Consider the following 288,358-nt stretch of genomic DNA (forward strand, 5'->3'; position numbering starts at 1 on the left):
AGCCCCATAGCCAAAGCCAAGCATCTGTGACTTCATTACCTCTTGTTTGGACTCTTGCAGTAGACCTCTAGCCTCTCTCCCTGCTGTAACTTTAACCAGCTGCTATTCACTCTCTCTGTGCTGGACTACATGTTAGCATATGGGAAGATGGGGAAGCAATTGAAATGATTTCATAGTTAACATTTCAAAAGAATGTTGAAATAATCCTTATGAGAAAAATCAGAACATGGTCAGATTTCTTTGCATTTACTTTTACAATTTGATGTTGTTGTTATTTCTTTACATATGGCAAATTCACCATCATATTTTCAGTACCTAGGACCTCTGAAGATTTTACCTGGGCTCTGCAGACTCCATGAAACTACCAGTGTAACTACTCAAAAAACCAAATCTGGTAATATCTTCCCTTCATTCCACCTTCCACAGATTTTCATAACCCAAGGCATAATTAAGTTCTGTAGCATGCTGTTCAGGGCTGAGCATTATCTGAACTTGACCCCACTTCAAGCAAGCCTAATTGGTTGCCACCCACCCTATATTGCAGTTCTCCCAATTGACTCGATCATTCCCAAAATGTGCGTTGCAATCACACCTTGATGTTTTTGGTTATGTTGTTCCCTTCTAGAATGTTCTTTTTATCCACTTTGGGTTGAGAAACTTATCCTTCCACACTCATATTAAGTATTGTCATGATGAAGAGATAATTCAATATGGAGCCATATATTCCTTTCAAAAGTTCTAGTGGTGGGGCTGGCCCTGTGACATAGTGGTTAAGTTTGCACATTCTGCTTTGGTAGCCTGGGGTTTAAAGGTTCAGATCTCAGGCACAGACCTACACACCACTTATCAAGCCACGCTGTAGCAGTGTCCCATATAGAAAATAGAGGAAGATTGGCACAGATATTAGCCAAAGGAGGAAGATTGGCAACAAGTGTTAACTCAGGTCCAATCTTCCTCACCAAATAAAAAACAAATTCCAGTGGAATCAGGCCCATTTCTGCTGTGCATTTATCACCTCATGTGGTGGCTAGTCGTATGACTTTATCTCCATATTAGAACAGAAGGTTGTTGAGGGCAGAGCACAAGTCTTAATTACCTTTGTAGATTCATGCCTGGCATGGTGCTCAGCACAGTACAGAGGCTCGATCTATAGCTATTGTTCAATGACTATGTATCTTTCCAGGTTAAAGCACAAAGTGGAATGTGTTTCCCTAATGCTTTGTAGTTTCTTGCACCACAAGATTTGTCTCTTAAGGATTGAAAAACACTCTTTTATTCCCAATTAAAATGTTAAATTTAACAAAACCCTTTTAAGAACTCTGCACTAAAGCCTGAACTCTTTAATTTATATGAATAACTATATTATTCTGCTGTACTATAAACACAACTGTAATATTGGCAGAAAATAGATCATCTGGGGAAGGTCAGATATTTTTAGTTTTATGTTTTTAATTTCACTTTTTCTTGATCATGAAAAACGGAGCTGAAGTTGTAGGCTCAGTTTGTAGGCTTATTCATAATGAGCAACTGCTGCGATAATCACCAGTCAAGGTTAAAAGATCAAAAGTAATATTTATATACATTTACATTCTACAAAGATCTTTCATATACCTTTTCCCTTTGCCTCTCATAATAGTCTTTTTAATTAAGTACACGACAGGCATTGTTATTACGCCCATGGTACAGATAAAGAGGCCAATGCTGACGGAGTTTGTGTGGTTCATATGTGGCCATGTCATTAATAACTGGCAATTAATTCTGGGATATTAACTCAGGCCTTCTACCTCCAAAACCCTTGCCTTTCCATTAAACGATACAGCATCCCTGATTCCATGAGTCTGGCTGTGTACAAAGTTCTTCTAATAAGCAGAACATTCTATTCCTCACTCATTCTTTCATAGATTATATATTTTTCTTTCTTATCTCCTCTTCCCTCTTTTTGAACTACTTCAGTTATTTCTTTCTGGCCTGTAAAAAACTTAGGGTAGGAGGCTGATATATTAACTTTATGCAAAGTAATAAAATACTCTCAATTTTTAAAGATATTCTAATTTAAAAGGAAACCTTTATTAACGTCAATTTAATGTGCTGGTACAAAGAAAAAGCGGAAGTTGAATAGTTGCATTCATTCACATTCTAAATACAGAGTGAATTTTGTGTTAGGATAACTAACATCCTGAAATCCCACATTTTATTTCTCTTTGCTGGGAACATTAACTGCATTGAAATTATAAGGTCAACTTTCAAATATATTAAAAGGTTGACATCTTACCAGAACATGCAAAATTTACAAATGAAGTCTGATATTTTGCTTTATTGGAGATAAAAACCAGTTTTTATGAATATTTATTATAATTAAAATGAAAACTTATTTAAAAGAATATGTCGTGGTTAAAAAGATGAAATTTTAGAAATAGATGTGCCTGAGTTTTCCTCCAAACTCTGTAATCCACAATGTGATTTTAGGTAACTTGCTTAATTTTTTAAATGTTAGTTTACTCAGTTGTAAGATGGATTGATATTTGGATCGAGTGAAATAACTTATTTAAAGCACATCAATAAGTATAAGATATGTTAAAATAAATGATTGTTCTCATTATTATGACATTAGGCTAATTTATATTTTTGTTATTTTTAACATACTTTTTTAGTGTTTTAGCCAGTAATCATTGATATGTACCATTGGATAACATGAAAATAGTCTATACACTCAACCATCTGATCTAATTTTCTCTTAAAATTCTGTTCACTATTTATCTAAAAGATCTATGGTATGTACAACACAATGGTAGGGTTAGCTGGGAGCCAAGATATGGGAACTACATTTTAAGGTTTTTTTGACATAAATTGAATAGCCAGTACTTCAGTTAATCAAGAAAATGTATAATCTAGATAGTCAAGTCAAAAAAATCAGATGACTTTTCTTTCTTTCTGCACCTTTTCGAGAATGCATCCTGCATGTCCACCCCCTTTATTTCTTGGTCTTCCTCTCTTCCCAATTTGGCTGTACATTAGGGCCGTGTGAGTTTCCCTACATTTTCTTCCTTGCAGTCACCAAAGCAAGCACACTAGCCCTCCATATATGAACTAATCACTGTGGGCAAAGACTGGGTGTCATAAAATCATCGCAAGTTTAGGTGTTTCTTGGAGTTTTGGTGTCCTTAAGAGCTCCATTCCTTCTATTTTAGTCTGTCACCCTCTACTGCACCAATATTTCTGCTGAATCTTTACCTGAATTCCACAAAACACCAGAAATACACAATATAACAAAAAACAAAGCAAAATCCCCAAGCCCTCGTACATGTCTCATATGGTGGAAAAGGAGGAGGTAGTTTATATGCAACAGTGCAAACCAACCGAAATGGAATATCTGATGTCCTTCATCTTAATCTTTCTTCAATGCTGTTTAATTGTATCTTCTCTCATCTTTACCTCTATGCTCTTCCCTCTCCCCTTCACCCTCATTCCTGTGCATTTCAAAAGTTGCACTCTAGTCACCTCTTTTTTGTAGTCAGTCTCAACCCTGAGAAGCTATCTTCCTAAACAAACATGTCTTTTCTGTAAGAGGGATTCTTATACTGGATGGTTTAATTTTGTTTTTACTACACTACAAAATAAAATGGCTAAGTTACCAAGGTTAAAAAAAATTAATAAGCATTCACTGTGGTGTGCCTCCCAGAACCTTTGTGAGAACTGAAGAATGTACTCCCCCAGTTGCTACGAATGCTGCTGGCGGACAGCGCTGCTGATAGCCCTTTCCAAGATTACCTTCGTTGAAGAGGGCCCACTCACTCACCCAAGGTCAAAAATGCTCCTAGGGCAGCATGCAACCAGTGGCTCGTCTACATGGGGCTATATAGTTGTGGTACCCTCGCCTCAATTTGGAGCATCCATGAAGGACCACAGTAGCTTTATAGTAGCCTGAGGTGTCAGCTGAGGTCTTCACTGAGACTGAATGGCAGCTCATCCTCTCCTTCCACCTAAAACAGCTTCTTTCCCTTCCCTTCCATGAACATCAATTCCAAAAGCCCTCCCTGATAAGCTTTCTGCATGCCAATCATCTCAGAATCTGCTTCCTTTGAAACCCATCCTGGTTCTTAATTAGTGTTCTTCTACATCGTTACCAAGTCTTTCAGTCCGATGGGACTTTGCTTGGGTGATTCTTCATGGCAGGTTCATTTGCTCAGATTGTGGCTTTGGGTATTTTGGCTGGGAGCCAGGCATCAGTATATGTTTCTTTTCTTTTTTTATTTATTTTTTATTTTTGTTGAGGAAGATTCGCCCTGAGCTAACATCTGCTGCCAATCCTCCTCCTTTTTTGCTGAAGAAGACAGGCCCTGAGCTAACATCCATGCCTATCTTCCTCTATTTTATATGTGGGACCGCTGACACAGCATGGCTTGCCAAGCAATGCCATGTCTGGACTAGGGATCTGAATCGGCTAACCCCGGCCCCCGAAGCAGAACGTGTGCACTTAATTGCTGTGCCACCGGGCCGGCCCCCAGGCATCAGTATTTTTTTAAAGATCTTCAGGAATTCTAATGTGTAGGTATGTTCAAGAACCACCAGCCAATAACTCCACCAGTCTGCATTAAGTCTCTCTACCTCTTTGGCTGTATTTTTTTGTTAAAAGAACACTTGCTCTCTCTTTGGCATTTTTGTGTTTGACTTAGAAAATAGTTTTATTTAATGCTCATCTGAGGAGCCTTGCTGTTTCTACCTTGAGACTAATAAGTGACTTCTGTCTCCTTGGCTCAGATTGTGGCTCCTCCATTCTTCAGGATCGCCATGATTTATTTACATATTGCGCGTTTCCTCGAGGACATGTGTGGTCATATTAGAATTATGGTTTGACAATAGAAGAATCATCTTAACATGCAGAAACAGTAAAAGACAGTATCCATCAAAGGACAAGAAATTGTTTCATCACACCATTTAATCATTTTATCCCACCACTAAGAAGTCACGATTACAATGAATTATTTGAGAAAAATAAAAGCCATCAAGCAAACAAATCCTGGAAAAAAAGGACAAGCTCTTTCCTATCTCTCTGGGTTGTAAAATCAGTAAGTACTGGGATAGCTAAGTACTAGCTTTCAGTATATAAGAGAGAGACACAAATGAGGCTTCAATCTAAGTAGTATCTTTTTGATGATACATATGCCATTCACTTTTCCAAGTTATTAATTCAATATTTGAAGCCTAACATTTATACAGCCCTTTCTAGTATATAAAATGTCTTCACATCAGTGATCTCATTTGACATTCTTCAGTTGTGCTGAGTGATTTAATAAACTAGGTGATACTGGCATTAAGCTCTTGTAAAGAATGTAATCATGATTAACAAAAAGAAATTTGATATATTGCCATCTATATATTTACATCCAGTTATTAAAGTTTAATGTTACTCGATGACCTAATTTTTGAAAGATTCCTATACACGCAGTCCAAGAGTTTAAGAGGAATAGTACTCTTAAGAAGGGAAATATTAGAACGTATATTTAGAATTAGGTGAGCCAAGCTAAAATGGATGATTCTGCTCACATAGCTCAGCTATGAAGTCTGCACTTTTCATGCCAGAGTCCACAAGGAAAATCTCCAAAGTAATAAAGTTTGATCTCTTTAGGATCTATCATTTCCAGGCAATTTAATCAATTTTTAGAATTTCCGTAGTTCCAAGTTTCCTGGATATACTTGGATGTTGTTCCAGAGTTGGTGATTAAGGAAACAAAGGTGACAGGTGTTGAAGCTTTCTGGTCATGGGGCCTGAAATCATGTTTTATTTTACTCCAATAAACTTGACTAGGTCCCAGTCCCACTACATTATATAAAACATACTTAATACTGCTCTTAATAATGGCAAAAGAGTTTAAAATATAGAGTGCAGGAAACTAGCACTGAGATTTTTTTCATCTTTAAGAGGTAAAATGAAGTCTCTCACCAGGGTAAGTGTATACACTGAAAGGGTAAAAAGAATATGTATTATAGAATTGTAAAGTTCTTATGAAAGTTCTGGCTGAACCTTGTCAGTCAGTAATCTTTGAAACAATAAGAGATTACACTGAATTAAAGTGAAAAAGGTTTTTGCGACTAAAAACATTTTCTTCTTTTGTAAATTATAATGGACATATGTGTATGAGATAAATATGACCATATCTTAAGAACCATAGATAACAATAGCTAATTTTTATGGAGTGCTTACTATGTTCCAGGTCACAAACACTGTCCTCATAACAGCCCTGTGATGCACCCCTCATTATAGACAAGGACACCGAGAGATCAAACAAATTATCAGAGCCTATGCAGGCATTAAAGGGCCAAAGTGGAACTGGAACCCAGGGAAAAATATGCCAATCTGTGCATTCTGGTAAGTTTAATTCTTCTTAAGGCTCTTAAGGCTGTTCCGGAAGGCCAAAAGTTAGGGTATTGGAAAAACAAACCAGCTATGTTGGATAAAGAAACAGAATAAAAGATTCATCTTTCTTAGTGGAGAAGAAAATGAGTTCTGCTAGCAGACTAAATGTTCCCAGAGAGCCTGGAAATGTTACTTTGATTTCAGAATTGTTCAGCTTACAATTAGACAATGAAATGTTCGGACCAGAGATGGCAGGCAGGTCTCGTTGCACATTTGAAGAAAGACTGTTGATAGCGGCTGATAGCGGCAGGATGCTTTGAGCAGCTTTCTAAGTCCTGGGTCAACAGGGTGCAGCATTGTCTGCCTGGGACCAGGGAGAGACGGATGGATAAGAATGCTAGGAATGTACCAGTCTTGTAAGCAGTGAGAGAAAGGACTTAGTGAGTATAAGAAATTATGAAATTTAACAAATTTTGCCTCTCATCCTGGGATCTCTGATTCCACCCCCCCCCACCACATGAATCCTCACTAATGTGCTCAGAGTTTCATAGTATATGTACGTTTCCTTGTTACAATTTATTTTTAAAATTTAAGTTGAATTAACTTATAATTTTAAGTTAGGAATGTAAATTAAAGATATTAGATTGTCTTGACACCCAAAAACGGCAGTCCCCTATGGTGCCCCCTAACATATCAGTGATACTGTGCAATAGAGCTGCTTTCTCCTTTTACACTCAGCCCTGTGCTTTTTCACGCAGTGCCTGCTGCAGCTGAGTGATAGAGATAAGTGTGAGTTCAGGAGCCAGACTGTTGGGCTTAAATCTTGGCTCTGCCACTTATTAGCTGAGTGTTATTGGACAAGTCACATAACTTCTGCTGTGCCTCTCCCCCTAAAGAAACTGGGGGAAAGAAAAGCGACCTTATATACCTTACTGCATATTTCATAGACTCAAAGACGTTCTGATGCTATGCTTTAATGTTGTGTCAATGTGAAGTTTTCACACGACTACAGCACCATGCCACCAGGCTGGGACTCACTTAATAATTGTATGATGCTTCTTGATCTTAGAATCATTAAATTATGGGAAAAAGTAATGTCTACTAGAAGTAATTAAATCAGGTAATTACTGTAAGGATTAAATGAGCTAATGTGCCAAGTGAATAGAATAGTGTGTTTGCACATAGAAAGAACTCAGTATTATGAAAATCTATCCATGATGTTGAATGTGTGTGTGTATGGGTTTACTTGAGACTAGCAACGGTCTGGTTCAATACACTGTATGAGGCCATGTTTCGTCTCAGCACAAAAGAAGTCAACTTACATGTGTGATGTTCATACAGGGCCTGGGAAGATAGAGTACTGATTCAGTGAATTACTCTGAAGGTTGCGGTGATCCCAGTGGAGTGATATGAACTAAGCATAGAAGGTGAAAAAACCCTGGGACAAAGGGAAGTTTCTTTCAGACCATGGTTGTTGATGCCTTTATTGATACTTAAAGATCAAGATGGAGTTAAAACAGAAAGATAAAAAAAAAAATCTAATGAAACAAGAAAAACATTATTAAAATACAGTCTCAAGTAGCTCTCCAAATATAAAGCCATTTAAAATTAAAATAAACAAAGCAAGAAAATATTCTCATCTAATACAGCCATATTTCTCCTCTGACCCCAGATGTTACTACAATAAATGTCTTTACCACACACAATCAAAAACCCTATTAGAAAAAAGCAGCAAACTCTAAAATGGTAGTATGCAAACTATCTTCCCCACAAAGTAAAAACTGAAAAAATAAACTATCACTGATAAATGTATATGTATTTATGTACAAAATAAAGGTCAACATTCTTAAACTTGAGATTTCTTGGTCTAAGTATGGTAGTTGCAGAGAAAGATCAAGAAACAAATTACTGTAGAAGCTGGCTGACATCCATTTAGTAATTAAATTTATCAGGCATTCCCAAACATATAAATACTTTTAAGAATTACTCTTGAGGTCAACATGTTCTAACTTTAAAAAACTGAGTACATGAATCCAGTATATTAAATATATATTGGTTTAGAGGAATAGAATATCTCAAAAATATCTGTCCATCATGTTTCTGAATCACAAAAATGTTTCTAGTTAAGAGACCTGTTCCACCCCATCACCCCCATTCCATAGCTAAGAGTAGGCACTTAAAATAATCAGTATATATTCTTATGTGGACTTATGTTTTACTAAAACAAATATATTCTCAAACTTTCAATTGCACCTATAGTTAGAACAATCATCTGTTATAAGAGAAATTAAGGAAATCCGACTTACTTGAAATTTACAAATAATTTCCCCTAACCTCATTTTAGCTGCTGCAGCAGCACCTCTTTTCCCACCCACTGAACTCCTAACTAGACTGGCTAACAAACAGAAAAGAGTGGTGATATATGAGCTTTTATTACCAACCTTACAGAAGAGCTAATGATCAATCAAAAAGTAGTTATCTATAGAAGGACTGAATTTGCTGCATCAAGAAAAAGAGAAATGGTTTTGCTGCTTTCCCCTCCAAACGGCTTCTTAAAGGGGGTCAATCAACAGATAGTTTTCCAGAAAGGATGGTTCTTCTTTGTTGGTTTGCTTTTTTTGTTGAGCACATGGTAGTAAGACAGCCGTCAGATATTTATAATATCTCACTATCATCTCAGATGAGTCAAAAAAGTGAAGTTCAGGATAGAATGAAACTGAAAAGTCTTTAGTTTTACTTTTGCTATGAAAATGATACTTTTATTCTCCCAGTGAGGAAAAACTGTAGTGGATTTTAAATGAACAACTGTAAAGGTATGAGGTAAAAGTGAGAGAGGAAAGACACCTGGCTTTTTCATGCCTTTTCTGCTTTTATAGCATCGAGGCCAGCACACAGGCTGTTGGTCTGGAGAGATCCTGGACAGTGTGAGCAATCAGTGAGAGCATCTCCTCGCATGCCCGGTTCACTGAGGTCACCTCTAAAAATACATGACTGGAGATTACTGGTTGCAAAGACAAGGAATTGTAAAAACCAAGTCATTATAAAGACTGATGTTTTGGACGATCTTCTGTTTTAGTGCCTGTTTGAAAATGGCCGTGAGATAAAAATTTTAAACATAGATGTTGTTTACAAAGATGTAAAAAGCAAAATTATTCAAAAGTCCTTAACAACCAAGAGATGAACCAAACTATATCAGGCAAATACCAAAATCAAAAAAAAAGGAAGATAGATATGGCTGTATAAATATAATATTAGTCAAAATGGAATTTAGAGCCAAAAGCACTGAAAGTTGCCAAGCAAGATATTTCCTACTGATAAAAGCTACAATCCAAACTAGAAGATAGAATAGTTTTAAGCACATATCAGCATGGCCTGGAAATACACAAATCTAAAACGCTGGTGAGAAATATAAGTAAACCTCTCTCAGAAACTGGTACGTCAAAAATAAGTAAAACACTGGGTATTTGAAAAACAAAAGCAACGGGTTTAGAAAAATGTGTACCCTATAATCAAGTGAATAAATATTCTACATCAACAAATCAAAAACTAACTCAATAGGACAATAAATAGACACTTTTAAATACTCTGCTCAAGAAAAAAGGAAAAAAGTAAAATAAAAAAAATAAGGTTTAAACAGATTTTTAAAATACTCTATGCAGCTTTCTATCAATAAATTTTTTAGGGGCTAGCACTGTGGCTGAGTGGTTAAGTTCCTGCGCTCCGCTTCGTGGCCCAGGGTTTCACCGCTTTGGATCCTGGATGCGGACACGGCACTGCTCATCAGGCCACACTGAAGCGGCATCCCACATACCACAATTAGAAGAACCCACAAGTAAAACAAAAGAACAAAATTGGCAACATTTGTTAGCTCAGGTACCAATCTTTAAAATAATAATAAAAAAATTTTAAACACTAAATGAAATAGACAATTCTTCAGGAAGATGTAAATTGTGAAAATTGGTCAAAAAGAAGTATAACGCCTGAATACATCAATTCCTATAGGAAAACTTATCCTCACAATATTAGAATTATAGAATTCTAACAAATTTTTATGACTAGATAAACCCAGTTTATATAAACGATTCCAAAGCATCAAAAAAATGACAGCCTTCTTAATTCTTTTTGAGACCAAGATAAATAGACTAAAATTGAGCAAGAATAGTGAAAAAATAGAAAAGTACAAGAAAAACACATATAATTCAAAATCCCGAAATAAAATAACAGCAAATCAAACGTATCAGCCTGTTAAAAAAATAATATTATGACCAAGTAGGGTTTATTCTAAAAAGATTGATTCAATATTAGAAAATCTAATGGCATAATTCACTATGTTAATTGATTAATATATAATCATCTACAGAGATGAAGAAAAAACATTTTTTAAAATTCAACATGTACACTCATAAAGTCTCACAATCAACTAGGTACACCATGAAATATATCTATACCTATGGTAAATGTTATAATAACGGTGAAATATACAAAGCCTTCCTACTATAGTTAGAAACAATAAAATGCTTTTGGTCAACATTACTGCTAACTATACAGGAAATTAATCTTGAAAAGATGTGGGGAAAAAACCCTGTCATTGTTTGCAGTCACGATTAACTGTCAGAAAAATCCAAGAGAATCACCAAACAGCTATTAGAGCTAATACAAAAGTGAAATAAGACAGAAACAAGATAAATAAATAAACGTGGATAAATTTCCAATACAGCAGTAAAAGAATCATTCGAAAAAATGCTGCAAAAAGCAGATCCCACTGATAATAGTTATGAAAATTATAGTGTAATAAAATGAGATGTTTACTGAAACTCTATGGAAGTGTATATATGATCTGAAAAGTGAGAGACATGTTATAGTAGAGGATAGGATAATAGATGAAACTATTAACTTTCACAACTCAACAAAATTTCCAAGAAAATTTGTTATGGAACTTGACAAAATGTTCCTAAATTTTATGCACAAGAGAAAATGTGAAAAAGAATAGAAAAAAATTTGACTAAGAAAAAAAAGTGTGGGGTGTGAATTATCATAATCATATTCTAGTCTAACAATCAAGTATTACGCAGGAATTAAATAAAAGATCAGTGGAACAGGATAAATGATCCAGAAACAAACATACACTTCTATGGGAATTGTGTATGTGATAAAGGTCGTATTTCATATGATTGGGTTAAGGTTGTACTTTTTAACAAGTGGTGTTTGGAAAATAGATCTTATATTTAGAAGTTTTTTTAAAAGTTAGATTTCTACCTCATACACAATAATTCCCAGGTGAACTACAGGGCTAAGTAAATACAAAACAATAAAAAACAGGAAAAAAATAGGATAATTTTATAAGTTGGAGGTGGAAAAACCTCGAAAATCTACAGTTGAAAATACTGACAGAGTAAACCACATAAAACAAAAAGTTCAGTAAGACAAAATATCATAGACAAATTTAAAAGATTAGCAAAAGACCAGGAAAAAATGTATTAAGGAGTTGTTACTAATTAATTGGAAAAAGCCAAATAATTCAATAGGGAAATGAAAATAGACAATTCAAAAAACCACAAAAGGCTAATAAATATAAGAAAAAATCACCAATCTGTCTCATTAGTAACCAAGAACGTCACAGTTAGCATGAGGTATCTTCTGTCGCCCATCATATTGGCAAAACTTCTAAACACATGCAACGTTCTAGATTATTGAGGATGGAGTCTATAAATTTTTGTATACAATGTTGGTGGGAGCGTCAACTGGTATTGTCTTTAATTAGGGCAAGTTGGCCATGTCTCATTAAAATTTAAAATGCAAATAATTTTATCATAGAAAATAACCCATTTCACAGAGATTCTAGCACTCTGTGTGCATGTTTTTACTGGCAATGTTGCAGAAGAGATCCAAATCACCAGGAATGATCCAGGAAAACATGTTTCTGGATGGGGTCCATAAACCACATCCATAAATATAGTTTTCAAGGTTTTATTACCTCCCATGGATACAGTCATTTTACAGAGTACTTGAAACTAGTACTGTGGTCTGACTCAAAGGCTAACTTCCAAAGAAAAAAGAATAAGGCCTTGACTAGATTGTCTTACATTTTGTGGTTACTATTTTGAGCTGCATAAGATCCTTTTGCCAAAGGAGGAAGTCGCTGGCTTTTAGAAAAGCTCATCTTCTTTTAGCTAAAAGGCACTTTGAAGTAATGTTAAAATATTTATAATTTCAGCCATATTTAATTAACTTTTCTCCACATTCTTTAATCCAGGAATCCCATCTCCAAGCATCTCATTTAGAGAAATAGTTCCATGCAACAAGACGTGCACAAGGATGTTAACTGTAACATTGTTTTTAGTAGTGAAAAAATTGGAAACAACAGATTACTTAGAAATGGTTAAATTAACTATATGTCTATATTATGGAACACTATGTAGCAATTAAAAAGAATGAGGTAGATGTACATATATACTAATATGGAAACATTTTTAAGACACATGCTTAGTGAAAAAGGCAAGTTACAGAAAATGTATAATTAACAGTTCCACTTTTTTGGAAACAAAACAAATCTTTATGGAAATGTGTACATAAAAATGCTTATTGGAAAAGACTAGACATTACACACCAGTTAACACAAGTTCCTCTTGCAGCAGGACTAGGGGCTTCCACTTTTTATTGGTTTCCTGTTCTTTTTTTAAAGTATTTTCACAAAGGAAATATAGTCATGTATTACTTCTTCAAAAAAGGGGAAGTTTTGAAAAATATTAATGTTTACATTTGCTGATTGTGAACACATAAAATGCTTAAAGTTTATATACATATATTAGATATAGTCTGTGACTGTACATTAACCATAAGAAAATAATTGGAAGAGTATTCACCTAAATGATGCAAATTTTAAATGCTGTGATGTTTGAATTTAAAAAGTTCAGTTTTCATTTGGATGTACAGCAGCATAGAGGTGCAGTCTAAGAATCTATTTTAGAAAAGACTATTCCAATTAGCAAATTTAGTAAGTTTCATTATGGAAATTCCCAGAGGCAAGCTCTGGCATTTAATGATTAGAAAAGTAACAAGAAAGTATTGCTTACGGAGAGTGAATCAACGGAAAAGTATATTTCCCTGTCTAATATAAAATAATCCTTATGTTAAGCAAAAACACATGGTGGTAATTAGAGGAGGTATATGGTATAAGTGTTTTTCAAAGTGTACAGTATAAGAATATGTGGTGTGATAATCAGGAAGCAAATAGAAAAATACAGTGGGAATTCTTTCAAGTCTCTTAAAACTCACTTATGAAATCATAGTAAGATACGTAAACAATTTTACAAAATTTAATAAGATCCTTTCCCTTTTTTGGTCCTCTGTGACTGTCTCTATCAGGCTAATACTTAACTGTGTACTTGAAATTTGCTGAGAATAGGTCTTAAGTATTCTCACCACATACACACACAAAGGTAACTATGTGAGATGATGGATGTGTCAAGTAACTTGATTGTGGAAATCAATCATAATGTATACATACTATCACGTTGTACATACACTTTAAATACTATATAATATTTATTTGCTAATTATACTTCAATGAAGCTAGAAAGAAACGGTCAAGTCAATGAATGGAAGTCAGTCGACCATAGTGTATTTCACTGAGTACATAAAATAACGGCTTCAATGAATCCCAGGTGTCCACTGCAGTTTCCAGGGCCAGTCGTATAACTTTTTACTGAGGTTTCACTTAGGCTGGCGCTCTAATGAGAAAGACCAATTAGAATTAGCATAACCATAAGCTTGAGTATAAAGGGATGAAAACATAGGTGATATTAAAAATGACACAAAGTTCACTGAAGTTAGGGATGTGACTGGTATACCACCATCAGTATAGGGTGTTTCCTTCTATGATGATAAGTTTCACAACGATCTCTCTGTCGCTCCCTGGACACGGCTGCCATGCTAAGGGTTTCAATGGTAAAGAGTACAAGAACAAATACATACTTTTGTACTGGTGTTCTCAACGGAACTCAAATACTTGGGATTTTTGCAACATTCACAGCAGCTCAAGTAGAAAAAAAAAAGTTCAAACCAGTCACCAGATCCAAAATTAGCATTTTATTCAGAACGCTGGGGTCAGAGGTGTATCATTTATATTCTGGTACACAATACAGAGGCAAAGCTGTTGTCAGAAGTCTCTCCAGTTTAAAAGCTTTTTTTTTTCATTTTTTTTTAAAAACACACACTTAGTAGTGCCACCAGTATCAGGCCACCCCTTTCTTTTCTTTTCTTTCCTTTTTTTTTTTTTGGTACAAATTATGTAAAACATTTGTGCTAAGAACTTTTCTCCCTCCCCAAACAAAAAAGAAAATAAAAAATAAAAAAAATTAAAAAATTAAAAATTGAGTATTCTAACTACAGCTCAACAATTGAATCAAATGTCACTTTGCTTTGTAAATACTTTATCCATAACGAAAGATATAAACATGCAAAAAACCTGAATCCATAGTCCAAATAATACATACACATGTTCTGAAGTTTCTGCACTTCTCCATAGACTATGCCAATAAAACATTATGTACACATACCATTTTTACAGTGAAGTGGAAAAAATACAGTAAATAAAAAAGTGTACATGGATTAAGACCAAAATGTGTCTAACATTCTATTTTATGAAAAAATTCAATTTTGCTACAAATTGGTGATATGAAAACTCCCTTTATTTGCAACCAGCTGCATAAGTTTTAAGATTTTAGTGAAAAAAAAATCTAAAGTCTAAAACTAGAAGTAATATACATTGTCCAATCTCATGGTCTCATCCCCCAAGATAATAAAATTGCTCCATGAGTTTTTGTCTGTTTGTTTAATTCCGTGTTTCAATAAAAGCAAATGCAATGTAACAAAAGCGTGTTTGAAGCATATCATGGTTTAACTTACTGCTCCCACCACAAAATATTTTGTCTTTTACTTATCATTTCAGAAATCAGTACCATTAAAGCCTTAAACAGAAAACTAATTCCAATCTGAAAAAGGTACAAAAAGGCACATAAAATCCCAGTGCTTCTGTACTGTAAAATTCAAGTGTAACTGAGCTCAGTGTTTTTCCAAACAGTATTAGATCACTGATATTCCCTCTGAGCCCAAATTGGTTTGCAGCCTATGCCAAAGCCTCCAGCAAGCACTGTGCTAGTAGACTACAAAGTTAAAGCCTAGCTTCTGAATGCTTTTTGGGAATATCAGTTGAAATTGTTTGTACTTGTCCAAAAACCAAGTTCACCCTGAAGTTCAGTCGTCACCTCCACCATACATGTCGGCGAGTTTCTTGAAGCGCGGCCCCCAGTCGTTCAGGTAGTCATAGTCCTGCTCGCCACCACTACTTGAGGAATTAAGGGAGCTCAAGGACCCGGCGGTGGAGCCGCTGCCTTCATAGTCAAAGACTAAGAGGGAGTCATAGGGTGGAGCTGTGGGATCGTTGTCAGCAGCTTTAAGGCCCTACAATTTGGAAACACAGAGAAAGAATGAAGAGAGGGTTACAATTTGCAAATCCACAAGCAGATCCTAGTGGTTCCATGGGATCAAACACTTGTTTGTAAGTTTCCACTTGCAGACCACAACATTTTCAAGCTACAGAAATTGGAGTTATCACCATATTTGAAAGTTAGACAAAAACTAATTTATGTCTTTCCTCTGCAAAGAAAGAATCCTAAGGAGTCTAGTTCAGTGAGGCCAAGGCATGCAGTGGGCAGGGGCTAAAGGGAGAACGTGTTTGACAGGTGGCAGAAATGAATGGTCAACTGCTTGAAGCTGAGAAGGGAGGAGCTTAAGTGAAGTCTGCTAATGTATCTGTCCAGCAGTGCACTGGGCAAGACCACTTTTGAGTGAGTAATTACTGGTGGGATAAGTTACATGAAATAATACAGAGGGCTATGAAATCATGCGATATGTGGAGCCTAATCTATCCAGGGTCAGAGTCAAAGGATATTGACAATCACAGGTCAACCAGGAATTACATGCAAGGCCAAGAGAGGGACATACAAACAAGTGCCATATGGTCCTTGCTCTACAAGTTTACAATCTAGCATAATAGGCCTTACTATAACATGAAATAAATGATAAAAGGTAACAAAACTATGAAGTCTATAAAAAAGTCATCAAGATGCTGAAAAAAAGTCAGACTAGCACAGAGAGCTAGGAGTTCAAGGAGGAAGTAGCATTGAATTGGACCTAACTTTGGAGGGATATCAAAGGAAAAATGAAGACAGGCCAGAGGTGATTAAAATTTAAGGTAAGTTACTCATTAAATCATTTAATTAATCATCTTAACAGAACACAAAATGTGAAATTAATTGATAAATTGTGATCAGATAATACTTTTTAAGAATAGAGTGACTTCTAGATCCCACAGGTGTTATAAAAGTCATAATCCAATATCTATACAGTTGTAGTTTTTACAGTTGTAAATTTGGGGGTGGCGGGCATCCTGGCAATCTAAAGTAACATGTGCATACATGGCTCTTAAAAAGAATTTAAAAAATAAGAACCAAAGAAATTATTGTCTATAAACTTAATTCAAGTCTTAAAGAGCAAAAAGGTGTTTTTTAATATATAATTCAAGTATGCAGCCAATTCATAATTATGCACTACAAAACATTTAAGGATTCCGTATTAGGTCCTTTTGGTGTTTTCTCTAATTTTTTTCCCAGTTCCAGTTTAGTACTCCAAGATATACCAACACTAGTCTCCAAACAATCATTCTCTTTTTCCACAACTCTGCTTTTTAAATGCTGGTGGGCTTATGGTGGGTTCACTTATCCAAGAAATCATAGACTGTCCCATTTTAGATCAATCCTTCTGATCCACATGTATTTTATGAGTACAGATATGTGAGTTTTTTTTTTTTCCAGTATGTGTTCACCTATCCATTCTTTCATGTTTACAGAGGAGCAAGAGGGAAAAAGAGCATGAAAATTAAGGTAAGAGTCGGTATGTGTAGTGGTTACGAGATCAGACTCTGACACCTCAGCTCTACACAGTATTAGCTGTGGGACCTCAGCTATTCTATAAGCTTCGTTTCCTTATCTGCAACTGTAACAATAATAATAAGATCATTACAAAGACCGAATGGAATAAAGGACCCAAGGGCTCATCACAGGGTCTGGCCCATGTTAGAGCTCAATGAATGTTAGTTAAAAAAAAAAAAAAAGAAACTTTTAAAGTTTAGAGAAAAATTTCATGCTTTGGAATTTGAAAAAAGAAAAATAAACGTGAAGATAATATTTTAACAACCAAAAGGGCAGCCACTTGACTTTAATAAAAAACAAAAGAGAAACGTACACACTACCAGTTTTCCCATCCTCACATCTCTCTTACCAAGAATCCTAACCATTTAATTAAACACCACTTTTTCTCATGTCAGGTTATACTACTTACAATCCAGAAATGCTTACACAAAACAAAGCAAAGCCAGTCTTCAGCAAACTACTTCAATACACAAAACATAAATAATTTTAGATAGGATTTTCTGTTCCCCCCTCCCCCAGTAATTTTATTGAGATCATTATAGTTTATAACATTGCGTAATTTAGGGTGTACATTATTTGTTATAAGTTTCTGAATAGACTTCATCATGCTCACCACCAGTAGTCTAATTTTTGTCTGTCACCATACATATGTGCCCCTTTACCCCTTTCACCCAAGCCCAAACTCCTTTCTCTCCTCTGGTCACCACTTATCTGTTCTCTTTATCCTGTATTTGTTGATTTTCTTTATCACATTTATAGAATAATCTACAGGGCAATTTTGTTGAGACTGAGAATCACAAACTACAATTTCTCAACATTCATAGTTCCTTTCTGTGGTAGATTGTGTTCTCGTCCTCAGTGACTCACTGTCCTTTCCCCGTCAGTGGATCACATGCCCATCCTACCACAAGTGCCTCCCTACAGACAGAGTTTCCTTCCCCAACCCATTGTCAGGCTTGGTTCTGTGACTGGCCTTGGCTGTGAAATGTAAGCAGCAGTGTAGATGAGACTCTTTAAGGGATCTATCTAATGCATTTCCACCAGCTCCCTCTCCACTCCCCGTCTCCCAGGAGAACGGCCTGCCCCAAATGGGAGTTTTCCTTCTGCCTGGATCCTGAAATACAGAAGAGATGTGGATCAAGAACCAGGCCCCTGCCGGCCTACAGTTAACATATAACTTGAGCAAGAAGTAAACCTTTGTTGTTGTAAGCCAAGAAAACTTCGGAGTCACTGGTTCTGTAGCCTTCACTTAGCAAAAGCCAAAGAATGCATCTTCATTCATTTTGTTTGCATTTATTCATTCAATTCAAGACATATTTGTTGAGTATCTATATTGTAATGTATTCTGCTTAGCGTGGGGACACAGCTACGAATAAGCAAGATCCAATGCCTGCCCTCATGGAGTTTATATTCACAAGTCAGCATGTGCTCCTCTTTCCTTTTCCCTACAAAGTCTAGCAACTACAAATTTATGCAATAGGTGATTCCTTTAATTCAGCACTGTCTAACTTGGCTCCATACAAGAACTGGACCCAAGAAAGATCTGAAAGAAAATCAAGAAAAATCAAGGAAATTCCTGATAAGGAGAATGGGCCTCTGAAGACAAATATTGTTTTCATTATGGCCTTAAGTAAAACAGCTTTATTATACAGACAACAGAGACAATGGCCAAGGTCACTGTGTTCAGGTCATCTGCTTTATCACAATTCAAATTTAAAGTGGTAATCCACGCAGAGCCCTGCCCAATCCTTACAGTGTCAGCAACGAACTGGAAATACGGAAATTTAAAACTAAAATTAGTAGTAAAGAGTCAATGGTGGGCATCAAGTGTGTCTGGATTCAGTGGCGAGGAAAGTGATGGCTGTGTTTACTGTGACTTAGGAATAAAGGCTTGAAGCTGTCTGGTAGGACTTGAGACTCTTCATCGACTATCTAAGCCCCTAATTCAATTCCTTAAAATAAATATAATGCTGGTGGCAATCTAGTTCTATTGAGAGTCTCAAGAAATACTCATTTCTTTTTAATTTTTTTAGCTCTTGCCTTGTCTTTCTGATCATCCTGGTACTTTTTGAATCTATGTTCTCTTCCTTTCTTTTTTAAAAAAGAGGTTAAGGCCATGAAATCCATTAGAGATCACCGTGCTATGCTAAAGCAGTGCACACTGTCCTCAGGTTTCAACAATTACGAAAGGGCAAAACCCACTGAACTTTTCAAGAATTCTTAGGCAAGCCATCTTTCTAGGCTGAAGGTTAAGTACTTTATGTCCCTTCCACTTGGATAGCACTGATTTTTATCGAAGAATAAAATATGACTCTCTGGAAGAGGCACTATATAAATTCTGGGTACTATTTTGGTAATCCTAAAAAGATCACAGCCAAGTCCTGAGAAAGTGACAGTGACAGGCATGCAACCAGAGTGAGTGTAGAAATTCAGTGGGCCACAAAACCTCCTGGTCCTCCCCTAGGAGCTTCCTTTATTCTTAGGTGTGGACACCATTTCACATGATGCATAATGTACTGTTACCAAATTTACACACTAACTGCATGTGTTTCTCTTTCTTGACCTATGTTTGACTAAATCGAGATGAGTATGCGCTTGTTTCACATTTCCTGCAGAGGCAGATCTTGAACTCTGGATAAATCTGAACTATTTTCTATAGTTTGAGGCACCTCTGTAGAAAATGAAAAAGCTGTGGCTCTGGCTGAATTCTTGCTGAGATTGTATTTATAGACTTCTGATCCTATGCTTTATGGGTGGAAACATGTTTTTATAGGGACTATAAAAACCCAGATTCTTCAGAGAGGGAACACATGAGGGATATAAGAGGAAAGGCATCCTACTGATTCCCTGACATTCTGTCTTCTACTGTCTCAGTGCCACGGCCTTAGTTCAGGTTCTCCCGGTATCCTGCCTGGACCACAGCAAAAGCCTCTCGAACTGGTTTCCCTGTCCCCAGCACTATTCCTGCTTCTTTCCTACAAACTACCATTGGTTTGTCTCTCAGACATTATTTGAGGTCACTCCCCAAGTAAAACTCTCTGATTGCTCTCTGTCACCTATCGCAGTGTTTCGCAAATAAAGGAAGAGGTTTCTGGGAAAACGCAAGATGATTTTTAATTGGTAGACGGGCACTTTAAAACTATTCCCTTTACTAAAAAAACTAAGTTAAAAATTGATTAAAAGTTGAAGTAAATAACAGGTGTGCAGAGCTGGACAAAACTAGAAGGCGTTACTCAAATGCCCAATGTTCGGGGAACCTACAGGATAAGGTCAAAACTCTTTAGAGGAGCACTCAGTGAACCTGGGCTTTTCACCCACCTTTTCCATTTCAACTATTCTCAACTCCAGCAACCACAACAACTGAATTAGTCACCAAAATCCCCCCAAACTTAAAAATGTCATGTTCTTGTGTATCTCTGGGTTATTTGCACATTCATTTCCTGCAAGCTGAAATGTGATTCCCTTTGTTTGAAATGTCCCCTCTCAAATGTTTTCATCTGATTAATATCTATCCATCCATCCATGCATCATTTAAAGACCATTAAAAATGTCACTTCTGGGGCCGCCCTGGTGGTGTAGTGGTTAAGTTTGCATGCTCTGCTTCAGCAGCTCAGGGTTCGCAGGTTTGGATCCTAGGCACAGACCTAACATGGCTCATCAAGCCATGCTATGGCGGCATCCCACATAAAATAGAGGAAGATTGGCATAGACGTTAGCTTAGCAATAATATTCCTCAAGCAAAAAGAGCAAGACTGGCAACAGATGTTAGCTCAGGGCCAATCTTCCTCACACACACACTCAAAAGTCACTTCCGCTGCAGGGACTTTTCCCCCAATCACAACCTGGAGAAATTCCTGTGGTCTCTCTGGTCCCCTTTACTTTTATTGCCAAGTTTGGGTTACACTAGATTGTGACATCCCTCCCTGCAGAGGCTGTCTGTCTTCACGTCATCTCCTGCTGTCCAACACAGCGCCCGACATCCAGCAGGTGTTCTAGAAGGTAACTTTGTACTGCTGCCCCGGCTTAGTTTTTCACCTCAGTATTTTGTTCATATTTGCATCTATTCCTTTCAGAAGAAGCTAGGATTTAGGTTTAAACATGCGTGGACACAAAGCTATACCATATTTACACTACAGTGTCATTCTGTGTCTTATCAATGCCAACATTACTACCTCCCTTTCTGGGAATTTCATTTTACTGAAAGCAATTTGTTTGGAAGGAGAGGTTTTTATTTGTTTTATTTACAGTTAGAAGAAAGTAGAAAGTTTTTACTCCTGAAAAGCAACTTGTAATAATAATTAATATGATACTGATCATAATTAAGAGATTTTACTATGTGACAGGCACTATACCAAATACTTTATGTGGATTATATTATTTAGTCCTCACTGCAATCTTAAAAGCAGGTTCTACTATTATCCCCATTTTATAAATAAGAAAACTAGAAATCCAAGAGGTTAACTCCAAGGACCTTGACCTTGCACAGAGTAACAGAGCTGTTAAGTGAGGCAGGTGGATTTGAACACAAACCCTCAACTTCTGTGAGAGTGGATAGATATATTTTAAAGAGGACAAATTAAATTTATTAATAGGAGAAAAAAGGCAAAAGTCTTAAACTTTAGTAGTTTCAAGCAACTTATTCTAGAAGCACCCTCCATAAGTTTTTAAATGATTCTAATCAAAAGTCGATCTTTTAATAGAAGTGTGCCCTTGGTTTTCATATTTCTGAGATAAAGAAATATACAGGATTAATAAAGCTATTGGAGGTGTGCTAATATCTCCTGTTGGGCTGAGATTAAATGAATTTGTTTCAACTTTTTATCCTCTAAAGGTCATGTTTAAACACCTCAAAATAGAATGAAATTCTGTAGTTTAAATTCAAAAATGTTTGATTTGTTTTACTCTACGTATCAGACTGGAAATAAGTTATTATCTTTGAGATTCAAGGCAACATTCATTCATTATTTAAATAAACAAACATAGAAAATGTTCTTATAAGCTTACCTTTTCCTTATATCTATAAAAACACCCCAATTATAATCACTACTATATTATTCTTTCTTGGGAACATTTGGTTCTATGCTAAATCAAATAAGACGTGGAGAGAAAGAAATCTGTTTGCATTTTTAAATGTATTTATAAAATGTGCTTGAGCTCTTTCTAGGTGCCTTCAACTGTTTTTACAACTTTATATGTATTTACTTTTACCTGTCCAGTTATAGAAAGATATTGAACAAATATCAATGGATGTCTTAGATGGAAGAATCTATACAGTGTGTTTCAATGTATCTCTGACTTGGGCCTTTTGACAATTTCATCCCTGTGAATTTTCCCGTAGAGCTGACCATCACATCCCTGGACCCTCTTTCAGTTGTTTTCTGTGACATCTTAACCTCCCTAGACTTTCTTCCTGTGTCCAAATGTAGGACATTTCTATGTATAGATTTTCGGCCCCCCTTCTCCTCTATATTCCTCTTTCTTACAATCACGTTCAGTGTCATGGATTCAGTAGCCATTTTGGGAATGATTTCCAAATGTGATCCTTTCATCCATTTATGTACTTACCAAACCAGTGTGCCCCACACCATCCTTTTCTCCTGGTCTATGTGGGGGCTCAGAGGGGAGGCAGAAGGGAACTTCAGGACAGGAGTTGTAAAGAGAGGTGAGTCCTGGATAGGATGGGATGCCAATGGAGGGTGCCCACCCCATTCTCTGAGTGCCTGACCCTTTGTGGCTGGTAAAGACATAATGAAGGAACTAACATCTAGAAAAGGGGGAAAGGGCATTCCAGGCAGGAAGAAAAGCATGGGAACAGGCACCAGCATGGAATTACAGGCTTAGCCTGAGAACTACAAGCAGAGGTCTCTGTCATTTCAGAGACTAGAATGTTTGCCTGGGACACTGCTCATGCCAGCACACGAGCACACACAAAGAGAATCTAGGTTTAACACATTTTCTTATCTACATATTACTAGCACAGCTATGTACACACAATTGACATTCAGTAGTTATTTGCTGAATGAATGATACTAAACCAATCAAGATGATATAAAAATGAGCCATTTTTTAAAAAATGCAGACAACCCTCAAATTATGAATTGATTGTATTCTAGAAGTTAATTTGCAAATCAGTTGTTTGGCTCAGTTTTTCATATAAGTATTGACACGTCTTTTATGGTGTTGAGCCGCTTTTTAGGCTGTGTACTTGGGCGCTGTTTTAGGGAAAGGAAATTCCAAATGGAAATTCCACTATAACCCTTTCTACTGTGGCATTAGAAAGGGCAGGTGATGGAACCTTATCAACTAGATACCCTTCTCTGCACTGAAGAAAATCTAGTCCCTGTGAAAAGGATGAATGAACACACACATCGATACAAAGACAAACACACAAACACTCAACCACAAAGCACACACTAAAATATAACTTAGAACAACCAATGTCCTCATTTTCTGAATGTAATCAGCACGAGTAGAGTGAAAGGCTCATGACTTGGGCCCCAGTGAATCCCATCAGCTGAAAAACTGGCGGTGCTCATAGCTTCATGCCCTACACACCTGCTGCAGTATCTGGATTTCTAAAAACAGCAGAATCTAAGAGCTAGGCAACATATTAGATGCTTAGGTTACACAAAGATGAACAGGAAATAGCCCCTGTCCTGGAGAGAACGTACCTGCTCACCCGGGAGAGAGAAGTATTGACAGTTACATCCCAGTGGTGAGGGCTCTGAGAGAGGAGAGGTCCTGTTAACCCTCCCAGAGAGATCAAAGAAGACTTCAAGGAGGAGGGGATGTTTGGGCCGAATCTGAAGGCTATGTGGATGTCTCACTGAGGGTCAAGAAGCTAAATGCTTTGCTGAGTTACTTTATAGTCAAAACTGTGATGCTCTCGAGGAAGTGCAAACAGCTGAGTGGGGCTGCAGTGCGGGAAGGGAAGGTGGTGGGGGAAGAGGGCAGGAATCAGATTACAAACAGCTTTATAAATGCTGCTTAGTGCTTGAACTTTATCACTGAGAAGAGTGTCATGAATGAGATGGAATCCGACAGAGTACTGACACTTCAGGGATGGGCAGAAACAGTTAAGGATTTGCTGAATTACACTGAAGCTAGAACTCTTGTTTTAAAAAAGTCCAGATCCGATACCTACATTCAAAAGATTTGCTATATCTTGAAACCTGACCACCACAGGAAAAACTAAACAATTTCTCACGATGACAAAAGCTAAGTTAGAAGTAAAATCATCAGGCAATTTTATATACTCAAAACAATCTAGTCATATATATGAAGTCCTGCATATTCTCCTAACTAGGCCAACATTAAAAATAAACTGGAAAATTCAGGGCCTTGTTTTGTATATTTAATACCTATTACCTAATTAACAAAAGTGAATACATACGTTCAGAAAGCAGCATGTATTTTAGGAATAGACAGTAACGAATATTTGTAAAGAGAGGTAAATATTTTAACTCTGCTTCAAAATGTTTTCTATAAAAAGCTGATTCTCACTCCCAGTGACCCTGTGCACAGCAGAGCAGAACCCTGCCTGGTCCTTTTGCGCCATCCTCTCACCTTCTGGCGCTGCAGCAGACAGTGCTCGGCTGCTATTCATAGGGTTCTCATGGCCAATTTTTTGCAAAGTGGGTGGCCAGGTCCTTCTTCCTAGTCTGTCTTAGTCTTGAAGCTCCACTGAAACCTGTCCCCCATGGGTGACCCCACTGGTATTTGAAATCCCGGTGGCACAGCTTTCAGCATCACAGCAAAACACAGAAGCCACAGTATGAGAACTGATGACGGGTGGTGTGGTTCCCTGACCGGGAAATGAACTTGGGCCACGGTGCTTAGAACGCCCAATCTTAACAACTAGATCACTAGGGCTGGCTGCCTACAAACTACAAGAGCATCTAAAAACCTAAGGTAGACTGAATATGTATACATAACATACCACTATTTCAAGGAAGCCTAGGAAATGAGAGTTTTATCAGCACACAACTGAAGGCAATGTATAGGGCAGAAGCATTCCACTCTTTGATGCACTGAGCCCAATTCCGATCTTGGAGATACTGAGCAGGAAGCTATGGCCAGAGACATGAGTCCTGCCACATATTCACAATCAATATCAGTATGTATTGCTCTCTTACACATACAATAAAAATTCTAAAGGAGAACTGCGGTAAAACATGATCAAAAGCAGCCATTTTACTTCAAAACTTAAGCATTAAATGTAGCATAACTCTCGGTCAGTAATGAAATAAAAGAACGCCATAATAATTTTGACAGTGAAAATCATATCTGTTATATTCAACAAAGAATTCGCTGCCTCTTACAGAAGCTCTTAAAACTCCTCAACTAGACAAGTATTTAAATCACTTACACAATATTTAATTTAGCTGCTCTTCCTACTAATCTCATTTGATGGAACTCTAGCCATTGGGTAGGCACTTGAATTCTCACCATTTGTGGGATTCAAAGGATACAGTGTGGGGAAAATGAAAGTGAACTCTGATTACATTCATCAGTGCTAATAAATGAAATTAGAATACACTATAATATTGTTAGTCTGTTTATTACTTGTAATCCAGGGAAAAGTCCTTTTGGAGATAGTATGACTAATACTGATAATATATGTGAATGTCCTTTACAAATGAGAATATTAATTGATAGATCTCTTTTTGGCTGATCAAAGCAATTAAATCTGTTCTCTGTTACTGAAGCCACAGTGGCTTTCACACAAAGATAAACGTAAGAAAAACAAGTGTGTTATTAATGTACTGCATAGCTGTATTCCAAGCAACTTGTGGTCTACATACAGCTAGCCATTATCATAAAATAAAAGCCTTTATAAAGAAAGTGAGTCTCTCTTTGCACCTCATTAATAAAGTCCCCGATGTCCCCAGGGTGCGGGGCTGCAGATCGGACGGGGTACTGGGGCTCGGCGTGAATAGGTCTCTCATCCAGTCGTCGGATTCCTACAGGCTTGATGGCATCAGGTTCTACAGTATCAGGCTGCTGCAGCTGGCTCAAGTCATAGTCCTGAAAAAGACAAAATCAAAAACCCATGGTAGATGGGCATAAAGATGGAAAATTACCACCTTCGCTTTTAAACACATACCCAGAATGCACAGAAATGAGTGAAATTTAACATAATGGAAAAGTTGCCACTATGAGTTTTTCCTGTTATGATTAAATATTTCTTTCACACAGCTCTTTCTTCTGTGTTTTTCATATCTACAGTCTGTGCTCCATCTGCTTTACTATGTTCTTCATCAGTTTCCAATGGAAAACAGCAATGAGACGAGGTCCCACCAGGATATGACTGAAAAACCAACTGGAAAATATAGTTGTATCATCGAAGCAAAGCTACTAACTTAATGGGGTTCAGGACATACCGCCCTAAACTTTGGCACTCTTGCATGTTAAACATCTTAAGTTGAAGGAATTAAAAGCAGCAGAAGCAGGAAGGTCACTGAGTCCCCCCACCCTCTCCCTTCTTCCCTGAAAGAGGTCATAAAACTTCCTTGTGACATGGCCCTGTTTGTACCCAGAGGATGGAAGACATTCTCATCACTGGAGACGGGGACTTTGGGACCAAGAACTCTGCACAAACCTTGTTAAACTAACCCGTCTTCCTAGTTACTCCTCCATCATTTACTATCTCTACCTCAACCCCTTTCTCTTGTCAGTTCTTCACAAATTTATTGGTTCTTTTTCTAGAAAGCATAAAATCTTCCTGCTCTGGTCATTTCTTCGGGTCTTCATTCTCTTGCGAAGGCTCCCATGTACATGTAAAAGTTCAATAAAATGCACATGCTTTTCTCCTGTTAATCTGTCTTGGTCAGTTTAATTTTCAGACCCAGCCAGGGACGCTAAAAGGGTGGAGGAAAACTTCCCTCCCCTATAGTGTCTTTCATATTAAAAAGAAAAAAAAACGATGCAGGCACATTTTCCTTTTCCTTAAAGGAAGGCATTAGTTCATCAGGGTTTCAAAGCCACTCTTCATTCTTCCCTCCCTGTAGTGGTCGAGAGTTGGAAAACATTTTTAAAGGGTTATTTAAAACACCAACAATGGGCCAGCTTGGTGATGTAGCAGTTAAGTTCACATGCTCTGCCTTGCTGGCCTGGGGTTCGCCGATTCAGATCCCAGCACAGATCTACACATAGCTTATCAAGCCATGTTGTGGCAGGCGTCGCACAATAGAGGAAGATGGGCACAGATGTTAGCTCAGGGCCAATCTTCCTCACCAAAAGTAAACAAACAAAAAGACAAACAATAACAACAAAGAAGAAGAATATGCCACAGAGACTGTATGTGGCCCAAAAAGCCTCACTAACTGGTCCTTTATAGAAAATGTTTTCAACTCTGGCCCAGGAGTGCTAGGCCAGGGAGAATGGTTTCCCTTCCAGGGCAGACCTGTGGGAATGTCTTGGAAAAACAGCCTGTCCACTCTCAGATAGGCAGAGAACTTGTGAAGGAGGATGCTCGGGGCACAGGTTGGGCCCTCAGAACTATTTTCAGCTTTAACATCAGCCAGCTACATAGGAATGTAAAAGAAACCAACCGTAATGAGGAAATGCATCAAAATTTTAGGTTTGGGCAAATACTTCATAGTTTTCAAAACCCTAAATTTCAGTGATATAAAATGTCACATCCCCAGTTGAACCAAAAATCTCTAATTTAATGTTGATATTTACAGAAAGTATAGATTTTCTGGTATTCTTTATAGTTCAGGCTTCATTCCTTTGTCTAAAACCAGCTTAAAACCATTTGTCGGATTTCTATCGTGGCTTTGATTTATTCAACGCTTGAATATTCACCATGTGTGGCAACATTCTAAGTGCTTTACATATGTTCGCTCATTGAATCCTCTGAACAGCACTGCGTGATATTAAGTTTTATTACCCCCATTTTAAGAGTTGAGGAGACTGAGTCTCAAATAGCCCAAATAACTAGTCAATGGTGTCCGATCTACTAAGACACAGGCAGACCCTGACTCCAAATGCTTTAGACTTTAAAGCCTCATTCTTTGCTCAGTCATCTAGGAGAGTGAGTCAAGTCTGACTACAGAGCTGGATTTAGAGAGCAACAAACTAGATAGATGAGTGTGGAGGCACAGGAATGTGAGGAATGATTAACAACAAAAGAGACAAAGGAGAGAAAGGACACTGACCTTCAGACCCACTAAGCACCACGTACTATACCAGCCTCTTGATAAGTGTCTTCTCACTGATGCTTTCTAACAAACCCATGAAGAATGTTTTAGCATCATCTTTTTTAGAAGAAGAAACATACTCAGAGAGGTTGGTTGAGTAACTTGCCCCAGATCACACAGCGGGTATGTGATGTGAGGCTGGGAATCAAAATCAGGTGTGTCTGACTTCAAAGTGTTGATCTAAAAGTTAACTCTTTGCTCGTTGGGACACCCTCATCCTGACGACACTGCCCTAAACAACACCCTACCAAGAGATTCAGCTCACCTAACCGGTGAGGGCACTGAGGGACAGCTCCTGCTCTGAGGAGTGTACAGGTGATATGGGAGGTGAGGCAGGTACACTAAGAGTAGGACAAGCCAGCGTGGGAAGTAAACTTGGTCTACTGCAAAGTATAACACTCAGAGAGAGAAAGCTGGCATTCGGTTTGAACCTTGAACAATACACGGGCCAGGGAGAAAGGATGGTTCTGGAAGAATCAACAGCATGAGCAAAGGCCTGAGAATGCTGTTTCCTCTTGTCAGGATAGATGATTTCAGAGCATACATACAAAACTTGAGGGAAAACATCTTGATCTTGCACAAATGTGCTCCAGTTTAAATTTTATAGTGTTCATGAGTTATTTAGAGAATATCTTACAGCAAAGGCGTACAATGATATAACAGAAGTGAAAGCCTTTGAAATTTTAGTGTTATACAAAATAAAAAGAGGGATTTATCTAGAGACTTTTGGATGCTTACACACTAAAAGCATGTTTTCTCAGGCCATGTGTAATTGCATGACTACCAAGCTTAATAGAGTGGGGAAAAGCCCAAGAGTGCCTTTTGACGATGAACGAAGCTTTTTGTAGAAAGAGGAAAACAGATCGTAAGTATGCCTATGACAGTTAATAAATATTTTTATGCTGAGGGTGTACAACGCTTTATTGGAAGTCTGAATTACATGAAATTAAGTAATTGAATCTTAGGTTTAGGGACTGTCTTTTACCTGGTGACATACCCCTCAACAGTCCTCAGTATACGATATGATAATTCTGTCTGAGAATACAGAGGAATGTCTTCAACATAACTTGAGACAAAAGAGGCACAGGGGCTCTGCTCATGCTCTTCCTTCCCAGGAAGGAACCCGTCCACCCTGATTTCTCACTCCCACGATATCCACAGGTGACAAACGTAAATGCATTTTGATTGGCCAGCGAGATTTAAAACATTTTCTCATAAGTTGCCAACATTTAGACACAGCGATATTTCACCTGAAAAAAGGAAGTCTGACAAAACAGAGCTTAAATTCTGATGTAAAAATTTGTTACAGCTGATAGCAGCTGTCCCCTTTGGAAAAGGACAGCATCTCCACCTGGTCTGCTTCCCTGTTAGTATATACATATAACAGCAATATTAACTCATAGCTTTCTATCTGTCTTTTGACCACCTTTTCCTACTATCTGAAGAATCAGTGAACAAGAATAGTCTTAAAACATCTGTGGTCCTGGTTTAGTCCTTTCCACCATCAATATTTCAGGCCCAAAGAAAGCGCTCATTAAAAAAATGTGTTGAAGTTTCAGTGATGATAGTCATGCCAGAGGTTCAAAAGAGCAACCAATTCAAGGAATGTGTTTTGGGTCATATTACACTCCATGGAGTAATTCACAATGGGGAGGGAGGGAAAGACACTTGGTCCCATTGTTGAGACTCATTGCCATGGTGAGTCCCCCAATAATGATGGAAACATGTCATGTTCCTCAGTTATGCTGCTATCTAAAAAAGAGGCAGAAGACAACTGATCTATAGGAAGCTAGAAACTGGGTTCAAACACAAAGCTTGAAGTTTCTCTGTGATGCTTTCTCCTTGTTTATTGCAAATATGGGCTGTAACAATCTGAGCGCCCTGAGTGCACAGGGATGGGCTTTTCTGCCCACATCCATCTGTGTTCCATGGCAGAAGTCCCGACCTGAGGACCCAATTTTAAGCCTTTTGATAAAGGGTCACTCTATGCAAACCTCCTAAATTATACATCTTTACAATCCCATAATGCTTTACTTAAACACACAAATTACAACATGTAGCATGAGAATTATAAAGAGAATTACAGAGACCAAAAACATTCTCAAGGTCATTGGGTTCATGGCCTTACTTCTAAAGATTATAAAGAAACAATCCAAGAAGAAGTCTTTATTTGGTTCCTAAAACCCTTTAGAGAAAAAGTGGATCTGAAAATCCTCCTTTGACTGTCAACCTTTACCACGTTAACCTCCCAAAGAAATCTAATTTTCAAATGAAGGCCAAGGAAAATCCTGTTTCAACTAAAGTTTGAAGTGTGTGTTATTTTGGCAATAACCATAAGAAGTAGGCACAGAATTAGGGTTTTTAGAATATTAACATTGCAAGTAACTGAAAGTACTTTTTTCCTGTCTATCATTTAAAGTTTCTTAAGGGTGATACAGTTCTGGGAGAGTTAGTAAGAAGTTAGCAGCTAAACCTCTGGTTTTGGTTTTTCTTGTTAAATTTCACTGACTTGCAATGATTTATAATTGGTTCAGAAAATGATACTACAAATCTACCTTAAATAAAGTAAAATGCTGCATTGGTATAAATTGAAATTCTGGAATCCCAGGCAAATATTTCAGAAAGCTACATTGCTGGTAGAGGCTATAGAATTGTGCAATTAAGTCTGTTTTAGAGAGTAATGAAAGCATTCATTTACTGTTTCACAAGTATTTAAGGAGTGTCTACTGGGTGCCCGATGCCATTTTCAGCTCTGAGAGTGTGAAAGAAGGAAACTGACTCGTACCTAGTGCCCATCTTGTGTCAGAAATTACACTTGGTGGTTTCTCATGTGATAGCTTATAGACTGCAAGCAAAAATCCTTCCAAGTGGGTGTTGTGGGTGTTGTTCCATTCCATTGATTACCACAGCTCACAGAGGTTAATGATTTGCCCAAGGTCATGGCCTCAGTTAAGCAGTGTGGAAGGATAAAACAGAGACCAACCAGAGCAAGCGAAATAAAAAAACAAAAAAGCTGCATCTTGTTGTCAGGGCCAGTGAAGAAATGTACCAAATAGTTTGCTGAGGGGGTAGACATAAGGAGTTTTAAGTGCCAGAAGGGGAGTTCAAGGTGGTTATGCTAACGAGGCACTGAGATGTAGTACTCTGGTCTGTGCACAGTTGGTGAAAACAAGCCCCATGGATTTTTAGTCAGGAAGGAGTCTTTGCTTAGGTCTAACAAGGGTCAGGCACAAGGGAATGGGGAGGGTATTCAAAGTTCATGGTCTTTATCAGCCTCCCCTGGTGAGAGCCAGTGATGAAACAACAGCCAGCTTTGCTATCTCCTGAGCAAGGGCTGGCGTAAGTGGAGAATTTTCCTTTTATGGTAGCAGAGGCAAGCAACTTTAAAATGCCCATATAGATAAAGTAAACATTTTTTTATGTCTCAAGACTGAGTGACTGAGAGAAGTAAAAATACTAACATGAAAGTAAATGCACAAAATTCTGAAGGAAAAAAAGAAAGATAATGTGGAAAAGAGCTATGGCAAAGGCAAGAAACTCTTCAGACAGAAACAAAAAAGGAACGAAGGTGGAAGAGAAGAGCATTATTATCTCACCCTCTATCGCTCCTGGCATTAAAATAATTGCATAAAATAGTGATAAGGTGTCAACACATAACCACACAGCTGCCGACAAGTAAGTCAAATACCCTTGCAAGCTTTATGTAAATTACATTACGACCTGATTCTCTTTCCAGCAAAATATAGTTATGATTGTAACTATCTACACAGGCGAAATGATGTGGAAAACTAAGCAGATCTTATGGATTATTAAAGTCCCCAAAACAAAAGATTTGCTAAAAGCTTTTGTGGTTTGAATCATAAACCTAATATAGATGAAATAACTTGGGGACAGATGAAGGACCTCCATTCCAATTTTAATCACACTGGATAGCTAGTTTGCCACTTCCCACAAGGGAGGTAGCGGAGTCCCCATGAAGAGTAAGCACATTCATTATTTCTGCTTCCACGGTTTACTGCGAATGCTGCCTGTCAAAGCTTCTTTTAAAATTCTTTTAAAATTCTGTTTTCAAAATTATGAATGAGCTGAAGGTTCATTCCTTGGTGCAAAATTATGGTTCGGCTTCAGAAACTAGTACTGTTGAAATTTCATCACATCTCTCTGCCCATTGTAAAATTATGGCATTTTCTTTTGGAAAAATGCAGCAAATACAATTCAATTAGATATGATTCAACAAATACTTTCCGAAGAGTCTCTTGGGTCATAGACTCAGTCACTGCCCTCAGAGAGCTTTTGGTGTAATGTCTTTTAAAAGGACACATTTAAAAGCAATGAAAGCTTAATATAATATATAAACTACTACAAAAACTATGGAGAGTGAAGGTGTTTGTAGCTGTGAGAGAGGGGCTCCTGGAAGAAGTGAGGACCCGGCTGCACAGAGCCTTTGGGATCTAGCAGAGCAAGAGCGCTTCAGAAAGATGATGTTTCTTCTAAAATCTGAAATTTATTTTTTTATCCTCAGGTTTGTAATTTCCCATTCTTTCCAGGTAACTCACTCATTGCCCTATAAAGATGAGCACATTTCTTAACTCTTTCAAGTACTGTCTTGGGAGACAAAAAAGTTAGCCATTTAAACGCGTCTTCAGTTCCACGTTCTCATCCCAACCTCCAACTTGTCCTTACAAAAAGTAAAAATGTCACCACTCAGACAAGATCAAGGTCCTTCTGTCTTAGCATGACCTATTATTCTATCTTGGAGGAAACCTAAAAATAAGGAATAAAGAAATGGCACTATTTGGTTGGGAATATGGTGAATGGGCATCAAAATTCCTCACTAGTTTACGTCACATTGTTTTGGAATTTCCTAAAGAGATATATTCCTTGTTCTAAGAGACATTTATACATAAACTCAATACAGCAAAGGAGCATAGTATTGTGATTTAAGAAGATGGATTCCGAAACTAGAGTGCCTTGATTCAAATCCAGGCTCCAACACCATCTAACTGGGTGACCTTGGGCAGATTATGTAAACTTCCTGTGCTAACATTAAGAGTATTTCCAACTTTTGGACAAAAAACGCTGATGAGGACTCCATTAATGGCGTAAGTTTATAGCAAGGATCAAAAAACATTTTCGGTGAGGACCAGAGAGTAAATATTTTAGGCTTTTTGGGCCACACAGTCTCTGTCACAAGAGCTCAACTCTGCTGCAGCTGTAGTGTAAATGTAGCCACAGACAATATGTAAACAACGGGCATGGTGCATGGCTGCATTCCAATACAAGTTTATTTATAAAAACAGGTAGTTGGTAGAATTGGCTAGCTGGTAGAACTTTGGCATACACCACTTAGAATCTTAGCTTCTTTTTTTCTGGCATAGTGTTAACATATATTTGGCATTCAAATCTTTATCACTGTTATTACTGGGATATTGATAACTTTCTATTCTTCTAACCTAAATGTAATAAACTTACGATTATTCAGGAAGAATGACTATTAAAATAAATTATGTAAAATGTTGTGGTCAACCACACGAGTGACAGGAATAGCAAATAAAGAATGCTGTGCAAATCATGTGCATATTAAAAATATTTAATACTCAGTAGGGAATGGGCACAGACCAGTTCAGGATATATGCTGTCTGTAGCCCACCAACGTGTGTCACTTGGCCATAAGCATTTTGAGAACAGTGTGCAAAATGGGGATGACAATGTGCTAACTCAGTCCCTGGTGAAACTCTCCTCTTGTGAAATCAGTGTCACTCTTTCAATAACTAATATACACTAGTGTTTGCAGGTGGGTATTAACGGACGAACCACTTGGGAACATAATTCACAGAGTGTGCTTTAGCCAACAATAAAAATGTTGAAAGTGGTCTCCACAGTTATGTCCAGATTCAGTCATCTGTTAGTTTGCTTATAAAGCAGAATGATTTTCTAAAACAATTATTTCAAAGAATCAAATATACCATGGTTAAATTATACAGCTTCATTCTCGGCTTGAGTCAGAGGGTCAAGCATGGCTGCCCATAGTGAGGCGGGTCCTGAGACTGGCAGGAGGTCCAGAGAGACCCTCTGGCTCAAGCAGAGATCCCTCACTCAGGAAAGTGACTGGTTTGGTCTCAAGTGGCTTTCTTGTACCTGTGCCTCATCCCTCTCTCTAGGCATCCAGCCTGGATTTTAGATTTTAGTTCCTGTTGCCCAGATTGCATACTCAGATTTTTTTTTTAAATAACTTGGCTGCTCAGATTGCTTCTCCAGATTCTAACTTTATCATAATGTCAAAATGTGCTCAATTTTGCAAGCTATGTTTAACCAATTAGTTGGGTCTTACCCTTTGCCTGCTTTAAAGCCAGATTACCAGTGGACATCTAATAAGCCATGGCTAAGTGCCCAGACTTGCTGGTCCTACCCAGCAATACCTGCCTGCTATAGATCAGAAAGACTAAATAAAACATCTACCTTATGACCTCCAGCACAGTGCATAAGAGCTTGGCCTCTCAAGTCACATGGACCTGGCTGTGAAGACTGGACTAATAGCAGTATCTACTGCCTAGGGTTGTTGGGAAGATGATAAGAGACATGAAAACTAAGAATGTAGCACAGTGCCTGACACAGAACAAGTATGTAATGAATGCTATCATCATTTCCTGAAATCAGAGATTTCAAAAAATAAAAGTAAAGTTATCAGAGATGTAGTGGTTCAATTAACCCTACGGATAGACTTGCAAACTAAGAGATTCGGGAAGATGGCCCAATGCGCAAATGTTCTATGAGTGTCTGCCAGGTGCCAACTGTCCTAGATATTGCAATAAAAAATGAATATGACAAGTCCCTGCCCTCACAGGATTTAAGGTCAAGACCAGGGCTGAAGACAACAGCTCAAAATAGAGGTAGACATGAGACGTTGTAAGAGCACAGAACAGAATCACTTGACTCAGCCTGGGACCCCAAGAGAAGATGTCTTGAGATGAATCTTGGTGACTAACTGGAATTAAGCAGGTAAAGGCCATGTTCTAAGCCACAAAAGTATGAAAGAGCATGGCTTAACTACAGACGTACAGGAAGTTCAATCCTATAGCAGTTAAAAATGCAAAGCAGAGGGGTGATTGGAATTATATGTGATTCCTTACATGTGCAAGGGCTGGGCCTGATCAAGAAGACTTCCGCGTCCCAGGGAGGACTGGAAGCATCCCCGGGTAACGGAATGCTGCCCTGCCTGGTTTTTGGTGAGCCTTAACAGACTGCTTCTCACACCCATACAGTGATATAGTGTCCCATTCTCATGAGTTGCTGCACCTCCTGTGTCTTCTCTGTGTCCAGGGACCCACGTCCTTCTGGCATACCTGGATGTGTCAGAACAATACACATGATCTAGCAACCTACCATGGGTGGGTAAAATCTGTTCTCACAGAACCTCAGAAGATTCTCGAAACTCAAGTACCCAACCAGGGTGAGGTAGAGACTTCCAGCTGGTTTCAGAACCCACTTCCAAAAGCGGAAGTGATGCGTGTCATTTCCAGGCGTGGTCCATAAAAATCTCCCACAAATCATCCTCCCTGCCTTTTTTTCATTCAGAGATTGCATGTATGCAGGGCTGGGGTGACCTTGGAAGCCATATGTGGCAGACGGAAGAGCCACTGGCACTCTGGGTCCCTGAATGACTGTGTGGAGTGGAGATCTCCTCTCCCCTCCCCAAACTCCCATGACTAGAAACCCAATTATTGCTAAGCAAGCAAGAAAGACATTTCAATTAGGCTTAGTTCACTGAAATTTTAGGGTTTATTACAGCAGCTCGCCTATTTTAACTAATCCATCTGGTTAGGTATATTTATGGCTTTCTCTTGTCTTTAAACCAGTACTATAGAAAATTACTCCCTGGTTTCAGAGCGCTATAGGACCTCTTACTCATAGAAATCTATTTTTCTTAATCTAAAGCCTAGTAATTATTATATAATTGAATCAGAGTCTGCAAAAATAGTTATCTATAAAGGATAGGCTGATAATGTAAATCAATAAAGCTGGCCTGGTACGAAAAAAATGAAAAAAAAAATGCAATTACTGGAACATGCTTGCCTTGCTTAAAGAGGAAGCTTCTTTTTAGTTTCTAACAATGCCTGTCAGGTCATAATGCAGGTCATGTTTCTAGATGTTTCCATGTTTTGAGAGGATTGGGAGATCCAAAATTTACGTGATGTTTTTCAATTTTTAAGCTCTACAAGCTAAATAAAACACAGACCCCCAGTGTATGAACTGTGACTTTAAAGTGACAGCCAATCCAGCTTTCAGACAAGCCCCCCAACCATCAGGGTTGGTATCAGTGACTTTCTTTGAGAACTCAGAACCATCTCTGCTGCAAAAGAGCCCAGCCCCGAGCAAGTCTTTAAAACATAAAACCAAATTTGGGAATTCAGAGAGAGTCCTCACAGTCCTGGAATGTGAAATCTACCGAGCCCAAGAGGTGCTGGGCCTTGTCTGTCCAAAGAGACTGAGAGAAGAAAATTTAGTCACTGCAGCAGCAGCGAGTAATAGAATAAACAGAAGACAGGTCTGGAACACAGTGGATAATAAGGGCCAAGAACCCGAGATTGATCAAGAGAGAAATGATGTGGAGTCTTTATGTAGCCGTTCACACTTTCTGTCATGTCTGGCTCTGACCAGCCTCAGCTTTAATCTCAAATGAGTTGACTCTGCCTGTGGAGACAAGTCCTGCCCACTTCTTGCTGCCATTGCTCCCTTGAACCACTGGCCATGGTCCAAAGAACTCCAGGGTCCACTGATTGCGATTTGTGAAGCCTCCCACAAGAACAGCAGCATCACCTCTCATAGACCCAGAGTTCCCACAAGGCCCTGGGAATGGAAAATCTTCCAAGTCCAATTTTAAGAGCAGAGGAAGCTGCTGTATGTCTGAGGGCCTACTTCCAGGAAGGGATAGCCTTCACTGATAAATTCAAATGACATTCTGAAAGGCACTGCCTTAATTGCCTAGTTGAGCCTGCTCTTTGCCAAGGATGCTACAGGATATGGTAAACACACCAGCTTCTTTGGACTCGGTTGGGCCAGGATTTAATCCCCACTTCACTACTTTCTAACAGCATGTACCTACTTTGCTGTACTTAGGGAGGGTCAAATCAAATAATGGATATAAAGCACTTAGTACAGGGCATCATAACATGTAGGGTACACCAAACTATAGCTTTTGTTATTATGGAGGATGAAGCTGCATAATGTAAGTGATTTAGGTAGAGGTTGTTAAGGAGAGCAACAGTGAGCGTTGTAAACATAATACACACTCCCTAAATGTTTGTTTAATATAAGAGCAATCGTAATTAAGTCTAAGCTTTAAAGAGCAGGAAGCTAACAGTTTCTGTTTCCTATCCTGGGGCTAAAAGGGGACGGTTCCAGAAAAAATAAGCTGCTATCAGCTATATTGTACACTCACCTTGATTTTATTAGTGACACTGATACGGAAGGAACTGGAAGCAAAGATCATTAAAAGGGATACAGTATCTGCAACCAGCCTCACTGGCCAAAAGGGCACGGAAGGACATTTACTAATGAGGGTAATTAAACATGACTTGATAACTACCAAAAGCCCTGCTGATTATGGCAGCGAAGCAGATAAAGAAGGAAGCTCGCCCTCTGAAAAGAGACTGGACATTACACAGAAGTGTCTGTCCAACTGCCAACAGTCCTGTGAGGAAATAATGCTTCTGTTCAGAACACATCTAATGCTAGTTTCAAATAGGGGTCCAATCTAGTCTCCTGACAATCCATCCAAACCAGAGTGGAATATCCACAAGCACTGGTAAAAGTCTACCATCCACAGGACAAGAAAAAAGATACAGAGGTGTTTGTTTTGTTCTTCTTTTCTTAGGCCCCTTTTCGGTATTTTGTTAAAGAAACTAGCACCCGGTGTTTTGGCACAGAACTTAAACAAATAGAGATGCTCATCAACAGCAGGGAAGATAAGGGCTACCTTTGTAAATGACTGCTCTGCTTTGCTTTCTTTCTAAGTTAGCTCCTAAAGAAGGATACTTTTGCTTGGCAGGAAAAATAGGAATCTTGGCTGAGCCAGCTGTAGGCTAGGCAGTATGGCCACGCTCGGACAGCCAGTGGCTGCAGACCTGCCTTTGCCTGTAACCACAGCCACCAACCACCTAGACTGACCTCTGAGACCTACCCATCCTTTAAAGCTGGTGATTCTTTAAGACTGTCCAACTGAGACACCAAGCAGACCACTGCCTGATTATGGCAAGCTGTGTCTGCTTCCTATGGCACAATCTCCATCCACATGCTCCATAAAATACCAGCCAAATGAAATAAAAATCGACTAAAATTTGTCTAGAACTTAAGATGGCATCAATTCCATTTCCAAGGCCCACTCTTGTAAAGAGAGAATACCTTCAAAAAAACTAATAAAAAAGTATGAACCACATTCTGTTGCCAAAAATGCTTAATGCACACTAGAAAGAAATAGAATTTCTAACAGGGAGCCACATGTGAATTATGGAAAATAGAATACAGTGTATTTCACAAAACTGAACTTCTCAGGAACTGACCATGATGTTAAGATTTAAAGCAATAAAATCTTATTTAGAAAATGGAGAGGTGTTTGGAATAAATTCACTTAGAAAGTAAGAGTACTAAATAAATGGTGTATCTTTCTTAAGGAAAAATAAAGTAAATGATAAAATCCACCAAAAATGTTGAAAAAAAACTCTTGATGAGTTCAGTTGGAGAATTTATTCAAACAAATATGAAGACATATTAAAAAGTGATAGCAATGAAAGCAGTGTGGTATTGGCCCAAGAATAGACAAATGAGCAAGTAGGACAACATATAGAGTGAGGAAGCCAACCACAGCCCCACACGTACATAACCACCTGCTTTATGACAAACGAACCACTACAATGCAGTGAAGAAGGGTTATCTTTTTAGTAAACAGTGCTGGATATATATAAAACAAACAAACAAAAAACTCTGATCCATATCTTATACAGATGAATAATCCATTACTCTGGATTTAATATGACAGGTATTAAATAGATATGATATGATAGGTAAAACCATAGATGGATCACAGATTTAATGTGATAGGTAAAACCATAAAGCTTCAAGAAGACAACATGAAGATTTTTTTGGCAAGGAGGATTCTTTACCTCAGGGTAGACAAAGTTTTCTTAAATAGGATATAAATGCTCTAACCACAGTGGAAAAAATTGATAAATTGGATTCCACTAAAATTAAAATCTTCTGTGGATCCTAAGAGATCATTAAGAGAATAAAAAAGCAAGCTATAGAACGGGAGAGAATATTTACAAACATTTATCTGACAGAACTGATATCCATAATATATAAGGACCTCCAACAAATCAATAAAAAAAGAGCCGATGACTCAATAGGAAAGCCGACAAATAAGCTGAACAGAAACTTCACAAGGAAGACAGCAAAATGGTCAGTCAGTCAGTAGGAGCCTCTCAATTAAATCATAATAAGATGTACATCACCAGAGTGGCTAAAATTTTAAAAGACTGAAGAAAATCACATCGCCAGTGAGGATGAAGGAGAATTGGAACTTTCATACATTGCTGTGGCAAGGGGAGGTAGAAACGGGGACGATCACTTTGGAAAACTGGCAGGATTGTACTAAAGCTGTACATAGGCACGTTTTAGAGCCTAGAAATTCAACCCCTGCACATGTACCAAGAAAATGCACAACAATGTTCATAGCAGTTTTATTCATAATAACTCAACTGGATCAACTCAAATATCCAAGTGTAGTAGAAGGATAGATAAGATATGGTTAATTCTTACAATGGAATACTACTCAGCAGTGACAAAAATGAACTACTCCTAAATATAGCATGGATGAATCTCACGGATATAATGTTGAGTAAAGGAAGCCAGACAGGAAAAACACCTACTGTATGACATCCATTTGAATAAGAAAATCCCAAACCAGATAATGCTAATTTGTGGTGATAGAAACAAAAATTACTGATTACTTTTGACACTGGCTGGCAAGGGGTACAAGGGAAGCTTCTGGGGTTCTGGAAATGTTCTTTGTTGACATGTCCGGTGGTTACATTCTTAGACCCGGAGGAAGCCTTCTGCTGCTGGCTGGGATATAGAAAATCATGAGATGATTATTCACACTCTACTGCCAAGAACAAAAAAGTTACCAAATCACAGAATTTTGAAACCATAAGACGGCTGAGAACATAGTGAGGTCTAACTGAACGAAAATACAGACAATGACAAGCCCTTTCTAGGAGAAAGAAGACCCAGAAGAGGAGTGGGCGGAAGAAGAAAGGAATCTGTCATTAAATGGTAAAAGGACAAAACATCACGATTCTGAGGGAAACTTTAGTGGCCAGGAGTGAACAGCTTGATGGATTCCCATCCTGAGGGAGTCTGCACCCACCACCAACTCTTCTGCACAGGCCTTTACCTAGTGCACGAGGCGGTACACCAAAGGGCCAAGGATCTGCCATGCTAAGGAAGCCTAGATTTGGCAATTTCTGAAGAACGGATGGGGGTATGAAACCAGAGACAGGACACTCACTAGGACGCTCTTGCAGGACAGTGATGATTCTGAACTAATTGAGGTAGCGGCCTTGGTGAGGGAGATGGGTGAATGGATTTCACTTCAGAGGTAGAGGAGACAGAACTCTTGATGTAGCATTCCTATACTGCATATTTTATTCCGCTATTGTGAGGTAAAAATTAGAAAAAAACACCCATTATGTAATTTTGTCACAATTTTTTATATGAGAACCGCAAATAGAAATCATAACAGAGGATCAGAGATGGGTGAAAGCTCTTGACCGAGACTAAAATGCCATCAAAGAACCAAGGGGCTACAAAAAGATGCCACAGGAAGACTCGTACTAAATAAAGAAATTAGCCACAGAGGACAATACAGAGAAAGTTCCAGAAAAATCTTTGGACTTTCAGGGAAGTGGGTAGGAAGCAACACATTTATGTGCACGAGTTTATCTAGGGGCAAAGAAAACTTTAGAGATCAAGAAAAGAAGAGGTTGAAGATTTATTATGATAATTTCAATAAATCTTAGATAAATTTGACCATCTGATTTCAAGAATGCATCTAAGTGGATGAAGTCAATACAGGAAGTAAGACTTTCTTAAAATAACTACAACAATAAAACCTCATTAAACAATTTCTTAAAGGGATTGGTGGGAGGGGAGGAGAAAGAGCCCAATCAGGAGACATCGAGTGCCCTGGACCAGACTCTCAGATTCTGAGAATCATCGTGGTTCTTGACTCTAGGCCTCCCATTCTGTGAAGCATCCACTTATGACCAGTGGTCTTCCAGTTATTACTATTTTCACTGCAGCTTCTTTGAGTTGGGTTTAGGTTTATGTCTAGAAAATTATGCAGAATGTCATGAAAAATAAAATACCGAAAAGATTTATGAGAGAATGTGATCAATGTACGTTTGCTGATCTTGAACATAGCTCAGGCAAGTGAAAGGACAGATTAATGAAGGATTAAGCTAAACATGAATTTTAATATCCAAAGATATTTATAAGCAAGAAACCCTGGGGTGTATTTATAGAGCCACTTTAATTAGTCAGTATTCAAAACAGCTTTACACACAAGTCAAGTTTTCAACAGATTTTAAACACGGTTCTCTTCTAAATGAGAGAGTTGAGGAATATTGTTACCCAAGCATGGAAGCTGGAAGCTGGGCTTGAGTTCTGGCTCTGCCAGGACAAACTCTGAGACTGAACCATGCAATTTGCTGCAAATAGAAAATGAAAAACCATAACAGGCTGCCACAAAGATTAAACACAACAGTGGAAGTGAGTGTGCTTTGTAAAACAAAAAGTGATATATTATTTCCTCAAAGGAGTAAAGAAGGGAAGGAGAAAGTATGTTCACAAAAATTCGTGTTTATTCAAGTTAACAGTCCTATCAATAATGTCTACATCTATACTTAAGACAGAGTACACTGGAATTTACTGAAAATGGTCTAAGACCCACTAACTGTGAGTTCTTTTTCTGACTACTATTGTGACATTTCCATTACTTAGTAGAAATGACATAACTATCAAATGTATCTAAGAAATACCTGTCCTAGCGATTTCTCAAGAATTTCATTAATATGGTCCAGATAATTTCAAGAGGAATTGTATCAGAGTGTTAGTTTAGGCTGTGACATCAGACAGCCCTGGATTTAAATCCTGCATCTATCACTTGCTAGTCGTATGAGTGTGTAGACTCCAACCATCCCTAGTGTCTGTCTTCTATGACAAAAGTGAAGACATTCAAGTATACCACAAGTTTCAAAGATTTAAGAGATAACAGCACTTAATATCCTTTGCAGAATGCCTGGTATGCAGTACAGATCTTATAAATGTTAACTATGATATTACCTAAATTGTTGCTTCCAAGTAGATAAAGATCTTTGTTTCCCAACTATTGGTCATTCTTATCTTTGAACAGATACGCAGTTCCTTACATACACAGTGACACAGAAGCTCATGTTATTTTACAGCCAGATGGAGCTTCAACATTTATCGAGCAACTACTATGAGCCAGGCACCAGAACAGACACTAGGGATACAAAGATGAACTAGATATTGTCTCCAACTTCAAATATTTCTCAAGAATGTAAGACCATTGAGGGTAGACATTCGTTGGCTCTGCCCACGTCTGTATCCTCGATGATTAAAATAGTGCTTGGAATATTGAATGTGCTTGGGAAATGCTTGTGGAATGAATAGTCTAGTGCTTTTTCTGCCATACATATAAATATCTAAATCTCAATGCAGAAAGACTTTTACTTATATTTCGGATATCCAATAATGAAAAACTGTAAAGAAAAACATTTCTATTAGTACAAATATAATTGGAATTAGGTTTAAATCCTGGGCTTCTTGAAGCAATTTAATGATTTTCTTACAAAATAAATACAATGACATTTGGCACTTTAAAAAAAATTGAAGAAATGCGCAGCAAACATTGGAAAGAATTCACCAAGCGTTTGATAATGTGATAGCAGAAAGGAAATTTGACACCATTTTCTTACTGCTTGCATTAACATTTTCCTACCATTTAGATGATATGATCATAAAATTTCACTTAAAGATTTAAAATATTGCTCACCTGGTCTTCCTCTCCTCCACCTTCTTCATCATATTTTAAAATATTATCTCTTACATCATCTTCTGGATCAATTAAAAGTTGCTTGGCCTGGCGTTCTTTATCCCGGCGTTTCATCCATACCACAAACATTAGAACGAGGACTAGGTAGGAAAAGAGTGAAAAAATCACTATATTGTAATTTTTAAAATTTGACTTATACAATCACAGTCTTCAACACTAATAACATACTTATATGGGTCAAAAACTTGTAGTGCATATGCCACTCTGTTATCTGTTTCTGGCCTCACATTAAGAGAGAGAAGAAAAAACAGGAGTCTGAGTACTGGGTTTAGAGTGAGAGAACTGGCTTCCAGTCCCTGGTACCCTGTGAACTCACTGGGTGAACACTGTCCTCAGTTTCTTCATCGACAAATGGGGACAGTAACTATTTTTATCTTTCACTTTGGCTTGCTAGAGGATAGGATACTCCCGTAAATGCTAAAACAACACACAGCAAATTAACTTGTTACTTGTTATTTAATTGCTCTTTTATTCAGCTTGGTCACCATTATGCTCCCCAAATCAGAGAACGCTACTTCTCAAGGGGGACTTCTCAAGGGGGGATAGGTGTTGGCCAAGATGACTTTGGTAGTAAATTGGAATTGGATCAACTGTTGAGTGTTTTTGGCCCCCAAAGGCTGGTGTTTTCCTATTGCACTATTCTGCATTCCTGTTCATAATAAACTGCATGTTTCAGGTACGAAGGCAAGGGGATTAGTTCGAGCACGGAAATAACATTAGGCTTTCATGCCTTACACTTTTGGGCCAGGTCTAGAACCACAAATTTTCCAGAGGTTTGATGTTAAAATCAGCACCAATTCATTTTCCTTCAAAATGCTACAGTCATTTCTTCACGCCATAATCCATCATATCTAAGTCTTTCTCGATAAGGTTGACATATATGCCACATTTTAGCTGAAATTGAAACATATCCCTAAGTGCACATCTAGGAATGCATTCTCTCTAAAATCTGGGGGTATCAGTTTACATCCTGAAGTTAAAGATTTAATGACTCCTATTTGAGCACACTTTTATTATTGGCCATAAAAGTAAATATCCTCGTTTTAAAGCCAGATACATGATCTCATTTGCCATTGTTCCAGGGCTAAATCTAGCAAGTGGATTATTAGTATAGCATGCAGGTTTCAAATTATAGTCAAAGTAGTCTCCACACAGGAAGTAAAAAATGCTCAGGCTTCTATAGTAATTGCTTAGAATAAAGGAACAGAATTCTAAATTACCAAAACACTTGTAAATGGAGAAAACATAAAAGAAATGGCCAACATTTTCAAGAAAGTGATTGGTGCATAACATGATTGCACAATAAACTAAGTCCTGCCGCTATTCCACAATAAAACACAGGGCCCTGGCAATTTATCCTTTTAACCTGCATGCTTAGAAGTGGTTCCTAAAGTACTTTCTAGTGGTTAATTTCTTGCATTCCACTGAACCAAAGACTGCAAAGTATCTTAAAAAGGAGCAATTCCTTAATCGAGACTTGCTCTAAAGACAGACAATTTATTGAGCTGTGTAATCATTTCTATTATCAAATGTGCTGTATGAAGTACAGTCTCTCACTATTTTATGCAGCCCTTCAGAAACAATTACCTTGATCCTTGCATGACTGGAGCAGGTTGCTGAGTGCGCTTTATATGAAGGAAAGTGAAGGAAAGCAATATACTTATTTTCCTAAATCATCAACTACGTGTCATAAATTCATACTCAAATCATAAGAGAAGTGTTCAAACTTAGGACTGTCTAACATTTTTCTATGAAAAGAGTTTGCTACTGCTCCCCAAGCCATCAGCATCAGAAAATTGCAACGGCATGGGAGAGGTATGCAGGCCGGGTTTGCTGCAAACATGTGAATGTTTGAAACAATGCTCAGGCTCTTTTCATTCTGAAGTGGACTTGGCTGTCCCATATGTGATTGGCAAGAGGCTCAGAGGTTGAAAAGAGTTGTTAAATTACTTTGAAAGATAACAGCACCAAGTTACTTTGCTAAACATCCTAGAAGCGAAAAGGGAAAATCTAAGAACCAATGAAAGCACTTACTGAGCAGGATGATGATGCAAAGCAGGATGGCAATGATGGCACCCGTGCCAAGCCCCGCACCCACGATTCTATCCACGTCTGTGCAGTCCCCGTTGGAGTCACACTGGCAAACCTTCACGCGAAGGATGGAAATATTTGATTTGGGAGGATTCCCAGAATCTGTGATTATGATTGGAACTTCATATATGCCAGCTTCAAGAAATTTTATCTTTAAATTAAGCTGAGCAAAATCACCTATATGAAAAAGCAAAAAATATAGTTTGATAACTAATACCTAATACAGTAAAAAACACATAGCATTTTCTAGAACGTATTTACTACCTAACAGTATATATGAAGCAGACTATAACTATGCTGTGCTGTGAAGACTCTTTTGGTTTTAAGGGCTTTCAATATCTTATTTAAACTTTAAGTAGCTTTTAAAATATATTTAATAAGATTATAAAGGACCTACAATTAACTTTTAATAACAGGCTTCAGAACTTCTCAACTGCACACATATTCAAATAATTAATCTCTTCTTACCATTAAGCCGAGTGATGGTCCAATTTTTCTTAATATTCAACGGAGACAAAGGGAGATCAAAAGCAAATGGTCCAGCATTTGGATCAATGTCATAATCAAGTGCGGTGATGTTAATTGAATTGGGGTCTGGAGTTTCACATGTCTCTGCCTCTTGAGGTAACACTTGAGGGGCATTGTCATTAATATCAAGTAAATAGATCTGCAGCGTTCCTGTTCCACTCATAGGAGGAATTCCTTAAAAGGGAGAAAAATCACAAATTGATGCTAAACAATTCTCTCCCATGAGTCTCAATGACAGTGAAATTCTCAAAGCTTCTAGCCTTCTTGCCCTTATCATTGCATAACTTTGGAAAAATCTAGTTGCCACAGCATCAGGGCAGACTGTTTTCGGAACAAGGCCACTTCTTGCTTCCTTTCTAGGATGACCTTGAGCTGCCACTGCTGGTGTGCAGGAGCTGAGCACGGCGACCATGCGTGCCCCTGCCGAGCTGGCTCTGCACCTTTCCTGCCCTCGCCGTCCGTTACTCTGGGCCCCGTGCACAACATGCTGCTCTAGGCACTGCAGGGAATGTGAGAGAAGCAGAACACCAGGCTCATGATCTTGCGGACTCTACTCTTTTGATGGAAAACCAAGACATGTGCATGAAAGAACAGAAAAATGCTTTTAAAGCTCAAACACAGCTACAAAAACTTGAAACAGGCTACAGACAACTAATGCAGACCCATAGACCTCATCTGGGGAAGGAATGCCGTGGAGAAGAGAAATGATCTGTGTTGATCAACCAACTCCCTCCCTGAGAGTGGAACAGGTTTCTCTATATACATTATTTCATTGTAATCCTAGGCAGTAGGTTTAAATAAACAAGGAACCTAAATCTCTATAAACTGTTCATGGTCACACACTCTTGTAAGTGATGGCGTTGCTACTTAAGGTTGGTCTGCCTGACCCCAAACCCATTCTCATTCCACTACCAAATGTGCTCTCTACCACTTCTTGTGATTATTTAGTCTGGTGATTTGGCCTCTGATATATTATAAATTATACATAAATATACATACTAAATATATATAATAGAAATGTTATGTTATTACATAACTATAATATTTAACTAATTATATAATTTATATATATTATACTATGATAGAAATATAAATATTTTCTAAAAAAGGTTGCATACCAAGACCCAGAGGTGTAAGTGACCTGCCCAAGAACACAGAACTAGAAAGGAGCACACACACATTCTTGAGAAGGGGACAAAGAGAAACCTCCATGGACCTCTCTGAGGAATACGGATGGCTCTGAGAGCAGGGAGAGTTAAGGTGGAGACATAAGGTGGCTGTTAACAATTTTCTAATACCACAGTGATTGCTATGATACTCCATAGTATGAGGAATTTTCACACTTATTATCACATTTAATATTACTTGACTCTCTTAACAACTTTATAGAATAGACAAGCAGCAAAAACAACTTATCAATAATGAAACTAAGGCACAGAGAGACGAAGGCCTTGCCCAAACATTAAGGAGTAGAACCAGGGCTCCAGACCCAGCCTCATGATTTAAAGCTGAGCGCATATGCAAAGCATCACAGCTCCACAGATTTAAGCGCTTACTCCTCTCTCACATCAAACACCCCTTCAATTAGGAAACAATCCACCTTGGTGAACGAAAAATTTGGTTGTAACTCACAACAAACATGCATACATATAATTTTATAGCTCTTTAAATCTCAACATACTGGTGCAAGATATATTACTTTAGGTTCCACTGCAGAGGAAAGCTACTCCTTACATACGGCGAGGCAGCATGAAACAGCCACTAACGCTGTGCTCTGATGTGCAGTGGCAGAAATGGCAGAAGCTGTTTCTCCCGAGCGTCAACCCTAAATATTTGAGTAGGTCCCACATTAGAAAAGACAGGAAATATTGCTTTAGCCCTGTCACCACGTAGATTTATGACAGATAATGATCTCACTGAATCTTATTATACATGATTGTGAAAGGTTCATGGAAACTGTTCTTATCACAAGTGTTGATAGGCAACATTTTTCAAGCTGCATATCTTGACCACCAAATTGAAGCCTGCGATTTTTATTAGATGTTAACATTCATAGTCTAACACTAAAATGATTTTAAAATATGCTTGTGATTCAGTTTTGAAACTATTAACACACCAGAGAAATATTTATTTGAGTGTTGAGTTTGTGCCAGACACTGCTTTAAAAGCTTTATGTGTACAGCCATTTTATCTTCCTTAATACACCCTGAGTCAGGTACTGCCACCATCAGATTTAAAACTTTGTTGCCAATTCTACAGTTAGGCAGTGGTAGAGATGGAGTCTGCACCCAGGGGGTCAGGGAGAGCTCGAGAGCCTGTACTCGGAAACACACGTCGTACTGAGAGCCAACAGAGCAAAACAGACCCACCACCAGATTTACATAAGTCATATTTGTCTTAAATAACTAAAACAATTGGGCTATCTATTCATCTCAACCATTTAGAATCTAGCAGAGACCCAGAACAACAAAAAAAAAAGGGCCAAAACTAACATACCAAAGCTTGTGTTCTCACAGATCTCCATTTATGCACAAAATTAAGTTTCCTAGCCCATGGCAGACTAGAGGCAGAGAATTAGAAAGAGGAAAAGTGCTAGAGACAGAAAAACAGATGGCAGCAAATTGACAGATCAGAAGAAATAAAAGGACCAACTCAAAAAACACAGTGTCTGGGGCTAGCCCAGTAGCACAGTGGTTGGGTTTGCATGCTCTGCTTCAGCAGCCCAGGGTTCACCAGTTCAGATCCCGGGTGTGGACCTACACACTGATTATCAAGCCAGACTGTGGCAGGCATCCCACATATAAAGTGGAGGAAGATGGCCATGGATGTTAGCTCATGGCCAATCTTCCTCAGCAAAAAAAGAAGAGGACTGGAGTCAGATTTAGCTCAGAGCTAATCTTCCTCCAAAAAAAAATCCCAGAGTGTCTGGGGCCATTGAGGACGGACTCACCCTGCAGTAATGAGGCACTGACGCAGAGGAGGGCAGAAAACCCACAAAGGCTTGTCATCACAATATGAGGCTACTAAGGAGGGTGTATGGACATTGGGAACATTCATTACAGAAGACAGGGAACATGTCATAGAAAACCCAGTGGAAAAGGAAAGTAGAAGTTGGGCCTTAGAGTAATAGATATCCATTTTCTAGACAATTGAGTTTCATAGAAAACCTCATTTCCTGATGATGCATGCATGATGAGGCTATACTCTAACAACACACAGGATAATACAGTGACTATATTTAATTACGTACCATTGTCAGAAGCAAGGAAAGTAGCATTATATATATTGTTTTTCACATTTGGCGATTCTCTGTCCAAAACAGCAATTGTAGTTATTTGCCCATTCACAGGATCTATTTTTAGCCAATTGGCAGGATCAGATAATTTTGTGTATCTAAAAAATGAAAGTACAGTATGTTAATTCTTTTGATATAAAACTTTAAAAAACTAAAACATATTTTTCAGTCTAATTTCAAATGCAACCAGCTCATTAACTTGTATTTTTTTTAGATAATGGCTGGATATACAGCTTTCACATGGAAAAGTATTTCTGTGACGGTGATTCTGGGAGGCACATAAAGGTTGAGTGTGGGCGGGCACGCAGGAAACATTAGACAGGTGTTTGAGGGGAAAGACTAGGAGCCCCGTTTCTGTGCAGTGGGCTATGGTGGATTTGACAGATTTTGTTTCAAGCTGTTGTCTATTTCAATGAATAGTAATAGTGCAGATAAAATAGCTCAAATTTACCTTCTAAGTAAGCAGTAGCCCTAATGTATAGGATATTAGAGAAATTATAAGAGAAGTGGAATTTTCTATCACAGAAAACGCTTAAAATATTTACCACCTTATCATGGTGGAGATGACGTCACAGCGAGGAGACCCCCATAATCCCATTCCTACTAGTATCTCCCACACAGGGTCAAGCCTCAGAACTACGCCTATCAAGGGAGGTCCCACAGCAGAGGCCATCTGAAGCAGATTATCTCTATCAGTAGACTGATCAGCTTCAACTCCTTTTTCAACCGGGCTGAGGGTGAGATTTTCAAGCTTGGATAACCAATATACAGATTGGAAAAAATATCCTATATTTTGAGAGGTAAAAAGTTGTAGGAGTTTAATACATCTATTAATTTGCTATCTATCTATCTTGATTTCAATGTCTAGAGAAATGGAGAAGATATGCAGTTATCTGTTAGCAGCAGTTCTGGAAGAAATTAAATAAAATATGAGCTAATTTAAAAAATTATCATCACCAGCAATGGAAAATGGTCGTGTGGGGTATGCTCTGCTAACTATCTACTCCCTCATCAAGAAGGATAAATTAGATTTTGCTGAGGCGAGAAATCTTTACAGATATGTTTTGTAAGTCCTATAACTACTGTACAGGTAAGGGATGAAAATAATTAGCTGATATCTTGGTTTTGGCGTGAGTTTTCTTTTTCTGATGAGTGGAGAAGAGATACATGTTATAAGCTTCTGAGAGTCCCCTATTTATTCACAGTAGAAACTTTCTGTGATGCTTGGTATAAAAGCACAGGCTGAATTATTCTTAAATATAAAAAAAAAAGAAAAGGGGGCAGAAAACATTTTTTCTTCAAATAAGACATGATCCATTCTTATATTTCCTAACCAATGTACTCATTGATCTACTGAAAAGAAGGTTCATCGAAGAATTAAAAATAATTTGGTAATAAGTAGTTTTGCTTCCAGTGAAAAAAGTTCTCACTCAAACAGTAAATATATTTTATGCACAGTATAGGACATCATGTAAATTAGAAAAACACCATAAATGTCATTTGATACCTAATATTTTGCTGCATATATCGATCTGGGTCCTGAGCAGTAAACGTTGTTAACATGGTGCCGGCATGAAGGCCTTCTTCTTGGCGAATGATCTTGGGATTTGGGGCAAAATAAGGGTTTTCGTTCACGTCAATAACTGTAACAGACACAGTGGCAGTGGACTGAGGTGGGTGCTGAATACCCTTGGCTAATGGCACTTGATTTTCTGCAGCGACAGTAAGGACAAACATCCTATTTGTTTCAAAGTCGATTGGCTAGAAAAATTTAAAAGAAAGGAAATTATATTTTTGCAGGAAATAAGAATATTTGCATTCTGCAGTTTATTCTCCTATCAGCTCTATTTCTAAAACATTAATTTTTCATTCCCAGCACCCTAGGTTCCTCTTGAATTTCTGGAAAACATGCATTAGCATGGTCAATGATTGAAATATTTATCACAATTAAACCCATTTATATAAGAGATTTATAAATCCTGGGTACTTTGAAGACTTATGTTCACAAAACAATGCATATTACTATTGCACTGACTGCATTTATTTAGCTAAATCTAAAACCTTAGTTATTCTTAAGAACAGCATTGTTGAACAAAAATACAAAATAATCTGAGGTCAAGTGAGAACACGATGGTCCAGATTGTACTCTTAAACGCTGGTACAAGGACCATGCCTCAACCAGGAAAGATTTTACCAGTCTGTGATGAAATGGACTAAACAAAAACTAGAAAATGTGATTTTTTTCATAAAGCTAAACACATTCTATTTAAAAGTATCATTCATAATTTGAAGTACACGTTTTAAAGTGCACACATATACACACACACTTTTTAAAAACGATAGTGTTTATAGGTAGAAGAGTTTTGTGCATGTTTTTTCCTTACTTAGCAAACCAAAATTCTGTCTGTTTTCCAAAATAATTTTGGGTATTTTACTAGTCTAAATAAATCCCAAATCTAAGACCAACACTCTAGACAAAGGAATGAACAAATAACCCGTAATGTAACTATCAGCTTCCAAAGTTCTGCTGAATCCTACCATCAACAGAAAGGTTACCAGGAATCAATGACCAGACTGGACATTGACTCTGAATTTCCCTTGCCCACCTCCTAGAGGAGGCACAGATAAGCATCACTGTCCATAATAGTATGAAAAAAGAGCTTGGAGAGCTCTCATGCCATCATGGGTAGTCTAAGAATGATGAAGAGCTGAAGCGAATGAGAAAGCCGCCTCATGAGCACAAACCGCACTGGCTTCTCAACCTAGAACATCTCCTCAAATCTTCACAGATACATAGCTTTTTTTCTCTCCCTCTAAAATCTCCAATTCAACTTCTCTTTCTCAATTATTTTAAACAAGACACTAAAGAAGCCAGAAAATAAGAAAGAATTCTTTTGAGTGATTTCATTAGCCACATGAAACATCCCTGACGTAACATTTATTTATGCTAAGTGGTACGCACAGTTCTAAATCCTTTAAAGTGCGTTAAGCTTATTTATCCCTCACAGCAACGCTATGACTTGGCTCCTGCTACCATCCACACTTTTTGCATGAGGCTTAGAGAGGTTAAACAACTTGCCATGGTCACACCACTACCACGAGCAGAGCTGGGATTTGAACACAGACGCTGGGGGCTCTGGGGCCTGTGCTCTTGATCATTACGCTGTATTCATTCAGAGAATTCCCAACCCCCACCTCATGAGGGAAATCACCATTCTACTCATGCACACATAAAATTCTTGACAACTGACACGTCAGTGCACCTTTCTATCAGGCCAACATTTGGATTCACTTACAAATCAAGAGTGTTGGGACTGAAGGCAAGGAAGGAAATCTCTTCCCTGGGCGTCTAAAAGGAAGAGATGTTCACTTTAAAGAGCTGTTACTTTATGGTTATGTCTTTATTACACTCAAAGTTAATGTCCCCCTTGCTTCCAGCACTCAGTTTTTTATTTTTTGACGATTAAAGATCAGAAGAACCAATTTCTTAAAGTCTTGAAAACAGCATTTAACAACAGCAATGTAAATTCAAAACCTTTTAAAAGCGTAGGCCCTCTTCTTTCCTGCTCATTCCATTTTTCTTTTGTGATATTTCCTGGTTTGTTTCCTGAGCCAACATTCTAATAGTGACCTGTTGACATGAGACTACTGGTCTGGGGCATCCTTCTTAATCAATTAGTGATCAAATTCCTCTCGACATGGCAAGTCGATCAAAACTTCAGGATGTGATATATCACTAAGGCACAACTACACTGACAGTAAACATCACTGATGGTCATCCTGCCTTCAGGTTGTTAAAACTGTCCAAACTGACTTAAAAACAGTCATATTCCAGGGACAGATTGAGAACATCTAAGTTGGCCTCAGCCTCAACATTTACTAAAAAATAGCAAATGTGACTCCCCAAAATATATTAATTCCAGATTTAAAGATGTTTGAAAGAAAAAAGTGCTAAGATTCAATAACAGACTAAGGGGGTAGGGGACATATACTGGTCACTGCAGAGTGGCCATCAGAGAGAACAATGCACTTACTTTCACCACGGTGACTAAGCCATCGTTGCTGTTCGGGTCAGTCTGAATGGCAAAGCGCCCCGTGGGATCCCCACCGCTGATTCTGTACGCTGCGTTCCAGGCCGGCGTGTGTGGCTGATCCTTATCGGTCACAGTTAGATTAGCTACTATGACATCTATTCTGTTTTCAGGGACTTCACCGTAGAACTGTAAGAAAGACAGACCCCGGTCAGAGGAGTGATGTGGAACGCTGAAGGACAGCGTGTCTTGAGGACCCCGGTGACCAGATTTACTGTCCCATTAAATCTTTATTATCTACACTAAATGAGGAGATCCATAATGCAGGTAATCACAGCATTTATGTTTGACTTTAAAAATACTACCATGTTTTTCAGCAGTCAAATTTTTTTCCAAATTGTTATAGTTTCATTAATATTCAAATTACTGTCCGTTTGTGAATATCTGTGTGATTAGCAGTGGGTCGGAGGAAAGGCCTTGTCTGAGAGAAATAATTTTACTCAAGAGAAAATAACTATATGCTGACGAAGTAGCATAAATCAGTCACGTAATTCATGTAGCTGAAAATATTTATAAATATTTTGTTATAACAGCACAAAGTCTTTTTGGGACATTTCTTCCAGGCAGCACAGTTCCACAACTTTCTCGGTGGATTTGGAGACTACGAGTAAACAAATTACTTTGGTGCCTTATTTAAAACCCTGGTTTGAGTGACAGATAACGTCTGAGTCAGTGGCCACTCTACAATTAGGTTAAGCAAGTTCCACTCCTATTTAACACATTTATTATTCATGACAAAACTTCTCCGTAATGGACCACAGATCTTAAGTTCTGTGAGTGACAGTCTGTACTTACTGTCATGGCAGTAAACTCTGGAGGATTGTCATTGACATCTGTCACCGTGATGACAGCCGTGGCTGTGTTTGAAAGGCCATATGTGGGATTGCCTTCCATGTCCGTAGCTTGAATTATTAGCGTATACTGTTGCACTTTCTAAAAAGACATAAAGATAACAACTTCAATGACACTGATTCCTCAAGAAGACATAACAGTTGTTCGGTAAATGGCTCTTTATTACACACGGAGAGTACAGCATCATTCATTCTGATTAACATTACTTGAAATTTCCCAAGTGGAGTTTACTTTAACTCGTGAAGCACAGGTCTGGTCCTTGTCTAGAGAGATTTAACTGTTTTCACCTCTGCCTGGGAAAGGAATGCATTGCAGATGTGTGAAATTCACCGCTAAATTGAAACTTCCATCTGGTTTCAACTTTTCTCTTTATTCTGAACTTCACAACATTGTGGTCAAGCATTCAAGTCATTTGGTTTGTGTTTACTTGCTCATATGTTACTTTCTACCCAGTTTAGGATACTAAAGACAATGAAGAGTCTTGAGAGGGAGAAGAAAGCCTATACAATTCACAGTGTATATGCTTTCCTTTTATATCTTATTACACATTCTTTTATAACAGGGTTGAAACAATATTTTCCCCAATTCCCATTCGTACATAATATTCACAACTATATAAGAGATATATTCTTAGATGAAGTAAAAGTCTAATTAAAGGGTTTATGTTTATATCCTTAAGGTATTTAATAGTCACATACTCAACGGATTGGCATTTGTGCATAACAGTCATTGTGTCCACATATCTATCATGGATATGGATACCTTTGCAGGTAGATGATTATTATCAAATAGGCATCATAGGTTTTAAATTCCAGATTGAATTGTTCAAAGGAGAGCCAAATTAAGCTACAATGTACCTAAGAGAAAATCTTGAGATTGTTCGAGAAGTCTATAGCACTAGCTGACCAAATTTTATGTTAGGACAACCTAACCAAAATGAGTATCTAAAATCATTTGAAATCTCTGTGGAAACTGGCACAGATGAAAAATAGAAATCATCTTCATAAATGTTAAACCATTCTGAACAACAAAACTCACTTCTTCCTATAAAAATAAACTGTCACTGCCAAGTGCAGTTTTCGCTGATTCTAAATATAGCCAACATTATGAATGGCCGTTCTTCAGGGATCTCTGGAGCTTGCATAGAACAGACACAAATTGTAGCTTTTGATTTAGTTGTTCGTGGGAAGGGCGAGGAAAAAGAAAGGAGGAGGGGGGAAAGCCAAACCTCACACATTCGATTTTAAGTCTCTGTCCACCCAAAAGCCAACCTCCAGCAGTTATTTATTTTAGATTTTTTTGTCTTTTTAAAAGAGAAAATAGCACACTTTTTTGAATAAAAAAATGAAACAAAGTAATAGTGCTGACTGAGCCATTTTCATTTTTCTTAACCCATAATGCTTCAACACAATGCTTACGTAAGCTAAAATATTTCTCAATGATTTCCTCTCCCAATCCGACAATGTCATTTCAGCTTAATGCTCTCATAGTTAGGGAGAGAATTTTGTAGGGCACTCAGTTCAGCCTCTCAGCTGAAAATCATGAAAATAAAAATTTGTTATGACTTTGAAATGCCACTTTTGTTATGCTGCTATTTGCAGAAACAGATGAACATTTAAAAAAAATTGGAGTGTTCTTTAAAGATTAAAAAACCCACACAAATATTATACAGAGATACAGCTCTTTGTTAATGTCTACTCTACAAAGATCTGTAAGATTGTATAAGCATGATATAAACAATTTTCCACAGAGCTGAGATACTGAGATCAGAAGCTAATACTCGAAATTTCCTATTGTTTCAAGCTAGTCTTAAAATCTTTAAGTTACAAAAGAACATAGTTATTTCTAAAATACAATGTCTCCTCAAAGAAAAAAATACCAACCTGGTAAACAATGTAATCTCCATTTTCAAATGCCTAGCTGGTAAAGTGCTCTTACATTTAGTAAAGAAGACATGACAGCCTATGTTTTAGGCAACCAAACTATTTAGAGCTTCTTGCCTAATTTAGCCACTGGGCATCTGGTTGTGAATGACCGACAGTTAGACTTGCCTTCCCATCCTCATAGTCCCATATCTGATCAAGAAGACTCTGCCTAAAAACATTTCCTCACTTCCTGTTCTAGAAAGGAGAAAATCTCAACTCATCTCCTGGCTCTCAATCCTTCCATCTCGGTGACTCGCTTATCTTACCACCTCTCTCTCACCTTCCATTCACTTATCCCATACCTTGAGCTTTTTGTATTTATCTTCAAATGCCTGCCATGTCCCTACGCCATCCTCTGCCTAGACCAGTGGTTCTCAACCAGGGTGATTTTTACCCCCACCGCCAACTAGGGTACACACAAACACATACCCCTCCCCAGGGCCCTTGCGTTGTCAATGTTTGTGTGTCACTGGTATGTAGCATCCTGCCTGAACACAGAGCAAGCAAGCAATAAATGCTTTTGAAGTTGTGGTTGGATGCATGAATGGATGAGAAACCTTGGGTCTTGGATTACACTATAAAAATCATTTCAGTCTGGGAAAAACTATCTTCTTGTTTACATGGCTAGCTATCATTTATTCATTAAAACATACACTGAGGATAAAAACTAGCTCACCGTTTCCCAAACTACAGTGATTCATATACCATCTTCCCAATTCTGCCATATCCTCATATTTCTATACCATGAGTCACTTACTATTTATCTTGACATTAACTCCCTTTTAAAAAACCTAATTTATTATAAAAGTACCATAAGTGGAAAATTAACATCACTTGCCATAAATATAACTGTAAACATAAACACAATACAATCCTTGTACTCTGGCAGTCTCTACTTGATGGAATAGCATCTAAAAGACTTGTGGTCTTTGGTTTTCTCTAGAAGCTTCCCTATGGGTATCAGCTAAAATCATTCTACCTGTGTACAACACTTTTGAAACACTGAACTAGAGGGATGGATGTGAATGAAGAAGGGAGGACATTCAGTCATTCATTTGTCAAACACTTAATGAATGTCTACTAGATGCCAGACAACGTAGCAGTCACTTGGATTAAAATAATGCACAAAACCTGAGGTGGCCTTGCTGTCATTAAGTGATGGAGGTGGATGTTAATGGATCATGGAACCAAATGGACATGTGACTGTAGTAAGAGTAGGAAGAAGTGATGGGTGCAAGGAATCTTTAATGGGGCATCTGAACCAGTGCTCAAATCCTGGAGGGAGGAATGAAAGCAAGAGGCATTTGAGGATAAACTGAGAGGAACTTGATGACTAAACAGATCAGGGATGGACTGAGAGCAGTGCATGGCAAAGGCAAGGAGTCCAGGATCCTAGGAGAAGGTGGCACTGGTCACGTGAAATAGGAAATTCATCAGGAATTTAGGGGGATGACAGGTTTGCTTTTGGATGCATTGGATTAGGGGATGGACAATTAAGTAATAATGTCATGAGAACTTAGAAGGGAAGGATAGGTTTGTGTGTCTGTTCAAATTCTTAAATGCTAAGTCCCAGTTCCCTCCTCTGTGAAATGGGGCTGACAGTACTACCTAAATTGTAAGTTTGTAGTCTAAAATTTTTCTGAAAGCTTATTGTAAGCTGACAGTGTTCTAAGGGGCTTGATAATAAAAAACAACAATTAACATGCATTGAAATTGAGCATTAAGTATGTGCCAGGCATAGTGCTAAGCACGATACATTATCTCGTTTAGTCCTCAGAATAATCCTATAAGGCAGGTGGATTTCTTTTAATCCCCATTTTACAGATGAGGAAACCAAGGCTTGGGGAGGCAAGGAAGCTTGTCCATTGACAGCCAGCCTTATGGCAGAGACAAGATCTGAAGCCAGGCGTCTCTGAGCCCAGAATATGCAACATTAATTGCTCACTCTATTAATGCCTTCCAAGAAAGTCAGAGTATGTGCATGTGTGCATCTTGAATGGGGGGAAGCAGGCGGAAAGCCAGGTTTCAGGGAGAAGAGGAAGGAGTGGGAGTTGAGCAGTTAGGAGAGGCTTCCCTTTCGACAAGTCTAGTGTTGAAACAAAGAGAAAATCTCATAACTTGAACACTTCTTCAGGGTTCCTGTTCAGGGTGAAAAGAGGAAGAACACATCGGCTTCACTGAGTATTGGGAGCAAGAACGCAGATGCAACATCTACGTAACACTGTCTTTGTGTATCTAGAGGATGCACAGACTACTGTGGGCACAAGGGGAGGGGGGAGGACTGGCTGTCAGAGAGTAAGGATTAGCTTGCAGTAGAGAGATGGGAAAGGAATCTTCCAGCAGAGGGAATGAGAGGAACAGAAGAATATAAAATCTCAGATTTGAACAAGGAACTGCATGCAGTTGTACGAATGGTTGGGCAACATTTGCTCATAAGCAGGAGGCAAGGAATTCTGGGAATGAAGGCTAAAGAAAGCTTTGGCATCAAGGTCCTAGAAGGTCTAGAATTCCACGTTAAGAGCTCTGACTTCATCCCATGGGTCGCGGAGAGCCATTTTACCATAGGGGAGACTCAGCATGTTTGCAGATTATGAAGGAAGCTTTGGGGTTTGTAAGAAGGAGCCTGTAGAAAAGGGAATACTGAGACAACAGAAAATAGAACACTCCTTCAAGGATAGAACACAGAGTTGAGGACACAAGTAAAGGGATTATTAGGTTTGGAAAACAGAAAGTATAATTCTTTCTTTGGCATGAGAAAAATTATGATGAGGAAGAAAAGTGATAATGCTCACCCAGTAGATGCTGAGTCTGGATTCATGATGGCAATGGGAAAAACAATAGCTAATATTTGTTAGGCGCAGTGCTGAGTACTTTCTGCCTTGTGTTACACACTCCTTACAACCACCCATGAGGTTGGTAATTTTATTATCCCCATTTACAGACGTGGGAGCTGGGGTTTCAGGTTAATACAATGAAGGTCAGATAGCCCATAACAGGCAGAGTCAGAATTCAAACCTAGTGAAGCAGAGTGCAAGTCAGTGGTTGTCTGGACCGAAGACAGCAGGAGACAGACATAAAGATTGAGTGGAGAAAAGAAGAAAATGCCAGGAATAAATACCACTAAGTAATGTAACAAGAATCAGGCAGAGATAAAAAACTGAAGACTGGGATGTGTGGTGAGTACAGCTTTAGGTCTGGAAAACCTATAGAACTGATATTCTTAAATTTGGAGATTAAAGGAAAATAAAAAGCTGAATCTCAGTAAGCATTTCAATGATTAGGAATTCAATCAGTTAAAGGCGTCATATATCCTAGGAGAACGACAACTGAAATTACTTTTGACAGAAAGAAAACTATGAATTCTAATAGAAATAAGAGAATCTCAAGCCTGCAAGAGGCCTGAAGAAGTCAGAGTAATTTATCCCCAGCCTCAGGCAGAATTACCATAAACCATCCGAGATAGATACATTTTTTCTGTATTAAATGACTTTCAGAAAAGGAAGGTTTTCCATAATTTTCCCTGGTAACTCATTGTTGTGTTTAATAATTTCACTGTCAAGAAGCTATTTCTCATATTCTGTCTCACCCAGGATTCTATGGTTTCAAATCCATTTCCACATTCATTTCATCAGGGGGTAGTGCATAGCTGCTTCTGTCCACTGCAAGATATACTTAACCACGATTATGGTCTGACTTCAGACTTTCAGCCTCTGAACTAAATACAGTCTCTTTGATTTTAAAATATGGTTGGTCTGCTTTAGAAAAACTATCTTTAATTCTCTGCATCTCTTTCTTGTCATAAAACAGCCAGGCTAAATGTGATAGGAATATTACTGTATGAAAACAAGATAAAGCCCTGTGTCTGTATCTCACAATGAGATTGTGAATGAAAGAGAAATATTAGGATTGGGAGATGAGCTATACCTTAGTGTGTGAGCAATGTGGCATTCAAGAGAGAATATTAAAAAACATCCCATATTCTCATATAAAATAAGGCATTTGTGATAAGTTTATTAGCATTTAAGAATAGCATTTCATAGAGTACTGGAAGAGGTGAAAAGACACACATGTTCCAGATATCACTGAACTACAAGTCCTATTGTAAAAACTAAACTTCAACAGTCTCTGAAGCAAAACATTCCTAGAAAAAGAACCGTTGATACTGGAAGTTAATAGGTCTAATGTAATAGGCATACATCTAACTCCTAAGTAAGGCTCTCAGCTCAGTTGTGAATAAAGCAATCTTGATTGGCTCATATTACTTCATCAAAGTACTTCTCAGCACTATCTTGTGTATATAATTAATTGCACTAGTAATGTTTTCTTCGATCCAATCCAAGTGAATGCTACTAAGGCAAATAAAGCATCATAAAAACCAACTCCTAAAGTCCTTATCAATAATATTTATTATGATAGGTATGATGCTTCCTTTTGACACACATAATCTGAGGTTCCATTAATATAAAAGCTGGAGCAGCCAGAAATCTACAATGCACGAATCTCTATGAGTTGGCACTTTGATAATTCACTCACACGATGTTAACGGATGGTCAATAATGACCTTGAGAATCTCTAAGAAAATGGTCAGAACAGAATAGAAAAAGGGTGTAAAAAATTCATTAAGGCTGGCGTTTTCAGGAAAGAATAAAAGCAGGGCTTGAAATGGAACATGAAGAACTGGAAGGTTCAAGATCGAGAAAAAAGTGTAAGGCACTCCTGGTAGAAGAAATCACATGAACAAAACACAGATGTGTGTAGGTGCACACGGTGGGCTGAGGTCTGTCAAAGGAAGATGACACATCTGGAATTAACTGAAATATCCATTCCCTCTCACACTTTAATACCACATAATATTTCAATAACATCAACATTTTATGTCTTTTCAACAAATATTACACCTGAAGTGTGTTTCTCAGCATTCATAACTTTAAAGGCTTGTCAGTAGAATTAATGCAGTTCCTAGTGTTCAAATCTGTTAAATAAGCTAATCTTAGAGTTAAGGGGCAATTTTTAATAAAGGAGATAAAATCCTTTGTACTAAATCAGGCTATCCACAGGGCTGCAAAAAACTTAACCACACCTGTTATTTGTAGTCTCATAAAAATATGAATGTTAAAAATTATCCTAAATCTATGCAAATATTGTTTGGGCGTGATTTTTAACTTAATTCCTCACATAAACCTTTGAATATAAGGGAAAGCTGAGAAAATGCCAAGAATTTAAAAAATTAGATAGTATCTAACTTAGTCAAGTATCACACTAAATATTACACAGACTAGCAATGGTTTATCCAGTATACATATATCATTTAACCAATTTGAAATTCCATAGAAAACAGCACAACAGATTTCTTAATGAAAATTAATATTCGAATAATATTATGGACATATTTTTACCCCTAAATAAATTTCATGTGATGCTGTGTACCTTTAAGATTACAAACAAATTAAAATACAGTATTGGCTTGGCTTACCTCTCTATCAAGTCCAGCTGCCACTGTGATAATATCACCAGTCTCATTGTTGATTGTAAACATGTTGGGCGAAGGGGTGCTTGGAGCCTGGGACAGGATTCTGTACCTCAGCATCCCATTTAGGGCATTTGGATCATCAGCATCAATGGCAGTGACCGTCATCACATATGTTCCTAGACACAGTACACACGGAAAATGAATGGTCACCCTTCACTTCAGGGTCCCCTCAATAGAAGGTACAGTTACCTTTTCCATCAATCTTGCTTAACTTTCAAAACATACATTTAGTCACTTAGATTTGATTCAAGAGCAGTCCTCACTTTAAAAAATATAAAACATGGTTTAGATACTTGAAAAAGAAAATGATAAAAAATTTATACATTTATAAAGACTCAATTTTTCCATAACTTAGAAGACAAATTAACTATATGATTCAAAGAAAGGATCACTTCAGGCCTTCACTTATATAAGATGCAAATAATAATACAGATGCCATTAGAAACATATTTTATGGCTACTGATTCCTTCCCTCTGCCATATTTTTTTTCCCCATTATGCGATAACGCCTAAAATGACATGCTGAGCAAGATTCTCTCCAGTGCCTAAGTCACTTTCTGAAAGTAAGCTGTGTGCATAATGATGCACACTCCATTGACTCAGGTCATAAGGAGTGATTCCATGCATTACTGTTTCGGTACATGGAATAGGGGTTTGGCATTGTGGTTCACTATTTCCCAGGAGATTACAAGAACACTGTAACAGTCTCAGGGACTTCAACTTATTAGATATTTTGGAAAGGAAATCTACAAAGCATTAGGATCAAATAAATTCAAACTAGCTAGACAAACTGTGTAATTTAGGAGTAGAAAGAAAAGTAGTTACTGTATAAGATGGTTTTCCTGTGGGGTATTCATAAGACCTGGATTACAAAATCTTCCATCTCCGGCTTACCTTCTTCGTGAGTATTCTAAGCTCGGTTCTACTAGAGCCTTTACAGCTGTTGTCCCCTCTACATGGTACATTTTTGCCCCCGAATTAACTGAGGTTTGGCCACATTATTCAAATCTCTTTTCAGAGCTTGTCCCTCTAAAGAAGACACTCTTTGATTATGCGCCATTCCTCTATCTTTAAGTTTTTCCGAGCTTTATTGCATATTTACCGGCTTGCTTGCCTTTTATTTTCCTCCCCTATTAGAATTTAGGCTCCGAGAGGGCAGGAACTAGCTGGTCATCGCTGTACCCACAGTGCTGGAACAGTGCCTGGCCCACAGCACGTGCTCTCTAACAGTTGTTGTATGAATGAATGGACAAATGAATGAATGACCAGTTAAAACAAAACGCAGGTGTCAGAATCTTGAACCGAAATATTGATTAGAAGGCAGTTTAACTCAAGATTCATAACATTATCAAACCTTGTCTAGAAGGATGTTTTCAACCATACAGAATGACCACAGGAAATGCATTCATGAAATGTCTACTTCTCGTGATCATTGAGAGTCTTTTATTCATGAGAGGCTTTATGGAAATGCATGGTCAAATGCATAGTAAATATATGTTTAATGGTTTATTTTGGACTTTTTTTGGTAAAGCAGTACTTTTAACAAAGTTAGAACTAACAGAGGGAAAAAGAAAATAAATAATTTTAAAAAACCAAAAAACTTCCCCAGGCAAAAAAAGTCTGTTCATTTATGTTTAGAATATGTGCATAAGACTCGTGTTTTGTAAGGATATGTTTAACATACTTTGATTTTACAGTATTTTGATTTTGATTTTCACAGTATTTTAAAATACCAAAGAAAGCTACTCTGAAAATGCGACTGAGAAGGAGCCACAGATGGTTGAACTTCCTGCACAGGCCTGTCCTCCCACTCCAGCAGGCCCCTACCCTCATCTCACTTCTTTCTGAGGATACCGCCAAGTGTATCTGGACCAAGAAAACTATCCGTTTAAGGCACAGCTGGTAATATTTATCAATTGGCTTATGCATAAGGGAGGTATATAAACTGGTATAGATGACAAAAAACATGTAGCACAGTTTGAAATGTTGAAGCTTTTTTAAATATAAAAAAATATAAGATAGCTCATTAAATCTCTCTAACCACCAAATCATCTCAGGAAGGTTGGTGAAACACTTCCTTTTATCACGTCTATACCAACTGATTTTCTTCTCCACTAGTTTTTCAAACTCAATAAGCCTTTCTAGCCTTGCTATTCTCCTCTGACTGAAGTCTACAGTGCTTCAGGACAAGAATCTAAAATCTTAGTCAAACATCCCTTCACAATGGTGAGAGGCTATTTATTGGCAACTGCTGTTTCTAGGCTGGGTCACTTTCCATGACACTAGTGTAACAGCAAGAGCTGCAGAAGACAATAGGGTCATCTTGAACATAAACATCCAGTGTTGCAAGAGAGGGCATCATCACAGCTGGCACCACGGCCCTTCCCAGCTTTTCCCTCACTCACTGCATGGTCCCGGGAACAACAAGCATTTTAAGACTCTCCAGTTGAGTTTTAGTTGCTGCTACAACTAATACGATAAAATCTGTACTTTATGAACAGAAAGTCCCTGGTCCTCAGGAGCTCACTTTCTAGCTGCACTGACTACATCAACCACAGCAGAATGAAAGGATCCTATAGATTCTATAGTATAGAATCAGAGACTGAAGTGTATATTTTTGCAGGGGTGGGAAAAGTTATTGTGGGCAGTAGAGTGATATGGTTATGTTTTCTCTCTTCAATCAGTTTTTTCCTAAGTTACTTTGCTTTTTCCCTAAAAGCATTAGGAATGAAAGAAAATGACATCAAAAAGCTCATACGATTTCTCCTCTTCTTATATAACAGCTCAGGATAATACCGCTTTTCCTGAAGTCATTTCCAAATTATTATCTTCAAACTTACCAGGCTTTGATCCCTCAGGAACTGTCCCATTCCAAACCTGGTGTAAGAACTCCGGTCTGTTATCATTCATATCAATGACATTGATGACAATGTCAATGGGGTTCTCCACTTGATTTCCATTAATATCCACTGCATGTGCCCTCAACTGCAAGTAATCGGAAAACAAAACTATGTAGTACCAGATTTACGTCTTGAGCGAGAAAGGAAAATATGCAATCACCATGCTACCAAAATAGCAAGGATGGACTGAGATACTGAAAAATAAAAGCTATTCTTCCCATCAAAACATAAGTGAGCCAAATTCCATGTAATTAGGGTAGAAAAAAACTAGCAAAAAGCCACTACTTACTATCTGTTAGGCATCGCGCTCAGAGCTTTATGGATTTTAACTCATTTAATCCATATACTAAAGAGTGAGGGAGAAATGATCTGCATTTGAAGGTGAGGAATCGACCTTAAGAAAGGCTAAGTGCCTTAGCTCCGTCTGCTGATAGAGCCCACATCCAAAGCCAGTTCTGTCCAGCTCCCAAATGCCTTTCACTAAATCAGTACATATGAGTCAGGCTAATTAAAAAAGTGGCACTGGCACAGAGTAGTCACAGAAATCGAGAGAACAGAAGAGAATCTAGAAAGAATAAGGTGTGCGTAGGAATTTTGATACTAGGTTTTTTGTTTTAATTGTAAAAAGTGCTCATAAATGTTAAAAGGATCTACAAATATATATAAATATATAAGTATAAATATATAAATATAAAAGGATATACACTCACAAATGTATATATAATACATAAATATAACTATATATAATTATATATATAAAAATATATAAATATATTATATATAAATATATAGGTATATAAATATAACTATATAAAAAATATACGCTCATAAATGTTCTAAGTACATCAGTATATGTCCCTCTCCCAGGCCTGAATTCTCAGTTTTATAGGTGTTTTTCTAGAAATTTTATCTTTTCTTTTCTTTCTAAACAAGTATAATCACTTAGCTATTCTTGTCAGAATCTTCAAAATCTTTTCATCCAACACATAAGACCCATTTCACTCTTTTCAATGGCTGTGTAGCATTCCATTGAATTGTTTCTTTTCAACAGCAATGCTTCTATGGTTTTCCTGTTAAGTATGATGCTGGCTGTTGGTTTCTGTTGGATATGCTTTATCAAGTTAAAGAAGCATCAATATATCCCTTTTTTATAAATTCAGAGGTTATTTAACACACGAAATATAGTAAATTTTATTATTTCATTTTTAACACCTATGGAAATAATCGTTTTTTTTTCTTGACTTCTTTTTTTCTCTTGACTTAATATATTATATTACATTAATAGATTATTAATACTGAAACATTCTCACAATTCTATAATTTTAGTTTTTGAGGGGTATCATTCTTTTATGTGCAAGTAATGAGAATCTGGAGAGCAAGAATTCACACAAAAACTGACCGGAAAATATTTACTTCCTGAGTTTTAACCACACGAGTTCAGATAGTGAGAATTCATATAGGTAGAGATATTGAGAACTTTCTGTGTTGATATTATTTACACTTATAAATTAGAGATAGTCTCATTAGACGCTGATCTACTGTGTGCTATCTTTATCAAGTTTCCCTATTAATGTGATGTCTTTGTGAGAAGTTTGAAAATTTTACTTCTTTATGTTTTTAGAACAATATGAAAAGCATCAGAATTACATTTTCTACAAGGATTTTAAAAGCATTGGTAGATAAAACCATTAAGGCCTTTGGGAAGAGGGAGTGTTGAGTAATATGCAGAACTGAAACATTTTAAATTTCTCATATGCTTATTTATCTGCTAGATCTAGGTAGGTGTTGCTCTGCCACATATCAATATTTCAATAATTTCCAAAACTTCAATAATTCTTAAAGTTCGCATAGGTGCAAAACTTCAACAAATATATGAATGGGCAAAATAAGAATCTAAAAACAAACACGTGCTTACGTGGAATAAAAAAGTTTTGAATGATGGTAGAGATGATAAATCAACGGGAATACTAATTCAACATGTGGGACAACTGGGGGCCATAAAGGAAAAACAAAGTGGATCTTTATCCCTCTCTCCTTTTACTAAAAGAAACTCTACAGAGCTTAAAAATTTAGATGCAGAAAAAATAAATACAAGAGATAAAATTGGGGAGGCAAGCATCTTGGAGTAGGGAACGCTTTTATAACCATCTCTAAGACCAGAACACATGATGAAATTTTTAAAAAATTTTTAAAAAATCAAATTTTACAATGCAAAAACTATAGGTTATAGTGGGGTAAAAGTTACTGAAAAAGTTTAAAAATAAACAACAGAAGGAGAAAATATGTAACAAATCAAGCATGTTACTAGATAAACGGTTCTTAATAAGAGTAAGAGAAAGAAACAATTCAAAAGAAAATTCAGCATAAGACTGGAATAGGGAATTCACTTTGGATATTCAACTTACACAACTTAAAACATCAAGATAAATTTTTTACAAGTAATACTGGCAATAAATAAATAATGCCTGGGATTGATAATGGTGTGGAGTAGGTATGTCTCTTACATAGTGGGCAGGTAGTGCAATACCATGCAACCATTCTAGAGAGCAATTTCACTGTATTTATCAAAATAATTCTAGTTTCAGGAATTTACTTCATGGCTATAACGAGAAAATGTACAGAGAGATTTTCATCGCCAGATTATTTATAGATGCAAAACAAAATAAAAAACTAAATTACCCAAATATCTACCAATAAATAATTCGTTAAGATTATGTTACATTCATTCAACAGAATAATTTGGAGCAATCAAACATGATGCCATAAATAAATAATGATTTAGTGACATGGAAAGATGCTAAATCTTATGATTACTAAGTGAAAAAAGCTGGTTTCAGAGAAAGATCCCAATTTCAAAAGAATATATTTATGAATCTATGCATAGAGAGACATCTTACAGTACATCACCAAAATGTTTAAAAAACAGAAAAAGGTTAATGTCCTGGGACTACAAATCATTCTTACTTTCTAATTAATACTGCATTATTTGAAAAGTTTTCTTTTTCTATTATTGAAAAGTTTTTACAATGTGTATATATTCTTTTCTAAAAGAAAATGATACTTTCATTAAAAGTTTTAGTTATTCAAGTAGAAATTGGAGAAGTAATAAAGATCAATTGAGGTTTCTATATTAAACTCATCAAAAAAATTGGTGAAATCTTGTTTGAGGAAAATGTGCAAGCATGGCTAGAAACAAAGGAAAGAAAATGCCTCCTGGAATTTATATTTTAATACTAGGTAATTCTTGAGTTTTAAAATACTCACTACAATATTATTTTTAAATTGGGAAAACTAGCTTCAAATATATACATATATTAAAAAATAGGAACATATAACTATATACAAAAAGTTATTATAACTCAACAAGAAAATGAATAAAATAGAATAATAAAGAACATAAAAATTAACATAAGAAATATAACTAGATAATATATCTAAGAAAGACTGCTCAGACTGCAGATGGATGAAACCAAGTGTTGGCAGGGTTATGAGGGAAAGGAAAATCTCAATTTCTGGTAGGAGTATTAAAATGGCATTTCTTTCTAGAAGGGATACTGCCAAGAAATAACAAAATAAAAATGTGCTATTCACTTTCTAGGACTCTATTTAATCAGACCAGCAGGAACAGATAAAGCAGGCAAGCGCAGATGCCCATTAGTAAGAAACAGTTATTAAAATTATAGTCTGTACCTTCAATGGAATACCATGCAGTCATTAAAAGTTTTGTGATCTCTACATAATTTATACTCAACACTTTTGACCCCCTTCGTGTAAATTTGTTCTCATAATCTTAGCCACATTCACATGTAAAGAGATTTTAGGCAATTTTGCTTTCTTCTTTGGTACTGTTTTTTTTTCACCATGAGCATTATCAATTCTACATAAACAATAAAATTATTACAATAAATTGAAAAGGCTACAAGATCATTTCTAGTGTTAAAACTCTCAGCATCAAAGCTTTGAGACTGTTATGAGAGGCAAATATTAAACTCTGCACACATTTAGAAGAGTATTAATACACAGAATTGTCAGCCGGTTGAAATCTTACATGAAACCGGGCTATCAGCTCTCGATCCAGAGGCTTGGTCACTGACAGCTGACCTGAGATGGGGTTGATAATGAAGATACCAGTTGGAGGCTGGTCAGCTCCCGGCCCAGTCACGCTATACCTCAGTGAAAGGTTTTTATCTCTATCAGACCTGATCTGTGGATCAAGAAGACAATCACATTAAACGAGAGACTAAATGAGCTCATTATCAGATTTCATGCCACACCGCTTGCCCTTTTTCAGTTACAAACTTACACCATTTCTTCCCAGAAAACCACTGACACTTTCCCAGCCCTGTTCCTCCTCCTTGCTTCTTGGTGATGGGCTTCAAAAAAGAGATGTCACCTATCACCAGAAAGACTGGGGGCAATGTTAACATCTAAAAGAACACTCACCAGGAGCAGTGCAAAAAGTCAAAATGAAGGAGTGTCAGTTTTTAAACAGAATCAAATTCTATCTTGGGAATTCGTAGGTTAGAATATTTAACCCAGTAACAGGTGTTCAATTTAATGAAAATAAAAATTGCTTACCTTTGGGCATCAGTTAAGATAGGAAATAATTGTCTAACCATGGTGTGAAATAGCCTCACATGGGGACCCGAAGATTATGGCCGAGCCCAGAAGTCAGATTTTTGTACTTGGATTGTATTGACATATTCATCACAACCACAGCTTTCCATATCATTTTAAGGTGGCAACTACCACCCCTAATTCTTTATTAACAACAAAGCAAACGAGAAATGATTTTAAAATATATTTCCATACTCTCAAAAATTATACCCATTATAGGCTCACTGCCTCTTCCTCCAAATTCAACAATGCCCAGGAAAAGTAAGGTTATAGATGAGCAGTCATAGGAACAGGCTAACGACAGGAAGGAGGAAGAACCACACAGGGAAAGGGACAATTGGGCAACACTACTTAGAGGTGAGAATAAGAGATAGTTATGTACTAGGTAAATACACTTAATCTAGTAATAGAATCTAGTTTATTTTTTTCCTAAGTTGAGGCAATTTCTCATTCTCCATCAAAACAGGCAAATAGAAAACACCTTTATTTGGGGGTTATGCCACTGATTGTTAAACTGAATTATAATATGCATTAGAACAGAATATACAACACGAATCAATGACTATTAAAAAATACAGCTTTCGGTAAGTATGCATTGGAATGTGAAAATAATCATATACAGAAACATTTACTGTCTAATAAACGGGAATACAGTGACTTTGTCTTATTTTCCTTTTGCAATAAATAACGGGTTGCTAATTTTACTAAACATGTAGAAACATCTGTAATTTTTTCTCTGTGTCTGATGGTATGCATTTAGAGTAACTGAAAAAAAACTTACTTGTCAGATTTGAAAGCCTATGTTTTTGCACAGCCCCAGGGATTCTGTTAATGGTATCAGAGGTCATTTTTTTTTTCTTTAAAAAACTCTCAAATGCACTTGGTACTGGCATTTTTAGCAATGATTGCCCCTTTATTTTTCCTTTGGGCCAAAAGTTATCTGCAGAGGGCAAAGATCTTCAAGGAGGGCAGCTTTCAGGGAAGGAAGCTAAGGTGTGGTGTTGTGGGCTGTGAATGCATGGTGGACTCACACAGTGAAAAAACAAGCAGAGGCTCTCTATAACACCGTACACATTTCATCTACTCAAAAACATATTTGTCACAAACTCTACCTTGTGAAAAAATAGACAAAAGCATTTTGAACATACACTTAACACATGCCACAGAGACAATTCAGATTGTGCCACCCTACCCTATAGGACCCGCTCTACCTACAAATAATCTAACAAAAAAAACAAGCAGAGGCTTTCTATAACACCGCACACATTTTATCTACTCAAAAACATATTTTCAGTACAAATGTCACAAACTCTACCTTGTGAAAAAATAGACAAAAGCATTTTGAACATACACTTAACACATGCCACAGAGACAATTCAGATTGTGCCACCCTACCCTGACGAGCTCTTGAGGAAAAGGGCCTCTGGAGTTTTCCGGCAAGTTGATTGGAGGGATAACCCAGTCTCTCTTCTGCCTTTGTAGATGGCCATTGTGCTTAGTCGATTGCCTTGGGAATACTATCTCTTCAATTTCTTGTGATTCCTTGGCATGAAAATATAAAAAGACATTCCTGAGTTCTAGGAAAAACAATTTCCTGAAAGCATATCAATATCAATGGACACCTGAAAGTTCATTTATGAACAAGAAAATAAGTCTGGAAGCCCTTTCCTTGTCCCCCCATTAAAATGAGAGAACACACCATAAAATTTTGGGGTTACGCTGCTCATTGAAAAACTGAATTCCAAACAATTTATTATGTGGCACAGCTGTGTAAACTATTTGCAGTTTCCATAAACCATCTTAGATAGTAGTTAATATTGAGCAAAATTTAATAGTACCCTTTTATATATTTCTCATTAGTTTAAACCACAGTTCAGGTAACGTGCTACTGTACATTAAATTTAGATCTTGATGTGCTAAAATATAATTTGAATTCCAAGAGAAGTTTAATACATACTGCTAAGGAATGTCTCAAATATTTATGACCCTATTAAATCCCACAGAATTAATGCTGTAATTATTCTAAACCTATGTCAGCCATGATGGATGCTGCAGATGACCCACTTTGCACATTGGGTATTAATCTCTGCTGGATGTCAACATTTTCTTCTGTTTCTCCCTATATCTGTAGACATTTCAGCCATTAGCCCTTGCTGCTTCAGTGCAAACACCCAAGCTAGTTTGCTGGAACACAGCGAACCAGCAACCACAACAAAAACATCTTTTCCCTCGATTAGTTACCAGTTCCTCACTTTATAGTACCCAAATGACATGATTCCCCTTAACGCTTAACAGATCGACAAATTACATTTCACATAATGAACATCCAGCATTGGGATAAGAGAAAAATGATATCTTTTCATTGGATACATTTACTCATATTTGATTATGGGTGTGTATATCACATTTACAGTGAAATACCAGAAATGAATGTGTGTATTCCTATCTTTCACAGTACAATAAATATACAAAATGTAATAGTCATAGTTCATAAAAGCATGAACTTCAGAACATATGGGTATGGAGCCCTCACGTTTGTTTAGATTAACTCAAAGAACTAGAATATTCAGAAACTAATAATGTTATCCTTACTGTAATGTTATTATTACATTATCTTTACTGGAGAAGTTATTGTATCTTATTAAAAATTCCCAATATAGTGACTTACACAAAATAAGCACTCAGTAAATGGTTGTTGAATTTAATCAAACTGTACTCGGTTGGAAACATACTTTATTTTATCTTGGCTCATAGTAGCTTCCACCAGAGGGAGTACATCATTCCTAAAAGTCTTGTCCATGGTATAAATAATTCATACTCCCCAATTTGATTATTAAGGGACAAGACAAAAGCCCAATACTCTGAGCCAGAAATGCTTTCCTCTTACTACTGTAAATTTGTGCTTCCCAGCTAATAAATTTGACTGGTGACATCTTGCATAGACTTGTTTATTTTGTGGTTATATTTAACAGCTTGTGAAGCTTCTAAGAAATCTAAAACAAACTACAACTTCTAATTTAAATTAAGTTATAAATCTCAAAGTATAAATAAACCTTTCAAATACAATTTCAGATTGCTTTAAATATATTTAGTCTAAATATCTTATAAGATTAAAGGCACAACAAAATACTACTGAAGTGACTAAAGTTGATAATTGAAATATTGGCCATGCATCAATGTGACATAAAGTAAAATACGTATTTAGTTACACTGTAAAAATGATTTTTAAATGTAACTCCAAAGCCATATTTGGATACTTACCTTCAATGAATCCTCTGGCAAGGTTGGCTTGAGGCTCAATTTTACTGCTACTTGCCACTTTTCCTGAGTCTCTTTGTCTTGGGCATATATCAGGAACTTCGCATGCTCAGAGGAGAGGGGAAAGCTTCTCACAGCATATACCATGCCATCTTCATCCACCTTAAAATCTGCCGGCTCACTGCTTTCATACTGTACTTTCCTTTTGCCATTGCAGTTGCTAAACTTTACTGTAAAAGATAATAAATATATAAGTCCAACTATCCTACAAAGGAAAAAATCACTCAACATCTAAATCTATATGCTGCTAGGTTAAAGGATAAAATACAATAACATGAAATGCAAAAGTCTCATTTTTGCGTTATTAAAGGAATTCTCATACTAGAGAATACCAGACTGTGGTTCTGAGTTGTTCCCTAGCATCCCCTTGTTCCAAAGCCTTCCCTTTTCCTTCACATTCCCCTGGATCCTGGGCCTTCGGGTATACCTGCTCTTCCTCCCATGCCTCTCACTGATATTGCCTACCACTCCCTAACAAACTCCTACTCATCCTTCAGGACCCAGCTCCAAAGTCACTGAAGGTAGAACAGATCCCTTGTTCTCAGTCTTTGTGTAGCAATCTGAGCTCTGCTACCACAGCTTTATAGCCATGCCTGACACTCACGGTGAGAGGTACTTCCGGGTGAATTTTCTTAGCTATCTTATATACCCTGCACAGTTCCTGGCACATAGTTTTAACATCTAATCTTTTGAATAAATGCTTAAAGGAAGAAAGCAATTAACATTTATCAATGTTGAATGCCCACTATGCTCTAGAATTATACGACTTTATGGTAACTAAAAGGTGAATAATTTGCAATTTCTAGTCCTTATGGTGCTTATAACAATTTTATAAATTTCAAACAAATGAAAATAAAGGTGTATTTCAAAATAAATTTTAACTAAAAAATCCATATCTTTAGAACTAAAAAGATTTCAGTATCTTAATTATCTCTATCTTACATGTAATGACTTAAAATTGGAAAAAAATAAAAGCAACGTCAATCAGCTTAAGTCTCATAGGACAGCAAAACAAAAGTTCAACTACGTCCTTAGACATGGAGCACTAGACAGGTTCTAAATACAATTATAAAATAATAAAAATACTCTCTAAGGAAGATTATTTCCTTTGAAATCCGAAACCATTCTTTTTGCCAAAAAATTCTATGGGAATAGCATAAAGGGATCAAAGAAAAAGCAATTTTCTTTTCTGTAAGCATGTGATGTTATGTCTTGACCACAATTACACAGAATACATTGTGGAATGCAATTAATAGGTAGACATTACAAAATAGAATCATATATACCTTTTGCATTTTTCAAGGATCTGAGTAAACTTTTTCGAACTCCCAACCCACACACAAATAGGTGACAGCTATTTTGTTTCATTAATATAAATTCACTGAGATGTGCAGCAGACCACAGACAAATAACATGCATGCTTATTTCCCTCAGTAACTGTAAAAATCCGTGCTAATGGTAATAAAATACTGAATATATTATTTCCCACATATTCCCACATATATCATCCTTCATCTTTCAAACATTTCACAATGAAAATAAAAGCTGTATCTCACACTGAATTATGTTAAACCAAAATATTTGTCTTTGGAGTAGAAGCATCGCAAAAGATACTTAATTACCCCATCTTACTTGCCGTGTGATTTGAAAGTGAAAAATGGGAACCTTTTCTACAGAACAATGCCATCTACTGCTTGTCTTTTATTCAAGACAACAAAATGAAAAGTAAAATTGTTTTTGAGAATCCTGCTGAGAAATCAAAATGAAAGACTTTTACTCTCTCTCTGTATGAAAAGTACCTTTTATATCATAAAAGGTATTCACGATACTTAAAAACATATAATCTGGATCAGAAAATTATACACTCTTCCACACATTCTGGTTCACTCTTACTACTGCAGCGTTAATCCTTATCAAGTCACACCTGGACTGTGGCATCTGCCTGCTCGATGGCCCTGTGCTCCAGGTCATTGCGCACTCACTCCTAGACTAAGCCTCTGCTGTTCAGTCAGGTCTCCTCCCTGCTTGGTATCTGCACCACCATAAGTAAACTCTCTCACCTGCTCTACAGTGCTCTCTCAGCCTGCTCACTGAGTCTCTTCAGTTTTGCTTACATCTTCTTCTAAAACATATTCTGCCCAGTCAGACAGATTCCTCAGTCATTATAAATTATAATGACTTGCAGCCCACCCCACGCTCATCACCGTTTTTGGAATGCCTCCCCACCCCAATCTCCATGCCACAGCCCCAAAGCCAGGCCATCATTTGGGGTAAGAGTCCACTGCGATATCCTTTGGAAGATGGCAGCCTATGCCCTCATTTGGGAAGGCTCTGAATTTTTTATTTTCACTGTATCTGTTTTGCATTTCCTGTCCACAGAAATATATATATTAGTACTTTATTTTTACTATAATAATAATAAATAATGTCTACTATTAATGGTTTCATGTGACTAGATTTTCTCTTCGTAAGCAGACAGTAAACTCATTTTGGCTTCCTGACACTGAGTCTTGATTCTTTGGTTTCCTATAACAACCAGCAGTTCATTAATTATCCATACGTCAATTGTATATAGCTTAATGTCTCACAACTTTTCAAAAAACTGGAAAACAGACTGGAAACTTAGAAGTATGCCCAGCCTGCAGTAGCAACATTCGGTAACAATGAAAAAAAAAAGAGGGTCTTCAAATATTTTGGCTTTGTAGTAGGTTGTTGGTAGTGAAAGAAAATGAATTAACGTTTGTTGAGTGTCAGGCATTGGACACCACATTTAGGATTATGTTATCGACTTTAACCTCAACAATAACCTCCCGAGGTAGGAGTCACTACTTCAGTTATACAGAGAGAAAACTCTATGCCTGTGGCTGTTTGACTCCTGGTGGTTCTCTTCCCCACAAAGCCCAAAGGAATCTAACAAACCTCATGCCTCAAGCTATTGAAACCTAAACTTTTAATAAACAATAAAAGTAAAGAGATAACAAGGAGGCTTGACAAATGCTTGTGAAGAGAATAATGCAACATTCAGATCTCTGAGAGTACCAAAACAAATAGCTTATTAAAATGGAGTTCTTAAATTGGAGTAGAGCCCAATGTCCTACAGAGGGGATACAGTGGGAGCCCCCTACGGTAAGGTGAGAGTGTGGCAGGTGGAAGAGGAAAACTCACGCCCACTGTTGCTCTGACTATTCTGTTAATCTGCTACTCAGCTACCTATTTGGATTCAGGTGTCAGAATGATGCAGGGAGGGAAAAAAGAGGACTTTGAAAAAATGCATTGACAAAGAGGGAAAAAATGTGCCTTTTCCTACAAAGAGTCACTGCACATCCTATGACTGAGAAGTGGCTGACTGCGGAAATCGGACACTGGAGAAAACACTTTGGAAGAAATTGCGTAAAGGTCAGTTATTTGAAATCAATTAGTTTTGCTATCACCTCTGCCTCTAACCTATAACCAATATGAATTGATTTAATATACCTGTTATTAAATTCTTCTGGGTTTTTTAAACAAATCCTAATTCTTATTTGCTCTCTATTAAAACAAACAACGTTTTTGGCATTATTCAGGTTTAAAGAAATGTTTTGTATTACATGATTCCCTCTGTGCATTTAACCAGTGGAATTAACACCTTAACTGAAAATAAGTCAACTGCCAACTGAAAAAGTTCTTCGTGGTGAAACCTTGGTCCTGACTTCGTCCTGGGGTTGTGAGTTAATGCATGTACAGGGCCTGGCTTGCAGTGGTATGCTCAATCAACGGTAATCACGTTTTGATGTTTTCAAGTCACACAAATTAAAAAGCTTACTAATTTCAATGTTACGGAGTGAACTGGGTTCCTCGAAATTCCGATGTTGAAGTCCTAACTCCTAGTACCTTAGAATATAAGGGTATTTGGAGATATGGTCTTTAATGAGGTAATTAAGGTTAAATGAGCTTATATGGATGGGTTCTCATCGAATATGACTGGTGTCCCTATATGAAGAGGAAATTTGGGCATAGATGTGCATACACACAGAGGACACAGCAGGAAGGCGGCCATCTGCAAGCCAAGGAGAAAGGTCTCAAGAGAAACCAAATCTGCTGACACCTTGATCTTGGACTTTCAGCCTCCAGAACTGTGAGAAAATAGATTCCTGCTGTTTAAGCCGCCTAGTCTGTAGTATTCTGTTATGGCAGCCCCAGCAAACTAATACAATGGGTAACACATGAATTCCACTTATTAACCATGGGTCAACATTTGTTGCCTGCTGTTTTGTGAACTTATGACTTAGATGTAGCTAGAAATATTTTCTCAAATTTGACAAGATTCACTTTGGCCCTAAGACCAAGCACTGAAACTTACTCAAGAGGATTTTTTTACAAAAACATAGAAGTTGGGGAAAAAAGTGGAACACTGCTATGTTACAGAACATTAGTTATAGAATATATAACTATAATATATATATTATATTCATAATTTATAGATTATATTTATAATTGATAGCTTTTCAAAAGGTTTCCACAAGGACTATGACAAAATACATATACCAAAAGAACCAGTTAAACATAAAAAGGAGAGTAAACAGAAGCCATTTGGAAGGGATAAGGAGATATCCAAGGACCATGGTTTATATTATAATTATTAAAATTAGATTTAAAATTTAACTTTGAAGACGAGCAAAATAGGCAAACATCATAGACATCTGACTCTTGTGAGCAGGAGTATCTAGTTCACCGAAACTAAGCTGTTCCTGTTATGAAAACATTTTCCTAGTGGATGTAGGTGAAGAACTCTGAACAACACAATGAACAGGATTTTCAACTTATATTTTCCAAAAAAAGAAGCAGTTTTAACATTTTTAATATATGGGTTTTCAAGAAAAGGTGATGATAAATTTATCTTAAACTGAAATACATCCTCAGCAGTGAAGCTATTCTGTACGATACTATAATGGTGGATACATGACATTACGCATTTGTCAAAACTCATAGAACTGCACAACACAAAGTGTGAATCTTAATGTAAACCATGGACTTTAGTTACCAACAATATGTCATTATTCATTGTAACAAATGTGTCACACTAATGCAAGATGTTAATAATACGGAAAACTTTGGGGGTTGGAAGGATATGGAAATCTCGTACTTTGTGCTCAGTTTTTCTGTAAACCTAGAACTGGTCTAAAAATAAAGTCTATTGGGACTGGTCCATTGGCATAGCAGTTAGGTTCATGTGGTCCACTTCAGTGGCACAGGGTTCCCCTGTTTGGATCCCAGGCGCAGACCTACACACCACTTATCAAGCCATCCTGTGGCAGGTGTCCCGCGTATAAAAAAGAGGAAGGTGGCACAGACGTTACCACAGGGCCAATATTCCTCAGCAAAAAGAGGAGGATTGGTAACAGATGTCAGCTCAGGGCTAATCTTCCTCAAAAAAAATAAAAAGTAAAGTCTTATTAATAACAAAAACCCCGCCTTACAGGTGATGGTTTAACCTGCTATGTGATTAGATGTTTGAAAGGAATGGATAGCTGTCAACATTCTCAGTCTCTTGCAAATATGAGTTCCAGCGAATTGCCTCAAGTTGCTATTCGTTGGAGCTGGATAATATAAGCAAATCAACAACTTTACATAAATACCCTCAGTTTGGAGATATTGAGTAATGTTTCACACAAGTCATAATATTTTATCAGATAGATGTAATAAAGTTGAAATTCTAATATTTTTAAATAATCAAGAAACTTAACTGGAAATATTTTTCTGACAGAACAGTCTTCCTTACGTTAAAACATTAGTTTTGCTTAAGTGCTCAGATAACTCAAAGTAGAAACTCTAGAATTTTATAACATAGAGGAAAGGAATTAGTTTCCTTATACAACTGAAAAAACAGGCTTGATCCACTGGACTATTCAAATTTAAAACAACTCTATACAAAATGTGGCTGAAAACATCATATTAACAAGAAATTCATTATCAGACCTATCGCATAGTTTGCATCCATAATATGTAGTTACTGTCTTCTAACCTACATAAAACTTTAACATGATTAATACAAAATTAAACATCAGAGAAATAATTATCTTAAAGTACTTTTTGACTCTTAAAGCGATACCTCAAATTAATGTTAACCATAAAACCATAATATCCTTATAAAATATTAACAGGAAACCACCGATCTTGTATATTAAATGTATTAGCAGCTAATAGCACTACATAAGCCATAGGAATGAAAATGTACAAATACACACATACGGTTTATAATTTTTTCTCAAATGAAACATCACACCATATTTAGAAACAATTATAAGAGAGCACTGTAAAATATTTTTGTGCCTAAAATTGCTTTTGACTTTTTATTGTTTTTTCCACATTGTTATTTTTAAAGGCATATTGGAAAAGCAGAAATGGTTTCACAGTGTTAACAGAAGTTCTCCTTCCATAGACACAGAGAAATATTTGTTAATGAAGAAATGGGAGGGGGGAGAGGAGCTGTCTCAACAGTAAGTGTTTCACAGGTTTTTAATTTACAGATTCCAATGTAGAATGGTTACCAAGTCCAAGTTTGCTCATAAATCTGAAAAATCTTAGATATTCTTTCAACACTCCAGGTCCTTTCTTTCTTTCTTTTTTTTTTTTGAGGAAGATTAGCCCTGAGCTAACTACTGCCAGTCCTCCTCTTTTTTGCTGAGGAAGCCTGGCCCTGAGTTAACATCGTGCCCATCTTCCTCTACTTTATACGTGGGATGCCTACCACAGCATGGTGTGCCAAGCGGTACAGTGTCCCCACCTGGGATCCGAACCAGCAAACCCCAGGCCGCCGAGAAGCGGAACGTGCAAACTTAACCGCTGCACCACCAGGCCAGCCCCTCCAGGGTCTTTCTGAGTTTTAACTTGAGGAACAATTTTTCCTAGAACAACTGAGCAGCCTTCCAGGGCCTACCATCCTGTTCACACATGATCAATGGAATACGCTAGAGAGAGTTTGGGAATGCCCAAATGGGCCATGGCAATAAAAGTCATTATGTTTTCTTTATAGCATATAATTTTGATTAGAAAAATGAAATATAAAGTTTTAGCAAACATACTGACTATTCAATATACACAAAACTTCCAAATAAAATATTTAAAAAATCTTTAACGACAAATTTGAGCATTTTTTCCTGGAACCTACTTTTTATAACAAATTTTATGATTGAGATATCAAATTCTTGATAATTCTCCTCAATGAGAACTTTATTCACAAAGTTAGTGGTAGGAAATGGTAGCAAAGAATCCATCACCTTTTCTCTGATTGAAAGAAAGCTCTTTCTTGTCATGAACCACCGGGGATACACTGATTAAATTTCATGGTCCTTCCTTTTCTTACATTAGCAAATACAATGGTGAAATTCCTTGTGGAAATGCAAAACTTTTCAAATTTTTTCATATTAAGTATTTTAAAATAATAATAAAACCTTACTTCAAACCTGCACAGGTTTGCTCTAATAGTCTTAATAATTTTTCTTCAGGATTTAAAATATAACATCAACTAAATATCACAAATGAATCATTTTTATCCCTCGTCCAAAGTTGAATTTTTGCCTCAAATCCATAAATTCTGTCAGTATACGTAGTATTTTTTTACATGGCCTTTGCAGTTTCCCATTAAGATCATTCAGGTGCTCCAAAATGTCAGTTAAGTAAGCTATTTTTTCAAGCGAATAACTCTCCTCCAACAAATCTACGGTGAAGAGCATTCAAACACACTCACAATCCATTTTTCTATTAGCTACTAATAAACTCTTGGAAAAAAAGTCCTTTGGACAGCTTGTGCACTTTGGTAGATATCAGCAAATATGCTATTCTAATCCCTTCCCCTTGCATAACGCTCTAGCCATTTATTTTCATAATATGAATTTATGTGGATTTAAGATTTATAAGCAAACTTTTACATACAAGAGCTTTGATGTGAGTAAAACTAACAGAGTCCCAGGGCTCTCAGATTTAACTCTCGATGTTTATATCTTCATACCACTTATAACCTTTATACCTTCATGCCGTCAAGGCCAGAGCATCAGCCTCCTGTACTGTTTGCTTAACATCTTGTTTTAAGGTATTCATTTGTTTCCTTGATATAACTTACAAGTTTCTTTTGTGGTATTTTTTTTTTCAGAATAAATAATGCTCTTCAAGGATTCTAACCACTATTACTAACATTTATTAATGCCATAAAGTCATCCACACACAATGATGACTTTTCTGATTTAATAGTCTTTTTGATTAGTGCTGTCACTATGATGGGTGACATGCCATCGCTACCTCTCCTGAGTGTATTATTCAAAACGGGCTCCTTTTCTATTTCTTCTACTACTACTTCTTTGGTGCCCAGTACACCATTGATGGGATGGTAAAACAGATAAGGAGGTAAAATAAGGAATTTTGCATTTGTGTGAGGCATTTTGGCTTAAAGCAGTAAATGTGAAATCTTATAAATGGCTTTTAGAACTTGATCATATAGTGCTGTACTCAATCTCATAAGGGAATTTTTCTACTTTCTGCCTATTAGAGTCCAAAATTTCTTCTGCCTAAAATGGCTGTTTTGGGGTATGGTGGTCACAAAATTTGTCTTGCATGTAGTTCATTTCATCATTTTCACAGTAAAGAAAACATTTAGACCACATGTGAGATTAATGACAAGGACACACCAATTCCAATTTGAGGGAATCATTATTAGACTATCTAATTAGTAATATAATATATATTATATATAAATAATGCACTATGTAAGTAATATTATGTAGTAATATAATATAAAAATAATATATGCTATACAATATGTATAAATATATATAAAATATACATTTAAGGTCTTCTGCATTTTTACAATACTTTAAAATAAAGCATGTGAAAAACTTGAAAAATTAAAGGTAGTGTAATCCAAATTAGAATATTGAATATTCATTTTCCAAATTAGAATAGTGAATATTCATTTTCACTTAATTTAATAATTAAAAGTCTAAAAAATGTACAAAATACAGTCATTATTTATATTTCTTGATAATCAAAAAATACTATGAAAAAACCAATCCCTGGAACCTACAGTCCTCTTTAGTAATTTATTAAATTTTATGTTCAGAAAAACCAACTAATTTAATTCTAAGAAATTTGTTTCTAAAATCCTATATAAATTTAACATAATATAGACACTTTAATTCTAAAAAAAACATGCAAAAGTTATTAATTTCCACCAAGAGTAAGACTTTGACTAATTGTTAATATTAAAATCCAACAGGAAAGAAGTAAAAGAAGCAAAAGAAGAAAGAGAGGGAAAAAAGAAAACAAGGGAGGGAAGAAGAAATAATTTGAGAAAATTAACAATATCAATGATTCTCTGGTACCTGACAAAAGCATAAAAAGATAAAATTTATACATACCTTCTATTTTAGAATAGTGAAAACTATGAGAAAAAAATACAAGCACATTAAATTGAAAGAATAATAAAATTAATACTTGCATAAAATCTTCCTTTACGATAAATACATTGATACAGAAGTAATGATCAGATAACTGGAGGGATTCAGTGGGAAAGGGGACATTTTGGTGCTTGCTCCATGGGTGGGTTCTTGGTCAACAAGAAGAGCTGGGGAGATGCCATGTGAAGTCTTGAGTCTATGCAAGTTGTACTCAGCAAAACAGAAAATAATAAAAATAATAAAAACTTTCAGGAAGATTTTAGAGAAAGCCATAAAACAGCATTCAAATATAATTTTAACTCTCGTGAGTTAATTTATTGAACTGTTATATTATTAAAATGCCTTTGCATTTTTAACACTGTAAAAAAGTTCACCCATGAGTATCTGTAGCACAGTGGGACCCCGTTCTTGGCATTCTGGCTGGGAAACAGTGATATGTTTTGCCATACTGCTGAAATATTAAGGCTTAGGTAGGCATTACTAATGGTCACCAATATTTTCAGGTCTTTTTGTCCTTCTTAGACATTCAGAAAGACGACAGCTCTCTTCTCCCTTGACCTTTGGCATGACCATGTGGTTTGCTTTGGCCAATAAAATCTGGGGATTGAAGTGACACATATCACTTCCCAACACAAGCATTTAAACTCTTTTTCTGCAGTGACAATTATGAAAGAACGTGTTAAATGGAGGTAATATAAAATTGAAACCTACTAGGATGAATGAGCCACTCAATAGTGAGCTGTCCCAGAGTCACCTGCTTCCACAATGGACTTCACAGGAAGGAGAAATTGATGTTTCTTTGTATTAGGCACAGAAGACTGGTGGCAACTGTTACTACAGCCCATCCCAGACTATCACGTCTGATAAGACCTCAACACGAGTGACCTGAAACCCTCTCAAGGCAGTAGAACTAGGATGAAGTGTCTATGAAGTGAAATAAAGGGAAACCAAACTCATCAGAGATTAAAGTCATAAAATAAAATATTTCTTATTCCTAAAGCTCTTGGTATTTCCCTACCAAGGGAAAAAGGTTTTATTATAATGTTCTCTAAAATATTATGAAATCTATTAACAAAGCTGTTATTTCATTTCTTTTCCAGGGAAAGTCATGTAATATTTAATTAACATCTGTATACAAGTTGCCAAAAATGAAAGAAAGAACTATGATATTGTTCTTTGGTATGAATGAAAAAAATCAAAACAAGCAGTAGGGATCATATAAAAGAATGACTATGACATCAAAAATATGAAATTTAAATTTTCAATAGTCCAATAATGCTATGCATACAATTTTATATATTAAACTATTGGAAAAGCAATAAGATTATTGCATTCTGTCTTGTATGCATTCTAATAACTCAAAAAATTGTAAGCTGTTCCTCACTTCATTGATATTCTTCCTCCGGGCAGCTCTATGGCATGAAATTCAATGAAAACCCTTTCTTTTGACAGAATTCAGCTAAAAGTATATAAAATTATTAGTGCTCAGGCAGAATTATTCTCTTTTTTGCAGAATGTGCCCATTAACAAATTACATTGAAATACCACTACCTCTAATTAAATTACTCTGACTGAGCACAGGCTGTGTTGAAGCTCCTTTTCCCCACTGTACGGTTATTAGTCTCTGAAATTTGATGCAATTTAGTTAGCTTCATATTTCAGGTTACTTATGTCAACAAAGAAGGAATCCTAATTCCTAATTATTGTGACAGGGTTTTGTGAATTTTTAAAGAAAAGTGAGTTTTCATAATAAATTTTACTAAAAACAGAAATTCTTGCTAACTGGAGTTTCCAAAAACACCACTAGAAAAAGAAAAACAAAACTAAACTATCTTGTGTCGATTTAAACCAATTTCGACAATGTGGCTTCAAAATGTGCCATAGAAACCAGAAAGAATGAATGGCTCCCCAGAATGCCTCCCATACTAAGACTTGGGCACACCAAGGAACACAACCACGTTCTATGTTTTATTAAACTTCAAGAAAAGACAGAGGTACATAGAACAAAATGTTCATTAAGCAAATTAGCCCTATAGTATTACAAGAGATCATGTTAACTGAAATTAAAGTCTGTTCAACTAGTAAACTATTAAATCCCAAACCATTTGCTGACAGTAAAGTTACAAAACAGGGTAACATTTTACCCTAAACACATAAAACAATTTAAAAATTATTTATTCTTTTACTCGTTATTAGGAGAAAAAGATCACGGTCATATACGAAGAAATAACAACGTATAAAAAACAGCTCTAGAAATTTGCTGTAATAATATATAATTCACAGTTTAAAAGCTAAATTCCCACTTATTACTGCCAGTCCCCTCAAAAGATACACCAGCTCACTGGTCATTGGAAAGAACTTTGTAAATAGCGAAGTTGGACTTTCTACAGAAAGCAAACTGTAAAAATGTAACGAAAGCAATATGAAACCCCCCAATATTACATGTGTTATTTCAAAAGGCTGCCTACATTTTCTGAACGTTAGCAACATGATGTGTATTAAGTATCCACTATATGCAGGAATTCATAAAAATTTCATCAATGTTACTATTTCTTTCCTAAAGCTAATGAAGTGATTCAAAGGAATTACATAAAATCCCTAAGTTGCCAAAAAAATTTAAGTAGTAAAAGCAATTAACAAATTCTAATATAAATCAATTAATGTATTACTTAGGAAAAATCACCACATAATCTGGAAAAAAACATGGTCTCTCAGTCCATCTTATTGTTATTGTCTCAGTACATCACTTTCCCACTTTTTAAAGAATTACTATATACTCCAGAAAGCTGTTCTAGTAGCATAAAAGTATTCTTCCAACAACCTAAATAGATAGTATTTCTCAGATCCAATTCAACCCACGCTACCACATATAATCACAAGGAAAACAAGGGCAAGTAATCTGACATGTAATAACAAAACAAGCTCTTATCTTTAATGTATTAACATAACAGCAATAAAGGGACATTTAAAGATTATTGGAGTTAAGTTTTTGCGCTCCGCTGCAGCGGCCCAGGGTTTCGCTAGTTCGGATCCTGGGTGCGGACATGGCACCACTCATCAGGCCACGTTGAGGCAGTGTCCCATGTGCCACAACTAGGAGGGACCCACAACTAAAATGTACAACTATGTACTGGGGGGATTTGGGGAGAAAAAGCAGAGAGAAAAAAATAGATTGGCAACAGTTGTTAGCTCAGGTGCCAATCTTAAAAAAAAAAAGATCACTGGATTTTACACTAATGTATAAATACTTAAACTGAGTAACACTCTCTAAATATCAATTACTTATTTATATTTAGAAATATTTTATGCTTACTAAATTTTTATTACGGGGTCCACAACTGCAATCATTTCAAAATGCTGTCATTGGTTTAAAACAAATGAACACCAAAAATCAAACAAAAAATCCCCTTCAGAAGTGCTTCCTCTCTCTGTTACAGCCCAAAATGAGCATCTACCTCTGTGAACACACCAACTCAGCAGTCTGAATTCCTGGGCAAAAATCTGCTGCTTTAACTGACAATAATAAGCCTTAGCCTTGTTAATAGGTTGACATTTCCTCTTGGAGAAATGGTTACACTTCCACTTCGCCATTCTCATTAATTATATCAACGTGAATGAGATTAATTGTCAGACACTATAACATTATGGCCATCTCATGTACACTGCACATCGTGTGATTTATCTGGAAACATCTTAGGTGCCTGAGTGTTCTGTCTAGGAGCATTAATCTCACCGACCCTTCCTGAATGTCACCGTAGCACTCTTAGTCCACCTCTTACGTATACTTATGAAGGGGCAAAGTGTCTCTAAATTTCAGAGACAAAGATTTTGCACATTTAATTTACTCCATGTAAATACACAAGCATGTATTAAAATATTTTCATTACATTAACCAAGATGATGTCAGTCTAAGTATTCTATGCACATACTATTTGCTTCCAATTTACCATTTCCCAATCTGTATGTATTAGCTGCAATAAATCGAGTTAGGCTAAAACAATATCCTTATCCTGTCCTGTTAAGTAGATGCAATAAGCAGACTAGTCTGAATCATACCTTTTTGCCTAAAAGCCTCAGCAATACCACTGCTTTAATATAATACACTAAAAATCTATTTAAAAAAAAATTAACTTAAGACATTTGACTTCCAGAGGCATAAAAATGAAGTAAAACAACATATTTAAATAATGGAAAGACCGACAAAAGAAATACACATCTAACAGAAATGATGAAAGACCTATTAAATGTGAATTTTTCATCTACAAAAACCCTACTTTTTAAAAAGCAAGAATATAAAAACCAAGAACAGACAGAAAGGCAAGGTATGAAGGAGACTCCAGATAGCATGGCATGGCACAGTGGGTCCATATTTTTGATGTACTACCTTGTTCCAAATACATGGCAATAATAAAAAATTATAAAGAGTTAAAACAAAGTAAGACAAAATGTAGGCAGGCTCAAAAACAAGATGAGTATCCCTGTGGACCAGAAATGAACTTAATGTAAATTGCTGCTTAGACAGAAAGCAAGCAGGGGCAACTGGAAGTTCAATTTCTGCAGGGTAAAGGAGCCTGAAGGTGAGAGGAAGTAGGGTACAGGATCCAGGATGCCATGTGACACCAAGGAATGGAGCTGTGGCTGTGGCTGAGGCTGGGTGTGTGCAAGGGCAGAAAGTGAGATAAAAAAAGATCTCCCTATAAGGAGCCCGAAATCTCTACACCATTAGATATCAGAAAATCTAACGCTAAGAATAGCCAACCAAATCAACAATCAGAACCTAACACACTCCAAATGAAATTAATTTCATGGAACGTTTTTCCATTTCTCCTGGTCCCACTGGCCACTCCTCCATCTCTGCACGATGCCTTAAGTTTCAGCCCAAGTCCTTCACTTCTCAACATCCTCATCCGAGGTGATTTCAACCAGCCTCAAGGCTTTAAAAACCACCTGTACAAAGATGAATGTTGAACACATATGTATAAACCTTCACCGCGCCCCTGAGCTCTAGACTCCTAAATCCAACTGCCTACTTGCCATCTCCACTTAGATACCTAACAGGCAACTCAAATTGAACAGGTGCCAAAGCCAACTCTTGATTCACCCCCTCCTGCCAACAACAAACTCCATGGTAAACAGTCTCACTCCTCATCCAAATGCTCAGGCTACAAGTCTAAGAGTTGAGCCTGACTCCTTTCTTAGTCCAAATGTAATGAATTTGAAAGTCCTGTCAACTCTGTTTCCAAAATATATCCCCAGTATGGCCATTTCTCATGACTTTCACAGATACCATCCTATCAACAGCCATCATCCGGGCTGAATCATGGCGAGGGCCTCTAACTGGTCTGTCCCTTGTACTCTGCATGACACCTATACTATCCTTTTAAAAACATGAATTAGATCATGCTGAAGGGCTTCCTTATCACACGGAGATCAAAATCCTTAACAAGGCCCTTGGTGCTGCAACCTCATTTTCCTTTTCTCTTCTAGCTCGCTGCAGTCATGTAGGCTGTCTTATGAGACCTCCAACAAGCCAAATTGATTCCTGCCCCATGTCTTTTTCTGTCTATTTGAAATATTACACAATGCAGAAGAGAAGAGAGGAAAGAATAAAAGAGAAAAGGAAGCAAGAAAACTTGGAAAACCAGGCAGGGGATGAAATCAGCTGTCCACAGAAAAGATGATTAGGTTTACTTTGGTCTTTTACAGGCTTTATGTTTAAAGTTACCTTTCCCTAATTTTTCCAACTTCCTTTCTCTCTTTTCTTTCCATGTCACTGGTATTCAACGGACAATTAGAGTTGAGTTTTTCCAGTCAAACCAGGTAATGAATAAAAAGAATGTGAGACTCTCTTTTTATTTATTAGCTGGTTTGACTAGAGATGAGTAATGCAAATCACAGAATGCATAGGGGAGGCGTGTAGCATATTATGCATTTTCATAAGAGCTAAGCAAGTAGAGAGGCAGCAAACAAAGTTATTTTGATGTTTGCAATCTAGTCATTGGTCTAACGACCAGAACATTAGTCATGGCTGGGATGCCACACATCACCCAGAATCTGTGCTCTACTGTACCGCACAGTGTCTCCAACAACACTGGAATGTGAAAACTTGCAGGAGGAATGAATAAATTCCAACTAGCTACTTAGTAGCCATGCACAAGGCCAACAGCAACAACAGTCTAGTGTTGAGCCAGTGTTCATTCATCTATGCATTGTCTCAAAATTGGGACTTGTAAGGATCAGTATGAAGAAACTTGTGGGCTCAGTATCTCAACCATCAATTCTAACTCTGCTTCAATGAGAACATGCGTAGGGTGACTCTTAATATAAGAAAACTAAAGGCAATGTTGGAGATTGCACCCACTTCCTCAGATCCAACAGCACTAGGTAATAATTTCACAGTACCTTGTTTTCTACGTATGTGTGCATCCATCTATCTACGTATAAAAGTGAAGTGTTTAGAACTATACTCTGAACATAGTAAAGTATTCAACTATTACTCTCATTACTACTATTTCTAAGTCAGGAGTTCAGAGTTCAGAATGCTTGTGATATAATATGTCATTTGGAAATCACCTACAATGATCAAAGTACTTTCACGTACTTTTTTTGTTGCTCATACAATAGTTTCCCACCTTTACACATACAGAACCCAAAGGCCACGGACATTACAACTTTCAATGTGTAAGTTGCCTGGTCACATTGAAAGTGGTGGCACTGATGCCCGAAGTTGTTGGGAAGCACCCACTATATTTCAGGACCAAGGGAAATTTCTATTTCTTGTTGAACTGCCCATACTTAATGAAAATTAACCAAATGATTCTTAGTCTACCATTTAAGGTGAATATAGAGATGGAGATGTCAAGGTCTCTGATCTCTAGAAGTTTAAATTGAGGAGGAAGGGCCTTCAATAACTAACAGTAAGGTAAAACAATATATAACAAGATGGGCTAAAGCAAAGCTCTTGATAATTACGCTTGACAGAAGAAAGGGAATCACTGAAGATGTGATGGAAATGGCAGCTGGCTTTTGATCTGAGCATAGAAGGACGAGAGGATCCCAATAGGCTGTATGGGGATAGGTGACAGGCGGCAAGGTGGTGGCTTCATGATTATATAAAGAGTGGAACCTGCATCTGCACAATTGCTCCTCTCTCAACACCTTTGTTAAGCATGAGTATTTGTGGAGGATTTTTTTCTAGGGCAAATTGTTTAGCAAGGTGTTTTTGGGCATCTTACCTTTGTTAGGGGAGGGATTTTTATGGGCTAAAGTCTCTTATTGAGAAAAGCAGTCTCCAAGTAGATTGAAAACCATTAGGCTGAAAGAACAAATGTCAACAGGGACACAAACTAAAGATCTAATTACTGATGCACATGAATTGGTTCACAGAAGTTAGGGGCAGTGTGTGTGTGTAACACGCATATCTGATAGGAGGATTAAGCATTAAAATTTAAATGCCACTGTATTTTTTATAAAAAGGCTTAGTTAGCATTTCTCCTTTTCCAGAGCCCAGGGGTTAGACCTACTAATATGAGAAAGACCATTAGTGGCACTTTTTAAATACAAGAATTATTCAAAAATATGCAATATAATATTCAAGATGAAATTATAAACAAATAGGTTCTACAAGTCATCTAGAAAAATCAGATTCATTACATAATAAGCACACCTTGTTAATTACAGTTCAACTAACAGGGGCACTAAATATGCACTTTAATTTGGAGTATGGTACTGAAGTAACTTCACCATCTAATGAGATGAATGATTAATAAAGCTAAAAGATACTAAAAAGCACCTGCTTCTATAAAGGTCAACTCTCATATTTTATAAGGAATCCTCAATAAAACACTAATATTTTACTCAATTGAACCACACCCTCAACTAGTCTGACACAGTGTACATTTCTCTGAATAGGAAGAAATGGCACTGACCATGAGATTTTTATCAGTTTTTTCTTGTTTGGTGTAAAAAATAAAAGAGAAGTGGATTACAAGCCGGTAAACTCAGTTCTGGTTGTGGTTCCACTGACGACACCAAATTGAGGGGGTCTCACTCAATGACTGCTAGCATCTTTTACAGCACTAAAAATATGCATACACATAGCCTAAAATCTGATGTTCGTGAGTGAATATCACCACTGAAGGTTGCACTCAAGTTTTTTGGGTTTGTTTTTATTGATGTTGAACAGGTTTTAAGTAAAAAATAATGGCTTCTCTGGGACAAAAAAAGCAAAGGAGAACTCCTATGGGAATAAAATTGTTTTAAATGTATTTTTCTCTAGTTTTTAAAAAGCTGTAAATCCCAAAGCGAAGTTATAATCCAAATACCACATTCCATGGAATTAGAGAGTAGCTTCAGTGATCAAAATCAGTGCAATTATTCAATGGTCATTCTTGTTTTCAATAGATTAACAAACCACATTGACATTAATGAGTTGTAATTTATTTATAATTTAAGTTCTTTCGCTAAAATTTGTACGTCATCACAAAAAGCAAAAGAAGCTCAAGCTATTCTGTTTGAATACACCAGTCACCTTCTTTGCATGAAACAGATTTCAGTCATTTCACTATGATGATGTCACAATGAGTATAGAGCCTTGAGGATCAAAGGATGCTACCAGGACAAGTTCCAAATTCTGTGCCTCACCCCCTTTAAAAATAATGCATGGCAACGAGAAAACGTAGAACTGAAACTTCTTTAGAACATACGCCTTCAGAACAGTTCTTTAGAACCATTTAGTAAGGATTACAAAACAGTCATAACTCTGGAAAATAAAAACATGCATTCAAGACAACTAAGGAGACAATTCACAATTTCTCTTAAGTTTACAGTTTTGATGGGACAGATGCTCTTCAGAAAAGATAAACTGAAGACCTATAAAGTTTCTTGGGAGACATGGCAAGAAAACCAATACGACTCTGTTTTGGGTTGAAGTTAGGACAAAAAGGATGCTCGTTTAATGTGCTTTAAAGATGCTGCTTTACATGAGATATTTTCTTTTAAAAGTTTCTGATAAAATAAACTCAGTATTTTTTACAAAAGAGATACTCCCTATTCAGTTCTTATCATAACAGACATACATAAACATTCTCTTGCAAGTTTTGGTTTCTAACGAGTAGCATTCTTTTTCTGAGGTTCAAAGTCATTTTCTTTAACAGCCTATTTTATATGCACAAACTACCTTTTGATAATTCTTTCATGGATTACAGTTTAGACTTTAAAACAAGCAACTTTGTTGAATATCTTATTGTTTTTCCAGGTAGTATCAAATCCCTTGATGTTTGGCAAATTTTTACAAAATTAATGAGGTTAACCTTCATTTTTCAGATTTTCAGTTACTTTATGCTAGCATAGACCTCTTATTTAAAGATGACTCATAGTCAAGGACTTCTAAGTTTCACTTTATTTTTAGGAAAATCTAAGCTCAAAGTAAATCCTAAAAAAGAGAGAAGTAGTGACACTTTCTTAATCTTAAACACATTTAGGCAACTAAATACAGGTTAATCCCACTTAAAGTAAATTAGATTTATGAAAGTATAGACATCTGGAACTAAAATTTAAAGAGACATTAATAATGTTTTTCATATTGTAAGGTTCATTTTCGTAGTTACATGATATTCTGCTTTTTTATTCCTTTCCATGCCTGGACACATATGGCCTTCAACTAGACAGGTATGTCAGAGAAGCCAGAAACATACAAGTGAATGGAGCAAGTATTCCACTATCAAGGAAGGCACAGTTTCATCTCAAAATTTCTTTAGCAATTTATATGAGTTAAGATGAAGATCTATCGAGTGGGGATTAAGGAAATCAGGCTAAGACATTCAAAGGTTGAAGTTGATATTTAATGACATGATTAAATAGAGTACCACAAAAAGTACAAAGTTTGCCACAAAAATATTTGGTTTGTAAAATTTAATTTACCTGCAGTTTGCAAGATTATACCTACTATACACAGAAACGGACAAATATAGCTTGTTGCAAATTATCACCAGCTGGATTTGAAAACATGTACCTTATTTTAAAATATAAATGTGTAGTTCCCAAACCTACAACTCTAAAGAAGGCAAAGGAGAAATATAGCTTTTAAACAATTTCTTTTTAAACTATCTGTACCTCCACAGAATATATTTGGGCAGTTTTTTGTTTGTGATTGTGTGTTAGTTTGACTTTAGAATAATAAATTCATAGAATCACTGAATTCTTGATTTAAAATATAAAAATAAGCTTTGTATGTAAGCCTTCTCATTTTATGCTGCTTTATTTTCCAATTTAACTAAACCACTGTTAGAGGAAATGAATAAGGCAATTTTTGTTACCTGAAAGGAAAACATACGATTCTGCTTGGTTCTTTAATTTCTCTGTGAAGATATGCACATAGCTCTTTAATAAAAAACATGCCATTGAGTTTCCATTCCCCATAATTCCTTCTGCTTAGTGAACAAAGTCATAATAGGTATGTCAGAATGAAAACAGGGATAAAGTTCTTTCAAGCTGACGGAAATGCCTATGCAGCTTTTTATAACTAGAATACTGACCGTCAGCAAAACAGAGATTGGGTGGCTCAAACAGAGCCCATATTACATCTGATTCACTGATCCCTTTCAAATTCTTGCCCCCAACCTCGGAGCAACACAAAACCTTCCTGAGCTCTGCTGGTCCTTTTGTCTGTTTGTAAAACAAAATACAACCTAAGAATAAATTCTTAGGCGGTAAAACAGCATTTCTATTGGGACAAATATCTCCCTTTTGATTATCTTGAGATGCATGTTCTATCTAGTTTTTCAGCTAGAAACTATCCATCACCTGTTACTTACCAATTTGGTAAGTAAAACCATCTGTAGCTCTCCAAGCTTTCTCTAAAGAAGGAACCTGGATGAAAAGTCAATAATAAATGTGCTCTGAGTACCCAGAAGCTTATAAGACAATTAAGACTGGCAAGGGGTTGTTGGTACACACTCTAAATTGGGTATGAATCCAAGATTAAAGGTCAAAAAGAGTGTATCTGAGAAGATTTGTTAAAATACAAAATTTTTTAATTAAAGAAATATACTCCATGTAAAATGAAAGATGCTCTCAGTGCAAAACATGCCTGAAAATGATTTTGCTGATGAGGAGAGACAAGATTCTTCAAGACTGCTTTTTCTCCCAGGTTTTTACAGACATTACACTCACCAAGAAACTTTATGAGATTTCAGAAAGGCTTCCCACATGAAGGCAGAACTGCTTTTAACAATGGCTTGTCGGATGTTGTCTTGTTCTTAAACATTCCCCTTTCAACAATTAACTTTTCAGTTCATACCATATGCTAAATAGTTTAGTCTAGCAGAAGAATATTGTAGGAACCAATGAGAAAGTCTACAGAAATATTCCGGGACTATGCTGAACCCTGGAGGATTTTGAGAGGTGAGAATAGGAATAGAGTTCTAGTAAAGAGGAGGAATAACACAGAGGAAAGAAGGCAGATGACGCGTCCAAGGAAAGGCGAAAGCCAGCCACTGCTTAAAATACAGAGTTCATACAGGGATACAGTGGAAGACAAATTTAATATGGACACACCATAGAAGACTTGCAAAGACTGGGAAGACAGATGCTGAAAGTTTTGGGGCAGGGAATTGCAAGTAGTGTTTTGGGACAAGTGGCCAAATTTAAACATACAGGCTGGGATTATGAATGAAAACCCAAAGCCTGGCCAAGCACTGAAGAGGTTAATGTTTGAGCATGAACTCAGTATCTGCGCCAGAGGGATGGCAACAGGAATCCCCAAAGAAGAAATTTATATTCAAAGAGTCCATAGGAACTTATAATTAATTAGATGTGAGGATGAGAAATGGCTATGGAGGAAAAGTAAGGAGCAGAAAGGATTCCAATGTTTTGAGTCTAGTTGGCCAGTAGAAAGATGGAGGGAAAAATAGGCTAAATTTGAAGGAAGAAACAGTTTTATGAAAGATTGCTTTTTAGAACTGCTGATATAATTTAGCATTAAAAAATACACGAATTGTGCATTTTCTGATTGGCTGACATTGGACTAGGTGTAGAGGATTCATAAACTTCCACATCGACCTTACCTGGAGGAGTGCCTACTCCAATTATAGGCAGACACACAAATCATTTGCCTGGCTGAAGTCACAGGAATGAGGTGAAATCTTTCCGGGAGAAAGTCATGTCCAATCTAAAATCTTCCTGCTGAGATTATTTTATTTAGTTGTCTTATTGACACAAAACATCTGACAGCCATCTTATATGCAGATATCTCTTTAAAAAGAGATTTAAAAAATATACTGATGTCAGCCCTCATCTTTCTTTCCTCCTTATTAAATTTATTAGTTTGTTTACTCATGGGCCTCTGGTAATTTGTTTTTTTGCTGTGGAAGATTTACCCTGAGCTAAGATCCATGCCAATCTTCCTCTATTTTCTATGTGGACTGCCACCATAGCATGGCTGATGAGTGGTGTAGGTCTGTGCCCGGGAACTGAACCCATGAACCCAGGCCACCGAAATAAAGCATGCAGAACTTAACCACTATGCCATAGGTCCAGCCCCTGGTAATTTGATTTTTTCCCTCTGCACCATATTCTAACTTGCTACTACCTTTTTCAAATGTAAAACGTACAAAACTAAATTCCTTAGGCTCCAATGCTGTGTAAATTATTGCCAAAAGAACAACATTTGAGTACCTATTGAATGTAAAGTACTTTGCAGCTTTTGTAACTCCTGTGCAGATTTGGCAATTTCTTGTGAGCTTAAAACTCTTTGGAAGTTTTAACAATAACTGAGCAATGCGTGTTGCATCTTTGGTATTGTACAGAGTCAGGGCAGTGGCCTCTATGAGTTGTCCTTTAGGCTCTTGGTCCCTTGCTTAATCCTTTACTAGATTTATGCCTTGGGTCTCATGTCCTGAAAAGTTCCTTCATTTCTCTCCTTTCCATAGCCATTGGAAGTGGCCTCTGGTAAGCCCATAACCCATCTTACCTGGCCTCTTGTGTGATCCACTTTTCTAACATCTGAGGATTCTGCAAGGTAGGGAAAAGTGGGGACATACGATACATGGGATGTCAGGTGTCTGAGGTCAGCGCGCACGGGCACGTTGGTACTCTTTCCTTGGATGCATTCTTCCTGCGCTCCTTCCAATCTGCTCTTGGATTTGGAGACTGGTGTTGATATCTCAGGGATTTCATAGACATGATCATATTTGATCCTCACAACTCACTCCAGCCTGAGTAGGCAGCAACTCATATTTCCATTTTACAAGTGAATTAATTATGGCTTGGGGAGTTTAGGCAACCTGCCCTAGGTCCCATAACTGTCACAGAGAACAAACTGCCATTATTAGGGACAAAATGAACTACAAATAATCATAAGTTTCTAGCTCACATTTAGTTTATGGCTTGTTATAATTACCTATTTTCTGCTCTACCAACACCAAGGGTTTCACAGTCTATATCACGTATTTTTTTGTCAAGTCAAGTTCTCACCACTAATTTGTAAGGATAATTTTCTTCTAATTCTACTAGTTGTAAGGATAAGCAATTCCATAAAATCTAGAGTCTTGTGTGACTTTGAAACAAATCTTGGTATTTTACAGTGATACTGTAAATACAAAGAAAGCAAAGTCAAGCAAGATAGGTCAACATTTACGGTTCAAGAAGAGAGTATTAGACAACCAATAATGAATCAATGTCTTCTAAACTATGTTCTGATGATAATGCGTGCTCTGATATTGGCAACAAGTGACTGACAAGGCCAAAAAGAGAAGAAAATCTCTTTCCGACTACTTGAACACAAATATACGTTTTAAATAGTTTTTATTGTGATAATACCTTAAAGTGGTGCTTTAATAGCTTAAGAATAAATAACTGTTTTCTCAGTTGGCACCAGTGATGCTTCTTGCAAGTTGACCGAGCATTTGTGCACAGGGCCTTGGAGTAAACTATGGAAGCAAGTATGCGGCAGGCTGTGGTCCTTTCCGCTTGCTTTGCTTTACAGCTGAGACACTGCTCTTCAGCAAAGGGAACTACATCAGCTTTCCTGTCTGATCAAGATAGTAATAGCACCACTGTCTTATAGCTATATAGCACTTTTAACAGTTACAAAACCGCCTTCACATAAGCAGAAGGTAAATTATGATTTCTGATAAGGGGGTACTCCAAAAACTTTATGCCAATGGCGAGAGGTCCACCACATCAGCAAAATAATTAACCCACTTCCAAGGAGCTAAAATTTCATGATGCATAGAGCATCTTAATTTTCTTAGGTTAGTGCCCTGATAAAAGCTGTGTTTCCACAATGTGCATTCAACACAAAAACTCTTCATTTTACCTCCTGTTCACAGAGGCGTCAGACACAAAATTATGCACAGGTAGCAAAACTGGCAACTGCTTGAAAAATATCAGACGCAAAAGCAGAGACATCAGGATAAAGTGGAAGCTGAACCAATGGAGTCTAGCTGAGCTTTGATGCAGAATTTTGCAAACCCTCACTACAGTAAATATTGCCCTACTAAGTGCAACAACGTTAAACGCAGAAGAGCAAGAGTGACAGATAACTCCAGTCCCAGACCTCTGGAGACTCACAGTACTGTAGAGTGAAAGAGGAACAAGCAAGGATTCTAGTTCATTATTCTCATATTGAAAGAGCTTTGTTCCACTGCATCAGTGATAATGCCAGACACACTACATATACCATCTCATTTAATCCCTGAGAACAACTCTAAAAGGGAGATGTCATTTTAGACATGAGAAGAAAAAATAACAGCAAAAACAAACAAAGAAAAACAACTCACAGGGAGATAAGTACCAGGTCCAAGGTCACACAGTGGTGGAACTAGTATTTGAACATGACTGTGTGATTCCGAAGCCTGGTATGATTTTCAAAAATGCTTCACTGCCTTCCAGTAACCAGAGAGGAGTCCACACTAAGCATAAGTTGAGAGTAAAAACATGAGCCATGAATTAACATCTTTATGAATAAAAATATCTTTCCCATAGGAACCACACTAAATTATACACTTATAAAATAATGAAATCTTTATCATTTGTTACATTCTTGAAACAATGTTTCAATCAGCATGTTTATAAAAGTGATTTTCTGAAATGAAAATCTCTTAAAATAAGGTATCCATAGGCACCTGGGCTTCATAAATATTTTTGACTTTTCGGAAAAAAATCACAATTCATTTAATTTCTCACTGGAATCACCCATCGAGTTTTGTGTGAAATAAGAAGAACGGATTTCTACTGAGTACTTTCTACTTTAATCAAAGCCTGAATCACAAACAAGACTCACGAGGCAATGCAAAAAAATGGACAGTCAGCAGGCGGCTGTGTGTTTTCAATGGATAAGTGTCCATGACAACAGGAAAAAAATGCCACAGCAGTGCATGCAACACTGTTCGCAGGCTCAAAGAGATTAAGAGTAGAATTAGCCTGGAGATCAATCTACCTCTTTCCCTCCTCCTCATAGATGAATCACTCTGAACAGAATTCAGAAGCATTAGAGAAGCACGGACCTGCCTCTATCACTTTTACACCTGTTCCCAAATCGATGGAGGGGTTATGTGCTAAGTGCTGCCCATCGGGCACTTTCACCAATCTTACACTTGACATATTTCCTTGTCATTCATAAACAACTTATAAAGTTCCCAATAACAGTTAGAATGAACGAAATCAATGAAAATATAAACTTATTTTCTGAAAAGGAATCCACAAAAGTGTACCAGTCCACTGAAATGTTTCCAACTACCTTAAGAATTTACCTTGACTTCATTTAAATATAATTTTTTCAGCTTCATTGAGCTATAGTTGACAAATAAAATTGTAAGATATTTAAAATGTACATGATGATTTGATAGACATTGTGAAGATTCCTCCCACCTAGTTAATTAATTCATCTGTCACCTCACCTCTCTCTCTCGCTACATATATATAAAACATTTAAGTTTTACTCTCATACTAAATTTCAATTATACAATACAGTGTTATCAACTATTGTCACCATGCTGTATATTAAATCCTTACACCTTATTCATCTTATAGCTGAAAGTTTTAAAATATAATTTATTGATGAAAGAAATGAATTTACGCCAAGAAATGATTTTCCCTTTAAATGGTCCTAAATTTTTGCTATTTTGCTAAGCACTTTTTATTAACAATATATGCACTCTTTATATTTTATTGGTAAATTTTTGTGGCTATCTGTATAAAGGAAACTTAAAATTGTGTACATTATACTATATTTAGAACAACCGACTTTTTTTCTGTTTATTCATAGACAAGGTTTTCTGCTTTTATAATACCCAATAAATTGGCATTGGAATTACTGAGATAATGCTTTGTTTTACTTTAAGAGTATTCTAGTTTAGAGGTTATTTAATAATTCCATGATTAACCTGCATTGGATGACATCTAAGGAGATCTCTTTAGTACATAAGTCCACTCTTTACAGAACCGTACTATAGCTGGTGTATCTACACTGATGGTCTGACATTACACTCTTGAAGCACTTACTAATCTTAAACTGTGAAAAATTCTGTTTTATTTTTCACGTTAAGATAAGTAGACAAGGGGCTGGCCCTGTGGCCGAGTGGTTAAGTTCGCGCGCTCTGCTGCAGGTGGCCCAGTGTTTCGTTGGTTCGAATCCTGAGCGCGGACATGGCACTGCTCATCAAACCACGCTGAGGCAGCGTCCCACATGCCACAACTAGAAGGACCCACAAAGAAGAATATACAACTATGTACCGGGGGGCTTTGGGGAGAAAAAGGGAAAAAATAAAATCTTAAAAAAAAAAAAGATAAGTAGATAAGTCACTCACTTTAACATGTCTTATAAAATCATTCATTCATTCAACTGTTACTTATTGAGGACCTACTATGTGCTTGGCACTGTTATGAGCCTTACGGATACAGCAGTGAACAATACACCTGCACACACACACACAGGCACACACAATGTTTAAGAAAAATTAAGGAACATTTGCACAGATAAAACAAGTTATTACAGGAAATTGTTTTTAAAAGTTTAATTTTAGCTTTCTTTCTGTTTGAAGTCTAGAAATAAAAGCATTTTATAATTTTCCATTAAAGAAGAATACTAATTAAACACAGAGTAACCAGAACTAGTAACTTCTAGCAAGAAATGAGACCTGACATACGAATTTGGAAGGAAGGACAGAGCTTCTGTCTACTGAGGAGATAAAACGTGGTTATCTGAAAAACAGGTTTGATTTGGAGAAGGTGATGGATACTTGTGATTTTTTAAAAAATTATTTTATTGAGGTCATATTGGCTTATAACACTGCACAAATTTCAGGTGTACATTATTATATATCAGTTTCTGTGCAGACTGCATTGCGTTCACCAACAACAGTTTAGTTTTTATCAGTCACCATACATATGTGCCCCTTTACGCCTTTCGCTCCCCCCCCCTTCTTCTCTGGTAACCACTAATCTGTTCTCCTTATCCATGTGTTTGTTTATCTTCCACATATGAGTGAAATCATAATGTGTTTGGTTGCAGGGTACAAATCAACATACAAAAATCAGTTTCATTTCTATACACTAATAATGAACTGGCAGAAAGAGAAGTCAAAAATACAATCCCACTTACAATAGCAACAAAAAGAATAAAATACCTAGGAATAAATTTAACCAAGGAGGTGAAAGACCTATACACTGAAAACTATAAGACATTGTGGAAGGAAATTGAAGAAGACATAAAGAAATGGAAAGAGATTCCATGCTCATGGATTGGAAGAATAAACATAGTTCAAATGTCCATATTACCTAAAGCAATCTACAGACTCAATGAAATTCCACTCAGAATCCTAATGACATTCTTCAAAGAAACAGAACAAAGAATCCTAAAATTTATATGGAACAACAAAAGACCCCAAATAGCCAAAGCAATCCTCAGAAAAAAGAACAAAGCTGGAAGCATCACAAGGCCTGACTTCAAAATATACTACAAAGCTATAGTAATCAAAACAGTATGGTACTGGTACAAAAACAGACAGATCAATGGAACAGAACTGAAAGCCCAGAAATAAAACCACACATCTACAGACAGCTAATCTTTGACAAAGGAGCCAAGAACATACAATGAAGAAAGGAAACTCTCTTCAATAAATAGTGCTGGGAAAACTGGACGGCCATGGGCAAAAGAATGAAAGTAGACCATTATCTTACACCATACTCAAAAATTAACTCAAAATGGATTAAAGACTTGAAGGTAAGAGCTGAACCCATAAAACTCTTAGAAGAAAACATAGGTAGCACAATCTTTGACATCAGTCTTAGCAGCATCTTTTCAAATACCATGTTTATTGAGGCAAAGGAAAGAAAAAATAAACAAATGTAACTATAGCAGACTAAAAAGCTTGTGCAAGGCAAAGGGAAACCATGAACAAAATGAAAAGACAACCCATCAACTGGGAGAAAATATTTGCAAATCATGTATCTAACAAGGGGTTAATTTCCAAAATACATAAAGAACTCATACAACTTAACAACGAAAAACAAACAAACTGATTAAAAAATGGGCAGAGGATATGAACAGACATTTTTTCAAAGAAGATAGACATACGGCCAACAGGTACATGAAAAGATGTTCAACATCACTAATTATTAGGGAAATGCAAATCACAACTACAATGAGATATCGCCTCACACCCGCCAGAATGGCTATAATTAACAAGACAAGAAATAGCAAATGTTGGAGAGAATGTGAAGAAAAGGGAACCCTCATATCCTGCTGGTGGGAATGCAAACTGGTGCAGCCACTATGAAAAATAGTATGGACATTTCTCAAAAAATTGACAATAGAAACACCATATGATCCAGCTATCCCAATACTCGGTATTTATGCAATGAACATGAAATCAACAATACAAAAAGATTTATGCATCCCTATGTTCATTGAAGCACTATTCACAATGGCCAAGACATGGAAGCAAGCCAAGCGCCTATAGGCTGAAGACCGGATAAAGAAGATGTGGTATATATATACAACGGAATACTACTCAGCCATAAGAAAGACAAAATTGTGCCATTTGCAACAACATGGGTGGATCTTGAGGGTATTATGCCAAGTAAATAAGCCAGTCAGAGAGACACTTGTGAATTTTAAGGGCAATTAAACAGGTTCTTTTGTGGCTGATGGCACTGAGCTTTCCTTACATCTTGTTTCTCTTCAAACTTTATGGCTTCTCCTCATGAAATAAATATCCCACCAGCACTATTCTTATGATCCTCATCTTTGAAAAACATCATTTTCATTTCAGGTTAACAAATAAAGATAGAAGAAATGGTTTCTCTATGGTCAAAAGTTGGACAAGAGACCTGAAGGAGCTGGATGATGCTGTGTTCACAAGTGAGTGATCTCAACTCATAGGATCAGTGGTAAAGAACCCACCCTGTCTGGACCACTCATCTCTTTCTCAGCCTCCGGGAATTTTGAACATATATATAGAAATACAGGGACCTGCTGACAGTGTATTAATTTCCAGCTATACTCTGGAAGGGAAATTCCACAAGCTGCTCCACTTCTTGGCTGGTAACCTCTTACTTCGTTTCTGCATGATTTTCCCGGTAGTCTTCTAATAAACAATCCCTTTTGCTTAAGTTGGTTTCTGTTACTTACAATCAAAAGACCATTAATATTACATCCCCTTCCACTGGTCCATTTTGTATGCTTCATTTGAATTCAACTCTTTTTTTATAATCATCTTGCTAAATACTTTCAACGATTCCTACTGCCAATAAGATAAAATCAAATCTACCAACATTCCAATATTGTCTGTAGGACACTCCTATAGGCTTTCAAATCCAGGTCTAACTGCACACTTAGCCTGTCACCACTTCTATACCTTGCTTCCCGTTCTTCCTAAAACACTACTAAAAACAAAAATGGAAAAGATAGTGAACATTATTTTAATGAAATGTTTGCCTTCAAATGCTGGACTTGCCAACTATTAGATGTGGAAGCTTACACAAGTTTTCTTACCTCTCTAAAACTTAGTTACTCTTTAATAAAGTAAAGACAATAATATCTTGTTTCTAGAGTTACACTAAAGATTTAAAAAGACTATATGGGTGTGCGCACACACATATATATATACACACACACGTATATATATATAATATATACATAAAGTCATCTAGCACAGGGCCCAGCACATAGAATGTTTTCAGCAAACAACAGCCATTTTAATTTCATTATGGCTTAAATTTAATTATTCATTATTTCATTATGGCTTAAATCTTTAATGCCAAACCCTTTCTTAAGATTCAGAGGCACAGATTTAAGTGCTTACATGACCATTCCCTGTGGACAGAGCTCAAATTTACAATTAACTCTGTTCAAACGGAAAATTAGCATTTTCATGCCTCCCAACCTGGGTTCTCCTACATCCTTACCTTGAAGAATGATACCACCACCCACCAATCACCCAGCTACAAGTATGATAATCTCAGACTCCTGCCTCATCCAACTGGTCTCCCCACCCTGTAGACTTTACTCCCTTAACGTCACCTGAATCCATCCTCTCTGCTTCTCCCAGCACACAGATCCTCACACCCCTCATCGGGTATCCAACAATAGCTTCCTAGCTGACACACTTTGCCTTTGTTGCGCTCACCAAATTTATGCCCCCTACAGCGAATAAATAAGTCTTTCTAAAACTCAAAGCTGATCAAGCTTAAATCTAGTAATCGCTCTCCATTGATTAGTGAATAAAGACGTACTCTTTGAAGTGCTCCACCTGTCCTTGACAATGTGGCCATGGCCTAAAGTCAACTCTGTCATCATGCCTTGTTAGTGAACTCCACTCCAATCATATCCACTTGCTCACAGTTTCTCCAACACATCAGCCTGTTTCCGGCTTCCTCTGCCTTATTCGTGCTGGTCCATCTGAGTGGAATGCCCTTCCTTCAGCACTCTGGAAGTGGCTGTGCGTCTTTTGAGGGTCACTTCTTTTAGGGAGCCCTGGCAGATACAGCCCTCCTCCACATTTGTGTTCTAACTGTAACCCTTAAATACTTCTCTCAGAGCACTCACTCACATATTTAACATGCTTGAGTACATATTTTTCCAAATTGAAGGGCAAAGCTGTGTATTATTCCTTTAGGGGCTCTGGTGCTCCGTTCAGGCCTGGAACATAACAGGCCCTTAATATATGCTTCCTGAATGAACAAAGGTAACAAGCAGAAAGAAGCAGTTAAGGGAATTTAGAATTTGAATTTCAAAAATGAAAAGCAAAGTTCAGAGCATGTTCTGGAGTCTAGAGACATTCATGGTCTCACAGGACCCACAACAATACAGAATACAATAACTGCTCATAATTATAATTTCTACTAATTAAGAAAACATTCCATCACAGCTATTCAGAATACACTATTTAGGGTAATCAAGTACAATGAAGCTGACACATCGTTTCAAAAGGGGTTGAGTCAAGCGTCCACCTTTCTAAGATGGCTACTGCTCCTTAAATGACAGTTTGAGAGACTTATAAATATTTTATATTCTACATAATTTAAAATGGTGCATTACTGAGCAACTCCAGGAAATAGCTTACTAGCATCTAGTAATTTGTGACCATCCCCTATATGACTAGGAAATTTAGGCAACTTTAATAAATTTGCACATAACTTCTTTAATGGGGAATGGAATTTTTGGAAGAAAACTGGAAGATAAAAATGCACTGGGAGAGTCCATTTAATAGCTGATTAAAATAGAGAGTTATTTCTTTAAAAAAAATGTTGATAGCTATGCTATAGTAAACATTAAGAATATATGCAAAGATGTGGTCAGAAACTAAAAAAATAAGAATTTTTGACATAAAGTGATTCAGGTGGGAAGGGATGTAAACATAACCCATAATTTAGAGGAAAATCTTACATCACTGAATCAAATTAAGTTATAATATAAGACTCAGTGCTGAGGAAAATGCTCTGCAAATTTACAGAATGCATCCTAGGTAAGAGATGTTCTATGAAATATTGTCACAGAGCAGAATAAAATTGATGTAATTTGACCATCAATTTGCAACCTAGTCAATAAAAAAACTAAAAGAAATGAATGGACATTTTGATAGACTTTTAGATCTGCTACCTATTCTAACTTTAATAAACAATCTTTAAAAAAATTGTTTGGACTTTCCAATGAACTTCACTCAAAACAAAAACCATAATTTTGCATTTAACATTTCACTTTTGTTCAACTGGAGTAACAGATGAAAGTGACAGGAACCATGACTGATTAAGTAGAAGTAAATTTTAAAGCAGCCTGAAGGCAGGCGCACAATATTACTTTTGTGAAATCTAGTGGAGGGTTGGAAAAGAAAGAGTGAATTTCAAGAATCATGCATTACTGGGATGTGCTAGAAACCAAATGATTGTATTTGATATGATTCCTAGAGGGACTCCTTTACACTTCAGATGCATGGCCTTGTGATCTGCCATGCTCCCGGCAGTTCACAAACAGATTGCCATCACTTCCACTGGAAGGGGATTCTCAGCTGTAGGAGAAGCAAGTTACAAAAAAAAGCACTAAGAGATTTAAATACCTAGAAGCTTGCTAGAAGCCAAGGAGAAATGAGATGCTGATGAAAGTTAGATATTTATCATAGAAAGCCTTGGTTGTCTATATTCATGGCTGAGCAAGAAAACATATCAAAATACTCTTCATTTTACATCTCAAGATGCTTTAAGACCAGAGAGTAAGACTGGCCTGCCAAGCGCTCAGCCACCAAAACGTTGCAGTAGTTACGATCACCTTTTTAAAATAAAGGAAACAACTTGCCTTCTAAAGCTGTGATAGACTTCAGTTCATTGGGTTTCATGAAAGGAAAAAGTAAGTTTTTATCTGATTATTCAAGCTCTTATGTTAACAGATTTTACACCGACACAAAGAGATCATTTCCATATGAAGAATAAGGCCTTGATAAGTCTGAATTGCGATATATTTTAACTTTCATTTAGTGTTAAATGCTAAAAATAAAAGGGGAGGGGAGCTGAAATGAAATTTCCCATTACCTCTTTGCTTCATCGATCTGTTTTCACTTGAAATTATGGACAGAGATTTTATTATGTTAAAGGTAAACATAGAAACAATCCTGCAAAAATGTACCTCACACAGTGATAAATAATGATTCTGGTTGCTATAAAGAATAACTGTATTTGATAATGTAATATAGGTCAAATGCCCCCCCAAGCATACAAAGCGGGTACCCGGAGACCGACATTAAAGTTTTTTGGCATTTCCTCAAGACTACGATATTACCCATGATGCTATTTCCCAGACTACGTGAAGGTGTTTCTATTTCATAAATCTGAAGCACCATAACCATGACACGAATTTGAATGTAAGCAAAGAACGCTGAACCCCTAACTAAAGGCAGCAGTCTTTCCACTTCAAAATAGGCAAACACTGCCAGCAAAAACAACAAACGGAATTTCTGCTGAAACAAAGACGACAGAGCGTGAAATAGCAGCCTGCCATCAGACACTGGGAGTTTGATTTTCATCAATGGCAGCTGAGACAGCCCTCTCCTCCCACTTCTATATGAAAAAAAAGAAACCCGACAATGCCATCTGCATGCAAGCAGGAGGACAAATCTTGCCCGTCTACTTGTTGCACTTCAGCACGAAGTCCACGGCAGCCACAAAGGTCTATTTAGGCTCTGTTTCATTCCCCAAACCCATACGATACTCCTAGTTACTGCACATTCAGGGGAATACACAGTAATTTTTTACCAGATTCTGCTGGTGTCACATCACGTATCAGAAAAGTTTTCAACCAGAGGACTTCTGATTGATTTGCTTGAGGTCATGTGGAGGGAAAAGGAAAAGTGTGAAAAAATAAGCACTCACAAGCAGCGAGTGGCAAATGCAGCCAGCGAGGTGAATGTGTTTCAAAAGCCTCCTCTGTGAGGACGACACAAAAACGGGCCGGGGCATGTGGTCCTTGAAGTGAAGCAACAGTTGCGAGTTGCTATACAGCTATTTCCAATTCACCTGTTACGATGCTAACCACGCTCCTGAAACTCTACCTTCTGTGAGAGGTGAAACTCTTCCCACAGAGATGAAATGCACAGTACAAATATACACTGTGGTAGCACTGAAGGAAAAGCAGATCGAATAAAGCAGATTGATAAAACAGGGAGAAAACATTCTAGCTAGACTAGAGTACTAATGATACCAGGGAAGCACCAGTGTGCGTTAAAGTGTTTCCATGTGTTTGTTCGTCAGGCATGGTGTACTGACAAACCATATGAAGCTCAGTGGCTAGATTAACTCATCCTGAATCGTATCTATGACAAGGCCACATGCATATTCAATGTCAAAAAGCAAAGCACCACCACTACCAACAACAAAAATCCTCTCAGCCACATCCTGCAGACCTGGTCACTGGTTTTAGAAACTTTCAATATAGTTTAACCTGGATGCAATTAATAATGATGATGATGATGCTAATTGTTTTAATAGCTTGAATCATTGTACAGCAAATATTCACTAGCTTCCTCCTCCCGCTACGGGCAGAACATACTTTCCCCTTCCATTGATGTTGGGCTTGGAAATGTGCTGGCACGTGGGGCTTGCTTTCTTGGAGGATGCCATCACCATGCAAAGGAACGTGTGCTGGCTATCCACTGAGTCAAGAAGGATGAAGGGAATGTGGAGCAGACCTAAACTTAGTCTGTAGCTTGTATCCAAGCCCAATCTGGATCAGCAGAGCCCTACCCAGCCCACCAATGCATGAACAAAAGTAAAGACTGCTGTTTTAGGCACTGAGTTTTGGAGTGGTTTGTTATGCAGCATTATTTTGGCAATAGGTGACAGAGATAACAATATTAATAATGATATAATTAGCATATTATCATAAATAGTGCTTGTATATTAAATTAATGGCATAGGGTGAAATGACAACACAGAGATTTCATGATTGCTGACAGAATACTGTACTGTTATAGGCCTTAGTAAAATTGGACATTCTTAGTTTTACCCCCTCCAACCCTTGTACACCCACATAAGTAGCTGCTGCCATTTATTAAGTACTACCTCTCAGAGTCTCAGGTACTAAAGCGGTCACTTTCTATTCATCCAATTCTTAAAACAATTCCTGTCATGTCACTTTATCCCCTTACTGATAAGGAAATCAAGACTCACAGAGGTTAAGTAACTTAGACCAGAGTTAATAGGCTGCAGCTCTAGCTTTCAAGGAGGTACTTCCCTAATACTTACCATATTTCAGTGAAGTTTTTTCTATTTAAAAATGTTTAAAGGAGGAACGAGCTGACTCCAGAGAGGAGATATAATGTCTTTTTCACTTTTGTTGCTCTGTAGGGACTCATCTGGCACCGAAATAGCTCTCCCATTCCCACCCCCAGATGGTCCACTTGACAAGGAGAGGCCTCTGGGGATGCTTGAAAGCTCTCTTCTTGTAAAGGAGAAGTACAGCCTAGAAAATTCCTAAGATAGCCATAAGTTTTAGCTCAAGAGGATACTTTAAAAAAAAAAAGTTTATTTCCTTTCATCTATGATCACTAAGTTAGTTCAGACTTGATAAAGACTACACAAAGGAAAAATCCAGTTTTTGCTTTTTTAAAAAACACACACCTCCCTAACCAGGTGTATTCCTAATTAACTCATACTAAGAACTGAAAACACTCAAGTCAATCAATTTTCCTTTCCCAACTCTAAATCTTAGGCAGATTATTAAAAAAAATAGATAACTATGAAAATTTTCTATGAATGTTTTTCTTGAGGCAGCTTTTAAAAGATACTAATGCAGAGGTTAGGTCTTTCTAAGCATTCTATTAAATTTTTATTAATATTTCTTTTGCTCATAGAAGCTTTCATCAGATAGATTTCCTAATACATCAGGGTACACAGGCTACCTCTGTTTCATAGTAGTGGAAACTAAAGTATAGCTAACGTGACACCGGGAAAAGATCTTTCAAAACTTTAACATGTGGTAAAACTGGACATTTTGATTAGGAGTAACAATGACCTTGGGAAGATACCAAATGCACTAAAAAATAACCCCTGCATAATTAATAGGATGACGTTATCTCTACAGTCAGTAATATCACCAGGCTTGACACTAAAAACGTCCACTCATCCTAAGAAATGCAGTCTGCAAAGTAAAACAAGGGATTTGCATATAAAATGATAGAGTCTATGTTAGCATCATTCTAACACCTAGCAGGGGTGCTTGACTTTTAAAACTTAAGATATTTAGTGCCAATATTTTTAATACAAACAAAATAATTTGCTACTTTGCTGCAAATGAACCATATTCAAAAATGCTTCCTACTAACTGCAGAATTGCCCTGCTGTTGACACAAGACTTTTTATGAGTGAGTTTTCCAGCACACATTCAGGGAGGCTTGTTAGGAATGCCTCTATATGTACAGGAGAACGAACTGCAGTCATGCGTTGCTTGACGACAGGGATACGTTCTTAGAAATGCATCCTTGTGTGAACATCATAGAGTGTACTTACACAAAACTAGATGATGTAGCTTACTACACATGTAGGCTATATGGTACTAAATCTTATAGGACCACCACTGTAGATGCCATTTTTCATATGACTGTTTAGCCCTAACACAATTAATGATAATTGTTTGGCATCATGGCATCATAAAAAATCTAAAGTTAAAAGCATTGTTTTTCCATCATAAGATGTTTTATGAGGAAAATTATTTCTCTCTCCCAGCACTACAATACTTCTCCAAAAGGAAAAATGAAGAAATGAAAAAGTAATTAGAAGAGTCATAATTTCCATTTTCAATTTATTACACATGGAAAGTAATTTGCGTAAGGGAAGTATAACTAACAGAAGACATGGTATCAATATGTGTATCAAACTTGTAAGTAAACATATAAAGGAAGAGAAATCATTACTTGAATTTTAGTTTATATTTAGGCTATAACAGCAAATGAAAAATTAAATTCAAACTTCTCAGTGTACACTGTCATTGAAAAGCATAGAGAAGTTAACGCTGAAGAACCTCTTTTCTTAAGTTAATTTAAATGAAAAGCTAACATCATATTTAATGGTTTGCTTCTCTACAAGGTCTTACTCCTATTTGTTTGGAAAGAGAGAGAAATTCCAAAGACTCTAGAGAAGTGTTTTAAAGTTATTAAATAATGCTCTGACTTCAGTGTTGCCCATGCATCAAAAGAAAAGAGAAGGAAAGCAGCATGGAAACAAAGCAGAAACTGTCAAAGGACTGAAAGTGAAAATACAGGCCATGGCCAAGTGGACAGACATCCTCTGGGCGCGTCCGCTTGCTCAACGTCAAGGAATAGTTCATTGAAACCAGCTGACTTGTTTTTTCAAGTTTAAAAAATTAACCTCTCTCCTTCAGATCACTGAAAAATTATATTTGGTGTGTTATGGGCTGAATTTTGGCATCTCCATGCTCACATGTTGAAACTCTGATCCTCATTACCTTAGAATGTGACTATATTTGAAGATAAGATCTTTACAGAGGTAATTAAGATAAAATGAGGTCATATGGGTAGGCTCTAACCCAGTATGGCTGGTGTTCTTATAAGCAGAGGAAATTTGCACACAGGTATGCACGTACACAGAGGAAAGACCATGTGAGGACACAGCAAGAAGGAGGACACCTGCAAGCCAAGGAGACAGGCCTCAGCAGAAATAAAACCTGCCAACACCTTCATCTTGGACTTCCGGCCCCTAGAACTGTGAGAAAGTAAGCTTCTGCTGTGTAAGCAACCCAGTCTGTGGTATTTTGTTCTGAAAGCCCTAGCCAACTGATACACTATGTAATGCTGAAAACTCTAAAAATTAGTCACTGACTTCACTCATAATCAGGCAAGTTAGCTTTTTTTAATGTTAAGTATTTTTTTAACGTTAAGTATTAAACACTTTTTAAGATAATAATACCTATCACCCCTAAAAGTGAATGATAATTCATTAAAATTACCAAATATTCAGTCAGTAATCAAATTTCTCTGACTGTCACATATATGTGTATGTATGCATATATACATATGCATGTATACATGTGTTTCATATATATTTTATATATGTAATATGTATGTATGTTATAAACCTGCTCACACACATATACATTCGTTTGAATCAGATTCCAATAAGATTAGCTGAACAGTCTCCTTTACTTTATAGGTTCTTCATCCCCTTTTTCCTTTCAATTTTTTTTGCTGTTGTTGAAGAAACTGGATCATTTGTGCTACAGTATTTTCCCACAATCTAGATTTTACTGATTGTAATTCTATAATGTCATGTAACATGATCCTCTGCCCTTTGTATTTCTTCTAAGTTGCCAGATCTAGAAGCTTAATTAGATCCAGGCTTATTTTGAGGGGGATGGGGGGGCAAACAAATTCATAGACGAGGTTGTGTATTCCTATCAGGGGGACATAACATATTTTCTTTCTTTTAGTCATTAGTAATCATTGCCTAGATCCACTATTTCAATGAGATGCAAAATGGTGATCGTTGCTTTCTATAATTCCTTTTTCATTTATTTGCTGCAATACTCCTATAAAAAGGGCCTTACTTTCATCATCTATTCATACATAGGATTACTGCAAAACAGAGTCATTACAGAAAAAACAAGATAAATACTTTATGATTTCCCTTTATTTAACCATTTTCAAAACAGTGACCAACATGGGTTAGCTTTTTTTTTTTTTTTTCCCCACTGCAGATATTAACCTTGTTAATGCCCAAGTTGACCCAGCCTGGGGACACCTTTTGATAGGACTAGTAATCGTCAATAGCTATGTCACTGTATGGTAGGGCAACATGATATTCGAGGTCATCTCTATACTTCTTGCACAGATGTGGAATCAGCCATTTATTCAAAGAGCTCTGGTTCCTTCCAGTGAACCTCAATACAGACTTCTGGGGTACTCATTGCTACTACATGGTTACTGTTTCCAGGCATTTTCAAAGGAGAAATATAAGAAATCAGTATTTTTTAAATAAACTCATTTTGATACTTCTCATTCAAATTCTCGAATGTCGGGATTTTTTACAATCTTATTGATCTTACACTTCTACCTTCTTTCTCCCACTCAAAACATGGTTAGTCACTTGCTTTATCCCAAAAACCCCCACGCAACAGTTTTCAAAGCTAACACTACTACCAAATACGATTGTGAGAAAGTTTAAAATTTCATTGTCTCTGTTTTTAGATCTCAGAGTATATCCGACTAAGGATGTACAATGAAATTTCTGAGTCTTAGCATCACGTGAAATGATTCTTCTCTGTGTGACTGGTTGTACCCAGCAGCTAGATACACAACAAGGTTTATTTGTTTCATCTTAAACAGTTGTCTTCATTTTACTGGTTTTGTTTTATACTTATATAAAATATGGACATGCTTCCAGAGTTAAATCCAAAAGACACTTCCCTTTAGATGAACAGTAGCACTGTTCGTTTGAGTACACTTCCCTCGGCTGGGCTGTTTTCACTTCACATTTAATCCACAGCAGTTTATAGAAGCCCACATTCCTTTTTACAGCTCCATAGTGCTTCCTTGCATGGATGTGCTATAATCTACTCAACCAGTCCCAACTCACAGTCACTTGGTTTGTTCCTGTCTTTAAATTTTACAAACAGCTGCAACAAATGGCCTTGTTTCTTGCAACAAACTTGTGAGACATTTAATATTTTTTCTAGCTATTTATCCATTTCTCTTTAAAATTTAAAAAGTGGCTAAAATTATTTCAAAAGGAAGAGAATATAACGTAATAGGGTAAACTATTGGCAACTATTCATGCACCAGTCCACTAAATGAAAGGATCTATCAACTTTTCCAACAGAAAACACGTAACTTATTCAACTAATTGACCACAACTTATAATCTAATATATTCGACTTGAGTCAACAACAGTCTCAGTTTTGTGTGCCTTCATTATTTTTATACCATTCTACAGACTAAAACTGTTATATAATTTCCAGATTTTTTTTTAAATTATAAAACTATTTTTAAAACAGCCTCTGATACTGTAAATCAAGTAATCCACATCACGCAACTGAGCTGATAATGCAAATATTCCCCACATTAACATGAAATCAGGGGGTTGCGTATGTGAAAACTTTCCAAATTTTAATGGTACACATTAAGAAAAACAGAACGAAACATCACAAATTGTGAAATACATGCCTCATAAAAGCCTAACAGGCTCCCAAATTGTTAAAACTATATTATAATATCATAAAAAAATAAGCAGGACTTTAAAAAGCAGCTAGTTAAACGTTAGATTTAAGTAGCAGTGTATGGCCCTCTTAAGTCATTTTCATGGTGATTTTAAAAAAATAAAAGCATATAGCTTTGTAAATTTCTGTTTGTTTCATTAAAAAGTACTTGAAAAAAATCACCACCCCCCCCCCTCCAAACTATTGTAGGGCAACGGCAATGTTTCTACTACTTCTCTTGCATTTTGAAACCCAACCATCTTACTGAACATCTCATCACTACCGTAACATAGACACTATTTGGTGTTTAAAAAAAAAAGAAAAGTGGGCAAAGGAGAGAATAACCAACTGAGGAGGAAGGACATTGACTGAGGGCCAAAGAATATCACATTGTTTGGGGAGATGGGAGGAGAAGCAGTCTTTCTCATCTGGAGCAAAGACAAATGGGGAAATCTGGCAAGTTATTTATGGTGGCACACACCCACCACTACAGTAGATCTCTCTTACCCATTGTACCCAGCACTAAAACATCATTAACACATCCTAATAAAAACTTTTCACAGGGGCTCCTTTCTCATCTCCATGCAAAACTAAATGCCAGCAGGAGGCCTCTAGCTTCAGGAAGCCATAAAGTGAAGCTTGAACCCGTAATGGTCTCCAGTAGGATGTGTACTGAGACAAATTTTCTTGGTTGGGATAGATCTGAGAGCATAACTGTGCATATGTAAAACTTCACACCATTTGAGCTACATGTCCCTGGGATTTGTAGACAAGAGTATCCTCTTTCATGCTTCAAAAAGTATTAACAGGCTTTCCTACCTTTTCTTCCTAAAGGAGCTTCACATTATTAGTGGTACCCATCTATGTTCTACAATCTTCAAAAATCACTAGCGGCGCAGTATATTGCATACAACAGCCCAAATTTGTTCTATCATTAAGATCAACTTAGACAAGGGAAAAGTAATATAATATTTATTGCCTGCCTGAGAGGTGTTAATAGCCAAAACAAGTTAAAATATATGCTGTCCTTCATTTATTTCTCCAGACATGTGTGGGTGAGAAACATCTGGAAATCTCTTAAAACTATGAATTCCTTAAAGGGGGGTGGAGGGGGATTTTCTTTCTCTTGTCTCAAAAGGAACCCCATCTCTGAATATGGTATCTGCATGGAAGCAATCTCTAGGAATCAGGACAGTTTCTCCTCATCCCTTTTCTTTCACTGGCTTCCTAAACTGGTATTTTTCCAGGAAGCAAAGCCAGAGCATATGGGGATATACCAGAATGTGACGAAGAAAGAACAGAAGGCCAAAATAAGAAGAGAGAAGTGAGGGAGGGAAAGAAGGAAGGAGGGGAGGAAGGAAGAAGGGCCGGAGAGAGGGAAGAAGGAAGGAGAGAAAGAAGGAGGGAGGGAAGGAAGGAAGAAAACAGAGAGACTAAAAGATAGGGATAAATGTAACCGTCCACCTCCCTGAGTTCTGAGGTAGTTTGAAGAAAAGGAAAAACACAAATGAATGTGGTAACCAAGTCAAAATATTCAGCAACCTGGAGCCCTATTTAACCAAAGTGGATATTTACTTAAAATGAGAAAATAAATCACCAAAATAACTGGAGCCTTGAGAGATTCAGGTCTCCTTCTGAGATCTCTTCAGGCAATTTACTAGAAATGTTTCCAGATGACAACCTGGCTTCTCCTTCCCTCCTAGGACACTGAAATAACTCCCAGCAAATCCCATCCCTCTGGGCCTGAAAGTGAGAGGCCTTGAACTTTCAGCTTCCTTAGCTTCATGATAAACCTGCCTTTGCTGCTTCCTGGTCCCTCAGCTTGTCCTCTGGAAGAACCATAAATTTTCAGGTCCCTCCCTTCCCAGCAGCTGCCTACCATAGTAAGATTTCTCATATCCAAGAACATCACAGATGAAGTTGTACTACAATTCGAGTGCTATGCTTGGTGGCTACTAAAGAACTATAAATTACAGTGGCCACCCCAGTTTACAGCTCACTTCAACACTCCTCAGTCCCTCTAATAAAGGGAGCTCTTGGATGCCAAGCCAGAAATTCAGTCACCAAGGAGTTTATCTCTTGTTGACACTTCATTGTTCAGAGAGGTGCCAAGATCTAAGCCAAGATCTAAGCCAGGGTCCCAGTTCTATTAGGCTTCAGAACTGATGATCTACACAACATAGCATCTATATATCAGGATGCAGGTAGTAGGCTGATTAAGGAATATCCAAAACAATATTTTAATTACAGAAGATGTCTTACCAAAAGGCACTTGGGTTATATCTTAAGAAGAATCCATTCGAGAGCAAATGTAATAGAGGAGTCTTTCTAAAAAGGACTGCTATTTTCAAGCATAAATGCTTCTGTTTCCTAATATGGAAGAGGATTACTATCCTACATTCTCAGACACTGGCTCAAGTGCTAAGAATGCTGGCTACACTGATAATCCAGTCATTGTCAACCTCTAAGGAAACCCACGATCACTTGCTATAGAATTGGTTCCTTGTTTGCCTAGGGTACTGACATTATAAGAAATATTACATCGACCTCTTCTTCTCTACCATTGTCGTCATCATCATCATTAGCATCATCGTGCCTAATTCATCATCATCAACATCATCATCCTGCCTAATTCTCCAATAACAAGTTCTGCAGAAGACTATAAGCAAGGGTGTCTTAGAGGTAGAGAAGACCTCAGTGATCCCCTGGGTTATGAGGTGATTAATAACTCAAAAAGATCAGGACAACCACCACCATTTATTTCTTACGGGCAATGCCAGACTTAAATGCTAGGGGTTTGAAGAAGATCACAAAATTAAATTTCACTCTCCCTAGGCTCTGATGCTTACTTACTCAGATAGTAGCAAATCTGACAAAGAAGGCATCTTGGGGCTTTCCGGTTACAGTGGGGGTGGAGGGTTATATAACTCGGGTTACATCCCCCTTCTTCCCTATTTGTTCATCAAATATTTGAGAGCCTGCTATGTTTGAGTATTTTCATGTCAATTTATGCCACAACTCTCTCTGATAACAACCATTTGAAAAGTACTTAATCACTGCCTTTAAAAGAATTATTCTTAAATTCAAAATATTTGTCTGAAAAACTACAACTCAACTGGCTTGAACTGGACGGCGTATTTCAATTGCACACAGGGAAAAGAAGAGACTGACTTAGCCTTAGCAGAAACTTACTAAATATAAAACAATTTTAACTTCAAAACTAAAGATCTGTTTTACAGAACTTCAAAAATGCAGATATTTCATAAAGAGAAACACCGATTCTGCATTATTAAAGTAAAACTTGGGTTTTTAATGAGAGTATTTTTAGATTTTAAGGTTGCCACCTTTAGAGTGAGAGTTCGAACAAAGGCTCTTATGTTTAATGCATCAACAATTTTCAGAATAATTCTTGAGAGCAATGCATGGAATTGTATTGACAACTCCCTTTTCCAAATAGACCCCTTTCACTTTTCAAAGGCAAAACTCTCCTTTTCTTACTGTCTATCAAACAGACAAGCATGTAATTAAAACCATTTCACTAATTCTCTTTTCAGTTTAGGTGCCACTGAAAAGCTGGTACTACTCTACTGTTTGAATAACGATTTCTATTGTAGTCAAGTTGAATGTGAATCGTACAAAGGATAAGTTTTACCACTGGATCAGAGGGAAAAAAATTTTAATCTGTAAGTTACAAAAATGTTTACTGTCAGAATCTGAAATCCACAATATGAGCACATTTAGCACTCAGCAGAAGACTCAATTCTTGCAGCATTTATATATATGCTCCTCCAATATGAAAGAACTGGCAAATCCCACAAATATAAAAATCAAAAGTAAATTTCAAGTAACACTTGAAATAAACGCCCTAAAATAAGAACATGAGAGCAATTTAGTTTTCTACTTGGATCTTTCTCCTCATAAACAAATAAACCTATAAAAACAAAACTTCATAAACTGGAGGGAAAAACAAACTCTAGAAAATGTACTAACAAATAGATTTGTATACTTCCTGGTAATAGTAATAATCAGAAATTTATTTTAAAAATTCAGAGAATCTGAAAGCAAATTTTTGTAAACTCATATGATTATGCCATGTATATTTCTGTGGTTTTTGGTTTTGTTTCTTTTTTGTCTATTTCTAATGACACCAATTTTTAACACTTTTATTGAGATATAATTCACATACAATGCAATTCACCCATTTCAAGTATACAATTCAATAACTTTTAGAATATTCACAGAGTTGTACATCCATTACCACAATCAATTTTAGAACATTTTTTTACCCAAAAAGATATCCTCCCATAGCCATCACCTCGCTTTCCACCTCAACTGCAATTCCCTACCACCCAAACTTAGGCATCCAATGGTCTACTTTCTGTCTCTACAGATTTACCTATTCTGGATACTTCATATAAATAGAATCAAATAATATGTGGTCCTTTGTGCCTGGCTTCTTTCACTTAGCATAACGTTTTCAAGGTGCATCCATGTTGTAGCATATATCAATACTTCATTCCTTTTTATGGGTAAATAACATTATATTAGATAGATATACCACATTTTATGTATCCATTCAACAGTTGATGTACATTTGGGTTATTTCCAAATGAGTAATTCTTTAAATAGTATTTCTTATCTAGTTTTACTTTCTTGACTAATGATATTCACATCCTATCAAGCTCTATAAAGCAGCTTCTCCCCAAAGTAAAATAATTTACTTTCTGTTCAAGACTATGGTCAAAAGTACTAAATGCCCCTGAGAGTCAAGCTGTAATATTCATAAGTTTGGCTCACCACCTTCTATGGTCCCCAATTTGCTCATTTATGAAATGATGGATTGTTGAAATAAAAATTATTCCTGAGTTTCAAGTTTCAGGGATCTTGAAATTGATGCTCATAATGCAGTGGAAGGAATTACCAAAATAAAGCTGAATAAAACCGAAAATGTAGTATAAATACTACATTTAGTCTAAGACTAGTCTACAGCCACTCCACAGGAAGAAAGAGTAATAAAAGTCCTGATTCACTTCTCCTCCCTTCCTCCAATCTCTGCCAAGGATTTCACTGGCTAAATTCACCCAGAAACAAGAGGGCAAAGACGCCCACTGATGTAGTCCACACAAGTCAGCCTCCTGGGGCAGAGAGCAGACCTGGAGGGCAAAGAGAAGGTCTCTGATCCCCAAACATTTCAAACAGTGTTTCAAATTTTGAAAGCTATGCGTAAAAGAGGGAATAAAAATATCAGAGTGGCTAACTATAAGGTCTCAACATTATTAGCATGCATAATGGTTATTTATAAATACAAGGAATGTTCCAGAGAGTCCAAGCGATAAGTAGTCAGTATGCATTTCTGAAGCTCTAAGTAAGTGAAATTAACCAATGCACACACACAAACACTCATAATGTCACTATCAAGAACTCTTTGAACATTCTGAGAAGGAACACACAGATAAACGTTCCTAACCAGTACAAAACTTATCAACAAATTAAAAATAAACTGAATTTACTCATACAGTAGATAATGCAGACACTCGATATTAAAAGCAGAAGTGTTAACAGCATGACCAAAATAGCTTCATTAAGCCTTGTGGCAAGGTTAGGACACCTAATGCTCATACATGAAGAGAATAAGATCAGCTACCATCAATCAGGACTAGCAGTTTTAAGAGGAAACTTGGTCTTAAGAAGGCTGACAAGAAATGCCCTCTAGCTAAAGAAGAGCTGCTGAGCCAAAAGCTAACTCATCATGGTGAACTAGATCCCATGCTATTCCATTAACTAGTGACTAATTTGACACAACCTGATAGGCGCTATGTGGATGAAAAGCCACTCAACCTGAAATCTATTTAATAACATAAGAAACTTAGATTACGAAAAGAACAAGTCATTCCCTACCATATAATAAACCATCCTTATTCTTTCTCTCTTTTGCTATTTTTGGAGAACAGAGAGGCACAGAATTGTCACATATTACACAAGGGGCATATTCCTGGATTCTCCCTTAATTCCAAGGCTGAGCCTGACAAATGACTGAGGATATTTCCACTTACCATATGAAGTAGAGCCATCATAAAAATTCATTCAGTTCAACCACTTTGAAATTACAGTAATCTTGACACATTTTTTATTTGGGGACATGCACATTATTTCAGAATTTACGCAAAAAGTTTTATATATATCTTTATATTACAGTACTGTCAATTTTGGAAATTTGATAACACTGTAATACTAACCTTTTGCGTGTCTTGTTAATCTAGAATTTGACATGCTTCAAACTATCTTGAGGCAACAATTTGAAAAGTTCTATATGATTACTCTTTAAGTGGAAAAAAGAATCAATTTTATTCTGAATGTCCAATATTACTTCCACACTGTGGATATTGAACTTCATTCTTCCCAGAGGAACTACCCTCCTCATTTTGTACTCCTTCTGTAATAGTAACCCCATTTTTTTTTTAAAGAAAATTAGCCCTGATCTAACATCTGCTGCCAACCCTCCTCTTTTTGGTGAGGAAAATCGGCCCTGAGCTAACATCCATGCCCATCTTCCTCTGTTTTATATGGGGAATGCCTGCCACGGCATGGCTTGGTAAGCAGTGGGTAGGTCCGCACCAGGGATCCGAACTGGCGAACCCTGGACCACCAAACCGGAGCGTGCAAACTTAACTGCTACGCCACCGGCTGGCCCCAGTAACCCCATTATTTTCATTCCAAGTTTCAAGTGTCCAGAACTAAGAGACTCAGTGACAACCAACTCACTTTAACGCTTCTTCCCAGAGCAGCTTATTAGCCTCTTTCAGGTGGCTTACCTTAAGCACTCCTCCCTGGGATCTTGAGACTAAAGATCACCTTTGATCTCTCACCTGTAGAGCATCAGTACCCAGTCCACGGGCTCCCACAGCTTTATTTGATCCGCGGTATGACAGCACACACAGAGGAATTAGCTGCTCCACCAGAACGTGAGGCACACGAAGGCATGCACCACGTTTTATGTGGGGATAGAGTCACCACCATAATGAGCCTGAGGTGTATTCAGTGCTGACTCTTCAATTTATCTGGATGCATCTTAGAACTAGTTGCCTGGCCTTCGACCCAACCTTGAACAATGCTCAAGGTTCCGTTCCCCTGGGAACTCTATAAAAAATGTGACACAAGCAGCCTCCCAACAGAAAATAATGCAAAAAAATGAAGGTCTCCCTTAACGCCTCCACAGCATTGACAGCCACAAAGAGCCCAATAGGCAGGGCTAGATCAGGAGAATAAGAATCATGGCGAACAGCCAGACAGCTAACTCAATATGCAAAGGAACAGAGATGGGGGGAAATCGGGGTGTGGTTTGGGGACATGGTTTTGAAGCAGGCAACAATTCTGCAGGACAAGACAATTCTTACTAAACTCACATATATAACCTTCTCTATATGAGGCACCTTGGCAAGAGGAAATGTTGCACAGGAAGTAGAGTATTTGCAGCTATTGTTCTGCCCTCTTATAGACCCAATTACAACTACCGCCTTCATAATTTATAAAGTGCTTTCATAGTTATTATCTTATTTGAGTCATATTATAACCTGACAAGGTAGATTATAATTACCCAATTTAATTGCTAAGCCTGGGAAAAGTGAGTAAATCTTGCTAAGGTTCTTCAAGGGTGAAGGGGAGGCAGGATTTGCACTGGGGTTTCACTGACTCTGAGCCAGATGCTCCTTCCATCAGGGAGCAGGAGACTGCAATCAACCAGCCCAGAAAGAAGCCGAGGAGAGAAGGCAGAGAGCCAAGAGCTGAGCCAGTACATCTGAGAAGAGAACACCACCAGTCTAGCCTCCATTCCACAGTTGGACCCCTCACTAGATCACACAATCTCTGCCAAATAAAAACTGCTTGACTTTCTCTGATGCACGCTGGAGCCTTCTGGAACACCTACTGTGAGTTGCACACAGAGAATGCAGTACACCTGGCCCCTTCTTTCCCAGAGCTCATGGCCTAACTGGAGACAACAAAGTGTAAACAAGTCATTCAATGTCTTAAGATAAATGTTTTAGGAGAGACAGCACAGGTAGAGAGGCAAAATATCAGGAAATGATAAAAAAGCACACCACATTGCTAATCACCAGCAATCCATTAGTGGTAGGATTCGGATTAAATTACAACTAGATTTTACTTATTTATTATTCATGAGACATTCTGTTTTTCAATTATTTTTTCTCCTCCACATTAGCCCACCCATTTTAAAGCCTCAAGCATTAATTTGATTTCCCACCAATAATTTGAAGATAATGATTTGTGTCTTGGTTCTGTCTGCATGGATCTTCCTCTGATAATGGGGAGAGAAAATGATGTGCATCTCCCCTCTTCTCAGACAGTGGCCTTAGGGATTTTATTCATCGTGGGGGCAGGGCCTTAGATTTTCTGACAGATTTAGGAAACAGGAAGACAGAAATCCAGAACCGAACAAATCTGTCAAACTCATTTTCTTTCAAGGTTTTCTGCCAATTTTTGCTCCCGCCCTCCTCCCTCTCTATTTTTTTTTCCCCTTCCTTTAAGTAAGAAGACAAAGTTGGGAAAATATGTATCTCCTGATTCCTAAAGGGACAGACTGAAAGTGTTAGCAAAAACGCAGGTGCTCACAAGCTGGAAGGTCACTCTGCTCCTTGGAGGATGAAGTAGGAAGTGAACAAGGGCAAGTGTGAGTGAATGTAAGAAGGAGAGAGACTGCAGACAGGAGGGAGGTCTGTCCGTAACTGTCACTCCATCATCATGCCTTCACAACAGAACACTGAGGACAGGAGGCCGACCGGACCTCAGCCTTCCTGGGACTGCCAGATCTGCCCTCCCCTCCTCCACCTCTATCTTCCCATTAGCCCAAAAGCAGGGAAAGAATTAAACCTTTTTTATTGCTAAATAATTAAAAAACCACTGGCATTCTGACAAGCCAGCATGCATTTTCTGAATCAGCAACCAACCCAAGTAATTTTGTTTATAAGCTACTTAAGATAAATCCTGTCACTTAAATATTCTAGATGAGCCTATGTACACTGACCATTTCCTTGAAGTAGCTTGAGTTACGCTTGCTTCCCCCTCGCTCCCCCAAGTAGCCCGCAATTTGGCTCCTTTTCACACTCAGGGATGACACTGTGAACCCTAAGGGTGGCAATAATGATGCCTACAGTAGTTCTACCGTCATTAGAAAAAATGATTAGGTTTATGAGATTTCTTATCATTTGATTCCTGTTCTAAGATCCTAGAAATTCAATAGACAATAGGAATGATATTGCTCTCGATAAAGCCACCAATGACCTCTTAATGGCTAAAGTCAATGGCTCTGTAGAGTATTTGTCTTGAAAGAAACAGCAACATTTGACATTGTGGATCCCTTATTCCCTCTGCCTTCAACCTGCATCCCCCAAGCCTAGCTCTTGGGTTATCACTCTCTCCTGTTCCTTTCCCACTTCTGTACCTTTTCCTTATCAGTCTCATTCTTCTACCTCTCTTCACTGTGGGTTTGCCCCAGGCTCCTTGGTTGAATCACCCTTAAATGATATAAATAGCCCTTTGCCTATTGAAGCTAATGACCCACCTGTCCCCACACTAGCCTTATGTGTCTGCCTTACTGCATGCCTTCCAGCTTCTGAGCAGCATCTGCATTCATGTGGCTCTCTCTTTCCTTTCCAACGCCTTCATCCCACCTGACAAAGGTCTGCTCAACCTTGAAGACTCCACCTGGCACGAGTCTTCTCCATCCTTACCACCACCAATTTGAGATCCTGGACTTATCACTTGTCTGTTTGACCCACTAGTTCCACCGGGTCAGGGACTCTGTCCCTCTAGTTAACCATCCTCTTCCTCCTGGATTTAGCAAGTAAGCAATAAAGAGTTCTGAGTAATAAGACAGAGTAGAAGGTCATATCCAAATGAGAGAGACGAAAAACAAAACAAACCGACAATTTTCCATGAAACATTTGCACGTAACACAGAAAGACTTTGTGAACTTTATGATACATTTACTTTTACAATGTGTTATTCTTCAAACAAAAGTAATCAATTAAAAGACTTTAAAGAATTATTCATGCCCAAGGCAATAATTTCTGCTCTATGCAAAGTAGTATTTGAACAAATGAATGGTATCCTAAATTCAAAACAAAAATCCATCAATGCCCAAAAGCATATAAACCCTCAGCTGAATTCATGGGTTACACTCATGGTTCTGTGTGTACTTGTCCATCTATATACACATACACATAGACTCACATACACACACTCACCTAGAGTTCCTAATACTGTCTGAGCTATCTGTATACTAATTGTCAATTATCTCACATAAATTCCATAGATGGTTACACAGAGTGTTTTTTCAAAAAAATAATCATTTTATGGATGCACGTAAGCCAGAGGGTACTGTAAGAATATCAATGAGAATCATTATGCCTGTAATTTGGATTACATTTCCTTCAGTTCTCTAGTGTAAACAAATCTTCTCCCAAATAGCCCTATTAGTAAATGAAATATTTACTACATCGATAAATTCGCCACAAAATTTGCTGACCAAAAATGTTTTTAATGTAGAGAACTTCATTTCACAACGCATTTATTTCATATCCTTTGTCAAGGTTCACATACAATGGAGGGCTTTAAGAGGCTTAACAGGCCCGTTTTCTAATGATACCTTTTTTAAGTTTTATTTTTAAAAAATCAATATAAATATTGGATCTCTTAGTTGATTGCCTTATTTTCAAAAATATAAATCAAACTCCTGAAGCTCTAGAAAATAAAGGTACTATCTTAAATTCTGCTTTTAAAGCTGTCTCTTACAAGTCTTTAAATGCTTCTATCCTCTAAGTTGGAAAGGTGACCATTACTAACGAGTGACCCTAAGCCTTCCGAGCTCACTAAAGGCAGACGATAGTATCATTCCAATGAGGCTGTCAAGATTATAATATACGAGAAGCACTTGGCCTGGTATCTGGTGCACTGGAAGGTACATTTTACATATTTACAGAATTGGTGAAGAAATAAAGCTCCTGTGGGGGAAAAGGGGGGCAGTATTACAGACTCTGGAGTGAGACGACCTAGGTTCAAAATCAGTTTGATTCTCGACTAGTCATGTGACCTTAGGATGCATTTACTTAATAGGCCCAAGGTTCAGTGTCCCTTCTTTACAAAAGACAGATAACAAGACTACCTAGCTCCCAAGGCTGCTGCAAAATTCAGTGAGAAAGTGCACATGAAGAGCTTAGCCATTCATTATCTTTTTAGTTCCACTGTTTTAATTTCATTAGCATGTTGGGGGAAGGGGGAGGCAGGGAGATGTGGCCAAGGAATTCAGGGAAACTACAAATTCTCTCACTACAGGATTTTTTAAAAGTAAATTTTGGCTTTTATTCACACGGTTACCTTTAAAGTTAACAAGTGTATTTAATGTCCACTTGTGTCCACATGTACCAAGAGGTACAAAGCAATCATGGAAAGGTGGACTTAATATGTAATGATAGTCTTTTGCCAAGCAAAGGTCAAATGATGCCACAACACGCTGTATGAAGTTTTAAGAGAGTCTGATTAAGGAAAGTAGCGAGGAAGATTGGCTGTCATATGACTCATGAATACATGAGAATACTGAACCCACTAGCATAACACAGATATACTTTGTAACAACATTAGTTTCACCATCATCATCATTAACACTAATTCCAATTTTAATGGCTTTTTAGCTTTTGGTGTATGTTTAAAGTTACTTTGCTTTTACGATTATATGAGATGTATGATAAGAAAGGTTTAACTAGTTTCATATTTTGCATGTTTATAACTAGCATGATATAATTGAAATCTTCACTGAAAGAAGCTCTTTTATTTCTCAGGCTTGAGAAGCACTGTTTTTAGGGAATGCATTGATGAGTTCATCAGATTTCTCACAAAATTATACCCAAACATGTTTGTCAATCTCTGCCAGATAAAAAGCGAAGAAATGTGAAAATTAAATGAGAAAATGCACGAGAAGAACTCTACACAGTATCTGTCTCTTGCCCTCAATAAAGGTTTGCCATTATCAGTACCATCAGTACCGTAATCATCAGTCATCATCATCTAAAGAAGCATCTATTCCTCTTCTACTTGGAGAATGAAACCTGAGTGCTATTTGCATCAAATAGCCAAACTGGCAATAAATATTCATTTTATCTTTCCTATTTTAGACAATTATTGTTTTCTAGTACACTGGCCACACTGTTTGCTGTTTTAAATATGTTAAAACTGGTGAAAACCAACAAGTGAGTAACAGCATACTATTCTGCTTGTTTATAATAGCAGAAGTCATCATAATCTTTGAAACAAGCATTAAATGAATGAATTACATTAGAAATTTACAGACTTTTCAAAATGAATAAAATGAAAACTTATAAAGGAAGATGTTATCAAGCCAGAAATTAAAACAAGATTTGAAGAAGTCCCTTAATAAAGGAAATCACCAATACAAGAACATCCAAAAATTCCTGCTTATATTAGATGAAAGCATTCTATCGACATTCTATCGACACTGTCTGAAAATTCAGAAAGATCATGATTTTTAACTCCCTCCAAAAATCAACAGAAAAAATAAAAGAAATTACAAACATTTATCCTGTTCTAAAAGAAAAGGAACAATGGTTAACACTAACATTTATTCTTCTTCTCTAAAGTGGAAGCTTTGTAAAATTCTACACAGTAAATAAAATCTGTGGCCATTGCAAGGAAGCAGTACTTGGTTATGATGTTTAAGATGATAAGCCTGTGTTCAGAAAACACCAAAGTTGGATGTATGCTTTACACTAGGAGACATCAATGCCAAAGCATATAGCCTTACTTCTTGAAAATTTTCCTTGCGTATAGGACATACTACATTCCTTTTGCATTTCCACTTGACATGAAAACAGAGTTTTCATAAATACTGAAATGTGCTTTCTGAGACCCATTCCGTGCCCCGGAACTCTCTAGACTAACTGAAAGGATTCTCCAGAGCTGGAAGAACTTTCCAGATCATCTAAGCTCCCTCTCTGTCTTGGGCAAACACTACACTTATTCAATTCATACAAGGAAAGTAGTGATGTCCACATATAAATGAAGATGGAGAATCATTAATGGATTTCTTGATTCATTAATGTCTCGAAAAAAGAGGGGTATCTGCACTTCAGCAATGGGGAAGGTAGAGGGTTGGGGTACTAAAGACAAGTTTAAGTGGTAGAGGCCATCACTGGTGACTAACTGGGATGCTGGGACAAGGGAGTGAAACGATGATATCTCCAACTTCAGGACAAAGTACTTCCTAATCTTATCTGCCTGCCTCACCTCCGATGCTTCCCTCCCCCACATCTAATACCCGACTACACTAAATTCTTCCTCCCCAGACCGTGTTCTTTCAAGCACCCAGGCGTTTGCACATGGAATCTTTCTGCCTGAAATACTTTTCTCCAGCTGAAAAACTCCTATTTGTCTTTCAAGACCCTGTCAATACAAACATGTCAATACATCAAAAGCTTTCTATGCCCTTCCCCCTGGCAGTTTAATCCCCACCTTTTATGCATACAAAGCACACTGCTCACTCTTCCGTGGTGAGCATGCTTATTTCACGCTGGGTTGAACAATCAAATCTGTGATAACTTACAGTGGGACTTTTCCTCCGGACATCAATAACATCATTCCTCCACACACTAATCAGAGACTAGAACCCACCTTGAACTGTCATTATTTACTTACCTGGTTTTACTAATGGACTTACAGGTTCTTAAGCCCACAGGAATGTTTTTTATTTATCTTTGCATCTAGCAACTTAGTAAGTGCCCAACAAATATTTGCTAAATAAATAATTTAAATAGTCTAACATTTAGCTATCTAAATTGTCTAAGACTCCTTCCTATGTTTAGCTTAACTTCTCAAAATAAAGCTGCAGTTAAAAAGTAATTCTCTTCCTCTTCATCTATGGATAGGGGCGAGCAGTATTCTTTATCTTTGCTCTCGATTATAAAAATCCTTGCTCTCGAATCATTCTTTCTATTCCTTTCTTTAATTTCACCATTAATTCCTAAAATATAGCAATATATCCAGAAAATAACATTTTATAGGAGAGCACAGCAGAAGGTTTACATTATTTCCAATCTTATGTGGGTCTGAGTCCTATCTGTGTACAATCAAAACACATATTCAGCTGTATTTGGGTCTCTTCAATTATTTGTGATTCCACAGCTGTGTCCTTTCCTTTGATGCAAATGATTTTGCTTTTTAAGAAATCGCAGTTTAAAGTTTCATAATCTCAATGAATGTTTTTTCCTTTGCAGGATCAATGTATTTAAAGAAAGAAAAGAAAAGAAAGGATGTTCTGGTTAATGGTTTAAAACGATAAAGATTCCCAATTCTGGTGCTGTTCTCAAGTCAGAGTCAAGATGACATGTCCTTGAAAAGGAAGAGCTCTGTTAAGTGGGCCACTATCCCGAAACCACAGCTCTACATTTTTAGGGCAATGCCCTATGTACGACAGAGACTTTAAATAGTGGGTGGCCTTATTAAAAAATGATTTTTTTTTTCCCAGAGAACATATGTCATATGATCATAGGGACTTAACTGATTTCTCAAAACTGCTCCATTATTTCATAAGTAATAAAAAATAAAAATGTTAGAAAGGGGAAATATGAGGTCAGAAAAATATCTTCCTACATCTAACACACAAACCGAAATTCTCTAGAGTGACATTACCCAGAGTCTCATTCAGGGACCCTGAAGAGCTATCAGCGACTGTGACAGATTCCTCAAGAAGGGGATGCAGAGCTGATATTCAAGAGAGAAAAAAGAATATTCTGGTAATTAATTTACCAGAAGGTGGAGGAAAGACAAGACCTGAGGGCAAAGCAAAAACCAAAAGACACTTGTTCTAAGGCCAAAGAGAAATTAGCATGAATCTGGAAGGTCACCACCTGAAATCTAACACAAACACAGAGGATAGTCTGAAAACCAGGAATAATACCAGAATACAGAATCTGTTTTCATTTCATACTTAACAAAGCCACTTGAAATATCTCCTATTCTGTTCAAACAGAAATTAAAATTCCACTGAAGTTATGTTAAAACACAAGTTTGCAGTTTTAATTGGCTGGTTTCTGCTGTAAAGACGCCTCACTTTCTAAAGTTTGAAGTTGTTAGACGATATCCCATGAATTGAATAATTAGGTCTTTCAAAATGCAACACAGCACAAGACAACAGAGGAAAAGGAAATACTTAAAAAAAAACAAACCCAAACAAATCTGCATTTTAATCTTTAATTATCAAAGAATACTGAAACAAATTATCATAAGTTTTGACAGTTTAGAGTGATGCTGTTCATATAATATTTATGACTGATTTGTGAAATTAGGCTCATACTAAAATTTAACCCAATGACTAACCTAATTTCAGTATGATACAGTAAATTGGGAAAGATGAAATTCTCCTTCGCTCAATCAGCTAATTACCGAGCATACTACAGAGCACCTACGATATTACACACCTTGAAATACAAAGAAAAATATTTAACAATACTAATCAAAAAGGTCAGGCTTCCTACCGAAATCAGATTTCTAGTAATGCAGAGATTTCTTATAAACTTAGCACCTACTAACCCCTGGAAAGCACAGCTCTGCCTACCTCCATGCCTTTTAGTCAAGTCTTCCTTCCACCTTGAATGTCTTCTTACCCCAAAGCAGCCCAGTAAGTAACTTTGGGATCAAGGGTCAATGATGAAGCCCTGAGCCTGGGCCTCCTCATTGAGAAAAGGCTACTGTGAGGTTTAACCACAGTAGTCTCAACAACATAGTCTCATCATTCTAGATCCAGCCCAAGATGCTATGTGTCCATCTAGGTCAAGGAAAATCTCTCCTTTTCTGGATTCCTTTAACTCTAACAATTTAGCATTTAATTGCTTTTTAATTGTTTACTTAAGTTAGTGATTCTCCCCAAGTATATTTCATTCCTTTAGGACAGGTCCCATCTTATGTCCTGAAGCACCTCATAAAGTACTAGTCAAAATAAATATTCATTGATGCATTTACTGTTGAAGCCCAGAGTAGAACCATTTTAAACAAGTTTTTTAAAAAGCAAATAGCTTATACTTGGTTATTAAAATTAACTTTTAGGAGACGTTTTAAAATTACAGGAATTCCTCAGAAACGGGCTATTTTTAAACTGTTTTCCAAACTAGTTGTAATATTTTATCTGCTAACATTTTGCAAGCTTCAATATTATAAATCTTATTTCTTAGGTCATCCCACAAAAGTTAATTTTCTCCATTATATGAGTGAAGTACAACATTAATCGCATTATTTCACCTATCATGTGTAACAATGCTTCATGGGGAAAATACCATCTGGCTTAGGATCGTTCATAAGACTTTCCTGAATAATGATTACACTGCATTTGTAAAATTAATTATTTTCTCTGCTGCAAGCATCAGCACATGTTGGCATAGTTAAATGGTTAGCTTAGTGGCTCTTGAACGTCACATAGAATTTAGCATTAAGGTAATGAAATATATCTGAATAATGTTTGCAAAGGTGAAACATTTTAGAACGGGTATTTCATTTGATAAAAACACATAGCACAAGTAAGTAAGAAAACAAGAGTTTAGCATTTTCTTCATTGTCATCTCTTGAATAGCACCTTTTTCCATATCAGATCCTCAAATACCATGGTCAAATCCAATTTGACCATGAGCTTACCATAGTCTAGTAAAATCTTGCTATGAACTACTGACAAGCTTATTGTAACCAAGTGACTGATCCAAATATTTTCTACTTATTATTATAAGGATCACACCACCCCCAGGGTCTTTAAAAAGTTTTTAAAGTGGTAATGAATACTTACAGGCATGGTCACATTTCTTCTCTGGGAACTTCATTACATGGTTTGATGCATACTAGCCAAAGTGGATCAAATTCCTATTAAGTACTTTTGTCACACTAAAGATTTTAATAGGCACCCCCATCTAGAAATTAATTTACATTTTTTTCCTACAAATTGCTCAAAGATTCACAAAGCAATTCTCACCATCCCATTAATCCTATTTTATATTAGATTATAAAATGGTGTGTTACACACATTGTTTTATGACCACACAGCTGTTCCTTAAATGGTTGTTTTCCTAATTGTACTTAAGCTTTAGTTTCTTGAATCTAATGAAAATACACTTAAAGATTTTTCATTACTTAGGACACAAGGAAAAAGAACAAGAGAAATACTGTCAACACCCATAGGCAAGAGTGAACATTCTATCTTAAGGGGAGTTTTCAGCAGCGGTGGAGGGCTGGTCTGCACCAACTCTAAGGTTCTTTCCCACCCTGGTCTATGACCACAGGAGCAGGGTTTGTTGTTCTTCTTCAGAGTAAACTAAACTAAAGGGGTCTAAAAATACTTTGTGAGCAGCCTAAAAGCAAGTAACAATTTATGCCAACCGAGCAGAAAAGAATGCTGATATTAAATTTCCTGCCTGTGGACTTCCTCAGGGAGAAGGCCTGGTAAAACACGTTTCTTGCTGTTGATCTGTTTGCAGAGCCATTCCCTCAATTAGCTCCTGGAGACATAGATAGTATAATTAAGTAACTAAAGATAACATCCCCCAAGAAACTCATTTTGAGCATCAGGGCTGAGCCTGCAGCAGAACCTTGCCTAAATTTCATATTTTATTGTCCCTGCCCACCTCTACTGGAGGTGCTAATGAATAGACGAAAAGCCAAAAGTCACATGGTACATAGAAGAATTTGAAAAGGAAGGGCTTGGATCCAACAGAAACCTGGATATTCTAGTTTGAGCATAAGCATTGTTGTACCAGGAAAAAAGCTGGGCCACACTGGCCTGAGGAGAAAACAGCAAGAAAAAAAAATTGTTTTAAAAATCTTTCAAACACAACGTAAAGGATTATGAATTATTAGGAGCTGGGAAAGAACTTAAAGATCATTTTATGGCTGTGAAAACTGAGACCCCAGAGGTATGTGACTTGCCCAAGGTCACAAGGTTTGTTAGTTGCTGAACAAGAACTAGAACCCAGATTTTCCTTATTTTCAGGCCAAGGTTTACTCACCAATCCCTCATACCTTCATTTCAATATGTTCTCTCATTCCTAAAAGACATGGTAAATTTTAAGGCTGATTGAAAGTATACATACACTCGCTATAGTCAAATGAACTAAGGCCATGTTTTTCTTTGAGGCAAACGGAAACAGGCACCGATATCACAAAGTCAGAGTTGGCAAACCCTGTGCTAAAGTCAGACACACTAGGTCGGCTTTGCAGTCAACCCTCACATTGGCATTTTCACACGGGGATGGGGAGGTACCTCTTTTGGTTTAGTTAATTCCACATCTGCCTTGCAGAGTTCAGCAGAGAGCAATTTTGCAGAGTTTAGAGAGCTGTCTCCAGCTTGGTTCACACGTAATCCGAAGCCCGTCCTGGGTAGCCAGTAAGCAAATCAGCCATGGAGACTTTTGTCTGACAAATTCAAATTACCAAATACCAACAGCACATGACTCATTGCTAGCGGCTAGCATAAGTGAGTCCTATTTATTTAATTCTCTGGACACCTATTAGCCACTGAGCTTTTATAAATATCACTCAGAAGCAGTGCCAACCATTTTTGTCGCCTGAAAACCAGCAAGCAATACTGAAGACAAAATTCAATCCCTTACTCAGGATCCTAAGGACACCAATGGGGCAGGTTCTGCAAAAGTCACTGAGCTCAAACACAGCAGGAAAGAGATATTCTTGCTCCATTTGTCATTGCTTCTTTATTGTTTGGTTTTTACATGGAGCTTCAAGAGTACCGAAGAATAACTGTAAGAGTCACCATTTCAGGAGTTGCTTTTTGTTTCTTCATCTTGTCAGGCATCTGAGAAATGGCTAGAGAATCTCCTTGTTTGCCCAGTTTCTCCAAGCCATATGGGGAGGAACACTAGTTTCAACACTGTTTCACAGAGAAGGAAGGGTACTGGGAAGCAATAGGGCTCTGCAAAACACACAAACACACACCATCGGGGTCAACATATCTAAGCCCCAAGCCAAACCTCCTAGCTTACTAGCCAGCTAACCAACCGTTTAATCCATTTTGGCCTGTTTCTTCAACGTCGTCCACCCAGGAAAACTTCAAAACTGGGGTCAAACTAGCAAAGCACCATCTCTCATCCAGATGCAGGAAGCTGAGAGTTTCTGGAGAGAAATCTTGCAGCTGTGCATCTCTTCCAATGCATGCCTTGAGTCCTAATTGGGTAACCAGCAGCCATGAATTTTTTGTTGTCCTCGTTACACCTCTTTCTCCCATTCCTTCAGGAACTACACTGAGCCTTCACTAGCCTCTGGCCCAACCTACAGATGACTTCATCTCCTACTCTACTGGGAAGATGGAGGCCATCAGCCATGGTCAAAGTCCAATTCTTCACTCTTCTACCTCCAAGCTATGCCTATTCACATCTATTCCTAACTCCAGGACTCCAGCTGGAAGTCCTACTCCTGTTAGGGGCTGGCCTTCCAACTGTGTCCTTGACCCTGACTTCACCTAGAGGCATAGGTAAGCACCACCTTCCTTTACTCAACTTCTCTCTTTACACATTCCTTTTATACAGATCATAAACTTGTTCAAAAATGGTCATTTTCCTGGGGCCGGCCCAGTGGTGCAGTGGTTAAGTTCACACGTTCCGCTTCAGAGGCCCAGGGTTCACTAGTTTGAATCCTGGGTGCACACCTACACACGGCTTGTCAAGCCATGCTGTGGCAGGCATCCCACATAAAATAGAGGAAGATGGGCACAGATGTTAGCTCAGGGCCAGCATTCCTGAGCAAAAAGAGGAACACTGGCAGTAGATGTTAGCTTAGGGCTAATCTTACTCAAAAAAATGAAAACAAAAAAATGGTCATTTTCCTCCCCAGGCCTTAACTTGTACTTCTCAGTTCTACTTGGCAGTCATCCTCTGTCTCTTTCTCTCTCTCTATCTCTCACACACACATACACACACCCCTCACACTTACTGACAGACACATGCACTCCATATAACTCAAGCATATTGAGAAAAGATACTCCCCTACCTAGCGTGGGGGAGGGGGAAATTCCTGCCTCTGCTCTTCTTTTATTCTTATGGGTGGACTAATAATAAAATTGACACAAGACCAGACTAACAGGAGAAAAACCAATTTAATGCACGCACACAGGAGATCATGGAAAAAAAATGATGCTCCGAGAGTAAACAAAGCAGGCAGTTTATGTATCTTTTCACACAAAGAAATAATAAACTCGTGAGGAATTGACAGGACAAAGAAACTCAGGTTTGGGATATGTAATTAGTGAGGCATTTAAGCAGAGTTTAGGCTTGAGGTAGTAAATTAGTAAAAGTAACAAGGGCTGTTTAAACAGGCTTCTCAGCCTTGAATTCCTTAGCTCTGGTCATAAGGATGCTGGGAGAGCACCTTTCAGTGGGAGATTTATTTCCTGCATTCAGAGAGACAAAGGAGGGTCAGAGCGCCCTTCTTATACTGGCTGCTTCTCAAGTGACTTTAATTCGAAATAATCAATATGCCATTGTGGAATATTTGGGGACAGCCTGTCCTGGGCCCCAACAGTTGCAATCACAGCACTGCATTCTACTTGTTCTGCTCTGCTTCTCTGAATAGGCTTGATTTTCCATTTCAGCCTCCTAATTTCCCACCTGCCCCTTAAATCTTAATTTCCTGGTCCATCATTTTTTTCTTCTCACTCCCTCGTGATTTTATCCACTATTACATTATCAACAACCAACTCTCTACTGGTGGATCCTAGATCTGGACCTCTTGGCCCAGACTTAACCTCCATCTTCAGAAAACCATGTTCAGTGATCTGCTTGGCATTGACTGATGTTGTCATGTTCATGGGCGTCTCAAAGTTGAACTTCTGAGGGAACTTTCTTCTAAATTTGGTCCTGTATCCTCTATCCCTTTTCCCAGCACTGATGTCATAGTAATCCATGAACCCCTAGTTTATACCACTGTATTTGGGACTGAATACATGCTTAATGTGCTGAATGATGAACTGATTAATTACTTCTAATATTATAACTTCCTATGAAATTAGTATTTGATCATGTGAACTACTAACATGACAGCCAATGCCATAGGACACGGGTTAGAAACTCCTACTGCACACATCTTCTCAAAAGGCGAAGAAGAATACTATCCACCTGGAAGCATGTTCAGCACTGTATTATAAACTTGTTTTAGAAACTAACAACAGTTAGTGACCAGACTGGAAGACCTCTGAGACCATGTTAATTTCTGCCTAACACAAGGGGAAAGTTCAACTTCCTAGCAGGCAGAAACAGTGGGGCTAAATTTACTCTGGTACAACCTGGTTTGCAATTGAGAAGTTGATGCAATTAAGAAAATATGTTTCAACATTTCTAAAGAAAGGATTAATGGGGTTACTATTTTTCTAGCCTAATGAAGGAGCTTTTCAGTTCCAGAAATACCCTACAGTCCTTCCCAAGGTCAGAATTCTGTAATTCTTCGGTTATTGTTATGCTTCAACAATTCCTCTACTTCTGTTTAATTCCTTAAGTCTCCTAGTCAAATTTTGCTTATTTCCTCTATCTCTTAAGCCTTTATTGTTTTTTGAGTAAAAGGTCCATTTACTTATCATTCAATCACGTTCGAGGCCTTTCATCTCCCACTGAGAACAGACTGTGTACATAACAAAAATCTTCAGAGTGTAATCAAGCAACAGAAAAGAAGAGTAAATTTCCTGGGTCAGCCTCACATCCTGTCAAAATCAGGATCCTATAAGCTCTGTGGGGACACTGCCCATGGTTCTAAATAGTATATGAATCTGGACAATTACAAATGTATGTTTTTGCTTCTTGCTCATACACAAGCCACACTAGGGGCTTGCCTCAAGTTGAATGGCTCCTTGTATTCAGTCCGTTTCCCAGCCCATGCTCTCATCTCATTAGAATTTCTGTATCCTCTGGTCTTGCAGAGTTCCCTTTACCTTCTTTTGTATCAGACAAAAGATGGTAATTTACGTCTAATTAACGGAACTGAGTCATAATGAGCTCTTTTCTCTTAGACAGCATTTGAATGTCCAAAATAACCAGTGAGATTGGGCTTTTTAGTCTCCCTCCAGCTTAAGGTTTTAGAACACAATGCTCTTATTCAGGCCTCCTACTTTGCATACAGTCAGAGGGCTGGAGGTTATCCACATTGTGAAATTCTTTGGCTAGTTATGCCCAGAGTGATTTAATGGCGTGCAGACAGATTTAATATTTTCTACTAAGCAGCTCTGTTGAAACAGTCAAGCTTACGATTGCATCCTTTTTTATGTCTCTTCCTTATACTTTGAAATGATATCTTTTGCCAGTTGATGAATTTGATAGCGTTCTTTATGAGATCAATTTCCTTGCAAAAGATACAAAAGGCAGGATGAAAGGCAAGTTGGATGCAGAGCACAAAAAAGCATTGCACATCTGTGTGAAGAGAAGCATGGCAAAGCATAAAGGGGTTCTCCCCACGCCACGAGAGGGACAAAGGTGGAATGAGGTAAACACAACTAGCCTGCCTGAAGAAAGCAAAAGCACATGTTCTGACAAATACACTAACTGGGCTAGAGGACTAAAAGCACCTTCTCGCTCTGTCACATGCCAGGGTATTTGAAAATGCCCTCTCTACATGCCAGCATGCCAATACAAACAGACCACAGAGTCTGAACACCACAGGCACCGTGCTCTCCTACAACGACTCCGTTTCCACACATTTGGTTTTCACTCCTGGGACTGTCTTCATCCAATCTTTTTATTACGTTCGGTTAAGAAGAAAAAAATAATTCTTCTTTCTACACCTCAAATACCTCAATACCCAAACACATATTCTTTTGAGATAATATTGTTATATTTTAAAAAGTGTGGCAAGACCATGTAACTATCATCATCTTCTGTTGAAATACATATTCTCCTTTGCTCCGATCTTGAAAACAAAACAGAAAATAATGCTGAACAAACTTTCATCATGGGAGCCCTGGGACAGAAATTATGGCTGTGTTACACAAAAGGGAAGGCAAATCCAGGCTACAGAGAATCAGATTTGTTATTCGTCTCCTCATCTTTTTTTCACCCCTCAGAGAGGGTAAAATTTAAAGTTTACAAACCCAAGTTCCTCAATAGATATACTTGATTTGTCAAAATGGAAAGATGACTCCTTGGTAACTAAGCTGCTTGGTGGAAATATTAAACTAGACAGTAAGTCAAAGAAAATTAAATACTACCTTGATTCATTAGGCTCAATGGGTGAGAAGCAACTAATTTATAAAGCTAAATTGACAAAAAATAGGTTAAAGAAAAAAGAGGCTGTTTCACATCAGATTAAAGTATAATTTTTTCTTTTTTGGGGGGAATAAGCTGCTATATAAAAAATGAACTATATTACTGAGCATGTAAACAAAAATCACAATAGGCACTCTTAAGCTACTGTCCTTCTACAACGAGACAGAAAATCTAGTATCAGAAATAAGACATACATAAGAAACCCCGAACATGCCAATGAGTTTAAAAGTTAATTTATAAATCTGACACTTGAACCACAAATTTTTCCAAACTAAATGGAAAATCATGGGGACATCTTCAAAGTAGCTCAGAGAATCCTTTCTAACCGACAGCAGAGTGAATTCAGGGCGCATGGAACCTCATAACACTGTCTTCCATCTCACAAACGTGAAGGCATGGGGACACTGACAGTCATGAGGGGTGGAAATGTCCTGGGTGCAGCTCTGTCCTAGAGGGGTCTGGGTACCTCTCAAACTAGGCAGATAGAGCAGTAAAGGTTTCCAGCGCCGAGAGCTCCCCCAGCGGTGGGGAAGTGTTCCTACAGGCCTGGGGGAGTTTTCCATGGCAGCTACCTCCCCAGCAAGTCAAGTGTTTCTAAACTGGGGGCTGTCTGTGCTAACCAAAAGACAACCAGGACACAAAGCAGTGTAAGTGAAAGACGAGCGGAAGCAGATACAGTGTGCCATGAGACAAAACATGAGTTTTATGATGGACGTCAGGTAAAGACTACAGTGCAAATTCAAAAGGAAACCAAGCTGATTTAAAATAAATTAATACATAGATTATTATATACTTAATAATTTACAAAATAACTATTCTAAAAGAGCTTTGTAAACAAATAAAAACCTACACGCCTATGACTTAGTTTTATTCATTTGTTCTTTCTCATAACTGAATGTATATGGAAAAGAAAAGAGAAAGGAACAGAGTTTGAACACAGATCAGAAGTATGTTCCCTTTACTTGCCATTCAAGCTATCTACGCTTCAGAAGACTGTTACATATTAAACAATAGCTAGAAACAAGCTGTGTAAAAGCTTTTAAATGCCAAACAAACTTTTTTGACTGTAAGCCAGATAAGGACACTACGAACTGATAACTTTCTGGAAAAAAGATTTAGGACCTCAAATAAAGGAGTCAGGAATACAATGAAAGTCCTTCCAGACAATAATTACCACGTAAACATCAAACAATATCAGTCACAACTTAGAAAGGATAACCAATTGCATACATTGCTTAACATTATAATTATATAATCTTCACATTATAGTTATTATTATAGACATCATCATTTCCAAGACGTAAGGAAATTGTTAAATGGCTATTGTGTCTCTCTCTATATAGGTAGATCTAGTTTGGCAAATCTCTTTTTCCCAAAAAGTTTCAAAAACAATTGACAGTCTACAAATAGAGTCATACTATAGCTAGCTGAAGTTATGGTTAGTTCTCTTACCAGGTCTTATTCTAAGAGATACATTGTAAGAGATTCATTCAGCAATAAATATTTATCAGGCCCATCCTACCTAAAGGTATAGTATATGAAAGGTTCCAGAAATACAGCAGGAAACAAGACAGAGCTGATTCCTGTCCTAATAGAACTCTCCACACTTCAGATCTATGTTTGGCAGAGAACCTTCAACACCCACCATCAATTGTGCTTTTATAAACTCTTTGATTATATCCTTTTAGTAAATCTTTCAGGTTTCGGTGATGAGAAAACTAAAGTGTAGTTAGCATGCTTCAAAAAATTATTGAATGCCATAGCTGTCAGTGTCTTGGAGATCAATTAGTATGGCTGCTCCTTTACTTTCTGAATATAAGCACTAATTTTCCATTTATAAACAAAACAAAACTACACGAAAACACAGAACTCTGTGGACTCCCCCCCACATGTTAATAATTGTTCTTTTAGCATCTGTTGACTAAGGTAATGCATAATGAAAAAACTACTTTGAATCCAGCATGCTTTTAAACACACGCATATCACACTAATCTCAATAACGTCTAAGGCAATTTGAAGAACAGTGGCAAATGTGTGGTGTTAACTGACATAGGGATTTGTGTACTGGGCGATAATTGTGAGGTCCCTTAAAGGAAAGAACAAAAATCTCCCCCGCCTCCTTCGTGTCACCATTGAAGAGCAACTGAAGGCCAGAAATGACTGACCCATCTTCCCAAGGTCATACCAGCGACTAGCAATGTAGTTGACTTGATAGCTGCCACCTCGGTAGACTCTACAAATATCTGCTTAGGTGCCACCCACAGCCTTCCCCCCAAAGAGGACATTTCTCCTTCACCTACAAAAGTCAAACATAATCCGTGTGTCCATTTATTAGAGTATCTTCTACTGCATTCCAGCAAACTCTTGGAAATGCTGTAATTGCTTTTCTCCTTCCTCTCTTATGGTGGATAAGAATTTAAAGAAAGCTAAAATATAACTTCGGGGTGAAAAACAAATTTTCTTTTATTGTACTGGAGAATGTTTATCTATCATGGCCTAAAAATACCCAGCAGCTAGGACAATATTTCTAACGTAACATGTATCTTTCTGGTTTGGGGAAGGAAAAAAAAAGCATCCTTTTCACTCTGCCTACAACTAGAGCACTGAGATAATAGAGATTAAGCCTTAAATTTCTACATCCAATAGAGGTAGAATCACAAGAAGACCGAAAAAGCATTTGTCTCTACAAGCTAATTCCCGATATGCTAGTCCTTTGGGCAGTTTACATTGATTTTGCATTTAATTGCATAGACTGACTTTCCCATATTTTCCAGGACAAAGTTGTAAAAATGAAAAGATCTAGATAAACTCTGATATGAAGCCAAAAGAAGAAAGTAAATTTAAGAGTACTGGTTTCTGTAATCTCTATATGATTGCAAAGAAGTTTGGGTTCTTTTTTTTTCCCTGCTGGAAATTGACATTAGGGATCATAAACCAAATTGAGAGCAGAGGTGATAAAACTGTACTTTCTCCACTTTCCCTTATTTCCCCTCACTGTTCTTCAATTTCTTTGTTAGCCAGAAGACTTTGTCCTTCAGTCTGTCTGGCAAACATTTCACAATTTTTTCAGTATGTTTTTCAAAGTGGTGAAAAAAAACCCTAATTTCTTTTACTATCAAAGCAGATAAAACAGCATTTTGACAGGAACGAAGCAATCAATTCTCATGATGAACTCAAATTATTTTTCAAAGTATAGGTTTCCCGAAGCTTCACAGAAAAAGATACTTTCAAGGCAACCTATTGATCTGCTGTTTGAAGAAGCTGCCATTGGAAAATTAATTAACAAAATACCGATGGTTGCAAGACACCCTCAAAGGGATTATGAGGAAGTGACATTAATAAAAACTTTGTTTCCTGAAGAAAAACGATAGATTCTTTCTTTCCTTTGATTAACTGAGCTATTTCAATCACTCTTTAAACAAGGCCCCCGATATTAGTTTGCTTGGCCTGCCATAACATAGCACCACAGATTGGATGGCTTAAACAACCGGAATTGATTTCCTCACAGTTCTAGAGGCTCAAGTCTGAGATCAAGGTGTTGGCAGGGCTGGTTTCTTCTGAGGCCTCTCTCCTGGACTTGTAGCTGGCCAAGTCTTCTCCCCACGTCTTCACATGGTCTTCCCTCCGGGTATGTCTGTGTCCTAATCTCTTCTTATAAAGACTCAGGTCACATTGGATTAGGACCCACCCTGATGACTTCTTTTATACTAAATTACCTGTGTAAAGACCCTCTTTCCAAATTCAGCCATGTTTTGAGGTATTGTGGGTTAGGACTTCAACGTATAAACTGGGGGGCATAAATTCAGCCCATAACATCCCCACTAACCAAAAGTTAACCCTTCATTTCCAAGGGGTTCTAGAATGTCTAATTTTCTCAGCCCAACATTGTTTCTTTTTCTCCAAGGCCAAGGAAAGAACACTGTGGGAAAGTCAGAAAAATTGTTGACCATGACACCAAACCAACAACAGTTAGTGCTAGTTGTGGTATAATCTTTGCCTTTTTTATGGAGGGAATTTTTTTGTGTGTATAAATTTGAAATGGTTATTAGAAGATGAAACATAAATAAGTCAGAAGAACAGTTGGGACACAAATATTGGTCGTCACCACTTGGAAGTCCAATGTAATTAAACTGCACTCAATCCAATTATCAAAATTCCTTCAATGGCCCTATTTCAAGAAATAGGAATAAAATATTGAACAGAAGAGTGAAAAAAGGCATGAAAATTGTAAAAGCCTCACAAAAACTAAGCAGTTGAAAATCCTAATATATAATATTGTTTTGTTAGAGACTGTATCTTTGAGGAAAGCACAGAAAGATAAAATCCATAATTCAGGCGTGGTATCAAATCACATATCTAGTATTTATTTCTAATTTTATTTACATTCCATAGAATGAATGAAGTCATAGGAGAAAGACAGAATCAGAAATCTTCACATCTATCCTCCTCGTTTCAACAGTGAAGGATGCGGTCCATTAAAAAACAATTTTCCTGACAATCAAGTAGAATCAGTCAATACTCAGGCCTACGCCACCTCCCTCATCTAAGTTATATGCCTTTTCCAAGGACGATTGATGAACTGTAATACTTTTCATATTATTGAGCAAATCACAAATGTATTAACACTGAACCCTAACCTCTGTCATTCGGAGAACTTGTTCAAAAAGACAGCAACAACAGAGTTCTTTGCCATTTCATAAGTTACCATGATTAACAGATACTGCATCAAAGTTTGGAGCAATGGGTTCTCTTCATCTTCTTTTTGCTCAAGAACACCTTTTAGTACACAGTTGACGATGTGATGAACCCCCTTTTCCAGAAAAAAAAAATATATATATATACACATAAAAATTTGGCATTTCAGGGAAATCAAATACTCCTCTAAAAAGCACTTGAGCATTAAAACTTCTGACACAGATCAAAAACAAAGCTCGTCAGAAGATGCTAAGCGGAGTTTCTTGCCCCTGACCCCTCATCTTAACTCAAAGTGTTCCCATGTCATAAAGTAATAAGCTGGGAGTTTTAACTAAGTTTTTGGACTTCAGTGAATAGATAATATAGAATTTCAAAGGTTTCTTTCTGCCCTTTACACCACTCTAATCCCATATTGAGGCCACTATGTTAGCTTTGTCTGGTGTGATTAAGATAAATATGTCTTTATCTTTTAAAGTCTAAGCAAAGTCAAAAAGAAAAGAAAACAAAACAAAACATTGGACTGTTGTCAAAAACAATAAAACATTTGACCATAAAGTTCAACTAAAACATTGTGAAAAACACTGTTAAGCCAGCCAGTTGCATGATTAATATCATTGCCTTAGTATATTCTATTTCATTCCTTTCCATATGATATATAATACTGAAAACTAAAACTCAAAACCCAGTGGTAACTTGTGCATGTCTTTGTCACAAAGAAGACCATCAGTAACCCCCAAAAGTAAATTTCAATCTCGCTTTTTAAAAAGCAAAGAACATACAAACCTACGAAATATCACAGTTCCCAGATCCATGAAGCCTTTTTGGGGGGACGTATAGGGTGAAGAGAAATGGGACAGTGTGTGAACACAGACTGCCCTCAAGACCAACTGAGCACACCCTCACAGCCCACCAAGAGCGGATCTAAATTATTCTTGGATCTGATTAAAAACTCTTAGGCTCAAATGTGCTAAGAAGTGCATAAAGTTCATCATATTTCATACTTATGAAGAAATATATCCTTCTACACTTTTGAAATATTTTCTTTTCGAAAAAACCTCCACTAGCCTGAGAAAAGTCACGACTGCTTTGGAATTCTGTTTCCTCAACTGTCGAAGAAAGAGCTTAAATAGATGATTTCTAAGGTATCTAACGACTCTAAATACTACATTTCTGTGACTTAAAGTTTTTAATGAATGAGGGTGGGGATTTATAGTTGGTCAGGCCAATTTAACTAAAAATATATTGTTTGGGAAAATAACCTTTAAAGAATTTATAACACGTTATTACATATTTTTTCCAATAATGCCTGACCATTGTTGCTTTAATAAGGTGTCTCAACTCCTATTTTTTAGTGCTTAAAGATGATTCCGAGCTCTAAAATCAGACTTCACACTCTGTCAGTTACCCAGGGACCCAGGTTTCTATCCCCTTAAATGATCGGGCCAGACTTCAGGGACCAGGGCTTTGTCATGTTAATATGCTCCATGCCCAATAAAGCTTAAGACAGCACTCAGACGTCCAATAAATGCTTGCTGAATGAATAAACAAACTTAGGAGTGACTGCCCTGCTATGTGTTAGGCATGATGAATTGAAAAAAGAATTTTCTTATGGGTTTCCACTTCTTAGGAAGCATCCAGAAGAGAGAACATAGGCACTTAAACAAGAATTACAATGTACTGTGATTAAGTTCCACAATGGAGAGTATATATGAGGTACAATAACACAGAAGAGAGATGAATGAATTGGTAAGAGGCATGAGCCGTTCTTACCGTGAATAACTGGGTGCATTCCAACGTCAGAAAATAAACTATTTGGGAATTACGCATGTTATATTAGCCCTGCTTCTTTCACAGGTCATTATGAGGGTTGTTCAGACATGTTTTTATTCCTTAAAGTCTGGATTCAAGTGAAAACCCAATAACATGAAGTGCTATTCCTTACAATACTGGGTCTATAAAGGTATACATTACAGGACTTAAATTTTACATACCAAAAAACATTTAACTTGGAATAATTCCATAAAAGATGGAATGAAATTATTTGTGGCAAAGAAAAAGCTCTTATGCAAGTATTTGGGTAAAAATTCTGAATAATGATTTTACACATGACAAAATTCCAAAACTAAATACTATTAGAAAAAGACTGATCCTTGCTAGTAATCAAAGACATATAAATTAAAGCAACTATGAGATGCCATTTTATGACCACTAGGAAAACAGGATTCTTTTTTTTTCTTTTTTGGTGATGAAGATTGGCCCTGAGCTAACATCTGTGCCAATCTTCCTCTATTTTATATGTGGGACACTGCCACTGCATAACTTGATGAGCAGTGGGTAGGTCCGTACCCAGTATCCAAACCTGCAAACCCCAGGCCGCCAAAGAGGAGCACACATTTGAACTTAACCACTATGCCACTGGGCTGGCCCTTGGATTCCTTTTTTTAATACCACACATAATACACAATCATGGGGTAACTATTGTAGGGAATACTATTAATTAGCAACACATTTTTGGAAAGCAATATGAAAATACACAACAAAAGCAATAAAGTAGTTTAAAGTAATTCCACTCTTAGGAATATATGCAATAAAAATACCCCCCAAAGAAATAAAAAAATATATGAGCATTAAGTTGTTCATTTGGCATTGTCTGTAACAATCAAAAAGTGGAACAAAATCCAAAATGATCACCTTAGGGGAGAATGTTAACAAATTAAAATATATCGACACAATCTAATATTATGTATTCAATAATTTATGATCAAAAAGACACTGCAGAAACAAACCAAAGACTTTGTTATGAGGAAATGTAGAAACTATGAAATGCCGCGTGTACTTTGTAAATAAGAATTAAATAGCATAAATCAACATTTGCTCTCTTGTAGCAGCAATGCTTAAAATAAATGATAAGCTAGATACGCTCCCTACTTGAAAAAGATCATATGCAAAATTAAAACCTGCCAATGTAGTAGAAGCATGCAAATTTATAGCATGAGATAATTTTTCCCATGAACATAAGTCATCTTTCAATGTCTAGCGCACATGCCGCCTCTTTCAGCCGCCAATTCTCACAGCACAAAGTAATACTTGCTCCTGCTCCGACCTCTGTATTCCAGCGCATCCTGCTTAGCTCCCTCCTGAGGCTGAGGCAAGATAGCCCTGTAGCAGAGGGTCCACGTGTACCTGCTCTGACTTGCGGGATGGAAGGGAATGGGACCCCTTCTTCACTTCTGCACCTGTGTCTACAAAGAATAGATGCGTGATTCGTGTTTCCTGAACTTAGATATTTCAAACAAAACTAGGGGGAAAAAACCAAAGAGGGGTTGGAAATGGAAGTGAACTGCCTTCAGTTCTCCTCCATACCCATGCGTTATAACATTCAGAAGAAACTAAAGCTGTGTAGTTTTGTTCTTTTCAAAAAATTCCATTCACAATAAAATATTCAAACCAGTCTACAACTTTATCAATAAAAAGACAAGGTGGAACTAAAAGCCCTAACAGTTCCTGCAAGTGCCTTCTTATCAAACCTGCACTTCTCTCCAAATCTAAGCCACACTGCCCTCCAACTTAAATACACTAAAACGAATCTGCTATAAATGTCCACTAAAATAAAAGATAAAAATAACTTTCATAATTTTTTCATATTCCTATAAAAGTTTTTGAAATTTGATAAAAATAGTTTTCCGTTAATTTCCTTTCATTCAGAAAAGAACATATTAGAAAGATCACAAAGAAATCTTGCAAGTAGCAAAGTCTCAACTTGAATATCCTGTGTTCCAAAAATAATATTTGCAGAAAATTTATCCTAAGGAAATAATCGTGGACGTGATAAAGATTAAGCTATAAGGATATCTATTCTAGAATTTCATATAATAGCAAAAACTTGGGGGAGGTTAGTAAGTGTTCTATAAAAGGACTTTCATTAAATAAACTGACAGCATATCTGTATGGGGTATCGTTACACAGACATTAAAAAAATCCTGAAGAATATTTTATAGCACAAGAAAATATTCAAAATACACCATTAAGAAAAAAGGCACAGGAGCCAGCCTGGTGGTGTAGTGATTAAGTTCGAGGGCTCTGCTTCGGCAGCCTGGGGCTCAAGGGTTCAAATCCTAGGTGTGGACTACACATCAGTGATCAAGACATGCTATGGCAGCATCCCACATACAAAATAGAAGAAGACTGGCACAGATATTAGCCCAGCAACAACCTTCCTCAAGCAAAAAGAGGAAGATTGGCAACAGATGTTAGCTCAAGGGCCAATCTTCCTCACCGAAAAACAAGGCGGGGAGGGGAGGCACAAATGTACAGTGGAATGCAATTTTTGAGAAAAGAAAAAAATTAATGTTGATTTTTGTTATTCATGGTAGTTATGTTCCATAAAGTCTCTATTTTGAATATTGAGCATTGTTTGACATTAACCATGTCCACTAAATACTGGCAGTATCTATCTTCTAGAAACTAAAAGGAATGCAGGGTAAGAGAACTTTATAATTCTACAGTGAAAATACTAGAGTAAGAGAAAATAAAGTCAAGTTATTTATAGAATATATGATTAATTTTCAAAATATTTATATTGTATCTCCTTTTATGTTTATAGTCACACTAATAAGGTTGCTGTCAGTTATAAGATTTCAGTGAACACCTTTCACATCAATTAAACTCTGAAAAGTTATTATCTACACAGTAAAAATAAAAGCAGTTTACAAGAAGCCACTAGAAAGAAGTTTATTAAGTCAAAGCCAAAATGAATTAGGGTGAAGAGAAGATAAATATTAAATATAAATAAAGATAAATAAAGACAAAATTAAACATAAATATTGAATACCAACTAGATAAGAAAAAAGAAGCCATGGAACTAGAAGAGAAATTGAAAGGCAGTGTGTTATTAAAGAAAGCAAATAGCAAGTAAAAAGACGTGTAATTTCAGAGAAGAAAAATGTTTAGATCCTTTCAAATATTTCTGAGTACATTCAAAGGTAGTAATAACCTTCAGCTTAGCTCATATGTTAAGTACAAAGGTCAATAAATGCTATATTTCAAACAATCATCTGTAAAATTTTGGCTTTCTAACCAAGAAAAACAGAAGTATTTCCAGATTTACAAAATGGAAACCTACGATACTTTAACTTTTGTGATTAACATTCGTTCATTTATCCATCCATCCATCCATCATTCATCCATCTATCCCTCCAATATTTATTGAGCACTGATATTTGTAAAGTACTATCCTGGGCACTGTATAGAAACCATGTGTGATGGTTAATTTTATGTGTCAACTTGATTAGGCCATAGGGTACCCAGGCATTAGGTCAAACATTAATCTGGGTGTTTCTAGGAGGGTGTTTTTGGCTTGAGATGGACACTTAAATAGGTAGACTGAGTAAAGCATATGACCCTCCCTAGTGTGGGTGGACCTCATCTAATCAGTTGAAGACTTGAATAGAACAAAAAGGCTGACCCTCCCCTGAGTAAAAGAGAATTCCTCCTCCCTGGCTGCCTTCAAACTGGAACGCTGGCTTTCTCCTGCCTTTGGACTTACACTGAGACACTGACTTTTCCTGGGTCTTGAGCCGTGGGGCTTTGGACTAGCACTACACCCTCAGCAATTCTGGGTCCCCAGCTTGTTTACTCACGCTGCAGATCCCGGAACCTGTCAGCCCCCATAACACATGAGTCAATTCCTTCTAATAAATCAGATAGATAGATAGATAGAGATAAGATATGACAGATATTTATGTATCTCCTATGGGTTCTGTTTCTCCAGAGAACCCTTACTAATAAGCTATGCTAGACTACCATGGTATATGTGAGCAAGTCAGAGGGGTCTCAAGGTTCCGCAAACCTAGTACATGGCGCAACTTCTCTGTATCTTCATTCTAGCTTGGTGGATTTTTCAACCATGAGACAATCCAACGTCACTCACGTACACATATTCCTAAAGTCTGAAGAAATTTCTAATAAAATCTAAAATTTGTTGGAACTTAAAGAAATACAATCATTAGGATCTCAACAGTTATGACAGCAAAGTTGAGAAGATAACTCACGACAGGCCACCACATGGCAATGATATATGCCAACTCACCAGCTGAAACTTTACCCATGTCTGTCCCACTGAGCACAAAGGTCTGAATGCAGGTGAGTGAGACTAATACGAGGAAGGGGAGTAAATGGGAACTGACTCAAATGAATGCTTTAAAAAAGGGAAATTGTGTAAAATTTGTTGAGTATTAGTATCACATTACTCATCACATTGAACTTCATACCTGATCTCAACACACACATGCTAGGACCCCTCAGTGGAGAACTGACCACTGGATGGTTTGGGAATGTAAAACACACTTAACCTCTAACACATCTACTGCTATGACTACAATTAACATTAATGGTTTAAATAACTTTCCAGTTCCACCGTACCTAGAATACCTTGGGAGTTTGCTTCCCACTTAGTATTTTATATGTCCAAACTTTTGTTCCAGGGTATTCCAGATCTTCTCATCTGCCACAATTTTAAACTGTGCTCATACCTCTACCTGCCTAGCAGAGTCATATGACCCCTGTAGCTGTTTATGCAGCCCTCCTGACAACCCACAACTTAATTTTCTACCATAATAAAGTTAGTGGTAAATTTTCCTGCCTTTCAAAGTCATCTGCATCTCTATGCATTTCTTTTAACAGCACCCTATTAATTTACGTTTCTCCAAAAGCCACCTGGAGACTTGGCTGTACCCACACCTGTGACTTATAAACAAATACACCATATCACGTTTGGGAATTTAGTCTCACCCAGCTTATTTAATATTTATGTGCAATTTGATTTGAGCAAAGTGTTATGTTTGCCTGAAATAGTAGTTCTTGGGGATTTAGAGTTTTAAAAAGAGAAAGAAATGATTAAAGTACAAGAATAAACTTTTCTGGAATCCAGGAAACTAAATTGCATAGCTTGAAGCACACAATAGATTACAAAAATCTGCCCTAAGCATGAGAGGGTCTCTAATTTCCTGGATTGCTTGAGAAGGATTCCAAATACATGAAAGTAAAGAAATTACCCTACAAGGCCCCCTACTTTGGCCATGATGAATATTCGATTAAAGCCAAAATTAGCCACTTGTGCACTGCTTCAGGTTTTCTCTGCCCTCTCCATTTCTACCTACAAATCTTCCTAGTTCTCAAACTGTTTAAGAGGGAACCAGCGATGGATGTGCAAGTGAGAAGCTAAAGCATGTTCGCAGTTCTCAGGGCCATTTGTAAAGAAACGGCCGCAAGTCGACCTGCCCTTACCATGGTGCAAAAGCCACCTCTACTATGAAATTGGCCTGTGTCCTAGTCTTCCAGTTCAAAGAGAGAGCAAAAGCGAGTGGGTCCTCCCTCTCTTTGGGGGAAACTGTTATGTTTTCCGTAAACCAAGAAACGATCAGTGAATTTTAGTAGGAAAAAATGTTGTTTTTTTACTTTATTAAATGGAGAAATACAACCCCAAGTGTTTGGAATTGACCGACAGCAAAGTGCCTGAAGAAGTAAGAAATGAACATTTCAAGCACAGTCTGGATATTCTGATCCATCTCTGCAGAATCATTCCTTGAAGTGTTTTGTTTGTTTTAACTAGAAACACAGAGCACAGTACCATAGACCAACAATACCCCTGCTTTCTGCTTCTATATGTTCCGTCCTGCAGTCAAGGCAGTGGATCTCAGCAGGACGAGAGGCCCATTTCCACACTGAGTATCCAACAGAGAATGACAGCAGTTGGGACCATGGGGAAGAGAAATTGCAGAGCAGATTATTTTTTAATAAATATACAAATTACTCCCTTACTTTTTTTTTTTTAAGTCAAGAGCTTAGGCACTTAATGTAAACCAAATAGAAAATCCTAAAATTTATCTTGTGTTTTAGAGGAAATTATTGTCATTAGACACCTTTTTTTTTAACTAATTTGTGGGCGAGGTGGCAAGGGGTGGGGTAGTGGCCCCAAAGTACTTATCTGAGAAACTGAAATGGAAATCGGAAGGAAAGGTAAAGTATAAAAGTACGCTATTATGGGACTGGCACAGCGGCCAAGTGCGCACGTTCCGCTTTGGCAGCCCCCTGCCATTTGCTGGTTTGGATCTCATGTGCAGACATGGCACTACTTGGCAAGCCATGCTGTGGTAGGTGTCCCACATATAAAGTAGAGGAAGATGGGCCTGGATGTTAGCTTAGGGCCAGTCTTCCTCAGAAAAAACAGGAGGATTGGCAGCAGTTAGCTCAGGGCTAATCTTCCTCAAAAAATAAATAAAAGAAAAAGAAAAAACATGCTATTAGTACACAGTGAGCAATGTTAAATATCTAAGAATCCCTAACACTGCAATTGAAACTGATTTTCAGATTATAAAAAAATTTAAAGCGTAAATTTGAAGTCAGGTAAAATACATAAATATAGCAAAGCTGATTATAATCATCAAAACATCATTTGCGTGGAAAGAACACCCTGTTTTCACCAGTTACTTAATAGTAGCTACTTGTAGTAGGTAGGTACTCAGTAAATAGCCAGTCAAGAAACAGATGAATTGATGTAAGGGTCTTAAGTCCAATTGATAAACTCTTATTATCATATACTTATACACACCAAAAAAAAGTCAATAGGATTTTAAAATGCAGTTAAAAAAAACATCTTTGGCTCTATAACATGAAAACAGGCTTCACCTTGTAAATACGAATAGCCCAGGAGAAGTTGGAGCAGCACTTTTTCTGGTAAACTCTACGGAGCTGTGGCCAACGGCACTGAGCTCTTGCAGCATCTTCTTGATGCCAACTGACTGTGACTTTCCTGTCTGCCCCTCCAAGAAAACAATCAGTGTTAATTCCAGTTGGTTATATTATGGATTTTGGTTACATAAACAGATTTATAATGACAGAAGCCGATAAATAATGTTATCAACAGTTTCTGTTGTTGGTTCTGTACAAACTTTATGACTGTGAAAATATTTACCATATATAGTCATTAAAAGGTTCCCAAAGCATTTGCTTATGAAGAAATTAACTAAAATAAAATTTATTAAAAGTGCACAGGTATTTGTTCAATACCAGAAAATTGGTTACATGGAAGTTGAGACTACAATTGTCAGTATTTTAAAATTGAGTCATAAACAGATAATTTTTAATTTTCATCCTGCTTCAAGTGTCTTTTTAAAAAAAAAACATGAAGTAATCCAAAAATTTAGGCTAAGTGTTTTAGACAGTATCCCTAGTTCTCTGCATTATTTTAGGGAGGTGTTATTAAGGAGCTTTGGGTCCTAAATAAATTGGGTCATGAGAATCAGTAAAATTATCCCCATTCAAGGAAAATTATTCTCATTCTTTCAGTTAATTCAAATTGAATTAAACATAATTTAATCGGAAAAAATTTAACTACCTAAACATATATAGAGATGCAAAAACTAATTCACCATAATGAAGTATACTTAAAATAAAATGCACTCCCTTCCAGCTCCACACCATGATCTTTTGTTTATTGGAGAGAATTTTCCACGGTAAAATACTTGACCTGGAGCCAGGAGTCCAGGGTTACAGTCCTTGTACTGCTCGTCAGCTGTGTGTCCTTGGGCAAGTCATTTAATCTCTCTAGACCTCATCTCCTTCAGCTGTAAACTGAGAAGGCTGTGGTTGAAAAGCTCTAAAGTTCCATCCTGTTCTAATAACCTACGAATCTGTGAGAGAGAAAGTTCATAAATATTCCATAATCTTCCTTTTACCAAAATGTTACTTCCAAATATAGATAACCTTTCATGACACAAAGCAAATGTTATGACAAGGTACTTTTCAATTAATGCAAATTTTAAAGTTACTATTTAAAATAATTCAAAAATAGAGCACACTCTATCAAGATGTTATGATTTCAGATATTTCAGAACACAACACAGGGATCACATGCCAATCAAAAAAATATGAATGAAGCAAATTATTAAGTATGAATTTTAGAGAGTTCTGGAATACTTCCAAATTTCTTCTATCCTTTTCAAAATAGGCTTTTCATAAGATAAAGTCTTAAGTAATCATAGCTCATCAATTATATACATGTAAAGTTTTAAAAATATTACTTTCTTACTCGAATCTTAGAAGAAAAGTCCAATCTCACAACATAACAAATTTTTATCAGTCATTCAATAAACCTTTTTCACTCTCCTCTAACATCTGGGGCATGGCCTGCATCACAGAATTCTAAAATGAAAATTCAAATTCAGAAAAATAATCACCCAGGTCAACACACAGTCCTTAATTAAAAATATACATCCATTAATGGTGTTATAACAGCCAAAGTATCCCAATAGATTTTTATAAAGTTTAAAAATAAAACTTGAATATAAACGGATTCCTAGTTAACCCCTCACATGACTTAATCAACCAGAAAAAAACCACCCCACTATGCAGATTAGTTAATTGAGGATTTACTGTAAAAGCCATAACTATAAGTTATAGTAGATGAGAAATGAGTAGAATATACTCTCTTCAATAATATTCTCATGATATTACTTCACTCACAGGGCTTACTCACAGTTCTCTGATCTGAGATTTTGAATGTCAGATTCTTCAACTTTTTATTTCCTGCCAGCAGCCAGTCACCATTTGTAAATGTGGGGCAGGAAAGTATTATATGTATCTTATGAGCATCAATTTACACAGTATTTTCCTCCTAGATAGATGGTTTGAACATATTTTTTCATCTGAGAAAGAAAAAAAACTATCTATAGAAATTATCCACTATAATTATAAATTACAGATGTGATTTTTTTTAAGATTTTAGCTTTCCTTGTTCTCCCAAAGCCCCCCGGTACATAGCTGTGGGTCCCTCTAGTTGTGGCACGTGGGACGCTGCCCCAGCGTGGCCTGACGAGCAGTGCCATGTCCGCGCCCAGGATTTGAACCCTTGAAACTCTGGGCCACCGAAGCGGAGCCTGCGAGAACTTAACCACTCGGCCATGGGGCCGGCCCCTGATTTTTTTTTTAAATCTACTAAACAGTGAGGAAGCCCACAAGACGAGTTACTCATCTGTTTCTGAGTTTCAGAGCATCTATCCCATTTAACAGACTTTTTTTCTGGCTTAACTTAAACTAAACTAAATTAAAACTAAGCTAATTAAACTAAAACGAAGTTTAACTAAATTCTTTTAAAAATTATTTTCCTATATAATGGTCAATATCTTATACATCAGCATTTAAAAAAATCAAATTCAAGTCCATAAAATCATTTATTAATTTTACTTTAACATCTCTAATTATATTATTTATATCACAGGTAGCATGAGATTATTTCTGTATGGTTTATCTAGTTACACAAATGTTTAGTTAAAATTATTTTGTACATAAGCACAAAAATCAAAATTATGTATGAAGAGGCAACCCAATAGGGCACTAATTAGAAAACACACACACACACACAAAGTATTCATTACCAATTCCATGACAAACATTTTCTTAAATTATGAAAAACCTGAAAATGGTAAAACTGCAAGACCCCGTAAGTTTGACAATTAAAAGCAGGCAAAACTAGAATGTACTACGATAGTACATTTCCTGTTACAATGTCTTGTAAAAACCTAGCATCATTTTAGACTATAAAATCAAAGTTCATCAAGAATAATGTATTACCTGCAGAAAGGCACCTAAAACTAAAAGCTGAACTTAGATCTACAACAGCCCATACCCAATACCCACAGACATCGACTTTAAAATGTTGAAAACTTATTGATTCTTGGTGTGATAGTAAAGTACGGAAGGAGAAATGTGTATGCATATTAAAACAGAAACCATTGAATCAGTGATATATTGTAATACAGAAGACTGTAGGAACGCTATTACCTTTAGGGCACTAGAATGACACAAGACTAAATAAGAAGCAGCCCAATGTAAAAACATAGAAGAACGGAATAAATGACTTAATAGGAATATAATATGAATGCTGTAAACCTTGCATTTACAAGTAGGACTCATTCCCCTAATATTTAAGAGTTACAAAGAAGCGTATCAGAGCTCTTCTCAACTGCATAAAGAAGCAGTCAATGAAACGAAGAGGGTGGCAGGGAGCAGTGCAGAAGGTCAAAAAGGCAGCTGTCAAAAGAAATATGTTTCCCTTTGGGAAAAAAGTGAAAGTTTTTATGCATTTTAATTAGCCAGCTTGCAAAAAAAAAAATCAGGTGAAGACTAGTAATTATCACCTTCTAGCCCCACTAACACTTTGTAGTCTAGCAAAAAGGAAGAAAAGGGGAGGGGAAAAAAGAAAGAAAGAAAAACACCCTCCCACTCCAGGCCATTAAAAGAAAAAAAAAAACAATCAAAGCTCCTTCCAGCATCCTTCCAACAGCTACTGACAAGATTTATCTTCAAAGAACTTTCTTGTTTACAATACAAATCTTCCCCTCTGTTACAAATTAAACCCAATTATCTGGCTAACAGTTTCCATAATAAAACCTGGTAGACAGAGGAAGCAGTAACCTTTCCGTTTTTTCCCCCTCCATTTGATAGCCTGCAGGTTTCAAGAAGCGAAAACCACTCTTACTTATCCCATTAACACATAGGTGTTGAGAGGGCATAGAAACCCCTGGAAAGATAAATGGCCTCATTTTCCTTGGATCAGGCTTTTGAGACAAGTTCCAAAGATCTGAAAAAGTGCTGAAAACTCTCAGTTGCTTATTTGATCCACAAATTTAAAAACTACTATGGGAAACATCAGATTCTACTGAAAGCATCATTAACTCTTTCTGGTCAATGGAATCTAAAGTCATTGGTTTATCGAGTCATCGCTAAAGGACAACCTGCAAATATTCAAAGAAATAGACCCATCTGTTGAGAAAGCAAACGGATGAGATGCAATCACATCCTCTTGAGTCCTGGCCAATTCCAACTCACTCTGACAGACTGGGGCTCAGCTTTTAATCAAGCAGCTGCTCAAAGACACATTTGTGTCCCTTTAACAGTCAAACACAGAGCCCAACCAGTGAGGAATTTCAGAAAACCCAGTTTATCCTAAGTCCTCAAAATGCATTCGTGCACATCCAATATACACACACCTCAATTACAAAATTACCAACTCTAGCATATTCTATGATAATATTCTGCATTAGCAGATGACTTAGCAGAAGGTTTTCACTAGCCATTTTCTATTGATCTAAACTCTTTTGTAAAAGTATTAGAGGTACTTTTAATAACACAAGGTCACCGAAAAGAACAGCTTTTCCCAAATTTTCTTCACCTTAACTAGAAGCAGGAGTAATGTCTAAACAAATAAAAAAGCTTCACTCTCTTCCTAGTCTGTAGGGTTCCATTTGCCTGACTAGTCAAGAAACGCAGAATAATGAAACGCAAGCCCAGTCTTACCTCAACAGGCTTTGTTCATGTTAAACATTAAATATATACTTTCACAACACGACAGCACCTTCTCCAGTATAAAAGCAGCAGGATTAATCTTATTAAGCTGGCATCTGAACCATGGCCACCACGGGACGAGAGACTGCTTAAGATATAAATACTGTATCTACAAACTCCTATTACTGGAGCTAATAAGGAGCAAAAGAGAAGTTCATTCTTGAAACGCCTATTACAAATTGAGAAAATTTCCCATAAAGACAAGATTCCTATGCTGCCAAATAAATACATTTTTGGTAGACTGGTCTGTGACCTTAAGTAGCCTTTTTCTTTTCTTTCAATTTTTAACACTGTTAGGACAGAAAAAAAAGTTTTATCAATTTACAGACAAAAAACCAACTGCCATCTAACTTTAAGAGGGGGAATTCCGATAACCCTCCATTTTTAGAAGTAAGGAGTAATGTTTGCCTTCTCCTCACACAGTTCATGAAGGATTTAAGGAGAAGCTTCATGGAGCATAATGAAAACTTAAAGTGGAACTCTTCGGCCAAGGGTCCTTCTAAGTATTATAACAATAAACGAAACAATATGAAGAGCTAGACGTGGAATGACCATACAAACAAGATACTTCGGACTGTTATTCTCAAAAACTGGGGAATGACTTGTGCTTGCAAATTTCGCTACCATTCAAGATAGAACAAAGTCTTAGCTTCAAAGGGATTTCACAAATAACTGATGTCAAAATCGCTTTGACACTTTTTCCTACTACTGTGGAATATGAAACTGAAAAAAAGCCTTCCATGTCTAGACAACCAGAAGATCAGGAAGAAAGCTTTTTCTACGGTTACAAAATTACGTATTCTTAGTATCATTAAAAGCACATAAATAGTGTCAACACTTAGAGGGGGGTTGTTAATTCCTCTTTCATATGCCAAAACAGTATTTTACAAAATGCTGGTTAACAAATGCTATTCCCTTCCTTTTTTGAATGATCGGCCAAGAATTTACATACCATACTTCTGGAGAAAATCATTTTTGACAGAAGGAATTGTCATGGCAAGAATATACAAATACAGGGCCATATGGTGTCCTTTTTTGAGATAAGAAGCAAAAGGCAATAAACCTGACACACTTAGGAGTTTATTCTCTTTCTGAATTAAGAACATGGTGTTGCCCATGTTAACATACGAAATGAGAATACACTCACAATGTACTGCTTACACATGAGGGCCTCTGCTGTTGTCTCCACCATGTAGCACTGTCTTCTGGATAATTCTGCTTTGTTTTAGTTCCAGCCAAAGACTAACATAAAATAGCATTTCCCTGCATGGGACCCTCTATCAGCCACATTCTTTCACTGCGTCAATTATTTCTTGAGAATAACTTTTGCCTTTGTTCCCCAATCCTAAAACAATGAACGTGCTCTGCAAGCTAGTGGGCCAACCCACCCAAGCAATAGTGGGAGCTGTCAGAAGAGGGACCAGGAATATACATCCTATGGAGGAGCCAAAGGTAGACTGAGGATGCCTCTCTGCTGTCAAAAGAAGGGCAGTGATGAAAGAAAGAAACACACAACAAAGTGCTAAAGTGAACGTGTCATGGACTGCAACAAGAGTCCAAAGCAGAAAGATGCCTATGCTCATGTAGGCTGCACTTGAAACTGAGGCCAGAGAGAGATGGCCAGCCTTGGCCACGGTTATACAGCTGCACAGGACAAAGCTGGCTGTACAACCCAAATCGTTCTTCTCCAAATTGTGAGTTTTCTTCACCAAGCCCCACTGTCTCCATGATCCATTTCACAGAATCAGCAGGACTTGAGGTAAATCAAGCTGAATTGGGTTAGTATGGCACAGAAATTAAAGAGGATGATAAAGAAAGAACAAGCCTATCCCACAGTCTGCACAGAGCCACGGAAGGTGGGCCTTCTTGCTTAGTGTTGTAAAGGGAAAGAAGGTTCTTATCAACTCTCCTATCAACTCCCAAGGCTGACCTTCAGTGGCTGGCCTGGCCTACTTACAGGCCTTGGAAACAGCCCAGACAGACACCGCCAGGGAAGAAAACAACAGACAGGGCCTCTATTATCAAATCTCAAAGCCTCAGCGGCTTGGCCTCGGCCTCACCCTCCCTCCTGGAGCCCGCCTGCTGACCTAGATGGAGACATGTCAATGCGTGTGAGTCGCACACACACGTGTCCATGTGTCCCTCCTCCCGACTCCAGCAACAGAGTCTCATGTTCCTTCTTTACTCTTTGGTTTCATCTGGATTTTGAATGTTGCTTAATGCAACCTTGAAATAGAAGTGGCTTTTCTGAAGATTGGAAACACATGTATTTGAGGTAATAACACAGTCCACAGTAACAAAAGGAATAACTCTGTGCTATAATTTGGGTGACTGAAAATAATCTCAAGAATCATCTAATCAATACCTATCATTTTATAAATAAAGTAACCGAGAATCAGAGAGGCAGGTGTTGTTTCTTTGAAATTAAAAACACTGAGTTCCCAGATGTCCTGTTCAGCCGGAAACTTGTTGAGTGGGAAGAGTCAAATGCAGGCAGAAAGAACACTGAACTGAAATATCAAAAATTCAAATTTTGGTTTAACCTATGCTATCCATTAGCATGAAGACTTGAAAGAAGCCATTTACCATCTTAAACCCAGTTTACTAAAATGCAACACGCAAAGATTAAGAGCTTGAAACAGACGATTCAAAGTTTCTTTTCCAGATCTAAAGTTGTGTTCCAAATGACCAGAATCATTTCTGTTCCAAACTGAACAAGAGTAAAATAATAAGAATAAAAGATAAATAGCTTAACTGCATTTACAATGATTACTTTCAAAATTTTTAGCTAACCAAGTTTTACAAGTGTACACTTATTTTTTACGTATTTTCTTTCCTGGCCTCTGCTGCACACAGGCATTTTTATATCTACACAACTAGAAGGACAGTTTGACCTTAGCATTTAAGGGTAACAGACAGTGAGGCTGACAGACAATTAACTGTTCAGAGTTAGATATATTTAGCATTTAAGAAATGTATTATCAGTACCCTGAAAGTATTTGGAAAGTTTCGTCATCAGTAGATAGAGCATGAATCATGTCTGTGTCACTACCCAACCACTTGTCTAATCTCTTCTACTATAAATGCAAGGCGCTACGTCTCCAGAGCTGGTTTGTTTCATATTTCAGCTCCACGGTCACAGACAAATTCCCTGATCCAGGATAAAAACCTTCTGACTTTGTGCCCTCCCTGTCCTGAAATGGGTTAGCGATACCTCCACCTGCAGAATTCCACACCACGATCTTAAGGAGCAGAAAAGCATTCCATGCTGCTCTCAGCAGAGAGGACGCCAAATGGCCAGTGTAAAGGCCAGACCCAGTTCCTCTGAAGGAGGCACAGAGGTGATGGATTTAGCAAAAGGTTGTGAAGTTTCTGTAAAATTTCACTGAAGCTTCAAACACTCTTGAAAGAAATCAACAGGCTGGTTTGAATTGGAAAAAAAAAGTTTCTTAAGACTACACTGGAGTGCTCATTGGGTCATCTTTTACTATCCAATAACCTCTACTTCCATGAAGTAAAGTATGTGACGTCTTATAAATGTCTTCTAATTGATAACTCAGGATTTACCGTAAAAGAAAAAGAAAAAAAAAGCTTCCTGAGGATCCTCGATTGCATTCAAAGTAGCAGATTTACAAATTCAAACAAGCAGATCCAAAAAAAAAGGAACTGAAACCTGCAGATCAAAGCCACACTCTGAGACCCCATATCTCTCCTGGCTGGCAAGCCAGCAAGGCACAGCCATCGAGCAAGGCACAGCCATCAAGCAAGGGACAGCCATGGAAAGAGTGTCCACTACTTCTCTGAAAGAAGAAAAGAAGAGACAACACAGGGAAGACAATCAAGGAAGCCAAATTTGTGGAATAAAAAAATTTTTTAATATATACATCTTTTTTTGCTAAAATTTAAGAACACTAGAGGAATGGGTAAAAGTACAGGGAGTATTCATAGGCTATGCAGATAGTAATGTTCTTTCAACACAATATTATATTTATCAGGCCTTCAGTAAAATACTGAATCTGGGTCCCAAGGGGCAAACAAACTCTACAGCTTCTGGATCAGCACTGCCCAACGGAAATATGTGAGCTGCACGTGTAATTTTTAAAGTTTCCAGTAGCCAGTTTCAAATGGTAAAAAGAAATGAGTGAAATTAATTTTAACAGTATATTTTATTTAACTCAACATACCTAAAATATTATCATTTCAATATGTAATCAATATAAAATAAAGGAGACTTTTACTTTCTTTTTTTTGTACTCAGTCTTCAAAATCCGGAGTAGCTAGATTATGAATGCTCCATAGCCACATGTGGCTACTGGCTACCATACTGAGCAGAACATTTAAATATATACATAGTTAATTGTCTGGAATGCAGAAGTGTCAAAATACTGTGATGAGCTAGGAAAAGGAAAAGAAAAAAGATTAAAAAAAGGCATATGTTCACCAAAGATGTGGCATAAGTATTCCCTGCTGCCTGAGAAGGGAAGGCGAGCAAGAGTGAGATTAGGCATAAATGAAAGATGAATGATTTAAATTTAGACATTAGAAAGAACTTCAGAGCTATTGGGGCTGAAACATTTCTACTGTAGGCATTTACACAGATCCTCTTCCTCAGAATACTGTACAAAATGAGCAAGGTTTTTAAAAACATCTCAGAAACAGCTCTGAAGAAAGGACAGGGAACATGGACTACGACTGCTCTATATTCCTTCAAGCTTGTGATGATGACTCTTCGTGTATATAAAGTTATCCTCCATAAAAGACTGTGTAATTTATACAAACTCCAAGGAAGCAGAATGAAGATATGCATTTTCCTTTTTCAAAACCTAAGGAAAAATGACAGTATCTTGAAAAGGAAAAAGGCAAAAGACTATGAAAAGCAAGAGCAGTCATTTGGAAAGAAGTCAGACTTCACAGCACTGAGAAGTGCCGTCCTCCGCCCCAACAATTAAGATGTTAGGTGGAACAAGAGAACTGGATCCTACAATATTCCCAATTTATTCCAAGCTTGTATGTACATACTAACAATTATTTTTTCCACTGATCCTCCAACATTAGTACAGAAACATGAATTCAGTAAGAAAAATATAAGTGATTCAATATTTCGCATCTGGATTACTTAAGCTTTTCTATGAATTTATTTCTAAATTTAATTGACAATGGATGAGCAATAAAATAGGCTTTATTTTCATTTAAATTGTGTTCTTCTCCTTTAACTTCTATGCCATGTTGCTGTCAAAAATGGTTTTTAATAATGACTCACGTATCAAACTGTAGTTCAACATTGACATTATCTGGATATGGTGTCAGTAAAATACTTAATTTACTATGTGAAGAGAGGTTTTAGTTATGGGGCCTCTAAATTTTGAGGTCTTGAATCTGTTATTAATCTGCCATGACCTTAGGCGCATTGCCACCTTTGGCTCAATCCGTCGATCTTCTTAAAAAAATCAATGTAATACTCTCTATCTAAATTGTACACTGCCTTCATAATGGAAAACAAATATTCGAAAAACATCTTACAATGAACAGTATTAAGGTTTAGCTTCTGTTTGTCAAAAATGTTTAGGCCCCAGTGGTTCTCAACCATTTTCCTGCCCACCCCACCCAAGGGAGATGACAAATCTTTAAGAATAACACGGGGTCCTAAGCGGTGATTCAGTGATATCAAAGAGGGAGGGGAAACCCCCCAGATTCTCACTCCTGGAGAATAAATCTTGCCTGTTAATCACTGATTCAAGAACCTTGGAGTGCCAGGAGTCTTCAGCCTTTCTTTGAAGCCCAGGAACCAAAGTGATATCCTGGAAAGAAGAGGGGTTACTTAAAGTGCTGGCTCCTGGGTGGGAGTTATGGCTGAAAGATTTTATGGGAAATTCCTGGCAAAGATTCCCCTACTCACAAGGTACCACAGGGATCACTTCCACAAGAAAAGCCTTGTGGGAAAGGGGCATGAGTCATAACTTTTTTAATTCCTGCCCTATTCTTCAGACCCTCCCAACTGAAAGATGCAGCAGTGTCCTCAGTGTGACTCACCATGCTCTTCTGGGGCTGAACGCTTCACCCCTCATCAGTGACTGGGAAGAGGAAATCAAATTAGTCAACCCCTAAGGATTCTCAAACACAGGCCAGGCTTTCCTACTGGCTGGTGACAAAGCTCCCCACTTGGTATCTTTCTCAGAGAATTTCCTGATATCATGACCCCTGGTTACACAATCTTGATGATCAAGAAAGAGCCGGTATATAGCCTTATTAGAACCACACCAGAACCACCGCAACCAATTTATTGGCCAGCGTTCCCAGAATATTCTAAAGTCAACTAACTGATGTTAAAATTATTACTTCCACCACTAATACAACCATGCTTATGTGAATTAGAATTTTTACGACTGTTTTTAAGTGACAGAAGAAGTGGGACATCTGAACTCCACTTCACCTTGTACGATCTGGTCTAGATCTGTCATACACGTATCAAGAAAACAAGCAAACTCAATAAATCTCATAAAATTTTAACATTGCATTTTTATTAGGTCAGCTTGTTCCCCACACTATCCTTCCTTGAGAGGGTTTGTCCTTTATTTCAACATTTCTCTTGGTAAATGGTGATAAAAATGGTTATTTAATGCAGTGGTTCTCAACCCTAGGTGAGTTTGCCCTCAGGGAACATTGGGCAATCTTTGGAGATATTTTTGGTCACACCTGGGGGATTTAATGGTTAGAGGTCAGGCATGTTGCTAAACACCATCCAATGCCCAGGACAGTCACACACATGAAAAAATTATCTGGCCCAAAATGTCAATAGTGCCAAGGTTGAGAAACTCCTGCTAAAGTCTTCACTAGGCAAATTTTTTAAAATTTTACCTATTTTTTAATCTAAATGAGCTGCAATTGCTAGGCTAAAAAGAATGACTTGTTAGAGACTACTCATCGATAGAGTTTAATAATTAAAGAATTCTTGGAATAGATAACTTTGAAAGCTGAGCATCTATAAGAATAAAGGTGATAATAGATATATTTGCATGATGTTTTAAATTTTACTAACTGCTTTACCTTATTTTCCGATCAAACGTCATGTATTATTTTAAATGCCCTTTTATGAACCATTTTGGTTCACACTACACGGATTTTAGCTTAGTACAAAGTAAAATTTCTCAAGGAAATAACTATTTCAGTAGGACGTGTGTTCCATTTCTCTGTAAGATTTTAAATGAATGGCCATGCATGTGCCTATTTTAGAAAAAACTCCCAAAGGAGCAGAGGATTAAATGAGATGATACTAAAGGTCATTGACCTTCCAGGTTTTTATATAAAACCAATCCAGGGGATGGCCTGGTGGCATAGTGGTTAAGTTTGTGCACTTCACTTCAGCAGCCTGGGGTTCTCTGGTTTGGATCCCAGGCGCCGACCTAGCATTGCTCGTCAAGCCACACTGTGGTGGCGTCCCACACAAAATAGAGGAAGACTGGCAAAGACGTTAGCACAGTGACAATCTTACTCAAGCAAAAAGAGGAAGACCGGCAACAGATGTTAGCTCAGGGCCAATCTTCCTCACACACACACACACACAACAAACCAATCCATAACAAGACTAAATGTTTCACACTTTTCCAAACAACCTTCATTAGTTAATAGATTTCACAGCCTTTCCCTGTTTGTCTTTCATCCTGAGCACAAAATCAGTGTGACACAATAGACACTCAATGTTTGAAGGACTCGAAGTATGAATTCTTGACTTCATGAACCAAACTAGACCTTATAAAGGTAACTGAGATGCCCAAAAGAGTTAACACAGGCATACTCTAAGGGAATATCTGTTTGTTTTATGTAATAAGTACCTGTCTTAGGAATGAAGAGGGAAAATCAGTATTTCATCCTTTTATAAACTAGATTACTCAAATTTTGTAGGCGGTATAGGGCTCATTAACCAGCTTCATCTCCCACAATTGGGCTGGCAATCTGGTTTTTGTACTCTCCCTCCCTCACAAATTACAATGTATTTGAAATAAATCTTCTAACTTTTGAAGTTTGAGAAGTGGCTTGTTTATGTTACTCTTTTTTTTCATACTTACATTTAATATTCCCTTCAAATTAAAATTGATTGCTACCACCAAAAGGGGAAGCAATGACATACAAAGAGAAGTACATTCACCAACTTGTAAAAACCAAACTGGTCTAAATAAGATTAATTGAGACTGGAAAAACCAACTTCAAATTAAGTAAACTCAATCCATATGGCCAGACAAGTGATCCGAGGGGAATATAGCTAAAGGAAAAATATACGACTGCAACAAATGTTCACAACCAGCAGGTCAGAAATATCCCTTCCAGGCTGGAGACTTGGCTGCTCACTCGTAGAGGATACACAACTGGCAGGGCTGCTGGCACCAAGCTCACACCAACAGCTTCTTCACAGTGATTTTATGTAAGGGCTCCTAGAATACAGTAGAAAGAGGCCCCAAGCTATAACTTATGGACTAGAGCTTAACATCATGACGTCACCAAATTTATTCATGAGGGGTTTAAACTTCCAAGAAAGGTATGTAGCCTTAAGGTAAAATGTACTCAGATGTGTGCACAAATCCTGATTTTGTAGAACATGGCTTTAAAAAATGTTGACTGTTTGTTTTATTTTGTGTTGTTTTTAAGATAAAAGTAACCAGTAAAATGATAATCACAGACCTCAGAGGAATTTAGTAATCACACAGTGCAAGCCCTACATTTTACAAATGAGAAAACAGACTCCCAGCGATATTAACACTACTGTAAAAAGGTTACACTGAAGTTAGTAGCTGAGCTGACCCTGAAACCCAAGTTTCCTGACCTCTAGACAATTACTCTTTCTAGTAGGTTGGGCTGCCTGTCATCTAAATAATATGCACAACCCTGGGAAAACTTTAACAGCTTTCTCATATCCCAACCTAAGCACTGCATTTGACTTAAATTATTAAAAATAAAAGCAAAGAATAGTGATACATTATCTCCATCTTTATTTAAATCTTATCCGCCCTCCTGCCAAGTTTAGGGTAAAGCGGACATTTTCCTTTGTGGTTTTTCTCTGTTGAGTTTTGTTTTTTCTTAATGATATGACTCTATCCATACCATAAAACAGAATCTTTCAAGAGCTGTCTATATGATAATTAGTATTCACATATTTCTACGTTAAAGGACAGAGAGTAGAGTGAGGTTGAAAGAAGAGTAAGAAATGAAAGGACAGAAGTGCAATAGTAAAAAAGGGATTAGGAACAAATGATGATTTTGCCACCAATGTACTGAGGCATATTTACAGCCAAGCAAAGTGCTCCATCTTCCATTACATATGACTTTTAATAATATCAATATTGGTCCTCACTGTTCTAACATAACCAAAGAAAATAGTCAACCTATTTCAAAAGAACACTGTTAAAAAGAACAAGCTTCAAAGTTCTCATTAAAGAGAGTGACAAAAACAAAGACAAAACTAGGCGAACCAGCGTTCTTTGTTGTTGTTTTTCAAAATGCATTTAAAGTTTGATGAGGGATTTGTGTGTGTGTGTGTGTGCTGACTTCAGTTTGTGAGGAATATGAAGGCCACATCAGGTTTTGCTGTGTTTGAGATTTTAAGAATAAAATCCAAACAGTGCACCTAAGGGAGACTTAGCCAGTATACCTTAAGAGTTATTGATGTATTCCATTAATTTGTACTAAAACCAGCCTTTTATTTCTTAAGATTGTTCATTATAAAAAGTCCAGAAGTTACAGTCTTATTAAATGGGAAAATTTTAAATCTGAATTGCTTAAGAAAGGAAAGAATACGAGCTCAAAGTATATTTTGTTATGTTAAAAAAAAGAAAAACACTTTCCAAATCCTGAAAAGTCAATAATTAAATCGACGTTAAAAAAGTTATTTTCCTTGCTCCCTAAAATGACCAACTGGCTACAGTGGTAGCAAATTTGTAACCCATTAGAAAATTCAAAACCAAAAAATAATCTAAGGGAGGGTCAGCCCCATGGCCCAGTGGTTAAGTTTGGGACGCTCTGCTTCAGCAGCCTGGGTTCAGTTCCCAGGCATGGACCTACACCACTCATAGGCAGCCATGCTGTGGCAGCGACCCACATGCAAAATGGAAGAAGACTGGCACAGATGTTAGCTTAGGGCTAATCTTCCTCAGCAAAAAAATAATAATCATCTAAGGAACATAAGGAATTTGAACCTTCAAAAAGTTTCCCACAATAGCAACCAGGTCCAAAGCGGATTATATTCAGGGAACATGGTACAGCGCACACGCTGAGCGAATGAAGAAGAAGAGACTTTGGGACAATTTTCCCTGTGATTTTCACCAGGTACAGCCAGCATCCTCAAGGCCAGTTTTCCAGAGGGGTGTACACTCAACTGTAAAAGCCTTAAGGCTAGAATTTGTGTCCAATTCATTTTATATCTCATGTGGTGCCTGGCACATGACCTCTGCTTAAGAGAGCTTAATAAAAAATTGATATGAATGAATGAATAGGACAGTATTCAAGAAGTAATCAGACACAGACCATCCCTAACCTGCTAGGAAACAAATGGATCGCCACCAGTAATTAAACGCCATCTACCACACAACAAAAGTCCTCAGAAAGTAAGTTCTGGAATTTGAGATCATCAAGTTTTCCAAATGAAGGAGATGTCTTATGCATAATTTATAAAGCATTCAATAAGGCCTTAATATTGAGTGAACGTTCAATAAATGATCTATAATAATCTAAACATAGAAAATTACATTTCTGCTATTTATCTACATCAACTCCATTGTGTTGTGGGACAGAAACCGTAACCCAATATTCATTTTCACCTTCTTCCAAAGTAATAGAATTTTTACCCGGCCACACTGCAGTTCAGAATAAAGAGTTCATGTCCTTGCCTTTCTTCAGGTTGTTGTGCCTCATAAGAAACCTCTGGCCAATGGGATGCCAGGGTAAGTGATATGTGCAACTTCCAGATCATGACTTTAAAAAGAAGGGGCATTCTCTGGCTTTCAGCTGCTTGGACTGTGAACTTGACCGTTAGTCACCTTGGACTGCAAATGATGGTAATACTGTAGGAAGGCAAAACAATAACAATGAAGAGGCTGGATCTCTGCACGCCTTCATGGAGCAATGCCATCCTACCTTCCCCGAATGCCAACTTCCAAATGGTTACATGTGAGAGAAATAAACTTCTTTCTTAAGTTATTGCTATTTCTAGTTCCTGTTTCACACAGCCAAATTTGTATATTACCTAATTCATGAACTAAGTGAACAAAAATCACTCTTTTTAATTATCCCTAAGTACTTTGCTAAATTATATCTCTCACACACACACGCACACACAACTGGAACAAGAGACACAGACACATGTGTGTAGTATGTGTATAGGTCCCAATCATTTTTAGATGACATATCATGCTGGTACGCCCAACATATTTCTTAAACTTCCTCTCCTTAATGCATTTGTCTCGATTGGTTACCTTAAAATATGACCAGTTGAGAACTTGAGGAAAAAAAATTACAGAATATTCAATAATAGAAAAAGATATGTATTTTGATACATAAGTGATAGACATCATGTAGGTTTCCCCAAAAGTTTTGCTCCTACACAGTCATAGCTATAAAACAAATATGTGCCTGTTTACGAGCAAAATGGATATTTCATCCAATGGCACATGGCTAGATGGCCTGTGTGTATTTAGAAGACAAGACATGACCATAACAAAGAAGATAGATGAGCAGTAACATAAGACAGATAGACATAAAAGGAAGGCATAATTGATGCCCAAGCCAGAGAGAAAACCTGCGGGACTTCATCAACTGCATCTATCCTGTCCTAAATTGTAAACTTAGGGGTGAAAGACCAGTATTGAAGAAATACTCAGACACAACATGTCCCAGTTATTCCTAGACACAGATATCACCCAGACTATCAAGAAGTTGTCTTGTTGTTTTTTTTATTTCCTTTGATAGCAATTTCCTGATTAGAAGATTAAATGTTTGGCAAGGATTTCAGCCCTTCTCAAGAGGAAAGCCCCTCTGGCCACAGGTGTAAACTTTTACTCATGGAATCTGACTCTACCCACTGGCACTATGACAGCTTATAGCTATTAGGCTCATTACAAGTCAAGGACAAACAGAGAAATACATGGAAACCATGGTGAAACATTAATGTTATTCTGTGCAGTTTCACAGAAGTATCCAGTACTTGGAATATGTTTTACTCAACAACCAGCTGTCAATCAACTAAAAACGACCACAAAAAATCCTTAGCCACTCAGGGTTGAAGGGTCAATAGAAAACACCTAAATAAACTAAATTGTCCAGCACATCATTACAAATGACATGTGAAAACATGTGAATGTTTTCTTAAAGAAACACATAGTTTCATCTTAACCACTCTATTTAAACTACTCTCAAGGGCCTCAAAGACTGTCCATCACCAAAACTGCAACCTTTTCATTATGTTTCATTTTTCTTGGCCTCCCTGCAATATTTTAACTCCTTGGTCATTCCTTAACTCTTCAGATTTTCTTTGTCCTTAGCTTATGTCATACTGATTTTCCCCCTAACCTCCTTCAGCACCACCCTGGGCCCCACAATTCAGTCCCTGGCATTCTCTTCTCTTCTCTAGATTCTGGCTTCAAAGCTGCATGCCAACTATAACTAGATAGATTAGATTCTCGAACCTCTTCCCCAACTCTAGGTAAACCCAAGCTGCAGCTGTTGGATGTCCTCCCCTCAGTTATCTTTCCAACAATCAGAATTCTTTATCCTCTTTCACTAATCCAACAGAAATCTACTGAGTATTGACTGTGCACCCGGGATTAGGGTTACCAAGAAAAACAAGGTCACTGAAGTGCCACAAAATAAAGCCACACTCACATTCGTGTGATAAACCATAAAAGGTTTAACTGGGCACATGGAGCACCTGTTCCAGCGGCTGTATACAAACCTGCGACACTTGACCTGGGTTTTGTGAAAAATCACAAGCAGAAAAGTTAGCAGGGCAGAGTGGGAGGGAGAAGGCAAGAAGGCTAAGAGTGATATGTGCAAAGATGTACAGCCAAGGGGGGACAGGGACCGTACAACTTCGCTCAGCAGAGCTACAACTACAGGGCTGGAAGAGGAAGTTCGTCTTCCCTTCCTACTCTTGAAATTTGGTCTTGGTGCTTCCCTATTTCAGTTAGTGGTACCAGCAATCTTCTAGTTACTTATCCTTACATCCTGAAATACTTAGGCTCCTTTCTTTTCCTGGGACCCCCATACCCAACAAATGCCAAGCAGAAAATCCCAGGTAGTTTCACCTAATTCATGCCTATTTTTTTTTTTTTTTGAGGAAGATTAGACCTGAGCTAACATCTGCTGCCAATCCTCCTCTTTTTGCTGAGGAAGACTGGCCCTGAGCTAATATCCGTGCCCATCTTGCTCTACTTTACATGTGGGACGCCTACCACAGCATGGCTTGCCAAGCGGTGCCATGTCCACACCCAGGATCCGAACCGGTGAACCCCGGGCCGCTGAAGTGGAACGTGAGCACTTAACCACTGCGCCACCAGGCTGGGCCCCATGCCTATGTTTTAAAACCAAGCTCAAATGCCATGTCTCCAGGAAGCCTTTTCCAACTTCTACCGCAGACACAAGCAATCACTTCTTCAAGGATCCCCTAATTCTTTGACTCTCTCTATTTGTGCTCAGCTCCACTATTTGACAAAAAGCTCACAGAAAGCAAAACTGTTCCTCTCCACATTTGCACTAGAGTATTTATACACACCAGGTGCTCAAAGGTGCTGCCTTTTCTCCAAGTATGTTTTTGATTTCCTACTCTTCTTACACTGCCTCCTATTACTGAGAGTATTTCAACCATCTCATCTTACTCTATTAGGAAAGTCAACATAAATTAAATTTGCTAAGTTGTGTTTTGGGTTTTTTTAAATTAATGGACTCCATGGAAGGAGGGGGACCTAGGCCATCTGCAAAATTCCTTCCAAGTCCAGAATTCTAGTCCTCCATCTTATGGTTAACCGAAAACAGTACTAAGACGTCTAATTATAAAACACTGAGAAATAAACTAAGTCAACACCTTCTAAGTGATTTCTCTGAACTTTCTTAAACACAACTCTTTCCGCACACTGTAAGCCATGTACTTCTTCCTTGAGGAAGAATATAAACATTGTCTTACAACACTTCCTAAAACAAAAACTAGAAAATAGAAATTCTCCAATAGGCCTCATATTAATTATTTAACTGTCTTATATTAAAAACAAGTAATCTCTAATAAATGGAACAATCTTACTGAGATAAACTTTTCCAGCAAAAACAGTCTTAGGGCATTTTTAGGTCATAATGAAAGTTCGTAAGACTTAATGGCCAACAAGGTGACAGATTGTGTTTCAGCACTTATATAAGGGATCAATTTTCAGGTCTCAGTTCTGCCTATCTTGATGCAAGTGTTAGAAAACTGATATCCCAAATACTCAAAGATACTACTCCAAATATATAAACATTTTTAAAGCTAAGATGAAAACTATTCGAAAGTCTAAGAGCAAGTCTTGAACAAAGCATAAAAACTCAGAAGGAAAGTGCAACACATTCCAATCTATTTTATTCCTGCTGCATTCAAATGTTAATATGTAAAAATTACAGTTGACAGACCGCCTCTCCAATGCTATGATTATCCATATAGTTTTCACAAGCACTCTGTGAACCTGTGGACATATTTTCATAAAATGAAGGATTTTATTCAAAACCATTTAGCAGCAATCACCTTATGTGATTAACTCCCAGATAGTAACTGAAGCAGTATTTTGCTGATGCTCAATTTTTCCTTCTTGAATCACATGATTTCTCTTCCCTCCTTCTTCATTATTACAGAGCACATGTTTTTGGACGGCCTTGGGAGCGAGGATTGTGGAACTTGTCTGGAGGGGGCTCAAAAGCTTTGCTCCATCCTGGGTAATAAGAAAAAACCTCAAACATAATTTTGATCATGCTTTAGAACAGAAAAACAGACACCTTCCTAGCCCAGCAGTGATGCTTGAAAGGGAACTGGAAGACAGACTCATTACACTGTATTGATCTCACTAAAGAAAGGGTTCTGCATGTATTGATCAGCCCGTATTAAACCCCTAACTGTTTGCAGGACCATGCATGATGGGAAGGCCGGTTCACAGAAGAAGGAAGAACAGAAAGCACTTTTGTTCTGGGGAAGCCACAGAGCAGCATTTTACACTAAGTAGTAGATCAACACGATTAAAATAACAGACAGCATTCAGTTAGAGAACAGGCAGGGAGATAAAACTTGTGTTAAATTCAAAGATTTCTCAGTTTTAAAAAAGACATAATACATTAAAGGTAAAATGACTTTAAAAAGAGGAATATTTTCTTTGCATATTTCTACACAGAAAGGCAATTTCATCTCCTTAATACAGTTGTTCCCTTGAAACCACCAAAATATGTCTGTAGTGACATTTTTTTAACTCTGAATATCCAGCAGTCACCCCACCACCTTGTCACTTTCAGTATTACTGTGAAATGATGCATGGAGGGAGGGGTAAACCCAAGATTAATGTTGAGGTTCATTTTGTACATCTGCTCATTTTCATTTGGAAGGACATGATTTTCTTTAGTCAAACTCAATTTTCATTCAAAATAAGCTTGAATACGCTGCGAACTGATCTTATTACAGTAAAATATCGCTGCCAAAATTTACAGCAGGCTTTCATCTCGGAAAAAGAGAAACCATACCCCTTTATCCTGGTTTTCAGAAAACAGGCCAAGCATGTTGTTTCCAAATTTCGTTGGTGTCCATCTCTACACTTTCAAAGAGTTCTTAGTCTCAAAACAAAGAAAAGGAAAACCTAGTTGATTTTCTAAACCTCAGCCAAGGGAACATTTCCCCCAAGCCGCTGTACCTTCTCTTGCAAATTCAAAGGGTTAAGGACGCTGATCTACTACCATATTTACTCACTATTACTACTCTTCCATTACTACTTCCATATTTAGGTATTTAAAACAGAGGAAGACAATGGTTTAGTATTAAATCACTACATTAATCTCTCTGATATTTCTTAAGTCTTTTCAACCTCACTGACTAATGATGATTAAAGTATGACTCACTTAAAGAAATACAGTCATTGGTTGTAGTTCAGGGGAGGGTGGAAATCCAGGCCAGGGACTGAATTCGAACTTGAATGCAATCCGGATCCTGCTTCAGCCACCGAAGGGTTGTGCTCTGCACGATCTTAGAGAGTTGCTATGCTCCTCAGTTTCAGTATTACTGCCTATTCACTGGGTTGCTTCTGAAATTTTAAGATAATTTGAAAACAGCATTAGATAGAAATATGAGTTACTTTAAAAATTGCCTGGGATTTAGATTCTAATATGTCTACTTTATCAGGAGAATGCCATAGCTGTGACACAGATATTAAGGACTTTTAGTTGAGGAGGGAGGGGGGAAGAAAATCACTTTAATAATATTTATGTTCCAGTATATGAAGTGTACGAAAACTCTTTAAGTTCCTTCCTCTGAAGGTCAGGAAGCCAGAAACCCTTTACTGCACAGCCATTGATTCATTTAACCAATATTTACAAAGTACCTAGAATGAATAAAGGAGCTGCTGCCATTCAATTAATACACTGAATGCAAAAACTAATATCTGCCAACAGTGATTCCAAGGAAGACAGGAGATGGAAAGGAGTAAGACGGCAAGAAAACATTTTTTTAATTAATTTTCTTCTTAAAAGGGGGGCTAGGATTAAGTGGAAATATATTGAGGGAAATGAATAAGGAACTGAATCCAAATACTTGTTTTATAAGAATGGACTTATCTATCCTAATATATTCATTTATTAAATGTAAACATTACATGTAACTTGACTTGATTTCTGCAGATGCTTCATGTTGAAAAGGAGGTGGTAAAAGAAAAACATCCTAATCCTCATAATGAACATTTATTTAGCATTTACTATGCACTGGGCATTGTTCTAAGCACGTTATTGATATTAACTCATTTATTCATCTTAAGCGTGTAAGATAGAGGCCACTGTCCTCAGTATTTGAATGAAATTAAAGGGGCTAAATCTGGGGTATCATTTAAGACCTACAGCTCACAGCTCCTGCTTACAAAATACATACATTTACATTTAAGAAATATTTGGGTGTAGGAGATATGCAAGATGGTCTCATCATTTTGTTTAATTTTGAACTGAAAACAGTATGGAAAACTTATTTGAAGTATAGTATGTTTACAGGAAAAGAGATGGCATCTATGGTCAACAGCATTGTCTAACACTTTGAACTGCTCAGATTGACAGGACAATGGTTCCCATTTAAAGAAAAACAGGGAAACATTTAATAAAAATGAGATTGTTAAAAGGTCATATAATGTTATTCTATAGGAAACACCCAGATACATATGCTTTAAAAACTGTACAAATATTTTTATTTTGAAGATTGCCATCATCCTGAGAAAAATGACTATTTGCTCAACTATATATTGTCCTTGAATACGTATAGGAAATAACATATTAAATAGAATAATTGGGGGAGGTAATATGACTATATAATAAAACTCTGAAAAAGTCAAAACGAATCATTTCTTTAAAATACAGGACAGTATATAATCCAGCCTTAGAAAGACGGCACATAGCCTTTAAAAAAACACGGAATTTTCCATTTATTAGGCTGAGTGCTTGTGCACTTTCCCTAGTTTTTCTGAATCTGTTTTCTCAATTCCTTTAAAATGTATACAAAAATCTATCCCAATTAATTGTTATGATAATTAAGCTAACACATCTAGAGCGCCTAACACAGCATTTAGAACTCAAGCAAATCTGATACATTTGCATCAATATAAAATACAGTCAAAGGGCTTTTAATCTCTCGTCTACAAATAACTACCTTCAAAAAAAAATCTTAACATTGGGTAAATCTCTCCACTTTTCTAATCTCTTAAAAAAAGAGAATGAGTGAGTGATATCCATGATGGATTTCAAACATTATTGAGTGTGCTGTGCTTGGCACAGGAGATAGAGATGTGAATGAGACACAGAACTGCCAGGCAGTTCTGGACAGTTCCAGGCAGAACTGCCAGGTGAGTAGGGAAAAGCGACTTCTAGAATTGAAAGTTGGACAGAGGGGGCCAGAAGGCTACAGAGACAGATCAGCACAGGACAAGATACGGCAATGTGATCAAACGGTGCAGCCAGGACACATCAGTAAGAGTTCCATATGACTTAGGCCCAAAATGTCCACAAGGGCCAAGGGGCAAAGAAACCACAGAGGCGCTCCAGGGTCAGATCCCAAGGCCTTGCATGTTAGGCCCAGGTGGCTGGACTTTTTCTGAAGGCACTGTAGGCCCATGTAGGCCCATGGTGAGTTCTTAAACAGGAGACAGAAATGATATCTGCTTTGTATAAAGAATTCCAGTATGGAATATAGCTTGGAGAAGAATTGTATTACTAAAAAACAAAAAAGTAAGTATTGCATTACTTATTAAATCATCTTCTTTTGTAAAGAAAGAAAAAAGCTTGTCAAGTCACCCAATCCTGATCTGGGGGAAATAATCCTAAAAGCTCCAGGGCTTTTGCCCAGCTCCCAGAGGAGCAGTTAGGGATTGAGTTGATGGATTCAACTTCTCAGTGGCTTGGGAATTTATAAACTTCCCTCTAATAACAGCAAATTCAAATGCTGGTAGCCATAGCGACAAGTTATTCTAGCCCTATCTGAAGTGTGGGAAGCAGCCGTCAGTGCAAGGCCTTGTCAGGAGAAGGCAAGCTACTCTCTTCACAGTGAGCAATGGTCAAAGCAATTTACCTATTCAAAAACACACAAGATTTAATTTAATATTAAAACAATGCTCACTCCACTTTTTAATAATAAAATAATCTGTTCACAGGGCATCAAGGCCGATTACAATACAGCATTTTAAGCCATGCCAAAAAACAAAAAAATTACTGCTCTTTCTCTCTCTCTCTCTCTACGTTAATACAATTAGATCTGAAAAAAGTCAGGTTTATTATGGGTAGAGGTAGAATTGCCCTAATGTATACAAGTCCTTTAAGGCTATTTCAGTACAAATGCAATTAGACAATTCTTTCACAAAGGAACAAAACTGTGTGGCATCTCCTCTTTTATTTTATATATACATACGAACTTGGCTATTGTATGGTTAACATTGCAAAGCTCTATGTGCTTAGGCATCAGAGTGCATGAGTGAGGCTGGCCAAGGATGATGGTGGTTAATTATTTTGCAAATCTAAACTAATACCTATTAACTTACAATCCTAAAAGAATGCTCAGTGACAAATATTTTAGATAACAAACGGAAAGATAAAGAAATGATGGATCTCTAGTTGGCAGGAATCCTGGGACACCTCCAAGGTTCCCAGGACACATGACTAAAGGAAATAGTAAAAACTATGGTCTGATGCCACTAACAACTCAATGGAGTTTATGACAACTTGTTATCACACTTTTGATATACTTGAAAAATTTTATCATGAAATTCCTTGTCAGTTTTTCAGTAATCAAACGTAAAATTAGAGTGAATTAATAGGCCACAATAGGATATGTCATTACATTCTCAAAAACTTTTTAAAGTATGATAAATCTCATAATCTTATCACTTATGTAATTTCATAGATTATGCATCAAGAATTCTATGTGTGCTACATAATAAGTGTGGACCTAAAAAATATATCAGATGTAGGTATATTTATTTCTTGTATATTTGGCTATCCTCCAAAGAAGCTTGACTGTTAAACTCTAACAGCCAAAGTTTTATTTTAATATGTTTCAATGGCATCCATGAATTACGGGGCTAGGTGAACACTGGGTTTAGCATTAACTTCATTATTAATAAGGCTACCTCCCACAGAAGGACACAAAAACACAAAAAATGGCATAAGCTTTGCCACACATTCAACGCATACAATTTATTAGGTTCTGGCAGATACAGCAGTGGTACAAAGCCTATCTCAATTGCTGTTTTGCTTATATTTGTAAGTAAATTTGTAAATTAATTTCAGATGCAACCAACAATGTCACACCCATAATCTCTAATGACCTCAGACTTTTACACACAGGTTTCAGATTTATCCCAGTCCACTCAAAACACTTAGGCATCATACATTACGCAATTTTTGTCCCTTATATATGCAAACAGACCTTAGAATTGCCTTTGTGTGATCTGGTTAATAGCTACTCCTGTGAAAATTATAATTTGCCTTTCAAAACATCATTGAGTCCAAAGTTGACATATTCCTAATGCTAAGTTATTTTTCTCTCAAAAAAATTTAACTTCCATCAGCTTGATAGTTTTAAATCACAACTGTAAAAATTTTAACTCACAAACAAAATGTAACTACCTGCATATAAAAACCTATCTACAACTTAAGCAAATATGCTTTAATTGTGGTAATTATCAAAAAATATTTGAAAGAAGTCCGCTTTGATGTCTTCCGTAAACATAACCACGGATGAAATATCAAAACTTTATTTTCCTTAATGAAAATCCAGTTTATAATTTGCAAAACAGATGAATATCACTTACACTCTAATCCTGGCCACAACTCGGAAAATACAAATTATTAACTCATAAAAACTGAAGGATAACTCTACTTTACATGGCAGTAATCGTAATTTATATACCTATCTTAGTATCCATTATTAGGGCATCCAGAACTGCATAAGAAAAGTGTTATTAGGTCACAAACAGAATTTTTGGAATAATGTGGCATTAAGCACAGTGTTCCTGCTCTGCTATTTTCTTGGCAGAATAATGACCTCTCTGTTCATTTGTAAAACAGATATACAGTCAGACTGCTCACACCCAACACGTGATTGTGAGGCATAGAGGTACTAACTCACATGAAACGCCTTCCTATTTGGTACACAGTGTTCAATAAATACCAGTCAGAAGCATTATGATCATTTTGTAATTACGTTAACAGTAACAGAGTGTGAGCATGGGGAAGTCATGGCCAGTCATCGGAGGTCCATTTCTGCTGGAGAACTGACAGAAACACTTAGGGAGACTCTGGGCTGAGTACTTCCTCCATCCTAGAACGTGGAGCGAATGCAATGCTTTCCAAAGTGCAGACAACAACAGATTATTAGTATAATTTAGAATGGAATGGAAAATGGAGTACATCACACTCAAGGGTAAAGTATATTATTGTCTCGTGAAATATACATAAATAAATGACAGGATTGTGATGTAAAACTTATTTCCGATAATGTTTCCCAGGCATAACAATTTGAAAACCACTGCTCTAACAGACATGGGTACACACCCATGCCAAACAGGACCCCTGTGAAGTAACCACACCGAGCCTAGCTGGGGTCTATAAGGTAGAATGAATTGGGAAAGGTCCTGAGAAAATGAAGAGCATCACGACGTGAGCAGAGCAGCTGAGCCAGCCTCCTCCAGGGAGCCCTGGTAGAGAGGATTTGGGCTCTGTCCCCAGCGAGTGAAATCTAAAACTGTGTTACCTCCTTGGAGCTCAAGGAGCTGTAATGCTGCCAAGACTTTCCAAAGTGGAGTTAGACTGTGAAAGCAATAACCCCTCTTTGAAAGCAGTCTAGAACAGTAAAAGGATTACATTTCCATGGAGGCTGAGACTTCAGTAATCCAAATTTTGATGAGCCCTCTTCAAGAGTTAATTAAAAATTTAAAATCAGACACATATATGAGCACACACACTCATCCGATGGAAACTTTATTTTTAAAAACAGTTCTTTACACCATTTCCTCCTAACTAGACATATAACCAAAAAATACTTCCAAAAATCTGAGAAAGCAAATGTCATTTTGGACCAGTTATACCATATAATTTGTTGATAGAATGACCTACACAAAAAAGCTCAGATAAACTATTCTAAGTTCTAAAGCATTTTAAAGTGATAATTTCCTTTTAAGTTTCTTCTGCTCTTTTCACAAATCTAGGGTTATATAATGTCATAAAAAAATACCCAAAGTTCTATTTTCTATTAGGAATTTACTATAGACTGAATGTTTGTGTCTCCCCAAAATTTATATGTTGAAATCTATTCCCTGATGCCACGGTATTTGGAGGTGGGGCCTTTGAGAGGTGATTAGGTTAACAGGGTGGAGCCCCCATGATGGGATTACTTTCCTTATAAAAGAGACCCTGGTGAGCTCCCTCACTGCTCCCACCTTGTGAGGACATCATGAGAAGATGGCTGTTTATGAACCAGGAAGCAGGCCTTGATCATCATCATCTCAGCTCAATCAGCGGAGCCTTGATCTCGGATTTCCCAGCCTCCGAAGAGTGAGAAATAAATTCCTGTTTATAAGCCACCCAGTCTATAATATGCTGTTATAGCAGCCTGAATGGATTAAGACAGAAGTAAAGGAAAAAAAGTTTCTCGCAGAGTGATTTTTCTGTCAATTTTTAAAAATCTAACACTCTGAATGACTTTCGCATCCCAACTCTGTAAGAAAAGATGCCACAGAAGTAAAGATGATCATAGCGAGGTCCCTGTGCAAACACTCTGTGGGTTTTTAATGACCCCTCCTTCCTTCACATCCAGGCAGGTTACGGGAACACCTTGATAGAACCATCACACAGCACATCAATCGCTGCCATGGTGATTTTCCAGGAAGAACTGACCTAGAAAAAGCCCTTAATTTTTCTTCTGTACTCTCCATCTTACAATATATTCTTACAAGAGAGTCAAAATATTTTGGAAGAAACTTAGAAAAAAATTGGTCCATTTAGAGAAAAAAAAAATTAAAGATAAAGTAGAGAAGAAACTGTTCCCAAAGTAAGTTTTTATGGCCTGAAACAGTGCGACCCTAACAGCTTAGTTAAATTTTCCTTTCACCCAAATACTTTGCACAATTCACAAGCTAGCATGCCATTTCCATCCTTCTAAATTACTTACTAACTACAATTTTTTTTTTTTGAGGAAGATTAGCCTTGAGCTAACTGCTGCCAATCCTCCTCTCTTTGCTGAGGAAGACTGGCCCTGAGCTAACATCTGTGCCCATCTTCCTCTACTTTATATGTGGGACGCCTACCACAGCATGGCTTGCCAAGCGGTGCCATGTCCGCACCCAGCATCCAAACCAGCGAACCCCAGGGTGCGGAAGCGGAACATGAGAACTTAACTGCTGCGCCATCAGGCCAGCCCCACTAACCACATTTTTTAAAAATCTCCACACTACTCCCACAATACACTCCTTGACCTCATTTCCTATTTCTCAGTGAATCTCCCAACTTTTGCTCACATTCATTCATTCATTTAATCTATCAACTAGTATTAAGGCCAGCACTTGTCAGGCATTGTGCTAGGAACTGGGTGTCCTGAGTAAATAAGTGACACAGTCCCACCTCACAGAGCTGACTGCCATCTTGGGACCATAGCAGAAAAGCAGAGGCCCCCGATCAAAGCAACACCTTTCATGTCTCTACCTTAATACCTCCCCTTTCTGGCCATAACCATGTAAACCAGCTTCTCATTCCCCCGAAGTTAGGAAGCCTATGCTCTCATCCTCACTAAGACCTTCAGTAAGACCCACTATCAGTTAGGATGAAACTCACCACATGGAACAGAAAACTCATCTCATGGTCCCCCACACAATCGATGGGGCTTATCAACCAACATGACCGAAAGCCCAGCGATAGGAAAAGCTCAGGATTATATTAATTCAGCAGTTCAGTAATTGCATCAAGGGCCAGGTTTCTCTCCACTCTGCCTAGAAGTGATGACTGACAAGAACTCTTAAGAGTATTTGATTCTTTATCTCCAATGAGGGAGGGAGAGAATGCAGGAGGTGGAGGCTGGAAGAATGAGGGGGCGAAAGACATAGACATCTCCCTAAACTTGACCTCCTTGGTCCAAAGGGTTCCACTGCAGTCAGAGGAATAGGACTACGATGCCTCTTCCCTAGAAACAGAGGTGGATTAAGCATCTCCCAAAGCTATGGACTGCATGGGGCTGCCAGGAGTAAATACCAAATACTAACTGAGGGGGGGATCTCAGGGGAGGCCTCCATGAAGTTCATTACACAAGCGATTACACACAAAACGTTACTCACCTACTATGTACTACCTTTAAAGTCAGCGTCATCCATTTTGTCCTCTCCAGAATCCATTATTGCTTCCTTCCCAGCTCTAGATGACTCCCACCCCATCAGCCAATTCAATCCTTCCCTATGGCACTCAAGGATCAAGACTTGGTCCCACTAGTTTACATCTTTTGGGAGGAGTCTCCAGTAAAAATCTTCCTTGCATGTCAATCTGACCTCACACACACTCCTTATCTATCTCCCCTCCTTATCTACCCAAACTGCCATTCTCCAAAGTACAGCTCAATTCCTTCTCCAATAAGTCATCCCTGCTGGATCTGGTCCCTCACTTACCGGAATTTTCAGGCACACCCTATGGAGACAGCATAGTACATCAAGAAGAGCACAGGAGTGGAAATCCCACAGACCTGGCTTCAACTCCTGTGCCACCACTTGCTAATGGTATGCCTTGGGTAAATCACTTTAAAACTGTTTACATCTAAATTTCCTGAACTGTATCACAGGATTACCATTTTTGCAGGACGCATTTTAAAGACTAAAGATAATTTCTATTAAGGACCTGGCACATACAACACATAAACACATTTTGTTTCTCAATTGATAAACAAAAAATATCCATTATCATGATAGAACCATGAAATTTATTGTTTATGTGCAGTCTTCTGTTGCTTTCTAGTGCTCTCATATGTTAGATCTTAACACCTAGTATTCTGGGGCAAACAGAGGACTCATCTCTGTGGATTCATCTGTGCCCAATTAACTGTTGGCCACTGGATCTGGCAAAACTGAGGTGCTGCTTCATGAAGGCTACCTTTTTCTTCTATCATCTTCCAGAGAAATAAATTTCCATTTCTTAAGTAGAAAACATTCATGGCTTAAAGTATGCTAGGTAGTATAATGATACAAACAACTTGCTCCTCCAAGAAAACAACAACAAAAGACAGAACTAAAAGTTGTTGGGAATCCATCAGTGTCCAAAAAGGGGGAGCAACAGGACCAGAGAACTGAGAAGAACTCTCGGTACACTTACTAGAATGTCAAGGAAAGCGAGCAAGGTTTTGTGATCATTCTTGAAAAAAAGGATGGGAAAATGAACGTGTACCTTGACTGGCAACAAGGATTTTAAAACCCCAGACAAGTGAGTATTGGCATGCGGGGTTGTGAGAAAGCGGAAATTGTACCAAATGCTCCATCAGAAGCAGCCTTTATGAGAAGTGCTGACCTCGTGGGCTAGAGGGAAAGGACTCTGCACAGTGGCCAGAAATCAGAAAACAACATCCAGACCACATTCAGCCACTTATTAATCTTATGATTCCAAGTGAATCACTTCACCTCTGTGAGCTCAGTTTCATTGTGTGAAAATAGGAATGTTCCCCACCCCCATCCTACTTGACTCACAGTTTGGGGCAGCTAAAATAAAATTCATGAAATTGCTCAAGAAGCATAAAATGCTATGCAAATATAACACGCAATTACAAACAACCAATCTGAATGCCAAAAGTAAGGTTTCTACAAATTTCAATGTAGCATTGCTGAAACACCCATGATGTGCCCACCAGACATCGTATATTAATAATCAGCAAAACAAAGGATGCAGCTATTCTTAATTGCCTAGTTTATTTAAAAGGTTGCCTGGAAAATAATAAATTATAATTTGTGATGGGTTAAACACTTAGAACATTTAAATATAAAACTACTAAACCTCTGAGAATGGGGCACTAATTCGGGTTGAGAATTCATGCTATCTACTAATTTGCTAATCATTAGTGGAGTGACAATACCATACTGGGGCTTTATCAGTTTGAATAGTCTGTGTGAGATTACCCGGTAAGGGACCATTTTCCTACAATGTAAATGCAACAAGATGCTTTAATAAATGTCTTCTACATTGACAGAATAGATGACAAGTCAACAAAAGATGCCATAGCAGATCTAAGTGACTGAACTGAAGGAATAATTACACATATGCATAATGTGAAAATCTGCAGGATTTAATTGCACAAAGGAATTAGAAGAACAAATATTCAGCTCTGCTGAGATTTTTCTCTGATCAGTTCATTACGGTGGCACTTTATTTTTGGCCTTTAAAACCACACAGAAATTCTGCAAAGAAATATTTATAATTTAAATGATTACCACAAATTACAACTATTTTCTCTACTACCACAAGTAATAAGTGTTAGCTGGGCACTGGCATTTTCCAAGACAATGCACAGTGACATCCTTACACACAACAGAAAATGAATATTTGTTGAAGGAATTTAACAGAACACAAATTCTCCCTAGACTCTGAGAATTTCCATATCAACATTTTCTTAAATTCAAAATATCTGCTAATCTGAGAATACTTAATTCAAAGTGAACTTCTGAAATGAAAGACAAAGTAATAATGAACTGGCCCTTATCTGCAGGGTTTGAAAGTGTAATTCGACAAACTGCTAAATAAAGTCAAGCATCAATATGAAAGGAGAACATCAAGAAGGTCAGTTGACGTCAGAGGAAAACGTATAGGGCCCCTCTCACAGAAATGCTCTTGGTTAGATCACAGTGACAGCAGGTAAATGAAGGGGCCAGGAACGAAGAGATTTCAGCCACAGCAATTAATTGTAAGGAGAACTTATGGGCCATTTTCCTTGCTGTAATTTCTTTTTTTTTTTTCTACCAGGTAAGGGAAGAGTCTTAGTCTCAATTTATTAGCACTTATTTGAGAACTTACTGGTGGCTTTATTTGAGCATCTGGTGAAATAATATTCAGATGTTTAAAAATAAACAAAAATGTAATAATAGTGTTGATATGTTCTGATCAATCATTGACATAATATTCACCAATATCTATTTTGGATGATGGCAATAGCTTCGAAACAAAGACAGAAAGTAGGCTTCTACATAAAAAGGCAAGAAAGAAGAGGTAATACACAACCTCCAAAATACAGTTGTGCGTCGCTAATGACAGGAACACATTCGGAGAAATGCGTTGTTAGGCGATTTCATCCTTGCGCGAGCATCATAGAGAGCGCTTACACAAACCTAGATGGTACGGCCTACTACACACCTAGGCTATCTGGTACTAATGTCATGGGACCCCCGTCATATAATGTGGTCCATTCTTGACCAAAACGTTATGTGGTGCACGACTGCATACCACCTCCAAAAATCCGTCTGGATGAAGAGGGTTTGACTATCTAAACCCAGAGGAAACATAACTGCACATGATCTGTGTTTCTGTCAAGGAAATACCTAAGGCCAACTATGTAAGTTTGGGGGAAGACCACCTTTATCAGAGTCACCTGGAAAAACTCATGTTCTTGGGACCCAGATCTTAAAATCTGCCCCGAGTTCCAGGAATCTGCATTTTAACAAACTCTCCCAGGGCAGCTCTCAAGCATCCTTCAAAAAAGATAGTTAAGAGAACTTTGCAAGAGTTATTTCCTGCACTTTTTAATACAGAGACTAGGGACAAAAGTTAAACTGGAAAGAATAAAAGCATGTAAACAGCACAGAATCATGTAACAGTCCATTTAAAAGGCAGAGCAATTAAAATCTGATGATTCATATGGGTAAAGGGACAATTCCTCAGACTACTGAAAATCTGAAACCGAGGCGAAATGACGCACTGTCACAAAGTGACTGGCTCCTCAAGTGTGGCACGGAGGAGGCACATCTTGGTGTAGAGACACACGTCTTCAGAAGTGGTTGGCAATCTCAATTACACTCTTGACAAAATACAGAGTATGAATATTAGCACCAGAGATGATTCCGTTCGGACAAAAAGCCTAAAAGACATTTATCTTCAAAATAACAGCCAAGTAAACATCCATAAAAGGAACCTAGTCCACAGTGAAGAAGAAAAAATAATAGATCAAGACATCAGTGACCTTCCCTTTATATAAGTGAGCAGATTCCAACCGGGATGATCTATAAAAGAATCAACAAGGAACAATTAAAGAAACAAACTTTAGACTCTGACAGAGACACCATTCAAAACACACAGTCACTGAAAGCCAAAAAAAAAGAATAATGCTCATACTTCTAAACACCATGAAGGATTCATCTCTGTTCTATGTTCTGTCAGTTTAAAGGACAACTATCTATCGACATAAAAGTCGTCAAGATGAAATGGAGACTTTGTAGTAGCTATAGGTGTGCTTTATTAAGATAGATGCATTCCTGAAAATAGATAATTTTTATTTTTTGTTAAAATGAATGAAATTCATTTGTCAGCAGGAATCTGAAACAGTAGTAACTGGGATAATCTAAATCTCCTGTTATTTATACCTTCATATATCTACAACAGGCCTTTTCTCCATTCCTTGATGTTAAGAAATCCTATTTTATGAAAATCATAGGTCTTGAGTTGAAATATAGTCTTAATGTGTGTCTTGAAGTTGCTGTAGACTGAAACTTATCAACCACCACTTTTCGGTCATTTAATGAAGGAATGTGTGTGGGTGCGTGTGGGTGAGGTTTACTCTATCAATTTGATGGCTCATGTCATCTAAAACTTGTAGATGTTATCATACACCCTGTTGTTCATGTGAGGATTTAAAATAAGTACCAGCATTGATTCCTGGGGCCATTCTACATTTGGGCTGCCAGCGGGGTCTCCAGATGGTGTTGAAGATAGGGCCTTTTTGAAAAAATCAACTGACAAGTCTAACATTTGAGTTCAAAAAATCAATTTTACAAGTGCAAGATGGTAAGCAGTTCCTCCAAAAAACACCCAGGGGTTTTAGTTAACCACAGTCATAACAGGAGCCAACCGAACAATGCAGCAGTAAACAATGCCAATTCCACCCTGGGCTGCATTAGAAGCACCGTCCCACATCAAAGGCAAGAAGAGGGCCTCTGCAGCGTGGGCAGGACACAGACGGCAGGAGTTCAGTTTCTTCTATTTGAAAGAAATGAGTAAACCAGAATGCTCGAACACCACCGAACAAATCGTTTGATGTTTAGCCTGCAGCAGAGAAGATTCAAGGAACCCAGGTGATTACGTTTAGGTATTTGAAGGATCTCTAAACAGAAGTTCCTTCTACAGGGATTTGCTTGCCTTGTTGACCACCGTTGCCGCATTTCTTGAAAAAGGCCTGGCATAGGACAAATGCTCCAAAATACTTGCTTAATGAAAAATGATGAAACGAATGACCTCGGAGCAGGAGAGAATATACTTGCTGCTCTGTGTGGTGCCAAAAGATGAAACAGGCACCAGTGGGTAAAAATTTTAGGAACATATGCTCCAGTTAAACTTTTTAAGAAATGACTTTTTAACAGTTAGAGCTCTCCAAAGACGGAGCAGACTTTGTAAGGGAGTGAGCTCCTCCTCAAACGGGGGGAGAAAGTGGCAGTGGTGTTCCTGCAGAAACTGGATAGCCATCTGTCAAGGATGCTACAGCAATGAAAACACTGTGTACATCATCGAAAACCACAAGGGTTTCATTTTTACCTATCTGCCATTTCTGCAGAGAAAACCTTCTTAAAATCAGCAAGCCAAAATGAAGGATTTAAACCATTTTAGGAGTGACTCAACAAAATGTGTTAGAGTGGTTCCCAAATGCAGGTACATAAGAACATCTGTGGAGCGTGTCATAAATACAGATTTTTAAGTCCCATTTGATCCCATTTTTCTTTTTTTTTTTTAAAGATATTTTTTCCTTTTTCTCCCCAAAGCCCCTTGGTACATAGTTGTATATTCTTAGTTGTGGGTCCTTCTAGTTGTGGCATGTGGGATGCTGCCTCAGCGTGGTTTGATGAGCAGTGCCATGTCCGTGCCCAGGATTCCAACCAACGAAACCCTGGGCCGCTTGCAGCAGAGCACACGAACTTAACCACTCGGCCACAGGGCCAGCTCCTGATCCCATTTTTCTAGTCTGCTCCATGATATTGTCCTAGCAATTATCTCCTCTCTTCTGCATCATCACTTTTTCCTTCCCTACTGGACTCTTTGCCATCATCATGCAAACATCTCTACTCCCATCTTTAAAAAATATCCTCAGTTGACCCTGCCTCACTCTCTAACTACCACCCAATTTCTCTTCTTCCTTTTTAAAGAACTCAACTTGTATCCAGCTTGCCTCCTCCACCTGACAGTTGAACACACCCAAGATAAAGACACCAGTTACCTCCATGTTGTGAAATCAATGGCGAATTCTCAGTCCTCATCTGAGTTGACCCATCAGTAGCATTTGGCACAGATGAGCACTCCCTCCCTTTGAAACACTCCCTCACTTGCCTCCAAAGATACCACACCCTACTGATTTTTCATCAACCTCCCTGGTCAGTGTCCATTCCTCCTCTTAATCCTGACTTCCTAACACCAGAGTGCTCAAAGGCTCAATATAAAACGATTTCTTTTCTTTCTTTTGTTTTCTCCTCCTCACACTCAGCTCCTTAGTGATTTTGCGCTGGGGCATGGCTTTAGTTACTGTTTATACACTTAGCACTCCCTACTCTGCAGCCCAACCCACTCCACTGAACCTCAAACCCATATCTAAATGTCTCCTTGACATCTCTGATATTCATCTCCAAAGATACAAACCAAGGTCCCAATCTTCCCCATCGCAGTGACTAACATGCTTCCCAGTGTTCAGACAAAATATCATGGAGTCATCCTTGGTTCCTCTTTTTCCACACCACTCATCCAACCATCAAATCCTGTCAGCTCTATTGTTAAAACATATTCAGAGAAAAAAGTTGGGCTCTGTCTCACACCACATACAAAAATTAACTCAAAACAGGTCAGTGATCTAAATATAAGAGCTAAAACCATAAATATCTTAGAAGAAAACATAGGTGTAAATCTTTACGAGCTTAGATTTTGCAATGGATTCTTAGATATGACACCAAAAGCAAGAGCAACAAGAGAAAAAATAGATAAACTGGACTTCATCACAGTTAAAAACTTTTGTGCATAGAAGGACATCATCAAGAAAGTGAAAAGACAACCTAGATAATGGGAGAAAATATTTGCAAATCATATATCTGATAAGGGTCTAGTAGCCAGAATACATAAAAAACTCTTACAGCTCAAAAACAAAAAACAAACAATCCAATTAAAAAATGCACAAAAGACTTGAACAGACATTTCTCCAAAGAAGATAGATACGAATGATACACCTCAAAAGATACTCAACATCATTAGTCACCAGGGAAATGCAAATGAAAACCACAAAGAGGTACCACTTCACACCTGCTGGGATGGCTACCATCAAAATAAATGGAAAATAACAAGTTTTGGTGAGGATGTAGAGAAATTAGAACCCTTGTATATTGCCAGTGGGAATGCAAACTGGTTCAGCAGCTGTGAAAAACAGGTCAGCAGTTCCTCAAAAAGTCAAACATAGAATTACCATATGACCCCTCAGTTCCACTCCCAGATATATACTCAAAAGAACTGAAAACAGGTATTCAAAAAAGTACATGTGTACACATGTTCATACCAGCACTATTCACAATAGCCAAAAGGTGAAAACATCCCAAGTGTCCATCAACTAATAAATGGGTAAAGAAATAGTTGACAAATTGTAAACTATGCACATACATATAAACATACAATACAATACTATTCACATAACAAGGAATGAAGTACTGATACGCGTCACAGTATGGACGAACCTCCATATGTTATGCTAAGGTGAAAGAAGCCAGACACAAAAGGTTTGTGGAACTGGAGGGAGGGAGGGAAGATTGGGGAGAAAATGCTTAACGAATAAGGGGTTTTACTTTGAACTGATGAAAATGATTTGGAACTAGATTTAAAAAATACTGAAACGTACTAAATTCCGTTGAATGGTTCACTTTAAAGGGGTCAATTTCATGTTATGTGAATTTCACTTCAACAAATTATTTTTTAAATATTCAGCATCTGAACCCTTCTCCTAGTTCTGCTGCTCCCACCTTGTTCCAAGCCACCATCTTCTCTCACTAGCCTCCTAACTGGTCTCTTTTTCCCCTTTATCCCCTTTGTTTTTTTCTCAACTCAACAGCCAAAAGGATACTATTTTGTCAGTCAGATCATGTCTTTCCTCTGCTGGAAGCCCTCCAGTAGCTTTTTACTGCCTCATAGTCAAAGCCAAAGTCCTTACAGTGGTCTGCAAGGCCCCACACCACACAGCCTGGTACTGCTCTAGTCTCATCTGACCGTATCCCCTCCTACTCTGCCCCCTCCTCTCTCCACTATCATCACACCAGTCTCCTTGCTGCTCCTTCAACATTCCAGACATATTCCTGCCTCAGGACCCTTGCGTTTGCTGTGTGCTCTATTTTGAATGGTCCTGCCCCAGATATCTATAGCTTTTGGACCACCACCACCATCAGTTCTTCTTCAGATGTCTCCTATGCAATGATGCCTCCCTTATTTAAAACTGCAGAACTACATGTTCTCCCTATTTCCCTTCTCTGCTTTATTTTCCTCCATAGCATTTATACCATGTAACGCACAGTAAATTTTACCTTTTTATTGTGTTTACTTTCTACTACCCACTTGATGCTTACTAAAGAGCCTAAAAGGACAGAGAAAGGGGCTCTCTAATCTTAGAAGGACAGATTTTAAACCATTCGGGTGCCTGCTTGCCAATAGGTTTGCATATGTGAACCGTGACTTACTTCCCTTGACGCAGATCTGGTTGCTAGTTTGTGAAAGAGCAGACCTCAGCTACTCCAGATCACTGAAGGCTCTGAATAACTGCAAAAGAACTTAAAACAAAGAGACCACCCAAACTGGTGTCTCTTGGTTTGCAGCACTACACTAAGAAAGCCAGACCTAAAATATATCAAAAGGGATATAAAAAATCCCAAGTACTAAATAAAGTCCACACGATTACAATGAAAATAAGGATGAAACTTCTTAGTTCTCATGTTGACCTTATTATACACTTAATTGCTCTTAAAAAAAACCTAACCTCCACAAGGTATAAAAAAAGTCCTGTACCCTGAGAATCCACACGGCTGCAAGTTTCATTTGTAACTCCTTAGAGCTTGTCATCAATATCCAAGAGAACAATCTCAACAATTCCTGCCTTTTCCCACAATCAATTGGAAATCAGTAAAGTTCAATGGGCTGGCTGATTTTATAAACAAGATGTTTATAAACCTACCTTTCAAACATTTGAAAACGTTTACACATTCAATAACAAAAGAAAGATGTATCAAAATGAAAATAAATAAATTAAAACAAAAGCCAAGGTTTCATAACAAATTAAGACAAGCCTGGAACACAGCAGAACTGCTTAAAATACATACAGCTTCCCAATTTAGTAGTACAGGCCATCGGAAAGTACTCATATGATTAAAACAGTAATGTAGTTGTACAGTCCTACTAAACTAATAAAAAATATTTCAGTACTGTTATATCTACAGATCCCATCCTACAGCTTCCTCCGAGCCGGTTATTGCAGACAAGCCTCCAGCAGTAAGTAAACTAATCTAAATCAAATTCCATCTAGTTGAAAATAATCATCATGCGCTGCCCAGAGTTGGTGAGTGTGAATGGATTACTGAAGACATTCTCGGTAATTGCAGGTTGCTATTTACGTTGACCAGAGTTGGAGGAGTTTACTTAGGGAAACGTCTAAGCATGCAGAGCACCCATGCAAAACACACAGGAAAATCACTCTTGACGTGCACACTAAAAGCAGCCTGGATCCCCTCTGCAGTGTCATGGCGTGGTTGTTATTTCCTAGCATCAGGTACACGGCTGGCGACAGAATGAAAATTTAGGATTGCAATTGTTTTCTTTTCAAGCAATGTGAGACCACAAGAGATTTTTGTAGTTCAGTGGAGCATAAGTTAAATATTAAAGACTAAATATTATTTTCCAAAGCCCTACATTTTTCTGCTTGTAAACAGGTATGTGCAAAGTACTCGTGGTAACGATAACTGAAAGATATTTTTTAACTATAGGCATTTGTGTTTGCTTTATACTCACCAATTCCCACATACGTCTAGTAACACCCAAGGCATGGTGATAAGTGGGGAAGAAAGAAGGCCAGCTCTGAGATAAACCTGTCACATGACACCTGGACAGTGGGGCTAGCTCCCATTACTCCCCGCTCTTCCCTGCGTTATTCCATAGGGTTTTCCATCACCACCATCAGCAACGCTAAACTAGGAACTAGGAAAACGGGTTTCTAATTCCAGATCTGTAGCTAACAATCTAAAAAGCCATCTAATCATAGGAAGAGCCTCTAATCTCTCTGAGCTCCAATTTGCTTATCTGTAAAATGAGGGGGTTGGCAATAAATGCTTTTAAAACAGAATAGAAAAATGCAAAATAAAAATGACTACCTCAACATATTAAAATTGACATATAAAAATATAAAAATCAACATATAAAAATCTTCACTTAGAAAGGCAAACAGAGAGAATACCACAGGATAAAAAAGAATGTTTTTCACCTGAGGGGAAATAGGAAAATGAAAAACATTATAAAATTAAATGGTAATGAGGATGCAGAAAAGAACTAACATACTTTTAGCCCTGTAAAGAAGAGCCTTACAAAATGAGAAAAAAAAACAGTCATACTCTACATTCCCTTTGGCCTAGTAATTCCACTTTTGAACACAAATCCTCAAAGAAAATAACCCTAAAGAAAAATCAAAGTTGTCTAAAAAAGAATCTCCATAGCAGCACTATATATAAGACAGAAAAATTGGAAACAACCTGTAAGTGCAAAAATAGAGGCACAGTTAAGCAAAATCTAATTTTGTTAACAAAATGGAACAAAGGCCTATATAGCCACTTTTTAAATACTGAACTATTTTCAAAAGAGTGGAAATAGTCAACATGATATAACATGAAATGTAAAGGTTGATCACAAAATGCATTTGCCCTCTTTACGACTTTATAAAAAGCATACTTATAAAAACCAGAAAAGATATAACCAGTTCATTGGGTCCACTCCCTCTATAATATTCATTACACCAGCAAAAAGCAAAAGAGGGACAAGGCGAAGGGAATGCTCTCTATACTACAGTCCAGCTTTTACATTTCATGATTCTTCTACGTAGCTTTTCTAACATGACTAATACCACCTTTCATCTCCATCTAAGGCTTAATGTTTTTCAAGCACCTTGACAAAGATTATGTGGCTTACCTGTCTGAAAAATAATCAGCCTTCATGCCACCTCTACGCCAAAATGTTAAACTTTTATACAAGGTCTAGTGCGCCAGGGATGCATCCTATGAAACCATACTACACATATTAGTGACTACTGTCCTTCTCTCCCCAAATGTCATCAGTGGGAAATTAAGGGAAGCATCCAGAGTTAGGAATTATGATTTCAACAGGCTCTTGGATTCAAAAGTCAACTTTAATATGGCAGAAGTTGCCATGAGGCAACTGTCTTGGAAAACTGTTGCCTATATCTTATGTACAACTACTCCTTTCTTTAAACACTATAAATCACAAAACCATGGCAAAAGTAATCATCAAGGCCGGCCTAGCAAGAGATCCTTTCCGTTCTAGTAATATAAGGTGAATGGACTTACTCCAGTACACAGAATTCATAAACATAATTATGGCATGATATCTGGGTTCAGCGCACCTTTGGATTATCGTCCCACTAATAACTCCAAAAACCTATGAAAGGTAAAAATCTAGAATTCTTCTAAGTAACTGTTCCCCAAAAGAAACATAGCCGGTGACAACATTCTTGTAAAAAGGAATGCCGATGTTTCACAAAAGCCTGTGTAAGTTTTCTTCCTTCCCCTAAAAATATTCTTTTCTACTAATCAATATTTTGAACTTAATGTTTTATGCTTTAAGATGCTGGTATCTTTTAATATATTCTATGGATGATAAAGAAAAAAAGTAATGATGTATCATGAGAGAAATAGTTTTAAAAAAAGGCTGAAAGATAACGGTAAGAACTTGGCACATCAAGACTGTAGAAATCCTACCAGAGACTACCATACACACTTCTCTGAGCATGTGATGGTTAAAGCACAAAGTCAGAAGTATTGTCAATCTTTCACATTTACTGATCTAGCAAAATCCCAAGCTTCTAGGTTATACTAAAAAAGGGACTGGCAAGTAGCTATGCCCAACTTCACTGTCATGACCATTAGCTAATAATTGAAAACATGCTTTCATTTCCAAAACTATTCAACATGCCAACGTATTTCGACTTAAATCAATGGATTCTAGTGACAGACCATGTGTTTATTTGTAACCAGCAAATTCCAACAAAGTTTTAGGAAAAGAGACTAGAAGGAATTATCCATTGAAAAATGAATCTCAAAAATAAATGGCAAAAATGCAACAAATTTCTCTGACATTTTTTATCTGTCTGAATTATTCTATAGAATTGTATCAATATATTTTTTCAGTATTAAAATAATATTTACAAGTCACACAGATCCTAGGATGCCACATAATTATTTACAGATTAAAAAAATGACAAACGTACAGTAGAATTCCAAGACTCATATTAAGTTAAACCAAATTTATACACTTTGATTTGAATTCAACCTCTATCATGTCAAGTATTACACACTAGATGAGACAGCAATTCAGTGTTAAGACAGACCAGCAAACGTCGATTTAACATTTACTCATTAAAATACCATGTAATGAGGCACAGGAAGATGTCTTAAAAAAAAATCAACTTCAGAGAGATCACACAGGTATGAGCAAACGCCAACTACAATAGAAATGAAAAGAAAATGATAACCTGCACCAAAGAACCATAGCAGCTAAGAGGCCATTTACATTTTGAAGGCCTCTGGCTATGGTATTCTTAAGTATTGTACCACTAAGGCTTGTCAGTGCTGCAGAAACACTTCAGTTAAGGCTGTGTGGTAGAGCCCTGGGTAAATTAATTAGTTGAGGTTGCACAGATTTTCTAAAAGCAGCTCTCTAAAACAGCCTCAGAGATATGCCCGATTTGTGAGGAATTCAAATTTAAATACAACTTACTAATCAATTCTTCTTGCTTTCCCATTTCAATGACATTTTGTGTAATGATAAATAAGTCCATGAAAATACTACTAACCAAAATTTCATTTGCTTTCAATTAGAGGTAAAGGAAGGGGCTTTCAATTTTGCTTTTGATACTCATTTTATTTCGGATTTTATCTAGACTTATTGGCAAGGATTTTCATATGATAACTATAATGAACTTGATCCATATTTAAATAGGAGATGAGTCTATATTTGAAATTCACATATGTTACAACTAAATTAGCTATGTAGTAATTCCTATAAACAATGTCATAACAAAAATACGGATTTTAAGCTCCTGTCTCAAGACTTTACCTGCCAAATCTGTTCATTATAATTTAGCTAAATATCAAAGTTGTACATGTTTTGTAAAGATAATATTATAGCAATTTCTTTAATTCAAAGCCCAAAGTGGATTGTCACTGTAAATAATTTTTAAAACCATTAGAATCTGACTTCGGTAAATAACATTCTTCAAAATAAGCACGATGCATGCAAAAAAATTAAAAAATTAGTTCTGCAATGATTTCTACCGTAAATTAAAAATAAAAGAAATCTAAAATTTTCAAGAGATCAGGAGCCTTCCAGTTATGTGCATAAGAGATTCATGAGCTTCTCTGTAATCCTAAAATAAAGGCCCCACAGTCTCATTATAGTGATTGTGAAAAATTCATACTGGTTATACAGTAGAGATGATTTAGAGACTTTTTAATAGCTAATTTGTTTCAAGCGCATAGACACTATGTACAAATACATCTTTGGAGATAGTACCATTGAGAAGAGGCTGTCCTTCATGCACATCCTGTGATAAGACTGCACTGTAAACATCTTCAGGAAATCCAGTCTTGCATAATGCGATTTCACCAGAAGCCTCTACAGATGCCTGCAACACAAGAAAAGAAATGTGTGCGATGATTGCTACCTCCTTCAACCGAGAAACATTCCACTTGGCATAAAGCCTCATTTTTTTCAACTATCTTGTACAAACAACTCCTTTGTTTCCGAATGGTTACAACTAGAATGTAGAGGGCAAAGGGTTAAACTTTTTGATAACTGAAGTAGAAGAAACAAATCCCACTTGTCTTGTCCAGGAAAATCTAAATAATACACATTCTAGGTTCTTCTGAGGGCTGAACATTTCCATCAAAATGGTCACTGTGACTGAAGAATGATCAAGTGGACCCAGGGGGTAGGGGACAGCCAAATAGTTTTTAGGCTCCGCAAATCACCATCACTAGCTTAACTTTTCAAGAAAAATGTATACATTTAAGTTTATAGATTTTTATATACTCATCTAAGTCTCTGACTACGAAGTTTGAATACAGCCTATTAACTAAACAACAAAATTGCAATATACTTAGGTGCGGGATATAGAGTATTTCATACCAAGTAAAATTAATCAACCAAAAGTATATATTTCTCTAATTTGAAGGGCAGAATCCATTAAAAATATAAATAAAGATTAATACAATCATGTTTCCTTTTTATACTTAAAAATTAGCAAGTAACTATCTCTTGCCATCTTCCTCTCTATCATCACATACACAGTTAACTACCAGGGTGCTTAAAACTCACTTATACCAAGTACGATACAGCTACCCCTCCAAGTTCCTTTCGCTACTTCTTCCAGCCGTACTGACATCATCACAGGACGATTAGCCCTCAATAGCCTTCGTGCAGCATTTACATTAATTACAGGAAACTTCACCCTGCACTGTTGAGGATCCAAATACAGGAGGAGGGGGGCTGGCCCAGTGGCACAGTGGTTAAGTGTGCACTTTCTGCTTCGGGGGCCCACGGTTTGCCAGTTCGGATCCCGGGTGCAGGCATGGCACCACTTGGCAAGCCATGCTGTGGTAGGCATCCCACATATAAAGTAGAGGAAGATGGGCATGGGTGTTAGCTCAGGGCCAGTCTTCCTCAGCAAAAAGCGGAGGACTGGCAGCAGATGTTAGCTCAGGGCTAATCTTCCTCAAAAACAAACAAACAAACAATAAACAAATACAGGAGGAGGAAGAGTGGGCAGAGGCTGCCAAAGGGATGGAGTTCATAGCTGCAGGGCCAGCATTAGGAGCAGTCTGCGCTGGTGAGGAGAAGCAGAAATTGGGAGGAAGGAGAAAGGGAAGCCCCAGAAATAGAAAGACCTCAAGCTGTCCGAACGCAGTAATACAGTGTAGCTTTGCAATTAAAGGACTACCTGGATTACGTGTGTGAAGTTTTGCAAGTAGTACAGTTACAAAAATTCAGACTAATCTAATATTTCAACTGTTCTTTTCAGATCTAAGAAAGTAAAGAAAAAAGTAAATTTGGACTTTGTTAAATATCACATGGTATTTAATCTCAAAAAAGTATTAGGAGCAACATAGATATTAGTTCAGACCAATCAAATTAGCAAACAGTTTTAAGTGTGTTATGTACAAGAAAGGGGTGTATCAAGTCAAGGATACAGACCAAGCCACCCCTTATACAGCGGTTCGTGGAAGCTGGTACAGTCACATGAAAGTGAAATTTGGAAAGCTCTAGTAAAGGTGAATGTGGACATATCCTATATGGTAGGTGTATTCCTAGCAAAACTCTCCCGAGTGCTCCAGTCAACACGTGCAGGAACGTTCACTGCAGCATGGACAACAGCAAGACCTGGAGATTACCTAATGCCCATCAATAGAAGAATGGACTAATGTATCTTCACACAGGAAAAGAAAGGAACTCTCCATAACACTAAAATGGAAGAACTGGAAGGCCAGCCCCGGTGGCCTAGTGGTTAAGTTTGGCGTGCTCCGCTTTGGCAGCCCAGGCCTGGTTCCTGGGCACAGACCTATACCACTCATGCGCCAGTGGCAAGCTGTGGTGGTGGCTCACATACAAAAAAAGAAGGATTGGCAACAGATGTTAGCTCAGAGCGAATCTTCCTCAGCAAAAAGCAAAAAAAAAAAAGAAGGAAGAACTGGAGCTACACTGACCGGAAAGGATTACATCTCAAAACAAACAAACAAAAAGTCAATTTCTTTAACTTCCATGCAAGGTTGAAAGAGAAACTTAATTATAAATCAACCTAGGATGACTGTCATTTTTAGTAAGTTCAGAAATCAATTTTGACAACACTCCAATTTCAGATTCAAGACAAAGTACACTGTGGTATGAATCTTGCAAAAAGATAAAAATAAAAAGCATGATAGATGACTTCATTTTTAGACATAAAGTTTAAATAGGAAAGATAATGTAACATTATTGACACATATGTAGTAAGAATACAAAAACAGACAAGGTAGTGATAAACACCAAAAGCAGGATAGTGGCTATGCCAGGGGAGGGCGAGATAGCACAGGTGTCACGAAGGATTGTACAGGCGGCTTTGATCTTATTTGTAGTAATTCATTTCTTTCAAAAAGAATCAAAAGTCAATGGTAAAACGTGGAGATGTGCATAGGCACATGGGCAAACTATATTATTCCCTATATATCCTGTATGCTCCACATAGTCCATATTGAGAAAGAAAAAATATTAGGCACTAACTGAGAAGTGAGAAGTTGGGCTGCCGACATGCATCAAGTTTGGGCCACTAGGCAATATTTTGATACTGGCCAGCTGTAAATACCCAGGCACTGACCCCGGGCCTGGCATGGAGCAAGCACTCAGTAAGTGAAAGCTTTTGCTTTTCACGAACTGAAACAAATAAAGGAACGCCCCAGTTCACCATTTAAAAGGGACTAATGTGTTGCAAATCTGTGTCCCAAGGATAGGTCAAGGGTGGGCCTCTTCACCTCCAGTCCAGGCTTCTACAGAGGGAGGCTGTGGCAGGGTTCCCCCCCCCCCGACCCCGGGGGGAGGTGGGAACAGAGCTCTGCAGGGGCAGCAGGTCAGAGGCAAACAAGGGGAGGCATGCAGTAAAAAGGGGTCACATTCCAACCTGAGCACTCGGGTTAGGGCGTCGTGCAGTGTTATGGGTAAGCACCCAGAGACCAACACAGTCTCAAGACGACAGGAACACTGTAATCTTTGCTTTAACTCCACTACTCCTGTCTTATTTTCCAGGGGATCTACCCTAAGGTAAGGGAATAAGAAGCAGCAAGCTCCCCACCCAGACCCACAGGCACGGGATTTCAAGTCGCGTCAAGACCATCGGTCTACTGTGAATGTTTACTCCTGAGTTTCCGCCTCCACCTTATTTCAGAAAAGGGAATGTCTGCCCTCAGCGTGCCAGCCCTTCCTCAACCTCTCTGCTCATTTTCCTCATCTAGGAAAGGGGACCCCCTGCACAGGGTGGCTGTGAGAATTCCTGAAACCATGTTTGTAAAGCACATCTCTAACACACTGGCTACCAATATTAAATACCCACGGGGGCCATGTATTCCTTTAGGAGACTTTCAAGTTTGTTTTCAACAGCTCAAACTTCTCTAAATCGTTCTTCCCCAAGACAAAATAGATCCACAAAATAACATGCTATTATTCCTCTATAATGCATTTTCTTAAAAAAGGCTCCCTCAAATTATTAAAATAGGTATTTCTCCCTATTAATTTATTATTAATTTCCTCTTTTAACATTCAGTCCAAAAATGACAAAACTAACTTGTTTAAAAAACGAACAAGAAGCATTGTAACGAACAGAATCTCCAAATTGGAGATACGGCAGGCTTACTTCGTGTCAAGCACCACGCAGGTGCATGGGTATCTCATCTGATGCAACCCTACAAGGCTGGGGCTGCTACTAGGTCTGAGATTGTGGGAGACCACAGAACTGGTGACAAGAACCCCCCAGGGAAGCTGACTCCCCTCCTGAAGCCTCTGATGGCTACAGCTTTTTGGACGTTGAAAGTTCTCTAGTCTAACCCATAGCTGATACTTGAACGTTCTACATCACTGGTCTCAACCCAGGGTGGTTTTGCCCAGTAGGGAACATCTGACAATGTCTGGACACATTTTTGGTTGTCGCAAGTGGGAGGTAGGTCCTAATGGCTTCTATTGGCTAGAGGCCGGGGATGCTGCCAACCGTCGCACAATGCACAGGACAACCCCCACCACAGAGAATTATCTAGCCCAAATGTTGACCAGGCCAAGGGTGAGACACACTGTTCTACAGCAACCCACGAAAAAGAGGTGTCCACCTACCCTTTGGCACCCCTACCACTGGGAAGCTCATCATCTCTTCAAACAGTCTACCCAACACTTATTGGAGCATCCGCCTCTTCAGAAAACCAAAACCCTGCCACCATGGCTCAGCCCTCACATTAACTGATTAGTCTGCCAGGCCCAGGATGAGGCTCCAGAAGTTCAAAGAAAGGAACCCTCCCCTCAGGAAGTTCCCTGTGGTGCAAGAAGCAGGTTGTGAATCACAGGCATTTTCTTAATATTTGAATACTGTAAGGGTCAGTGAACACTTTCCTGTAAAGGATCAGAGAGTAAATATTGGAGGCTTGGCAGGCCATAGGACTTCTGTTGAAATGACTCAACTCTGCCGTTGCAGTGCAAAGGAAGTCACAGACAATGGAAATAAATGAACGTGGCTCCGTTCAAAGAAAACTTTATTTATGGACACCGAAATTTGAATTTCATTTCATTTTCAAGTGTCAAAACTCTTCTTCCTCTGATTTTTCATTTAAGCATTTAAGCACTGAAAAATGTGAAAAACAGGGACCGGCCCCGTGGCATAGTAGTTAAGTCCAGCGTGCTCCACTTGGGCGGCCCAAGTCCATAGGTTCAGACACCGGATGCGGATGTACACCAAACCTCAGCCATGCTATGGTGGCAACCCACACACAAAATAGAAGATTGGCATGGATCTTAGCTCAGGGCTAATCTTTCTCAGGCAAAATAAAAAAAGAGGAAGACTGGCAACAGACATTAGCTCAGTTCTTCCTCAACAAAAAAAAAAAGTGAAAAACATTCATAGGCATCAGGACTGTCGCCTGTGGATCCCCTGAATAGTGTGTTAAGTTTTATAAGATATTGCTGTCTCCCTTAATTCTCACAATAGCCCCTTGAAGGGGGTGAAATCATCCACATTTTGTAAATGAGCAAATAGAGTCTCCCTCAGACGTGCAGTGAAATACTTAAGACCTCACATCCAGAACGAGGAAGAGCAAGGTTCTAACTCTATGGGCTTTCCAAGTAGAATAAATAATTACAATGTGATTCTTTCAAGAAACATGTACTGAGTGTCCATTTGCCACTGGAAACAGAACAAGACATGGCCTCTGCCTTTAAGAAGTTCAAGGCCTACTGTGGGAGCAAAATAGACAAGTGATTGCAATAGAAAGTAGCGAGCGGGAGATAGAGAGACACAGAGGGCATGAGGAGAGCCCAGGGCAGGAGTCTGGGGGCCTCCCAAGCAGAACCCAGGAGTAGCCAGGCGGTGGGGGTTGGCGGGGAAGCCATCCCAGGCGGGCAGTGCTTGAGCTGGAACAAGGCAGCAAGAAACAGCACACTGCCTGGGGAATTACAATGAGTTCAGTGTCACTGGAGTGCAAAAAGCAAGGCAGGAAGTCAAAAGTTGAGGCTGGAGAGTTAGATGAGGTTAGATCATAGATGGTTGGGGGCTTGGGGTTATCCTATTGGCTGTGAGGAGCCAGGCACAGATTTTAAGCACAGACAGATTGTGTTTGATAGAGAATTCTCTGATGCTTCGCGGGAAATGTTTGTGTGTGTGTGGGGGTGTGACAAGTGACAGCTGGGGGACAAGTTAGGACACAGACTTGAATCAGGCTGGGGCTGCAGGAACGAAGAAGGGGCAGATTGTATCAATATGCAGACAGTTAAAACTGATAGGGCTCGGTGAGGGCAGGGACTCACAGTGAAAGAGAGGGAGGGAGGAAATCATGCCTTCCCCATGTTTCCAGCTGAGTGACATCGGTGGCACAAACTAAGATAATCGCAAAATTATAATGTCAGGAACAAAGTGCTAAAGAAGCAGAAAGAATGGGAGGATAAATCTGCCTGCAGAAATCAAAGAAGCCTCCATAGCTGAAGTGACATTTAGGTTCTGTCTTTAAAGATGATTAAAACTTTGCCAGGAGAAAGAGAGGAAGTGGAAAAGGGCATTCCAGGCAGAAGCATGGACAAAGGCCCTGTTGATTTATATTGAGCTTGTCGTCAACCCAAACAGCCCTGATCGATTTTACCAGGCAACCGTTAAGTCATGGCTTCCAGTATCTCTGCTGCTGATTTGGGGCCCCAAGGGACAGCAATTACATTGGACTCTCCAAGATTTGATCTCTATAAATTAATAATTCCATCGAGATTTAGTCATTCCGCCCAGCTTTCTGCATCAAGAAAGTGTAATGAGACACCCCAATGACTTTATAAAGATGCTACTCGGATGCCAAAGACAAGGTGTGACACAAGCCCAGACATCGCCCTTCCCGCCGACCCAGAGCCATAAACCAGACTCTCAAGATGGGCTGCCCATGGAGTTGCTTGGAGCACAGACTTTCCACATGCCAGACTGTCTGAGCTTGAATCCTGTCCATCACTTACTATCTGTGAGACCTGAGAGAAGCCACAGTTTCCCCATGTGAGCAATACAATATGTATAATAAAAACAGTACCACTCATAGGGCAGGTGCGAGGATTAAATGAGATCATACGCGTAAAGCACTCAAGAGAGAGTCTAATACATGCTTATTCAATGTATCAGCTATCAGTAATAGTAGTATTAATACTATGATGACAACATGAATCCTACTTGTGGCATGTCTGCCATACAGCCTAGTGAGTTCCCAAACTTGCTCGCCATAACAAGTCATCGGGGACATCTGTCTAAAATTCAGATTCCTGCGTCCCAACCCAAGACTCACTAAAATAGAATCTTAAGAGATGTGACGACTAAATCGGTTTATTTAGCAAGTGACAGTGCAGCCCATGGTGGCCACACATCCTGCCGTATCTCCATCTCCCCAAACCTTTCTGAACGCCAGATCCGGCATACCAACCTTTCTGCTCTAGTCTTCAAGTTGAATAACTTAGTAATAACAAAAAGGAATAAAGAAAATTATTTTTTCCGTTCTTAACAATTCCATGCTGTCTCCTAGTTACTGTGCACATCTGAAAATTGAAATAGCAAGCTAGCCTTTTGTAATGACTGGTTTGAGAATTTGGCCCCAGGTCAGCATGGGGCTGTCTCTTTTCCTTGAAAACTACACCTTCTTGATTTTTTTGAGTGTGCCTTTTACTGGAACATTGTCCCAGCCCCAGTGCTTTAGTAATTCTTCTCTTCTCCACTATTCTTCAGAGATTACAAGCCAAGGGGTCAGCAAGTCCTCTCGGCCCACCAGGACGAAATTCATCTGGCCAGTGGATCGGAACTCATTTAGTGCTGTTCCGCACTCTCACACAATCAGCTCACCTATCTTGAGTTTCAATTTCCTCTTACAAGTATTTGCTCTACTCTTCCCAGGCTGAGGATCGACCTCCTCGTCTAAAAGGGACAGAAGTGTAATAGGAGTTGAGGGGTTCTGCTTGCCTGCTAGGATCAGTCTATCTGTTCTGGTTCTGAACTCACGGCCACATCGCTTTTTGTTCTTGTTAAAATTTTTCCATAGTCTCAGTACTGTGAGCTTTAAGGCCTTGAGTCCACTACTCTTTTAGGGTCCTGTTATCATGTTTCTTTTTTTATAGACATCCTTGGTCACTGGCTCTGCTTTCCAGTTTCCTCCAAGTCACTCCTAAATCTGAGCCCTTAAATATTCTATTGAAGCCACAGAGGACTCTTCAAGCTCCTCGCCTCTCTGTCTTCTTCCTGATCATGATCATTTATGATTATTGGCTAAAAATTTCACATCTAAAAGCAGCCCAAACCTGAAAGAATCTTGACTTTTCTGGCTCTGAAGACTGCCTAGCTAAAACCTAGGCTCTATGAGTTATTATAATCTCTTCAATTTAAGCAGTTGGGCATTTTCCCGAAAGCATTGATCTCTTCCTTTTTTCCCTTCCAGATATTCTATGGTGGGAATCTAGTAACAATTAGAGTACTGTGAAATAGATTGTCAAACGCAGTCAACAAGCTAAAAACCCCCTTTCACTTTATAATATGTTGCTCCCCTCATTCCTTACGGAAATAAAGAGAGGAATGTGAGCAGTGGTTAAGACTGAGGCATCTGGAGCCAATCTACTTAGCTTTAAATCCTGTCTCCGTTCCTTACTACCTGTGTGACCTTGACAAGCTACACAACTTCATCAGGGCCTCCGCTTCTTCCTCTCTAATAATAATAATAATAGAGTACCGGCCTCATGCGATTGCTGTGAGGCATATAAAGGGCTTCAAAATAAAACCTGATTCACAGCAAGTCAAGAGTTAGCTGCTCTTATGATATGGATGTCCTGGAGACTTTTATCTCTTTGCTACATGAGTACTTCAGAAATATTTTAAAGAATTTTGTGAAGTAGGAATACTGAAAAGAAACCAAGATGACAAAAAATAAAAATTCATTCACAAACATGTACAAAGGAAAACAAGCGGACTTCCTCTCTCTGTGATTTGTGAGGCTAAGGGGAAGTGGTGGTAGAGGAAGGGGTCACACTATGGCAATACTCTTATTACGTGGTTACGTCTCCCAAATGATATAAGTAAATATATTTAAATATAAACAATTAGTCAAGACATTTTTAAAGTGGTCCGTGAGGTACATGGTAATAGAATAATGGAACTGTTCAAGACCAATTCTGCATGACTAATTTTTTATTTTTTAGTCCAATTTATCAGCATACAATTACATTTGCCAGATTCTCTACATTTCACAGGATTCCACCCATGATGTTGGAGGCTATGTTAAGAAGATTATTCAAGAGCTACTGCTACTCTTTAAAGATTTTTCTCTGTGTCAGTCATGCCACTGATGACACTTTGAGTTTCATATCCCCGGAAACACGCTTAAAATGTGCCCAAGCTTAACCCTGCACTTTGATATTTTTGCTTTGTCACGTACTATCGTGGAGGGAGAGCACGGCGTTTTGAACTAGTTCTTTAACTCTTTCTTGCCCTCTCAATACAATCCAGAGCAGCTTAGGTGCGAAGAACACCTCACAGAGGCCACAGTTTGCCCCCCGTGACCTACCTAGTGATTCCCATCTTTGCTTCGACTATATTATTAGAATGGATCCTTGAACATCTCTAGTATCAGTACTTTTATTATTCTGATTTTCATTTCTTTTAATCAAGCAATGAAGAGAATAGTCAAATAATAGCATCAGTGCTGGCCCAGGAACCTGACTACTCTGCTGAAATTGCACTCTGAGCTAGAAGACAGCACCACAACAAAACAGCTTGATGGACAAAAATGTGAGTTCCACATACAAAATGTGCTTTACTGTGCCAACTTCTCAGGAGTTGAAGCTATGAAAGCTTAGGACCATATAGGAACATACATCAAGTGACGTCCACAGAGATCTGTGCCATCCCCCATCCCCTCAGCCCACAGGAGAGAAGCCTTCCTAGGCATCAAGGCTTTGTGGAGTGAAGTCCCAAAAGATAGGCAGGAGTTTACGAGTAAGCGTCCTGGATGTTTAATGCAATGGACAGCAACAACACACCTACACACTGACTTGGCTTGTAAAAGTACAACACTATCATGAGATAGTGGCTCAGGCAGTTAGGCAATTAAACTGCCATTAGAAGTTCCAGAAGTGCCTAAGGCAACTCCAATAGAGATGGCCAATCCTTGCTTAGATGATTTTTGCCCTGCCAACTTATTATATTCACTAGACTGCAACATGCTTATATACAGCATTCAAAATGTCATCAATAGTATAGTATTTAGCATCAGACTGTGTTTATAATCAACTTCGGAACTCACTTAACTAAATACACTGAAGATCGGTGATTGCTAATATTTATTGAGTGCTTACGATGTGCTAGAAACTGTGCCACAATGCTTTCTGTGCATTACATCTCAACAATCCTCACAACAACCCTATGAGGTAGGTACTATTATTGGTGCTATTTTCCAGGCAAGGAAGCAAACTGAAAAGAAATTGCCCTAGGTCATTTAGCTGCTCAAATTAGGGATGGTATTCAAACCAGCACTGAATGGCTCTGGGGACCACCCTTAACCACTACTTAGTCATGAAAACAACCATTAGGAAGCATCCACATGCACTGATACATGCTATGTAACTGGAAAAGGCCTGGAAATTGTCCTATATGAATTAAGACCAACTTACAAATCTATCTGCTGCTATTGGGAATTTTTTCCTAAACTATGATTCTCAAATATAATTGTGATATGATATATGTTAATAAAATAATTTCAAACTTTCTGTTTACTATGGAAAAAATTATAGGAAAAAACATCAGGCCAAGCCTTCATAAACATCTTGCTTTTTTTGCTTTTTTGTTTTTAAGGAAGATTAGCCCTGAACTAACATCTGCTGCCAATCCTCCTTCCTTTTGCTGAGGAAGACGAGCCCTGAGTTAACATTCATGCCCATCTTCCTCTACTTTATATGTGGGACGCCTGCCACAGCATGGCTTGCCAAGAGGTGCCATGTCCACACCCGAGATCCGAACCGGCGAACCCCAGGGCGCCAAAGCAGAACATGCAAACTTAACTGCTGTGCCACCGGGCTGGCCCCAACACCTTGTTTTCTAAGTCACCCACATCAAAGCTTCACCACCACCCCCAAATCTTCTGCAAGCACACAAGGAAAATTGTCTGTAAATACATATCATGGCGACTATATTAATTTTCAGACGGTGATACTGATGAAAGAATAATTACAATCTGTAACAGACTCTTTGTGCATCTTCTATACTCCAGACGCCCTTGTATTCACGTACAATTAGGCCTGTTTCCTAAAACCTGGAGCATGGTTTCACTTCTTAAAAACTGTTAGAATGTTTACAGTTCCCATAACTCTGATATAACTCTGATTGAATTTGAATAGCTGGACATAGTGATGATTTATCCGAGTCCTTGATAAGATAAATCCAACCCAATTACACCATGATTCTTGTGAGAAAATAACATTCACAGCACAGCTTCCAGAAATGTGCTGCAGTGAACAGAGGCCATTGTCGATAACACCAGAGTTCAAAGCCATTCCATTCCTGAACTCGCTCTGGAAGCAGTACCCTGTCCACTGGTGTTCTAATAGGTTAAGGAGTAAAGAAGTAAATCCAGAGCCCTCATGCTAATACAGGGGTTACAGTGCTATATCAGCAGTGCCAGTTTCAACTCAGGGGCTGAAGACCAGCATCTTTTCCACCCATGGCTACCATGCGTGATTTAAGTCTGGCATGGACAGTTTTACCGTGTAACCTGTAGGGGAGGAATGCTTCTTTCCCTCCTGAAGCTTCTTTCTATGTGAAAGGAACTCTGCTAACCCTAATACTCTTACCTCTTTCCACTCCACCTGTCAGTGATACCCTGAATGGTGGTTCTCAAAGTGTAGTCGCAGGACCCCTGGGGGAGCCCAAGATCCTCTGAAAGGCAAAACTATTTTCATAATATAATAACGTCATTTGCCTTTTCACTTTCATTCTCTCACAAGTGTAAAGTGGAGTTTTCCAGGGGCTGGGTGATGTGTGAAACCTTAACAGAGTAAATGCAGAAGCAGCTACTGGAAACCAACTATTTTTTATTAAGCCAGACATTAAGGAGATCTGCAAAATTATAAAAGTACAATGTGACTCTTCCCACTAATTTTGTTTCTCTGTTTTGGAAAATAAGGTTATTTTTTCATAAAACTTGGTATTTACATTACATACGTAATGGGTTTAATATTTTTAAATGAATTAAATGAATATTATATAATTTTCTCAGTTTAATTTCGAATATACTAAACCTCAACCAATATTTCCCACATTCTAAAAGCTCACTGGGGCACTCAATAATTTTTAACAGAGCCCCGAGACCAAGAAGTTTGTGAACTGCTACCCTAGAGAGAAGAGGGATGGACTGAACTGATCTGAAGGCTGAATTCGAAAGAACAATCTGGGCAGCTGGTGCCCAGCCCGGTCCCCCACTCCTCCCAGCTGGGAGTCCCAGGTCCTCAGAAAACAAGCATGGTGATCTCATTTTCCATGCTGGGAGTTTGCAGATCCCCTGCAGCATGGGGTGGGGGAGTGGGGAGAGGATAGGTCCAGCACTGCCTGCAAGTGAGTGAGCATGTCTGTGGAATTCTGGGATTCCATATTAGCAACAGACAAAAGTCACGCCCTCCAGCCCAGCCCTTATCAGAACCATGGTGATATTTTCCTTTCCTAACTGTTGACTCTTCTGGCTTATATTTCACTCAGTTCAGAACTTGGTTCAGGGAGAAGTCCTATTTACTGGGTCTGGTCAGAGACTTCAGCATTTGGTGTACTTTCTGGGGACCTTGAGAAATAATAAAGAAGCAATCCAATGCTGGGGAGGAAAATACTCATGGAGGCCCCGGGGCTTCGGGCAGGGCAGAAGGGGGGCTTCACTTGGGCCCTGCCTGTTTCTTAACTTGGTGGTTTGCAGCCTGGATTGTGCAGTGTGGCTGGTTTTTATAGTTGGGCAGGTAGCTTTTAACATCAAGAGGCTTTAATTCCTAAACCACAGGGTATTTTGATCTTGATGTGTGACCACAACTTGTGGTGGTTATTCTCCAGGCAAGTGGCTGTTTACAGAGGCCTAGAGCAGAGACAGTGGACCTCAGGAAAGGCTGCCAGCCAAGGATCTCAGAAAAGAGTCAGGACATGCGGCAGCCTTAGCCAATGGTGAACACTTTGGGGTGAGGGCTGTTGCAGCTTGGCCTCAGCAAAGGTCTGAGGCAGCTCAGAACTCCTGGAGGTGCCCATGGGCCCCAGGTCTAAATTAGCAGAGACAGCCGAGGCACAGAAAAATGAGATTATTTCAAAAATCTACTGCCTAAAGACTAGTGAGCAGAACAATATTTGCTATTTTTAAACAACAGCGAATTCAAGAGCCCTATTGAGGTTCTCACTTTAAATTATTAATGACAAGTCTATGAGGACAGCACCGAATTGGCTGCCACTAATCCTGCTCTGCATTCAGAGGCAAAGGAAGGCCCATCTTGGATTCTTTTGACCACAGGCTCAAGGGTCAGCCTCCACCAAGTGGTCTGGACTGGTCTTTACAAATGAAGGAGAAATCTCCCCTTGCAGACGGCCTTATTCGGTCAAAGCAACCCTACTGCAAACGGCAAGAGACTGAAAACACCTGCTCCCAAGACAGTGTGTCCCACAGCCACCCACCTGACAGTGCCCACACTGCTGACAGTACCAGGCTGGCAGTCTCAAGGGGCTCACAGGGAAAGGCAAAGTAGGAGCTTTCGAACGTGCTGCATGCAAACCGAAACTCATCAGGGAGAGGCTCCCAGTGGGAGGTGAAATTTAGCACTTTGTATTTACCTGGGGGGAGGGGATCCATGGGCGCATTCTGGGTTTTTCTTTCAGAACGCTGGCATTTGAGATACTGCCCCCAAGGGGAAGGTTCAGAAGTATTTCATGGTGGCAATCTCCATCTTTCTTGAGGTGCCTTCCTTTCTCACCCAGAATATTCAATATCATTTCCCCTTTGAATTCTGTGTTTAGGCCAAAGGTCACGGATTATAGAGGAGAGGCTGAGTCTGATTAGCATTCGGGAAAGGCTAAGGTTTCCTCCACCCACTGTGAGTCCTTCCCTCAGATAGCAAGGGCTTTCTATTCTGGTCTCTGGGACACTTAAGGACATGCTCTGGGGTCATAATTTCACCCGGGATAACTATTCCAGAATCGGGATTGGTTTGCTTTCTCACTTTGTAGGCTCTTGCATGCCCCATTAGGTTTGAGGATTCTTTAAAAAATAAAGCTATTGATCTTCAAAGACTTAATAAGGTTGGGAGCAAGACTGTCTGACAGAGGCCCATCTTCCCCTCTGAGGGCGATCGCCACGGTTCTGGATGAGCACACACCTGATGGCCAAGAACATAAACCGAACTGTTAATCCAAAATCTGAGGAAGGTTTAGTGGAACTCTTATTCCCTACTTCCATCTAGAGGGAGCTATACCGGCAATACCACTCCTGACCTCTGTCGACCTCTCTGGCAAGTTGGGATGAAACAACTGGGCATACAGAGTCCAGTCCCTTCATCACCACTTTTCAGCTGGGAGCCAGCCCGTCTACACAGTCTAAGTATCGTTTTGCTGTAGGTGAATTTACAACAGCAGGATCCCTGGGTGGGAGAGTGGCCCTCACCCAGCATTGTTAAAGATGGGAAGCGAGGGGAGAATTAATTCTGAGATCCAACATATTTAAGTCACATTCCCCACCCCTGTCTTTGTCAGTAATAAGGGCTGAATTTGTGTCTCTATCTGCTGACTCTTTCATCTTATCTGTCCAGAAATTAGATGGATAAGAAGCACTAGTTATTAAGTCTCTTCAAAGACACCTAAACTACTTACAAAGTCTCAGTCTTACTGAATACTCAAAAGTCAAGGCTAAAAGATCAAAAACAAGCCAGGCCAAATAACAACCTTATACCGCCAGCAGGGCCACAAGCTCACTCGGATGGCTGGACACTGAAGGTCTGAGCGCAGACAACCAAGTGCTAGGAACAAAAGGTCACATGTACCTCTGCATTACTGTGACTACAGTTCTGGGCCAAGCCAGCCTGAGGTCAGAAAAAACAGGGCAATTCCATCAACCCATCAGTTACTTGCATCTCTTAAAATCACCACCAAGAGGCTACGTGACCAGTGACAGAAACTGCCTACTTCCACATTAGCCTACCCTAACTCAGCCCAACTTGTTAGATTTTCCCATTCATAAGGCCAAAGTTTAGTCCCTGAAACTGAGATCCTTTAAGTCTTCACTCTAAAGTCCAAATCTTCCTCCAGGCTACAATCCTTCCAAATCTTGAATAGGGATTATCTTGCTCCCACTGCACCAATTCTTACAGACTTCCCAGGAACTGGATGATACCGGGAAAGTAAAAGGCTGTTCAAGCCCCGACGGTCACCTCCTGGAGCTGTGTCTTTGGGTGAATGGGTTAAGCCAGGCTTTGCTCAGACATTTGTAAAATGGATAATGATGATAATGCCTATCTATCTCGTGGGGCTGATGTGAGGCTTACGTGAGACAATGTAGGTAAAGTGCTTGGCCTGATACATAGTAAGAACTCAGCAAATAAAGATTTAATCACATGAGTCAGCTTTCAAGAAGGCTCACAATCCTTGGAAACACACCATCCAAGCTATGGCTGAAAATGTTAGGCAAAGGGAATGGGCAACAAACAGCAAGGTAAAGCACAGACAAGTTACGAACTTCATCCAATAGCTTGGGTTCATACAGACACCACAAGGACGATGAAAAGACCAAAACACATATAAAAACAATCTCCACCTTATTAGTAACCAGGAGAATACAAAGTGAAACCAAAAAGAGATACCTTATGTAGTCCACCAGATTGCTAAAATTTTTAAAGTTTGACTATAACACGTGTACTAAAATTATGAAAAAGCAAAAATGTGTACATGGTGCTGGTGGACCAGTTTGGAAAACACCTTTGCATTAGCTAGGTGAACATGCACATAGTTTGCAGTCCAGTAATTCTACTCCTTGGTCCATATCCCAGAGCAGACCAGCATTCCTGCACCAGGGAGCTGGCTAGACGTGCAAATCCTCAGGCTCCACCATAGATTTACTGAATCAGAAGCTCAGGGGCTAGGGGTAGGAATCTATGTTTAACAAGATTTCCGGTGATTCTTGTCCAAGCTAAAGTTTGTGAATGCAGCCTTAGAGTTTCCTGGCACTAGTGCCCAGGTGGCATGGACAGGAATGTTCACACGCACAAGGCCATCAACAATAAACTGAGTAAGTAAACGGTACCATACTCATAGCATGTAATGCCCTAGAGCAGTGAAAATGAACAAACTCTAGCTACACAACTCAAGTGAATCACTCTTATGGACACAATGCTAAGCAGAAGGAAATCACAAAAAATACATAGACATACACAAATATGCATGGTACATCTATACATATATGCATGATACATATACATTTATATAAACACATCTCTCTTTCTCTTTCTCTCTTTATATATATACATTTATAAATGATAAAACTATAAAGAAAAGCAATGAATAGTGACTGGGAAAATGAAGACAGTGTTTATCTCTGGGAGGAAGGAGGTGAATGGGAAGAGTACTCTGCAGATTTCCAAGGCACTGGCAATATTCTATTTCTTAACCTGTCTGGTAGTTATACTGACACATTTTGTATCCTTGAATTATTGTTTAAACTGTGCATAAATGCTTTATACACTCCTTTACATGTACCATATTTTACAGATGAAAAAGTTTTTTTAGAAGCTCGAATTTCATACATATACAAGACAGAAGTGGACGCTAATCCTGCCTTAATTTTTTTACCCATATTCAAATAAATATCAAACCTAGGAACACAAGCTGTGACATCAGGCTGCTGCCATTTGAATCCTAGCTCCATCACTTCACAAAATAACTTTGGGCACCTTAGTTTAAGCTACTTGGGCTTTGGTGTCCTCATATGTAAAAGGAGTATAATTTGGGGGGGAGGGAATTAGATGTTAATACAAGTAAAGTACTTAGAACAGTGCCTGGCACATAGTAATTATTCAAAAATTATGTGCTATTATTAGGATAGAATAAAACTAAGTTAAAAGAAACATTTCCTGCATCTAATCGTCAATAAATCATCAGCATCTACAAGAACAATGACTCTACTTTCGCTCTGCTTTTGCAGATTCTGTGCTGGCATCAACCAACATGATAACATCACCCTCAACCTTCTCCTCTCTACTGGGTCCTCATCACCATGTTAAAAGCATTTACAGACTGAGTAACTTACTCTGGTTCCAGGCTAGTCTCAAAACACACACATACACACATATACTCTTGCATCCATACCAGAACATTAGAGAATTAAGTCACAGAAGCAAAGACACAGACCCAGAAGACACCAGAAAACCTCCTGTTTGATTACCTGTAATTCCCAAATCAAACTGCTGGCAGAATAACATTCCATATATATTAATCCCTTTCCCTAATTGTATCAGCCTAGTCAACGTCTGTTAGAATTTAAGAAGAAATGTTAAAATACGTGCCCTTCAGTTGTGGCTTCCAAGGGTGGTCTAAGGAATACTGGTGGTCGTCCATGCAGAGTTACGAGTTATATGGCTGTACCAGCGAACAAAGCCTTGCACATATTAAGTACTCAAACCTATTCAAATAATTCAATTATCCTTTGATTGTGTTTGTGTCAATGGTAGTGACTATACCGCCCAAATCTTCAATTAAAGATCTTATATCTTGCTTACTATATGAAAGCACTTCTCTAAGTGATTTGTATATATCAACCCATTTACTCTTCATAGTAGATCATATTTATTATCTCCATTTTACAAACAGGCACCGAGAGACAGAAGTATCAATATGTTGTCCAAGTTCACACAACAACCAAGTGTCAGAACCAGGGCACAAACACAAGTCATGTAGCTCCAGAGTCCCATCCTTAACCACTGTGCCACACAGCCTCTCTAAGCAGTTAAATCGGTATGAGTGGAGAGAGAAAGAAGGAGAGCCAAAAATCTACAGAGAGGTTATACTTAATAAAGGAAGCACTTTAGTTCAGAAAAACAGAAATTTCATTTGACAAATGATGGCCATCCTTGTATGGTGGTGTCTATGTACATAAAATCTCAGGGAGAAAATAAAGCATGATCCCCTATTTCACACCACGTACAAAAATATACTTCAGATAAATAAAATATCTAAATGTGGAAAATATAAACCTACAAGTCAAATTGAATATAGCACGAGGTTTGAGAACACTGTGTTTGGAAGTGGACGGTCTCTTGGCTCACCTACCAAAGAGTATTCCAGAAACACACGATACATATATATTTTTTAATTTATTTATTTTAAGTATGAAGAACCAAAACTTGGGAAAATAAAGAATCAGAATCCTGACAGTATCCATCATATGTGAAAATACCAAAAAAAAGTGACCCCACTATTTTCCAAAATGCTTGTATTTTAGGCCATAAAATATTATAAGCTCTCTGTAGATAATCCATTATTATCTACATTTAAATATACTACTATCCCCTTTTAAACACAGCTCCATGGAGACAGCCTCAAATAAAGGAAGGACCATATACTAAATCATGGATAATTCAGCTTCATTTACAAGGTGCTTAACATAAATCAGTTTGTAAATTAAATCAATGGTTATGATATTCTCCCCAAATGTTCTTAGTTATCTGTCAAACAGAAAAGACAGAATCGTAAATAAAATTTAATGCCGAAAACACAAACACGATATGTAAACAATTACTTTTATGGCAGAAAAACTACGTGTAGGGGTGAAACACAAGTGAAATACAAATTATCTATCAATAAGCTAAGCCCACACAAAGAGTCCACTCTTTCTAAATATCGTAAAATAAAGTCCCCACGTCTAAGAACATAAATAAATTTGAGCTGCAGTGAAGCAAACAACTCCTTGGTGGGTCGTTATCTCCGGAATTTGATTCCTCAGCCTTTATCATTATGCATGGAACCCTCCATTTGGAATCTAGATCTGCTCAACAACCGTTATAAACGGAGAGCAAAGGCCTCTGGAAAGAAAGACCTTGGGACAAGGATGGCACTCTGCATCCTTCCTGGCAACCTCAGACCTTTAAAAAAGCTACACAAACACAAAAGAGGGTCAACTATACCCAAAGACGCACTGACCAGCTGGAAAACTAGCAGTTTGTCATATTACAACCTCTCCATTTAACCTTTTTCAAATTAAAAATAAATCTGGGTAGGGCCTCATTGAGAAGTGGGTCACTAGTAAGCTCAGAGAAGGAATTAAGAAGCATCACTGAACAGATTAGAATCTATTAACACCCAAGCCTTCTGCCTGAAGACTTCAAGTCAGAAAGATATTTAGTTCTTTGCCTCCACCCTCCTTCTGATAAAGAGAGGCTATAACTTACTGAATTCTAAATGTCTTCGGCTTTCGGCTGAAGCAATGTTGCCAAACTACCAGAACAACAGAAGATATTTGAGTAGGAAAACCCACAAAAGGCGTTTCATGCCTTGACACCATAAACATGCAAGGGACCTTGAACTGCAGGGAAAAAATCAATATTTTTTTAAATGCAATTTCCCACTTCCTTAACTTTCCAGATAGTTCTATAGTGTCCATGAGTCTTTCTTAATTTTGTGACTGTTAAAAAAATATATGACACAAGTATATGGATGACTCCATGAATTGAGTGAAAGATGCCAGACACATAAGGGAATATTGTGTATAACTTCACAAAGGACAAGAATAAGCAGAAGTGATCTATGCTATTAGAGTCAAGTAAATAGTTACTATTGGTAGATGGTTAAAATTGGAAGAGGGTACTCCTGGGGTACTGGTAATGCTGAGTCTTGACCGGGTGCTGACTGAATAGCATGTTCAAATTATGAACATCAAGTAAGCTAACCACTTGTATGTGCACTTTCCTGTATGCATTTGTTACTTCCATGAAGTGTGTATGTGTGTGTGAAATTTAAATTTTGAATACCTTGAAATATAATATGGGGAAGCAGGACATTAGAACCCAGTCTTGGAGATGTTGGGACCAGACAGACTTTACTGGGGGTAGGTGCCAAAGGAGCTGCAAAAGGCTAACATTTTAGCTGCACAAAACACACTTTATTTTCTGGACCAGAAAGCCATAAAGAATGAACTTCAGACTTTGAACCACTGTGTTAACCAACTAAAACAACAAAAGAAAAAAAATTAAAGTGGTCATAGTCTCCAGTTTATTAAAGATTTATGTCACGCAGAGGGAGCGGATTATATCCCCTTTAAACTTAATAAAATTAATGGGTTTTTAGTCATTTATCCCAGAGTTCACTTAATAGCTCCCCAACCAACTAACAGACATTTTGTTACAGATTATAGTCAAGCCAAGTGTATCCACCCACCAACAATAGGTCAAGTTACAAACAAAATAGTTCCAGGCTTTCAGCGCAGCAAACAAATCAGTGTCTGTCCTCAGTCACGCCACAAAACATTCACAGGAACCTGCTTGAAGTGGGTCCTTTTGAGATGTGAACATATATATTTTAAAATATGCCAAATAATTTCATTTGTGGGAGAAAAAGTAATTCAAACATGGAAAATGTGCCATTAAACATTAACATTTCAAAACTTAGTGATGGAATCTCTTGAATTTATGTTCACAGAAAAGAACAAGGAAAAAAAACACAGTTTCAAAAAAAAATATGCATAGCCTGAGAGTTTCTAGGCTCCTGGGAAGAACTTTAACTTCCAAGATTCACACACAAAGAATTATTTTTTGAGCACTTATCAGTCTTATCATTTGTTGATCAAGACAATTTAAACAACAGTATAAAACTCATTATGAACCATTTCTCTAGGATTTTTTCTTCTTTCTCTAAGAGAACATAATAAAAAAAAAAAATGAGTGAAAATCCTTTCCAAGAACTACATTTTGGCTTCAGATGCCAAAATATCAAAATATTTAAGGTCAAGATTAAATAGAGACTGTTAACTCAAAAGTTAACTACTTTAAACAAATCTTATCAACTCAGCAGACAGGAACTGAAATTTCTCTCCAATTTGGTATTCATTCCCTGAGTAGCATATGCAAAGGGCCACAGTCTGGCGGAGGGAGGCAGCCACATGCTACACAGTCAAGTTCAACTCGGCTGACAGACACCATTTACTCTGGGTTCTCCTAATACTCCAAATGTCTGAGTGCCAGTTTCATCATCGCTAAAATGGGAATAAAACCCCCTATCTCTCAGGGTTACAGAAATGATTAACTTAGGTAACATGTGAGTTTCCATCCCTGAAATTAAAAATCTTTCATTTTTAAGCTTAAGTACTACCAGCTATTAGTTTTTCTATTAGTCTTATTCCTTTGCAAAACAGAATTGAAGAGGTAGCAGCAAATATCTAAAGTTCCAATGGTTTTCTCTGGTGTATGGGCTCCTCCGAGTTAGATGAATGACCCATTGACAATTACTAAAAATAAAATAAATTGGAAAATGTCTTAGAACTGCATATGTGGGAAAAAAGTGAAAGGGCAATCCTTAGGACCCTTACCAAATGCAGTAATACAAAAATTTGACATTTAATGCAACAGAAGAAAGTTGAATAAACTCATAATTTATTTTAATAATCAGGAAACAATAGTCATTTCACATTTCCAGTTCCAGTAATTTCTGTAATAATAAAAATTCCAAAATATGCCCCTTTAATTAACTTCTTTTTTTTTTACTAACTCCTTAATCCACCAAAACATTAAATAATGTCACAACGGGGGAGGAGAGAACCTGAGTATAAATGTTTTAAATTATGATGGTCAAGCAAAATTTTTTTTAAATGAATACAAAAAACAATATTAAAACTACAATATATAGTTGTACATAAGTACACTACAGGCCTACCTCAGAGATAGTGCAGTTTCAGTGCCAGACCACCACAATAAGTGACTATCGCAATAACACAAGGCAGGTGAATTTTTGGTTTCCTGATGCGAGGCAGGTGAATTTTTGGTTTCCTGATGCGTATAAAAGTTATATTCACACTACACTGTAGTCTATTAAGTGTGCATTAGCATTATGTCTAAAGAAACAATATACATACCTTAATTAAAAAATACTTTATTGCTGGGGCCGGCCTGTGGCGTAGCAGTTAAGTTCGCACACTCCACTTCAGCAGCCTGGGGTTTGGATTCCGGGTACAGACCTATGCACCGCTTATCAAGCCATGCTGTGGCAGGTATCCCACATATAAAAGTAGAGGAATATGGGCATGGATGTTAGCTCAGGGCCAATCTTCCTCAGCAAAAAAGGGGAGGATCAGCAGCAGATGTTAGCGCAGGGCTAATCTTCCTCAAAAAAATACTAAAAAATGATAACCATCATCTGAGCCTTCAGTGAACCATAATCCTTTTGCTGGTGCAGAGTCTTGTAAAAACGCAATATCTGGGAAGTGCAATAAAATGAGGTATGCCTGTATAGTCAAGTCAATTTTTTAAATTAACATAAAAACCAGTATTAAAATTACAACATATAGAAGTATGAAAGTACAGTAGTCCCCCTTATCTGTGGTTTCCCTTTCAAGGGATTCAGTTACCCTTGGGCAACTAAACTGAGGTTCGAAAATATTAAATGGAACATTCCAGAAATAAACAAGTCGTAAGTTTTAAACTGTGTGCCATTCTGAGTAGTGCAATGAAACCTCATGCCATCCCGCCCAGGACACGAATCCTCCCTTTGACCAGCGTATGCACGCCATATACTTTACCCACCCATCAGTCACTTAGCAGCCCTCTCGGTTATCAGATGTTGAGGTAGCACAGTGCTTGTATTCAAACAACCCTTATTTTACTCAATAATGGCCCCAAAGCACAAGCGTGGTGATGCTGGCAATCTGGATATGCCAAAGAGAAGCCCCAAAGCACTTCCTTTAGGTGAAAACGTGAAAGTTCTCAACTTAATAAGGAAAGAAAAAAAACCATATGCCGAAGTTGCTAAGGTCTACGATAACTTTTATTACAGTATACTGTCATAATTGTTCTATTTTATTCTTATTGTTGTTAATCCCTTACTGTGCATAACATAAATTAAACTTTATCATAGGTATGTACATATAGGAAAAAACATAATTTATATGGGGTTCAGTGCTATCTGTGGTTTCAGGCATCCCCTGGGGGTCTTGGAACATATTCCCGATGGATAAGGGGGGACTACTGTGCACTATTACTCCAGTATTTATTTATTTTTATTATACGTAGGTATATTTTGTAAAAGAAAACCTAAGAACAGACCACGGATCAGGCACCTCTATAAATTATTCTATCATGAATACCATATTGTATTTATAATAGCACTTCCTTTTAATTCATTCATTCATTCATTCATTTTTTGGTAAGGAAGATTGGCCCTGAGCTAACTTCAGTTGCCAACCTTCCTCCTTTTGCTTGAGGAAGATTGTCCCTGAGCTAACATCTGTGCCAGTCTTCCTCTATTTTACATGTGGGATGCTGCCACAGCACGGCTTGATGAGCAGCGTGTAGGTGTGTGCCCAGCAGCCTAGTATCTGAACCCACAAACCCTGGGCCACCAAAGCGGAGCGTGGGGACTTAACCACTGTGCCACAGGTCCAGCCCCTAACACCTCCTTTTAAACACCACACAACTAATTCTCCCAATGATACTTGGGAAAAACTCAAGTTAAACACTTTACTTAATTGGGGCAGTAGACCAGAACATCCAAATTCCTATACTAAATATTCTTCTGTATCTCAAGTTCTAGATACTAATAAGGTCCACTTTAGGCTACACTTTCACTATCAGAACAGATGAAAAATTAAATATTCAATCAGTCAAGAGAATATAAGAAATATCATAATGGTTTAACCAACTAGTATGGTCTCTCAGGCACAGATAACTCAGCACAGTGTGCTCATTCCATGATACAACGTTGCAACTTATCTATTGCAGTCACGTGCCCCATAACGACGTCTTGGTCTATGACAGACTGCATATACAATGGTGGTCCCATAAGATTAGGACCATATAGCCTAAGTGTGTAGTAGGCTATACCATCTAGGTTTGTGTAACTACATTCTATGATGTTTGCACAAAGATGACATCACTTGACACATTTCTCACTACATACCGCCATCATTAAGCAGTACATGACTAGGACTATATTTAACTCCTCATTAATGTGGCCAGTCTTCCTTTGGACATACATATAGCTCAGCCTGCCAGAGGATGTTCTCAACCCAACTTTAGGATGTTCTAGTATTAGTTTAGCTCATCTTCATCTTATTTCTACCCTGCTTGATTTGCTATTCTTCAGTTACAGCTTTTGTCTGGGGTTTTTATCCAATTTCTCCTCATTCAGAAGCCTTGAAATTCCACCGATTAATTTTGTTGTCCTTCTTTGTAGCTTTTTCTAGACTATGCCAAAAACATTGGGTGCTTTAACAATCATTTCTTGAATTAGAACTAGAACTAAAATGTCTTATTCCACCAGAGGGGACTCTCAAATCTGACTGTACAATATTTTGTAATTATAAACAATACTTGAATGCATACCCTTATACAGTCATGTGACACATACGGATGTTTTGGTCAATGATACACCACATATACAATGGTGGTCCCATAAGATTAGCACCATATAGCTTATGTATGTAGTAAGTTATGCCATCTAGTTTTGTGCAAGTACACTCTATGATGTTTGCACAATGACAAAATCCCCTAACGATGCATTTCTAAGAACATGTCCTTGTCGTTAAGCGACACACAACTGTATATTTATATACACCCTATGTGAATCATGAATACAGACATATCTGTAGAAAAATAACCAGAGGAGGACTTGCTGGGTCAAAGGGCTATATATCTAATGCCGACCCATATCACTCAATTCAATGATTCTCACCGAGGCTATCTTCTCTCAAAGAAACAAAAGTAATAAAATGAATAATTTTATTCTTAGTAGTATTACACTTCTCTTCCTTTAAGTCTAACCCTCCTTGCCCCCCAAATAGTTTACTATTAGTGGTAAAAGCAGCACAGCCAATGAAAAAAGATTACGTTTAAAAGTCAAGCATATAAAAAATATAGATGACTTCTAACCTATAATATATGACAAACTATTGTCAATAACCCTCAAAAGTCACATTCTACCACTCTGAGTACCTGAAAATCTTTGCATTTCAGGTTAAAAATTAGTCATTCCAAAGTCTCTGAAAAGGAGGCATATTTGGGATATTTTTAAGCAGCCCCAAGAGGCACAGAACTGGAAAGTCCCTTAGAGATCAACTTCTCCGACCAGGCCCAAGATTTCACTATTGAGGAAAATGAGGTCAGGGGAGTTTAAGCGAGTAAACTACATCTGGACCAGATTAGAACCCGAGGCTTCCTGCCCTTGACACTAGCTCTTGCCCTTGACACTACATAAGGGCAGCTCATTTGCACAGAACAAAGTTATTATACCCTTGGTGCCCAAACCACTTTGGATGACACACACAAAGTTATCAATTAACTATGGACTGACACTTCATGCCAAACTGTGATAAATGTTGCACGAGACACACATGTGGATAGCAGTCTTCAACATATATATTGCATACATATGTGCAACCCAAGGGCATGGGTGCCAAATACAGTCTGAAGCTCAGACAAGGAAGTGCACTGAGTACTGAAGAGAGGAACAAGCCATAAGAACTGAGCAGTATTTATGTATAAGCTAAATTTTCCTTTTAAAAACTCTATTGTAATACAAATCATAATCTTTAAGGTCAAATCTTTCAAAAGGTTCCACTTAGCTCCTGAATTCACCTTCTTCTACCTACTTTAAACTTTATATATGTAGAAGACACATCTCTCACTAAAACATTTATCTGTACATACCTCTTCCCCAGCACGAATAGGGTTAATTGAAACTTATCTACATTTAGTTAAAAACAAAAAGACCAGCATCTGCTCAAATTAACTGACATAATTTGCTTAAAATTAAAACAAAAATAAGTTTTTAGCAGGAAAAAACAGGAATGTGAGGCCTAATAATTTGTTGGTACAAATTATGTTTCAACTTACAGTTCTTAACCGAACTTGAAAATACTTAGGTTCTAGAAGGTGTACTAAAGGCAGATATAAAATACTCACATAACAAAATTCAAATTCCAAATCTATCACATTTTTTAAATGGTTGATAAAATTCACCACAAGTCTGCGCCGTGCTTAAACTTGATTACTTTTTGTATTTGAGCCAAAGGAACAAATTTGAATAATGTTAACTTGTGCAAAATGGTAGAGTGTACACACAAACACTACATTTCTTAAATTTCTTAAATAACAGCTCTGATTTTTCTTTAAAAAATCACTCTTCCAACTTGAGAATATCCCTTTGAAAACAGGATGAGGATCTGAGTTACTTAGGATTTTTTTTAAAGGCATTTTAAAGCAAGATTAACTGTTGCTTTAAGTCTTGACATTTCCCACTTAATAACCCTAAAGCTTAATGAGGCACGACAGATTTAAGAATTGAAGATTTTTAATGAAAAAGGAAATTAAGAACAGTTTAGTCCAATACACTGTCACCAAAATAATCTGTTCCAAGGCTTTAGTTTCTACGTGTAAAAAATACGATCTACAAAGAATTTCCTCTTAAAAATTTCAGTCCGAACTTTGAGAAGAAGGTTAAGGCAGACTTTGGATGAAGGCATGAAAGTCAAAAAAGACACTCTAAGTAAATTATGAACTTGCAATTGAAGCCTAAAACATCATATACGTATATAATCTTTTTCAAAATACACCCAGAAAAATATTTTAGGATACACAAAATTATTATTTCTCAAATCACATCTAACAAGTTTGCAATACACCATCTATTAGTAAAGACCACATACCAGAAGACAAGAAAAGGACAAAAATATGCCTAACTATGTCCAATAAATAAAACAAACTGTGAACACCAACTATGTTAATTCTCCTTGCTTTCACAAGACCTCATTATAGACACAGGAAAATCAAATAGACACTGAGAATACATACATGGTTTATTTAAAATGATTATCGTATCCTAGATTTTTCCACATCCTAAAACAAAGCTTCTTTTTGTGTATGTTTCCTGTGTTGAATATGAATCTCTTCAAAGTCTATACCTAATATGTGAAAATCACACATGGTTTATGCCATTTTTTTGATATGTCTTCATCCAGGGTTGAAAGCAGGGCATATGTGAAAAGACTAAGAATCTAGAATATCTCTCAGCATTAAGGGGATGTCCTTGATGCTTCATAACCCATACAAGTGTATTTAAATTAGAACAATAGGGATATGCAATTAAAATGTTAACTAGAAAAACAAAACAGGTTTCTAATCTATTAATTACTGGGTAGGTAGTAAAAGTAACATTGATTTTTTTTTTCCTGATAATAAATCTATGCAAGGATTTGAAATCACTTGTATAATTTAAAAAGAAACCTTGTCATAACTTTGTGATATCCTTTGATCAGGGAAGTTTACGCTCAAATTCCGCTTTTTGCTTTAATATAAAGGACAATGCTAATATCTCCAGTTAAAATGAAGAATAGAGAAAATCCTAAAGCTGAATACCATAATACGAAAAACTGACAAATTATGTAAATCTAGATAACAGAATAACCAAAGTAGTAAAGAATCTCTCAAAGTGAAAAGAAAGTTCAAAGTAAAACAAGGACCACTTCAGTTAATTAAAGGCATAAAGTCTTTCTGAATATTCAATTATTCTTCTTTAACTGGTCTGAAAAAATAAGGTTGCTCTGTATCTACACTAATAACCTCCTCATTCTCTTTTCTGGAACTCTTGGCTCTTTAGTCCGGCCTGAAAGGAACTAGACTTTTAATAGCAGATGACTGCAGAGGGGCCATTTTCACCTTGCAGATAGATCTTTGTTGTTCTGGTGTGTAAAGCAGACCATTAGCCCAGTCATTTCCAATCTCAGTTGTACCATCAACATGGTGCACGGAACCCTAAAACTCACATTGCATGAACTGCTCTGCTTCCACTCCTAATGACCTTGCAAATCGTTCAATGTTATTGCTGGACTTGCACCCATGAATGAGAGGACTGTCAAGTTGACGACAAAGTTATAATTCCCCCTTTCCCGAAGGTTTATAAAAGTCAACATAACATCGGTCTAGAAGAAACTGAGAAAGAACACACAGTGGGAAAGACAAGCAGAGGATCTGACGTTTATAAATGATATTTCTTAAAAGGCTTAAGGAAAAAAAGAAAATGACCTACAAAATTCACACCTGACTTCAAGGCAGACGACTAAAAGAGGAAATGAGATCGCTCCAGCAGTACCACACTTATTAATGATCAAAAAATGTCTCCTCGTGTCCTAACTTCACTGCACAGTATTCAGTTAAAACTTACTTTCAGATCAAGTTAGTGAACACACCACCCACTGCTGGACTCACCCTCTGAGGATGTATTATTAGCTGTTTGTAAATAAGTAAGACCACTCATTGATATCCAAAAAATAAAGTTTTAAAAGATAAGATTTTTTTGATCTATGGCATCTCCTTTGTTTTAAAAAGCAAAAAGAAAAGAAAACATCTGATGTCCACAGGATTCCTGAGGTTCTCTTGCCTTCCCCTTAACTTCAAACGCTTGAAGTAGCTCTTTTTTTTTCCTTCTTCCCCTTCAGCCTAACCTCTTGAATAAACCCCATTTTAAAAGAAGAAACAATAAAAGAAGTGACAGGAGGTGAAAGAATGAGGAGTGTGCGCTTCAAGAATAAAGGGCGGTTTTATAACAGGAGGTACTTTTGTTAGCAAGTGACTGGCAGGTCTCCTCCCCCAAGTTAGAAGAAATTCCATCCACTCCCCAAAACTGCGGAGGCCCAAAATGTCTAGTCTAATAGTTTTGAAACCCCCGAGTCAGGAGACAGCCGAGGGGGAGGACTGGCGAGTGGGGGAAGGGGAAAGAGAAAGGCCAGCAGGAGACGAAAGAACAAAAGGAGAAACCCAAGAAAGGAGAAAGGAACGGCAGGACCCCGGCAGCCAAAGAGCCAGCGAGAGGAAGAGAGCCGGAAAGTGGGAGAGCACGACCCCGGGGGAGGAAGCGCGGAGCCGGCCGGGGCCGCTCCACCGCGCACCATGGACAGGGCTCGGCGCGGCCGCGGCCCACACCCCTCTAGGGGGCGGCGGGGGAGAGCCGGAGAGACCGCGGGCGCCAGCCCCGTCCCGCCCCCGGCGCCCGCAGGCCCCCCCAGACGGAGCGCGCCAGGCTTTGACCCGTGGAAGGCCACGGAGGGAGGCGATCCGCACCATCTGTCCCTGCCCCAGCCGCCCCCGGCGCAGCGGCACTTCCGAGCCGCGCCCGCACTTTTCGGAGCTGCCACCGGCTGGCCACCCCCAGCCGCCAGCGGTGCGCAGGGAGCCCCTCGGGCGGATTTCCCGGGAGACCCTGTCCCGCAGTAGGGCGGACACGCCCCTCTTCTGCAGCCAGACGCTTTGGGACCCCACTGCCTTCGAGGGCAGACTCAGGACCCCCACCCGGCAGCCGCCCAGCGAGAGGGTCGCGGCTGTGGCGCGCGGCGTCGCTCCCTGGGATCCTGCTGGCTGGCCAGGAGGGGCCTCGGGGCATCCTCTGACCGGATGCCTTGGGAAAGTTGGGCCATCAGCTGGGCTGGGGACCAGCGGCTGGAGTGGGGAGGGAGCCTGCGACCTGCCTGGAGCAGGTGCTTCCAGCCGCGGAGGAGCCTCTAGTACAGATCCCATGAAAAGGGCCGTCTGGCTCTCTCTTGAAGGCATGAAAAGTGCGGGGGATCCTGGCGAAGGCGCCCCCAGGGCGCACGCAGGACATAGGCAGCCGGACAGAAGGAGAGGAATAATCGCCGAGTAGCGGAACTTCTCCCCGCCCGGCGGGATAAGAGGCGTGCGGGGCCAGGGGCTGGATGTGGAGGTGCCGGCCGCATAGACTCTTCGGGGCAAGGGGGCGAGGTTTTCCTCTCAGGTGGAACCGACACAGAAAATTGCGAGGCAAGAGAACAAGAACAGGAGGCAACTCTGTGCTGGGATAAAGACAATAGGACAGTGGAGCCCTCGAGCAGCGGGAGGCGCGCGGGTGTCAGGGTGGGGTGGGGTGGAGGCAAGTCCCGTAACTAAGACACCAGAGTGAGAATTTCTACTGCAAACTCGAAGACCCATCCCTACAGAAATAAACAAAAAAAATTGGAGCAAAGTGCAATGCAAGGGGCGAGAAGCGTAGAAAGCTGCAAAACCGGGGTGCTATCCTGCCTCACCCTTTTGCTGCTTGGAAACACCCCACGCGAGCTCGCCCGACCCCGCAGGAAGGGCAAAGGGGGACGGCAATGGGCCCCTTTGGGACCCGCAAGGAGAGGCGCGGGAGACCAGCTGGCCCCGGCAGCCCTGCCCCTGCGCCCGGCCCGAGCCTCGTGCCTGCGCAGCTCCCCGGGCCGCGCGGTGCGGCACCTCCCTTCCCGGGTGCGCAGCCCGGCCCCGCAGCGGCGCGGGGAACAAAGGGACCCGGCGCCGCCCGCCCCACCCCGTCCGCGGCCCGGCCCGCGGGGACCTCCGCGTACCTGGAGCAGGGCCGCCAGCAGCGGCAGCAGGGTCCGCGGCGCTCCCACTATCCGGCACATGGAGGCGGAGAGGGGCCAAGCGAGGAGCCGGAGGCGGCGGCGGCAGCAGCGGCAGCACCAACAGCGGCGCGGAGAAACGGCTCCAGGCAGTTTCCACCCCCTTCCCTTCCCCTCCCCACCCCACCCCCTTCTCCGCTGCTCTCCTCTCCCCGCCAATGGAGAGAGAGCTGATGACAAATAGCGGGCCGCGGAGTCCGCGACTCGCACCAGGAGTAATAAAACAGACCGAGAGATCAAGGAGCTGGGGAGGGGGCGGGGGAGAAGGCGGGCGTGCGTGTGAGGGTCTGTGAGAGAGAGCGAGCGAGCTTCTGTGTGTGTGTAGCGAGTGTGTGTGTGTGTGTGAGTAGGCGGCCGCTGTGGCAGCGCAGGCAGCTCCGCTCCGGCCCAAAGCGCAGCAGAAGCCGGGAGGGATGCAGGCGGCGGGGCCCTTGGCCGGTGTAGGATGTGGAGGTGGAAGTGGAGCTGATGGTGCTCCCTAGGAGCTCCGCAACGCGAGGTTTGGGCTCCTGGTTTTGCTTCCTCCGGGTCCTGTCTCCAGGGCCGCTCGGCACGACGAAGACGCCGGGAGAGCGCCGCGGGGAGGGCGCTCCGGGCCGTGCGCGCTGGCCCACAAAAGGCAGCCGTCCCGCCGCCCGGCGCCTCCGCCGCGCGGGGGCCGAGAGCCGCTTCTCCGCTCCCCTTTCCGATCCCCGCAGAGTTGAAGACTGTTCTCCGGCCTTGGCCGCGCGGGGGTGAGGCCAGGGGCCGGCGCGGCTGCTACCGCCGCAGCTCCGTCCCGCGCAGCTGCCACCGCGGCCGCCCCTGCTGCCTGCGCGCTGGCACCCGCTCTCCGGTCCTCGCCCCGAGCCGCCCCACCCCCGACCCCGCCGCCCGCGGCCGCTCGGCCTCCGCGAGCTCCACCAGAGCCCACTGCCGCCGCCGCCGCCGCGCTCCCCGCACGCGCTGCCCGGTTGCGCGGCCCGCTTCCCTCTCCTATCCCCTCCCGCCGCCGCCGCCCTCGCCCCCGCCTCCCTCCGCCGAGGCTCCCCGCCCGCGTCGTGGCCAATCGGAGGCCACCAAGCTGCGGCGCTAGCCCGCCGGATCCCAGGCAGCCGCCCGCCCCCGCCCCGCCAAGCGCCCCGTTTTTGCTGCAGCCCGCGGGGGGTCGCCGGAGGGAAGCCCGGGGTGCGCGGAGCACCGCCCCGGCAGGTGGAAGGGCTGCGCGAAATAAAATAACTTGCGCAGGAACTTGATGATTGGTGGCAGGTTCATCTTGCGCGGCGATGGGGAATCGGATAGAGATCACGCATTGGGGGGAATGCCTCGTTGGTAGCCTAAGGCACGCTTCTATTTCTGTGTATCATTCTTTCGAGATAGATTATTTTTCCGGGCAGGGGCAGACACAGCAAACTAGCGACGCAGGCAGAGCCCACCCTGGCCATTGTTGTCTGAGACGCTTGCCCTGAGCCACCTGCGGGCCGGGCGGGCGGAGGCCACTGCTTCTCCCGGGCGCTCGCAGCTCTCCCACCTTTGCGGCTGTTCGGGAAGAGCCCACGTTTTTGTGTTTTTGTTTTTTCTTTTGTCTCCTCTGGGAGTTTGAGAGTGCGTGTTGTTTTATTTGAAGTCTCTCGTTATGTATTTCTGCCCGTTAGTGGTACTGTTCACATTTTTTGGTAAACAGTTTCAGGGACTTTGACTTTCTTGGTTCACCACCCCCAAAAATAACACCACCACCCCCCCCCCCCAAAAAAGTAAGAGAACCTAAAAGCCGGAACTCTCTGTGAAAATAGGGTTCTCTACAGGATAAAATGACCGATATAGACTTTACACCAAGTAAAGGATTTTTGCTCCCTCCTTTTAAGGCACGAACTTGGAGTGGAACACAAAAAGTGAGAGACTTTACAAGTTTGGGTCACAAGCATTTGTGGAATGGAACAAGGGATGAGGAGCAATTGATTTTGGTAAGGTAGTAAATTTTTTCCAGAGCCTTTTTCTTTTCCTTTTTTTTTTTTAGGTTTTACAGGTAGATAAAAATCTACACGGTTTTTATCTACCTGTAAAACCTACACGGTTTTATGTAAGCGTTTCAACACTTTGCAAGTCGTGGAACTTTGTCGCAGTTAATGAACTTTACTCTTTCTGCTTTGGGTAACTGAAGTGTTAACATTTGAATTTGAGTTTCAGGATACTAATCATTTAAGAACCTGATGATGAATTTCTTAAAATCAAGTACTAATTTCTTTGACATGTGAGATGCAGCTTTTAATAAAGTACTGTTGCTGGTGAGGCTTTTAAAAATTTAATATTCATAGGGAAACTTACTCAATTTTAATTAAAACAATATCATAGGCCTTTTTTTAATGAAACAAAATTTTTCTGGATTTTCTTCTCAAAAGAATAAGGAAGGTCATATTAATTAAATTTAAAGACAAAGGCTCAACTTGATCTTTCTCCTTCTCTCCTTTGCTAGATATTGTTGTGGCATTATTGCTAATCGGCCTCAAAGTTCTCCTTGCAGTAGAGTATCTATAAATTCTACTTTTCAAGGAGTCAACATTCCGTAGCAATATGGAGATATTGTTTGTTGATTTCCAAAGTAGAATTTATGGATCCTGTCTCCACGCCTCAGAATTAAGCTGTGATGCTGGACATGAGGCCTTAGTCCCATCCTCACCACTCCCAGCAGTAGCCATTGATGTTTATTGCCATTCTGATTAATTTAAAGGTAGAGCAGATTTTAGCATGAATAACTCCATTGCTTGTTAGTATTATTCGCCTGAAGCTTTAAACATCCGGTCCCTTAAACATTCAACTCTTATTATGACTTCAAAATCTGCTTTGGATGCCTGTCAGTCAACTAATTCTCTGATTCCAGTAGTTTTTGATCAGACAAGTAAGCACTTGCAGATTTTTTTTTTTTACTTCAACTTGCATGCTTCTTACTCTTCAATAGATGTGAATTACTTTGGAATCTTGCCTGAGTTTAACCTGAGCTTGTGGTCAGCCAAATCTTGCTAATCAACCTTTTATCACAAGGAGTAGCCTAGTCTAAAATCACGTTACTGGAGAATTTGTGCATCCATTTGATGTTAATAAATGTAGATCTAGTGTTGACTTTGGCGCCCAACCCGGCTTTACCTCCATTGTGCCATACTTAAAATAATCCAATGGGGACATTTCTTTCTCTGGGCAAGTGGTAACCGAACTCTCAGATTTTCAGCCTCTGCTCAAAGCATTGCCAGTCGGAAGGTTAGCTTTCCATCAGCCTGCAGAGCTCCAGGGCAGCGGAGGGCATGACAGTGGCCCAGAGAAACAACCAGGTAGTGGGGCAAGAGAGGAAACACAAGAAAAATAATAATAAAAACTAAGGCCGGGCTCATACACCAAAAATCAGTCTAATCCCTTGATTTCTCACCTGTGGGCTGCTGCCGATTTGCTCAGAGAGGTCTGCAAATGAGTATGTGCACAAGCATTGTGGACAGACTGAATAAATGATGTCTCCTGCACACGTAGCCAGTTTTCATATGTGTGTAGATGCCATGATGATTCATTTTTTAAACATTCATTTCAAAGTAATTTTTTGTTTCGTTGTGTTTTTTCAAACAAGAGATGCTAAACAGACAAATACATCATGTGAGTGTTTGTCTAAAAGGATCCTCACTGTGGAAGCAAACGTGGAACAGTAGTCCTCTATCTGCAGACACGCTGCCCGTCCCACCCCTGCCCACACCGAGCTCTAAGGCAGGACCTGCACTTGTGCTTACCTCTGACACCCAGCTAAGCGGCCTTCCCAGATGTTGAACCTCTTCCGCTCTTCCTCCTTCCCTCCCAACCTCCAGGGCAAGCTAGGATTGTCCCTTCTCCCTTAGGAAGTGTCCCTCACCTTGCAAATTTCTCCCCAATTAGCTTTAGTGTATTAAAGCTGACCTTCCCTGGATGATATCCCTTTTACAGAGTTATGGAATGTTCCAAATGAAACTTAAACATGACCTATGCAAACCTCTCATTTTACAGGAACACCGAGGCTTGAAGAGGTACACAGGGCTACCAGGTAAGACATAGAGAACGCTGATAGGACACAGGCTCTCTTACTCCCAGTCTTACCTAGGATCTTTACATTATTCTAGGGAGTCCCGTTTTTGCTTTTTTTTTTTTTTTTAATTGGCACCTGGGCTAACAACTGTTGCCAATGTTTTTGGTTTTTTTTTTTTTTTCTGCTTTATCTCCCCACCCCCCCCCCCGCCCCCGTACACAGTTGTATATTTTAGTTGCAGGTCCTTCTAGTTGTGGGAGGTGGGACACAGCCTCAACGTGGCCTAGTGAGCAGTGCCATGTCCGTGCCCAGGATCCAAACCCTGGGCTGCTGCAGCAGAGTGCGCGAACTCAACCACTCTGCCATGGAGCTGGCCCCCTAGGGAGTCCCTTTTAACTTTAGAAAATTCAATTATATGGAATGAAAGGGAAGTTTGGAAAAAAAGAAAAAGAAATTTAATGATGCTGAGGATTTGTCCACTATTGCTCTCAGGTATTTTGTTCTTCAAAGTATGTGTGAGATTGGAGATATAACTCAGCTTTTCTTTCCGCTGGTCTCAGTTCTCATGGGGCTTTCTCAGTGTGATCCTCTCGCAGTATTTAGTGTGATTCTGGCATTTCGAGCTCCACATCTTTGATGCAACCTGGCTGTTAAGCACGAGCCAGCCATTCATCTGGTTCTCAACCGGAGAAGTCGTGATCTGTTCCAACAGTACAAGAAAAACCTGGCTTTTTCTTTTCTTAATCCACTCTTGTTTGGAGATACTATTTACCTTTTTTTTTTCTTTAGTGTTTGAAAATCAAACTCAATGTGTTCTTGGAAAATATAACCAAGTAAGTAACTTGAAGTACTTAGGATCAAATAAGTGAGTAAATGAGTTATAAATTTGCATGACAAGGGAAGTAATTCACAGGGAGCCCGTGTATTACAAGGAACATCACCACAAACAAGAATCCCTTTCTGGAAGGTCAAAGGGTATACTCAACAAGTCAGGTATTTGAATTCACATGGACCTAGCTCTATGAACTTGGGAGAGTTTCTGAATATTTCTAAGGCTTTTTTTCTTTATCTCCAAAATGTAGATAATATACCAGCAGATCTTAAGAAAGCCTGATGTGAACTGTACAGTAGGGGCTGGTCATTGTATCCATATGTGTATTTTTTTTTAGATTGCCACCCGAGCTAACAACTGTTGCTAATCTTTTTTTTTTTTCCTGCCTTTTCTCCCCAAATCCCCTCAATACACAGTTGTATATTCTAGTTGTAGGTCCTTCTAGTTGTGGCATGTGGGACGCCACCTCAGCATGGCCTGATGAGCAGTGCCATGTTGGCACCGAGGATCCGAACCGGCAAAACCCTGGGCCTCGAAGCGGAGCATGCGAACTTAACCACTTGGCCACGGGGCGGGCCCCTCCATATGTGTATTAAATATGCTTATTTCCATGGAGGATTTGGAGCAGAATTACCCAGGAATCTCAGTCAATGCTCCTCTCACCTCTTCCAGTTCTGTCTGCAATTAAAACAAAAAACAAAGCTTTTAATCAGTTTTATTTGGGACGCTCAAATTTTACAGAACAGTACAAAATCTCTAATGTAGATAGTGATGGTTGAGTAAATAATCTTCAGACTGACAAAAGTAATCAAAATTTGGTGGCATTATAAGGTGCATGAAAATAAATCTGAGAATATAAAAGTATTTATAGGAAACAATATATTCAATGTTGATGTATTGATTTAAATAGGAAAACTGATTCGTTTTCCAATTATCTCATAAATTGCTAATAGCAAGACTAGGACTAAAACTCATTTTGCTTCGGACCTTTCTCCCATGAACCTGACTTTTGTCATTTCTCACACCACTTTCTGTCTTTATGTTCCCAGAGTCAAGTTTTAATAGTTAATTTCATGAGTCCTGCTTAAAGATCAGCTGTATTTGAGGAAATATGATTTTCAAGAAATCTGCCTTCTGCACCAGGAGCATGGGTATTTATGGGGTAACAGCACACAGTTAGGGTTACTTAAAAGTCAGAAGGCCTACTTCTAAAGATAAACCTATCTTCAGAAAATAAAACAAATCATACTGAAGTTTTAGGTAATGTTTAGTTGTGCCAAACTTTTGCCCTCGTGTCCTTTTAAAAGCAAAGATCTGCCTTCTGGAAAGTTCTAAAATACAACTGTCAGTGTTTAGAGGATAGTAAAACATATTTAGTATCTGAACTTATACTGACTGTGCCCTTTCCTCCAATGAAAATTGAGGCAGTTGATACAGTATTTCTTGGACCCAGGAGGGCAGCTTTCTCTTCCCAGGTCTGTGGCTGGCTGAATAATCTTAAACGTGACATTTAATTTCTTTACATGTTTTCTCACCTGTAGAACATAAATAATTCCACTTTCCTCACAAACTGCTGACAGGAATAAGAAAGTAATGTCAGTAAAGCCTGTTTAGTTCTTTAGAGAGAAGTCCTAGATAAATATACGGTATTCTTTAAGGCTGTGGATTCAACTGTCACAAGAGGAATGATTATTTGATACCTCAAATTAAGTCACACCTTAGTGATGTGTCACGACCAACAAGCCACCAAGTGCTTATTAAATCTTCCTCCTTTTTTTTCACTTACCCAAAAATTTTAAAAATAACATGTTTGTCTTTCCATTACAAAGGCAACACGTTCATCTATAGATATTTGAGAAAACTATATTCAGTTAAATGTACCATAATCATTCATAGATGATTCATAATTATATTGCAGGACTATCTGGGAAGATACAGTTTTCCTTTTAAACAGTGAATGTAAAATGTCAACAATAGTCCCATTTATTACAGAATTTCTAATGTCTGTCACTGTGATTCATTCTTTACATAGCTCAAAAGAGCCGAGTGATTATCACAAATCAATGTGATCTTTCTGGGAGGTCTATTATTTTGAGTCATCCTTGAGAAAGGTTTTTCAAAAACCTGTTTGCAGGAGGTGGGAATATTCTTACTTCTCAAGTTGTCACGGCAGCCAACGATAAACATGGATTTGCATTCCAAAACTCATTTACCCAAGGCCTATGACATTTCAAACTCTCCGAGGCTCACTAGGACATGGGATATCTCCAACTCAGGGAAAAGTTCTTTAAGGAGTCTGGTCATCAGGGCTGTGAGGGAAAGGACAAGCAGAGGCAGGGACAAATGGTCGCAACTGGACATCAGAAGAAGAGGACTAAAGCATCTGAGGTTTGTGCTTTCTAATGAGAAAAGGGGTTCGTGATGTGGATAGAATGTGGACTATGGCCAAACTGCAGAATAGGAGCAAGGTCATAATCTTAGTAATTGCTCAACGAATGTTTGTTCACTTTTAGGAGTGAGTCATGCAAAAGAACCAAACAAACAAAAAACAGGACATGGAATCTAGACAAGAGCGTGGGGACAGCCTTTTGGCATCCAGAACTGATAGAAAGATCCACAGAACAGGGCAACTGATAAGTAACTGTCCATCCAGGGCAGTTCGGTCTGTCCTCTCCTAGAGTTTGCACATCTCCTGATAAGGGCAAGTCATCATTAACAGTAAGAAAATTTCACTCTGAGATGCTTGCCAGTGGGGATGTGTGTTGCTCTTCTCAGTTCTCAAATTATTACCTCAACAAATATTCAAAACCTATTTATACTTCAAAAATTCCCCTCAAGTTATTTTTGTAAAGGTGGAAATGATGTAAAATGGCTTCTTGTAGTTTATAGCCCTTTTTCCCAGTCAAAAATAAGCACTATCCATATGTTTATAGGACAGTATAAGTTTTAATTGAAGAAGATATAAGTTGGCTTGTTTAATTGTTTTACTTATTTTCTGGAACTCCTATGTTTTGGATGTAGAACATTGCAGATTGATCCTTAATTTTCTTCCCTCTCTCATTCTCCACCGCACCCCCCGTCCCCCAACCACTTTCTTTCTCTCTCTTTTAAATACATTTCCTGGGAGATTTCTTTAGCTTTTACTTCTAGCCTTTCTGTTGAAGATGTGGTCATATTTTTTATTTCCAAGAGCTTTTGATTGTTCTCTGGTGGTTTCCTTTACAGACCCTCGCTTTTGTTTCATGGATGTGAGAGCTTCCCTTATCTCTTTATACATTGTTTAAAAGTTTTCTTCTGCTCCCTGCATTACCTCGGTTTCCTCTCTGTTGCTTTTCTCTCAGTGTTTATTTCTGTCACTGTCTTTCATGTTAGAGACTTTCTTGAGCAGGAGGATTAGGTTCAGTATGTGGAATTTCACTTAATCCTCCCAGTTTTCAATAAGCCACCCTACCCTGCCTCAGTTTTGCTTGGGTGATGAGTTTGGAGCCTGTCGCTAAGACTTCTTTTTCAAGAACCTTCTTCTCAGAACCTCCTCTAACCACTGCCCTCTCACATTTTTATGTAGCAGTGGTTGTTACTCCCAAGTTTATACCACACGTCTCATGGCCATATGCATCCTGGGACTACTTTCTGCCCTGCAGAAGTGGATGAAGAACCTCCCTAGCTGAGACAGGCTCAAGCCACACTGCACCCTGCTGGTGGCTTGACCTTACTTATCTCTGTCCACATTTAATCTGTGACTTATTCCCTGATAATCAAGATGCCACAAATCTTTTTTCCTAACAAAGGAAAGAAGGAGCCCTAGGTGATTATCTGGAGGCTGGATGACAGCTGATTCTTTTTTCTGGTCTGAGTTGGTCACCTACCCCTTCTCAAGGGTGAGATACACTTCAGTCTCAACTGAGGCCTCTGTCCATGGCAGCAGTTTAGGACTCCATTGTAATCCAATCCTCCCTGAAGTTAATGAAGTGCCCCCCCCCCCATTCTCCATGTTCTATGAGAAGTAGTGTCACCTGCACAAATTATCTAGTTAATTAATTCTATCTAATTAATTCACTGTTTTAGCCCTGGTAGTTTTCAGCTTTTTAAAAAAAATTCTAAATGCTTTATCCTCATCGTAAAATAATAGTAGTTGTGAAAACCATTTTTAAGGTTCTACCACATTCTATTGGAGCAATCCATGGGAGTGTATTCACCCTAATGTGTTCACTTGCATTCACACTAGCTAAAACAATCCAGAATGAAGTCCTTATCCATATAATATGGATAGATTCATGTTTCCAATAGACAATAATGAAATATAAATTTACAATATTGGTAATCCAAACTTGAAATTTGGAGTAGATGACTAAGAAACACCTCAGTAATTAAGGTATTTAGTACAATTATCTTCAACTTTTTTTGATGTTGTTGTCATACTGTATGTGTGTGCTAAAATGTCCTACAAAAAACATCCTTCATTGGGGGAGGTGCACCCTGTAAATGTGTGTGAATCAATAGGTGCTTTTACTGTACCTTGCCCCAAATATTGTGACAGGTTCCTGGTGGGGAAGCTCGTTACTACTTTCCCCATCAACACTCCTGCTGTTGGGAATCACTTTGAACATTCAATTGCTTTTCACTTTCACTTAGTATAAGCCTCTGTTATTCATTTGACATCTTATGAGACTGAATTTCATCATCTTGTTCTTCAACAATGTACCATCACTTCACCTTATAGGGATTTGTAAAGATTTTTATACACCTGATGATTTCAAGCTTGGAGTTAAAAGGGATATTAGCATCCATTTAAAAGATGCGCAGGGCGTGCTGGCCCCATGGTAGTGGTTAAGTTCAATGTGCTCTGCTTCAGTTGCCCAGGTTCGTAGGTTCGGATCCTGGGCACAGAGCTACACTACTCATCGAGCCATGCTGTGGAAGAGACTCACATACAAAGTAGAGGAAGATTGGCACAGATGTTAGCTCAGGGCCAATCACCAAAAAAAAAAATGTATAGAAATCATTCACTATTTCACCAGAAGATATATTTCCAGATAATCAGTTCTAAGAAATGTAGCTCTCCTGTTTAGAATATCCAGTTTAACTTACAGTAAAACAGGGTAGGTTACCACTTACTACTAACAACATATGGGATGAAAAAGCCTATTTTTAATTATAACGAAAATACTTTCTCTTTTAAAAAAAATAGCTAACTTTATAGAAGATCGTGTCTACACTGGAGAACTTATCTGAGAGTGAGACAAAATACGATGCCACAAATCTTTTTTTTTTTACCCTTAGCTCCACGGAGGACAGGCTGACTATAGAGCAGGTCTGCACAGACTGTAGAGTTTATGGGAAAAGAAGCAATGAGGCAGTAGCCCTGCTGATGGGGAGGGAGGACCACCATGCCCAGGAGCCTGGACACTTGCAGTCTTCTGAGAGGTGTTCTGACTCGGTGTGCCTGGCAAGAGCTAGTGGTGAATAGACGATGAGTTGAGATAGCTCTTGCCTGAAGGAAAGCAACCTGTTCAGATCTGAATAAGCAGGAAATGCTTCAGTTTGGTCAGCAGAACCTGGAAAAGCGAACCCCAGCTAAGATCTTAAAGCCGTTCCCCTGTGGTACGTGGTTCTTTTTCTTATTTTTGTTTGTTTTTAAGAATCATGAAAATCAATTCAGCTGTTGCACGTTGTACATCCTTAGAAATCTCTTTGCATTCTTCTGTAGGTCCTGTAGTTTAGTTTACCGACAACATCTCCTATAATCACTAGAGAAAAATTGAAATACTATCAAAATTAAGGTAAAACATATATTTACTATTTTCTGTCTTACAAAGTTAATATTTTTTTAAATCCACATTTAAAAAATCTTCACTATCTAAGAGTGAAAAACACGTGTGGTCCTCCAAAATATTGCATCTATTTTAAACAAGCTATATCATAATTAATATTTTTTCCAGAAATCAAATTCTTAAATCTTTATGCAGAAGTTTGAAGACAAAAATAAATATTTTGTATTCTTAGTTACCATTTTCCCAACTTTTATTTTCATTTAAAAATATTTGCTTTTACGGTGTCCCTCTTCGCTAAATGTTTTCTCCACCTTTGTCCTCCTTTGGGTCAAACCCCACAGCTGATATAATTTCTTAGCTCTCTGTAATTGATGTTATTTTTAAAAATTTATATTTATTCTGAGACAGCCTACAATATCTTAAAAACAAGCAAGCAAGAAAAAGAAGTAGGAAGGAAGTATGTGTGGAGGAAAGAACAAAAAGGTACACGGTTGTCCACACTGTTGACTTTTTCTATGCTTTGTTTAAATGTCTAATCCTAAAACGGGTGTGGTGTGGCTCTGTTCTTTGAAGCAGCCTTTAGGAGGTGCTCATAGTTTAAAACGAACTCTTCCAACCTATAAGGCTACTTATAGTCTAGTTTTTATGTTTTACAGAACTTTTATCTTTAATTTTAGAAATTTTTCTTCACTTGAACTTAGCACTTGTAAAAATTGTCGAGCTGAGAGGTCTGGAAACCGAAGTCATCCAATTAGTCCAAAAAGCAAATGTTTCTGTGGTGTGTATCACCACAGAACACCAACAGGACCTCAGACAAACACGTCAGGTTGAAAGAAAAACGTGTATTTGAGAAGGAACAGCTTCTCAGCTGCTTTGCCTTCAGAGAGATGTCGTTGATGTTAATTGGTATAGAGCAGTGGGCTTCAGGAAGTTTTCCCAAGGGCTGTATCTAATTTTGTAAAATAGAAGGGTAAATTTGTATCCTGAATATGCCTACAGGGTAGCCTCTACGCTCATAAGGCAGTTTCACAGGTGTTTATTATGGACACCATTCAGACTTTAACCATCCATTTTCTTTCTGCCATTATTGCTTTCTATTTACTGTAACAGACCCAAACTGGCTACGGGACAAGTGTTTGGCACAGACATGAACATGGATGGAACAAAGAAGATTAAAGGACAAGTAAGGCCACCAGGAATTCTTGGTAGGTTTCCATTGCCTCTGAGGCCCTGTTTGGAGGCAAGTAAAGGATTTTAGGCTGGTTATTTGTAATAGAAATTATTGTTAAGGGTTATATTTTTATGTACAAGTACTAAAATTTTAGAATACTGTGCATAAATTACTTAACAGATTTAACAAAGGCTTCAGTAATCTGGTATCAAGTTCACTGTGACAATCAAACGTTGACACTAAACATTTAAAAAAATTTTTCATATTGAGGGAAATCAATACACAAAATTTAACAATTCTACAGATGATGATAACTAATTTTTTTAAGAAAATTATTATTACTTGGAGTTAACTCCTGGTGAAAAGGAACCCTTATTTTGCTTTCATATGTTTGGCACCCAACTCATCCTAAGTCTAAAGCCCAGACCTTTTTTTTTTGCCTGCACTGTGCAGAGTAGATCGTGACACCTACTGGCAGCAGAGGATTTGGCATCCTAGTTCCATAAGACACTGAAGCCCCTTGTTACTTAAGATAGATAAAGACATTTCAAATCTATGCTTATATTATGTCAACATTAAAATATACTGGAAAAATTATGTCTTGGAGCATGACTATCAGTTTGGGTAGGCTAAATTATGCTGTGCTAACCAATACTCCCTAAAATTCAGTGGCTTAAATTAACAAAGGTTTAATCCTTGCATGTACTACTTGTCTGTTGCAGATTATTAGTGATGAAAAGTGTGAAGTGAAGATTGAAAGTCAATTCTATCTCCAACCCCATCGTTAATTACTAGCCTAGTGTCCCAAAGATAGTCACTGATTGATTTGGGATACCTTTTTCTGTCCCTTGAGCAAGGTCTTCCTGTATTTGCATCTGTTCCAGGCTACTTTAATTGTTATAGCTTTATAATACTTTTGTTATATGAGAAGACTTACTTCTTCCTCTTATTGTTCTTCCTTTTTTTCTTTTGTCCGAGGAAGATTCACCCTGAGCTAAGCTAACATCTGTGCCAATCTTCCTCTATTTTGTGTGTGGGTCACTGCCACAGCTTGGCCACTGACATGTGGTGTAGGTCTGCATTTAAGACCTGAACCCAGGCCACCAAAGCAGAGTACACTGAACTTAACCACTAGGCCATGGGGCCAGCACTCCCCTTATTGTTCTTTTTTAAAAAAATTCTTTGTTATTCTCACCTGATTATTCTTCTAGGGAAAGTTTAGTATTACTTTGCTAAATTACTGTGAATCACATTTCATTTTCATTTGAAAAGCATTAAACTATCAATTAATTTGGGAATAATTGACATCTGTAAAATATTTAGTCTTTTATATAAGTCCTTTATCTCTCCCATTTGTAATGTTTTTCACACGTTAAATGTGTTTTTAATAAATAGAGACTTGGAATTTTATATTCTTGTTACAATGAGTTGTAAAATTCTTTGTACAATTTTATTTCCACATTTGGTATTATCTGCATATGGGCATGCTATTGTTTTTGTATTTTTCTCTTGTAGTAAATAAAATACTTGTATACATTTTCCACAGGATGCCATTGTACATTTTATTTAAATGATCATTGTTCCTGATATCTTGTATTTATATCTCTTAGCTCTGTGTCATGTCTTCCAGCATTGACCAAAGCCTTCTAATAAGGATGTTAGACATCATTATTGTTTTTTCTGCACATTTAATAGCTATCTTCCTTGGGTTTAACCATTAGAAATGTATGATAGTGACTATTTTTAATCATATTGATGCCGTATTCTATGCTATTCGTGTTTTCAATAATTGTGAGTATTGAATTTCTTCAACACTTTGCTAAAAATTTTTATATAATATATACTGTAACATAATAGATTGTTATATCTATCTATCATGATCTATAGATAGATGGATAAGGCTGAATGTTTAAAATGTCATTTCCTATATTTTTAACAATTTTGTTGTATATGTTTTATGCTCCTCAGCTTTAGGTACTCAGTAGTATGATTTCTCTTACTCTTTGTGATTTTGGCAATATATAACAACGCTTTCTAGTCCTCTTTATGTAAGTTACCACTTCTGCTGTAATTATTTGTATTATTATTTTTAGATCTCTCTCTTAAAAGTAATGTCATTGGATTATTTTTTACTTAATTGGATGCATTTTGCCTTTTTAACAGGAGAATTTAATCTATGTTCATTAATTTTGTTGGTCTGATGGATGAGTTTGTTATCTGGTGTTTGCTCACCATTGGCCTCTGTTCTACAGGCTGTTTTGTTTACTTTTATCTTCTAATGCTTTCGAAAGCAGACATCCTGTGTTTAATTCTATTAGTGGTTATCTCTTCATTATTAAGATATATTCATAACTCTTTGTTTATTAATCAAAATAGCAACAAAGAGGCTCTTGTTTATTAATTGTGCTTCCTTTATCCATTTCTTCCCCCTTCCCAGTCTTCAATAATTAATCTGGTTATGTCAACTTTGTCATCAATATATCTATACATATTCCTCTTTTCAAGAAGTTGGAGTTTTTAAGCTGTTGCATTTTTATTACCTCAATAATGTCAATTATTTTGATTTTTCAGCATTAGCTTTATTCGCTATGGTCATATTTTGCAACAGCTTTTGGAGGCCAAGAGAAAAATCCCTAAATTCTCCAGTTTTTGTGCTTTGAAGTCAAGGTGGAAGTGAATTAGAGTTCCAGTGGGCCTGGACAGCCATTTCAAGGGAATGAAGTCGGCCCCTCTGTAAGCAGTAGGCAGAATGATGAAGAAGGGACACGAAGGGATCCCCACTGTGGATGCCAAAATTCATGACATGCTTCCAGGAGCCCTAGGAATGATCTTTTCTCTTGTCTCCTTATCCAAAATTTCTATAGGGAGTGGTAGCTGTTTCTACGCCCTGTTCTCTTCTTTTCCTGTCTCTCAGGTCCTTACATCTCCAGTCCCTCTCACCCACTATAGGTCCCAAACTTCATAGTCTAATAAATGTATTTTAAAAAGTAACCTAAATGCATGAGAGTACTTGCCTTAGTCTACTCTGTCATAAGAAAACGCCGTAGACTGGGCACTTAAATAACAGAACTTTATTTTCTCATGGTTCTAGAGGCTGGAGGGGATCAGGGTACCAGTATGCTTGGGTTCTGGTGAAAGCTCTCTTCCTGGCTTGTAGATGGTCATCTTCTTGCTGTGTGCTCGCAAGGCCTTTCCTCAGTGTGTGCTCTTGCAGAGAGAGAAAGAGAAAGAGGCGTTTCTCTCTCTTCTTCTTCCTATAAGACCACTAATCCTGTTAGATTAAGATCCTACCCTTATGACTTCATTTAACGTTAATTATTTCTTAGAAGTCTTATCTCCAAATATAATCATACTGGGGGCTAGAGCTTCAACATATGAATTTGGGGAGGAGGGAAAACATAACAGTACTCTAACCTTTGATGCCTTCATTTATGCTGTAATCTGGGCCTAAAAGCCCCTCCTACTTTTCCTTATGTGACTAACTTGCTTTCATCTTTCAAGACTAGCTCAAGGTCACCCCCTCCAGGAAGCCTTGATTGAATCCTAGGTAAAGCTACCAGCTCTGGTGCTATATGGCCCTTCCCTGTGGGTAGTTCATCCTCATCTGTTAGCGTTGGACTAGCCCCAGTTTACTATAAGCTCTTCAAGGCCAGGGCTAATTTCTCATTTACCATGGGTCTCTTTGTGCCTTAGGCAGTGTCTAGCTCAGAGTAAAGCTGTAATCAATGTTGGATAAACTCAAAGCACAGATACTAGACCATACATATCGAATGAGGCACCTGGAAATCTTAGGAGAGACAGGAGACAGAATGATGGGCAAGGAAGGAGGGAGTGGTACCCTGCAGGAGCAGGCATCTGAGCCCTGGGTGACTGAGCTTTGTCTTTTATTGCTTGACCACCAGGACTTCTCAGGCTGCTGGCAGGGGAGCCACAAGTTTGCACCAGATGATGACAGTCCAAGCCCCTATCAGAAATAAACATTTTGTGAATAAGTAAAAATTTGCCACAAAGGATGTTAGTCTGCAGCCTGGCATCTGGGAAATTCTGCTGCATAGCTAAGTTGCCTGGAGGACATACACTTCATAAAGTGGTGGAAATCAGTATAGCAAAACTGTCAGGGGTCCTTAGGGAATAATTTTAATCTCTCCATGCAGTCTTTTTTCATAAAATCTCTTTGCAGTAAAGAAGGCCTTGTGATGATAAGCATGTCCTTTATAGATTAAATGTGGATTGGTGACCCTTAGATTTAGCCAGAAAATAATAATAAATTTTAACTCTAGTATGATCAAAAAGATTTGATGTGCCTTTTAGAATATAAAGGTGGAAAAATTATCACCAGCCTAATTATGTTCACCATTGTTTTGCATGCTATACATATGCATCATGGGAAAGGGGAGAGTTTAGAGGTCAAATCTTTTAGCCAGACTCTTTTCTCTCTTTCAGGAACATACTGTACCCAAACTACATTCTCTTTCCTGATTTAAAAATAATACTGGACTTTTGATCAACAGATTTCTCACACCATGCTAAACACTTGGGGTGAAAGAAAACATTCTTACGTTCACTTAACAGAACTGCTCTTTTAGTTGGTTTGCATGGATTTATTTTTGAAACCTGAACTGCTTGCTAATTTCTCAACTAGATGCTTGTGTAATTGCCACATTAGCACCTTCTTCTCTTCCTTCTCTGGAATGCTCTCCTATAACCCGGCCACCTCCCTGGGCACCCTGTCCCATCCCTCCCAGGGTGGGACCCAGGCCACCTTCCCCAGGTACCACAGTATTGCCAGGCTGCCGGTGGGGTTGTTGGTGTGTCCAGAAGCACAAGCACCGGCAACATGAATCCTTGCTCTCCCCTCCGCACACTCTCCCTCCTCCCTTTCCTAATCGATTACAGCTCCATTCCTGAGCAAAACGTGGGCTAAAAACAGCAGCGCTCTTTCCCACCAGCAGAGAATGAAGAAGGCTTTATCTCAGCCAGGCTTAGTGTCTTTTTGATTTTGCTGACAACTGGAAGACTTAGATCGTTTTAGTATAAAGTACGATAATCTTTTAAAAGTATCCTCTAGTACTTTTATATATTTCACTTTACTGCTGTAAATGTCTCATCTTGATTTATTTTTTAAAGCCAATTACCTGAAGAAAATAACTATCTTTAAGAAAAGGGGAGAGATATTTGTCTATATTCTAGAGAATTTTAAAAAATCCACCTATTAGTCTATAATTTGGTAAATAAACTGTATATGAAGTACAACTGATAATTAACATCATTAGAAGAGTTTTTCTGGAACTGGTGAGCCTACTGAATGTGTTGATTGCTACTTTTAAACTTAAGTGAGTTCTTTCGTTTTCGTACTTTTTTCCTGGAGCTGAAATACTAAATAGGCGTAAAGGCCTTTGGGTCAGTTCAGGCAGTGATCTAAGTTAGACAATGAATTGAGTTTTGTTGACAAAAGAAGAGCTGTAATTGTGGTTTTGATTTTGTGAATAAAAAGCATCAACTTCTCCAAAAGTTCTTGTCACAATATTAGTTACATGATGCTATGTTCTTATAACACATCCGAGAAATTATTTTAATAGTTTTCGAATAGTGGACTAAAAAAAAAAGATCCAGGTGCAGGTAGGTATTCTTTTCTAAAGTGCTATAGTAATGACAAAAGTCTAGAGTATTTAGAAATATTTCAAACTATGAATGGATGCCCTGGAAAAACTGCCTTCATTGACAACTGGGTTAATTATAGTAGTTCTGATATTCAAAGCCCTATTATTTGGCTGTAAAAATCATTGTAGGTTAAAAATGGACTCACATTAGCTTCTCTATAGGCATAGTATTTTATATTCTTAAAGAAAAGCCTTGATTTTTTTCAAAATCCACTGAATACAAATACTCTAAAAAATATGTACACTCAAAAATGGTTGTTCTGCGACATAAAATCTGTCGTTATTTATAATTATTTTTGATACTGTAATATATTTATTTCAGATTCTTAAAGCAACTCTGTAAGAATTAGCATGACTATAATAGAAATACATTGGGTACACAACATTTGAATGTACATTTTATAGATTATGTTTATCAGAGAGTGTTAGCTAATCTGTGTCTTTAGTTTTCTATGCAGCTCTCCGGGAGACCAGAATGTGGCTATCATGGAGTCATTCGATTTTAACAGAGATCCTTTCTCTATAACTAATTCAACGCATGGCTATATGGGTAATTTTGAACAAGTGGATCTTTCTCCAACCTGAACGGCTGCCAGGACGGAGAGTGAGTGAGAAAAAGAGGGTTTCAAAGGAGGCACAGAGAACCACAAAGTAATCACGAAGCACACTGTATTGCCACAATCCCCCTACAGAAGTGCATTGAGAGGTCTGATATAGAACAGAAGAGGACGCATCATTACAATGAAATACTCTATAATACCTGGGACCAGAGTTGGAAATAAACAGAGCACCCGAAATTGTAGAAACTTTGATTATGTCTGCTGCAAGGAATTTTAAAGAACTATTATAGCTCCCCCCATTATATTACAAATTTCACATAGCAGTGGAATACGAAATACAGAAGATTAGAAATGTAAAATAGGAACTGGCATTGTAACCTTTATATATCACATTTAATGAAAAAAAGCTTTTAGCCTAAGATTACATTATGCAAGTGTATAAATTATGATTAGTTACTCTAAATTTAGCTATGACTATGTTATTGAATCCAAGGTGTTGGAATAAATTATTAAAGAGGGCTTGGTCTTCCAGCTCTGTGAAATCCTGACAAATGGAATACATTTTGTGTCATATCACAGTACTAATACTACAGTAAATGAAGGAAAACTTGATTTTTCAAACGTCAATGGAAACACTTTAATAGTACCAATAAAATGAAAAATCCCAGTGGATTAAAACAGTATTATTAATACTTAATGTTTTGTTGTCTTTGAGTTTCAGTAGAAAGATAGCCAAACAAATAGTGGGAATATGGTAAGGACTGATTCTTGAGAATAAAGCAGAAACTCTCTTTTAACAGGGCCTAATGGGCCATGAAAGGGACTTGTTTCTGAGTCTAGAGCTTTGGTTTGATGTTGCTTAAATATTCCTTGCCAAAGATAAAAATTGATGTTAGATCGTGGAGTCAGGCTGAGCTGGCAAATGGGGACTACGTTTTTATATGCATCTCTTTGTGATGTAAATTAGGCTGAGTATAAAGGAGTTAGTGATATGTTAGAAATGGTGTTTAATACAGGGTCAAGACCAGGTCACGGATGGTTTGGAATTCATTCATTCATTTTCAAGCATTGTACATGTGCATGGAAGTATAAATTTTAGAGTAAAAAATTGTCTATAAATTATGTTAAAAAGGGACCGAATGAAAGAACCCAAGGAGGAAATGATATGCTAAAAAGAGTATTTCATGAAAATTAGTTTAGTAGAAGAAGAATTTTAGTGTGAAGTGATTGGAATCAGGTAAATATGCCAGTGTTTCTAAAGGAGATATGGTGTGATAATATCTTGAAATTTTAATTAATCTGTTTGCTTTTCCACACATCCTTATACTTCATCTTCCTCTGTTCAGTAAGAGGTATCATTGATTGTCTTAAAGAAAATGAAGATTATTAAGGCAAGGATGCAGAGAACTGGTCAATGCTAAGGTTTTGCAATGTAAAACAGATTTGGCAAATTTTTAAGTACCAATAGAATTGCAAGTTAAGGTTTCCAATGACAACAGTGGACACGCTTAGAGAAAAAAATGATTTGTATAAAGAACAGGAGTCCTTTCAAAAATGGTAGGTTTAGAATCTATGTGCCTAACCAGGATTTTTTCTTTTCTTTCTACAGGAAGCACAGACAAAAACCAATCCAAGACAAAACAACTTCCTGACTGTGGAGGAAAAGGAGCAATGAGATAAAGAAGAGAACAACGGAATAAGTTGTGGCTCAGGGGCCCGAGAATTGGCCTTCCACCCTGCCCTCTCCTAAGACCAATCCCTGATGATCCTGAGGATCATCAAAACTCCACAGATGTTTGGGGGGTTCCAGGGAAAAGATAAATTCCCCACATCCAAGATAGAGTAGGGAGACCTCAACCCTTTAGAGAAGCTGTGTAGAGCCTGGAACTTCAGCTGTAGAGTAGAAATGGCTAGAGAAGAGCATGCAACAATATTCCAAGCTCTGAGAGACATAAATAGAGAGGAGCAAACCAGGCACTATGATCTAGGGAGAGAACAGAATGACCACAGAGGTGGCCTGTGAGCAGAGAAGTATGTTTCAGTCAAGCATGCAATGAGCTGGTTCCACGAAACCAAAGACCAGCAATGATCATACGTCTCGTCAGAAACCAAGGTGGGTGGATGCTGATGACTTTGGCCCAGTGTTTCTCAAAGGTGAATGTGCATCGGAATCATCCATAAGCCTTGTTAAAACAGATTCCTGGGTCCTCATCCAGAGTTTCTGATTCAGTCGATGCGTCTGGAATGGGGCCCAAGGATTTGCGTTTCTCACTAGTATCTGGGTGGCTCTGATGTCACTGGCCGAGGCCTCTACTTTGAAAAGCACTATTCTAGACCAAGTGTCTTTCCCCCAAACCTACGAAGATGCCTGCAGCTTCCCCCACTACACTATGCACACACACACTCAGAATTTAGATGGCTCCTGGAGAGAAATGAAAGAGAGAGAGAAGGGGACACATTCTGACAGCCAGAAAAATTACCCAAAAGAGAATGAGTTTACACTTGAAAGTACTAATTACTAATTTGAGTGAGTGAGCCTTGATTTCGTCATAAAATTCACCACCATCAACAGAAGGTACTCAAGGACTAAATTCAGTTTAGTTGTAGAGAAATAAAGAAATTCACCATTTGCACACCTAAGTTTCATTACTGGGAAAGTTATTGCCCAGTCTGCTAGCATTTAGTACAAACTCTGTACTAAGATTCAAATACAAATTTAGGACTCCTGGAAAGGAAACCTTCAGAAAGGATGTTTTGGTCCTTTGTTACAGTGAAGTTTGTTGTACAACATTGTATTTTTTAACTTATCCAAGAAGCAAGGTGTTTCTGTAGCCTGGGGACCACATTTCTGTGACTCCTCCTCTGGGCATCCCCAGAGAACAGAGAAAATAAGAGCTACGTCTGAGTGGACAGCCCTTCTGAGAGCTACGAGAAGGCAGAACATCTGTGTGCTTGGGAACACTGCTCCCATAGTCACAGTTCTCCATCTGGGCCCCTGCATGAGCAGACTTAGTGCCCCATTCATGACGTGCTTAGGGGCCTCATGTACCCACAGCAAATAACAAGAGTCAGTCTCTAGTGGAGTGGGATCCTCTCCTTTCAAGGGTCCAGCATAAAATGTAAGAGCCCGTCAGATGGCATTTATATGTAGGCAGCTGGTAGGGCTTGTCTTTTCAATGGCACACTGGTTTGGCCTAAAATCAGACTATGCACCTTTGCTTTTTGCAGTCTGTCTTTGCAGACAATAGCTAGGTCTATAATTTCTGACTCTCCCCCAGCTGAGTGCACATTTATGAGATTTAGCTGAAATGAGTCTATTATATGTTACCAAATATCCCCAAGTCTTTTGACTTCTTGAAGTCAACCTTTCCTTTGATACTCCTAGACAATCACATGAGCCTCCATCCCAAATAATTGATGGAAAACCAATGCCTTTCCCGTTCTAAGGATTCTACAGTGGGTGTGGGGGACATGCACCTAAATATGTGCTGTTCTCTACCCCTCTTACTCTGAACTCTGAATCAGTGCTTTTCAGCAGTCTTCACTCCTCATACTTTATCCCAAGCACAGACCAAACTTCGTGTGGATATTTCCAAAAGCACCACTAATCCAGTCATTTGTCTTTTTTTTTTCACAGAGCACCTATTATGTGCTAGGTGATGTTCTAGTCCTTGGATCCAGCGCTGAAAAAAACAGCTAAGTGTGCTGTTGTGATTTCTGCAATGTATGGAGATTTCCCCAAATGTAGGAGGTTAACGGATGACGTTACACCTGCCTAGCAGTAGCAGACATCATGATTTCTAAGCCACAGGGATTCCCTTTGTGGCATCCAGCTTTCTTCTGAAGACCCCGCTTTGTGCCTTGTGGCTGATTCCTATCCTCACTCTCTATAGAAGTCTTTCTCCATCATCTCTTTCCCTCAGATCCAGGGGTTTCTCTGAAACATTTCTCTCTTGAGCCTACAAAAGAAAATGGAAAATTGATTTAAAAAAGGTAGAACAGAATCACGTAGCTTATTTTGTCTTGTCTTAGTGCCCTGGACCTTAACTTTCATAAACAAAAGCCGCACGACAGTGTTTGCTGAAACAAAAAGCCAAGAGTCTTGGACAGGATTCGTCAGAGGTTAAGGGAAGCCTACAGAGAACTTCCTTCCATCTGAAAAATGCAATCCACCACAACCAATGCAATGGATCCACAACATGTCCTATGCAATGGCTGAATGATCAAGCTCCGTGGATTAGATTATGACAGAAGGGCAGACATTAGCCTAGTCCTGATGTAAAGCAGAGTGAAGATATATTGCTGCCCTACTAAGGGACGTCAAAACTCTTTGCTGTGTTTTTTTTCCTAATAGCATATTGAAAAAGCATTTGCCTGATCAATAGCTGCATACCAGATCTCAGTGAGGTGTTGATTTACTCCCCAAAAGAAGCCACATTTGGAAAAGCAGCTGCCATTGGATTTACTTCCTGATTATGTTTACAGTAATCCAGTTCTTTCTCTAAGGCCATCTATTTTTCAGCCCTGGTCAAATAGATCAGTTAAATGGGGATATGATAGGAATCCTACATCTGCATACTTCTAGTCTTTTTTGCTGGCATTAATCTGTGCCATCCTTCTATTAGTTTAAAATTTGGAAGTGGGGAGGCAGCTCCAGGGGCTAATAATTATCCCTTTCAAATGTCAGATGACTACAGGTCCCTTTGAGGAATCTCTAGGAAGGTTCAGAGTTTATTGTTTTGGCAAAGACACAGAGTACTTCTTCAAAATAACCTGGTATACTCTTCATTCCAGGGGCTGTGAGGCTAGATATTGGGTGAGAAGCCATGACTCTCTATTGTGCCAAAAGTCTGATAATGAGATCAAGATGTTTTAAAGTATAAAAATCAAGTAGCTAGTAGGCAGAGTTTCTATTTCAGTCCAGTGGGCACTATGATCTATTTGCCTCCACCAATGATTCCTATGACTTAAGTCATTTTGATGACTGCTTTAACATGCTGCCCACTTCGGGGATCATGTCCACTTGTCTCTAGCCTTCAAGCTTAAGCACAGTCACGTGGCCTCTGCTACTGTCCAGGATTCCGCTATCCCCACCGAACTTAGGGAGTCCATTTAAATGGTGTGACTTCCAATAATCATCCTTGACCTCACTGAGAGTTTCTTAGTGCTTTGGTGAAGGGATGTCCTCAGAGCCCAGCCAGGTAACATAGTGGGGAGATGAGTAGCAGGTCATACTTGATATATCAGCAGCAGCATTTCTACCGTTCTTTGTATACCTTCATACCTCAAAGAGGTGCCTGGAAATCCTCACACCTCTTTATTCAGCCTTGGCCACAATGAAGCCCAGGTTTCAGTCTACTGACCAAGTAGTCTAGGGAGCCACAATTGTATACTCAAACATCAAACATCTTGACTCCACCATATCTGGAAAGTGCAATTGCACTAATAATGTGACTTAATCCAACCTTTTGTTTCTGTTTCCCTGTACTAGGCCCCCTAGAATCCATTTGTAGCATTCTTCCCCAGGGGTCCACCGATATAAATTAGCAAAACCTTCCAATTCTTTTGATGGATATGCTATCTCCTCCCAAGTCACACTTTGAACCCCTCATGCGACCTGAGTGTAGTTATGTGTCTGGAAACAATGCAAGGTGATGGGGCATATCTTGTGGAGAATTAGTAAGGCCAAGCAAGGTAACCCCTCAAGGATAGCCCTTACATATTCTTCAAATAGAGGGGGAAGGGCTCTTCTGACTTCAAGGAGGTTCAGTGGAATTTGGAGGTTCAGATCCATCAGAATCCACCCAAAAGTATCAGTTCTTTCCCAATAAGTGCCCAAAGTTTTACATAAGCTATGAAGCAAGGCTGTGAATTCAATGGGCTTTGTAATTCTGCAATACACCTCATCAGCCTTTGAGTCTAGTTTTCAAATACATGGCTACAAGAATAAGATAAATTTTAGGAAGCTCTTTTGTTTTATGATCGTGCATTGAGCTTAAAATTTAAAACCTTGAGCTTTTCAATTTCTCTTTATATAAAGAAGTGGTTCAGTCAGAAGCAGGCAGACTGCTCCATAGTTCTTTTAGTCATCATTTACCACAAAATGTCTTATTATAGCAGTCTCTTTGTATCACAATCCTTGTGTTTAAAGGGACTTCATTTCAGACAACTAAAGTGATAAGTTAATGATTATTTTAAAATCTTTGAATGCCTTGGACCATGGCAAAGAGAGTATTTTATCTGTAAACTTACCAGGCAAACAAGCTATCTCAGATTCTCCTTATTTTCAAGGTCTATTTTTAGGACCACTTTCAGTAGTAAGTATTTTCTTGGAAGGGCCTACCTGGGCAAGAGCAACTACTTGAATTATTTCAGACAGGACAGAATTTAGCAAGGGGCATTAGATGCTTTCCTAATTGCTAGGATGCCTGGAGAAGCAAAGGTCATAGAAGATTACAGTCAACTCTCAGGTTCACCACTACCTTAAAAAGGGGCAAGGAATTTCAAAAGCCGTGGAAAACTACTAGTAATTACCAAAATTTCCTACACTACCAAAGTAGGTGAACCACTAGGAAACACTTGGAAGTCACTTCAAAACCTCAAATGTGCTGAAGACCACGTTTCTACCCACTGCTGCCCTAGCAGCAATTATATGAATTCTGCTTTCTCTTTTGCACCTTTTGAACCTCTCACAAGTGCCTCTCATTGGCAAAATATAACCTGGAATCCAACTGGCAAGGGATTCCAAGAAATGTAATGCCCAGGCTTCCAGACATTGAGATTAGAGGAGGTCAAGGTGGGGAAGTGGCACTGGGTTGCACAGACAGCATAATGAGCCTTTCTGTCATAGTCTACGAATTTGGTATTTTTATGACATCATATAAAAAGGAACAATTAAAAGTATTTATGTATTTACATCTTTACTTATATGCTACACAGTCGATGTTGATAAAAAGTTCCTGGTTCAGCTAACACAGAACATGAGCCATCAGCATCTACATACATCCGTTCTAAAGCTAATTGTCGCTAATGTTATTTTGTGGTTAGAAAAAAAACAAGCAGAGAAAGAATCACATCTCGGCTGATTACAGTGATATAAAAATAGAATAATGTATAGCAAACAACGACAAAAAGCAAGAGCAATGCAACACAACTAAAATTTTTGAAAAGTTTATATTCTTTTTGAAAAACCACAAAACTGAATAAAGAATTAAATATTTGAATGTAAATAGAATAAGCCCTTAGCATCCAGAATAGAACATTTTTGTTGATGTTGTTTAAAATCAGTGAGATAAGGTCTCTGTTGGCTGAAAATAACCTGAAAGTGAATCAATCAAGATCTTGCCTGGCTTCATATTCCCTTCTTCCATTCCTAGGAAACATAAAATTGGAATATTTGTATCAGTAATAAAATTAAATCACTTAATGATATTTGTCACATTTACTAGTATTCCTAGTACGTATGGTTGGTTTTGACAGTTTACAATCTTTAAAACTTCATTATATCATCTAACACAGTACCTGGACAGGACAGAGTAGGTTTCAAATAAATATTTGTTGAATTAATGAAAAAGAATGCAGACTGTCCATTTTAAAGATTGTACAAAAAATGGTAAACAGGCCTACTAATGCTCTTAAGTACTAAGCTAGAAATCAAGAAAGAGGCAGTTAATTTTAACTGCTATGAGCCAATTCATTGTGTGAACTTGGGGAAATCATTTCAAATCTGTGTGGCTTATTTATTTTCATAATAACAAGCTCTCCTGCCTGCTTCACAGAAACAGAAACACTTGAGATAATTATTTTGCTTTGAGCTCTTTGAAGGAGCGTGAGCTATAGAGGTACAATGTATATTGATCACAATGGTAGACTTTTGTAGTAGTAAACAAACGTGCTATTTTATGCATTAGTGAGGTTTCATTGTTAACTAAATCCGATTATATTAATATAAAGAAACATTTAGATTATAGCAAATTTCAACAGCTTCGGTATTGAATATGGAAGATTGCTCATGTATTCAACAGACCTTCCATAAGTGTCTCTCTCTATGAAGGCTGAGTTCTTTATGCCTTTCACCTTTACAGTTCTTTGTGTCTTGCCCAGATTGAGATTCTACCATCAGCCGTAAGGATGATGCTGCTGTTCCAAAGATGGCAGCTTTTTTACCTGTCAGATAAAGAACAATCTTTTTCTCCTAACTGCCTTTCCTTCTATTACCTCTCAGCCTCCTAGTAGTGCTGAGATGTTCTTAACAGAGATCTTTCCTCCTCCCCGAGGATCTTATCATTCAAATATATTTTAAAATCCTCAGTAATATTTAAAAAAATTAAGTAAACTTTATATTGACTTCCATCATCCCTTTTAAACATGTCCTCAGTGAGAAAAGTTCTTACCATCCCAGTCCTCCAATTGAAAACTTGGTCATTTCCATGAATTAGGTAAAAAAAAGATCCAAGAGACCCTTTTAATTATCAAAGTCTGAAAAGTGAATGTCATTTCTCACATAACATTCAAAACTCCCAAATTCAAAATTTTCCTTTCTCCTTTCCCCAGCTAGAGCCTGTAACAGCTTGAAACCTGTTGGTAAAGATGAACATGGTCAGCATCGTCTTTCTTTCCAAGATCGTCCTCCTCTAGCTTGCTAACTGATATCTGATCAGTCTGGGGTTGCATCAAGAGGGTGCTGGGAAATTCTTATTTCATCCTCTCTCCTCTGGCTCTTTCTGCAGTTGCTAGGAATCTGGTTTCAGCTGCTTTCTGCTAAGGACTGTTCATCCTCTAGGTGGCCCTTCTTCGTTGGGACTGAGTGTGACCTACCTCCATTCTCGTCTGTGTGTATGGCCTACTTTTTGCCTAAGGGAACTATGTACCCTTTGCCTGATGTAACTGCAAACTGTCCTTCTCTCCCACTGGGGAATAAGCTTCTGTGTGAGGGCAAGAGTCAGACACAGTTTCCTGTATCCCTCAATTGCAGGAGACATGGATCAAATTTCCCAGTGATCTATTTGAAGCCACTTTTACTAAGATTGAGATGAGCAGTTGATGTCCCCCACTCCCAATCTCTTCCTGGGGAGAAATGGGGCTCACAGCAATTGAATAACTCTCTCCTTTTATACCCTCTTTGTGATTGAGTTATATTACAAGTTTTAAATATTTATCTGAATGTTTAAAATATATACCTTCATCTGGCACCTGGGTTTAGAATTTCATATCTGTTAATTTTGGCACCACAATAAAATTCCAATTTGGCATTCTGTTATATTTCTATGTACTAGCACAGAGGGATACATTTCTTTTTATGGTTTTCAGGTACATGAAGGACTAAGGTTTTGGATGCTTGAAGGAAAGGCTGTTTATGTATCCATGTGAACTTTTGTCCAAAATAATAAAGCCACACATTTCTCATTGTTGGCTGTCTTTTTGGGATCAGCGACCCCATCTGAGAGTATCAGAAGATTCTTACAGCTTCCCAGTCTGCCCCGGTATCTGAGGTTGGAGGGATGGAAGACAGCCCTGGTCACTGGTTTGGAATTCCTGTGTTGGAGATTGCATCAGCCACCTCAGTGATCCCCAAGGAAGGCAGAACTACGTCTGCTTCTTCTCTTTTCTCTCCCTCGCTTCATCCTTTCCTGCTTGGAAAACTGGGTAAGCCCAGATAGCCTTGAAACATTGGCAGTGGCTGAAAGCACAAAATCCCAGGTGTTCTATTTTTCTCAGTAGTTCAGCTGAAAAGGAATTAAACTATGCATTCTCAGTTATTTTCTGGAATGCTCACCTTTTGGCACGAAGGTTTTCATTGGTGGGGGAGAGCAGTGTGAGGAGGGAGTGAGGAGGCCGACTTCCAAATTGACAGTCATGGCTATTTTAAGAGAATATATCTAGATCTACTTGGATATAAAGGGACTTGCTTCGTTGTAACAACTTGATGTGATAACCTAAAGCAGATTGTCTGCTTAGGTGACAGAAGCTGAGAGGACGCAAATAGGTAGCTCAATATGTCCAAATTTTCCAGTGGGATAAAAAATCAGAAGGTGCACTGTTCTCAGAGCACAACACGTTCTGGGTCAGTAATTCTTATCTCTTGTCTTGGAAAATAGAAAACACACTTACGGACTTTAGCCGGGTGCTGGATGAACGGGTCAGCCCATCCTCCTGCTTCAGTTAGCACGCTTTAGCTTGCAACTAATTGGCTTAAACACTGAAGGGGATTTATTGCGCCATGAAACAGAAATGTTTAAAAGTAGAGGAGAATTCGGGGATGGTCTTGTTTCTCTCTGATACTTTGGGATCTGCCTTCCGCCATGAGTTGGCATGAATGAAAGGCCTACTAGCACCAACTAGGGCTACATGTTTCCTTATTCATGCCCACAGAAGAAAATAACCAGTTGGACCATCTTAGACCACATGCCCACCTATCCTTTAACGCTGTGACTGCTGCAGGAGATACGTGTTATCCTAATTGATGAAGACTAGTTTCGGATTTATTCCAAGCAGTACTCCCAGCCAAAACTCGTGGCTACTAACTAGCAGAGATGAGAGGCAACTACTTCCCCTGATAATTCCCAATCATGGGGGACTTTGCCTTTTTTTTAATAAAGTAAGGAACTGTACCCTGGATTTCCTCAAGGTCCTTGAGAATCATTTCCCAGAAACTCAGGTTATCTCCTGTTTAAGAGGCCCCAAGTAACTGATCTTCATTTTCTTATGCATCCGGGGGCATGGGGCTCATAAACTCAAATTTGGTCCAGCCAGGTTTAGACTGGAATAATTTTGTGGGTAGTTTTATAATGTTTCTTTGTTCCCTTCAAAATCACTGCTTTGATCAACATATCATATTGGCTCCAAGATTCAGAGTTTAAGATTTTATATCAGTTTTATTTATACATGTCAAATATTTAATTATTATGACAAAAATCCTGAGCAATAGAATCTTTAGGTGATTTTTGCCTGATGGTAGTTACTTTAATTTTAATTCAACACATTTCTTACAAAGGTTGTGGATGTGGTTACATGGAATCATTACCCAGACCATACTGCCTATCAATACAAGTAATCTACTTTGTTTGGTTTGGATTAATTTGGTTTTAATTGTCCGTTTTAAACAAGTACCGGAGGTAGACATTAGGCTTATCATTGACCTGGCTTTGTACAAACAAAAATTACTAATATGATTTCTAATCACAGCAATGTGAGCTTTATCCTAAGAGTATTAGAAGTTTAAACATATATTCAAGTTTCCAGTTGCCTATTAATTTTAATGATATAAAATACAATATTTGAACCTTGCTTCAATGATAAAATTGAAGGTAAAGCATTTCTTTCTTTTTTTGTTCCTTTTTTTGAGGAAGATCAGGCATGAGCTAACATCTGCTGCCAATCTTCCTCTTTTTGCTGAGGAAGACTGGCCCTGAGCTAACATCAGTGCCCATCTTGCTCTACTTTATACTTGGGACGCCTACCACAGCATGGCTTGCCAAGCAATGCCATGTCCACACCCGGGATCCGAACCGGTGAACCCCAGGCCGCCGAAGTGAAATGTGCGCACTTAACTGCTGCGCCACCAGGCCGGACCCAAAGTAAAGTATTTCTTTAAAATTGTTGGCTCTTATTTATTTATTTATTTTGCTTGAGGAAGATTAGCCCTGACCTAACATCTGTGCTACTCTTCCTCTATGTTGTATTTGGGATGCAGCCACAGCATGGCTTGACGAGCAGCGCTAGGCCTATACCTGGAATCTGAACCCACAAACCCTGGGCTGCAAAGTGGAGCGTGTGAACTTAACCACTACGCCAGTAGGCCAGCCCCAGCGCCTCTTATTTTTTAAAAAGGCTAGATTCTTCAAGAAATGATCCTCCTTATTTTCATAAAAACATTTTCTTTGAGAGGGAAATTAGGCTGTTTAATGTTTCTGACATTCCTGAATTTTGTTGGTCTGATTTTTCCAAACTTTTCTTGTTTTTCATATTGGCTAAAAGTCAATATGACAGCATATACTACTGAAGGAAAAAAATTAAGTCCACTAGAGCATTTCTAAACTATAACAGAGTACAACAGAGATCAGAATGAATTTAATGTAAGCAAATGTAATCAGCCACAGTATAAGAAAGTTTAATTTATTATATCCTTAGGGAGAAACAAAATCTAAGTCTAAAGATCACGATAACTGTAAGAGATATGAAGAACAAATTAAAACAGGCAAACAAACAAAATCCATTTTACAACAGATTATTCCTCAGAAAAACCAATACGTTAAAATTTTGGCTACAAATACTTGTGACACCAAATATTATCCATGAATCTTGAACTCATTAAATCAATTGTAATATTTTACACTCCACTTTTGCTTTCCTTTGTGGTAATCCATGCATTTTTACAAGTGTATCAAGAAGTTAGGCAGCTTCAAAGTTATTCATTATTTTGTTCAAAGTTTATTTCCATTGGTTTCATACTTTGGTACGCTATCAATAGAGAAATATATGGTGATATCAGTGAGGAAGGAAGGGGCAATTCATCTACTTGTGGGATTTGAGATAACCTTGTGCCTTTCATATTAATATTGACAATTCACCTGGTTACATGGTTTAATAGCCTGTAAATCTTCACTTATTCTACTGAGGGTCTGTCTAGTGAACAGTTGCTTGTGCCAGAAATTGTGGTCAGTGCTACACTAGAGTGCCTTTATTCAACCTTTGCAAGAACCTTGATGACTCAGCAGATATTAGCCTTATTTTAAAGATTAGATAATTGAAGATTAAGAGATTAAGTAATTTTTCTCATCTTACAAATACAGCATGAGGCTAGAGTTAAAATGCAAGTATGTTTAATTACAAAACCCATGCTCTTTCTACAACACTTTGCTATTTCTTTCTAGCTATATTATCCTTTTAAAGTGGATTATTGATTAGCTTTCTCCAGCCTTAATTTATGCCCGGTCATATAGCCAGATTTTCATTAATCCAGAATAGATGTGCAGTCTAGACTAAGGTTAAGACCTAGTTGAGAATTGGATTGTGTAATATTTCACTGATTAGAATTTGCTCATTTGTTCATATTTTAACATCATTGAAATCATTGGCCTTAGAATTGATGATAAGCAAGTATTTTTCATAGTTTGATTATGATAGTGTAATTTTTCTTTCTTACTGGAATTTAAACTAATGGTGTATTTTCAATTGACAGTTTCTTAGATTAGATGAAATACAGTACTTAGCTCTTCACTGAAGAGACATTAGGCAAAGCAGAGTAATCCTGATTCATGCCCAGCTCCACTCCACATAATTTTCTGGGAAAAAAGATGCTCTGTTTAGAATTAGGGTGGTGTTTTGGAGTTTTACCTTCCATTGCCGTTGTCATTCATTTCCCTTCCCCATGGCCCAGTTCTAATAATGGAATTTCTACTTCTTCAAATTTCCCTCTGCATCATTGAAAAATGATGTTAACTCTGTTATGATTTCAAGTTGTCTATATTCTCTTCCTCTCACTTCTTTCTTAGTCATGTTAACCAAGAGTTCAATCTTTTTATTAAGGGTTTTTTTTTTTTTTCCCATAATTCCTTTAAAAGTTAAACAAAAATGGAATTTTTTGGCTATTCTCTTTACATATATATAGTCGTCTGCTGCATAATGATCTTTTGGTCAATGATGGACCACATATACGACAGCGGCCTCATGAGATTAGTACCGTATAGCCTAGAAGTATAGTAGGCTATACCATCTAGGTTTGTGTAAGTACATTCTATGATGTTCACACAAGGACAAAATCACCTAATGATGCATTTCTCAGAACATGTCTGCGTTGTTAAGCAACTCATGTCTCTCTCTCTCTTTCTATACACACATATATATATATGATTTTAAGTGATTATTATATAAACGATATTCTTGTTACTTTCCATTTGTACATAAGGATATCAGAATTTTTCCACTATATAAACTCCCACTGTGACTGAAGTACTTAACAAGCTATTGAAATTGAAAAATTTTTATTGTTGTATGAAACACTATCCATTTTGAAGCCTACCCAAAGCTCTGTTTCCCCTCCTTTACCACTTCCAAAAATCTTTCACTAATGTCCCTAGGAGAAATTGATCTTTTCATCCTCGGAATATCTTCATAGCTTTTGTTGTAGAGAAGTGTCTCAGTTCACATGTGTAAAATGGGGGGTAATGATATTACCTACCTAGCTTCCTTACAGGATAAGTTAGATAATACACATGAAGCTTAAAACAAATGTCCAGCATTCATTGAACAAGTGAGCAATAAGTATTTGCTATTATAAGAAGCCATTTGGTGTACGTCATAAACTGCCACTCTAGTCCTTTTTTCAAGGTATTTTACAGATCATAAATTCCTAGAAGGCAAAGTCCACATTGTATGCATCTTGGTATTTCTTTTACTGCCTAAAATTGTGCCTTATGTATTCTGAAAATCCCATTTTTTTACTGATGGGCAAAACTTCCAATTCAGCCCCCTAATTGGATCGATAAAGCTTGCCCAATACTTATGGAAACCAGGGTGTGTAGATTTCCCCATTTAAATGGCATAGTGGAAAGAAAATAGGCTTTGGACTCAGGCAAAGCTGAACTGAAATCCCAGTTGCCTTTTACTTTGATATTGGGAGTCAGGACTCTCTGAGCCTCAGTCTGCCTCTGTAAAAAGTGAGGAACATTTACTCTATTACTATAATAGGTTGTGTGGAAATTAAATTATATAATTTATGTAAACAAATTATATAATGTATGTAAAGGACTCAGCACAGTGCCTGCCTTATGGTAGGCTTTCCATAAATATTAATCATTGATAACTATTATTGTTGCTATCCTAAATGTTTTCTTGAGGGGTCAGCCCCATGGCCCAGTGGTTAAAGTTCTGCATGCTCCACTTTTGAGGCCAGGGTTCGCAGGTTTGGATCCCTAACATGGACCTACTCCACTCCTCAGCCATGCTGTGGAGGCATCCCACATACAAAATGGAGGAAGATTGACACAGATGTTAGCTCAGGGCTAATCTTCCTCAAGCGAAAAAAGAGGAAGATTCGAAATGGATGTTAGCTCTGGACAAATCTTCCTCACACATAAAAAACTATCTTGAGCAGATTGCTCAATACCATTAAATCTCAAAATTCTTCATCTGTAAGTGGGGCTAATATTACATTATTCGTATGACTAAAAGGAGGATTAAGTTATATATGTAAAGTTCCTATCAAAATGTCTTCATAGAGTAGATGCTCCGCAAATGATTTTCATCCTCCGTTCCTCCATTCCTGTTCCCATACCTTCTTCCTTGATATAACAAAGGAGCAACTTACTTGTTCTTTCAAAAGTGATATTTTCCCAAATTTCTCAACTCTTTGTGTGTTGTGTTTTGTGGAAACTTTAGCAAAATGAAAGCATACGGCCTTTGGGTCTTTAGGTTAGAAAAGTTACGGGAACATTTGCAATAACCTTTACCTATCTCCCATCACCATTACCATGCAGCATTCTGTAATTTCCCATGGGCATCTCCAGTCTTAGATTTTTGATGGTGCAGAGAAAAAGGACCCTTCAGCTCTTGCAAATAGTATTCCTGAGCAGTCTTATTCCATTATGTAGCTTCTATATTTGTTCCCCAAAGGTTTTGTAGAGTTGTGGTTCGTTTGTCTGAACAAAGGGAAAAGATCCTAAAACAAAAACAAACAGTGATGGGCCCCTCTCCTGATCTCTTGAAGAAGTTCTAGCAAAAATCCCCTAGAAAAATTCCCCAAAGTTCTATATAAAATTCCCCAAATAATAAGAAGAGAAATCTTATATAGGTGTGCAGAGTTGCACTTGGGTACCACTATTATAGAGGATGACTTTATATTGATGGCATAATTTGACAGTAAATTGTTATTATTATCTCCTCATTGAAAGATCGGAATTCAGAGCACAATTGTCATGCTTGTCAATTTGACCATGAAGTCGTTAGCAACACTGACAGTCCAATTACTGTTGTGCTTATTTCATCACTGATTGGAATCATGGCAATTTCAGAGAATTTGAGAGCACTAAGGTACCTGTACATTGAGTGGAGCTGATAATAGTCTTCCACATTCAGGAACAGGGTCATGGGAGGGTCCATTTGAGACTATATGGCAGGATCATTGAAAACTTTTAATGTTTTACACGCCATACCTGTCCTAGGAACCACAATGTATGCCATACATCTACAGTGAAAAGCTCTAACTAGAACCATAACACCAGTGAATTTCTTTTCTGTATTCTGCTTTAGGAAGAAAGAAGCGAAGCACAATGAAATAAACCAATATCTGGTCAGTTCAGATTCAGAGCTCAATATACTACAGCTTATTACCTGAACAACAATTCATACTGACCCCGAGGCACCACACAGTCATCAATCATAAAAGAAATATTAAATTAGCTTTACTATACTGTACTTAGCAAAGCTGTAAAGTGGACTAATGCATTTTACAAAGATTTTTTCAGCTACTTAGGTTGAAACAAAACAGGTTTTTCTATTTAACCCTTCAGTTATCCAGAAAAACGCTATTCGTGAGAAGTTAACAGAGATTCCCTAATCATACAAATGACTGCTAAAATGGGTCCTGTTGGGATTTTCAATTTTACCAGTGGATATAGTATACATTATGAAGTGTAAAGAACACGCCCAAGATGGTCTCACCTTGAAGCGTTCATTACGTCTGTAAGTCATATTTGGATGCTGAAGAGAATGTCAAATATCCACCTCCTACATCAGTGCTGTTAATGTCAGGGGAAGGGGCATGATTAGAGGAGAAGGTAACCCCAGTCCCCCATGAACTCTTGCAGAGAGAATATAATTAATCACTCCCAACTGTCCCAACCTTGCATTTGTAGTTTCTGACTTAAGTGGAATGTGCCTGCCATTTATCTTCATTACTGGCCAGCAACGTTAATAAAAATCAGCTTAAGATCTGAGCGTAGAATCACTTCCTATAGATTCCAATTTAATTTAGGAATGCCTAAATTGAGGGAAGCCTCCTTTCTTGTCTTTGAGAAATGAGTTGGTTTTTCTGTGATACCCAGTTACAGCAATAAGCAAAGATGATGCGGACATGAAGATGCACAGCTAGTTCTTCCATTGATTACCTCCAGACATTAATTTTCAGTCTAATTGCTTTAGTTGGTACTTTCACCTCAGTGGTACTTACATATGCCTAGAGATCTGTTTGATCACATCTCTCGGGTTTTGAATTATTTAATACCCAATCCGTTTTAGAAATGTTGTCCTTCATACTCTATCTAGAATTTCTGCAAAGGAGTAAATATAATGTGATATTTAATAAAATGGATTTTTCAATCACAGATCTCCTTAATAGTTCACTATCTTTGTAATCTTGATTTATTTTCTTTGTTCATGAAACAATTGCTTTCATAGCATCAAATCACAAAACACTTCCACATTCAACCTGGGTTTAAAGAGTCTTAGAACGTGTTGCATATAAAAGTTGACGAAAATGTATTTGTCTCCTGAAAATTATGGCTTTGCAAAAATTTTCTTCTTTCTGTTTAGCTGCAATTTAAAAATTTTAAAAATTCGTTACTGTTATTTTATACATTTTTAAAACAGTCCATACCAGGTTCTTTTTCTTTTCTTTTCTAAGTAAATGCTTTATTTCATCTCAGACTGAATATATAACACTGGTTCGTAGGCACGGGCCCCAGGCTGCTCAACGTTTGCACTTTAGATATGTTACACAACAATACCATCTTAACTGTGCAAATGTGATCTTCTCAGCTTCTTTGTTCTCACTCCAAAACTACTTAATGTTGCTTTAATGGCAACATTAAATTTTAGTTTCATGATTTTCTGTTCTTAATTGTGACATAACATTATATTCATTCAATAATTTCCAAAAAGGAAAGCTATGAGGAGAATATATGATCTTAGTCGCTGGGCCAGTTCTTACGAATCATTTTGAAATAGCCTTTTCTCTCTTTTCTAATAACTTCTTGTTTTAATTGAAATATCAACTATCTTTTCAAATACTAACATGTTTTCTAGCTAAAATTTTTCTAGCTTTCAAAAAAATAATTACAACTCTAGTATGTGTATGCACACATCTAATATATGTACATATATAACGCTAATATATAGAAATACATATATGCATACATACACACTAAGCCAGATTTAGTTTAGATATGCTGAGAAAGCAACAAATTTTTAAATCTCTAAGTGACCGTTATTTATAGAAATACGACCATTTCTCACATTTATCATAGCCAATGCAATGTTACTAAAGTGGCTGCTTCACAGAGAATTAAATGGAGAATTCTCTAAAGAACCTGTTAAATATTATCAGATAACCAGTTGTCCTTTTGACCTGTTGAAGGTACTTCAGCCTGAGTTATTCAAATAATTTTTAAACTCTTCATTCTATCATTCCTTGTAAACAGCTTCATATATTAATCAGTCTACTTTGATCATCCTTTGAGAATGGTATCTTAATGTGTATTTAAGTGCAATAAATAAACTTGACATTTATAGGAATAAAGGAAATAGATATAAATCAAGCTGGAAAATGTAGTCTGTATCTTAGCAGCCATGTGCTTAGCTAAAACACAAGGGAAGTTTCTACTGTTAAAAGGAAGAAAGGGAGAATAGTACTTCGAGACTTTGGCTGTGTGCCCCAATCCATGGCCACGGCCTCCCAATCTTCCTTGTGAATGCTTCTTCCCACAGAGACCACATCATCCTTGCCCACAGTAAGAAAAAACAAAGTCCCATCCATTAAACTGCATGCAACTCAAAGTGATGTGCTTCTGAGTGACATGCTGTGCATTCCAACAGGTGCAAAAGTGGCTCCCAGATGTCCAATGACACATAGAAAGATATATTTTTACCTCCTGTGCCACAACTAATAAGGAATGGTGGAGTAGGATCAGAATAGCCCCAATAAAATTTTTCATTTAGAAAATGGAGGATGGGGAAAAACACAGAAGTCACTGGTCCATAGCAATAGAGAAATTCTGTAGGTTAGAAACTGTGAAGACTTTGCTGTGACCATGTGGAATGTTCCTTGTTTAAACCCTGGATCCACCATCCGTGAGGAACAACCTTCTTCATTGTCTTCTAGGGCTCCCAGATTTGCCTTTCTAGGAGATTTTTCTTACCAAAATTTTGAAGGAATTGCATTGATAAAGAAGAGAAACCACAAGCCTGAGTGGCAAAAGACTTAGAGGTTAATTTATTGACCCCTAAAGCAGACCCCTGACCTCCTAACCTGCCCTATAAGCAAACAGACTGTGCAAACTATGTGGCCCCAAGAAGGCATCCTTTTTTTTTCTCTTGAAGAAGACTAGCCCTGAGCTAACATCTGTGCCAGCTTCTTCCACTTTATGTACGGGTCACCACCACAGCATGACTGATGAGTGGTGTAGGTGTGTGCCTGGGATCCGAATCCGTGAACTCGGGCCACCAAAGCAGAGTACACCGAACTTAACCACTGTGCCATGGGATCAGCCCCTAGGGGAGGACACTTTTTAATGCCACTTGTCTCCAATGTGCAGACTTTTAGTGAAATGCTTCCAGTTAGTTCCATTTGAGGATCACTATGGTCAAAGATCACTTCCTGTCTTCTTCCTTGATGTACAGGCTGTCATTTATTTATTGGTCATTGTTCTTGACCATTCTGCTTCTCTCAATTTACTGCTTGTCACCTTGAGGCCTTTGAAACAATAGACATTGGTGATGAGGCAATCCTTAATCTGCTGTTGCCAGTGACTGGCTCACGTTTGAGAACCCAAGCCCCTGGGGAAAGGTTCAGGGCAGTAATCTTATCTCCTGCTGTTTGGGGTCCAGAGCAGTTGGCTTTTCCAAGCCTGCCCTGCCCCAAATTCCTGGGCTCTCAGCAAATTCACAGAGAATTTTCTTTAGCAGAACTTTCTTTTGGTTCACTGCTTGTGAAATGTTAAGTAGTTAACTTTTGCTTACATTCTCTCTTTTTCAGTACCTTGCTACACGGCATAGGCAGTGAACAGCACCAACACTCTGACAGTTTCTAAGTACATCCCCACAGAGCCATGGTCTTCTTATATGAAGGGTCTGTCTCCAGAGTTGTCATAGGTAACAGTTTTGCCAAATTTTTATTGTGGCATGACAAGAGTCACCAGCTTTCTGATCTTACCATTACACTATTTCCACATATTTTAAATTAGTTAAACCAGTACCAAGTTTTGTATTAGAACATAGACCATGATGATCTAACAGAGACCAAAGGTCTCAAATGAGATGGACTGTTAGCTGTCTGATCTAAACCTCAGGGGCAGTAACATGTAAAGGCAGGTGGGGAGCTCCGCTCCTGAAGATCACCCTGGAACCCCTCCCTGCATGTGGTTTCCATTTCTCTATCAGCCAACAGAAAGGGGAAAGGAAACAACAGCTTTGTGATAGGATGTGATCTGGAAGTTGCCCACGTTGGTTTGTACTCAATTTATTGCCCAAATCCCATCACATTGCCATTCACTGTTTCGAGGGACTGTGTGTTTCTGTTGGGAAGAAAGTCCATTACTGAAAGGAGGAAGGGGAGAGGAGATCTGGAGGAAAAATTAGTACATGGTTAACCATTTTTTTTAAAAAAAATTTTTATTCTTCTTTTTCTCCCCAAATCCCCCCAGTACATAGTTGTATATATTTTAGTTGTGGGTCCTTCTAGTTGTGGCATGTGGGATGCTGCCTCAGCGTGGCCTGACGAGCGGTGCCATGTCCGTGCCCAGGATCCAACCCAGCGAAAATGTGGACCATCAAAGTAGAGTGCACGAACTTAACCACTCGGCCATGACTAACCATTTTATAAAGAGTACAAAAAACATATATTATTGATTCTTACTTTTTCTAATTTGTACATTATGGATTTAACACTAACAATTAAATCTGGAATCTAACATAGTGAGCTCTGTAACTTCTTGAGTATTTTGAGATATATTTACTTAGAAAATATTAATCTAACTTTGTTACTGTCCATTTTCAAATTGATTTCCAGGGAAGCATAGAAGGAATGATAAGTAAAGAAATATAAGCTAAAATGTTATTCTCTAAGTTTATATGTAAAAATCTACTGAAAGTTTTCACTATTGACCTATACCCCTCACAATGATTTAAAATATTAACAACACTGAGAATATCTACAAACAGTGCCAGAAGAACTGGATATACCAATGGAAAAAAATGAACTTTGATCCCTTTCTTCCATTGTGTATGCAAATTAGCTAAAAATGGATCATGAACCTAAATATAAAAACTACAAAACATAAAATCTTTTAAAGTAAACATAGTAGAAAATCTTTGCGACCTTGAGTTAGGAATAGATATTTTAGATATAACACCAAAAGTATAAGTTATAAAAGAAAGAAAAATGATAAATTGGACTTCATTACAACCAAGAGTATGCACTCTTTGAAAGATATTGTTAAAAGAATAAAAAGCCACAGATTAGGAGAAAATATTTACAAAGCACACATCTGATGAAGAATTTCTATCTAGAATATGTAAATAATTCTCTAAACTCGATAATAAGAAAATAGTCCAATAAAAATAGGAGTAAAAGATTTGGACAGACACTTCATTTCACCAAAGAAGATATAAAGATGGAAGATCAGTACATGAAGAGGTGGTCAACATGATTAGCATTAGGGAATGACAAATGAAAACTACTCTGAGATACCATTACATACATATTAAATGGAATTGCTAAAGTTAAGAAGACTGACCATACCAAATGTTAGTGAGGATGTTAGAGCAGTTGAAACCGTCACACACGGTTGATGGAAATGTAAAATGGTTCAACCATTTTGGAAAACAGTTTGACAGTTTCTTAAGAAGTGAATCATACACCTATCATATGACTTAACCAAACCACTCCTAGGTATTTACCCAAGATAAATGAAAATACATGTCCACACAAAAATTTGTATATGCATGGTCATAGTAGCTTTATTTTCAATAGCCTGAAATTGGAAAAATGCAAATGGCCACCCATAGATGAATGAACAAACAAACTATGGTATATCCATTCAATGGAACACGGTTCAGCAATTAAAAAACTAAACTATTCGTATGCCACAACACGGAAAAATCTCAAATTGGTTATGGTGAGTGAAAGAAGATAGAACATGAAAGAGTGCATACTGTATTATTCCATTTATATAAAATTCTAGAAGATGCAAACAAATCTATGGTGACAGAAAGAAGACAAGGAATGCTGAGGGAATGAGGAGGAAGTATGGGAGGGGTGGGAGAGAGGGATTCCTCGGGGATAGAGGAAACTTTTGCGTGTGATAGATATATTAATTATTTTGATTCTGGGGATGATTTTGTGGATGTTTACAGAAGGGGAAACTTACCAAAGTGTACACTTTAAATATGTATAGCTTATTGTATATTTTTATTCCTCAATATAACTGTTAAAAATTAAAAATAAAAATTTTAAATGTCTTTACTAAGTTATTATGATTCATAATCTAAGCAGAAAACCTATGTGTGATCATTTAAATGTTAAATTTTAATGAAATTGTAATCAAGAATACTTTTCTATTTGTAACTTCTTGTTATAGAGGTTGACCATTGCATTTCTTGCAACATGTTTTGCATGCTATCAAGCTAAAAATAGGTACACAGGACTCACTTTCAAAAAGTCTTTTAAAACTAGAAAAATTTCCATGTATCACTTAAGATAATTGCTAACTGGAGTGAAAGTATATTCATTCAAAGCTGCCAAGATCACACAAATCAGTTTAAAATGACAGAACAATTCTTTTTACTTTTACAAATATTATCATTTCTCCCATTAGAGTTGGTGCCTTTATATACTCTACATTAAATCTCTACATTTCTTTACATTTTAGATAAAATCTTTATAGTACCTAGCAAGGCTATATGGCACAGAATTAATTACTCTGACATTACCTATTAACTTTAAATCTGAGTTGCTTTTACTGATTCTTGCCTCTTAGAAACGTTTATCGAAAAATTATTTTTTAAAAAACTGGTTTAACAACACAAGACAAACTTTGAATAATGCCACTGTGGCCCTGCCTCCCTCCTCCCTTCCCTTCCTCCCTACCTCACTTTTTCCTCTTTGCTGTACTTTTTCTTTCTTTTCTGTTTTTTGGTTACTCTTTAAAACCTTATTTATTAAGCACTTATGATTCTGAGTTCTGGGGATATGAGTTTGAGCCCTAGCTTTACTTTTGGATACTTACTTTCTTGCTGGTGAGAAAAGGCAATGACACACACCTCAAGGAGGAAGTTAACGAGGGACAATGGAGAATGGACGGCATGGCTGTGGATGCTGCAGATGCTTGAGGATGGAGTGTCCCCAGACACTACAATAGTCATGGAAGGTTCTGGGGTCTTTTAATGAAGAATGCAGTACATCATTCCAAGCCAAATAGTGTTGTATTTAGAGCAATCATGTGCAATGATTGCATTGAGTTAAAAAGTAACCATTTTAGTAGTTTCCTGTCTTCCTAAAATCTTGTTATTTATAAAAATTCAAAGGGCCTAAGTTGGCATAATTTGATTTCTCATAATATCCACTAGAATGAAAATGAGGTTTACAGAGGCCTTTTTCCCTAGAGAAACCACATATCCTGGTTTCTGCTGGACTGTCCCAGTTCGACCTGCATTCATTTCTTTCAGTAATCATTTAATAGTCATGTGACCTTGGAAAAATTATTAACCTCTCTGAGCCTTAGTTTCCTCATATGTGTAGGGCTTCTTTGAGAAGTAAAACAGATAATAGATGTACTAGAGTGCCTGGCCCATAATAATGGCCAAGTAAGTAAAAGTAATAATACTTCTACTACTTTGTGTTGGGTGGTTTTCGTTTAGTACAACTGAGCCTCATTTTACATAGTAAAGAAATATTTTGTGTAAAGTTAACTTTAGTTGTTAGGGTCATATATGCCTATTAGATCAATCATTTAGTGCCTTTAATAGTAGTCTTCACTATTATAAATTGAATTACTTTCAGCGATTGATTGAAGGACAAGGCTCTGATCTTGTAGATGGAGATAATGAGTGACAAGGCTTGAATAATCTTTCTAGATTTTTTTGCTTTCTAGCAGGCCTCATTTTGAAGCTGAGATGTTTGGAAGATGCAAACAAATGTATCAGCTCTCCTGAGACACACAGGTTGCAGACTCTTACAGATGTAACTTTAGCTTGTGTTATCTTGACATGTTGGTTTTATACTTAGGATAGCCATATATATAGATCGTCCAGAGCAATCTTAGTTTCCAACATGTCATACTATTGTGACCCCTAAGGTACACTCAGATTTGTTACATGATGTGTTACGCTTTTTGGTTTTGAACGTGAGATCAGTGTGTTAATACTACTTAGCTTTTCTTCATTATTGCTCCACATTATGACCTTGTTCCTGGATTCAACGTCTTGACCTTAATACTCATTAGCTTGAGTCTTAACTTGATTTCCTATCTCAGTTTCTCCATTCAATGTGCTTTTGTGAAATATTTTTGGAGCCCATTGATCATTTCTTACATTATAATATTAGTAAGTTCATACCTATTTTGTGAATAATTTGTCTTTTTTGAGAAGATTTGAGTAATATGCCAAAATATCTTGAAAAAAAATTTTACGAACCTTCGTGAAAACATACTAGAAGGTATAGTCGATGGATCAAAATAGCCATTTCAATCTCTATAAGACAGTCAATTATTTTATGAAAGTAGAAATTTTTCCTGCAAAAATCCAGGCAGATTTTTAAGCAGGTAGTCTCACCAAAAGTGTGTCAACCCCCACTGTCCTTGAAGTCCATCCATCATTTAATAAAAACATTATACTTAAATATTCTATTATAGGGGATAGAAGTTAGATGTGGCAATTCTTGGATATAGTGAATTAATGTTTTTAATGATCTAAAATTACATACCAGTTGGGTTTTAACATTTTTGATTGCCTAAGAAACAACTAAATCAGCCCTTGAGTTTTCTTTTTCATTGGCACTAGTGGTTGATTCATACAATTGATTGGATGTACCATGTGGCAATATAAACCATCAACTGGACCTGCATCTAATATGACATTCCATTTATTCAATGCCATTTAGTGATTCTCTATTATATGTTCTGCATTAAGTTTGGAGTTGGGAATAAAAAGATACTAAGACATTGCTCCTAAATTCAGAGGACTCACTTTCCACATGATAACTAGTTGACTTGACCTATTTGGAGAAGCAATCATGCTATTCAATGGGAAAAGCTATTATTTGGAGGTGTATAACTCCAACAGAATAATTATTTGACTAAATTTTTCATCATTCATTTTGGACTGGTTGCCTTGACAAGGTGAACAAGTAACCTAAGACAGTTGAAAACTGTGAAAGCATTTTGTTTTGGTCCATTCTTTTTCCATTGTCCAGCTATGACTGTGGAGGAAGAGAAGTTATTGAAGCAGTTAAGGTAAGAAATGATGATTGAATTAACCAGAGCAGCAGAAAGATAGAGAAGAGCAGACAACGTTGCAATAAATGTTGGAAGAGGAGATGTTGAAATTTGCCTTTGGATGGGATATGGTGCTGAGGAAAAGTTAATTTTGAGGTGCTCGTTAAATCCAGGTGAAATGTTAAGGAGGTAGATGAATTTTATAGGTTTCGGCCTCAAGGGACAGGTGAGGTCTGGAAATGGATAGGTGCTCAGGTTCTTGTTGAGATACTTTTGCTTAATAAGACTGATGTCCATGCTAAACTTCAGCTGAATTTGTTTAACTTTCGAAGGACATAGTTTAAGCAGTGTGTTCAGGTTGACAGATTGGTTAGGAGGGTGAACCTTAGAGTCAGACAGGATTGAGGTCTAGCTTTGTTTTTTATTTTCTATGTGACCTTGAAGAGTTAATCACTCTGAGTCTCAGTATTCTCATCTGGTGATAAAATACTATCATATTTGTAAGGTTTAAATGAAATACTGCATACAAGCATTTAGCAGAGTGTTAGATATATAGTAATCACTCAGTAAATAAGATAGTAGTAATCTAAGGTGAAAGCAGAAAGTATGTAGGTCTTTAAAAAAAAGGGTAATGAATACAAAAAAAAGCACTTATCAACAGTGGTTAAATTAAATGGGATTATTTTGCATTAAAAATTGCCAGGAGAAGTTGTGAAAGACTTAGAAATGGGTAAAAAAGTTACTCCTGGGTATCCTACACTTTTCTAGGTTAGCTCCACCTTTCATTGTCTTTGAGTTATTTTATAGCTGTGTAAATCATAGAAAAATTAGTAATACAAAATGATTCCTGTTCATAGAAATCAATGAGTTGTGTCTAGTGAAGATGCAATCTTCTTGTAAATTCACTTAAGCATCATGATTGCCTTTATATGTGTATCCTTTGAATTCTTCTTTGAACTGGCTGCAACATCTTACTGGTTCCCTCATTAATTAGTGAGTTAAATAAGATCTTGAGCATGTTTTCATTTTACATTTATGTGAGAGGTACGACTTTGTCTTTAAAAAAATTTACCTTTTAACAAAAACAGAGTAATTCTTGTCTATCACCTCTTAATTTGTTGAAGAAAAATTATAAGTATATGGGTATAAAAACAGAAGTTACTAAAATGCTTAATTAGAAGGAGGGATGTAGATACGTGCTTTGATAAATGTTATTCAATCTGGACCATATTTTCAATATGATAAAACATTAGTCAAGTCTTCAAATGCTTTAGGCAATGTTCCCCAAATGTGTCCTGTGAAACAGGAATATATTAAGATATGTTTATAGGAGTTCTGGAAGAAAATGAAAGAATCCTAAATTCAAATTATTTTGGGAAAAGACTAAGGTTAACCTGAGTCAGATAGATTTCTTTATTGCAAATCTTCTTAGAGTCTTCACGAAGTTAAACGCATTGTGAATATCCGAGAGAGAAAGATAATGTACAAAATATCCGAAACTTATAAGTCTGTAGAACCTTTCTTTCTTTTAATTTTTTTATATCTACTGACATTTTATTTCTCAAGACACATATTTCAACAAATCAAATTGTTTAAAATCCGATTTAAAGGAAAGCTTGTAAAATTTCCAGTAAAGAGATGATATGGACAGTCTAAGAACAGAGAAAGGGATAAGAAAGAATTGTTCTGGTCAATTCTGGTGGACAGTCGTCTGGTTTCCAAGGACCTCCTTCATCTGTCTGGAGAGAATCAGCTGCCTCTGAGAGGGTCCCTGCTGGAGCAGAGCAGTGGCGGGGAACTGGCCATTTGAACCTTTCTATTTATGGGGTCACCTGGGTTCAGCTGGTATTCTCTCCCCAGTGGCCAGGCACAAACAGCACAACAGACCTTTTAAAACCTGCTGTAAAAAGACATCATGCTCTTACATTTCAAACATGACAGCTGTGCCTAAATTCAAACTGTTCTAATATATAGAGAAGTTGCACTGGCTGCTTAATATTTAAAGCCCATATACCTCAAGTAATTTAGAAAACAATTTAATGACCAAGGAAAGAAAACAGGAAAGTGGTATTTGATTCGGGGGCTTAGGGCTTAAAATGATTTGTCCTGGAATCTCTAAAACACATCAGGATAAAAAAAATAATCCCGTCTTATAGGCAATCATATAACTCTCCTCCATTGGACCACAGTACTTTTGAAGATGTTTATTTAAATAATTAATCTGATGAATCTAAAATGTCTTAGTTTTCTGTTTTTCAAGTGATTTTTTAGCAAAAACTTCTATTATGACATTAAGACGAAACGTATATACAACATTATAAAAGAATAAATCAAACAGGCATGACTTCCTCGTTAACGCAATGTTTAAATGAGGTGTCTATGAGTTGAGCATTAACTGAAGGTGGTGGAATGTACAAGACAAATAGAGTTGTTCATTTCACTTAAAGCAACATCTAGTCTGATGGAAGATTTAATAATACATGTAACAACAATATACACAATATACGTGAAAGATATACGTATGACAATAACATATGTAACAACAACAACAACAACAACAAATCAGTTGGAGAACAATTCACCAGCGAATGTAAACAAATGAGAAGTTGTGTGAATACTATCAGAATACATGTAAGAAAGGCATCTGTGTAGGTCGGAATAGGGAGAATGACAGTGATGAGCTTTAAAAGAGCAGAGTTCCAGGAATATCAATCCAGGCAGGTGACTTAACAGGTGTGTGATGTAGGATGAGGGTAGCAGAGAAAAAAATAAAAGATAAAATAAAATTTTTCTGTAACTAAAGGTTCATGCTGAGGAGTAATAGCAAATAATCAGGGTAATGCATAGTCAAGTCAGACAAGAAATTCTGAAGAATTTTGACGTGTATTCATAATAATAAGCCACTAAACTTTATAGATCTTTTGGTAAATTCTATCTGTTTCAAAAGGAATACCTCTGATTATTTTTATACGTTTTTGATATATGTTAAAACCTCACTAACTCAGATAAATTGAGGGAGATATGAGTTCTGTGCCAATTAGATTTATGGATTATGGAGAATTTATAAAAAAATCAGTTTTATTTCTTTTCTGTATTTATGATAATAATAACTACATGAAGACTGTGTTGTCTTGTTAAACTTCCTGAGACAATTACTACATTTTTGAAGAAAGATTTATAGTTGGAATTTGTTTTCCTGAATAATGCTTTCCGAAGGAAGAGGTGCTTTAAAGGATCATTTCTTTTTAAGTGTTTTAGTTATCATGTATATGTCTTGTTTTTACCACTGTTAATTAGCTAAGCGACTTTTTCCTTATTATGTGGAGTCAAAGTGAATGTCATCCTAGCTGTGCTGGAGGTTTTCTGCTTGGTCCTCTGAGATACCTGTTGGGTCCTGCATCCTGCTCCGTGCCCCAGGAGGCTGGCCTTTATGGTCTGCATCCATAGGTGCCCTTGCTTTCTCACTTCTGGTAGGGTTTGGCCAATGGGAGGTACCAACAGGAGCTCTGGAAGGTGGAAACAGGGTGTGTTCAATAAGAGAGTTTATTCCCCAGCTCTCTCCCCGCCACTTGTTAACTGTGTCCTTGTACTGAAAGCCACAGCTTCTCTTGGGATATCCTTACCCTCTCGGGGTTCTAGGAACCACTTGCTTCCTTTGGTCTTCAGCCCTGGGAGGTAAAGGCCCTCTGCTTTCCTAGTCCAGGGTCCTGCATCATCTCTTGTTGGTTTTGATAGGGGTGTAAAGAATTCCTTTTAAAAACTGCCTCAACGGCCCTATTTAAGTGTGCCAACTGTTACTTCTGGGACTCTGACTGATAATATAGCTTTCATTCAAATTAATACAAAACAGTAAATGGAGTCCAAAATATAAGATTTTACTGAATATGTGAACATATTTCAAACGTGTTTCACAAGATACCTTAGTAAGAATTAATTCATCCAATTTCTTAGTTATTAAGTAATAGCTGAATGCCTACTGTGTGCCAGGCATTGTTATGTGATACAAACATAAGCAGTTCAAGATTCCTTGTTGTTTGTACTAATATTACATCAATAACAATAAATATTAATATACTATCCAATTTATATTAACACTAATAATATAAATATACTAATCATATTAATATTAACATTCACAATATGGGTTCTGATATATTCTCAGCTACGTAGAATGTATTGTCTTAAGAGAGATATCAATTAATACTTGAGATTTTTTCATCAACAGTAGGCACACATAGAGCATTTACTATATGCAGAGTATTGGGCTTATAGTCCTTAAAAGCACCATTTCACATTTTTTTCATATCTGAAAGAAAAGCGTACTAAACTTCTGGTTCCTAGAGTTAGATCATTTTGTGTTTATTATACTTCATAAATGTGGGATTCAGAATCTACGTAGCAGCACAGTGTTACTCGTGTAAGCACCAATTTATATAGTGTAGAACAGAGTACAAAAGGAGACAAAGACAAAGATAAAAAACGAAATCTCAGTTGCTTAGAGTATTAGCTTTCTCTTGTTCAATATTTGAGAAATCTTGGGGTCCTTTCGCGTGGGTAGATTTCTCTCTTTCAGGGCATTAGAATAGCATGTTAATTACAGCTTCACTGAGTTAAATTGCAAGAATTGTTTAGATATATATACTAAACTCTTTGCATGTTTGATCATCATAATATTTCTCTTAATTGAAAGTGACAAATATATTTAAAAACTCTGTTTATGAATTTCTTATTGCAGAAACATACAAACCAGAATCCAACTTTTGCAAACATTTATTACAAATGATATTTTTTTCCTACCTCTGACTTTGGACATTTTTGAGGAACAATAGATAAAAATGAAGATTAAACCTATCTATCCCTTAAAATTTCTAGTAGATCTCTGACATCGGTGCAAACTCAGTTCAATCTTCCATATAAACAAGATGGCTTCAATGGCCATTGGCTACACTGACTATGTTAGTTGACTGTCAACTATATTGATGCAAAGAAAAGTAGCTCTGTGCTTAGTCTCAAGTTAGCTAATGATTTAAATTACCCCAAACATTCAGTTTCCTAATTATTTTCTTTCCAGTATTTAGCTCTACTTTGGAATAGTACAAAATAGAGTGAAGTCATAGGTTTCTCAAATACTTATTAATGGCACAGTGAGATGTTTGTTTTCCTTCCTGTAACGTCAGAATTGGAAAATACAATGGCTTTAAGACTTGGAGTTGACTATGAATCCATAGACCTTAATTACAGATATAATATAGATCATCACACCACCGCTCTACTTCAGGAGAGCTTAGGGAGGGAAGAGGAAAGGACATCTGGATTCTCAGATCAAGGTTGTCCATCAACAGTTCCTCAGACTGATAAGAAGTGGTTTAGCAAATCATAGGGACATTGGCACTGCCCAGCCTTCTCATAAGTCTTTTCACCACTGAACTCAATATAGGCCACCGTTCTGCAGGAAATCTAAACATGAAAGGTAACAGGCCTCATTCTCCACACACACAGATTTAGTATTAAAAACATCATGACAATAAGGGCAGCAGCAGGAAACAAATGCAATTAGCAAGGGAAGCGTCAGTAAAACATTTAAACCCATATCTTTTATGCATTAGCTCAATGATTCATTTCAAATTTATCTTTTCAATTCATCTGTCTCCAGGTGTCCTCTATTTCATATCTAGATCTAACTTTTTTTTCATAGAATTATGTGTCACTGGAACAGCTGAGAAAATAAAATTTCACCCTCCCAAATTGTTTGCAGCTTCAAAGAGCATAATATGGTGTTATTTTTACACAGAAAGTCCTGTCTTTTTACCTTTGAGAGCAATTTTCTGGTTTTTAACTTATTATTACTATTTTGGGTCTTACATAAAACCTATCATTTCAGGGGTTTGCAATGTGCTGTCACATTAATTCTTATAATAGTATTTTGAGATCACTATTATCACTTAATGGAAAGAACATAATGCTTGTGATTTCTTTGAGAATTAATGCTGAGTAAATGACCAAAATCGAAGGGGTCTGATGATCAGTTATTTACAGAAACACCACATCCTCCCAGTCTATTATTCTACCAACTAGAACATGGTAGCTTTTCTTAGACAGATAGGCTAGATAACAATATAGTTCAGTAATAATATCCAAGATATTACTTTCTATACCTACTCTGGAACATATTAAAACAAACAAAATTATTTGCTGCTAAACTGCTAATATCAGGTTGTTTTAGATCTTAATGGGATATGAAATCTTCTCAAATTTATATTCTGAATCCCCAAGGTTTCTTTTATGCGTAGATTATTGAAATACAAGTTTTTTTAAAACTCTAATTCTTCTTTTGTATTTTATTTTATTTACTCCATCGATTTAGTCTCCATTACCTTGAAATTCATTAGGCAACATCTTCTGTCTCTTGCTTTCGTACTTTTAAGGCTTCATGATGTCATGGGAATCCTCACATCTTCTCCAGAGATCACTATATAATGAATATTGTTAAAATTTGTATTAAATAATCGAAAAAAAAATCTCTGTAAAATCTCCCTCCTGTTCTAGAAGTGATGAAGGACAGCCGCAGTGTACCTAATGGCCAAGGGTCTTAGTTTAGCTTCCAAATAATTTCGTAAGCTATTTACAGATTTTGGCATGACTCAGTGTCTCCTGTTGTTAACCCCAGGTTAGTCAGTGGCAGTACAAACAAGGAGATTATTAAAACCTCTTTTAGAAATATAAAAGTATATCCATTTTTTAAAAAAAATTGCAAGACTGATCTACTTAATGCCAGTCATGCTCTTCCTAGTTAATTACTAATTTTTGAGAAAAAGACAGATATTTTAAGAATTTGTCGAGTCATGAAAATAGAAAAAATTTTGAACATTGCTGTTTTCTTTGTGAATGTCTTTTGAGAATAAATGGCACAGTTCCTTTCATAAATATTCTTTCCAAATACCAACTATTGCACTATAAAAGTATTACAACATATATTGCTTCTAATAGCATGTTGTAAATAACTTTAGGGTTGCTTTTATATTAGACTGCTTATCTGTTAATTATAAAATAGCAAGAAAGGGGTAGAAAACAATGTACACCACCTGAGCCAATGTGGTAGATAATATACTTAGATTTTACCACTTCTACTATAAAAATTGTTTTTATATTTAAAACTTGGTGTTATTCTTTCTCATTTTTTTTAGACTGGTGCCTGAGCTGACAACTGTTGCCAATCTTCTCTCTCTCTTTTTTTTTTCTTCCTCTTCTCCCCAAAGCCCCCCAGTACATAGTTGTGTATTCTAGTTGTGAGTGCCTTTGGTTGTACTATGTGAGACGCCACCTCAACATGGCCTGATGAGCAATGCCATGTCTGCACTGGCAAAACCCTGGGCCACAGAAGCGGAGTGCCCAAACTTAACCACTTGGCCATGGGGCCGGCCCCTGTCCTCTCCCATTTCAGTCAAGCAAATACTTTCAAGAACACCTTAAGAAAAATAATAATAGATGTGTTTTTGTATCATTGTTTTAGTATAACACTTTCTACGTATTTTATTTCTTCAAAAATATGTTTAAAATCTGAATGCACCCCACATCTCAAGCTATTGTTTTACTAAAATGGAAAATGAATAGGGATATTAAAAATGGAGCCTGACTTTAGATTTAATAGAGGCCATATGCACCGTTTTGTAGAAGCCATTATAACCACAGTATATACTTTAAAACTGATAGATTTTTAAAGGGAGATTACATAAGATTCAAAAGGAAAATATGTTCTCTAAAAATATTATTATCCCATCTGGGTCTGTAGAGAGTAAGGTGACTTAATTTTGGAATGTATCTTTAGAGAACAGATAATAAGACATCGATTTTTTTTTTAGAAGCTTACTTTTTCTGTATGCCACATTTGTTCCTACTTCTCAAATTTACTGGCATCTCCTTCTCCTCCTCCTCCTCCAACATTTATTGACCATTAACTTTTTTGCATAGAAATATGAAGAATAAGATCCAGTCTTTAATCAGTTTAATTTGTGATTTAAAATCTGGTTGTAAGGGCAGGGTATTTACAATCAAGATAAACAATAATTCAAGTTAGCATATCTTAAGAGTTACAATATGGATGGCAACTGCATGACTTGAGGCTGCCCCTTCTCTCTTGTGCTCATTGATAACCATTCATGATACTTTCCTGCTGTGTATGGACGTGAGGAAGAATGAATCTTCTTTGGCACTCAACTCCAAGTTGGTCTTGCCTGTGAATCAGCGTTTTCACTCAAGATGGAACCTATTTGCTATTCCTGCACTATGGGGATGATACAGTGGTAGGATAGGAGTTCAGAGGAAGAAATGGTTAGATAAATGTCCACTAGAGAAGTAAGTTTTGAGCTTGTACTTAAAAGAGTCATATGGCCTAAATTAATAGAATAAGGCAGTAGGGCATTCTTGATTAGAGAACAGATGGGAACAAAGAACACAAGTGTCCTCACTTGTGGTGTGTCATGGAATGGTTCATAAACAAGTTGAACTGACAGCATTACAAAGGGTTGCAGACAAGACAGTGCCTAGCGAAGGAAATGGAACTCACCTTGTTGCCATATACTCTCCTTCGAGAGAGTTGTGTGCCAGAGATATAGATCTAGGAATCATCAATACAAATTAATAATCCTCAGGAATAGATCACATCACATGGGGATATGTATAGAGTAAGAGAAAAATACCAGCCTTTGAGGGACAGGAAAGAACCTCGTAAAAGGAGACCTTGGAGCAGTGACAAGCGGAAGAGCTGGCCAGAGAGTCTCGAGAGGGCTTCTGGAAGGAGGGAGTGGTCAACAGTGTCAAGTGATCCTCAGAGCCCTGAAGATGAGGGCTGAAAAGAGTTGTTGAATTTCACAGCAAATCAAGCAGTGCAATTTTGGTGGAAAAATGGGCAGAGTAATTTCGGTGGAATAATGGCAATGGAAATGGGAGTGAAGGACAGAAGTCAAAGTTTAGAAGGAACTGAAAAGAGGAAGTGAAGGCAATTCGAACAAGGAGGGCTATAGATCGTGGCTAGGAGACAAGGGCTTTGCTTGTTTGCTTACTTGTTGGTAAGCTTAAGAGAAGTTTTAGCATATGTAAATGATAACGGAAAGGAGCCAGTAGGGAGGAGGAGGATGAAGAGACGGGGTAATAGACAACTGATAGGTCCCAGAACATGTGGGAAGCATTGAGATCTAGTAGAAAGGTGAATATATAAATAGGAATGGGAAGAATAAAGACATAGAGTCTTCCACACTCTTACAAATGCATAGATGATGTAAAGCTTTGTGACCTCCCAAATTTAGATCTTTTCCACAGATCTCTCCCCTGAGGTCTAGTCTTATATAGCCAACTGTCTATGAGACTTTTATACTTGACTATCACAAAAACACATAAAATTTGACATGTAAAACATTCAATTATTGATCTTCTCTTCCCACAATTCCTCGTAAGCAGGGAATGGTAGCGCCATGCACTCCGTTGCTAGAGCTATAAATTTGTTTGCATTATATTTGACTCCTCAGTCTTCCTCCCTAAAACCATGTCTAATAAATCATTAGGTTCTGCTGTTTCTGTTTCCTAAATATCTCTATACTTTGTCTATTTTCCTCCTTCTTCACTGCCAGTGACTTAGTTCTGTCCAACATCATCTCTTTCCTTGATTACTGCAACAACAAGGATGGCCTTCTTGCTCCCAGTTTTATGAAAATCTTTCCTTCTCCACTTCATTTTCTAGTTCACGGTCCTTTCACAGGGTAGGGGATCCAGGATGAGCAGTGAAACTAAACACCAAGTGGCTCATTGAAAATATAGGTAACTTGGAAAGTTCTATTATATTGTTAAGTGGAGTAATGGCTCCCCTCTGGTTCTAAAATGGTTTACAAGGTTTTTCACAACCTTTCCCATTTTTACCTTGTTTGTCTCATATCTCAAATCTCCAGTGATCCCTTAGGGAACATATTTCACCACAAGCACCTGGCCAACCACTCTTTGTTCTTTACTGCTGTGCATTATAAAAATCACTTCCTCTGGTAAGCTTTCTCTACATCCAACAGTCTGGTTTAGGGGTCTCTCTTATGCACTTCCCACAGCATCTTAACCTTCTCCTATCATTATGTGTGCTTATCACTCACAAATTAGTTTCCTGTTTCTTTGTTTGTTTCCCAAGGCCACTCTAAGAATTCGAGGCTAGGAACTGTCATTCATTATTATATCCACGGTGCCCAGTACACTGCCCAGTACATATTTATCCCATAAATATGTATTTAATTAAATTGAATCTGTCAATGATGTGCAGGATAAATTAAAGGAAGGGATGGGAGAGAAATTGAACGTGGGGCTGTTAGGAAGCCACAATGGTTTCATATCCTCTATTTCTTTCATTTGCAAATCTAATCAGAAGTATACCCAGAAAAAAATAACCTTTATTAAATCAAGTTACTGGTGTTATTATTTACCAGGTTGTCCCCCACTGGGTTCTTAAGCCTTGACTGCAGTGATCAGGTATAGTCCATCCATTTGAAAAATATAGCAATACATGAACAGATTTTATCTTAGAATCCTATTAAGATGATAAAAGAATTAGTTGAGAATGAAGAGTTGAGAACCATAGATATTTTACCATATAGTAAACCTAAGCATAGTTATTTGCAATGTAATGTAAATGATATACTGTACGTTTCTGATGTAAATTTCAAATTCCTCTCATTAAGGAACCAATGATAAACACTTGGACAGGTATAGTTAAAATGACACTTTTTTAAATGCTTTTCCTTCTCTGGCAAATTCTACTTATCCTTTCCTCTGCTGCTCAATATTCATTTTCCACATGGGTCTGTGGTAGGCTCTCCCTTTCTTGATTTGGGGCCATTTTCACTATTTACGGAAAATTCGTAATCTTTGCATATGAGGGTTCACTAAGTTCACTTTAAATACTGAGTTTTAATCAATGGGGGCTTTTAAGGAGGTATCATCTCTCAATTACACTCTGTAAAATGCCAGCCCTAATTACTTATTATCTTGAAATGGTTTCTTTTTCTACTGACATGATTTTCTAGCACTTTGGGTTTTGCTCCTGGGCCCTCAATTGCTCAGAGGAGAAAGGGTTTCATCTTACACAGGTTTTTGCAGGAAGATTATTCTGAAAGGAGTCTGAGGTGAAAACAGTTTCCTCTTGGTCAGGAATAAGAGCTTCTTGCTATATGCTAACTCCCTTCACTATCCCCTTTCTTTTCTCATTCTCCATCTAGCAAGTTGTAAATATGACAGTTTAATTTCAGTAGTGTGGTGTCAATTACACAAACATACTCCTTGCCTGATCATTTACATTTATGAACAACCTATATGGATATATAGGAACAATTATGCATGAATAAGCACAATCTATTTTAAAAAATGAAATGAATTTACATTATTGGAAAAAAGAAAATTTTAATAAAGTATGTTGGAGACATGACCAATTTTTCTTCATAATCTTTAGATGAAATCTTTATAATGAGGCCCATAAAAGAGAAAGAGATTCCCACTCCCCAATCCTCTGCTATCTTCTTGTCTTTTCCATGGCTTTACATCTTAGGAAAAAGGGCATGGAAAAGGGAGTTAATATTTCTTCATTACCTTTTATGTGCAAGATAGCCTTATGTATTAGTCATCTCATTTTTAGCTTTCACAAAAATTCTATTACTTCTAGTATTCATATTTTACGGAGGAGGAAAAAAGAGGATCTGAGAGGTTAAGTAGTATTCTTGAAAAATGCACAATGAGTATTTATTAAAGGTCTGTTACCTTAGCATGGACAGCGAGACAAGCATAATTCCTGCCCTCCCAGAGAAAATAATTGAGCAAAGAAAAAAAAAGCTATTTTCCAGGCAAGTACAGCAATGTGTAAAGAAGTTCAAGACATTAGTACAAACGAATAAACAAAAAACAAAACAAAGCAAAACAAATCCAAAATAGTGTTTTAGATCCTGAAGAACTTAGAAGGCAGGAGAGCTTGTTGTGGTGACAAAATACATTGAACTTCATGTTGCAGAGGTGGGTCATGTGTGTGACGACTAGGCACCAAGTAAGCCAACGGGAGGGATGCCTAAGGCCTTGGTGCCAGATATTAGAGAGCTAGGATTTGAATTCAGACCTATCTATTCCAAGCCTGCACACTTTCACTATATCACCTTGCATTCACATATTTAATAACAGATATTTGAGAGAGGAGTTAGTATTGTAGACATTAATGTACTCTGAAAACTTTCTGGAAACCTCTTTTCTACAGACTTAGCAGCAAAGCAGGGACAAAATTGCGAAGTATGAAACATTGATCTTTAGTGTCCCATTCTTCTTTTTGTATCTCCTCAGTTTTCTTCCTAACTCCTCTGCTTTGCTTTACCAGCTCATAGTCCAAGTGTCTCATGGTTCTACATACGATCTATACAGAAACTAGAAATTTAAGTTATTTACTCACCAGGCTATCCAAGTTCCCTACTAAAACAAAACTGCATTGTTGGAAGAGACACATTCCAACATACCCAAAGAAATGGGTTAGTGGGGCAACCAGATGACATTTTCTGTGTAACCCAAAGCAACAACTTCAAAAGTTCATATGGAGGGAAGAGCAGTACTGGCTAGAGATTAAGAAAATATGAGTGTTGCCACAAAAATCTTCAAATTCCCCTCCAATTCCAATGTTTAGGAAGATATTTTATTTACCTATGCTTATATTGGAAGCTTGTGCTAAGAAGTCCAGAGTTTGTGGAAGTGGTCGAGAAATGACTTCAGCCTCAGAGATGGTCCCAAGATACTGATCCTGGCATCTTCCTATTCTATACTCTATATGGGTATCTGAACATCTTTGCCTAATTTTGGGTATGGATGGGGAAAGCTGGAAGAGATTAGATATGGGATCCAGATTTTCTCTGTTAGACTGTGTGTTCAAATTTGGCTTGGTTTAGTAATTATAAAATGACCGTAATAACTGGTTCTGTGCCTCATGTCAACTGTTGGTCATGTCAGTCCACTTTCTGGTGGACAGGAAGCCACATCCCTACAATCACCATAATAATTAACGTTCAGGAGGTCCCAGTGGAGCAGCGCTGATTAAACTGGTCAACTCTATATTCAGTTTTCAAATCAGTCAATCCACTCGCTATTGGGAATGCTTGGTTGATTACTGCTTACACAGCATCTATTTTTAAGGTATAAGGAGGATTTGAATTTTTAGTAATGGCCATTTGACACTCTTTTTCATGCTAAATTTTCATTAAAAGGCATATTTCTGATAAGCATATGTATTTTAATCAATCATAATTTTGTGGCTGTCAATCCTGGGTATAACCTATACCAGTTGTCTTCCCTTTATCATCATTGGTAACTAGGAGCAAATTTACCCTCGCACGGATGGAAGGGGGTTATACTTATTTCAACATTTCCAGAAAAATATTCATAGAGGTTCTTATAAACATGGTTATGAGGTCAAATAACTCTGGGAAATGCTGGCTTTTGTAAAGATTTCTCAATTCTAAAATTTTAAAAAATCTTTAATAGGCTAATAGAAGTTCTGGGTCTCAAAGAGGGCATTACGAGATGCTGAGTTCTCCAAACCTGTGTGACTATAGAAATCCTTTTTACTAGAACATCTTATTAGATCACCAAAGGGAATAGACTTTGGCGGGTGCTGGATTAAGCATCCACTCAGCCAGTTTCTAGTCACTTCAGTATTTAGGGCTTTCCTTCCAGAGTGCTGAGCTGACCCTGCATGCCTTAGTTGCTTGGAAAACAGTTAAAAATATTTTATTCTCTAAAATGTTTCTTCTCTCTGAAGATTTCTGAGATCTAGTTTGTTGGCAAAATTTTGAAATTGCCATATTTGCCTTTGGTATGTTCTCAACATTCTTTATAATGCTTTTCTCTGTCTTCACTGTTTCCTCACTTTCTATAAGCTCATCTATTGACATCACTTCTTTTTTTTGTTTTTTTTGAGGAAGATTAGCCCTGAGCTAACATCCACAGCCAATCCTCCTCTTTTTTTGCTGAGGAAGACTGACCTTGAGCTAACATCCATGCCCATCATCCTCTATGTTATATGTGGGACACCTGCCACAGCGTGGCTTGACAAGCGCGTTGCGTAGGTCTGCACCTGGGATCTGAACCGGTGAACCCCGGGCCACCGAAACAGAAGGCGTGAACTTAACCTCTGTGCCATGGGACCGGCCCCTTGACATCACATGTTTTTCTTCTTGCTTTATAAAGTCCAGAGTCATCCACTTATACCCTTTCAAGGATGTAGCCTCCCATTGAGGTACTTCACTCAGGATGAAAACGCTCAGTCTTTCCATCATCACAGTATGCTTCTGTGGTGCTCCATTGCAGCCCAGCCTCCAGTTAGCTGCCAGGTAACAGGTAACCTGTTCTATGGTAATGTGTTAATGACTGATAACTAGCTTAAAGGTGTTCGTTGATGGAGAGGAGCCAAGGACATCTGTGTTTATACTCCAATAAAAGCAAATGGCTCTTTAAACTGGGACTTCAGAGACATCAGCAGAGTGGGAGATATTTTGGGTGCAGAGATCTTAAGACCCCTCAATTAATATCACAAAAATTCATGGTCTGAAGAGTAGCAGAACTCTACTTTTTTTTCCATCTAATTTTATAAATGTAAGACACACTGGAATGATAATAGAATAACTTTAAAAAATCTAAGTTTCATTAAGTAGTGAAATATCTATGAGACTCTCATTGTAAACGAATGCCCCAGAAAACAAATAAGTACCTGAAGAACACAAAACGCATGGTCAAATATGGTACTCTGCTAAAAATATTCACTTTCAGCAATGTTTTAAAAGTTAGGATGATATATAAATAGGAAAGTTTACATGTATTCAGATCGCATATACAATCCTCAAACAAAATTAACTTGAATATGCAAATGTTTTATGCTAAGACATCCATCAAGCTATAAACCAATACCTCAAGATGACTTTCTAGTTGGCCTCAGAGTTCTAATTTTCCTGTCTAGCTAGCAAGATATTCCAAACAAAATTATATCCTAGATGTTTTTTGACTTAATAATGACATGAAATGTAACAACAGACTCAGTAATACCAGAATATTTAGTGACTAACAACATTACCATTTTATCACTCTGACCTTAAACATCCATCTGGGAAAACATACAGGGAGATAGTTATAAATCCTTTAAAAATAATGCCCCCACATTTCTCACACTGGAAATAATGTTCTGCTTTGATGGGTTTCTTTGCTTTGTTTTGTTTTCAAAGGACAAATTCAGTCTAAAGAAAAAAGTCAGTATTACTAAAAGTCTCTTTTATTCCATATGCATTCACTTCCTCCGAAGAAACAAATTCATTAAAGATAGAAATATAAGAAACACCCCTGTATTTATATTGGATATAAGTAAGACAATATAATAAGGAACAAATAATGGACAAGTTAATGTATATAGGTTTGCTCATCTTAAATATCCTCATATTAAATGAATTTATTAGTCCTTTGTTATTATCTATGACTCTCCTGGTAAGGTGGGTTTTTACATTTCTGTTATTTAGGGTTTTTACATTTCTGTTATTTAGGGTTTAAGGTTGGGATTTCAGGGACGTTTAGGGTGGGAGATATTTTGAGTGATACCTGTTATTTCCGGAAGCTGCAATGAATTTCTACTCAGTATTTTAACTTTAGAGAAGCATTCTAATGATATGTGAGCATTTTAAAGCTTTGTTGGCACAATACCAAATGCCATGCTTGTTAGTGTAAATTTCTTTCTTTTATAGGTTCCTCCCAGTACTTTTTAAAATATCTGTATAACTTCAGTTATGACATTGCTTCACAATTTTTCTGGTTAAACCTGCATGTACATTTCTTTCTTACCTGACCGACCAAGTTTCATCTTCATCTCCAGCTCTGAGCACAGTTCCTGGCACACAGCGTTGAATTCATGAAAAGTGATGTGGCGGCAGTTCCTGTGGAAAGAATCATGAATTGGAATGCCCTCTGAAATATTTTGATGCAAATAGGTGTCATTTCAAATTAAGGCAACAACATTCACGCTCTAAACCCATCCCGAGTCTAACACATCATGGATAACCAGACGAACTTCCAACTATATCTAAAAAAGGTTTTTCTTTATGTTCCTTTGGGAAAACAGAGTCACCAAATAATTCTCTATCTTCGCTGCATCTTCCCTCTTGTATTTTTTTTCCCATTTGGTCAGTGAGACAGCAGTATAAAGTATAATTAATATCTTACATGTATACATTGCTTTACAATTTACATAATGCTTTTGTGCATATTATTTCATTTAATCCTTACCACAAAGGAGGTGAGGCAAGTATTAGCATCTTGATTTGACAGTGGGAATAACTAACCTACAGCAGTACTGTGAAATCCAACAGTCACACTAGCAGAGGCTGCTTTTTGTCCCCCAATATCCAGTTCCCCCTTTTATACAAATAGAATTGTTGTTATCTTGCTATGTGGCTGCCCAGTTAATGGCTCCAGTTTCAGATTTCCTTACAGCCAACCATAGTCACATGACTGAAGTTCTGACCAATGAATAAAACTAGACACAATGGGTTCAATTTCTTAGTTATATCCAGATAATGAAAGAATCCTTCTTCTCTTCCTCTTTCCTCTTTTTTTGATGACCTAAATGCAAAATTGTCATCTTGGACTATATGAGTACAGGCAAAATCCTAGGAATGTCAGAGCAATTGGATGGAAGGACCCTTAGCCCTAGGTGACCTTATGGAGCAAAGTCACCACCTCGTCAGCTCAGAGATGATGTAAAAGTATATGTGAGAGAAATGCACTTTTATCTTTTAAAAGACATTCTCATTTTGTATCTCACTTACAGCTGCTAAGCCAATATCAAAACAGAAATGGTAACTGAACAGAAGACGCATTTTTAATGGATCCATTATTTGTTATGATGCTTGTACATGCAGGCCCATTTTTGTACAGGGTTAACTATCAATCTGGGAGCTCTCCATATGTGGGCGATGTAATTTGGAATGAACTGCCTTGTAGAGTATTTTTTACTTTCATGTTAATCAAATAATCTTTATTTTTGTGTCTTTTCATATGATGTAAAATAGTGAGGGGTCTTACCAATATGTTCCTCATCTACAGTTTCTCAAAAATTTATATTTTTATACTTTTCCTTCACATTCATTTATTGCACTTCTCTCAGAATCTAACATTTTGGACAAAAGATGTGCTCATGCTGGTACCGCTTTTGTCTTACTCTTTTCTCTTTACTGTGACTACTGTCTGATTTGAAAAGTAGTAGTGAGAATTTATTGGACTTTTCCCTCTCCACACAGAACAAGGAGTAATCAAACATGACTATTTGGGTAGGATTACTGTGATATGAGTATCCAACATCACACCGCCAACAATTTGCTGGAAGATTTAACTTGGCAAATAAAAATTGAAGTTTTGTGGGCTCATAGCAGTCACGTATTGGACAATCTTTTTAATAACTCTAAAGCCTAGAAGTTTCTTAGCTCAATAGTTTTTCTGGAAACAAAAGCAATATTTTTGCTAATTTAAATATTTTAAACCAGGTAGAAATATGTTCAACAGCTTGATATTTCTTTTGCATTGCAAGGTTAAACTTTATTTAAGGTTTATTTAGATTTTTGCTATACTTTGGAAATGGACTCAGTCCTTTGAGAACATGTTTTTATTTTGGTTCACTAAGATAGCATCCACTCTTTAGTTGTAAATGTTAGATTTTTATAAATAAATAAAAGAGTGGATGCATATGTTTTGGATAACTATTTTTTCTTAAATTTACGATGTAAGCATGGTGTTATAAAATGATACGACTTTTCAGGGGGAAAAACACAAGGCCTGAAAGAGAGCTTCATAATTGGCATTATATCTCACATTAAAGAAATCTATTTTATTTAGTAGTGAACATTATTTTAAACATATCTGACCTTTCACCTATATTCTTGTTCAATGGAAGAATGCCCTAATTCTCCATCATTCCTGAGTGATTTGTGATTTCCTTCAAGGTTGTAGCCCTTGGAAATGCAGACTTTCTTTTCCAGGATATATTTGCAAGACCACTTCCTCCTTCCCTTTCTTTATCTGTATTATAATATTTAGTCTTACAGATTTCCCTTTGCTGTGAATGATCAGTAATCCATGGCATTTAGAACTAACTTAAAGAATTTGAAATCATCCGCTTTTTACTTAATTGCAACTTAGCAGAATCTAAGGAAATGTGCAGGCAGAAAACAGATATGCTTCAAGAATAAAGAGCCCTCTGTGATACCATCGCCACAATCACAGTAATAAACTTAACCAACACTTCCCAAAGTTTCTTCGTGTCCTTTTGTTTTGTGTGTGTGTGTGTGGTAGGAACACTTAACATGAGCTCTACCCTCTTAACACATTTTGAAGTGCACAATACTGTATGGTTAACTATAGACATTATGTTGTACAGCACATCTCTAGAACTTTTTCATCTTCCATAACTGAAACTTTCTACCCATTGAACAACTCCCCATTTCTTTTCCCCCAGCTCCCAGCAGCCAACATTTGATTCTCTGCTTCTATACATTTGACCATTTTAGACGCTTCACTTAAGTGGAATCATGCAGTATTTGTTCTTCTGTGACTGGCTTATTTCAATTAGCATAATATCCTCCAGGCTCAGCCATGTATTTACAAATGGCAGAATCTCCTTCCTTTTTGAGGCTGAATAATATTCTATTGTACATGTATCGACCATGTTTTCTTTATCCATTTATCCATCAGACACTTGGATAGTTTCCATATCTCGTTTACTGTGAATAATGCTGCCTATTATTCTTTAGATTAAGTTTTCAGTTCATTTGTCTTTGAATAAAACAGATTTGGAACTTTCCCTACTACTCAAAATGTGATTCAAGGGCCAAGGGCTTAGGTATCACCTGGGAACTCTTTAGTAAAGCAGAATCTCAACCCATCACAGATCCCTAGGTGACTGGTGTTCAGCTTTAAAATTTGAGAAGCACTGCTCTCGAAGACAAGCCCTCAGACTTCCCAAGTGAGTGCGTATGTTTTTAAATGGAGATATTATATTTGGTGATAGAAGTGTCACTTATCTTTGTTTTTGTATTATGATAATGAACTTCAATGTATAATCAATACGATCACATGTGAATTGACCTACGCAATTGATCCAGGGCTTTTCTTGCTCCTGAATTGAAAATAATCAGACCTCCCTCAATATCCCTGCTTTAGCTGTTAGCCATACTTCATGGAAACTTGTGATTCCCCATAACTGTGTGTCCTTTGAGGAAAAAAAAATTTTTTCTATTTAACTCCAGTTGGAAAGATGGCAGGGTGCTAATACATTCTGTGGCAAGCATACTTTACATTAGGGGAAAAAAGTTTAAATTAAGTTAAATTCCTTACCTCTGTTCTCTTTCAGGTCTTAAATAAGCAAGCTTTTTCACTTCAAGCTCTTTTCTTTAGGGCAGCTCAGTGGGCATTGCCATGGAACAGAAGAGCCCAGGAGGCAGACTTCCTGGGCTACCCGTGTTTCTAGAAGGTACATCATAGAGTGTCAACAAATCCTAGTCTTTCTCATTTGGGCAGACTGTGACAAATGCTATTTTAATTTGATGATTTGGCCAAATGAAGACTTAATAAGTGATAGCTTATTAATAAGTTGTAAGTGGTAACTATGAAGTGATAATAAAATAACTGATAATTACGAAGTTTATTTGTTAATTTTTTATGACATTATTAAATGATGAATAAAAAATGTTTGAGGAGTCAAATTGGTAAACCTTTTGTTTGAATCCATCAAAATTGCTCACAGAATTTCAGAACAAATGCAAATAACATTTTTCTTTTTTTTTAAAAGATTTTATTTTTCCTTTTTCTCCCAAAGCCCCCTGGTACATAGTTGTGTATTTTCAGTTGTGGGTCCTTGTAGTTGTGGCATGTGGGATGCCGCCTCAATGTGGCCTAAGGAACGGTGCCGTGTCTGCACCCAGGATTCAAACTGGCGAAACCCTGGGCTGCCGAAGCAGAGCATGTGAGCTTAACCACTCGGCCACAGGGTCAGCCACGCAAATAACATTTTTCGAGCGCTATTTCCTTAACAGGGACAATAGTGTTCCTAAATAAATTTTAAAGGTGATATTTTAAACAAATTAATACATACTTATGGTAACAATCAAATACTGCAGAAAAATCTGTGCATGATGCATTGCCACTGTCTTCCACCCTTTTCTTCCAAATTCTAAATACTGTTCTCCAAAGACAAACTTTTTTGCTATACAGTCTTTTGTGTTTGTTTCCTCTATAACTCTAGATAATATACTTATTTGTCTATTTCTTGAATAAAATTTAGATAATATTTATTGACTCGGTGATATGAAGGATGAGTATTTTTTTCACACTAACTCCTTTCTACTCTTAAATCTTAATATTTCTTATTTTTAATCCTACTGGAAAAGTTTAATATATCCACATTTCCAGTTGCTGATTGATCGACTTTTGATACTATCTGTTAGTTCTCCGCTTGTTAAGTGAAAATATTGTGTCTTAGTCTTTTCCTCCACCTTTTTCCCTGCCTCCCTCCCCCATCCTCTAGTCCCACGTTCTGTCACTTACACTTTTACTTTGTTGAGGTTGTTACTATTTACATTGTATACTGAAACCATAAGCAGGTCCTGAGTACTTTGTCCTTAGTTGACAGGATTATTTAAGTACCTGTGATCAGCATCTAATGACCATGAAAATATTGTTGGGTGTGGAGCCAGGTAGTTGCTAAGATTGCATTTCCTTGTCCATAAGTATAGTACCACTTGAAGGAAAATGACCTCACTAATGATGTCAAATGAATTCTCTTTTCTTATATTCTATCAACTGCTTGTAATCATGCCACATTTTAGTTGGTTTCATAACTGTACCATTAATTGTTTTTTGTTATTGTTTTCCCTTTCATTTCTACTATTTTTGCACAATTTACCTTTATCACAAGCTCAATATTTTAGATTTTTTGTTATATACTCTTGATACTGAGAAGTGGGTTCACTCAGCCTGCCAGATCTGAACCAATTAATCACAATGAGTTAGAGATCAGGAAAGGAAGTTTAATTAGATTAGTTGACAAATTGGAAGACAGGTGACATGTCTCAAAAACCCATCTTCAAGAGTTACAGAATCTTGAGGCAGTTATATAGGGAAAATGGCGAGTGAGGAGGGGGTTTCCTTCAGGCATGATGGACTCCAGGGTCTTTCATTGTTCCATTCTTCTGTCAGCTGTGATGGATACTTTGTAGTGTGTTTCCCACCTGTGGTCAGCCTGTTCCTGGAGAGAAACTCATAGAACAAAGTTTGAATTTATCAAGCTATCAGTGAGTAAATACGTAAGCAGGAGGCCATAAATTGAGAGAGTATGTGAACTTTTTAGAGTACTTGCAGAATGAGGAGTAGTCACAGAGGAGGGGCTGGGGCCATTTAGTGAAAAGATGGCCTCACTTTTGCTCACTTACACTCTCTGCTATCAAGCAGGCTTCTTTTCCCCAAAGATGACTCTTGTAAAATACATCCATCCCTCTCTCCTCTTGCTTGAATCCCACAGCACAGCAATTGCCTTGGAATTTTTCTTAATTCTATTAGGTTGACCTCTCGTTCTCTTTCTCTCTCTTTCTTTTGCTTTACTCCCTTTTTTGTTGTAGTTCTATAAAATACTGAACAAAAATAGTAGTGGTAATAGTAAAACTTAAAATAAGATATATACTTTTTGAGCATGTCAGAATTTATCTTTATTCTGTCTTGATTGGTATTTGGTCTTACCATAGAATTCTAGGCTGAAAACTATTTTCCCCCTCAGAACTTTGAAAGCATTCTTTTCTTGTTTTTTGACAACCAGTGTTGCTGCTCTCGAGTTAGATGCTAGTTAGTTGGCTTGTTTGATTCCTCTTTCGAAGCTTTTAGGATCTTACTTTTTTCTTTGATGACATGACATGTCTAGCTATAGATCTATTATTTTCTTTGCCCTTGGCATTCAGTAAGATTTTTCACTTTAAAGACTTGTGTCCTTTAGTCCTAGAAAATTTCTTCTAGCATTTTGTTTGATATTTTCTTTCCCTCCATTTACTCTCCTCTTTCCCTCTGGAATTCCTGTTAGTGTAACTTATGACCTCTTGGATTGGTCTTCTCTGTCTCTTATGACTTCTCTACCCATGTTGGTAGGCAGAATTCCAAGATGACTGCCAAGATTCCAGCCCCCTTGTGTACATGTCCTGTATAATTCTTTCCCCTTGAGTGTGGGTAGGACCTCTGAATAAATGAGACAATGACTCTCTTAATTATGTTAACTTCTGTGGCAAAGGTGCAAGGACAGTCATCTTTACTGATTACATTTACATTTGACAAGACTTCCTACTAGATTGAGGAGGGATTCTGGCTTTGAAGAAGTGAGCTGCCTTGTTCTGAGAGGGTCATGTGGGTAAAACCTGAGGGGAACCTCTAGTAGCAGAGAGTAACCCTTGGCCAATAGCCAACAAGAAAATTGGGACCTGAGGCCTACAACCAGAAGGAACTGAATTCTGCCAGCATCCTGAATGAGCTTGGAAGAAGAGCTCAAGTTCAGAGGAGAATCCAATCTGGCTGAAACCTTGATTTTAGACTTGTGACATCCTGAGAAGAGAAGTCAGATATACAATGCCAGGACTTCTGATCTGCAGGAACTGAGAGATAATAAATGGTGTTGTTTTCAGCCATAAATTTGTGGTAATTTGTTACACAGCAATAGGAAACTAATACACTTTGTATTTTTGTTCTTTACTCTGGGAGTTTTATTAGATGTTATTTTCCAGTCTTTCTGTAGTTTATTTTTCTTAGGAAATCATTGTTTTTTTTTTTAAATCTTCAAA

At 37.9% G+C, this 288,358-nt stretch overlaps 1 protein-coding gene across 3 annotated transcripts; it reads right to left on the reverse strand.

The window, feature by feature from the left end:
- Positions 1-14,428: 14,428 nt before the first annotated feature.
- Positions 14,429-222,640, reverse strand: CDH2 (cadherin 2). 3 transcript variants are annotated; one of them, XM_070627539.1, is made up of 17 exons: positions 150,615-150,727; positions 150,054-150,216; positions 149,213-149,340; positions 72,834-73,060; positions 70,968-71,114; positions 69,004-69,159; positions 64,896-65,040; positions 61,999-62,171; positions 54,544-54,681; positions 53,692-53,877; positions 51,165-51,418; positions 49,613-49,755; positions 46,303-46,536; positions 45,778-46,011; positions 43,684-43,823; positions 26,209-26,373; positions 14,429-15,817 (listed from the first exon to the last, which is right to left on the reverse strand). In XM_070627539.1, exons 4-17 carry the CDS (start codon positions 72,975-72,977, stop codon positions 15,611-15,613), a joined length of 2,466 nt encoding a protein of 821 aa, XP_070483640.1. In that variant the 5' UTR covers positions 72,978-73,060; positions 149,213-149,340; positions 150,054-150,216; positions 150,615-150,727; the 3' UTR covers positions 14,429-15,610. The 3 variants fall into 3 exon arrangements, with proteins under 3 accessions (XP_070483640.1, XP_070483638.1, XP_070483639.1); XM_070627537.1 differs by lacking the exons at positions 149,213-149,340; positions 150,054-150,216; positions 150,615-150,727 and adding exons at positions 191,672-191,783; positions 221,974-222,640; XM_070627538.1 differs by lacking the exons at positions 149,213-149,340; positions 150,054-150,216; positions 150,615-150,727 and adding an exon at positions 130,837-131,017.
- Between the last annotated feature and the right edge of the window lie 65,718 nt (positions 222,641-288,358).

The sequence above is a fragment of the Equus przewalskii genome, chromosome 7, assembly GCF_037783145.1.
Source record: "Equus przewalskii isolate Varuska chromosome 7, EquPr2, whole genome shotgun sequence".
Taxonomy (NCBI): Eukaryota; Metazoa; Chordata; class Mammalia; order Perissodactyla; family Equidae; genus Equus; species Equus przewalskii.

Coding starts and splice junctions, on each gene's coding strand:
- CDH2 (XM_070627537.1), bottom strand. CDS start 222,033: ATGTGCCGGATAGTGGGAGCGCCGCGGACCCTGCTGCCGCTGCTGGCG. Junction 62,172..64,895: donor TCCTGAGGGATCAAAGCCTG/GTAAGTTTGAAG, acceptor TACTGTGTCTAG/GAACATATGTGATGACGGTC. Junction 53,878..54,543: donor CAGAGTTTACTGCCATGACA/GTAAGTACAGAC, acceptor TCTTTCTTACAG/TTCTACGGTGAAGTCCCTGA.